This window comes from Oryctolagus cuniculus, chromosome 1, assembly GCF_051225735.1.
Source record: "Oryctolagus cuniculus isolate XC-2025 breed Fujian yellow rabbit chromosome 1, ASM5122573v1, whole genome shotgun sequence".
In the NCBI taxonomy this organism is placed as follows: domain Eukaryota; kingdom Metazoa; phylum Chordata; class Mammalia; order Lagomorpha; family Leporidae; genus Oryctolagus; species Oryctolagus cuniculus.
Window position 1 is genome coordinate 65,943,458 of NC_142867.1, and position 276,645 is coordinate 66,220,102.

The following is a 276,645-nucleotide window of genomic DNA, read 5'->3' on the forward strand; positions in this document are numbered from 1 at the left end:
TAAGAAGGAGTAGGGGTAGGCCTGGGCATAGCGGTCAAGTGGCTATTCGGGACGACCTTATTCCCTGTGGGAGTGCCTGGAACCAGCTCCAGCTCCAGCTCCTCTGCTCCCTGTTCGGCTTCCTGTGAATGTGCATCCTGGGAGGTAGCAGATGTGGCTCAAAGACAGGGTCCACACCATCCACGTGGAAGGAGCAGATTGAGTTCTGGGCTCCTGGCTTCAGCTTCCCAGGAGCTCCTTCTGGGTCTCCCATGCTGGTACAGGGGCCCTCCTCTGCTGCTTTTCCCAGGCCATTAGCAGGGAGCTGGAGGGGAAGTGGAACAGCTGGGACACAAACTGGCACCCATATGAGATGCCAGGATTGCAAGTGGCAGCTTTATCCACTACACCACCATGCTAGCCCCAAGTTAATTAATTAATTAATTAATTTTTGACAGGCAGAGTGGACAGTGAGAGAGAGAGACAGAGAGAAAGGTCTTCCTTTTCCATTGGTTCACCCTCCAATGGCCGCTGCGGCTGGCGTGCTGCAGCCGGTGCACCGCGCTGATCCGAAGCCAGGAGCCAGGTGCTTCTCCTGGTCTTCCATGCGGGTGCAGGGCCCAATGACTTCCATCATCCACTGCCGGTGACGCAGGCGGAGGATTAGCCTATTGAGCCGTGGCGCCGGCCTAATTTTTTTTTTTTTAAGATTTATTTATTTATTTGAAAGTCAGAGATACACACAGAGAGAAGGAGAGGCAAAGAGAGAGAGGTCTTCCATCCACTGGTTCACTCCCCCAATTAGCCATAATGGCCAGAGCTGGGTCGATCTGAAGCCAGGAGTCAGAAGCTTCTTCTGGGTCTCCCACATGGGTGCAGGGGTCCAAGGATTTGGGCCATCTTCTACTGCTTTCCCAGGCCATAGTAGAGAGCTGGATCGGAAGTGGAGCAGCCGGGACTCGAACCAGCGGCAGTACTGCATATGGGATGCAGGCAGTAGCCCTACTCTCTATGCCACAGTGCGAGCCCCGATTTGTTTTTAAAATGAAAAATCCTCATCTTCAACCAAGTTAGTTACTCATTTATATAGCAGTTATTTATACAAGACCTACCATTATTTTAAAACATGTTTGTTTTTTGGATCTCCAGATACTATGCACAGAATGGCATTAGAATGGATGGTGCCTGCTGCATTGTGGGTGCTTGGGAAATACACGTGGGAATGACTGGACGGGCCTTCTGAAAGGGAGGCTCACTTGCATTTGTTTGTGTGGCCTTTTCCGTGGCTTTGTGGCTATTCCTCATTGGTTTTGCTCCTCCGGGGCCTTCTCTTCCGGGACCACCTGTCCACAATGGCTGTGATGGAGAAGTTTCTGGAAAACAGAATGGGGAAGTGCACAGGCCCAATTCCAAAGAGCTGAGTGGGGACAGTGTGGCTACGATGGAAGCAGTTGGATGGGCTCGACCTTCCTCCGGGTCCTAAGCTCTGCCCCCAGCCAGAAGTATCACCCATAAACCACCGGTGGAGGGGCAGAGCTTCTGCTCCCCCACCTCCACTCCCAGGGGGACTTCAGAAAAGCGGTTCATCCTTGGACACTTTTTCCCATGGGCCTGTGAACTGTAGCTTGGGTCACACAGCCAGCCGGTGGCAGATGCCATATCCACTCACCACCAGAGTTGTCTTTGTAAAATGTAAAGTGTATGAGTCACTTCTGAGCCTTTACCATCCAATGTGTGACCCTATGCAGGGCGGCCCCTCTGCCCCGTACATGCACACCGCTCCCCTGTGCTCCCACTCCCCCGCATGCTGGCCTTCGCTGTGTCTCTGGGACTCACCAAGCTCCCGTCCCTCGCAGGGGCTCTGTCCTGGCTACTGTTCTTGCAAGGACTGTGCTTCCCACCGCTGATGCTTCATGCGGCTCAAGAGGCTCCCCTTGCGCAGCCCATCCAACCCTGCTGAATCTGCACTGATTTCCTTTCGTACTGCCTTGTGTGACTTCCTCTGGACCACTCTTCATCACCTGAAGGGCATGTCCTTGCTTGCACCTTATCTCTCTCCCCCATGGGCAGGAACACTCTGTGATGGCCTGGACCTTGATTCCGGATCGCAGCTCCATCCCTGGCACCTGGAGCAGCAGCAGCATATAGCAGAGACTCACTCTGTGTATGTGTGTGTACATAACCCCAAGATGTTATTGCCTTCAAACTAAAACAAAAGATGAAGCAATGAAGCTTAGGATTGAATCACTCTGCCCTTTCTAATTTTTGTTTATTCTTATTTATCTGAAAGGCAGCAAGAGAGGGAGAGAGAGAGAGAGAGAAAGAGAGAGAGAGAGAGAGAGATGTTCCATCCTCTGATTCACTCCCTAAATGACTGCAGCAGCCCGGGTGGGCCAAGTTGATGCCAGGAGCTTGAACTCCGCCCTGGTTTTCCACATGGGTGGCAGGGACTCCAGTGCCTGAGCCATCACCCTCCCAGGGTGCACGCTAGCAGGAAGCTGGAATCGGACGTGGAACTGAGCCAGAACTTGAACCTAGGCAGTCTGATATGGAATGTGGGTGTCCTAAGTCACACCCTCCCTGCCCACATGCCCCTGTCTCATCTCCTGGTTCAAAATGCTTATGTGTCTCAACAGCTTTCTCATCCACCTGCAGAGGGTTCAGAGCACTCAGGTCTCAGCACAATCGTCTATAGTTTTAGCCTTTTTCTAAAAAAGTCCGCTTCCTCTGCCTACCTTAGCCATCTGCTCCCTGTCGTAACACTGCTTTCCTGGGCACAAGGAGAATCCTTGACCTTCTTGGCGCTGTGACACTTTGTGGGGTTCTTGCAGAAATTCCAGTAGGTTTTAGGAAACTTCACCATGTTTGCAGTTGCCCTATCAGCACAGTGGATTGAAAGAAGGGAAGGGAAGGGGAGGGGAGGGGAGGGGAGGGGAGGGGAGGGGAGGGAAGATGGGGCAGGTGTTTAGCTTAGCAGTTAAGATGCTTGCAAGCCATGCCTGAATGCCTGGATTCAGTAGCCCTGGCTCCCAATTCCAGCTCCTTCCTAATGCAGATCCTGGGAAGCAATGGTCATGGCTCAAGTAGTTGGGTTGCTACTCTGCTTGGGAAAGCTGAATTGAGTTCCTGACTCCCAGCTTAGGCCCAGCCCAGCCATGGCCCTTGTGGGCATTTGAGGGGTGAATCGATGGATAGGAGCTCTCTCTCTGTGTCTCTGACTCTAAAGTAAATAAATTTTAAAAAGTTGTAAGATGCAAATAAAAGATAAACCAATATAGAAATGAAATACAAAAATGTACATAAAATTTTAAAGTTAAAAATATGTAGCATAAAAATATATATCAGGGCCGGCGCCGCGGCTCACTAGGCTAATCCTCCACCTTGTGGTGCCGGCACACCGGGTTCTAGTCCCGGTCGGGGTGCTGGATTCTGTCCCGGTTGCCCCTCTTCCAGGCCAGCTCTCTGCTGTGGCCAGGGAGTGCAGTGGAGGATGGCCCAAGTGCTTGGGCCCTGCACCCCATGGGAGACCAGGAGAAGCACCTGACTCCTGGCTTCGGATCAGCGCAGGGTGCCAGCCGCAGCACGCCTGCCGCGGCGGCCATTGGAGGGTGAACCAATGGAAAAGGAAGACCTTTCTCTCTCTCTCTCTCTCTCTCTCTCACTGTCCACTCTGCCTGTCCAAAAATATATATATATCATATAATTTTAACGTGAAAATAAATGAAATATAAATGAGATGTAGTATCTGATGCATGTGAGGAGTGAACCCCAGACTCAGTACTCCAGTCCTGGGGGCTCAGCCATGTCAGTGTGTCCCCCATTATCCTCCTACCTTTTCATTACCACCCACCACCACCATTATCAGTAACAGTGCTGCATGGCCTTGGGATGCTTAATGTTTGTGGACTGACTGAGTGAACAGCAGCCAAAAAGTGGCTTCAAACTTCTTTTTATTTATTTATTTATTTATTTATTTATTTATTTGAAAGAGTGGAGAGAGAGAGAGGTTTTCCATCTGCTGGTTCACTCCCCAGATAGCCACAACGGCTGGAGCTGAACTTATCAGAATCCAGGAGCTTCTTCTGGGTCTCCCACATGGGTGCAGGGGCCCAAGGACTTGGACCATCTTCTGCTGCTTTCCCAGGAGCATTAGCAGGGAGCTGGATTGGAAGTGGAGCAGCAGGGACTCCAACTGGTGCCCATACCGGGTGCTAGAACTGTAAGCCAGGGCTTTAACCTGCTAAGCCACAGCGCAGGCCCCTGACCTCAAACTTCTGTCCCAGGCTTGTTACTCCTCTTCCACCCCCAGGGCGGCCTCTTTCCTAGGCTATGCTGCCGCCCCTGTGAAGCGGTCACTCTCTCCCGGCACTGGCTGTCCTGTGGCTCTGTGTGGGGCTCACTCCGCTGTGTCTTCTGTTTGGAATTCCTGCTTCCCTCAGGACCCAAGTCTGTACCCTGTCCAAGTGGTGTGTCAGTTCCCTTTCTGTGCAAGCTCACCTCCTAAACTGCTGCTGTGGGGTCACCTGTCTTCCCGCCTGGGTAGTGAGCTCCTTGAGGGCGGGGGGGGCGTGCTTTCACGGTGCGTTCTCAGGAGCCACACAGCAGCCTCCTTAGCGGGTCTGTGCACAGAGTTTGCGAAGCCTTCGGCGCGAAAGCCCTGGCGGCTCTGACATTCTGAGCTGGGCGCCATGGAAACTGGTGGAAGGGAACTGCGTAGTCTCCGTGTGCCCCCTGGTGGTCACGTTGCGCCATTACCATCCAGGGAGACCGCTGGAGACTCTTCCCAGCCAGGGGATGGCAGGGCCGGGAGCCCAGCGAACAAAGGACTGGGCGGGGGGCGGCGATGGCCCTAGTAGGACAGAACAGATCCGGCGTCTCAGCAGTCACAGGGATACTGGTGTAGACCCCTGTCTTCCCTTAGGGCGAAGGAACGTGGGGGACGATGCCTCTATTTGCTGCCTCCGGCTGAATCTCCCCTTTCTCTCTGTCCCCATGGCAGTCTTCATTCGGCTCAGAACAACCATCCACCACTGATGCGGGACTGGACATGGGGGTTTGCTCGGTCTCACTCTGTTGCTGGGGTAGGAACATGACCTACTCCTTCTTGGAGACCCAGTCCAGACAAGGTAGAGGTAGAAGAAGAATTTCTTCGGTGAGATCAGGAAAAGAGAGGCTCTGGAGGAGTAAGTGCGATTGAGACCATAAAAGGCAATCAGTACCTGCAGAGAGAGGTTCATATCTTACACGTCTCAACTCAGAAGTGGGGGTGGCTAGGGCCACTTTCTCCTATAGGCTCTGTATCTTGAAACTAAAGGACTTCTTTTTAAAGGCTTTATTTATTTATTTTTATTTGTAAAGGGGAGAGAGAGAGATCTTCCATCTGCTAGTTCACTCCCCAAATGCCCACAATAGCCTGGGCTGGGCCAGGCTGAAGCCGGGAGCCTGGAACACCATTCAGTTCTCCCATATGGGTAGCAGGGATCCAAGTACTTGAGCCATTGCTGCTGCCTCCCAGGGTACCTGTTAGCAGGGAGCTGGATGGGAAGTGGAGTTGGAACTCACTCCACCCAGGTACTCTGAGATGAGACGCAAAGGCCCCAGGCAACATCTTAACCTGTATGCTAAATGCCTGTCCCCAAGGAACGCTAGAGAGCCACCTCTACCCCTTAAAAAAATACACGATAAATATATATGTGATTTTAACCACACAATTAAATACTAAAAAGAGAGCAACTGGGGCTGGAGCTGTGGTGTAGTGGATAAAGCCACTGCCTTCAGTGCCTGCAATCCCATACGGGTGCCGGTTCAAGTCCTGACTGCTCCACTTCCTATCCAGCTCTCTTTATGGCCTGGAAAAGCAGTAGAAGATGCCCAAGTGCTTCGGCCCCTGCACCTGTATGGCAGACCTGGGAAAAGTCCTGGCTCCTGGCTTCAGATTGGCCCAACTCAACCATCATAGCCATTTGGGGAGTGAACCAGTGGGTGGAAAACCTCTCTCTCTGTCTCACCCTCTCTCTATCTGTAACTCTGCCTCTCAAACAAACAAATAAATCTTTTTTTTTTTTTTAAAGAGAACTAAATCAAAGAAGGAATCGGTTGCCTACAATCACAGGTCAGAGCTAGAGGAGGAAGAATAGGGTCTCTGAGAGTAGGGGAGAGGAGGAAAGACTGAAGAGGGGAGAGGAAGAGGGAGAGGGGGAGGGAGAGGGAGAGAGAGGCCAGCTGCCAACTCTAAGTGGATTTTTCAGTATCTGAAGGGGAAGTTTAAAGAAATACAAGAATTATCTTGCACTACCAGTGTGCTTGTTTGTGAAATGGAACTGTTTTCTGACGATGCGTCATACAGTGAAGCTTGCCCAACATGAAAGGCAGAGTAGCTAAGGGCCAGCGCTCGGTCACCACACAGTATCTGGAATATGCCGAATCCTGCCCCTAGGGCTGACCCCACGCAGGCTGGCTGGGCACCCTGCTTTCTGTGGACTTCTCGGCACCTCCATGCATGACTCTGCCACTTAGGTATCTGTGGGGTGAATGACTGTTGTGGGGCGGGTTGAAGTTGGCTTGGATTGTCAATTCCTCAATGATAACTATAGGATTCAGAGTGGTCCTTAGAGAATACGCATCTGCATATGACGCTTGCTTGGTCCGAACATGAAGCTTTTCAGTGTTGTCCAGGATCCTGAGCTTTCCCCTGGGAAATGGAGACAATAACATTCCCACTTCATAGGCTACTCCTGGCTTCAGGGAGCCCGGGGGGCCGTGACTGAGCGGGACTGTGCCATGGTGTGGTGGCTGCTCTGTTCATCCCCACATCTTTTCTTTTCCAATTTTCTAGTCTCATCTCCAGCCCAAAGTTCTGGCCACATCCAATTCCTTATCAGCCCCACACAGACCCTGAGTTTTTATGCTTCTGTGTCTCAGCTCGCTGCCTCTCGGCCTGGGTGATGCCTTTCCTTGTCTCTACCTGGGGAACTCCTCATCCTTCAAAGCAGCCCACATGACCGCACCCCCCTCCCTGGTCCTGCAAAACTTTCCCCAACACCCTCACCTCTGCTCTCTGCTCCCACAGCATCCGGGATGTGTCTGGGATAGCACTAGCAATTCTTTCTTGTTAGGATTATTTATACTTGTGCCTCTGTGTTTAAAAAAATATTTACTTATTTGAATTTTTATTTGAAAGGTGGGACAACAGTGAGAGAGAGAGAGAGAGAGAGAGAGAGAATCTTCCATCCACTGGTTCACTTCCAAATGCCTGTCACAGCCAGGGCTGGGCCAAGTCAAAGCCAGGAGCCAGGAACTCCATCCAGGTCTCCCTCCCATGGGTGCAGGGGCCCAAGTATTTGAGCCATCTTCCACAGCCTCCCCAGGTGCATTAGGGATGGGAATTGGTGCTTGGATACAGGACAGTAATTTATGAAGCAGTGCCTAACTTGGCCTCTACTTTTGACCTCAAGGGGGCAGTGTGCAAGCCTTACTTGTGTTCACAGGGTTTGGAAAGGGTTTGGAGGAGGAGGCTGGGAAGATGACAGCAAAGACAGGCAGATGGATTTGCTTTGCAAAAAGGACGACTTCCCTAGAAACAAAAAGGAAGCAACCGAAGATGAATGGGAGTAAGAACGCAGCAAGGGCCTCGGAAGCAAACAGGAAGAGAGCAAATCTGGAGGGGACATCTGGGTGGGGGAGGAGGAGGACGGGAAGCCAAGCGGAGGAGGGGCCAGTCCGCGGACTGCCTCCTCTTCTGCCCGCACCTGGGGTCCTCTGCAGGGGTCCCCACCTGCAACCAGGCTGGAGTCTGTCCGGAGGAGCCAGGGGAGTATCCAGCGATGCAGAACCGAGGCGCCCCGGGACACCTGCAGAGGATAGGGCCGCTGTGCGGCCCGCGGAGCCGAGTGGCAGCAGCTGGAGAGGAAGCTTTGCTCCGCGTGCCTGTGCTGCCACCGTTCCTTCCAAGGGCATCCTGTGGGAAAGTGGGCCGGGAGTCCCCCTTCCCTTGGTGGTCTGTGCTACTGGTTGGGGCTGAGGAAAAGGCAGCAGGTGCTGTGAGGGTGCTGCAGAACGTCCCCAGAAAATGGAATCCAAAGATGAGTTGTCATGGTGCAAAAAGTTAGAAACCCATGCACAGTTTTTTCATAACATGCATTTCCATAAACCCTTTTTTTAAAGGAAAGATTTATTTATTTATTTGAAAGTTGGAATTACACAGAGAGAGAAGGACAGGCGGCGGCGGGGGGTGGGGGTGGGGTGGGGTGGGGTCTTCCATCCACTGGTTCACTCCCAAATTGGCCATAATGGCCAGAGCTGGGCCAATCTGAAGTCAGGAGCCAGGAGCTTTGTCCAGGACTCCCATGTGGGTGCAGGTGCCCAAGGACTTGGGCCATCTTCTACTACTTTCTCAGGCCATAGCGGAGAGCTGGATTGGAAGAGGAGCAGCTGGGACTTGAGCTGGTGCCTATATGGGATGCTAGCACTGCAGGCGGTGGCTTTACCTGCAATGCCACAGCACCGGCCCCTCCATAAACCTTTTGAAGACCCCTTATATGCATGGATTTCATTTTTTGTCCCCAAATAAATTTAGCCTTTAATTCCATTTTTTCAAAAAATGTTTTATGGGGCTGGCGCCATGGCATAGTGGGTTTGGAAGCTGCTCTGCTTCCAATCCAGCTCCTTGCTGATGCACCTGGGAAAGCAGTGGAAGATGGCCAAGTGCTTTGGTCCCTGCACCCATGTGACGAAATGCAGATGAAGCTCCTGGCTCCAGGCTTCAGCCTGGTCCAGCGCTGGCCATTGCGGCCCTTTGGGGAGTGAACCAACAGATGGAAGATCTCTCTCTCTCTCTTTCTCTCTGTAACTCTGACTTTTGAATGAATAGATAAATCTTTTTAACATTTTTTACTTATTTGAAAGAGAGAGGAGAGATATCCTCCCTTCACTGATTCACTCCTCAAATGGATATAATGGCCAGGGCTGGGTCAGGCCAAGGCCAGGCACAAGGAGCTCCAATGGAGTCTCCCACATGGCTGGCAGGGGTCTAAGCACTCAGGCCATCTCCCACTGCTTTCCCAAGCACATTAACAGGGAGCTGGATCGGATGTGGAGCAGCCAGGACCTGAGCCAGCATCACTCATATGGGATGCCAGAGTCGCAGATGGCAATTAACCCACTGTGCCACAACACCAGCCCCTCACAAACTTCTTTTTCTTTTCATGTATTTATTTGAAAGTTTGAAAGGCAGAGTATCAGAAAAAGGGAGAGAGATCTTCTATCTGTTCATTTATTCCCTAAATGTACACAGTAGCCAGGGCTTGGCCAGGTGGAAGCCAGGAGCCAAAAAGTCCCTCCAGGTCTCCCACATGGGTTGCAGGGGCCTAAGTACTTGGCCGTCTTCTGTTACACTCCCAGGTGCATCAGCAGGGTCTTGTATGGGGTGCAGGCAGCCATTGCAGGCCAGTGCCTACCGTGCTGGGGTCACTGTGCTGGCCTGCATTCTGGGAACTGTTTGAACTCCCCTTGTATGCTCTATTCTAGGCTGGTGGCCTAAGCTTACCAGACCTTTTTTTTTTTTTTTTTTTTTTTTTACAGGCAGAGTGGACAGTGAGAGAGAGAGAGACAGAGAGAAAGGTCTTCCTTTGCCATTGGTTCACCCTCCAATGGTCGCCGCGGGCGATGGCAGGAGCCAGGTACTTATCCTGGTCTCCCATGGGGTGCAGGGCCCAAGCACTTGGGCCATCCTCCACTGCACTCCCTGGCCACAGCAGAGAGCTGGCTTAGAAGAGGGGCAACACCAGATCACTTTGTAATCTACAAAGCACCCCTGACAACCGTTTTCAGTGACAGTTCCAAAACAACAGACCAATGTCTCCAGTGCTGCAATGCAAACAAAGGAATCTGTTGTGGGATTTAAGAAAAAAGGGAATTTCCTGAAAGGATACAAAGGGTTGACCAGAAGATTGGAGGTCGGTGACGGAAAGTGGATGGTAATCCAAAAAAGGCAGGCAGCAGCCACCACAACTGGGCTCCTGCCTTAGGAACACACTGGCATGGCCACCAGCACCATGGGAGGGGCCCTAGGCCACCTCTGAGAGCCACTGCTCTGCGTACCCACTGTCCCTGTTGCTGTGAGTCACTCCAGAATCCTCTCTCTCTCTCTGAGGATTGTGTCACCCCCTGAAGATTCAATGGTCAGAGGGCAGGAGCTGGGGGTGCTGGCCTAGGTCATAGATCATAGGTCATGCCCTGTTAGGGGCGGGGAGGGAAACCTGCTTGGCTTCGGCCTCCCTGGTCTCATTAGTGTTACAGGGGGTGGGGCATTCCCTAGAGAAGGGAGGCTCCATGCTGGGGGCAAAGTAAACCAAGTGACCACCAGGCCCAGCTCCTCCTCTCCCTTCTGACCGCTCTGCCTTCCGACCTGTTCTGTCCTTGTCACTTAGCCACTGTGAGCCCAGTCCCAGGCTCCAAGGCCTGGAACTTTAGAATCACCCTCTTCTCCCTGCTTTTCCCATGGGGAAGGACCCAACAGGTCCTCAGATGGTTCTCACCATCCTGGCATCCCACCTTGATTTTTGGGTTCAGATTGGGGGGCTGGAAAGTATGTGCACGTGTTTATGTGTGTGCATGTGTGAGGTACCTCCCAGGGTGAGAACTGAATTCTAATACCCTTGCTTTAGAGATGAGGCGGTTGAGGCCCAGAGAGAAGTTGGTTGGTTGAAATCCCACAGGGGCCAGAGTTATGGCATAGTGGGTAAAGCTGCCACCTGAGGTGCTGGCATCCCATATGGGCATTGGTCTGAGTTCCAGCAGCTTCTGATTCAGCCCGAAAGCAGTGGAAGATGGCCCAAGTGCTTTGGCCCCTGCACGCATGTGGGAGCTCTGGAAGAAACTCCTGGCTCCAGGCTCCGGTCTCACCAAGCTCTGGTGGATGTGGGCCTCTGGGGAGTGAACCAGCAGATGGACCATTTCTTTCTGTCTCTCCCTCTCTCTCTTTGTAACTTTGCCTTTCAAATAAGTAAATCTTAAAAAAAAATCCCACAGTGACTCAGTGAAGGATCCTCTGGACCAGGGTTGCTGAGACTCCGGCTTTTTCCTTCTGCGAAAGGAAATGTCCTGTCTTTATCTGTATCCACGAAAGCCTGCCCCACTCCCCTGGCTCAGCTGCTGCAACTGTAAACAGGCCCTTCAGCTTCACAGGCCCCAAAAGTCGTGAGGGAACAGCTCCCACTGAGGTTGGCTTGATTCACCCAGGCTTGGCTTGATCTCTGAGCCAGAGGTCTCCCTTGTCAGGATCTGGAAAAGTTGTCCCCAGGAGCCTCAATTGGGGAGGGGAGTGAGGAGGTCCCCAGCCAAGGCGGGCTCTGTGTTAGGCAGGACGCCAGGGGGCTGGGCCTCTCCACACACAAACATTTGCTTCAGTTACTCGGTGACCCTTCTTCTTGACTGTCCCCTTGCCATCTGGTTCTCATCTTGGGAATCCACTTCTTTTTCCTTCTTTCTTTCGCCACCACTCAGCCTCAGATTGGTTTATCACTAGCTGTGAGCACATGGGAACCTAGGCATCTGATGCCTTCTAGTGCATTTTTTTCCCTGTTGATGTTGTGTTTTCTTATAAACACACCCATAAGGAAATACCGTTTATTTAGTGCGGTCTTGTTCCAGATCTACCTTAGAGCGGAAGCTGGGAGAATGGGCTGTGGCAGAACCATGTCTCCACTGCAGGGGAGCACTTCTTTCCTCTGTACTGAATCCAGAAAGGGGGCGGGCATCAAAGCCCCATCCCCTCACTCCAACCCAAGCAGGGACGCCTTGGTCAGAGCTGGCCTCTAAGGGAGCAGCTCTGGAGCGGGGGAAGATGGATGAGAGGCAGAGAGGCTGGGGGAGCGGGTAATCCAAGAAGAGATTGCAATAATCAAGGTGAGAGATGATGACACCTGGGCTGGGCTGTGGGCGTGAGATGAGGAGGGAACGGGTGGGAAAATGCTCGTGATGGCGGGAGAATGGACGGAGTGTGGGAGATGACGGAGTGATGACTAGGCTTAGAGCCTGCACACCTGGGAGGGCGGGAGAGAAGGAGGGTGGAAAACGGCGATTTTTAAAGATCCAAGAGATGTTCCCACTGCAGGCAGCTGCCTCTGGGGACGTGGACCCAGGAGACCTGGGCTGCAGGTATCAGCTGGAACTTTCTTCAGAGGAAGAAGGTGTGAGGTGGGCCAGGGGAGTGCGCCGAGTGAGAAGCAAAGGGGAGTAAGGCCTCAGCTGAGGAGACCACAGACCTCAGAGCACCAAACCCAGGGAGGGCGCAAGGAAGACGTCTGAGAAGGAGCTGAGGGGCTGGGAGAACGCCGATGCTGGACGCTCAGGAAGGCACTGACCGGCACATCAAAGGCAGGTTTATGGGTAAGCCCCTGTGCCCCGCTCCCTTCAGCCATAGTTATCTGGGTATTGAGGGATAAACAAGTGGAATCGCTTTATAATTAGTGTTTACTGTCGCTCAGAATTTCCCGGTCAATCCCCTCAGTTCATAGCCTCACTAGGCTCAATAAGAGGAACCCATGAAGAATCCGGAGGGTCAGGTTGAAGACTGGCTATATAAAGAATACCTAATGAATATTAACGAGGTATCCTTTCCCGCCAACCAGGTCCGAGAAAAACAGGCTCTGCGCTCCTCGGGCCCCGCCCCCTCATGATTATGCAGATAGAGATGGCCGCCGCGCACGGCCCCGCCCGCTACTCTTCTCCCTCGCAACGGATTCTGCCCTCAAACGGGAAACAAGATGGCGGCGGCGGGCCCGAGTACTCGGGCCTCTTCCGCGGCGGCCGCGGCAGCCCTGAGTCGGCGAGGCCGGCGGGGCCGCTGTGACGAGACGTCGGCAGCGAAGACTGGGGCCCCGGGCCCGGCTCCCGGCCCTGCGCTGTTGGTGTTGCCGCCGCCGCCGCTGCTGCAACCGCCACCAGCGGCGCGGCGGGAAGAGTCGGGCTGTGCCGGGTGCCTGGAGACCCCGGTGGAAGCGGCGGCCCTGCCGTGCGGCCACTCGTTGTGCCGAGGCTGCGCCCAACGCGCCGCCGACGCGGCGGGCCCGGGTTGTCCGCGCTGCCGCGCCCGCGGCCCTGGCTGGGCCCGCCGTCGGGCCCGCGACGACGGCCAGGCCGACGCGGAGGTGCCGGGCGAGCGCGCCCGCCGCGGCCAGCCGGAGCGCTGCCGCCCGCGCCGGGACGGGGGCGCGGCCGCCGCGAGGCCCAGGCCGGAGCTGGAGGCGCGCGCCGCGCCCGCGGAACCAGGTGGAGCGTCCCCTCCTCCCCGGTGGGGTGCGGAGCGGGGGCCGAGCCCGCCCCGGCGCGGGCCTGGGAGGGGGCGGGCGTGGGGGGAGCGCTCGGGAGGTGGTGTGCAGCAGTGTTTGGGAATTTCGAACTTCGGAGTGAAGTACGGGCTTGTTGGGTTCAGAGGGCGAGTCGGGGTTCCCCGCTGTTTACGTTGAGTCGGAAGTTTGGTGGGAAGCGGAATTCTTGGAACAAGTTAGGGGCAGGTCGGAATTAGTGCGCGGGGCGGGAGGGGGCGCGGCGGAGCCGAGAGGCGCAGGCTTGGGGTCGTTATTGTGTGGCGAGAGAGGGGCTCCCGGGCCTGGATGGGTCAGGGCCGGGGGTGGACCCTCCCGGGGACAGGTTGGATTGGAGGGTGTGCAGGGAGCTTTTCAGACTTGCGAGGAGAGAGGGATGGGAGAATGAGCTCCCGTGTGAAATCTGGAAAACTCGCCTGCTCAGCACAGAGCCCGGCACAAAGTGCGAAATGACAGCTCTTCCCGTGGCAAAGAATAAGACGCCCCGGTCGTGCGCGAAAGGAGAAGCCGAGGGGCGTCTGAAAGTTTGGGAAGCGGACTTTGCCGGTGGGGCCGCTTCTCTCTCCTGGGCCGGCCGTGTAGATTCCCTGCAAGGCTGTCCCGGGACTCCTGCCTCGGACTTTTGTGCCTTTCTTAGCGCTGCTGCGTGCTGAGCTTTGCGATGGAAAGCGCCCGGTTTAAAACAGGGCGAGACTGTTAGAACAAGCTTCTTTGGGGGCCTTACCCAGTCAGTGCAACGTCTCCAGCTCTGATTTAAAAACAAACAAACAAACAAAAAAAACACCTTACCTGGGACATTTTCAAGAAACAGAAATTAAGGCAGGCGAGGTGTGTTGTTTTTTTTTTTTTGGGGGGGGGGTCCCTTTTGTGTTGGGGCTTCTGAGTTCTGCCGTGTGTTATTTTCAGTGGGGAAAGGGAGGCGTTGCTTATGTCTGAAAGTGCGGTCTGGAACTACAGGTTCCGGAATGCAGTGTTTGCATTCGAGCCGAGACGGCTGCCACTGTCCTAGGGGCTGGGGAGCCCTGCTGCCTACTATGCTCCTGCTGCTCCTTGCGAGCGTCAGTGCTGACTCCTGCTGAATCAGGGGTGAAGGAAGGCCTCCCCCAACGGGATGCTGTGTGACGGTCGCGTATGCTAATTCGCTTACTTCAAAGTCTGAGATGATGGTCAAAATAGAAAAATGTTTCTCTGCTCTGGTACTGTAGTCCAATAGGACAGAAAACGTTGTTTCCGAAGCTTGGAGGCCGTTGTGAAGTAATCAGGTTTGAAAAGTGAGCCATGCGAGGGAGTATGGCTTGATGACTTCTGCAGACTTTTTTTCTCTGGAGATGCTTTTTGTCATAAAATGTGTCTGTGATGTGGGAAAATGATCTCAAATGAGATTCCAGATTAGGAGCTATTGCGTCCCTTGGTAACCCTCAGCTACTTCATGTGTTTACATGAGGGCCGTGGTGGGAAACGTTCTTGTTGGGTTGTTGAGTTTATACAGTTACATGCTTATGCAGCCAAAGCATTTTAGAAGAATAGAAAAATTATTACTGAGCAGGGTTTGTAAATTATCTTTTAGCTTCAGTAGACTGAACTTCTTGAAGTTATATACAATATCTTATGTACACAATTTTAATATGTAATGCATTTACATGATTCAAATAGAGTACTTCAAGAAGTTCATGAAAAATGTATATTGAGAAAAACCTGCTTGGAATTAAACATCTCTGCACTAAAATAAACTTTTTTTCATTAATATTTTTTAGAGGTTTATTTTATTTAAAGAGAGGGAGAGACAGAGAAAGAGGAGAGAGAGAGAGAGAGAGAGCTTCCACTCGCTGTACACCTCCCAGATGGCTGCAGTGGCCAGGGCTGGGCCAGACCAAAGCCAGGAGCCTGGAACTCCATCCAGGTCTCCCACTTGGGTGGCAGGGGTGCAAGTACTTATACCACCTTCTGCTGCTTTTCCCAGGCCATTAGCAGGGAGCTGGATCAAAAGTGAAGCAGCCCGGACATGAACCGCTGCCCATATGGGATTCTGGCATCAGAGGCAGTGGCTTTACCTGATAAACCATGATGCTATCCCCTAAAAATTTTTTTAAATTATTTATTTGATTGACAAGGAAAAACCCATCTGTTGGTTCACCCTGCAAATGCCTACAACAGCTGGGCTGTGCCAGCCCTAAACTGGGAGCTGGGAACTCCATCCAGGTCTGACCTATGGCTGGTGCCTGAGCCACCGCCTGCTGCCTGCCAGGGTGTGCAGTAGCAGGAAGCTGGGCGTAGAAGCAGAGCCAGGATTCAAACCTAGGTACTCCACTTTGGGATGTGGGCATATTAACTGGTGCACCAAATGCCCATTCCTAAGCTTTTAATTCTACTTTCCATGAACTATTTATTTATTTATTTATTTTTTGACAGGCAGAGTGGACAGTGAGAGAGAGAGAGAGAGAGAAAGGTCTTCCTTTTTCCGTTGGTTCACCCCCCAATGGCCACTGTGGCTGGCGCACCGCACTGACCCGAAGCCAGGAGCCACGTGCTTCTCCTGGTCTCCCATGGGGTGCAGGGCCCAAGGACCTGGGCCATCCTCCACTGCACTCCTGGGCCACAGCAGAGAGGTGGCCTGGAAGAGGAGCAACCGGGACAGAATCCAGCGCCCTGACTGGGACTAGAACCCGGTGTGCCAGCGCCACAAGGTGGAGGATTAGCCTATTGAGCCGCAGTGCTGGCTGACTTTCCATGAACTTTTTAAAATGCCTGTTTATTAGAAAGTATATAGTGAAAAAGTGCTTTCTTACCTCTTTTTTCTCATTCCCACCAAAGATTGTTATTTATTCTTTCATAGTTTATGCATCTATATGCAAATTCAGGTGTACTTATTTTTTGTCTTTTTTGTAAAAAAGTCACATACTGTTTTTCAATGACTTTCTTTTTCTCCCTTGTTTGTTAAATATGTATTTATTTATTTGAAAGGCAGAATTATAGAGAGGCAGAGGCAGAGAGAGGTTTTCCATCTGCCGGTTCACTCCCCAAATGGCCGCAATGGCTGGTGCTGTGCCAGTTCAGAGCCAGGAGCTTCTTGCAGGTCTCCCACATGGGTGCAGGGGCTCAAGGACTTGGGACATCTTTACTGCTTTCTCAGGCCATAGCAGAGAGCTGGATCGGAACTGGAGCAGCCGGGACTCAAACCAGCACCATATGAGATGCCAGTGCTGCAAGCAGCGGCTTTACCCAGTGTGCCACAGCGCCAGCCCCATCTTTCCTTTTCAATTTAACAGCACATGATGGAAATCTTTTCTTTTCAGTCCATATCAGTTCTCCATTCTTCTTAACAGTTATATGGACTGTCATTATGTGGATATAATTTACTTAACCATCTATTGGTGAACATTTAGGTCAATTCCTGTCTTTTGCTTTATACATAATTTTGTATAAAATTGTTATGTAAGTGTTTATAAGCATTTTTATGTAGCAATCACCCATAGCTTTTAACAGATTCTCAAAATGTTGTCGCCTCTAAGACAAGGCATGCTGTGAACCATTGTTTTAATCTGTGTCCCTCATCATACGAAGAGAAACTGAGGCCCAGAACAGAGAAGGGATTCTCCGGTAAAGGTTCCCTGCGTGGGTAGCAGATAGCGAAGGGCTGAAAGGGTGATCCATACAGAAGGGCTCATTCACAATGAAATGCCCATGATGGAGTTTAACAGGAAAAGCTAAAAATACCAGTTTCATAAATATTTACATTGTGTTTTTATGAGCAAGACACAGCAACAAAAATGGCAACTTTAGGGCTATTCAGAGGTTTATTGCTTAGTGGGATTCTTTTGGCAAAGTTAGAGCAATTGATAAAGGTAAGGCTAGGGCTGCTTTACAGTACTGGCAGTGAGATCTTGTAGTCAATGTATATTTAAGTGAACTTCTTAATTATTTTTTCAGCTGTGACTCCAGGCAGTCTCTTCTCTAGGTTTTATGGAGCTTTTCTTTCCCCTTCTGTGTTAGCCTCTTAAAGCACACTCTCAGCTCTAAAAGGGAAAAAATTCTTAAATTTTAAATAATTGTGTTGAAGCCCAGTGTATCTTGGAATTGTCAATGAAAAAAGTGCAAGAGTTTGTTGAGAATTTTGTTGTGCTTGTGACTTTTTTTTTTTGCCAGCTTTTTAAAAAATTATTTATTTGAAAGGCAGAGTATCAGAGAAAGGAGGAGAGACGGAAGGATCTTGCATCCATGGGTTCACTCCCTAAATGGCCTCAAAAGGCAGGATTGGGCCAGGCTAAAGCCAGGAGCCAGGAACTCTATCCAGGTCTCCCACATGAGTGGCAGGAGCCCAGGTACTTAAGCCATCATCCCCCACCTTCCCAGACACATGAGCAGGGAGCTGAATCTGAAGCAGAGCAGCCAGGACTTGAACTGGTGCTCTGGAGGATGTGGGATTCTGGCATTGCAAGCGGAGGCTTAACCCACTGCACCATAGCACTGGCCCCTTTGCCAGCTTCTTGGCAGACCTTAAGGTTCAGAAAGTTAGTGGTCTCTGTGTACATGTTTTATTTAATTTTTCGACACGTTGTCAGTTTGCGTTTGAGTATAGTCTCAGGTGTTTTTGTTAATTTGTGAGACTGTATGAAGAGGCTATGTCAGTAATCATGTGCAGATGGTGAACTCTGGTTTCAGCTTCATGTTCTTCCAGGACCTCAGCTCCCTGTGTGGACTGACACATTAAGTGATTGGACCCCTGTAAGTAGTAGCTGTGGATTATGTGATGAGGGCCTACTCTGAACTAGAGACTTTTTTTTTTTTTTTAAGATTTATTTATTTGAAATTAGAGTTTCAGAGAGGCAGAGAGAGAGCCAGAGAGAGCCAGAGAGAGAGAGAGAGAGAGATTGGTCTTCCATCTGCTGATTCACTCCCCAAATGGCGAGAGAGAGAGAGAGAGAGAGAGAGAGAGAGAGAGATTGATTGATTGATTGGTCTTCCATCTGCTGATTCACTCCCCAAATGGCCAGAGCTGGGCCGATCCAAAGCCAGGAGCCAGGAGCTTCTTCCAGGTCTCCACACGGGTGCAGGGGCCCAAGGACTTGGGCCATCTTCTACTGCTTTCCCAGGCCATAGCAGAGAGCTGGATTGGAAATGGAGTAGCCAGGACTTGAACTGGTGCCCATAAGGGATGCTGGCACTGCAGGCAGCGGCTTTACCTGATGTGCCATAGCGCTGGCCCCATAGACACTGTTCTAGGTCCTTGGGAAATATTCTAAATTTAGAGACAGTGCTGGTCCAATGTCTAAAAGAAATTACCACACAGGTGTACATAGGTACATTTAGAGCTATGCATAACAGCTGCACTTAAGCCTCATTGAATGTGATTAATGAATTTTAAGAGTTTGTTTAGTCTTTCAATTTGAGTTCAAGGATGATTATTCTAAGTTGTGTTACCTTTGAACTTGAAACCAAGACCTTTTTATATGACAATTCTTGTTCTTCTATCATGAGTAATGATTGAAGAGAAAAGCTGGATAAAGGCTGATGTACTTTTTAAATTGTCAACTTAAACTTTTTTCTATTTGTGGTTTTAAAGTTGCATCCCAGAAATTGAATTGATCAAAAAATTGAATTGTGTCTCATTCCTTCCTTTAATCCTACATCAACCTCCTTGTTCACTGAGAGTTAAAATACATTTAAGAAATGTCCCCCTCTGTGAAAAGCAAGTAGTTCTGGTTTGTTACTCAGTTAGCAGACAATGTTTGCTATGTATTCAGCCTTAATTGCATTTAGGACTAGTAAATAATGAAACCATGTGATTGTACTGTAAAAGGACAGGAATTTTCCTGGGCTATAAGGATTTATGTGAAATGTATAAAATGACTTGACCTTTTATTCTTAATCGCACCCATTCCAGTTTGTCCTTATGTGTTGTACTGATGCAGGAAACATTTGCCTTGTGCTCGGGAGTTTTTCAGAATTCATAATGAGATTACCTCACCATGTATTCTACTAACTAGATATTAATTACTGCAGAAGAACTCGCTCTAGTCTAGAATTGAGGATGAAGCAGCAGGAATCCAGGAGGTGTTTTTGTTCATTTGTATTTACACTGCCTAACTTTATCCATCTTGGAAGAGTTGCCCACTTTGAATTCACTTACATCTGTATTTGCTTGAGGATATGATACAGGATATTGTTTGTCAAATTTCTTTCCACTAAATCAGTGATCATTTGGGGAGCACACAGAATACAAATGATTTAATAAAAAGCTAAATAAGATGTGGTCCCTGTTCTTTAAAACTCCACAGTTTGGTTGGGGAAACACACACTCAAATAACAGTATGATGTGGTAAGTGCATAATGCCAACAGAGTGTGGGAATGTGCTAACAGACTGGAGGAAATTGGAAGAAGGCATTTGACCTGCATATTGAAGAAACAGTAGTTCACCAGGTAAGGGAGAAGGGAATGGCCAAGCACAAAAGCCTGCATGTGCAAAGGTATGAAGGTGTTTGTCATTTTCAGGGGCTGGCAGGAAGCTACATAGGTGGAATATAGGGTTGGAGTGGGCGAAAGTAGAGACTGCTGAAGTCAGATCACGAAGAGCATTGTCAGCTGTGAGAACTCTGTACTTTATGTTGTAGACACTGTGGAGCCCTTTAAGTTTTTTAAGTGGTAGAATGACATTGTCTTGACGTGCTTTAGATAGGACAGTGTTGGTTGAGGGAAGAAAGATATGAACATACGCTGGGGGAGGGAGTCCAGTTAGGGGACTACTTTAGTAGTTCAGATGCTGGGCTAAAGCAGTGGCTGTGGGGATGCTACCTTTGGTCACTGATTCAGTCAGCATCTGAGGGCTTCTGTGTGCTAAGCACTGGACCTACCAACAGAGAGATAGCATGATTCTGTTTCTTAAAGTGCAGCGGAGAGATTGCTGTGAGAACATGCAACTGAAATGTGGTATAGCAAATGCAGTAACAGCTGCAATGCAAGGTGGAACTGTAGAAGGCCATGTGATATGCGTCAAGGTTGCTAGAGGAAGTTCTGGAGACAGTGAACCTGAATTCCAATTCCCAGTGTATTGTTTATAGCTGTGTGCTATTGGGCAAATTTGCTTCACTTCTCTATGTCTTAGTTTCCCCATTGGGGAAATGGAGATAACAGTAGCAAAGTTGTAAGATTGTTGTGAAGACTGAAAATGAGTTATTACAGAGGTTGGCATGTAAAGAACTCAATACATGATAGCTGTTTTCACAAAGAGAACCCAGCTTGGATGGGATGAAAGAGACATTTGACCATTCTATAAGTGGCTGACGGTAGGATGAGTATTAGAGAAGGGTCTCTCTTTAAATGTATTTTAAAAAATATTTGAGAGAAAAATCTCCCATCTGTCGGTTCAGTTCCCAAATTCCTGCAGTGGCTGGGATTGGGCTTCCAAAGCCAGGAGCCAGGAACTCAGTCCAGGTCTGCCACCCCTGCCACTTCCTAAAGTCTGCACTTGGGCCATCATCCACTGTTTTCCCAGGCATATTAGCAGGAAGATGGGTTGGAAGCAGAGCAGCCAGGACTCAAATCACCACTCCAGAATGGGATGTTGGTATCACAAGTGATGGCTTAAGCTGTGCCACAATATTGACCCCTCTGCCAGCTTCTTGGCAGTCTATGATTCAGAACCTCAATGGCCTGTGTGTAAGTCCAGCAGGATGCTGGAATCAGTAGCCAGAGCTGAGACTAGAATCCAAGCAGTCTGCTCTGGGATGTGGGCATCTTAACCACTAGCCAAACCACAGCCCTGAGAAATGAAACAACAAGGAGGGTTCTAGGAATTGTAAACAGGAGTGGTTAGAGCACAACAGTACATGTGGGAGAGTGCGAGAATGTGGAATTGCAGAAATACTCAGTGTTTGGCTAATAGTGGACTTCAAGTGTCATACTAGGAGGAGAATCTACTTAAGAGGGTCAAAGAACAGCTCGTGTTTGCACTGTAGAGAAATCACTCCTGTGCAGGTAACGCAGTAAGTGAAATAAGAATCCAGATTCTCCTTCTGCAAGATGCCAAGGTAACTGAAAACTCTGCTACAGAAAAGCTAGATAATACAGAGCAATGATCTTTTCAAGGCACCCCTGAACTTGCAGGAAAGACAAGAAAATTTCCAGGTTGCAGAAACAAAACTGGGACTAAAAACCAAAAATGCCAGCCCTTGAACCCATGCTGTGTTGTCCTGTGTAACATCCTGCATGGACAGAGGGGTTATTGCCAGTTTTCTGTTCCTAGCAGATTGAGTTGTAACCATGTGCACAAAGGAACCAGAACTAAGACCGATGCAGCGAGCTGGGATTCTTGAGGTGCTGCATCGATGAAAAGGTGGGCTAGAAAAAATATCTTCCCCTGAGACAGAGATGGCAAATTTTGTGTTGATTTGCCTGGGCTCAGTGCAAAGAGGAAGGGGAAAAAGCTTTCCTGAGAAACTAAAGCGTATGATATTTTAGGGTACTTCAAAAAGTTAGTGGAAACTGCATACTAGCAAAAAAGTATGCATAGATTTCAAAGTTTTTTGCACAAAAATAAACTTACCTTCCAATTTTTCCATGAACTTTTGAATTCTTATGTGCTTTGCACACATTTGAGGTTTGAATTATATATTACATGATTCAGGCATCCTTATTCTTAGAAATTAATACAAAATCTGGCTCCAAGCTAATGATCCTGCTGGGTCCCTTGGAGAAAGGGAAAATAAGACTTAGGGATGCTTGCGTGCCTTAGACCACAAGGGATTATAAGAAAAAACAAGCCCAACTTAAGGTGAACTTATAATTAAAAATGACAACGTGTGAGGAAAAAATTTCTGTGACAAATGAAAGCCAGCAGATATAACAAGCAGGGGCATCATAGCTACAGGAACTGGGATGGTAGAATGGCAGTTTGAAGGATAATTTAAATGGCATATTTTAGTGATTAAAGACATTAAAGAATCCACATACCATGAAATGAATAAAACATTGTGAAATAGGTGCTTTTGAAAGAGAAACATAATGAAAAATAGGTTTAAAAGCTGAGTAAATAAGTAGTATATGAGTATATATGAGAAATTAAGCAGTATGGGAGATAATAGGACATTTCTGAGCATAAAAAACTAAGTTCAGTTGAGGAAAAATGAGAAAAGTGAAGAGAAATGAAAAGGACACATGAAGAGAATTCAGCATCTAATGATAAGTCCAGGAGGAAAATAGATACAATGAGGAAGGTGTGGAATTTGAAGAAATGATGACTTGAGAACATTTGAGAAGTAAAAGGACCTGAATTCTTAGGTTTGAGACTCATCAGGCTCTAGCAAGATTTAAAAAGGAAAAAAACCCTTGGACCTGACAGCATAGAAACTGCAGAATACCAGAGGCAGTTTAAAATAGACAAAGAGCAGCGGTCAGACTGAGAGCAGGTGTATCTTTTCATCAACAAGAGTGGCCAGAAGCAAACTCTATATATTCAAAGTGTTGAGAGCTGAATCTGAGGGTAGTCAAGAGTGAGGGCAAAATAGAAGTATTTGTAAACAAAAATGTAGAGAATGTACCATAAGAAGAAAGAAGTGTAACTCAGGGAAGAAAGACTGTAACAAGTCATGGCAAGCGAAGAAGTAACAAATACTTGTGACTAATTAATGGAGGACTAAAACCAAGGTGGAACTGAAATACCAGGCAGGGGACCAGTGTTGTGGCACAGTGGGTTAAGCTACTGCTTGCAACTCCAGCGTCACATTTGAGCACCAGTTGATTGCCTGCTGGTCCACTTCCTATCCAGTTTCCTGATAATGTGCCTGGCAAAGCAGCAGAAGATGACCCAAGTACTTGGAACCCTGCCACCCATGTGGGAGACCTGGATGGAGTTCCAGGCTCCTGGCTTTGACCTGGCCCAGTCATTTAGAGAGTGAACTAGTAGATGGAAGATCTCTCCCTCTCTTCTTCTCCCTCTGATACTCTGCTTTGCAAATAAGTCAATAAATAACTCTGTAAAAAATAAAATACCAGGCAAGGACAAAATGTAACCTGTGAGGGAAAGTGGTAGTTATTAAAGTGTTTCTAAAGTTCTATATATAGTACAATAGGAGGGTAGAGAAATTGATTAACTTTAGGCTTTGAGTCAGTTGCATATTAAAAATTTATGGGTATCCACTAAAAGACTTGATCTACTGTGCATGTATGGAACCATACTTCTCCCAAATTAGAGAATACAATTTGAGAAACAAACATGGGACATGTGATTTACATAAGGAACATTTAATATAAATTTCTTCTTTTTTTTCTTTTTTTTCTTTTTTTTTTTTTTTTTTGACAGGCAGAGTGGACAGTGAGCAGTGAGAGGGAGAGACAGAGAGAAAGGTCTTCCTTTTGCCGTTGGTTCACCCTCCAATGGCCGGCGCACCGCGCTGATCCGAAGGCAGGAGTCAGGTGCTTCTCCTGGTCTCCCATGGGGTGCAGGGCCCAAGCACTTGGGCCATCCTCCACTGCACTCCCTGGCCACGGCAGAGAGCTGGCCTGGAAGAGGGGCAACTGGGACAGAATCCAGCGCCCTGACCGGGACTAGAACCTGGTGTGCCGGCGCTGCAAGGCGGAGGATTAGCCTATTGAGCCGCGGCGCCGGCCTAATATAAATTTCTAATTTCTAATCAGACCCAAAGTTTCAGCAGGTATGAAAACTTGTTACATAGATTATCCTTCATGGTGGTCTGATGGACAGTTTGGACTTTGCAGTGATACACAAGCCATGCAGATTCAGTAGAAACTGTATTTTGCATTTTGAGCTTTTTCCCAGACTAGGGACTTGTGTTATGATACTGTCTTGTGCTGGTATCTCAAGGGTAGACAACTGATCATTTGCAGTATGCTATGTGGCTAAGCTGTGCTATTTTGTACTTTAGGTGCATTAAACATATTTGCAGCTTACAATCTTTATTAGAATGTAACACCATTATAGACAGAAAAGCAGCTGTATAAAGCATGTCATCTGACCCCAACAAGATAAAGAATTAATAACAGGGTGGACTTTTGGCCTAGGAATTAAGATGTCACTTGGGACACTTGCACCCCATATCAGAATGCCTGGGTTCAAGTCCTGGCTCTGCTTGTGGTTCTAGTTTCCTGCTATGTATACCATGGGAGGGTACTTGTCACCCACATGGGAGGCCTGGATTGAGTTTCTGGCTCTCAGCTGTGGCCTATCCTGAGCCTGACTGCCAGCTGTTGTGAGTGTTTAGGTTAGAACCAGTGGATGGGAGACTTTGTCTCCCACTCTCAAATCAGCACATAAAAATTTTTTAAAATAATGGAAGCATAACCAATTCACCGCTCATCCAGTCCATGTTTATAATTTTTTTTTAAAAAGCAAACTTGTAAATAATATGTAGGCAAAACCAGGTGGCCAACTGTAGAAGTTAGACAAGTAACAGCAGACTAGACCCAAAGAAGTGCTAGGTAGGAAACCAAAGACAATAGAGGAAATAGGATAGAAAAGAAAAAAAAAAAAAAAAAACCTAGCTCATTTTAAGTATTACTATAGAGTCTGTAGTCAAGCCTCTGGCAAGAATGATCAAGGATAAAGAAAAACAGGAAGTTATAAATAATGTTGGGAATGAAAAAGGTGATGCAATTACAGATAAATATTTTTAAAAATCCCTAAGTATATAATATGAAAAACTTTATGCTCATGAATTTGAAAAATTAGATAAAAGTGTCATAGAAAAATACAGCTGACTCAAGAATTAGTACAGGGGTTGGTGCTGCGGCACAGCAGGTTAAGTCACCATCTGCAGCGCCAGCATCCCATATGGGTGCCAGTTCAAATCCTGGATGTTCTTCTTTTGATCCAGCACCCTGCTAATGTGCCTGGGAAAGTGGAGAGATGGCCCAAGTCCTTGAGTCCCTGGATACATGTGTAAGACCTGGAAGAAACTCCTGGCTCCTGGCTTTGGACTGGCTAAATCTCTGTTCTTGTGGCCATTCTCTAATTCTTACAAATAAATTTTAAAAATTCTGTAAAAAAAAAAAAGAATAAATACAAAATATAAATTGAAATGTATTTCACAAAGAAATTGAACAAATTGTAAAAATCTACTCACTAAGTAATAAACATTTGCATACAATGAGCAAAAATCAAAATGTGAAACTTTAGGATATACAACCCATTTTCTTCCACAAATAAGAGAGAGAGAGAGAAGACTATCATCCTCCAGCCCACTCTCCAGATGACCGCAATGGCCGGAGTTGGGCCAATCAGGAGCCAGGAGCATCCTCTGGGTCTCCCATGTAGGTGCAGGGGCCCAAGGATCTGGGCCACCCTCCACTGCCCTCCCAGGCCACAGCAGAGAGCCGGATTGGAAGTGGAGCAGCAGGGACCTGAACCAGTGCCCACAGGCCATGTCACAGTTCCTTTAATAGACATTTGCCCTAGGAAAACGGTGTGTTAGAGCCCATATATATATATATATATATATATTTTTTTTTTTTTTTTTTTTGACAGGCAGAGTTAGAGACAGAGAGAAAGGTCTTCCTTTCGTTGGTTCACCCCCTAAATGGCTGCTAAGGCTGGCGTGCTGCGCTGACCCGAAGCCAGGAGCCAGGTGCTTCTCCTGGTCTCCCATGCAGGTGCAGGGCCCAAGGACCTGGGCCATCCTCCACTGCCCTCCTGAGCCACAGCAGAGAGCTGGACTGGAAGAGGAGCAACCAGGACAGAATCTGGTGCCCCAACCGGGACTAGAACCCGTGGTGCTGGTGCCGCAGGCGGAGGGTTAGCCTAGTGAGCCGCGGTGTCAGCCCCATATATATTTTCATCCTGCCCCTTCCCCCCCAACCAAGTTAGAACACATAATGATGTTTACCATAGCACTAAAGTGATGGAAAAGTAACAGTTGCCTTTGGTTGGAGAGGAGTGTTAAATTGTGTCTATATAGCTGTTACAATGAATGTACTAGGTCTTTATCCACATGGGTTAAGAAATACTAAGTTACAAAAGGATGTTTAATTTGATACTATTTATACACATTTAAAATATATACATACAATAGTCATGTTTCCATAGTTAAAGGAAGGCACATTCAGCCTATGGACTATTCTTGTAAGGAGTTTGCTAATGAAGGAAATAGAGTACAATTGTGCAGAACAGAGTTGACTCAGAATTTGGACTCAAAGTGCTTTCGGAGAGCTTACATCCCTTGGGTTTGGACAAAACTTGAAAATCTAGTGATAGGAGTCATATTTCTTTTTTAATGAATACTGTGGGAACAGTAAGCTGCCAGGTTGGTTATAAATTGCCACTAGTGGGGCTGGTGTTGTGGCATACAGGTCGAGCTGCTCCTTGCAACGCCAGCATCCCCTATGGGAGTGCTGGTTAGAGTCCAGCTTTTCTTCTTCCAACACAGCTCCCTGCTAATTCATCTGGGAAAGCAGCACAAGGTGGCCCAAATACTTGGGTCCTTGCCATCCACGTGGGAGACCTGGGTGAAGTTCTGGGCTTCTGACTTCAGCCTGCACCAGCCTCAGCCATTGTGGACCATCTGGGGAGTAGAATAATGGATGAAAGATCTCTCTGTCCTGTTCTATCACTCTGCCTTTCAAAATAAAGAAATAAAAATAATAAATCACCACTAGTTTTTCCAGGAAAGTGTTTGTTATGTCATCTTAGTGCAAAGCAGATTGTGGATTTAAGAGTTGCAATTCATAGGAGGATGGAGCAGCCCAGTCTACAGTTGTTGAAGCTGTTCATTTTTAACTGTAGATATGGAAGATGCCCAAATTATTAAATTCTGAGGATACATGGTTATTGACATGGAAGCATATCCACCAGTAACTTTTTTTCCCCAGAATAATTGCTTATAGTTCTATGAGTAACGTACAAGTATGTTTCCTGTTTTAGACAGTACCTTGCATACCTTTGGCCTGTTGGGTATTGTATTTCCATTATATAAATGACTAGAAGAATAAATTCTGTAATAGAGTATTTCAAAAAGTTCTTTGAGAAGCATGCATTTGGTGTAGTGGTTAAGTCAACAGTTATGTCTACCTCCCTGATCAGAGTGCCTAGTTCAAGTCAGTCCTGCCTCTTTCACTTCTGATCAACTTGCTGCTAATGCACATCCTGGGAGGCATCCCGGGATGGCTCAGTACTCGGGTCTCTGCAACCAATGTGGGAGACAAGAATGGAGTTTTGGGCTCCCATTTTAGCCTGAACCAGCCCTGGCTGTTTTGGGCATTTGGAGAAGGGTAAGCAAGTGAATGGAAGATCTCTCTCTTTCTCTCCCCCTCACTCTCTTCCCCCCTTTCAAATGAAATGAAAATAAACAAAAACTTTTAAAAACCACAGGCTTGTAATTGCACACATTTTATGAGACACAGACCAGATGGATCTTGTGGTCCTTTTTTTTTTTTAATTTCTTGGAAAAATGGAATTCTAAAAGTAAGTTTATTTTGGTGCAAAGAATTTTGAAATCCATGCAGTTTTTTTCGTAATAGACATTTTCCACTGATAAATCAAGTTAGTGCACTCTAACATTGTAATTACGTTTCTTTTATCCATTGTTCCTGTTTTTGTACCTTACCTTCTACTTTGTTGATACTTAAGAGCATTAACATAAAAGTTACTTGTTAGGGAAATGACTAGTTGTAACGCTTTGTTGCCATCACTCATAGATTTTGGATAGTCTGTAAAGGGTCTTGGGCTTTGCTAAGTCATTGTTTACTTTAGAGTTTTGGCTCTGCCTGGTTACTGTTCAGCACTGCGGAAATCACTACTGTATTGTGGAAACCAGTCTGGGAAATGAAGGAGGTTTAACTTTCTCCTTGGTGACCTGAATTAGATCTATGAGTGATTCCCTTATCTGGTGTAGGAGGAAATGGCATCTTATGTTTTTTTAAATAGAAGTGACATTTGTACAGGTCATGTGTTTTCGGGAAGGGAAGTAGATTTGAAGTCAGAAAATTTGGATTTGAGGCTCACCCCTGCCACCTTTTCGTAATTGACCCTGGCAGAGCTTAACTTCTTGGGCTATGTTTTCTGGTAGGTAAAGAGTAAACACTACAAAGCACACAGGGTTGTTATAAGGTTTAAATAAGGGTTGTGTTTGTGAAAATACTTAGCGCTCAGTGTCAGTGAATGTTGAATGACTTGGTGTGCTGTTTTTATGGCTTTTTAGATGAAGCTGTGTTAGGCCCTAGACTATGTAGTTTTTTTTTTTTTAACCCTGAGAGTTCTGTATTGAGGCTGCTTAGTTTAAATTGTGCTCCCTCACTTACTTTACCAATTTTTTGACCTTAGGTAAGGTATTTAGCTTCCTTGTGTATAAGTGGAGATAATAATGATAACAGCCTCAAAGAATTATTAAAAGTTTAGAGAAAATTATTGTAAAGTGATATTTTAATAGTAAAATGAGATGAGATTTATAGGATGAGATAAGCAATTTTTTTTTTTTTAAGATTTATTTATTTGAAAGGCAGAGTTACAGAGAGGCAGAGGCAGAGAGAGAACATGCTTCCATCTGCTGGTTCACTCTCCAAATGGCTGCAAAGGCCAGGATTGGACCAGACCAAAGCCAGGAGCCAGGAGCTTCATCCAGGTCTTCCACATGGGTGCCCATGTGGGATGCTAGTGCTGTAGGTGGTGGCTTTACTAGCTATGTCACAGCGCTGGTCCCAAGTTATTTTTGTTGGTATTTGTTGTTGTTGTTGTTGTTTTAAGAATATAAGAGAGGTCAACATAGTGAACCACTTGTTTCCATTTTATATGTGTATTTGGGCATGGAAAATGTTGAAAAAAAATTTTTTTTCAGATTTATTTATTTGAAAGAGTTACAGAGAAAGAGAGGAGAGATAGAATAATTTTCCAACCACTTGTTCACTCCCCAAATGGCCACAGTGGCCTGGGGTGGGCCAGGCTGAAGCCAGGAGCCAGGAGCTTCCCATGTAGGTATAGGAGCCCAGGGACTTGGGCCATCCTCTGCTACTTTCCCAGGCACACCAGCAGGGAGCCAGATGGGAAGTGGAACATCAAGGGGATCTAACTCACACCTACAAGGGATGCTGGCACAGCAGATGGTGGCTTAACCTGCTGCATCACAGTGCTGGCCCTGAAAAAAAAAAAAAGTATTCTTACATGGATTTCTCTTCAAAAGCTATTGGCTGGTGCTGGCACTGTGGCACAGCAGGTTAACGCCCTGGCCTGAAGCACCAGCATCCCATATGGGCACCGGTTCTAGTCTAGTCCTGGCTGCTTCTCTTCGGATCCAGCTCTCTGCTATGGCCTGGAAAAGCAGTAGAAGATGGCCCAAGTCCTTGGGCCCTTGCACCCACGTGGGAGACCTAGAAGAAGCTCCTGGCTCCTGACTTTGGATCAGTACAGCTCCGGCCATTGCAGCCATCTGGGGAGTGAATCAGCAGATGGAAGACCTCTCTCTCTGTCTCTACCTCTCTCTGTAATACTTTCAAATAAATAAAATAAATCTTAAAAAAAAAAAAAGCTATTGGTTAGGTAATGTGGTATGTACTAGGTACATGGTAGGCCATCAATGACAGATATAATAGTAATCTTTTTTTTTTTTTTTTTTTTTTTGACAGGCAAAGTGGACAGAGAACAGTGAGAGGGAGAGACAGAGAGAAAGGTCTTCCTTTGCCATTGGTTCACCCTCCAATGGCCGCCGCGGTCGGTGCACTGCGGCCGGCGCACCGCGCTGATCTGATGGCAGGAGCCGGGTACTTCTCCTGGTCTCCCATGGGGTGCAGGGCCCAAGCACTTGGGCCATCCTCCACTGCACTCCCTGGCCACAGCAGAGAGCAGGCCTGGAAGAGGGGCAACCGGGACAGAATCCAGCGCCCCAACTGGGACTAGAACCCGGTGTGCCGGCGCCACAAGGCGGAGGATTAGCTTAGTGAGCCGCGGCGCCGGCCCCAGATATAATAGTAATCTTAAAAACAAATTATTTGAGAAGTGGGGGAGCGAGAGACACACAGAGAGATCAATTTCCCATCCACTGGTTCAGTCCTCAGATGTCTACAACAGTCAGGACTGGGCAAATGCTGAAGCTGGGGTCCAGGAACTCAATCCAGGTCTTCCACTTGCATGCAGGAACCCAGGTATTTGGGCCATCATCTGCTGCCTCCCAGGGTGTGTGTGAGCAGGAAGCTAGAATTGGGAGCAGAGCTGGAACTCAAACCCATGCACTCCAGTATGGCATGTAGGTCTTCTAAGCTGCTAAACCAAGTGCCTGCCCCTACATAATAGTAATTTTTAATCTATTGTGGATATGTACTATCAAATAAACTAGATACATATTGGTTTAGAAATTCAGTAGTCCAGACATTTTAACACATTTGCTAGTGAAAAATGCTTTTTTTTTTTTTTTAAAAGATTTATTATTTGAAAGAGTTACTGAGAGGTAGAGAGAGTGAGTGAGTTAGTTCTTCCATCTACTGATTCACTCCCCCAAATGGTGGCAGTGGCCATAGCTGCGCCAATCTGAAGCCAGGAGATTCTTTCGGGTCTCTCACTTGGGTTCAGTGGCCCAAGGACTTGGGCCATCTTCTACTGCTTTCCCAGGCTATAGCAGAGAATTGGATTGGAAGTGGAGTAGCTGGGGCCCGAACTGGTGCCCATATGGGATGCTGGCACTGTGGGTGGTGGCAGCTTTACCTGCTATGCCATAGTGCCAGCCCCATAATTGAGTTTTTATAATTTGTGAGAACTTAAGTTGAGCTTCTGATGATTGAGAAACTTGGTCTGAAGTACTGAGTCCTGGAATAAGGTTTTGGGAAGATGGCCTAAATTTCCATGATATTGCAGTACCTGGCATATAGCAGGTTCCTAAATATTTGCTGGGTGCTTGGGATAAATGACTTTCCTTTAACAGTTCAGAATTTCTATTAACACCAATCTGACTGATTTGTCAACTGAGATTCTCTGTTCTCTTGCATCTCCTTCTCCAACACTACTTTAAGACCCCTTATATGTGTTGCTCAGCATACATGGCTTGATTGTAGCATCTAGGATAATATAAAAGACGGTACAAGTTGTGTAGTGTTTGCTATGTATGAAAGGAAGGAGAGGGATGGTTACTTCTGCAGCTCTTTTCAAACTTGCCTCAATATACCTACTGAATCCCAGGCACAGCAATATTCTTACGTGTCTACTCCTCTAATGAGATAACAAGGTTTGTATAATGCATGCATTATAAATAAAATTTGTCATTAAGTACGTCAGTGTAATGACATTTTGCATCTTAAATAGCATTCTGGAAGGAACATAGGATCGAGAGCGAATAGATCTGAGTTTGCACACTGGTTCTACTGTTTAGTAGTTCTGTGACTTTGGGCAAATTGCTTAAACTCTGTGCCTAAATCTCCCTATTTCTGCTTTATGGATAATGGTATCTGTGTGCAGAGTTGTGAGAATCAAATGACATGACATGTGTGAAGTGCTTATAGAAAGCAAATACCTAATAAACATTAGCTGTTATGGTGTGCATCCATTCATTTTGTGGACATTTATGGAGTAGACCTCACCTGTTGTGACATATATTGTGTGCCAGGCATTGTGCTACGTGCTGAGGATGCAAAGATGAGTAAGACTGTGAAAAAATTCTAAGAAGCTTGTTAGAACAATAGATACCCAAAATGGATTTATAGGGAACAAGGCCCAAAGTTAGAGAGCAAATTTGGAATTTGCTATAGAGAAACTGAGCAATAAATAGCACAATGAAGAGAGTGAAACACTGTATATTATTGTTTGCCTCAAGCCAGAGATAGCCACTGTTAATGATTGTATATTTTTGCCAGGTTATTTTCCATGCATAAATATTATGCATGGATTTTTAATGATAAGAATTAGAGAAATGGCTTTGCTTTCTTCTGATCCCTAGGGTCAGATTTATGTTTAGTTACTTAAGTGTTTTGAGTTTAGAGATCCTGGGCAGGTTCTGTTGCCTCAGGATACCACTCATGGACATCTTGTAGTAACTGAAATTCAGTGAAACTCTGGGTCCCAAGTACTCATGGCTCTCTTAAGCCACAGGCTGTTCTGATGCGAGAAAGTGATAACCATGTTCAAGGAGGAAATTACAGGGAAGATCGTTCTGGGGAGGGGAGAATTAGCATTTATTGGATTTATTTTGTAGCAGGTCCTATGTGCTAGGATTTAGAGTTTATATAATCAACATCTATAGAGTTCATACTATACGTAAGGCATTGAACTAGGTTCTTAGAAAGGTTGGACTTGGGAGCCAGAATATGTAACAAAGAGGAAGGAAAAAGGATCATCTATACTTAATAACTGCTTCAGGCTCTTAAAAGATTACAAGTGTTAGCCCATTATGGTGGAGCTTTGAAAGCAGGGAGTATTGTTTGCTGCTTATTCATACTGATGAGGCTAATGCAGGGCTGCCACTTGTCTTGCTTGTTTTCCAGAGGAAATAGTATTACGGTGAAGATGGTTTGTGCTAAAGCTGAACCAGCTTATTGCAGACTGGCAACTTCCATATAAGGGAGCCGTTCTGATCCTAAAGATTCTCTTTGTCTATCAGAGTATACCCATCTGGTGAAGGCTTTCATGCCTGTACCTCATGCTTACAATGCGGAGGGTGGGAGACATGGAGGGCTTCCTTGATGACTTTCTAAGAACAATTTTGGTAGAGTGAGGAGACAAGGAAAAAAGCTCTAAGAGAGTGGGTTGAAGTGAGAAAGCAGGAATGGTGAATATGTAGAAAAATCTTTGGAGGAATTGGTCAGAACTGGGCTGATCTGGAGCTGGGACTTGAACCAGCGCCCATATTGGATGCTGGTGCTACAGGCAGACTTAGCCTACTACACCAGAGCAATGGATCTGTCCGTTCGTGTTCTCTCTCTTCTTTCTTTTTTTAAAAAGATTTATTTATTTATCTATTTGAAAGGCAGAGTTACAGAGGTAGACACAGAGAAAGAGAGAGTGAGGTCTTCCATCTGCTGGGTCACTCCCCAAATGGCTGCAACAGTCAGAGCTGGGCCCATGCAAAGCCAGGAGGTCGGAACTTTCTCCTGGTCTCCTATGTGGGTGCAGGGGCCCAAAGACTGGGCCGTCTTCTACTGCTTTCCCAGGCCATAGCAGGGAGCTGGATCAGAAGTGGAGCACCAGGATACTGGCACTGCAGGCAGTGGTTTTACCTGCTATGTCACAGTGCCTCCCCATACCCTACACATTTTCTTTTTTTTTATTTTTTATTTTTAATTTATTTATTTTTGACAGGCAGAGTAGACAGTGAGAGAGAGACAGAGAGAAAGGTCTTCCTTTTCCATTGGTTCACACACACACACACCCCCCCCCCGCAATGGCCGCTCTGGCCAGTGCGCTGTGGCCGGTGCACCGCGCCGATCCAAAGCCAGGAGCCAGGTGCTTCTCCTGGTCTCCCATGTGGGTGCAGAGCCCAAGCACTTGGGCCATCCTCCACTGCACTTCCGGGCCATAGCAGAGAGCTGGACTGCAAGAGGAGCAACCGGGATAGAATCCAGCGCCCCAACTGGGACTAGAACCTGGTGTGCTGGCACCGCAGGTGCGGGATTAGCCTAGTGAGCCATGGTGCTGGCCTCTTTCTTTCTTCTTTCGAGACAGAGGATATCAGATTATATTTGCATTAAGCTTTGGATATTTTCACGGTAGAAGGGAAGGTGGTGGTGGTACTGTAAGGAGTGGAGAAAACGGAATGAGCCAAGTCCGTGCGGAGGTAAGGGAAGATGAGCTCTGGAACATGAGACAAGGCATTGGTCTTCGAGAATAAGGGTTTCTCCCATTGTGGTGACCTTGTATTCATTGTTCTTTATTTTCAGAGGTTTCAGTTTTTGGAAAGTTGCATCTCTCTGGTGCTTTTCTTCCCTTCCCCAAGCTTCTGATCATGCCATAGTACTTAGAGTCCTTAAAGGATAGTATGCTTTTTGCAGCCTTCTTGGCATTTGTCACCTGGTAAGTTTATACTAATCTTTATTTATTTATCCATTTATTTGTTTATTTGAGAGGTAGAGTTACAGAGAGAAGGAAAGACAGAGGGAAAAGTCTTCTATCCTCTATTTCACTCCCCAAATGGCCCCCAGTGGCCAGAGCTGGGCTGATCTGAAACCAGGAGCCAGGAGCTTCTTCCAGGTCTTCCAAGCAAGTGCAGGGGCCCAAGGACTTGGACCATCTTCTACCTCTTTTTCAGGCCATTAGCAGAGAGCTGGATTAGAAGTGAAGCAGCTGGGACTCGAACGGAGTCCATGTGGGATGCCAACACCACAGGCAGATGCTTAGCTCACTGTGCCACATCGCCAGCCACTGTGCTATTATAAATATTCTTTGTCTCCAACAGAGCAGAAATTAAGGCCAAGGATTTTTTTTTAAAAAAGATTTATTTATTTATTTGAAAGGCACAGTTACAGAGAAAAAGAGTGTGATTTTCCCATCTGCTTGTTCATTTCCCAAATGGCTGCAACAACTAGGGTTGAGCCAGGCTTAAGCCAGGAGCCAGGAGCTTCATCTGGGTCTCCCATGTGGATATAGTGGCCCAAGTACTTGGGCCATCTTCTGCTGCTTTCCCAGGCACATTAGCAGGGAGCTGGATCTGAAGTGGAGCAGCCAGGACTGGAACTGTCACCTGTATGGGACGCCATCTTCACAGGTGGCTGCCTCCCCCGCTGTGCCACAAAGCTGATCCTTCCATCATTCTTACACACTGTGATAACTGGATATGTTATCACTAATGTTTTCATTTTTCCCCTTTGTGAGTTCTACAACTCCACTACAGCCATTTCTGTCTTTAATGTGTCTTCATTGTTGAGATTATTAGGCATATTAAGTTCACCAACTGGTGTCTTTCACTTAACCTAAAGGGTTTCCCATATTATTAAAGCAATATCTCAATTAAGAAAACTTGTACCATCACTTGGCAAAGTGATGGTACATTGTATGGGTCATCCATAACTAGCGTAACTATTCCATCAATATTGGATATTTTGGTTATTGCTGGTTTTATAATTATGACCAATGTTACAATGAAAATATTTTTAAGTAAAACTATTTATGGTTTAGATTTTTTTTAGATTCGTAGGTATTATGTCAAAAGTTACAAAACTTTTATGAGTTCGTGGTTATGTGGGCCAGGACATTTTGATTTGATTATTTCTTTGCCACAGGCTAGTTTAAAAGCAGCGAAATCTGATGTAGGATTGGCATTAATTATGGTGCTTAGGTAAGCAGCCTTAAAATTTGATTTTAATTTTATTAGCTTTTAAACTTTTGCTCATGCGCCTCCTCTGTGAACCAGGTAAACATTCTTTGTATTGCCTGCTGCAAATTGATACTTGTCTTGGGCGAGTGCATAAATGAGCAGGTTGTGTTCCTGTGCCCTGGTGCTTAACTGTCATCTGTACTCCCGGAGTCTGGAAGAGCAAGCCAAAAAATGGCAAACACTCGTGAAGTGGAAACTACTCTAGTTTGGTTTTAGAACACATTTGTGGTTCACTCTTCATGTTTCCACCTACATGGTGTGCTTAATTTAACATTAGAATTTCTACTTCCACATGGCCCATCTGCGAGTGGTTACTCAGAAGTTTGGTGGACTGAATAAGCAGGTCCACTTGAGATTTGAGGGCTGGCAGCCCCCCAGTTCCTGTGCAGCGCTGCACTTCAGGTGTGTCAGTGCAGAAGCGTGCACTTGGACTTGCTGCCTCGTGCTGTTGTGCACCTGCGCCGCTTGCTGTGCTATGCAGTGCTCAGGTATTGTATATCTCTTTGATGTTCTATGCTGGTTTTTTTTAAATAATTATTTTATTTATTTGAAAGAGTTACAGAGAGAGAGAGGTAGAGTCAGAGAAGAGAGAGAGAGAGAGAGAGAGAGGTCTTCTATTCTGACCGCAACAGCCAGAGCTGAGCTGATCCGAGGCCAGGAGCCAGGAGCTTCTTCCAGGTCTCCCACGCAGGTGCAGGTGCAGGGGCCCATATGGGATGCCAGTGCTGCAGGCTGGGGCTTTAACCCACTGTGCCACAGCACTGGCCCCAATACTGACTATTTATTTATGTCTTTTTTTTTTTTTTTTTTTTTTTTACAGGCAGAGTTAGACAGTGAGAGAGAGAGAGAGTGAGAGAGAGAGAAAGGTCTTCCTTTGCCATTGGTTCACCCTCCAATGGCCGCCGCGACCAGTGCGCTGCGGCCAGCGCACTGCGCTGATCCGAAGCCAGGAGCCAGGTGCTTCTCCTGGTCTCCCATGTGGGTGCAGGGCCCAAGCACTTGGGCCATCTTCCACTGCACTCCTGGGCCACAGCAGAGAGCTGGCCTGGAAGAGGGGCAACCGGGACAGAATCCAGTGCCCTGACTGGGACTAGAACCCGGTGTGCCAGCACTGCAGGCGGAGGATTAGCCTATTGAGCCGCAGCGCCGGCAACTATTTATGTCTCAAAATGATCTCCTAATAAGAACTCCATCCTAGCCAAATTGTTTTGGTTTCTCTGCTATAGATAACAAACAGTGTTGCTTATAAATTATGTTGTCTCTTTCTTTCCTGTTGCCTTCTTCTCTAGCCTCTTAACTTCCCTTACCTGACTTAGCGGCTCCTTAAGTTCTGTGTGTGTAGCCCTCTTTTTTTTTTTTTTTTTTTTTTTTTTTTTTTTTTTTTTTGCTTTGGTAATTCCTGTGGAGGCCTCCTTCAGGCATATCTGCTCTTATAGTTTTTGGTAATAAGTCTAAGCAAGACCACAACATACACAGGTCTAGCCCTTTCACCTTAGTCCCATGCTATATTCAACTACCCATAATAGATTACCACTTGGAAGTCATTTATCAAGTTCAGTATAGGGGCTGCCATTGTGGCTTAGTGGGTTAAGCCACCACCTGTGACACCAGCATCTCATATGGGTGCCTGTTTGAGTCCTGGCTGCTCCACTTCCAGTTCAGCTCCCTGGTAATGCACCTGGGAAGGCAGCAGAAGATAGTACCCTGCTACTCCCGTGAGACACCTGGATGAAGCTCCTGGCTCCTGGCTTCAGCCTGGCACAGCCCCAGCCATTGTGGCCATCTGGGGAGTGAAGCAGTAGATGGATGATCCCTCTCTTTGTCTCTCCCTCTCTCTTTGTAGCTCAAATACAATAAAATCTTTTTTACAAAAAGAAATTCAGTATAGATAAAACCCAAGTAGGATTAGTGTCTCCTTTTAAATCCTTTTGGAGACAACTTGAGCCTCTCAGTTTCCCCATGGTCTGTTACACCTGCTCCTTCCTTCCTCCTTCTCTTTACTTCTGCTTGTATTATTACGTTAGATCAGTCATCAATTGAATTAGATCAGTCATCGATTGCTCCGCCCTCAGATGTGCTCCTTCTTAGTCATTGCTTCTGGACTAACGTTAGAGAAGAGTTTCCTGCCATTTCTTGCACATAACACTTGAGACATAGGAACATAGAGGTAATTTAGTTTCCTGGACTCTCCTCAAGCGCTGGTCCCAGGCATCCAGGCGCTTCCATCCTGTGCATGCCCCATCATGCCCGCACCTTGTCGTCCTCCATTTGACACAGTGCCCTTGTTTCTGCCTCTGCTCCTGTGCTCCCTTTGCCAGGAGCAGCTTTCTGTCCTCTGCAGGCACTTGTCTTTGATGCCTGACATACTTGCCTCCCTCACTGATCTTTCCTTTGTCCTCAGATTCACTTATGTACATACGTTTACCTCCTGAGGTGCTTTGTCTCATGGTTTACAAGGTGACTGTGTGTGATATTCAGTTTGTGGTTTCATCCTGAAAATCTTGTCTTTTCTATTGCTTATAGAGAATGTGGGATTTGCTTCTGGCTGTGATGGAGCAGATTGTAGCAGAAATACTCTTGCTGAGAATAACTAGAAAAGCCCGATTAAAAAAAAAAAAACAACTATAGGAAGCCGTAGTAAGTTGCCAAGGCAGCCAGGATTTCAGACTTTTGTGAATTCTTGGCAAAGAGAGAGTGCAGGGGCTAGCGCTGTGGCATAGTGGATAAAGCTGCTGCCTGTGGTGCCAGCATACCATATGGGCCATTGGTTTGAGTCCTGGCTGCTCCACTTCTGTCCAGCTCCCTGCTAGTGCACCTGGGCGGCAGAAGATGGGCCAAGTACCTGGGTCCTTGCACCCATGTGGGAGACCCGGATAAAGCTCCTGACTCCTAGCTTCTGCCTGGCCCATTTCTTTTTTTTTTTTTTCTTCCTTTCCTTTCCTTTCCTTTCCTTTCCTTTCCTTTCCTTTCCTTTCCTTTCCTTTCCTTTCCTTTCCTTTCCTTTCCTTTCCTTTCCTTTCCTTTCCTTTCCTTTCCTTTCCTTTCCTTTCCTTTCCTTTCCTTTCCTTTCCTTTCCTTTCCTTTCCTTTCCTTTCCTTTCCTTTCCTTTCCTTTCCTTTCCTTTCCTTTCCTTTCCTTTCCTTTCCTTTCCTTTCCTTTCCTTTCCTTTCCTTTCCTTTCCTTTCCTTTCCTTTCCTTTCCTTTCCTTTCCTTTCCTTTCCTTTCCTTTCCTTTCCTTTCCTTTCCTTTCCTTTCCTTTCCTTTCCTTTCCTTTCCTTTCCTTTCCTTTCCTTTCCTTTCCTTTCCTTTCCTTTCCTTTCCTTTCCTTTCCTTTCCTTTCCTTTCCTTTCCTTTCCTTTCTTTCCTTTCTTTCCTTTCTTTCTTTCTTTCTTTCTTTCTTTCTTTCTTTCTTTCTTTCTTTCTTTCTTTCTTTCTTTCTTTCTTTCTTTCTTTCTTTCTTTCTTTCTTTCTTTCTTTCTTTCTTTCTTTCTTTCTTTCTTTCTTTCTTTCTTTCTTTCTTTCTTTCTTTCTTTCTTTCTTTCTTTCTTTCTTTCTTTCTTTCTTTCTTTCTTTCTTTCTTTCTTTCTTTCTTTCTTTCTTTCTTTCTTTCTTTCTTTCTTTCTTTCTTTCTTTCTTTCTTTCTTTCTTTCTTTCTTTCTTTCTTTCTTTCTTTCTTTCTTTCTTTCTTTCTTTCTTTCTTTCTTTCTTTCTTTCTTTCTTTCTTTCTTTCTTTCTTTCTTTCTTTCTTTCTTTCTTTCTTTCTTTCTTTCTTTCTTTCTTTCTTTCTTTCTTTCTTTCTTTCTTTCTTTCTTTCTTTCTTTCTTTCTTTCTTTCTTTCTTTCTTTCTTTCTTTCTTTCTTTCTTTCTTTCTTTCTTTCTTTCTTTCTTTCTTTCTTTCTTTCTTTCTTTCTTTCGACAGGCAGAGTGGACAGTGAGAGAGAGAGAGAGACAGAGAGAAAGGTCTTCCTTTTGCCATTGTTTCACCCTCCAATGGCCGCCGCGGCTGGCACGCTGTGGCTGGCGCACCGCGCCGATCCAAAGCCAGGAGCCAGGCGCCTCTCCTGGTCTCCCATGGGGTGCAGGGCCCAAACACTTGGGCCATCCTCCACTGTACTTCCGGGCCACAGCAGAGAGCTGGCCTGGAAGAGGGGCAACCGGGACAGAATTCGGTGCCCCAACTGGGACTAGAACCCGGTGTGCCGATGCCACAAGGCAGAGGATTAGCCTATTGAACCGCGGCGCCGGCTTGCCTGGCCCATTTCTGGCCATTGTGGCCACCTGGGGAGTGACCAGTGGATGGAGGAACTCTTTCTGTAATTCTTCCTTTCAAATAGATTAAAAACAAAACAAAACAACAACAACAACAACAACAAAAAAAAACAGTGCAGCTTCTAAAAGGCAGAAAAGTCAGCAGAGCTTTCTTCATGGGGCTGGGGATACACAAAGTTTGGTTCAGGGCTACCAAGGCAAACAGAACATAGGCAGCCACATTCACAGAGGAAGAGCAGATCCATCATGGCTTCTCTCTGCCTTCCCTGTCCAGACCCACCTGAAACGTTTTCTGCGCAGGGTAGAAGGCTAAGAATAAGAAGGCTCACAGAAAGCTGTGGAAAAGTGAGACCCTGCAGTTTTTCAGTGTTGAGGGGGAAAATGTTTAGCACTTCCTAGGAAGACAGACTGGGTAGACACACGAGACTCTCAGCGGGTCCTGCGGAGACTCCCAGCTCAGGAAGAATGAGCTTCACAGCTTGCCGGGAGTGCTGCCAGGCTCGCGTCAGTGCAGGTAGGCACTGTTCTCTGGTAGGCACATCATCTCAGTCTGCGGGGCCTCTACAGTTTTGTTTCTTCTTTTTTAAGATTTTATTATTTGTTTTATTTGAAGTACAGAGTTACAGAGAGGGAGAGACAGAGAGAGGTCTTCTATTCTCTGGTTCACTCCCCAATTGGCTGGAATAGCCTTGGCTGGGCCAGGCTGAAGCCAGGAGCCAAGAGCTTTATCTGGGTCTCCCATGTGAGTGCAGGGGCCCCAGCACTGGGGCCATCCTCTGCTGCTTTCCCAGCTGCATTTTAGTGGGGAACTGGATGAGAGGAGATCAGCTGGGGCTTGAACAGGCATCCGTGTAGGATGGTGGCATTGCTTCTGGCAGCTTAACCTACTGTGTGCCACAGCACTGGCCTCCTCTACAGCTTTTATACACTATGATAGTATTCTAACAACAATGACCAGCTCAACCAAGAAGCCAGCCCAGGAATGAGAACAGACACTGTAGGAACAGACCCAGTCTCCATTTGAAGAACATTTCAATTGCTTTCCGTCTTCAGGATTGTGAGCCATCTATAGTAAACGTTCTTGTATATGTGTCTTTGTACACCTGTATGGCATCTCTTTAGCATAAAGGAAGTCTTTGCTAATGCTTGTCTTTTTTAAAAGATTTATTTATTTATTTATTTGAAAGGCAGAGAGAGAGCAAGAGAGTGAGAGCGAGAGCGAGAGAGAGAGAGAGATCTTCCATCTGCTGGTTCACTCCCCAGATGGCTACAATGGCTGGAGCTGTGCACTGATCTGAAGCCAGGATCCAGGAGCTTCTTCCAGGTCTCCCACATGGGTGCAAGGGTCCAAGGATTTGGGCCCATCTTCTACTGCTTTCCCAGGCCACAGCAGAGAGCTGGATTGGAAGTGGAACAGTCTGGACTTGAACCAACACCCATATGGGATGCCAGCACTGCAGGTGGTGGCTTTACCCACTACACCACAGTATTGGCCCCTAATGCTTGTCATTATCAACTTTTTCTTTTTTTGCCAATCTGATACATAAATGCTCTGTTTTTAAAGTTTTAAATATGAACGACCTGTTCATGTCCTTTGCACAGTGTTATGTAGGGTTGTGACACACATATACCAGAGGAGTCCCATGGCAATAAGAAGTTCATGGAAAATGTTTATTATGAAAAAGCTATGAATGGATTTCAATTTTTTTGGCACCAAAGTAAGCTTTTATTTTTTATTTATTTGACAGATAAAGTTAGACAGTGAGAGAGAGAGAGACAGAAAGGTCGTTCTTCTGTTGGTTCACCCCCTAAATGGCTGCCACTGCTGGAGCTACACCGATCTGAAACCAGGAGCCAGGTGCTTCTTCCTGGTCTCCCACGCAGGTGCAGGGGCCCAAGCACTTGGGCCACCCTCCACTGCCCTCCCTGGCCACAGAGAGCTGGACTGGAAGAGGAGCAACTGGGACTAGAACCTGGTGCTCATATGGGATGCCGGCGCCACAGGCGGAAGATTAACCAAGTGAGCCATAGCGCTGGCCTCTACACCACTTTTATTTCAATATACCAAAGAGACCAGTTATGTGATATGGTCTCTAGTCACCTTTGCAGTTTCAGTACTGCTTCATTCTACTTCACAGTCCACCAACAGCTATGGTTCCTGGGCCAGATCATGCTGTTTCTACCTCCTGCCTCTTCCTGAAATACCCTTACCTTTTACCCTAAGTCTCCATAGCCGTGGTGGCCATTTGGGGGGTGAACCAATGGAAGGAAGACCTTTCTCTCTGTCTCTCTCACTGTCTATAACTCTATCTGTCCAAAAAAAAAAAAAAAAAAAGCGGTGTAGAACCGACTCTTGTGAGTTGGTTATCTGTGTATGCTTAATGAAAAAAATTAGGCTGTAGTTAATCATTTTATGGCAGTTATAATACAACCATACATTATTACAATGCTAAATAATTCACCAAACATTGAACGTTAATAGGCCTGCAAGCTTTTGAATTCATTTTTATCTTGTTGTTGTCCTGAGATATGGTTATGTTATTATCAAGTTACAGAGGCGGTTCAAATGCAGAGCATTTTTTTTTTTTTTAATTTGTCCAAGAATAAATAGCTAGTAAGTGGAAGTTTAGAGTTTGGGACTCAGTAAGTCTAGAGTTGTTTCTTCATTCTGCTGCATGTAAGAAATTGAACCCAGAGGGCGAAAACTCAGGCACAGCTGAGTACCCTTGGGATCTGAGAGTTGTTCATATGGCTTCTTCCCAGTGCTTTGAGTATGGTTCTTTCCTTCATTTTGCATTGAGTGTGAATGCTTTGACAATGACATTTTATTCCGGATGTTTTGGTCCAGCTAGCCAAATACCTGTCTTGTCATTTGTTTCCTTTGTTTGCCTTAATTAATAACCAGTCACCCCACCCCAGAGAAAATCCCTTTATTGGAAAGGCCCATCAGGAAGTAGAGCTATTAGATTTACATCAGACTGAACACGAAGCTCAGCTTAGATCACTGGGCACATGTATGTGGTGCTTAAGGCATCAGATCCTTGGAGTTTCTCTTCCTGTTAAGTGTGACGGAGGTTAGGTGTTAAGAAGGCACTTCAGCCATTGGGTTCATTACGAGTGCTGATAGGTCTGGCAGCCCAGCAATGCGTGAAGTAGTGCTTTCCTGTGAGGTGGGGGAAGGACCGGCGGTTGCTTCAGTACCTCTGAAACACTTGAAAATGCCCATGAGAGCGGAGAGAGGAAATGGCAGATTTGTGACTAATGCCCAGGGACCAGGAAGGGTGGCGGTGTCTTTTCTGGTGCTCCCTCAACACCTTGTGGCTCTGCTTCTGTGGCAGCGTGACTGGCATTTCAGCCACAGCTTCCTCTTCTGCGGTGGAGCAAACTGACATAAGGCCCTAGGAAGGCAGAGGAAGCAAAGAGAAAATTAAGTCAGGTTCCACAGCAGCAGACGTAAACTTTCTAATTATGACTAGTCATTTTCTGCTAAAATCAGGGGACCTGGATGTTTAATAACAGCTGTCTTAGTATAAATAACAACCTTGACCGTGTGCAAGGAGACTGCAGAATTCATGGAAAATGGACTTACAATGCATGTTTTCCATGAACTTCTTTTAAAAGATAATTTTTTGTTTGCAATCAGAGAGAATGTATGTGTACTACTTGGCACATGGTGCTCACATTAAATGTTAGCTTTTATTTATTTATTATAGAGACTCCACTCTGATTACTGCTGCTGCTGCTTTAGACTGTGATCTGCATTCCTGTGAGGTAGCTTGGCTAGTGCTTTCATCCACGTTTGATAGATGAGGAAGCTACAGCAAACAGAAGCTTTGACATCTCTAAATCCTCATTGATTGGCAGGTGAGGTGTCTGAACCTGTCAAGCTCTTTCACTTCTTAACCTTTCTGGAAGGTGCTACTAAGTAAGAACTAGAATTAAATGTTTAAGGCAGTGTCACATTGGGGCTATTCAGTGTTTGTTTTGAAGATTTACTCATTTCAAAGGCAGAATTAGAGAGGGAGAGAGGGAAAGGGGGAGAGAGAGAGAGAGAGAGAGAGAGAGAGAGAGAGAGGTCTTCCATCCACTGGTTCATTCCCCAAATGGCCGCAACAGCCAAGGTTGGGTCAGGCCAAAGCCAGGAGCCTCCTCTGGATCTCCCAGGTAGGTGCAGGGGCTCAAGGACTTGGGCCATCCTCTGTTGATTTCCCAGGCACATTAGCAGGGGACTAGATCAGATTTACTTTGTAGATCAGATTTACTTAAGTAAATCAAACCAAACCACAATTTAAGAGTGTTGTCCCAACACCACAGACAATTTTATAAGTCCTAATGCATGCCATTCTACTGGCTGAGATCATTTACAAAGTATTTTTTACTCCAGGTTTGACACCTGGAGCAACCAGGTCTCAAACCAGTGCCCATATGGGTTGCTGGCATTGCAGATGGCAGCTTTACCTGCTGTGCCACAATGCTGGCCCTGGCTGTTCAGTTTTTTTATGCTTGACTGTTTTAATATGCAAGAATTAATTCAAACTATGTATGTACTTTTTGAACTTTTATACATTATGCTATATAATGTAGCATAGGCCTCATGGGGTGAAAAGCATTTTGTATCCTTTAGCATTAATGTTAACCTGAGATTTAGGTACTTTGTATCAGTACTCAGTTTGATGAGTACAAATTGGTGCCCTGACATTTGTGTTCTCAGGTCAGGGGCATAGCAGGAGCCCACGAGGACACCGGGTTTCTCCTTGGCCTTATAACGTGGACTTTGACGTTCTTTATAAATATCTCAAAGTGAATTTAGTGTTCCATGCAACATCCATCAAAGCAGTTGCATTGTTATCTTTGTTTCTTCTATGTTGTACTTAAGTAAATCAAACCAAGCCACAATTTAAGAGTGTTGTCCCAACACCACAGACAATTTTATGAGTCCTAATGCATGCCATTCTACTGGCTGAGATAGTTTACAAAGTATTTTTTACTCTCATTGCACCCATTTGATCCCCATAATAGTATATCATGATAGGTATTGTTCTAATTTTACAGAAAAGAGAACTGAGATGGACTTGTCCAAGGTTCCAAAGCTTTTGAATTGGGAATGATGCTTTTAATTTTATATTATTTATGCTACATTCAAAAAAATGAGATTGTTAAGCTCTTGAGACATTTTGTACTAAATATTAACAAGAACCATTTTAGGGAAGACATTCTCCAACAGTGAGTGAAAATTATCATTTGTACCAGGCTATTGCTAAAATATTTTTGGTCTCATGTGTTGTATAGTAGTCTTATTTATAAGCCTGAATGAGATTATGCTCCTTATGTTGCTCCCAAATAAAAATAAAGATGCAGAAATTTAAAAAGTAGATCTGAGCAGAATTTGCAGTTGGTACCAGAAGTTGTTATGTTAGGATTTGTTATATTTTAGCCTGAGGAGTCTTTCCAAATATGATAGAAAATGCAAAAGCCAAAAAAGAAAAGTTTGATTAACTACATACAAATATTCACTATAAGCAAAATCAACACAAAGGATAAACTTGAGAAAGTGTTGCTTTTCATGTGACAAAGGGCCAATTTTCCTTATATAGAGAACATTAACAAATCAAGAAGAAAGGAAGTGCATTTATCTTTCACATCAAAGGAAATGGAAACCACTCTTAGCCATATGAAAAGTATTCAATTTCACTTATGAAGTATATTGGATACAAAATGTCACCTATTAGTTTGGCAAAACTAATGAATTGCAGCACTCGTGCTGGAAAAAGTGTGAGGAAATGACACTGTTATTCATTGGTGATGGGACTGGAAACCAATAAGGCTTCCTGAAGAAAGCCTGATCTGTCAAAAGGCACACTTTTTTTTTTTTTTTTTTTTTTTTTTTAGCAGAAATTCTGATTCCAGCACTTTATTCTATGGACCTCTTGCAAGCATGTAAAGTAATAGGTATGCAAGATCATTCACTGCAAGGTTGCTTGAATAGTCTCTGGAGATTTAAAGCCATCTTGACATGTGGTTAAGGATTTATTCTTCATATTGTTTTGCTTTCTCCCTGTTTTTTTTTTTTTAACCAGTTTTACTAGAGACTAGTTTTTTGTTCATTTCAAAGCACCATGTAAGAAAACTGAATTAGCTTATGTTGTTAATTGCAATCAGCAGAAATCTACTCTGGCAAACTTAAGCAAACAGGGAATTTCTTGAGAAATAATTTGGGGCAACTCAGTGCCATCCAGGTAGATAGAAAATTAGGATATGAAAGTGGTAGCCAGAATCAAAGAACAGAGTTTGTATCATGTGAGTTATTTGAAATGTTTTGAAATGTCTTGGTGATTTAGAGTATTGTGAACATAATTAATTGCTCTTGTTTGCTTTAAGAAATAGGGAGTCAGCTTCTGTATCCTCAGGTTCCACATCTGGGGATTCAACCAACTGTTGATCAAAAATTATGTGCCTTACTGAACATGCACAGGGTATTCCCCCCCCCTTCTTTTCTTGTCATAATTTCCTAAACAAGCAGTGTAACAACTGTTCGCCCAGATTTACATTGTTTTGAGGTGCTGTAAGTAATCCAGAGATGATTAGAAATACAGTATATAGGAGGATGTGCACCAGGTATGTGCAAACAGCACGCTATTTTGTATAAGGAGCACGAGCATTGTGGATTTTGGTATCCTTGGGGATCCTGGAACCAATCTCCTGTGTACATGGAGGAATGACTATATATTCTGTTCCTTGGGTGCATGCATTTATTATTATTTTTTTAAAGGTTTATTTATTTATTTGAAAGTCGGAGTTACACACAGAAGAAAAAGCAGAGAGAGAGGGAGGGAGGGAGGGAGGGAGGGTGGTTGGTTGGTTGGTCTTCCATCCACTGGTTCACTCCCCAATTGGTTTCAATGGCTGGAGCTACGCTGATCTGAAGCCAGGAGCCAGGAGATTCTTCTGGGTCTCCATATAGATGCAGGGGCCAAAGGACTTGGGCCATCTTCCACTGCTTTCCTAGGCCATAGCAGAGAGCTGAATCAGAAGTGGAGCAGCTGGGACTTGAACCGGCACTCATATGGGATGCTGGCGCTGCAGGTGGCAGCTTTACCCACTACACCACAGCACCAGTCCTGGGTGCTTGCATTTATATAAATAGATACAGTCACGCTTGTTAATTGTATTGTCCAACTTTCCCGTAATTTGGATTAATTTCTTCTTTATAATCCTACTAGTTTTTACAGTGTTGTAGGTTCCTACAAGCTCTTAATTGTATCTTCTTGATGGGTGCCTTTAAAAAAAAGGAAGACTATTCAAGGGGGGCTACTACAATGAAGTTTGTGATAGGGGAGATTGGGCTCAACCCCTAACTGGTCGCTTTTTTTTTTTTTTTTTAAGAATTTAATTATTTATTTTAAAGGTAGAGTTAGAGAGGACACACACACACAGAATCTTCCATCCACTGGTTTATTCCCCAAATGGCCCCAATGGCCAGGGCTGGGCTAGGCTGAAGCTAGGTTCCAGGAGTCCAGGAGCTTCTTTCAGGTCTCCCAGATGGGTGCAGGGGCCCAAGAACATGGACCATCCTTTGTTGCTTTCCCAAGCCATTTGCAGGGAGCTGGATCAGAAGTGGAGCTTCTGGGACTTGAACCAATACCTATATGGGATGCCATTGCCTCAGCTGGTGGCTTAACCTGCTGCACCACAGTGCCGGCACCAGTTGGTTGCATTTTAAATCTCTGTATGATTTCCCTCTTCTAGTTATTAACACCCTTCTCCTGGCTGTGCCACGTACTGGCTCTGTGGCCTTGGGCAAGTCATTTGACCCCTCAGAGTAAAATGTGTGCAGTACCTGCCTTAGAGTTTCTGTGACAAGTCATTGAGAAAATGTACATGAAGCATGATCTTACATGTAGTGGAGTCTCGGTAAATGCATTTAAAGTACTTTGTTTCACCATAAGATTTTTGCTTTTCCCTGCCTCCTTCTCCTCTTTTAAAGTGTCTAATTTTAAGTACTGCTTGCCTAGAGTTAGAAATGTGCTTAAGGGATATGACTAAAATAGTTATCCAGTTTTTTTATAAAACTGGGTGAAGGTGATGGTAAAGGGGACCAGCAGTTCTCCTGTGCTTGGCTAGGCTTCCTGTTACTGTTTGCTGTAGCTGCATTAGGTCCAGTGTTTCTGTTTAAATGTTTTCAGGGTCCTAAACAAGAGGCCTCTTAAAACAGTTGAGACCCCAGAAAAAAGACAAATGGCAGCTTTTTGAGGAGGTTACTTTTCTAGGACAAATGTTTATATCAACCTCAGTGGGATGTGGTTACTAGTAAGTTTTAAGGTTAATACTATTTTTAGATCACCAAATGTACATAGAAGGTGTAAACATTTAAGGAGGCAGAAGGGTATACTCTCCCCTTCCTTTCTGATGGCATTTAAGACATTTATTCCTGCTTTTTATTTTTACTTTATTTTTTTATTTTTATTTTTATTTTATTTTTTTGACAGGCAGAGTGGACAGTGAGAGAGACAGAGAGAAAGGTCTTCCTTTTGCCATTGGTTCACCCTCCAATGGCCGCCGCGGTCGGCGCGCTGCGGCCAGCGCACTGCGCTGATCCGATGGCAGGAGCCAGGTACTTACCCTGGTCTCCCATGGGGTGCAGGGCCCAAGCACTTGGGCCATCCTCCACTGCACTCCCTGGCCACAGCAGAGAGCTGGCCTGGAAGAGGGGCAACCGGGACAGAATCCGGCGCCCCGACCGGGACTAGAACCCGGTGTGCCGGCGCCGCAAGGCGGAGGATTAGCCTAGTGAGCCGCGGCGCTGGCTATTCCTGCTTTTTAAACTCACTATTTGTTTGAAAGGTAGAGAGCAGAGAGACGGGGACAGACAGAGATCTTCTGTCCTGTGGTTTATTCCTCAAATGCTCACAATGGCTGGGACTGGACCAGACTGAAGCCTGGAGCTAGGAACTCATTCTGGGTCTCCCATATGGGTGGTGGGGAACCAAGCACTTATTCGTCATCTGCTGCCTCCCAAGGTGTGCGTAGGAAGGGAGCCGGACTAAAATGGAGCCAGGACTGGAACTCAGGTACTTCAGTATGGGAGGGCAGCATGCCAAGTGGCATTGTAACCACAGGGCCAAATGCCTGCTCCATTCCTGTTCTGAACTTTGATATTTAGCATCAGTTTATAGGACTAACATGCACTGTGTGCCTCCCATGGGTCTCAGATTTATAAATATATACAAAGAAGAGAAACAGAATTTCAGCTGGGAAAATAGCATACATGTATATATATGTATATATATATGTGGCATGATTAAATGGTCAAGAGTTGAGAGATCTGCACAAGGCTATAGGAGGCAATCTGGAGAAGCTTGAAGGACATGTTGAAAGGTTTTGATGTTATGGCTAATCAAAACCATTGCAGGGAGGTGAGCGTGTGCCATAGTGGGTAAGTTGCTGCTGGGGATGCCTGCATCCCACGCTGGAGAACCCATTTCATGTTCCTGCTACTCTGCTTCTGATCCAGCTTCCCATTAATGAGCACCCAGAGAGGCAGCAGATGATGGATCAGCACATGGGTGTCTCCCACCCACTGTGGGGGACCTGGATGAAGTTCTGACCTCCTTGCTTCAGCAGGGCCCAGCCCTGGGCGTTACAGGCATCCAGGGAGTGGACTAGAGGATGGGAGCTCTCCCTCTCACTCACTTTTTGTCTTTCAAACAAAACAAAACAAAAAATTAAAACCAGTGAATGCTTTGAGAATTAATAGATATCAGGTTGTATACTGAAAATAAGTACAGGATTATATATAGGTTGCATACAGAAAAATACTTTGCAATCAAAAAGAAATAGAAAAATACAGTGTAAAGAAAAAAACTTCATTTCCTTCCAAATGTTACTCAGTAACAGTTTTACATGTAGTTTTTCCTGAGGTCTTTTTAATGTAGTACTTTACCACTGAGCCTCTTCCAGACCACCCTAGAAATAACATTTTTGTCCCCAGCCTACATTTTCCCCTTCAATTGCACTTGTACCACTGGCGTGTGCGCTTGTTTATTGTCTATTTTCTTTTCTTTTTTTATTTTATTTTATTATTTTTTTTGACAGGCAGAGTGGACAGTGAGAGAGAGAGACAGAGAGAAAGGTCTTCCTTTTGCCATTGGTTCACCCTCCAATGGCCGTCGCAGCCTGCACGCTGTGGCCGGCACACTGCACCTATCCCAGGGCAGGAGCCAGGTGCTTCTCCTGGTCTCCCATGGGGTGCAGGGCCCAAGCACTTGGGCCATCCTCCACTGCTTTCCCAGGCCACAGCAGAGAGCTGGCTTGGAAGAGGGACAACCGGGACATAATCCGGTGCCCCGGCCGGGACTAGAACCGGTGTGCCAGCGCCGCAAGGCGGAGGATTAGCCTAGTGAGCCATGGCACCGGCCTGTTGTCTATTTTCTAATACAAGAGTTGCTGAGTGCTTCTCTTAGTACTTATAGCAGTGCCTGATGGGTAACCTTTAATAAATATTTATTTGATGAATGGTGTCTGCTTAAAGTAAGATTATCATAAATTTTTTAATGTGTTTTAGGATTGGGGGAGTAGGCAGCAGCAGGACAGGGTGCTGGTTCCTTCCTAGACGGTCCTGTTAAAAGGCATTTTCTTGTTCCCTTTCTTTTAGAGTTTATATTCAGAGCTCCAATCAAATTAAGCAAGCCTGGGGAACTTCGCGAGGAATATGAAAGCCTGAGAAAGGTATAGTATACAAATTACCTCGACATTTTTTTTTCTTAAGTATTACACACTTGCTGCTCTGTCTAATCATTGCTCATACTGCTTTCCTTTATCTTTCAAAGTTCCTCTGATTACACCTAGCTGGTGTTACCTTTTATTGCTTTCACTCTGTTAAGTGCTCCAAAGAACTGTAATGTAGGCCAGTAAAGGGATGTTGAAATAGTTTCCCACCTTGCGGCGCCGGCACACCGGGTTCTAGTCCTGGTCGGGGTGCCGGATTCTGTCCCGGTTGCCCCTCTTCCAGGCCAGCTCTCTGCTGTGGCCCGGGAGTGCAGTGGAGGATGGCCCAAGTACTTGGGCCCTGCACCCGCATGGGAGACCAGGGGAAGCACCTACCTCCTGGCTTCGGATCACCACAATGCGCCAGCCGCGGCGGCCATTGGAGGGTGAACCAACGGCAAAGGAAGACCTTTCTCTCTGTCTCTCTCACTGTCCACTCTGCCTGTCAAAAAAAAAAAAAAAAAAAAAAAAAAAAAAAGAAATAGTTTCCCAACCAGAAGTGTTTGCCAGTAGGAAAGATTTTAGCTGTGTTTGTATCATCTTGGGTTTTATCTTTAAACTAATTGTGTGGGAATCACCTACAGAATTAAGAATTTAAAAAGGCTCAAGACAAGTATATGCTGGCTTTGTTTCACTGTTCTCCAGTCCTCTCCTCTAATTGATTAAGTAGTCATCCCACATGTGGATATTGAAGATTTTGTAAAAGTAAGTAATCCACTTGATCTGAACTAGGCATCATCACAAAACAGAGACATGATAATAACATTATTGTGATATTTTATATTTAATGACAAATCATTATTTAGCAAAGTCATGTTAAAGACACAAGATAATAGAAAGCTGTGCTTAACTACTGTATATTCTTTGACTTCCCTTTATTGATTTATTTTTAAAAAATTGGTTATTTGAAAGGCAGAGTGGGCTGGTGCCGCGGCTCACTAGGCTAATCCTCCGCCTAGTGGCGCCGGCACACCGGGTTCTAGTCCTGGTTGGGGCGCCGGATTCTGTCCCGGTTGCCCCTCTTCCAGGCCAGCCCTCTGCTGTGGCCAGGGAGTGCAGTGGAGGATGGCCCAGGTGCTTGGGCCCTGCACCCCATGGGAGACCAGGGTAAGTACCTGGCTCCTGCCATCGGATCAGCGCGGTGTGCCGGCCGCAGTGCGCCGGCGGCGGCGGCCATTGGAGGGTGAACCAACGGCAAAAAGGAAGACCTTTCTCTCTGTCTCTCTCTCTCACTGTCCACTCTGCCTGTCAAAAAAAAAAAAAAAAAAAAAAAAAAAAAAAACAAAAAACAGAGTGAGAGCGAGCGAGAGAGAGGTGTTCCATCTGCTGGTTCACTTCCCAAATGGTTGCGATAGCCAGGTCTGGGCCAAGGCGAAGCCAAGAGCCAGAACTCCATCCAGCTGTGGCAGGGGCCCAAGCAGTTGGACCATCTTCCACTGCCTCCTCAGGCACATTAGCAGGGAGCTGGATCAGAAGTGGAGCAGCCAGGACATGAACCCAGACTCTGATTGCATTGCAAGTAGAGCCTTAACCCACTGCACCCTTCCCTTTAAATGAAAGTGTCAAATGTCAGTTTGGATCCTTCTGCCTCTTTCATATTGATGTTGTAATTTTTTTTTAAAGATTTATTTATTTATCTGAAAGGCAGTTAGAAATCTTCCATCCATTGGTTCACTTCGCAAATGACCACAACAGCTGGGAGTGCATCAAGATGAAGCCGGGAGCCAGGAACTCCATCCTGGTCACCCATGTGGGTGGCAGGGGCACAGAACTTGGACCATCACCTGCTGCCTCCCAGACGCATCAGCAGGAAGCTGGGCTGGGACTCGGACCAGCACTCCAGTATGGGATGTTGGCATCGCAGGCAGCAGCTTAAACTGCTGTGTTACAATGCCTGCCTCAAGGTTTTGTTTTTAAATCCCTTTTCAAAACTTTTTTCTCTATGGAAAGGAATTATTTTCAGGGACTTCCTCAACAGGTGGTTCTTTAAGTTCTAGAATATGCAGATACTTGCTTCTGAGATACCCTTTCAAAAACTTTGAGGATGTGGGGATTTTAAAGCTGCCAGTTTGAAGCTAATGTTAAAGAAAGCAAATAAGGCATTGATGTCTGAAAAAGGAGGTAAGTTAGAGTGGAGGTTTTTATAAACAGAGAGAGAGAGGGAGAGAAAACTTGAGGATTTATACTTTTGTTCCTGTTGGAGAGAGTGAAAGGACAGTGATTTTTAAAGGGGCTAATGATGTCATGTTTTTAGTGAAGCTAGGACAGCCTCATATAAACTGGATTGGGTTTTGAGAAACACCTGTGTAATTTGGGCTAAATTAAAGTTCACTCCAGATCCTTCTTCCCCACCCAAGTATCCACATTATTCTACATCCATTAGAGAACCTGGAAGATGGAAATAGAAGCAGAAAACCAAGAGGCACTCAGATGGCATATCCAGATCATGGAATACTATTCAGCAATAAAAAGGAATGCATAACTGATACATGTTCCCACATGAGTGAACCTCAGAAAGATTCTAAGAGAAAGAAATTAGATACCAGGAGCCATGTATTGTATGATTGCATTTATAAAAAAAAAGTCGAGACTTGACAAATGTATAGGGACAGAAAGTGGATTAGATGTTGATTAGAGCAGGAGGAGGAGCTGGGATTGGTAGGAAGGAGTAAAGATTTCTAAAGCTGATTTGTATATTCCCCAGCTTTGTATATTTACCTAAAAGTCATTGAATTATATACTTGAAATGGATGAATTATATGTGTCTAAAATATGCTTCAATAAATTTGTAAAAGAAAAAGTTAAAAGGCACTAAATTTTGATGGCAAACTAGGTGAGAAAAAAATGATAATTCTTAGAATGCATATTTTCTGAAACAAAGGAAAGTAAATTTATTGTTATTTGGATGAATCCCTAGGGGAGAAAGATCTTTAAAAATTTCTACTGAGCATGGGATGATAAGTGGAAGTTAACTCTACATAGCTCATTGTTACTGAATCCATGTAACATACTGCTAAAATACTTTCTCTTTTGTATACATTGTTGCTTTAAGTGACAGTAGAAGCTTTTATGAGGACTGTAAGCAAGAAATGTTGTGGTTTTTTATTTGTTTTTTTCTTTTAAAGATGTAATTTTATTTAGACTCTGCTACCTGTGGGAGATTTTCAGAGCAACGTAGATTGGGATGAGAGGGCTCCTTGCGGCATGGGGGTGACTTCTTCCAGGCACTGGTCCAGTTACTAGGTGCCTACTCAGGGCAGGGAGATGCCCCTTTTTCCTTTTTAATGGTTTATTTATTTATTTGAAAGGCAGAGTTAGCCGGCGCCGTGGCTCAATAGGCTAATCCTCCGCCTTGCGGCGCCGGCACACCGGGTTCTAGTCCCGGTTGGGGCGCCGGATTCTGTCCCGGTTGCCCCTCTTCCAGGCCAGCTCTCTGCTATGGCCAGGGAGTGCAGTGGAGGATGGCCCAGGTGCTTGGGCCCTGCACCCCATGGGAGACCAGGAAAAAGCACCTGGATCCTGGCTCCTGCCAGGATCAGCGCGGTGCGCCGGCTGCAGCGGCGGCCATTGGAGGGTGAACCAACGGCAAAAGGAAGACCTTTCTCTCTCTGTCTCTCTCTCACTGTCCACTCTGCCTGTCAAAAAAAAAAAAAAAAAAAAAAAAAAAAAAAGAAAGGCAGAGTTAGAGAAAGAGATTTTCCATTTGCTGGTTCACTCCCCAAATGACCACAATTTCTGTGACTGGGCCAGGCTGAAGCCAGGAACCTGGAACTCCATCCGGGTTTCCCATGTGGGTGACAGGGCTCCAAGTACTAGGACCATCATCTGCTTTCCCAGGTGCATTAGCAGGGAGCTGAATTGGAAGCAGAGCAGCTGGGGCTTGAACTGGTGTCCATATGGGATGCTGGCGTCACAGGCCACAACTTAATCTGCTATGCCACAGTGCCAGCTCTGACGTGCCCTCTTTCTTTTTGGAGCTGATGCTTACTGAGATGCCTCTGGGTTTCTTTTTTAAATTTTTTTTTTAGATATTTTATTTATTTGAGAGGCAAAGTTAGAGAGAGAGGGATTAGTTCACTCCCCAGATGGCTGCAACAGCTAGAGCTGGGCTGATCTGAAGTCAGGAGCCAGGAGCTTCTTCTGGGTCTCCCATGCAGGTGCAGGGGCCCAAGCACTTGGAGCATCTTCTACTGCTTTCCTAGGCCATAAGCAGAGGGCTGGATCGGAAGTGGAGCAGCTCGGACTCGAACCAGTGCCCATATGGCTTAGCGCACTGCACCACAGCGCCGGCCCTGCCTCTGGGTTTCTGAACTTTATGAGTCCATGAGTAGACTTGTATGTTTAAATATGTTCATCTTTTTCTTTCTGCCATGTGTTGTAGTTAATTTTGTCTTTTTAATGTAAGAAAAATAATGCAGAAATATACAGAGCAAAATGTGGAAATTTCTCTTAGCATGTTTTTCCCCTCTTCCCCCGGGTGACAGATTGTAGCAGCCTAGGGTGCGTTCACACACACGCAGCTTAGTCTTTCAGTATAATGAGATCATGAGCCACATTCATGTGCTGATTGGATATTTTTGTGCCTCTGGGGCCGGCCAGGCACTGGGATACGCTGCTGAAGATGCCCTGGGTCCTTGCCCTCAAGGAGACTGCCCTCTAGTGGGACAGAGAGACACGTCATTAGCAAACTGATGGTTGAGTAGGTGGTTTGAGGTAGAGGGGTCAGGGAAGTGCCCCCTGAGTGCAATGAAGAATCCTGAAGAAGAGCATTCCAGGGGGTGAGAGTAAAGGCCTGGAGGCAGGTGGCGGGGGGGGGTGTGGGGGGTGGGGCAGAGATGGCTTGGGCCAGGCCACAGGTCCAGGAAAGAGACTGAATTTGTTTCAGATGGGATGGGAGGCCGACCTTACACTTTTAAAAGGTCTCTTGGGGCCAGTGCTGTGGTGTAGCCAGTAAAGCTGCCACCTCAGTGCCAGCATCCCATATGGGTGCCAGTTCAAGTCCTGGCTGTTTCATTTCTGATCCAGCTCTCTACTCTGGCCTGGGAAAGCATTGGAAGATGGCCCAACTCCTTGGGTCTCTGAGCCCGTGTGGGAGACCTGGAAGAAGCTCCTGGCTCCTGGCTTTGGGTTGGTGCAGCTCCAGCCATCGCAGCCATTTGGGGGAGTGAACAAGCAAATGAAAGACCTCTCTCTTTTTCTCTCTCTCTGTCTGCCTCCCCCTCTTTCTCTGTGTAACTGTGACTTTCAAGTAAAATAAATAAATCTTTTTTTTTTTTTTAAGTCTCTGGTGGTTTAATTTACTGTGATTAATAGAAACCTGAAATCATGACTCAGACAAATGGGATATTTGAGATTTCTGCTAATTGAATAGATTTTATCTGAGTTAGGTCAGGCAGCCAGGAGCCAAAAATTCCATCTGGGTCTCCTACATGAGTGGCAGGGGCCCAAATACTTGAGCTGTTACCTGCTTCCTTCCTGGGTGTGCTTTGGTCAAAAGCTGGGTAAGAAGTAGAGGTGAGACTTGAACCCAGGCACCCTTTTTTTTTTTTTTTTAAAAAAAAGATTTATTTTATTTATTTGAAAGAGTTACAGAGAGAGAGGTCTTCCATCTGCTAGTTTACTCCCCAGTTCACTTCCAGTCCAGCTCTCTGCTAATGGCCTGGGAAAGCAGTGAAAGATGGCCCAAGTGTTTGGGCCCCTGCACCCATGTGGGAGACCCGGAAGAGGCTCCTGGCTTCAGGTTGGCCCAGTTCCAACCATTGTGGCTATTTAGGTAATGAACCAGTGAATGGAAGGTTTCCGTCTGTCTGTAACTCTGCTTCTCAAATAAATAAATGTTAGGGGAAAAAAAAAAAAAAAAAAAAAGATGGCCGAAATTCTTGGGCCCCTGCACCCATGTAGGAGACCTGGATGGGGCTCCTGGTTCCTGGCTTTAGCCTGGCCCAGCCCCAGCCATGATGGTCATTTGGGGAGTGAACCAACAGATGGAAGATCTCTTTCTCTCTGTCCCCCTCCCTCTCTCTAATTCTGCCTTTCAAATAAATAAAATATTTTTTTTTTAAAGTGAGGAGGATAATCAAGTGAATTCCCACGTACTCATCACCATCAGTAATTACATTGATAATTTATCATGAAGATAAATAATTTTTCATGGTCAGAGTATTACTCAAAATATGTTAATATTATTGTATAATAATTTATTATTCAAGATATATTAATAGGATAGTAGGCATCTCTGTGCATGAAAAGAGTTTAAGAATCTAGTGAAAAATGATGAATTTAGATAATTTTACTGTATACAAATATTAACTCAAAATGAGTCAAAGACCTAAATATAAGTCCTAAAACTATAAATAGAAGAAAACATAAGACAAAAATTTCATGTAGGGCTGGTGCTGTGGTGTAGTGGGCTAAGACTCTGTGGTACCAACATTCTTTTTGTGGGTGCCGGATCAAGTCCCAGCTGCTCTACTTCCGATCCAGTTCTCTGCTATGGCCTGAAGGCAGTAGAAGATGGCCCAAGTGCTTGGGCCCCTGCACCTACCTGGGAGACCTATAAGAAACTCTTGGCTCCTGGCTTCGGATTGGCTCAGCTGGCCATTGCAGCCATTTGAGGAGTGAACCAGCAGATGGAAGACTTTCTCTCTCTCTGTAACTCTGCCTTTCAAATTAATTAATTAATTAATTTAAAAAAACTTCATGATATTGGGTTTCATGATTTCTTGGATATGATATTATATCCAGGATGAGAAAAGTAAAAAAAAAAAAAAAAATTGAGATTCATGAAAAAAGTTGTGTAACAGAAAATATTAAGAATGGAGTAAAAAGGAAATCCACAGAATGGGGGGAAATGTTTATAAGTTATATATCTGATAAGAATATCACATATACAGAGAGAATTAAAACTCAGCAACAAAAAAAGTACCCTGATTGATTCAGAGATGGGCAAAGGACTTGAGTAGATATTTCTCCAAACAAAATATGTGAAAAGGTGTCATTAGGGAAATGTAAATCAAAGCTACAGTGAGATACTACTGTAAAAAAACATAAATATGTATGTGTAATAGAGAGAGTCTGAAAATAACAAGTGTTGGTGAGGATATGGAATAGTTGAAATCCTGTGCACTGTTACTGGGAATGTAAAATGCACAACCCCTATGAAAAAAAGTCTGTAGGGTCCTACCAAAATTAATTACCATATGATTTGGGAATTCTATTTCTGGGAATATACCCCCAGATTTTATTTATTTGAAAGGCAGAGTTAGAGAGAGAGAGGTCTTCCATCTGCTGGTTCATTCCTCAAATGGATACAATGGCTGAAGCTGGGCCAATCAGAAGCCAGGGGCCAGGAATTCTTCCTGGTCTCTGAGGTGGGTACAGGAGCCCAAGCACTTGGGCCATCTTCCACTGCTTTCCCAGGCGTGTTAGCAGGGATCTGGATCAGAAGTAGAGCAGCTAGGGCTTGTGGTGCCCATATGGGATGCCTGTGCTGCCGGCAGAAGCTTAACCTGCTATGCCACAGCACTGGCCCCTCCCCAGAAGAATTTAAGGCAGGGTCTTGAGATATTTGCACACCTCTGTTCATAAGAGCGTTATTCACAGTAGCTAGAACATAGAAGCAAGCAAAGTCCTTTGACGGGTGAGCAGATAAACTAAATGTGATATATATAGGTGGGCTATAAATTGTGACATCAGCTGTAGAACGTGTGAACCTTGTGGACACTATGCTCAGTGAGATGGCCTGTCACAAAAAGACAGAGTTACAGGAGGGAGCTGCAAAAAGTTTTTGGAAAAAAATAAAATTATAAGTTTATTTTAGTCCAAAAAATTGAAATCTATGCATATTTGTTTCATAATATGCATTTTCTATGTGTATTATGAAGTAGCCACAGTCATAGAAACAGAAACTGAAATGGCAGCTGCCATGGGTTTGAGGGGAGGAGGGGAATAAGGAGTTGCTGTTAAATGGGTGTTTAGGCAATGGATGGACAACATAAGCGGAGTATGTCACTGAACTGCATGCTTGCGAAGAGTTAAAATGGTACATTTTATATTTTTATTTTACTGCAATAAAAAAATGGAGGGAGAGAAATAAAAAGAATCTAATAGCCCAATAGCTTTTTCCATGTTTGCCTGTTAATGAAAACTTGATCTGCCCAGTTCCAAGTAGAAGATGAGTTGAATCCTATTGCCATGCTCCTGCTTTGCGGGAACCTATTGTGTCAGACAGGTTTATTACAGAGTTTAAAAGGATACAAAGTTGGCCGGCTCCGTGGCTCACTTGGTTAATCCTCTGCCTGCAGTGCCATCATCCCATATGGGCACCGGGTTCTGTCCCGGTTGCTCCTCTTCCAGTCCAGCTCTCTGCTGTGGCCCAGGAAGGCAGTGGAGGATGGCCCAAGTGCTTGGGCCCCTGCACCCATATGGGAGACCGGGAAGGAAGCACCTGGCTCCTGGCTTCGGATCGGTGTAGCTCTGGCCGTAGCGGCCATTTTGGAGGGTGAACCAACGGAAGGAAGACCTTTCTCTCTGTCTCTCTCTCTCACTATCTAACTCTATCTGTCAAATAATAATGAAAAAAAAAAAAGGATACAAAGCTGGCTGGAATTCTGTAACACAGAACAGGCTGTTAGAACACTGAAGATTTATTGTAACACTTACATAACTAAAATTGTTATTTTCTGGTTTTTGATTACAGTCATCCCAGTGGGTGTGAAGGGGTTTCCCTTTGGGTTTGGTTTGCATTTCCTGATGACTTCTCTTGCGCTTATTCACCTTTTGTATATCTCAGGAGAAATGTCCAGTGAAGTCATTGCCCATTGCTTTTTAACTTTCCTACAATTTTTCAATTTATTGACAGAAATTCATCTTAATAGCAAAGAGAGTTAGAGAACATTTTCTGGATTTTTGCCCATTTTTGAATCAGGCTGTCTGTTGGTGAGGGTAAGAATTCTTTCTTTATCCTAGATAGTAAATCCTTATCTGACTGTGGTTCACAGATATTTTCTTCCATTCTCTAGGTTGTCTTTAAAAATTTTTCTTGACAATGCCTTGTCGTACACAAAAGCTTTCAATTTTGATGAAGTCCATTTTATGCTGTGCTCTTCAGCTTGGCTTCCTCACTCATCATCGTCGTTTTGAGACTCATTCACTTTGTTGCACCAGTTTATCCCTTTCTGGTGATGAGTAGTGTTCATAGTTTGGGTATGTCACCATTTATCCAGTTGCCTCATTTAAGTTGTTTCTGATTTTGGCTAAATAAAAATAAAGCTGCTGTGAGCATTCATGTAAAAGTCTTTGTATAGATGCATATTTCTTTTTCTTTTAGGTAAATACTTAGGAATGAAATGGCTGGATCATATGGTAGGTGTATGTTTCATTTTTAAAGAAACTGTCAAAACTTTTCCAAATTGGTTTTTCCATCTTAATTCCCACCAGAATTGTACCTCATAGAAGATCTCCAGTTTCTCTCAATCTTTAACAACATTTGATATGGTTAGTCTTTTTAATTTAGCCATTCTAATAGGTGTGAAATGGTATCTCATTGTGGTCAACTCTGCATTTCCCTAGTGATTTGTGATATTGAACATCTTTTCATGTGTTTATTTGCCTTTTGTGTATTTTCTTAGGTATTATGTCTGTTGCAGTTTTTTTTGTTTATTTTAAAACTTGGGTTATGTATTTTCTTGATGTATTTTAAGAGATCTTTATAAATTCTGGATAAAAATCCTTTATCAGTTATATGTTTTCTAAGTATTTTTCTCTCAGTCTGTTTTTTTTTCCATTTTTATCATTTGAAAAGCAGAAGTTTTAAATTTTGATAGAATGTCATAAATTGTGCTTTTTCTGTTATAGCTATAAATGTTTTGCCCAACCCAAGGTCACAAAGATTTTCTCCAATGTTTTCTTCTGGAAATTTTATAGTTTTAGGTTTTATATTTAGGCCTGTGATCCATTTTCAGTTATTTTTATATACAGTGTGAGATTTGAATCTAAGTTCTTTTTTTGTGCATGTAGATGTCCCAAGTGTTCCAGCACCATTTGTTGAAAAGACTATCCATTCTTCATTGGACTGTCTGTATATTTATCAAATGAGTTATCCATATATTTGAGTTTATTTCTAGATTGTGTTCTATCTATACTGTATATCTATTTATCTTTACATTACTGTGCTATTTTGATTTCTGTGATTTTAGTAAGTCTTGAAATCTAGTAATAGTAATCTTTCAGTTTTGTTCTTTTCAAAGTTATTTTGGCTGCCGGTGCCGCGGCTCACTTGGCTAATCCTCTGCCTGTGGCGCCGGCACACCCGGGTCTAGTCCTGGTTGGGATGCTGGATTCTGTCCCGGTTGCTCCTCTTCCAGTCCGGCTCTCTGCTGTGGCCCGGGAGTGCAGTGGAGGATGGCCCAGGTCCTTGGGCCCTGCATCTGCATGGGAGACCAGGAGGAAGCACCTGGCTCCTGGCTTCGGATTAGCGCAGCGCGCTGGCCATGGCAGCCATTTGGGGGGTGAACCAATGGAAAAAAGGAAGACCTTTCTCTCTGTCTCTCTCTCTCTCTCTCTCTCACTGTCTAACTCTGCCTGTCCAAAAAAAAAAAAGAACAAAGTTACTTTGGCTGTTCTTGATTCCTTGCATATCCATCTGAATTTTATAATCAACTTGCTATTTTTTTTTTAAGATTTATTTATTTTATTTGAAAGTCAGTTACAGAGAGAGGAAAGACAGAGGAAGATCTTTCTTCCGCTGGTTCACTCCCCAAATGGCCGCACCAACCAGGGCTGGGCCAGCCCGAAGCCAGGAGCTTTCTCAGGGTCTCCTATGTGGGTGCAGGGACCTAAGTACTTGGGCCATCCTCTGCTGCTTTCCTAGGCACATTTAGCGAGGAACTGGATTGGAAGTGGAGCAGCCAAGACTTGAACTGGTGTCCATATGAGATGCCTACACCATGGGCAGTGGCTTTATCCACTACACCACAGCACTGGCCCCAAGAATTGATACGTTAATAATATTGAGGCTTTAGCTCCAACAACATGGTATATCTTTCTGTTTATTCTTTAATTTTTCTAGGTTGTATTTCATGTTTTTTAGTTTCCAAATCCTTTGTCAGATTTAAGTATGTCTAAATTTTGATGTTATCATAGGTGATATTTTTTGGATTTCAATTTCTAATTGCTTGATATAAGTATACAATAATACAGTTAAGTTTTATTTTCTGTCCTACAGACTTGCTAAACTTTAGTAGATTGAGCAGCATTTTTTTAAGTTTTAGTGGGTTTTTCTACATGGGGGATCGTGTTATTATTATTAGAGGACTTTATACTAGATTTCAAGACTTACTATAATGCTGTAGTCATTAAGACATTATGGCATTAGCACAAGAAAAAGTCATATAAACCAGTGTAACAGAATATAATCCTAGAATAGACCCACTCGTATATAATTTTCTTAGCTTGGGCTGCTAGAATGATGCATTGACTGGATGACATAGACAGTGATTCCCTTCTCACGGTTCTGGAGATCAGATGTCTCCTGACAGGACTGTGGTCTCCTGTCATCACGTACTGGCAGGGGTGGAGAGAGGGCGGCTCCCTGGTGTCTTCTTGTAAGGCCACTAGTCCCATCAAGAAGGCTCCACTCTAATGACCGAATCACTTCCCAGCGTCTCTGCCTCCTAAAACCCTCACATTGGGGTTAGGTGTCACCGGCGGCTTTCGGAGGGTTGGGGACAGAAGAGGGCAGTCTGTGACAGTAGCCAGTTGGTGTCCACAGAGGCATCAAGGAGCTCAGTGGTCACAGTACAGTCTAAACGGAGCAACCCACAAATCAGTGACAGTGAGAAGTTCTCCATTCTGTATCACATGTAAAAATCAATACCGGCAGATCATAGATAGATATAAACGCTAAAACTGTGCAAAAGAAAAGAGAAGGAAAATCCTTTGACTTTGGGGATAGGCAAAGACTTTCTAAATAAACACAAAAAGTCCTAATCATAGAGGAAAAAATTGATATATTGGGCCTTATCAAAGTTAAAAACTTCTCCTCAGAAGATTCATTAAGGAAATAAAAAGGCAAAGCAAAGGCTGGAAGAAAATATTCTTAAGGTGTGTATTTAACAGTGGACTTGCATCCAGGATTTATAAGGAATGTTTCTACCTACAAATGGAGTAAAAATAAATAAATAAAGATCAAAGGCTGGAACGGACACTTCACGAAAGGCATGCTCCTGAGCGCGTGAGAAGACTGTCAACCTCATCAACCAGGAGAGCCATGAAATAAAACCACGAGATATCATTTCACGTCCTCTAGAATGGTTAAAAAAAAAAAAAGCTTAACAATTCCGAGCATGAGAATGAATGTGAGTATGTGGCTCAGTTGGAACTTCCATGCACTGGCAGTGGGAGTATAAAATGGAATAACCACCATGGGAGACATTTTGGCAGTTGCTTTATAAATTTAAACATACGTTTTTCTGTATGACCCAGCCAATTCCACTGGTAACTGTTCAGCCAACCAAAACAAAAACATTTGTTTACAAGAAGACATGAGTGGTCATAGCGGTTTTACTCACAATAGCCCCAAACTACAGTAACCCAAATGTCCAATACTTGAATGGATTAAAAAAAATAAGGCATATTTACACAATGGAATATCTTTTATCTATATAAAAGAGTATCTTAATAAAGCTCAGTAGCATGGATGAATCGCAAAGATATTGCACTCAGAGAGTGAAATCTGACACAAAGGAATCCATGCTGTATAATTTTATAATAGGCGGAACTAAGCTATGGTTATATTGATCAGAGTAGTGGTACCTGGGGCTGCGTCCGTCAGAAGACTGATTGCTGACGGGCTTGGAGGAGCTTCCAGGGGTGGTGGGAACGTGTTCTATATCTTGAATAGGGAGATACTTACCTGGGTATGTACCTTCCTGAAAACTCATTGAACTTCACATTCCATGTGTTCATCTTATCATATGCAGATTATATCTTAAAATAGTTGATTAAAAATTTAGCTCTAAGTGGATTATAGGTTAAAAGGTCAAATGATAAGCTTCTTAAAGATAACACGGAGTAGTCTCTTGATGTTGGGGTAAGCCGGATTTCTTAAATGGGATATAAGAAGCACTAACCATAAAGTAAAAGACTGATATTCTGCATTAAAACCTGGAACTTCTTGTCTTTGGAAGACACTGTTAACAGTGGAAAAGGTAAGCTGTGTGAGGGGTGGGAAAAGTATGTGCATGGCCATGTCTCGTTTAACCTCCGGGACACAGGCTGTGAGATGCGCTGTTGGGTGACTTTGTCATTGTGGGAACACCGCAGACTGTGCTGATGCATGTACTTGGTCTGTCACTGACCACAGTGTCGTTGTGCCCGCACACGAGTCTGCACAGAGCTGAGGGACTTCTGAAGGTTTGTGGAAGGTGGGATTAAAAAATAAGACTATTTTGGTACAAAAAATTTTTTTAAGTTGTGGGGTGAGCACTTGGCACAGCAGTTAAAACACCACCCAGGACACCCGTATCCCATTCCCGGGTACCTGGGACTCTGCTTCCTGTCAGGCCTCTTGCTTTACTTTCTGCCAGGACCCCTTGGCTGGGAAGCAAAGGATGATGGCTCAAGGACTTGGGTCCCTGCCATCCACATCGGAGCCTGGATGGAGTTCTGGGCTCCTGGCTTTGGCCTGGCCCAGTCCTGGCTGTTGTGCACATTTGGGGAGAGAACTAGCAGATCAAAGATCTCTTTCTCTTTCTCTTTTTGAGTAAATAAAAATAAATAAGTAAACCTTATGAAAGACTGGAGATGGGGAGGAAAATAGTTTTTAGAAAACTGCAGTGGCGTGCGCATACCTGTGACCCAGCAGTTCCCATCTAGGATATACTCCATGGGACAACGCATATGCAAGACAGTTCACAGCAGCTGACTCCAACATAGCCCCAAATTAGCAACCATTGAAACAAGTGTCAACAATTGGATGGTTAAGTTACTTAGGAATCAAACAACAGAATACTGTAACAAAATGCAGAGAGACAAGGTAACTCTTCATGAGTGCATTTCACAGTAGAATGCTGAGTGAAGGAAGGAAGCTCAATAAACATGTAAGACTCCACTTAGATAAAAACAGAAAATTTGGAAGTGGGTCAAGTGATTTCGGAGTGGTGGAAGCCAGGGTTGCTTCTCGGCACAGGGAGCACCGGTGATGAGTTCTGTTGATCTCTTGAACAGTGGTTACACGATGGCTTCCTCGGATTTTTTTTTTTTTTTTTTTTGACAGAGTGGACAGTGAGAGAGACAGAGAGAAAGGTCTTCCTTTTGCTGTTGGTTCACCCTCCAATGGCCGCCGCGGCTGGCGTGCTGCAGCTGGCGCACCGCGCCTATCCGAAGGCAGGAGCCAGGTGCTTCTCCTGGTCTCCCATGGGGTGCAGGGCCCAAGCACCTGGGCCATCCTCCACTGCACTCCCTGGCCACAGCAGAGAGCTGGACTGGAAGAGGGGCAACCGGGACAGAATCCGGCGCCCCAACCGGGACTAGAACCTGGTGTGCCGGCGCCGCAAGGCGGAGGATTAGCCTATTGAGCCGTGGCGCTGGCCAGCTTCCTTGGATATTTTTTCATGTTTTACATTTATGACATACACTTTTTCTGTATATATATTATTTTACTTTTTAAAATTTTATTTTAAAAAATCATAGCAAAGTAAAGATTTTCAGGGACAAAATGCACATGATTCTTGGTAGTATGGCTGAGTATGAGATGTGGGATGCAGAAACAGAAGCAGGAAAGAGTCTTCTATGTGTACTGGTGGTCACTTGGTGTCCATGTTTAGGCTCCTCCCATCTGCCCCTTGCTCCAGGGTCTTGGTCCCTCTCACGGGGGACTTATTCAGGGTGGGGCAGACTGATGAGTGGGACCTGGGGGTCAGCAGACACAGGGTTTCCTTCTGTCCTTATGTCGTCTTAGGTGCACTTCAGTGTTTCACGTCGTCCCCGCAGCCAGTGTGGGACCTCTGGCCGCACCGTCCATGTTGGCTCTTTCCTCCTCCCTCTGCTCCTCCTGCTCATGCTGCTCAGGTCCCCACAGAAGAGAGCTGTTGAGCCCAGAGTGTCAGTAGTGCTGAGGCTGAGAAACGTGATCTGAAGCCCAAGGTTTGCTTTAAATCCAACTCCTTAGTTCAGACACTGTGACTTTGAGCTGTAACCACTGAGTCAGCATTTTTGTGGCTATAAAGTGGTCATGAGAAATACTACCGAGGCCTGGAGGAGGAAGTGAGGTGAACGTTAGAAACTCAATGCCTGCAATATAGAGGGAAGAGAATTTAGCAAGCAGCAACCGTGGGTATTTTTATTCAAGTTCTGACCCTTGCTGAGGTTTTATTATCACAGAAACTCAGAAACCAAGTTCTCTGATCTTTATAAATAACCACCAGAAGGGGACAGGGAACCCACCTTGACAGAACCCACTTCAGAGAAAACACCAACATGATTTTTTTTAAAGATTTATTTATTTATTTGAAAGGCAGAGTTACATTGAGAGGGAGTGGCAGAAAGACAGAGGTCTTCCATCCACTGGTTCACTCCCCAGTTGGCTGCAACAGCTGGAGCTGCGCCAATCCGAAGCCAGGAGCCAGGAACTTCTGGGTCTCCCACACCAGTGCAGGGGCCCAAGGACTTGGGCCATCCTCTACTGCTTTCCTAGGCTACAGCAGAGAGCTTGATCGGAAGTGGAGCAGCTGGGACTCCAACCGGCACTGATATGGGATGCTGACACTGCAGACGGCAGCTTTACCTGCTATGCCACAGTGCTGGCACCTACCAACTTGATTTTTAAGATTTAAGTGCATGGATGAGTTTTTCATTTTTGCAAATTCTTAGCTTTGTTAAGATGATCAGCAAATCAATGTTGCAAAGAAAAGGTTGCTTTGCTAGCAACAAAATCCACTGCCAAAAACTTTGAGAACAGCAAATAAAAGTTACTAGAGGGCAGGGTACATTCTAAACCACTGGAAAAGCTAGGGAGCATGGGCTGCAAACACTGTTAAGTGCTAAACAGAATGATACTAAAATATGTACAGCAAAGTTGAATGTTTAGTTTTCTAGAAGTTACATTCATTTATGTGTGTGTTGTGGGGGGGGGGGGGTTGCTGTCCCCTGCACTTAGGGTGCTGAGCAGCTGTCTCTGGCCTCTGCTGAGGGCCAGCAGCACAACGGGCCACTGCCACAGCTGTGACAACACGAGTGTCTCCAGACACTGCCAAATGTTCCCCCGTGGGACAGAAACCATCCTTGGTTGTGAGCTACTGAGACAGACACAGATCTGAATCCCGGTGCCCGGGCCTGTGGGTGTGTGAACTTGAACAAGTTACCGAGCTCTTAAACCTTAGTTTTCTGTAGCGCGAAGATGTCTATACAGACAGCTCAGCCCCTGACCCGGAGTTCAGCCAGTGGTGGTTATGATGTTGCTAAACCTGCTTTCTTTTGTGCCGCTCTGCCTGTCTTTTTAAAAATAAAATGCCTCTTTGTGTGGCCCGCCGCCAAGACGTCGGACAAGACCTTCTCATCTAAGATCTTCAGAAGACACTGGTTGTTTTATTTGGTCAGTCACCGTAGAGTTCAGTTTTGTTTTGTCCCTAGCCACAGCCTTTGTTTATTTATTTATTTTTTTGAGGAGTTGAATTTTTATGAGAAAGCTCCATGGTACTTGTTTTGCCCAGCTTTGTGACAAGCTCTTCTTCTTCTTCTTTTTTAAAGATCTATTTTATTTATTTGAAAGGCAGAGTTGCAGAGAGGCAGAGAGAGAGAGAGAGGTCTTCTATCCGCTGGTTCATTCCCCAAATGGCCACAGCAGCTGGAGCCATGCCGATCTGAAGCCAGGAGCTTCTTCTGGGTCTCCCCTGTGGGTGCAGGGGCCCAAGGACTTGGGCCATCCTCTACTGCTTTCCCAGGCCACTGCAGAGGGCTGGATCAGAAGTAGAGCAGCTGCGACTAGAACCGGCATCCATATGGGATGCTGGCACTGCAGGTGGCAGCTTTACCTGCTATGCTACAGTGCCAACCCCTTGTGAGAGTTCTTTAGCCGTGGCCTCTTCCAGATGGGCGGTGAGAGCCAGAACACTGCCTCCCAGTGACGGTGGCTGTGACAGCAGATCTCATCACTTCCAGTGTCCTACTGGGTCCTGACAGCTTCCACCAGCTCAGCCAGAGCCCCTTTGTCTTCCAAGTCATCTGCGTGAAGGTGACAGTGGCTCAGGCCCTCTGGTGGGCCTTCCCTCACAGATGCAGTAAGGGACCCCCCACCTTAGGATGCAGGGCAGCCATCTCAATGGCATCCAGGTCACGTGCAGCCTCTGCCAGCTGAGCCACCTGATTCTTCACCAGGGCAATGACAGCATCGACCCTTGCTTGGAGGACAGGTGGTCTCTGGGTGGGGACGTCCTCCTTGCTGGCAGCCTCTGCTTCTCTCGCTTCGTCTCTGGGCTGTCCTTGCAGGCCAGCTTCAGCAGCTGAGTAGCCGTGTGCCAGTCCAGGGGCTGGGTGACAGGTTAATGGCAGGAGGCACTGTCAGCCTCTCACGGAGGAGGGCCCTCTGCCACCGCGGCCAGATGGAGTAGGGCCATTTGACAAAATGTGGGGGAGCCCTTTTGGGCTGGATGTCCTGTCCACTGCCGAAGTTCTCAGGCCTTTGCTCACACGGGATTTACCATCTTCCTGGCCTCCTGCTGCTTTGCAACAGCATGGGCCAGGGCCACCATCTTTCCCTTTTTATTTTATTTATTCTATTTTATTTGAAAGGCAGAACAACAGAGAGGGAGAGAGAGAGGGAGGGAGGGAGAGAAGGAGGCAGAGAGAAAGAGAAAGAGAAAATCTTCCATCTTCTGGTTCACTCCCCAAATGGTTGCAGTGGCTGGAGCTGGGCCAGGCTGAAGCCAGGAGCTCCTTCTAGGTCTCCCATGTGGGTTCAGGGGCATCTACTTGGACCATCTCCCACTGCTTTCCCAGGCACATTAGCAGGGAGCCAGATTGGAAGTGGAGCAGCCAGGACTTGAACTGGCACCCATGTGGGATGCCAGTGTCATAGGCAGCAGCTTTACCCGCTGCACCCCAAGAGAGGCCCCCAGCCTAATTTTCTTGTAGCATCTTGAGTGGCTGGAGGAACAGAATGGCTTTTTAAAAAAGTGTTTTTCTTTTTTTGATTTGAAAGGCAGAGTGTCAGAGAAAGAGGGAGAGATCTTCCATCTGCTGGTTCACTTCCCAAATGCCTGCGACAGCTGGGGCTGGGCCAGACCTAAGCCAGGAGTCCAGAGCTCCATCTCCTACATGGGTGGCAGGGACCCAAGCACTTGTACCGTCGTCTCCTGCCTTCCCAGGTACATTATTAAGAAGCTGGTTTGGAAATGGAGGAGCTGGGACTCGAACCAGCACTGTGATATGAAATGCAGGCATCCCAAGTAGTAGCTTAACCCCCCATGCTGCAGTGCTGGCCCGCCATATAGATCAACTTTCAATCCTCATGTGTTCTTGTTTGAACTGGACAGAGTTGGGAGTATATTATTTTATTTGAATCTCCTCCTGACATAGCATTGTCTAATGTTCTTTGCATATTCATAACTTCTTGAATTAGATTCAGTGCCTAAAGCTGGTTCAGACTTATAGTCATTGGGCCTGTAGGAGTTGGAAAAGTAATTCTAAGGCTTTATTGTTGTTTATTGCTATTGTCATTTTTTTTAAATGTTTACCCATTTTTATTTACTCACTCATAACAGCCAGGGCTGGGGCAGACCAAAGCTAGAGGCCAGGAACTCCACTTGGTCTCCTATGTGGATGCAGCAATGTTGCATTAGCAGGAAGCTGGATCAGGATTGGAGACAGTACTCAATCCCAGGTACTCCAATATGGAATGCTGGTATCCCAAGTGGTAGTGTAACCCACTGTGCCACAATGCCTGTCCCCCCCACTTTTTTTTTAATTAAAAAGTTTATTTTCTTCTACTTGTAAGAGCAATAGAGAAAGAGAGTGATCGATTTTCCTGTCTACTGGTTCACTCCCCAACATGCCCACAATACTGAGGGCTGGGCCAAGCCACACCAGGATCCTGGGTCTCCCATCTGGGTCTCCCATATGGGTAGCAGGGGCCCAAGTAATTGAGCCATCATCTGCTGTCTCCCAGGTGCATTAGCAGAAAGCTGGATCAGAAGTGTGGAGTAGCTGGAACACAGGCACTCAGATAAGGGATGTGGGCATCTCCAGCAATGGCTTAACTTGCTACACCACAATGCTTGCCCCATTTTTTTTTTTCCACTTTAACTCTAAGGCACCAACAGCCTATTAAAGATATTGATTGGTCCTTAAGCTTCATTTTTTTTTTTTAGATAAGAATGCTTAAAAATATTAGTAGCCTATAGTTGCTTTAATACATCATCTCATTTAGGTCTTTTTAAATCCATGGGCAGTGAAAAGGGACTAAAACTAGACAGGGAGGGCTTAATGAGCTGTAAGTGCACAGCAGGACGCTATGGTAAGTAGTATGTTCCGTGGTTACGTCATCTGTTCTGTACACTGCTACTGGCAGAGTAAGCCACATGATCTCCTGTGCTGGAAGCAAACAAATATATGATGGTTCATTTGTCCAAGAGTAACTCAGGTTTTTAATTCCACAGTCCATTTTTGTAAAGCCACACTGCCTATGCCTCTGCCCTAAGTCTCTTTGCAGGCTGTGTCTTGGCCTGTCCTGTGGCTACAAGATCAGAGTATAGACATTGGGACTGTGATAAATCATTTTTGCTGTTGCTAACAAGGCTCAGCCCAATACTCTGACTCCATGTGGCTGTCTTGGCCCTTCTGGCCCATGCAGTTACACCTGGCTCCTGAGCATAAGGAAAGTCCTTAGGATCAGCATATTTTGGCAATGTGAATATTTATTAATTTAAAAAATGTTCTGTCTAGTTTTGGAAGACAGAAGAGCTCCTATCTGCTGCTTCTGTGCTAAAGTTGGACTGGGGCCAAAGCCAGAAGCCAGGAACTCAATGCAGGTGTTCTGCCTGTACAGCAGAACCCAATTCCTTGAGCAACTGTGCAGTCTCCCAGGGTCTGCATTCATGAGAAGCTGGAGTCAAGAGCCAGAGCCAGGCATCCAACCCAGATACTCTGATGTGGGATATGAATGTCCTTTTTTTATTTTTTAAAGATTTATTTGAGAGAGTTATAGACATAAAGAGGGAGAGACAGAGAGAGAGGTCCTCCATCCGATGGTTCACTCCCCAGATGGCTGAAATGGCCAGGGTTGGGTCATTCTGAAGCCAGGACTCAGTCAATTCTTCTGGGTTTCCCACATGCGTGCAGGGCCCCAGCACTTGGGCCATCTTCCACTGCTTTCCCAGGTACATCAGCAGGGAACTGGGTCAGAAGTGGAGCCAGGTGAGTCTTTTTTTTTTTTTTTTTTTTTTTTTGAAAGGCAGAGTAGATAGTGAGAGAGAGAGACAGAGAGAAAGGTCTTCCTTTTTGCCGTTGGTTCACCCTCCAATGGTCGCCACGGCCGGCTCGCTGCGGCTGGCACACTGCGCTGATCCGATGGCAGGAGCCAGGTACTTATCCTGGTCTCCCATGGGGTGCAGGGCCCAAGCACTTGGGCCATCCTCCACTGCACTCCCTGGCCACAGCAGAGAGCTGGCCTGGAAGAGGGGCAACCGGGACAGAATCCGGCGCCCCAACCGGGACTAGAACCCCGTGTGCCGGCGCTGCAAGGCAGAGGATTAGCCTAGTGAGCTGCGGTGCTGGCCACCAGGCAAGTCTTGAACTGGCACCCATAAGGGATGCTGGCACTGCAGGTGGCAGCTTAACTCACTACACCACAGCGCTGGCCCAGATGTGAGCATCTTAACCAATATCTTAACCACAAGGCTAAACTCCTGAGCCCCTGTTTTTTTTTATTATGTGTGTTATCTTAGCTCTTATGGTTTCCTATTGTTCAAGAACACAGAGCAGTCAAATTTTAAGCCATGGTGTATGTTTGATAAGAGCCAAGATTTTTTTTTTAGCAGATTTACTTAAAAATCAAGAAGGCTCTATGTCTCATAATAAAAACAGTCTTGGAACTGCTGTGTGATCTGTTTGCCCCCATAGTCTACAGAGTGAAAGATACTTTTATGTCAAGAGTTGCCTAAAATTCTGCTCTCTTCTGCGTAATTTGTGTTTTTAGCTGAGAGAAGAAAAGTTACAGGAGGAAAAAACCTCTGAAGATCAAATCCACAAACTGTTAGCAGAGGATACAGAAACAGGGAAGAAGAAAATGGACGAGCAGAGAAAAAGAGATGAGCCATCAGTCCTGAAAGCAAACCCGGAGCGGGTGAGTGGCTCAGCCTCCAGAATCCGCAGGCGGCCGGGCGACGCGGGCCAGAGTCCGGTGTTGGGGAACTCCGACCCGTGACGCTCACTGACCATGAGCGCAGGGACAGTGGAGAGCTTAGCGCCCTGAGAGAGCTGCAGGAAATGGGCTGGGCATGGGACAGTGAGACCCATGGGAGGATTCAGGGAACAGACTGGGGGAGGTGAGAGGAAAGCTCCTGTCTCATCTACTACTTGTGACAAGTTTTACGTGTGTTTTGTCATTGTGACTTACGTGTTGTTATCTGGCATTTCAGTTCTATATGTCTTACAGCCTCAACTGGATTCTCCTTAAAGCTTACATTTTATCTGCCTTTGTTCTTTGTGGTGCCCTCAGCAGCACAGTGTAGGGCTTTGATATTAGATGCTTAGTCTAACCTTGACCAGGTGTGACTTCCAGTAGGGCCAAAGCTGGCCTGAATTTCCCTCATTACTTATTTGCTAAGTAAATTACTGGGAAAGGTTGTGTGTTGTGTATTCAGCTTACACAAGAAGGTGCTTTTGGAGGCTCCACTACTTATACTCGAATGGTTAATTACAGTTGCATTTTATTTCTTCAGTAAGACACATTGGATTGGACACCCTCTATTACTTGCTGAATGCACTTAACTTAAAGTCTTATCTCTTAAAATATTTTGTTTCAGGTTACCTTTCTGATTAACTGGAATTAATAAAGCTTTACCATATAAAGAGGCAACTTATAGAGTAGGAAAAAATGTCTGACATGTACATTTCAGACAAGTCCTAGTTGTGTAGCCAACGACTTTGGCCCCATTACTTGGTTTCTCTGTGCTTCTGTGTTTTTTTTTTTGTTTGTCTTTTAGATTTATTTGAGTGGTAGAGTTACAGAGAGAGAGAGAGAAATAGAGAGAAAGGTCTTCCATTCACTGGTTCACTCCCCTGTTGGCCACAATGGCTGGAGCTGCGCTGATCCGAAGCCAGGAGCCAGAAGCTTCTTCCGGGTCTCCCACATGGGTGCAGAGGCCCAAGGACTTGGGCCATCTTCTACTACTTTCCCAGGCCATAGTAGATAGCCAGATGGGAAGAGGAGCAGCCAGGACATGAACTGGTGCCCATAGTGGAAGCTGGTGCTGCAGAAGGAGGCTTAGAACATTCATCCGGGAGCTGGCCCCCTGTGCTTCTGGTTTAATGTTTTGCACAGACAATTTCCCTTACCTTCAAAAACTGAAGTGTGTAAGCTCTCTTGGGCTGGTAGTAACCTACCTGCCATGTGCATGTGAGTCCAGTTATAAAATAGCAACAGTAACTTATTTATTATTAAAAGTAACCACTTGCATTTTACAAGGTTTCAACCTTCTAAAAGATTTAATAAGGGTGAGTGTTTGCGTACTCCTAATGCTCTAAATGTTCACCGCAAAGGGCAAAAGACTGCTACTGGGGAGGGTGCCAGTCAGCTGGGGTAGCTGGCGGAAGATGGGTGATGAGCATATGTCTCAGTGTCTCAGTGTGCCCCCTGACCAACTGTCCCACCGTAGCCCATAGTTTCTTTTCTTTTTTTTTTTTTTTTAATTTTTTGACAGGCAGAGTAGAGAGAGAGAGAGAGAGACAGAGAGAAAGGTCTTCCTTTGCCGTTGGTTCACCCTCCAATGGCTGCCGCGGCCGGCGCGCTGCTGCCGGCGCACCTCGCTGATCCGATGGCAGGAGCCAGGAGCCAGGTGCTTTTCCTGGTCTCCCATGGGGTGCAGGGCCCAAGGACTTGGGCCATCCTCCACTGCACTCCCTGGCCACAGCAGAGAGCTGGCCTGGAAGAGGGGCAACCGGGACAGAATCCGGCGCCCCAACCGGGACTAGAACCCGGTGTGCCGGTGCCGCAAGGCGGAGGATTAGCCTAGTGAGCCGCGGCGCCGGCCTGTAGCCCATGGTTTCTGAAGACTGCAGCTCCACCTCTTCACCCCAGAAACACAGACAGAACCACCCAGAAACAGCTTTCTGTTTGGGATAAACCAGCGGTGATGGACCGTGCACCCTTTGCCATGGTCACCGCTCTTTCGGGCCTGGCCAGAACCAGGACTCCTCCGTGGCTGGCCTCTGATGTCAGTTCATGTCGAGATTAAGGAAATTGCTCTCCTGTTTTTCTTCTTTGGCCGCTACGTCTTTGTAAATGAAAGCAAGTGTATCAGCCTAATTTTAATCTTAAGGAGAATCAGGAAGTAGAAATTTTTAGACTCATTTGTTGCTTGAAGCCAGTTTCACACAATTTTCTACGTAAAAACACTCTAATAAAATCTGATGTAAAAACACTTCAACTTTTAGATTTTTGAGATTTTGCTTTTTGTTGTTGCTGTTTTTCAGGACTTCTTTAAGTTTTTGTTGTTGTTGTTGTTTTTAAATGATTAGAGAGGCAGAGACAGAGTGCTCCCATCTGCTGGTTCACTCCCCAAATGCCCACAATGGCTGGGACTGGGCTGGACTGAAGCCCAGGTCTCCCGCGTGGATGGCACCTGCTCAGTTGCTTGAGCCTTCCCTGCTGCCTCTCAGCATCTGCATTGGCAGGAACCGAGCTGTGTGTCAGACCCAGGTACTGCTGTGTGGGACCCGAGTGTCTTACTTACTGGGCTAAGTACTTGTCCCTTTTTCAAGGGTTGTAAAAACTCCATGTCTTACAAGTTTTTGATGTTGAGCTAAAAAACTTCATGTAATTACCCAAAGTTACATTAAACTGGGACCCAAGGGAGTCTCCAGTGGCCTCTGTGGGAAGCCAGTTGAGGGTTAGTTGTTCATTTAGAGTATTATGATTCGAGCTGGGTGGTCCTCTCACTCTCCCACCCCCAAAACTGTAGTGACTCTCCACTTCCTGTGGAACTCAGAACCCTTCCTCTGTGTGAGTGTAGTGTGTCTGTCCATCATCGCATAAACCTCAGAACTCGCGGGGGCAGAGTGGTTTGCTCTCCCCCAGTCATCCACTCTGGGCTTTTTCCTCCTGAAGCCATTGCTGTTGCATTTTCAACCCATTGCAATGCCAGCCCGCTCAATTGCTGAAGGGCTGCCCTCTCTCCATGTCCATGGAACCTGCAGGGATTCCTCCACTCTGATCATCCACTCTCCCTTCCTTCCCCCTACTTCGTATCTTTTTTACAGGGATTATTTTATTCTCTCTCTAATTGTAGTTTTGTATGCATGTGTATTTGTGTTTCTCTGTTAGACAGTAAGTTTATGGAGTATAGGAGATGTGTCTTACCCATTTTAAAATCTCCTGTAGTGCCTTGCACCTTATAAAGATTTGATACATGTGAAATGAATCCCAGTGGAGGGAAGAAGGAGTTTATTATAGAAGTCAAGAATGGAAATACCACAGGCACAGGACCATTTGCTGTGGCACAATTAACTCAATAATATTAATGTAAGTTCTTAGAACAAGCCATTATAGCAAGTATAGTTATATTAAAGATTATAAAGCAAAATGAAAAATTACTTGTCACTGCCACATCTTAGAAATAATCCTTGCAAACAGTTTGGTAAATATACTTCCAGCCAGATTTATTCCCTAGTCACATGGACAAGGGCTTCAAAAGCTTCATGAAAAATAGAATTGAAAGATAAATTTATTTTGGTGCAAAAATGTTTGAAATCCATGCATAGTGTTTGCATAATAGGCATTTTCATGATCTGTTAAATACAGTTTTTTACTTATTTGAGAGGCAGAGAGAGAGAAGCAGTGTGTTCCCATCTGCCGGTCTGCTCCCTAAATGTCCATGACAGCCAGGGGGCTGGGCCAGGGCTGAACACAATCCAGGCCTCCATATGGTAGAAGGAACCCAAGGACTTGCGTCATCACTGCTGTTTTCCAGGCCCAGCGTTAGCTCCTGGGGTCAGGAGCCAGAGTTAGGCATCAAGCTCAGGCATTCTGGGTTTGGGTGTGGGTGTCTTAACCACCCACTCCACCACAGACATTCTGAAGTACACTCATACATACACATGATACTAGTATATTGTTTCCTTTTCAAAAAATGCACCCTAGTCATACTGCTTTATGACCTGTTTTTAGTTAACTCTAAATCATGGATAGCTTTCTATTTAAGTAAAGAATCCACATTATTTAGTGGTCTCCTAGCATTCTTGACTTTAGAATATATTTAACTGATTAATAACCTATTGATATTTTGCTAACATAAACACCACTGTGATGAAAATCCACTTGTTTCATTAATTCCTTAGAATAAATTAACCAGAAGTAGAATGCCAATGTCAAAGGTAGTATCCTTTTTATTTTATTTTTTAAAGATTTATTTATTGAGAAGCAGAGTTAGAGAGAGAGAGAGAAAGAGAGAGAGAGAGGTGTCTTCCATCCGCTGGTTCACTCCTCAGATGGTCACCATGGTGGAGCTGTGCTGATCTGAAGCCAGGAGTTTCTTTTGGTCTCCCATGTGGGTGCAGGGGCCCAAGCACTTGGGCCATCTTCCACAGCTTTCCCAGGCCATAGCAGGGAGCTGGATCAGAAGTGGAGCGTGGAGCATCCGAGACCCGGAACCAGTGCCCCTGTGGGATGCTGGCACCTGCAGATGGAAGCTTAACTTACTGCACCACAGTACCGGCCTTTTAACAGTTTGGGTATTTATTACTCGGTTGCTTTCCAGAAATCTTGCATATAATTATACTCTCACTAGTAGTACTAGAGAGCACTAAACTAGTTTCCTCACACCTTATCTGAAATTTTTTTTAAGTACTTCAGGGATTTCATGTATGCATATTTTGTACCATTTTCGGAGTCCTTAGTGCTATAAGCTTATTTTTACCCACGGTGAATGATGAGAGGTAAATGTTGTCCTGTCTTATGGTTCTAGGTTTTGTGGAGTAGAAACCTAGAGGGGTGGGTTAGCTTTTGTCCAAATAATCAGTTGTTGTTATTATGCGACTTCCAATAATTAAAAGGAACTTGGCATGTATCTATTATAAAGCCAACATTTTTCCTAAAACCTTAATAGTATTCAAGTGAATACAAATAAAATCACTGCTTGTTTACTGATGCAGTCCGTGCTTCCAATGGCTACGGGCATGGCTGAAGGAGGCAGAACCATCTTTATTTTAAAGGTGAGGAAGCAGAGGGTCAGAGAGACAAAGCCCCAGCCCCACAGTGAAATGGCAGCCAGGCATCAGAGCTGGGATCTTAGCACTCTTGTACATGGTACTGCGTTGATTATGAAGAGGCCTAAAAGGAGAGAAACTGCCTTCATCTATCTCCTATTGAGTGTTTTGGTCCCAGACTTTTTTGTTTATCCCCAGGGTTGAGAAGAGAATCATAGGAAGTTTGGCGATGGGTTAGTGCTGTTGAAGTTTCTCCAGTGAGTATTTTGTAGGGTTCTCTAAAGAGTGGACAGGCTTCTCTGTGGGCTGCAACCCTTCACCTCCCACTCACAGGCAGCTGTCAGGGGAGTAACGGTGCGGGAGGAACAAAGGGACACTGACCTGACGCCTCGCCTGTCCTCTGTCTCTACAGCTTCCACTTTGATAACCACTTGATCGTTAGATGACTGGTTAATCATTAGATGTTTATTGTTTACCTACTATGTAATGGTAAAGACAGTCTCTTGTGTTTCTGTACACAGAGTTTATTTTGTAAAGCATGATACAGACCTCTAAATAAGAAGCTAAATTCAGTGTGATTAGTTCCTACCTATATGGAAAGAAAAAGATTCTCATATTGAAACACCAGGCAGAACCTCACTAAATGTTGTATGTAAAAGGCATAAATATACTAAAACATACAAAAATGTAAATTGAAAGATTAAAGAAAGGGACTCCAAAGTAAAATGAGGATCAATGAATGGGAAAAGCTGATTCTAGGGGGATTTGGAAGCCTTCCCAGTGGAAGTGATGTTCAAGATGACTCTGAAGAGTGAGTGAGTGTGTCACAGGCAGAGAGTGCACACCGGGGCCGCAGGCAAAGCCGACAGGTACTGGAGGACATTGGGGCCGCAGCTGGGCTGTACGGAGCCCAGAGGGTTCTGTGTGTGGGAACTGATGGGAGGAATGTGACCGAAGGCTGGGGCAAACGTGAAGGCTATTCAGCCGTGTTGAGGTTCCGTCTTTATCCTGAAGCCACTCCCAGCTAAGCCAGGTACTGACAGGATTCTGTTTATGTGCTGGAAAGATAATTCTTGGTAATATGAAGAGTACTGAGCGAAGAAAACCTGAAGAGAATGAAACCACTGAGTGGATTGTTGAAACAGGCGGGAGATGATGAGACTCTAAGGTAGGATGCTGACAGTGAGTCGAAGTGGGAAGATTAAATCTGAGACATCTTAGAGCAGAGTGGAAACAGTCTGGAGATAATTTGGAGAATGATGCTCTGAATTTACAATCAACCTTATGAGTTTATTAACTCTATAATCATAGGCAGATTAAGCACTCTGAGCCTCAATTTTCCATCTGTAAAAGTTAATAATCTCTGCTTTCAGTGGAACTGATATAAAGAACAAATGAAATAAAATATGTAAAAGTACTAAGGTATACAAAACTGCTGTGCAAATGTTATTGTGACTTAGAAATAAGGGAAAGAAAAGAGTCATAGATGGCGTGGAGGTTTCTGGACGGCTCAGTGGTCGTGGGGCTTGGCAGTTGGAAACCTACGTTGGGACACAGAAGAGACTTAGATCTGAAACTGCATGTGGAATAGATTCCCTGGGAATCCCAGATGGACAGTGTTGACTCCCTTGTCTCCTCACCAGTGTCCTGCGCGCCTCTCAGACTCAGAGAATGAAGAACCTTCTCGTGGCCACTTGACCCAGACGCATCGCTCGGCATTTGTTTCCAAGACCAACTCCTACTCCTTAGCTTTCCTGGCAGGGTAAGAGGCTGATCCTGGATTCAGTCAGGGTTCTTTCACTTTGGGGGTGTGAGATCAAAGGGCCTGGGGGAATGAAGGTATTTGTTGTTGCTACTTTTGGGGGAGGTGGAAGAAGGGGAAAGAGATGGGAACTGATTTTCAAATATGGGTGAGGCAGAAGTGGCTGATCTGAATTTTTAAAGTAGCATTTACCCATTTCTGACATCCTCAGGATAGGACTGCGTAATATCTCTGCTGCAAAGTATGAACCTTTTATCTTGAGGGAAAAGACAATCTTTAGTCTGACAATACCCATGGACTCTCGCTGTTGACTTTAAAATCTAGTAGGCAGTAAAGCCAGTGCATAGACCTAAGATTTCCCTGCATGGATTTCAAGAAGGCAAACTGAACAGTTTTGGAGACCCCTGTCAACGAAGCTCTTGGTCCTTTCGACAGTGGAGGCCCCGTGGAGGGAGGAGGGAGGCGCTGAGTGAACACCGAATGCTGGGAGGGTAGCGCAGGGCTAGATGGAAGAGGTGGGGGGAGGAATGGGAGTGGAGGGAGGAGGGAGGGGTCATGGACTCATTGCTTCGTTCTGCACACGTTTCTGGAGCAGCTAGCACAGGCCCTGCTGGCGCAATTCACCTCAGCCTGGGGTTCAGCGCCTCCTCCCCCACCCACCCCACACCACGTGGCACAATCTCTCTCTCTTGCTGCCTTCAAGGACACAGACCTAGACCCTTCCTGTGCTCTACAGGATTTACCTCAAGTCACTCATAAATAAGATGAAAAGCAGCTAGGAATTTTAGAAACTGCTTCCTTTTGTGATCCCTGGCATATGTCTATTTCTGAATCCTTCTGTGTGTGTTCTTGTGGAGCAGTTTGGTTTTTCCTTTGTCATTTCTGAGAGCAAAATTCACGGTATCTCCCTCTCTCTTCAATGCTCACCCTCCAGTGGTGGCAGCCCCTGCTGCAGGCAGGCCCTCCCACATCTGCACGGTGACACCTGTTGAATGGCCCTGTGTTGTAGCAGCTTAGGCGTCATGTAATCAGTCTTTCCATTCATGATCAAGATAGGACTCGCATTGTGTGATGAACTTGAACTATAGAGGCCCTCTAAAGTAAGAACAACAACAAAAAAACAAGATTGCTCGTCAGGATGTGAGCTCCTGATGGTGTATATGGAGATGCCCAGTTACAATGGGTATAGTTAGTGATTCTAGGAGGGATTTTCTGAAGAGAGAAAGATCGAAACCATCCATTCCAATCAAGTCACAGTGAATACTCTCCAAAGCCAATAAATATTGCTTTACAAACATTAATTGATATCTCAATACTAAATAACTTGGGAAAGTAAATTTGTTAAAATCTGAATACAATGCCAAGAGAAATTACTTACTCCAGTTAGTTGCAGTGGATACTGAACGGGTTGAATTACTTATCACCAATTACAATCCCTACTCTTGTAATTCACTCTCTTAAGGCAGAGCAGGGGTGGGTGATGGGTAGCAGATTAATATGTCATTACTTAAAAATGCCTAGCAAGGGCCGGCGCCGCGGCTCACTAGGCTAATCCTCCGCCTTGTGGCGCCAGCACACCGGGTTCTAGTCCCGGTCGGGGCGCCGGATTCTGTCCCGGTTGCCCCTCTTCCAGGCCAGCTCTCTGCTGTGGCCAGGGAGTGCAGTGGAGGATGGCCCAAGTGCTTGGGCCCTGCACCCCATGGGGGACCAGGATAAGTACCTGGCTCCTGCCATTGCCAACCGCAGCGGCCATTGGAGGTGAACCAACAGCAAAGGAAGACCTTTCTCTCTGTCTCTCTCTCTCACTGTCCACTCTGTCAAAAAAAAAAAAAAAAAGCCTAGCAAGGAACTCTGAAAAGTTCTAATGGGTGAAATGGAAAAGCCTGTACTGAGGAGTGTGTTCTGAATCTTGTGTGTCTCTGCTACCTCCTTCTTTGCCTGCTCCTGGTCCATCCCTCCCCTTCCTCTTGTCATTGAACCACAGTGGGACTCATTAATAGAATGTTCACTTTAGATTTTATTATTAACAAGTGGTTGCAATCAGCACTACATATATATTTTATATGTTTGTAACATACATATATAAAATATACGTATTTCTAGGGTTCAGGGTTCATTTTCAAATCTTTAAAATATCCAAAGTTGTCGGCTGAGTTCAGTTATTAGTATAATTATTAAAAGAGTGACTTGGATTTAGTTGGTATAGTAAGATTTTTAGGAGATAGTTTGCTGATGTCATGGAACATTAATTATGGTAATTGTGATATGTATCTCTGATTTAGAATATGCCTTTTCCTTAGATATGAAAATACCAAGTTTCAACTCCAAATTATATTTAGGAAAACAATATAGAATGGTTAGTACTGACAATGAGATGTAGCATGTGGATATATTAAAAAAGAATTAGCTTGGTGATAATTGTACAGCATGTAAGTGTATATGTAATATGATTGAAAGACCAATTTTATGTTAAGTATATATTACCATGATAAAAAATTAACATTGTTTATAGTTTTTGGATATTTCATATTTTTTCTATTAAGCAACAAGAGAATACATTTTCTATGCAAGTTCTTTTCCTGAAAGAGTTCATATTTAAGTCAAATGAGTCTGCCATTTGTTTTTCTTATCTACTTTATAAAAACATGGAGACAAGTGAACAGGTGTGATGATGGGCTGGTTAAGTTGGAAGGAGACAGATGAACAGGTGTGATGATGGTGTGGTTAAGTTGCATGGAGACAGGTGAACAGGTGTGACAATGAGATGGTTAAGTTGTGTGGGGACAGGTGAACAGGTGTGACAATGAGATGGTTAAGTTGTGTAGAGACAGGTGAACAGGTGTGATGATGGGGTGGTTAAGTTGTGTAGAGACAGGTGAACAGGTGTGATGATGGGGTGGTTAAGTTGCATGGAGACAGGTGAACAGGTGTGATGATGGGGTGGTTAAGTTGCATGGAGACAGGTGAACAGGTGTGATGATGGGGTGGTTAAGTTGTGTGGAGACAGGTGAACAGGTGTGATGATGGGGTGGTTAAGTTGCGTGGAGACAGGTGAACAGGTGTGATGATGGGGTGGTTAAGTTATGTGGAGACAGGTGAACAGGTGTGATGATGGGGTGGTTAAGTTATGTGGAGACAGGTGAACAGGTGTGATGATGGGGTGGTTAAGTTGTGTGGAGACAGGTGAACAGGTGTGATGATGGGGTGGTTGTTATGTGGAGACAGGTGAACAGGTGTGATGATGGGGTGGTTGTTATGTGGAGACAGGTGAACAGGTGTGATGATGGGGTGGTTAAGTTGGAAGGAATGTGTCAGTGTAGACTATTGTTGTGAGTCTTGCCTGCATGTGAGCCCATCTTCATTTGGAAAATTCCAGGTAAAAAGGACACTCTGTAGCCGTTTGAAAATGAAATTTCTTTCAGATAGGCAGATAAAATAATTGTTAACCCAAGAATACTCCTAACTTAATGAAAATATAAATATTAACTGACAAAAATTAATTTGCAATATAAATAGGATGCATACATTGTTATAAATTTCTCAAGGCTTAATTCATTAATTAGTTTTAAAAGTTTATTTCCTTTATTTCTCACTCCCAAATCTGCTACCAAAATCAAACTCAAAATATGGTTGTAAATTCTTAAAGTTCGGCCTGGAAAACGTCTCTGGTTGAGCTGCTAACTTCTCGTTTTCCCGAGAGCTCCATGTCCAGCTGTGTTTTTGCCTTTGCTCTGTCAGGAGTGTAGGACCTGGGAGGGGTCTGAGACGGGCTGACAGAGTCACCTTAGCTTTCCCGCATGGCATACAGTTTTTAAAAATGACTCTGCTGTATCCTTCTGGTATTTACTCTCCATTAAGGCCAAGTTGATTTATTTATTTATTTGAAAGAGAGATCCTCCATCTGCTGGTTAACCAGTCTTTATTGAATATTTTACTTCACTTCAAATTCTTGGAGATGGAGTATAAATACGCAAAGGAATATAATCAAATCCAATATCCTCTTTCCAGGTTTTTTTTTTTTTTTTTTTTTTTTTTTTTTAAGAAGTGATGCAGCAGTGCCACTCCACATGGAAACTGTATCTTAAGGCAAGATCTTGGGTATGTGATAAGCTCCGGGGAACACTGCTGCCGCTGTTCTGTTACCTACTTTTGGAACACGGGCTCAGAGCTGCAAAGGCCCTTCCCTGTCAGTAGTTAGCCCAGTCCTGGCCTGCTGCAATGGCCTCTCCTGGCCTTGGCTTTACTGCTCCTTCCGCTATACGCCATTGTCACACATCATCCCTTGTGCCTCCTGGTGCTGCCACGGCTCAGCGCCTCCCCGACGACTTTCAACTCTTTTGAGGCCGGGACAGCTCCTTGTTCATTTATTCTGCCTGCAGTACGGAGTGTAGCGCCTGGCACACAGTAGGGGCTCAGCGAGTATTTGTGGAGCATTTGAATGAGGCCAGCCTCAACCCTGTGGGCAGGTCAGACGGGCTTGGCCAGTGTCCAATGTCAGACTGGTGGCACGGGGCGTCTAGGGGGCAGCTTTGGGGGCTGTGGAAGGACTGATGGGCTGACGGCTACTGTTGGATTGCAGTCCATGGGATTACTACCGTATAGGGAAGGGAAGTGGATACTCCTTATAGATTCGACTGAAGGAAGATCTGTTTCCCACCGAGTAGAAATTAGCCAGGGCCGCCTCATTTTGTTTTCTAATGTCCAGAGACAGCCTGAGTCTGCGGTTCAGGGTGTGGCCCATTAGGAGACCTGGAGTGGCTGTGCTTTCTATAAGGTTTATGTGAGGAGTGTTACAGAGACTCACTGGCAGGCATTTAGCATGAGTGCAGGGGCCCAAGCACTTGGGCCATCCTCCACTGCTTTCCCAGGTACATTAGCAGGAGCTGGATCGGAAATGGAGCAGTCGGGACTCGAACCAGTGCCCATATAGGATGCCTGCATCCCAGGTGGTGGCTTAACCCACTGCACCACAGCACTGGCCCCAGTGCTGTGTTTCCTTATACACACATACCTAAGATGAAGTTTAGTTTATAAATTAAACACTGAAAATAACAGTAATAACTAATAATAAAACAATGATACTACACGGATTAAAAGCTATGTGAATATGATCTCTCTGAAAATACCTTGCTGGAATAACAGTATCCCCCTTCCTTTGGTGATGATGTGAGGCGATGCAGTACCCAGGTGATGAGATGAAGTGAGGTGACTTGGGCCTTGGGAGGTCGTGCGTGCTACTGCCTGAGGACCACTTGAACCCAGGCACTGTGATACCACAGCGGCAGTTCTGATAACCAAGACAGCCTCCATGTGACTTAGGTACTGCACAGCGCATGGATATGCTGGACCAGGTGTCACCGACGTCGTATGTGCATGGTGCAAGGTTTCAACATGCTACTTAGAATGCAATGTAAGGGCTGGTGCCGCGGCTCACTAGGCTAATCCTCTGCCTGTGGCACCGACACCCCAGGTTCTAGTCCCAGTTGGGGCACCAGTTCTGTCCTGGTTGCCCCTCTTCCAGTCCAGCTCTCTGCTGTGGCCCGGGAGTGCAGTGGAGGGTGGCCCAAGTCCTTGGGCCCTGCACCCGCATGGGAGATCAGGAGAAGCACCTGGCTCCTGGCTTCGGATCGGCGCAGCGCGCCGGCTGCAGCAGCCATTTGGGGGTGAACCAACGGAAGGAAGACCTTTCTCTCGCTGTCTAAATCTGCCTGTCAAAAAAAAAAAAAATGCAATTTAAGACGTATGACTTATTTCTGGAATTTCTTGGGTGATATTTTTAGAGCACAGTCGAAAACATGGAAGCTGCAGATAAGGGGGGTCTACTCCACTGTGTATGTCCAGAGCAGGCAGATGGTTGAGGCACAGAGCAGGTTAGTGCTTGCGCAGGCCTGGAGGGAGCGGCATGCAGGGGCAGTCACTAAAGCGTATGGCTTCCTTTCTGAGGAGCTGGAAATGTTCTACAGTTGAGCGCTGTGATGGTTAAATAACTGCGACTGCAGGAGAAACCATCAAACTGCATGCTAACAGAACTACAAATACTAGTATAGGCCTGGCAGCAGATAGCTTGGATCGTAAAAGTACAAGGAGAGCAAGGCTGTAACTCAATCTCAGCCACTTGTGTGTGTGTGTGTGACAGCTGCTCCAGGGCCGAAGGAAGCTTCTGGTTTCTCTCAGTAGTGTCTGTTGGAGGGTCTTCAGGCCAGAGACGGCAGGGAGGGTTCTCTCCAGTCTTTAACTCCCTGGTGAGACCGGGCTCTGCTAGGTCCCAGGGTACGAGCACGAAACCAGCATGGTATAGGAATGTGGGTGACAGCAGCTGCGGCGTGACTATCTAACGTGTGTGTCATGTGTCACCGTTTGAAACCCTGCAAGTGTTGAATCTCTCAGCTTCTCAGCGGCGTGTTTATCGTGGCTGCCCCACTGCTCTTTGATTATACGTTCAGCTCACTGTGGTTGCAGGTGTATTTTTAGCTTGACCAGAAACCATCTGGTCTCTTTGGCAGTGGGAATTTGAAACCGGTCGCCTCGCAGACCGGGCTGCTTTCTCTTGTTTATGTGTTCGGGTAGCGAGAGCTTCCCTAGACGCGTTGAGTCAGTTCTGCGGCAGAGCAGGAGGTGAGAGCAGTGTCTAGTGTGTAGTTACAGCAGCTGGAGCCCGGGCCCTAGCATCACAGAGGTGCCATGGGTTTAAATATTTGCTTCTGCTGCGTAGGAAACGGAGGCTCGCTTTCCTGGTTCCTTTGTAAGGTAAGTGAGACGGTGCCCGTCTCTCAGAGTTTCTGTGTGGATTCCATGACAGAGTATATTGTAAGACACTCCCCCAGTCCCTGACAGATGATAGGTTCCAAATGAGTGCGGACATTTTCTTTCCTCTCTTTAGGGAGAAAAAAGGATTTCTGTACATATTTTTAAGTCATTTATAAGAAGTTTATTGACTATATCCATTAAGTGCCAGACACAACAGTAGGGTTTGGGGATGTGCAAATGGGTTTGCATCAAGGGGACAGGGCAAGTATTGCTTTCGTTCTTTCCAATCTAAGTCACTGTCAAGTTCACTGCTCTTGACTGTTCTGCGCCAGCATTTAGGAATGCTTTACCTGACCAAACGCTGCAATAGCAACAGTATCATCTGTGCGTTATGTCTATAGTAGTTTTACATTCACGGTTTTAGTGATGCTTAGTGTTAGCATCTGGACTCCTTGGCCCTAGCAGAAGTTCTAGGACTTCAGAGCAGGGCCATGGTAATAAAACGAAGTTTTTGCCCTATTATTCAAATATATTCCATTTGTATCTTAAAAAGATTCTCTGGCGGTGCCAGCAGAAATGGCAGAGTACTGAATTCCAAAAGCCCTCCCCTCCACAACAGTGAATAAACTGGCAAAAAAAAAAAAAAAAATCCAAATCAATCGGAACTCTGGAAATTGTCAAAGTTTACAGCAAACAAAGGAATGCTTAATCAAGGAAAAAACCTCCAAACCATGGCAGTTAAGGAACTGCCACCAGGTTACTAACTGATCACTAAGCCAACAGAATGGGGACTTCAGTGGCCATGCATTACAAAGAACAGACTTTACAAAATTTCAAAAACCTAAGAAATGTCACCTACAACACAGAGCAACGGCAGACCCAGAGGACTGTGATCATCACCACTCTAGGATCTAATAATGCGTCACATAAAGTATGTATGTGACCACATACGTGATGGAATGTGCCGTATACAGCTTAGGTGCAGAAGAAGCTGTGTTGTCTGGCCTTGTATAGACAGACTCCATGATCCTCACAGTGATAATATGACCTGATGCTGCATTCCCCGAAATACATCCCTGTCCTTAAGCAACAAATGTTCAGTTTTCAACAAAAAGTTATGAGTCACGAAACAACAAAGTGTGCCCCCTACATAGTGGGAAGAAGTAGCTGATGGGAATTCTGAAGAACGCCAGGCGTTGGACTCTATTGAGAGAGACTTTATATGATCAGGAGCTAAGGGAAAATGGACAAAGACATGAAATCATGAAAGCAATTTCTCAGCAAATGAAGAATACCAACAAAGAGAAATTACCGAAGGGAACCAAGTGGAAATCCCAGAGCTGGAAAGCACAGCTGACTGGAAGAGCAGATTTGAGAAGGTGGAAGAATCAACAAACGTCAATCAGGATGGTCCAGTGTGGGAACAGGGAGGGAAACGAAGGAATGAAAGTGAACAGAAGCTAGGGAATCTTAGTACACCGAGTGTCCCCACCAAATAAAAGTAAGAGGGCAGGGTGGGGGAGAGACAGGAATATTTGATGACAGTCATAACTCCAGCAGGCACATTACACTAAGCTGGGCAGCCAAGCAGAACACAGCAGGAAGAGGCAAATCTTCACCTACCAGCTATCTTCAAGAAGAAAAAGAACCGACTTCTTCTCAAACTATGGAGGCATAAAGGCAGCAGGGGACATGGTCAAAGCGCTTTAAAAAAAAAAAAAACCAAAACTACTTCTTAACTGAGAGTTCTACATTTAGCAAAACTACCTTCAAAATTAAGGAGAGATTAAATATAGAGTTTGTCACTATTTTGTCATCTGTCTACAGGAAATGCTGAACTGGGGCCAGCACTGTAGCGTGGCAGATAACAGCTGTTGTTTACAACACCAACATACCATAATGGGTGCTGGTTTGAGTGGCTGCTCTGATTCTGATCCAGCTCCCTGCTAGTGTGGTTGGAAAAGCAGTGGAAGATGGCCCAAGTGCCTGTCCCCTTGCCACCCACACGGGAGACCCAAATGGGGCTCCTGGCATCAGCCTGGCCCAGCCCTAGCTGTTGTGGCCATTTGGGGAGTGATCCAGTGGATGGGAGATCTCTCTCTCTCCCTCCCCTCATAACTCTGCCTTTCAAACAAAATAAATCTTTTTTAAAAAAAGAAACGCTAAAAGAAATCCTCCACTGAAATGAAATGGCACTTTCTTCAAATATTCACAAAAAAATAAAGAACATTAATAAAAGTAGCTACATACATGAATGTAAAATTCACTAAAAAAAAAATAAAAAAGGCAACTACAGGGGCTAGTGCTGTGGCGTGGCAGATTAAGTCTCCCCCTGGGTCACCAGCATCCTGTATGGGTGCTGGTTTGTGTCCTGGCTGTTGTTCTGATCCAGCTCTCTGCTTCTGGCCTGGGAAAGCAGTGGGAGATGGCCCAAATACTTGGGTCCCTGCACCTATGTAGGAGACCCGGATGATCCTGGCTCTAGATCAGTCCAGCTCTGGTCACTGCAGCCATTTGGAGAGTGAACCAGCGGATGGAGGGCTGTTCTCTGTGTCCCTCTCTCTCTGTAACTCTGCCTTTCAAACAAAGAAATAAAAAAGACAACTATATGAAATAATTACAAATATACATTATATGCCCATCAATATATAACAGTTTAATTTGTGTCAGTAATGACTTAAAGGAGGGACATCTATATGGAAGCAAAATTGTTATATACTATTGAAACTTAAGATGTTAATTGTAGTCCCCAGGTCAATCACTAAGAATATAAGCATTCATAGAAAAATAAATAACAAGGGAATCAAAATGGTATACTAGGAAATATCTAGCACAAAAGAAGGTCCTAATGAAGAAGTTCATGAACTAAGAAGGCATAAGACATATTGAAAACAAATAGCAAAATGAGAGAGCATTATCTGTAATTAAATTACATGTAAATGGATTAAGTTCTCCAGTTAATAGGGATTGATCTTTCAAAAAAATTTGCTCCAAGTATGTGCTGAGCACTTTAGATCCAACGACAAATAGGCTGATGTGAAAGGCTGCAGATATTCCATGGGAACAATAGCCAAGAGAGAGCTGGGGAGCTATATTACCAACCAGCACAGACTGTGAGATCAAAATTGTTGTAAGGGACCAATAAAGGCATTAGATAAAGGTGAGAGAGTCAGTCCAGCAAGAAGGTAGAACAGTGATTTATTGCCTAATATCAGATTCATAAATGTAATGAAGCAAAAACTGACAGAATTAAAAGGAATAATAGACATTTCAACAATAACACTGAGACTTTGGCACTTACTCTCAATGGATAGAACATACTGATGAAAGGTAAACAAGAATACCTAAGACTTGAGAAGTACTGTATAGTAACTAAACCTATCAGACATACACACAGCACTCTACCCAACGCAGAATGTACATGGCCCTGAAGAACATGCTCCAGGGCAAGTCTCAATATGGGATAAAACTAATTTTTTAAAAAGATTTATTTTATCTGAAAGGTAGAATTACAGAGAGAGGGAGAGACAGAGATCTTCCATCTGCTGGTTCACTCCCCAAATGGCCACAATGGCCGAGCTGGGTCAGTCCAAAGCCAGGAGCCAGAAACTTCTTCCAGGTCTTCCATGTGGGTGCAGGGGCCCAAGGCCTTGGGCCATCTTCCACTACTTTCTCCAGCATATTAACAGGGAGCTGGATTGGAAGTGGAGCAGCTGGGACTCAAACTGGCACCCATAAGGGATGCCAGTGTTGCAAGTGGCAGATAAACCCACCATGCCACAGTGCCAGCTCCAAAACTACAAATTAATAACAAGGAAAACTGAAAAGTTCACAAATATTTGAAAATTAAACATCACAGTTAAACCAATGAGTCAAAGAAAAAATCACAAGAGAATTTAGAAAATATTCTGAGAGGAGTGAGAATGAAAACCAGTATATTAGGACATATTGAATGAGACGAAAACAGTGCTTGGGAGAAGTTCATAGTTGTAACAAAGGAGTGGTTAAGAGGCCACTGGAATGCCCGGCTCATGGCCCAGCTCCTCTGCTTCCGATCCGGCTTCCTGCTGATGCACACCCTGGGAGTCAGAGATGACGACAGCTCAAGTATTTGGGTCCCTGCCATCCACGTGAGAGACCCAGATTGAGTTCCAGGCTTCTGGTTTCAGCCCGGCCCAATGCTGTGGATATTTGGAGAGTGAACTAGAGAGTGAAAGATCACTATCTTCTTGTTTCTTTCTTTAAACTAAAGGAAAAAAGATGTTTGGTTATTTATTTGGAATCTTTCTCTTAAAATTTCAAACTTCCTATTTTAAAAAACTAGAGAAAAGAAGAGTAACTAAACCCACAGGAAGCAAAAGGAATAAAATAAAAGATTAAAATAAATATAAATGATATAGAGAATAAAAAAATAGAGCCAATGAAACCAAAAGTTCTTGGAAAAAAATTGACAAACCTTTAACTAGACCAATCATGAGAAAAAGACAAAGACTAAAATTAGAAAAATGAAGACATTACTCCAGACCTTATAGAAATAAATGATTATAAAAAATACTATGTATAATTTTATGCCAACAGATAAGCTAACCCAGATGAAAACACAGATTCCTAGAAACACAAAAAGTACCTAAACTCAAGTACCTAGAATCTGAATAGACCAAATAGATTAGAACAATTAAAAAATCATTCAACAAGAAAAGGACAGGACCAGATGTGATTCTAGCAAACATCTTAAGAAGAATTAACATGAATCCTTCTCAAACTCTTCCAAAATTTAGAAGAAAACATTTCCCAACTCAGTCTATGAGGCCAGAATTATCCTGACAGCAAACCCAGACCCCCCCCCCCAAAAAAAAAAAAAACAAGGAAAGGAAGTTACAGACCAATATTTCTTATATGTATAAATGTGGATTCCTTCAACAAATACTAACAGATTAACTTAAGTAGCTTATTAGAGTCATAAGCCATAACCATGTGGGATTCAACCCCAACGATCAGTCTGTGTGCTGCACAGTTTTAGTAGAATGAAGGCAGGGAAGGCCACGTGAGCACATCAGAAGAAACAGAAAAGGCAACTGTCAAATCAAACACCCGCTCATGAGAAAAATACTCAACAGGAATAGAAGGGAACTTCCTCAGCCTCATAAAGGGCACCTATGAAAAACCCAGAGCTAGCATCATACGCAACGGGTGAAAGCCCACGGCTTCCCCCAGCAGCAGGAACAGGAAGTGGATGTCTGGTGTTGCCATTTCTGTTCAGTATTGTACCTGACATTCTAGCCAGGGCATTTGGGCAAGGTACAGAAATACAGGGCATCCAGATGGCAAAGGCAGAAGTGAAATGGTCTCTGTTTGCAGATAAAATGGTATCGTTCACAGGACTCTGGGGAGTGACCCTGCGGACGGAAGATCTCTGTCTCCCCTTCTCACTGTCTGTAAGTCTGCCTCTCAAATAAATCTTTTTTAAAACTGCATAAAAATAGAACATTTATGAATAAATTTGAACGCAGAGGTGCAACACTTGAACACTGCGAACTACAAAACATTTCTGAAAGAAATCGATGAAGATCTAAATGAAAGGGAAAGCTCATGGGTTAGAAGAGAGCTAATATTGTTGAGATGGCAATAATCCCCCACATTGTTTTTTTAAAAATATTTATTCATTTGAAAGGTACAGTGTCAGAGAGAAAGGGAGAGACAGATGAGAGAGATCTTCCATCTACTGGTTCACTTCCCAAATGGCTGCAACAGCCCAGGCTGGGCCAGGCGGAAGCCAGGAGCCTGAAACTCTATCTGGGCCTCCCATGTAGGTGGCAGGGGCCCAAGCACTTGGGCGTCCTCTGCTGCCTTCCCAGTGCATGGAAGATTTCTATCTGTATTTGTTTCTGCTTCTCTACTGCTCTACCTTTCAAATAAATAAATCTTAAAAAAAAAAAATAGTTACAAAGTCTGTCATGTTAATCTGAAAACCCTTTTCTCCTATTGTCTACTTTTTCTCTGTTAGGATCACACCAAACAAGTCAGGTATGTCAAATGATAATGCTGTCTCCCTCAGCTCCATATCCCGGTCTCCTGATCCAAGTATACGATATTCATCATAGCATTTTAATCTGCCACCCAGTTAACCTGAACGTCACTACTTTTCTGAGTAGAATACCACTATCAAGCTGACTTCTAAACAGCCGCCCTCATAGGGTGATGCTGATTTGCTCCTATTGCCCGCAAATGGCCTCCCTATGGGGTACAACTTTCGCCTCACTCCTGTGGGTGAGGGGTTGAACCTCCTCGGTGAGTGCCACCGTCCCCTGCCAGCACCGTTGGCCATGAGTAGGGTGGGCAGAACCACTGTGCCTGGTAGGACAGGCTCTCACTAGGGAAGCACGCAGTGTTCCTCAACTCGCGTGTACGTTTTCCCTGAGCTACCCTGGCACTGTAGACGTTCTAGAGCAACTCTTGCAGCTAGCGTAGATACGCAGCATTCCATTCCAAAGCTCAGTGGACTCACCGAGGAAGCTGTCTCCGTCTGGGTCACCTGCCCCGCGGCGAGTCTGCCCTGACGTCCCGTAGATGCCGTCTCAGCCTTTGGGACGTGCCGGCTTCATCTCGGGTTCCAGTGGCCCCCGTGCCTTTTCTGCCTCACGCATACAGCGGTGCCCGTCCACTGTACTGAGCTATCTATCTGCCGTACTGGAAATCTGATTCCTTGAAGGCCTAGCCAGGCTCCTCCTCTGCATTCCCAGTGCCTGGGTAGCGCCCCCCAGTGTCTGGCACTTAGCAAGTGTGCGCCAAGCGCATGAAGAGTCAGGGATTAGGCAGGAGTCGGGGAATGGGAAACAAAGGTGGTTGATAAATTGCGCATCTCTGCCGACAGTCTCTGGGGTAATGACAGTCGTCTTCACGGTGAGACTCCCAACTACATGTGAGGAAGAATGAGGTTAGACTACACCTCACACTGCATACAAAATTTAACTCAAAATGATTCAAAGACCTACATATATGAACACAAGCTATAAACCTTAGGAGAAAACACCTGGGGAGTTTGGCTGTATAACTGCTCTCACAGCACTCAACATGCTGCAGTGTGGTGGACTTGGATGTGCGCTGTAGGTACTGTGGAGTTTGGTTTGGGGTTATAAGGTGTGATATAATGTGTGAGACAAAAATCACGTGTTCTTGAAACCTTACATTACTGGATTTAGGCCTGTGGGAGCTCAAATGTAATGGATCAAGAGAGGGGCTGACAGCTTTAATTGTCTTTCTACATAAAAATCGAATGCACTGCTATGCATTTCTGTAAGTACTTCACTATTTGTTTCATGACTGATTTGCTTATTTTTGTTTGTATGTGAAAGGCAGCAAGACAAAGAGCCAGGCAGTGTGGGGGTGGGAAGAGAAATATCTTCCATCTACTGGTTCACTCCTCAATTGTCCACAACAGCCAGAGCTGGGGGAGGCTGACGCCAGGAGCCCAGGGCTCAATCTGGGTCTCCCATGTGGGTGGCAGGAGCCCAAGTACTTAAGCTACCATCTGCCGCCTCCCAGGGTGCAGGTTAGCAGGAAGCTGGGTCGTCAGCCTGTGAACAGGCTCTCTGAAAAGGGACTGCAGGCGTCCAGTGACCCAACCACTGTGCCAAATGCCTGCCCCTCACGGCTGATTTAGATTGCTTGAGGAGAGGTTTAAGTCTAATACAAGGAAGATGTTGTTTGCAAAGGTGATGTAACACTGTATCCACCCGATGGAGGAGGAAAAGTATTCCCACACCCAAGCATGGGCCTTGCCTCCTTTAGGTTTGGAAACAAAAGCCTGAACCAAATGTTCTCTCCGAGCACTTCCTCTTTTGGCAGTTTGTTACTAGAACCTGCTTTGTCCTGTGCCCCGGCTCACTAGGCTAATCCTCTGCTTTGCGGTGCCGGCACACTGGGTTCTAGTCCCAGTCGGGGCGCCAGATTATGTCCCAGTTGCCCCTCTTCCAGGCCAGCTCTCTGCTGTGGCCCGGGAAGGCAGTGGATGATGGCCTAAGTGCTTGGGCCCTGCACCCCATGGGAGACCAGGAGAAGCACCTGGCTTCTGCCTTCGGATCAGCACGGTGTGCCGGCCGCAGTGCACCGGCCGCGGCGGCCATTGGAGGGTGAACCAACAGCAAAGGAAGACCTTTCTCTCTCTCTCTCCTCTCATTGTCCACTCGGCCTGTCAATCAATCAATCAATCAATCAATAAACTTATTTTCTGTTGTAGCTGCCCAAGGGAATTGTCTCTCCTGGTGAGTGGCTCAGCAAGCACAAAAGAGATTGTCTCCTTTTCCCGGAATTAGCGTCTGGACTAACTTTGTCTCTTACGTGCTCTTTTCCAGAAAGCTGAGCTGTAAGGTGGAGAGGAGCCAGAGCTGCAGCGACGCGGCTCAAGACAGAGTGAAAGGCAGGCTCCGAGCAGCCCCGGCCAGCAAGGCCAAGGTACAGCTCAGCCACGGGCAGCCGCGGTGCCACAAAGAAACTGTCCAAATGAGAGGCAGCACGGGCCCGGTGTGCCTGTGGCAGGGAGGGGGGCTCCACAGTGATGGCGTGGAAGAGGGTCCCGGTGGGATGAGGGCCATCAGAGAAGGCTGGATAAGTCTTTTCCCTCGGATCTTTAATTTTCATTGTTCAAGCGTGTGGGAGTTTGTTTCAGTGGCGTGCCTTTTAGGACAGGGATTTTTTTTCCCCATTTGTTAGACTCACATCACATCCCTTTCATCCCTTTTCTTGTCCTTCCTTTCCCTGCCCCTCCACGTCCTAAAGGAGCCAAGCACAAAACCCTCTGTGTGCATGTGTGCATATGTGCGCATGTGCGCATGTGTGCATCATCTTTTTGGTCTCTTTCAGGTCACAACCATAACTCCAGCTTCCAACCCCATCATTGGCGTCCTCCTGTCCACCCAGAACAACCGCTGCCTCTCGGCGCCTGACCTGACCATCGAAAAGCGCCTGCCCTTCAGCGCGCTCTCCTCCGCGGCCCCCCCGCAGAAGCCGGAGCGCTCCGTCAGCCCCGAGAGCAATGACAGCATCTCCGAGGAGCTGAACCACTTCAAGCCCATCGTGTGCTCCCCGTGCACTCCTCCCAAGAGACTGCCTGACGGCCGCGTGCTCAGCCCGCTCATCATCAAATCGACACCTCGCAACCTCAACAGAAGCCTGCAGAAGCAGACCTCTTATGAGGCCAGCCCGCGGATCCTCAAGAAGTGGGAACAGATCTTTCAGGAGCGGCAGATCAAAAAGACCCTTTCCAAAGCCACTCTCACCTCCCTGGCTCCGGAGACAGGGGAAGACTTACTGGGCTCGGAAGGTATCCACTGCAGCAAGGAGAAGCCGCTTCCGGCTGTGCGTGCCAGACCGTCCCCGGGGCAGGTGTCTCCCGAGCGCCCCGGACCCGCCTCCGGGGACCTGGAGGACTTCCCCTGTGTTGGCCAAACAAAAGCAGAACAGGGCAGTGCCTGTCAGAGGAGCACTGAGCCCTTGGTGGGAACCTCCTCCTGTTCCTCGGAACATAGAGGGGCAGCCAGTGGGACTTCTCTGGACAGGGAGCAGTTCGAAGGGACAAGGGCGACCCCCGAAGCCAAAGTAGACCAAACCTGCAGAAGCACAGCCCCTAGAGCCTCGGCAGTGAACTCGGTGCTGCACAGAAGCAGTGCTTTGGGTGGGGTCCTCAAAACAAAGCAGCAGCTGAAGCCCCTGAAGCCTTCCGACCTGGCCAACGGCGTCCTGGCGGACAGCCTGGGCCAGGAGCCTCTTCCTCCCTTGCGTCGGGGCCGGAAAAGACACTGCAAGACCAAGCACCTGGAACAAAACGGCTCCCTTAAGAAACTGCGAGCAGCCGGCGGGGAGGTGGGCCTGGCCCCCGCAGAGCCCGTGCTGCGGGAGCTGGAGCAGAGAGCGCGGCAGGAGGAGGAGGACCGGCGGCTGGCTCTGCGGCTGCAGCGTGTCTTCGACGGCGAGCGCCGGGCCGTGAGCCGGCGGAAGGGCAGCGTCGACCAGTATCTCCTGCGCTCCAGCAACGTGGCTGGGGCCAAGTAGCCCTCCGTGAGCAGCGTTCTCCAGTTCAGAGCTCTCCGCCAGAGCCGAGCGTTCTCACGTAGGGTTTCTCTGGATGGCCAAGCGCTGTGTGAGTGGTTCTGAGCAGCTCCGGGGCCTCTGGAGTCCATCCAAGGCACCTGCATCTCTGTTCCTCCTCACCCGACCCAGAAGCGCTCCTCAGCCCGAGAGGCCACCCCCGAGGGCGCCCGGGCCACCTGCGGCAGCACCCTTGGGATGAGATTTGGAACGGCCTCATTCAGGGGGCATAAGTGCCAGCGTTAGCAGTGGTGGAAGAAAGAGGGGGGACTTTCTGAGACAAATAGTCCTTCTGACTCCTTGAATAGGGTGCTGTTTCAAATCAGGTTTATAGACGAAAATTAACTGCATCTTTTTCAAAGAAGTGGAATGGCACGGTTCTTTGGCAGATCCACGCTGAGAGGCTGTCCTGTCCCTCCTCCTCCTCCTGCCCCTTGCCACGAATACAAGTGCCCCCTGAAGCAGCGGAGCACACGCTTCTGCAGAAGCGACTGAATGTAGGTTTTTCGTGAAAGCACACCGTGTGGCTGACGCCGCGGGCCCGGCCTTCCCGAGACCCACCTCGGGAGCCGTGTTGCCCCGTGGCTGAGGGACGGAGGTGCGGCGCAGCCGTTCGGGTTCTCTCAGCTGCTACGTGACCGAGCCCAGCCTGCCCGCCGGGTCTCCTGACGACAAATCCCATGGATTTTCTACACTGATAGGTCTCCCAAGTGGGCTCCAGCCCAAAGGCATGGCAGGGGCATGTAGGGAGAGCTGGCCGGGCCCTGAACACTGACAACGCAGACTCCACGTGCAGGCAGCTGAGATGGATGAGACAGACAAACACAAACTGCGCCCTTCTCCCCTCCCACCACAGCTCACTGCCCTGCTTCCCACGGGGGTCCAGCCTGGGAGGCAGATGGCAGCGGGCTTCAGTGTTGTTTTCCTTGTGGCCAACGGTTCTCTACAATGTTGATCCCAAATCCTAAAAATTCCACCTGAAGTCAGGCAAAGAACAATGCTGAGCCTCATACTGTGGAAACGAGGCATCTAGCTGGATGCAGCTGGTAAATTGAGTCCCATGGACCTGTGGGGTTTATTTTCCTTAGCAGCCGACACCATGTGTCTTTGGCATCCCTGGTGGTGCTTGGTGCTTCTGCCCATCTGGGCTCATTGAGAATAGGGATTGAGATGATTTCCGGGAGTCTCAGGTGGGCTGGCATTCCTGTGTATATATGAACTGTTACGATAAAGTCACATGACTGGCATTTTCCCAGGCCTCCCAGAGCGTGTTGTCCTCCTTGAGTAGCCTCCTCAGGATACCGCATGGTTTTCCCAGTGATGTTACTGCAGGTGCAAACATTTCTGGAACTGTCTCCAATGTCTAGAACCTCCTGGAGACGCAGACTCCTACAATGTTATACCTGGAAGGGAGCTTAGTGGCCATCCGCCCAGCACCTCTTGCTAAGGCAGCGGCTGAGGTCTGGCACAGGGATGCGCTGGTCACTACAGCACCACCACCTTCTTTCGATTCTTCTCACGTTTGCCCCCTTCTTCTCAGGGTAGATCGTTCATGTTGTGGGGCTATCGGAGGGAGGAGTGTAAGCCCAAAACGCTCCCGAAGCCGTCTGAGGAAAGGCCTGGAGGCGTGGCAGAGGCTGCTGGGAAGCCGTCAGGGCCGTTTCCCACGCAGCTCACAGTTCCCGAAGAAGCTCCAGAGGCGTCACGAGCATCGTGGCCATCACTGAGATCTGTGGGGTCTCCTCGGTGACTACTTTGGTGGGGAACAAACCTCACTCACCTAACCTGTGTATTCTGGGCGTGTGTGCACGTGTGTGTGTGTATGTTAAAAAGCAACACATCAAGGCCGGCGCCGCGGCTCACTAGGCTAATCCTCCGCCTAGCGGCGCCGGCACACCGGGTTCTAGTCCCGGTCGGGGCGCCGGATTCTGTCCCGGTTGCCCCTCTTCCAGGCCAGCCCTCTGCTGTGGCCAGGGAGTGCAGTGGAGGATGGCCCAAGTACTTGGGCCCTGCACCCCATGGGAGACCAGGAAAAGCACCTGGCTCCTGGCTCCTGCCATCGGATCAGCGCGGTGCGCCGGCCGCAGCGCGCCGGCCGCGGCGGCCATTGGAGGGTGAACCAACGGCAAAAGGAAGACCTTTCTCTCTGTCTCTCTCTCTCACTGTCCACTCTGCCTGTCAAAAAAAAAAAAAAAAAAAAAAAAAAAGCAACACATCAATCTCATTACTTTATATTCATACCACTTCAGTTCTAGGTCCTCCAGCACCTCATGGCCCACAAGGGCTGCCGAAGGGCATGGTGTGTGCACAAAGAGCTGGCGCTGGTCTGTGGCGGGTGGGCAGGCAGGTGGGCGGCCTCCCCAGAGGCCCTCAGAGAAAGCCCGCTGGTTACCACCGCTTCTTATGTTGCCTTTTCCACCTTGGTAAATGCTGTTGAAAGGCTGGGAGCAAACACTTACTTTTCCACTTGCCACCTTTCTGTACGTCTCCAGTAATCTGAAAAATACCTTTTCCGTTGGAATGGATTTTTGTTTTTGGTAAAAGGATGAAACATTTTTAATAGATAAAATATATTTTCACTATTTCCCCCAAGTGAATGCTTTCATTGGAAACAAGTGCGCAGCAGGAACAGGAGCAGAGGGAAAGCTCCTCCCTGATGCGAGCGGCGCAGGTGCTGGTCTGCCGGCAGACTTGCCCCGACCCTGGCTGCCCAGGAGGGACGGCCGTCGCTTGCAGCCCCTGCTCGGGCAGTGAGGACGCTTCCAGGTATTCCGGGCGGAGGCGCCCAGGGCAAGGGGTACAGGTCTTCACCCCGCGTGGGTCTGGAGGAGGAAAAGCTGACTCAAGCCTTATCTGACCTTTACGATGCTTTCCGTACAACCAAACCGGAACATTTCTTCTGTCTGAAAAATGCCCTCCTCTTGTCGCTGGGCTGTGAGGTGAGGTAGGTCACGAGCAGAGTTGTGGGCACGGATTCTCTGCAGGGAAGATAATGATAAAAGGAAAACAGAATCAGGAGGGCCTGTGAGCTGGAGTGAGGAATATTCCACAAAGCGCCCGCGTCTTCTCATGGATCACCGCCGCGCAGCTCGCCTTTCAGAGCCCCCACCTGCTCGTTCCACTCCTTGTACACACGCAGCTCTGGGAAGGTCTGAGGGGCGGGCAAGGGGACGTCATTCTGCTGGGAAGTCCAGGGGACGAGGAGCCCTCTGGAGGCAGCTCCTCGCCCGCTTCCCCAGGCTCAGGGCTGGAAAGGCGCTTTGGGAAGACGTAAGAAGTCAGCCAGGCCTGCTGGGCTGGGCTAAGTCAGGGGGTCCTGTGAGCCGCCCCGGCCCCTCTCGTGTAACTGCCTCCCTGTTGACAAGACTGACATGGCTTGGCTGAGCTGGCCAGGGAAACCTTACAAAGTGGCTTCATTTTGTTTTATAATTTTAAAATGTCTGCTTGGTGGGGGCACTGGTGATGAATGCTTTTGGTTCATTTTTCCCAAGGAAAAATGCCCCTAAGCAATTAAAGCTGCTTGACTGGTTGCTGTCTGTTGACATCCGGAGAACTGACCAGGGGGATGTGCCCACGAGCTCGCCCGTGCCGCTGGGGACCAAGTCTCCTGGTCCTTTCTCTCTGATCCGACACACAGGTCCTGAGCTTCGAACCTGTGGCAACTCTGAGTCAGTCCCTGCCGGCCAGGAGCTTCCCGCATAATGGAGTGGACAGGAGCGTACGTGTGGCTGGGGAGCTGGCCATTCTGGAATGCTCACAGCAATGCTCTCCCATGGTCCCCTGTGGGATGTCCAGTGCCCAGCAGGCTGCCTTATAACACTTTAGAGACCCTCGTGGGTATCTGAGAATTTGATTCTGACACTGACCCTGCTTCCCATCCCCTAAATAATTTGACCAGGGGAGAAAGAATTCTTTCTGTAGTGGTCACAGAGCACTAATGTCTCTCCAGGAGCTGCTTTTAGCTCAAGCCCCAAGAAACGAGGCAGGCTGTGGATCCCTGACGTGGTCTGAGGCAGCAGCACCTCGATTATGTCACCTCCTGACCTCTCCCCTGTGCCTCAGCAGAGCTGGCAGGGCCTGGGCCTGCTCTCCCCTTTCCTGCCTGGCTTTTCATTGAAATGGAAGGCAGCAGAGGGGGAGAGAAAGGGCATGGGGCACAGTCACAGAATGGGACAGCTGGGCTGGCATGGAGATCACCCACATGAAACTTTCCCCACCCTTCTGTTTTTAGCCAACGATCCAGTGCCCAACTGCCTGCTTTACACTGTAGATGTCTAGGGTGTGAACAATTCGGTAAGTCACACACATACACAGTTTTTTGAAGGAGGCATACCCAAATGATGTAGGAGGCATTTGAACAGCTTTTTCTTCCACTTTTTAAAAAATGAGAATCAAAATGTCCCTATATCCCCTAACTACACACTCAGGTAGTGGAAACCCCGTGACTGAGTCACACGGATGTGGAGCTGAGGAAGCGGTATATTTTGATTGGAAGAACTGTCCTTTTAATTACCCAGGGTTCAAAGCCAGCCAGCTCCCCTTTGTTCTTTGCACACTGGACCTTCTTGAGCATCTTCAGTCTTTCTCAGCCACCCCTTCCCTCACACATGGTGGCCTTCTGGCCTGGTCTTTGGCGTGAACACAGATGGCTGGGAATTCCTGAAGAGCAGATAGGTGGGGCTGCAGGAGGAGGAGTGTGCCTGTTACCCACGCATACCTGTTACCCACAGTGGCTTTTCTGACAGTTGTGCTGTGGAGGAGACCCGGAGATGGGCAGGGGTGCTGGTCCCGAGTCACCCAAGAGGTAAGGGGGCCATGCTGAGACTGCACGTGCAGACGGCCGCACCTGTCAGCAAGTTGGCCCTCCCTCTCCTCTTCCTGAATGTCCTGGCCATACGAGGCGACCTCCAGCTCTGAGCAGGCTCTCTGCTGCCTTCAATCAAGAGTTAAGACAAGCCAAGATCAAACACCACTTCCTCTTCTCTCATCTGTGGTGAAAACAGTGCACTCGCTTCCCAAGTATCAAGCAGTTAGAGCTCCAGAGTTGTTCCTGATTGATTCGGCAGCCGTCAGACTGTCCCTCACCGGTCCAAGCTGTCTCACCAACAGAACAGGAGCGCTGCCTCGCTGGGTTCAAGTTTGCATCAAACCTGACGTCAGTGCTTAGCCTTCGGCAGAGCCCTCAAAATCCTAATGTGAGAACAGATCCTATGCGAGAGAAAAATGGTCTTAATGCCAGAGAATGGATTTCATTTTTATGCCTCTGCTCTGCTGTTTCCTCTTCATTCTCTGCAAATACAGCTCTCCTAAGGGCCTTTCCTCCTCCTGTCTAGGAGTAGAAAGTGCGCTGTGTACTGGTCTTACCCAACCTGCCGTCTGCAGTAGAATCGGCGAAGAGGCCCAGATACCCGCCGACTGCCACTGCTGGCTGCCTCCTTCCCGACTCCTCATGGAGAGCGTCTGGACAAAGACAGAGGACTTGCAATAGGCAATGCCTTGTCAGGGATGCTTCTGCCCACAGGAAATGATGTGCAATCAAGTGGGATTATGCGTTTATTTAAACAGTACCAAAGTGCGTTCTTCAGCGTATTTGCCTGCTTGAGGCGAGACCCAAGCTGATTTATAGCAATGCAAATTCACAAAGTGGATGTCTTTGTTTCTAGAGAAGAATCTCAGACAAGCGTGGGCAAACCTTAGTCTGTGTGTTATTTGACGCTTGGTGCTATCCTTGCTCTGGGAGACAGCCCGAGTTAGGATGTCTTGCTTTGCATTCAGAATGGTGGGAGAGGGGAGGAGCTGGGATGGGGCTTGCATCGCGTCTTTTTGTCTTGATGCTCACTTGTGGCGTACATTCTTTGACAATTTCCTGTCATTCTCAAATTCAGCCACTCTTAATCCCCACGAGAACACCGAGGAAGTCTGAGAAAGAGTGAGTGCCAGGGTGACCCTGCCCTGCCTGCTAGTGCTGGCCTCAGAACGGCTGAGTTTTCATACATCCTGTTTTGGAACCACTGGTTCAAGACTTCATCAAAATCTCCTTGGCATCATTTGTCATCCCACAGAGGACAGATGAATTCCTTTTCCACCTAAACTTAGAAAACCAATCTGAAAGACTGTTCTGAGAATCCACGATGGCAAACCAGCACTCAAGGACTGTGAAGTCATGTGGCTGTTAAAGGATTTGCCCGAAGTACAGCCAGGTGGAGACAGGAAGGTATTTTCTGACTGCCGCTTGCCCTTGAAGTGACAAAGTGCTCCCATGCCACTCATTCATTCCCTTCCAGCCTGGGCTGGCAATTGGTGTGGCCACTTATCCTTGGGAAGTTCTGGGCCTGACGGTTTTGCACAGCCTGGAAGCCTGGCCTTATGACCCCAAAGCCAGAGACTGCTCAGGCCTTGGCCAGCAGTGTGGTTCCAGCTGTTTTGTGGGCTAGAGAGACCAGACTGTGTTCCCTGGTGCCCACCGTAGGGTGAGAGGCATCCTGACGCAGTGCGGAACGTGGAAAACCTGAATCCACTTCAGCTCTGCTTCTTGGCCACAGCTGACTCTGAGGGCACTCCCTTGCATCTTGGCTAAGTGACTAGAAAAACAGTTCTGCCTGGACAGCGAGTTCAAGGACATACCTGAGATGAAGCTGGAGGGACGAGTCAGAAACAGCAGCTCCCGGAGGTCTTACACGGGGCTTCCTGGAGGAGCAGCCGAGGCACCGGTGACCTCACAGCGAGATCCTTCTTGGGAGTTCTGTGCGGACAGGATTCGGTTACATGGGTAGGTGGGGGAAGAGGAGCCAGCACTGCGTACCTCCAGAGCCTCCCAGATGGGAAACTCATCAGGTCAGGAATCCAGAATCCTCAGCAAAGCCTTGGCAAGTCTAGGAGAGGTGGCCAGTTGGTTCAGCTGGTGTCCTTGGCTGAGAAGGTTCATAGCGGTTGGCCTGGGTAAATCCGGCCTCTTCAGGGTGTCCCCTATGGACAAGGCTTGGCCTGAGTGAGCAGAGTACAGAAGTACTCTTGCCAGAAAGCAGAGCTGGGACCATGAGGGACTTGGACAGACAGCTCAGCACAGCAGGCTTCGCAGAAGGGAAGGGGCAGCCTGGGAGGGAAGGAGCCCAGCACTGGGTGTGCAAGCCGGAGCTGGACGGCCAGGTGGACAGGGATGTCCCCAGAGGCCTTTCAGGCCTCACAGCCGGTGGTCTGATGGCTGAAGGGGGACAGTCCAGATGGGTCTCCAGAACTGGAACCTGGTGAGGTTTACGGTGTGAGCGTGAGGGTGGTTCTCCTTCCTAACAACAGGGGAAAGGTGCCTTGGGGTCTCAGCAAACCCAAGCTGGTGAGTCAGCAACAAGCCTCTGCATGGGGCTGCCGTTGTGGGCAAGCCGACCACCTGCTGCCTGGGCAGGTTCCTGTGGGAAATCTGTGAGTGGGCGAGACGTGCCTTTGCAGCTTCATGTGACCCACATGATGCTAAGTGTATGTGTCAGCGTGACCATGGCTGGGCATCACCATTTAACTGGCTACTTTGAGACCATATAGTTGAGTAGCAGGCAAATCCTGGATTGCAACTTAGGGTGGTCCTTGCCGAGGACCTTGATCTTGGTGCACCTGCTTCCTGGACACCAGAAACTGCAGGCCTGCTACCCACCTCTGAACTACTGGCACCCCCAGGAGAGGGGCTTAGGTCACACTCAGCATTCACCCAAGTGCACAGCCCTCAATCCAGCCCCAGGGGCCTGCCTCAGATGCTCCTTGGCAGCAGGGGCTGCCTGCTGGGCACTTGGAAGGAAGCTGCGGCCCGCGCACGGCCTGGGTGGGAAGGACTTTACTCACCGAGGCCCAGCTGACCTTGCTCTGCCCAGGGTCTGTTTCTGAGCCACAGCCACATGTATGCACATGGGATTTCAGCTCCTGTCTCAGAAAACTCCATGCAGACCCTTCCCTCTGTCCCACCTTTGTGATCCGGCCAATCTGATAGGCGAGTGCACCATCTACTCTCCCCTCCCACACCACACACACAGTGGAAAAATCTGCCAGACGGGGCCCTCTCCCGTGTATGGCTGGGGCAGGCCGGTTACCTCCTCTGAGCCGTGGGTTCTGTGCTGCTCCTCTGCCCCACGTCCCGGGGGGGCTGTCCTAGCACCTGTCTCAGCTCTGGCGCCCCCCCGCCGGTCCCACAGCCTTCCTGCAGAAACGCCGCCATGGCCCAGTCTGGATTCCAGGCAAGAAGGCCAGCACGCACTCTGCTGCTCTCTGCGCCCACTCTTTATTGCTGCTGGGCTAGGCGCCAGGTCCTGCCCGGGCAGGGGAGGGGAGGGCCCGACAGGATCCCCACTCTGCGGCCAGAGCTGAGCTCCGACGCTTGCACCCCGCCAGCCAGCCCCGAGGAGCTGCCGCGGGTGCGTAGCCCACGGGAAGAGCGCGGGGTCCTTCGTGCAGCCCTAGCTTTTCGAGTCACTGGCCGTGGGCTCCTGGCAGAATTCATCCATGAACTTGAGGAAGCGGCCGAACTGGGGTTGCCCTTCGCTCAGAGCCGGGAGGGCAGGGGCCAGCGGCGAGGTCCCGAACACCGTGCGCAGCGAGCCGCGCACCAGCTGCCGGTAGCGCGCCCGGAACTCCTTCAGCAGCCGCTTGGCCTCCAGGTACTGCTTCTGGTTCACCAGGCGCTGCTCCGTGCGCCGGCGCAACACCGCGCCTGCGGGGACACGGGCGGGGCGCACGTGCTCGTCCAGGGGCGTGAGAGAAGGGGCGGGGGGCAGTGGGAGCCCAGCCATCTCCCCCTCCGCACGCTCGCGTGCGTGCTCCCTCAGGCTCTCGACCATTTGACGCCTCCCTGGGGCTCAGCTGCTGCTCGCGGCCCACACAGGGCCCTCCCCACCCCTCACAGGGGCAGAGACGCCCGGGTGCTGGCGGCGGGCACGGCCTTACCTAGTGGAGCCTCTGTGATGTTCCGGGGGTCCCGCATGCGAATGAGGATGTCATCCAGCAGCTGGGCTCGAGTCTTCCGCGGGGGCGGGATCGGGACCCTCTGGGCCTGACAGGAGGTAGGGACAGGGGGCACCTCGGGTTTTTGCGCAGACTCTTGGGGCCCGCCCCCTCTCTGCCACAGCAGCCGGCGCGGGGAGCCCTTGGCGGTGGTCGGAGCGCCACCCTGGGGACAGGCACGCCTGGCCCGCGCAGGGCCGGCCGCTCACCCGTTTCTCCCTGGGAACGTAGAGTTTCTGAAGGGTGTCCAGCCTGGGCTTGGAGGAGCGGTAGACGAGCGGGTGCCTCAGCAGGTGCTGCAAGGCCTGTGCGTTCTTCTGGATCCCTGTGGGGAACAGGCAGAAGGACCGGGTCAAGGCACTGCCTCTCCTCCACCTCCTCCCCAAGTCCTCCATCCCCTGGTCTTAATGTAGTCAGCCTGGGCCAGAGGGCTTGAGAGCCCCCAGGAGGAAAAGCCAGCTCCCAAATCTGCCCCTCATCTGCTCCTGTGCCTGGAACGCCATCACTCAATCAGTGAACACTTGTATCCAACCCCACCCCCTATCTTCGGGAGGCTCCACCGCAGGGGCTGGACAACCCGCACGCCCGCTGAGCGCCAGAGCCCGTGGAAGCACACGGATCTGAAATGGGGGCTCTGAGAGGGACCACCTGCCTTGCTGCAAACCAGATAGGAAGGACTCGGGCCAAGCAGCCTGGGGCTCGGCTAGCCGGGAAGCACGCAGGCCACTGGCCCTCTGGTGCTGTTCACCCACCCCCTGCCGAGGGGCAGCTCCCCTAACCAGAGCAGCCGGGCCCACACCAGTTGGACTGTAAACCAGCGCAGCTCCCCTGGAGCCAGGCAGCCCAAGGAGCCCTTCGGCAGACATTTAGCCGAGGCAGCACCGTGGCTGGGACAGGAAGTCTTCGCACCCATCTTGGCTTGGGGGTGACCTGCTCTGGGCTGTGGGGATGCCCACTGTCCTGGAGCAAGGCCATGCGCTCACCCTTCGGCTCCATGAAGCCTGGGTCCGACTTGGCTGTCAGCAGCTCCTCATAGCCGCGGTACTTGCTGGGGATGGAGGCAGGCAGGGACTTCCTCCGAGTCTTCTTCACCTCCTTGGGTCCCGCTGATGGTCTCCTTTGGTCTTTCTCCTTCACTTCTGAGTCATCTCTATGGATGCCAGGGGAAGGCAGCTCACTCACCTGTGCCCAGGGAGAAAAACACATGCACTCATGCTGGGCACTCTGACTCTGTGACGGCACCCATGCTGGGCCTGTCAGAGGCAAGGCCACGGCCAGAGGAGGAGGAGTCAGATGTGAAAAAGGACAAGGGCCAAACCCATGGAAAATGCTGTTCAAATGCACAGCAATTTCCAGTGATTCCCGAGGAGGCCCCAAGATTCCCCAGGCTAAGTCTTGGAGAGCCAGGGAAGCTGTCAGAGGCAAGGAGCGAGAAAGGATTAATGTCGCAGGCCCAGGCCAGAGGTGAGACACATCAAAGTGCTTCTGCGGGAACTAAGTGTTAGGACGGACAGGGTGTGATGCAAAGAGACAGGCACTCAGAACAATAAGCAGGGCCCAGGTGCAGACTTAAAAAAAAAAAAATTATGGGCTGGCGCTGCAGCTCACTAGGCTAATCCTCCGCCTGCGGTGCCAGCACCCCGGGGTTCTAGTCCCGGTTGGGGCACCAGATTCTGTCCCGGTTGCTCCTCTTCCAGTCCAGCTCTCTGCTGTGGCCCAGGAGGGCAGTGGAGAATGGCCCAAGTGCTTGGGTCCCTGCACCCATATGGGAAACTGGAAGGAAGCACCTGGCTCCTGGCTTCGGATCGGTGCAGTGGCGGCCATTAGGGGAGTGAACCAACGGAAGGAAGACCTTTCTCTCTGTCTATAACTAACTCTGTCAAAAAAAAAAATTATATATGCATGTATTTGAGAGGCAGAGTGGCAGAGAGAGGGGAAAGATACAGAGAGAAAGAGAGAAATATTGTTCACTTCCCAAATGGACCCAACAGCCAAAGCTGGGCCAGTCCAAAGCCAGGAGCCTGGAACTATCCAGGTTACCCCCATGGGTGCAGGGGTCCTAAGCACTTGAGCCATCATCCACTGCTTTCCCACAAGCGTCAGCAGGGAGCTGGATCCTAAGTGGAACAGTTGGGACTTGGACTTGCCCTCCAATAGTGGATGCTGGCATTATAAGCAGCAAGTTAAGTTGCTGTGCCACAACACCGGCCCTGGTTGGGGCTTTTAAATGCCAGGCTGAGGTCGCCGGTTCTGTTGGCATTGTGGTTTCTTTGTGCTTACTCTGATGGCAAACCATGGAGGCTTTCAGCCTGCCCTAAGGTTTTTTTTTTGTTTGTTTGTTTTTTCCTAAAGATTTATTTATTTGAAAGGCAGAGTTTATAGAGAGAAGGAGGGACACACACACACACACACACAGAGAGAGAGAGAGAGAGAGAGAGAGAGAGAGAGAGAAAGAGAGATCTTCCATCGCTGGTTCATTCTCCAAATGGCCACAATGGCTGGAGCTGGGCTGGTCAGAAGCCAGGAGCTTCTTCTAGGTTTCCCATGTAGGCGCAGGGGACCAAGGACTTGGAGTGTCCTCTGCTGTTTTCCCAGGTGCATTAGCAGGGAGCTGGATTGGAAGTGGAGCAGCTGGGATTTGAACCAGTGGTCATATGGGACGCCAGTGTCACAGGCAGTGGCTTTACCCCTATGCCACAACACCGGCCTCCCTAAGGGTTTTATAAGTAGTCAAATACTTGTATTTCATGTGGGCACACAGTTATGCCCTTTATTAAAATGGCCAGTTCAAGAAGAAATAGAAAATCTGAACAGACCTATACTAAGTAAAAAGATTGAACTGGTAATTTTAAAACTTCCTACAAAGAAAAGCTGAAGACAAGATGGTTTGAATTCTATCAGACATTTAAAGAATTAACACCAATCCTTAAGCTCTTCCACAAATTAGAAGAGGGAACACTTACTGACCCATTCTCTGAGGTCAGTATTTCTCCAGAACCCAAACTAGAGAAAGATATAACAAGAAAGGAAAGCTATAGGCCAGCATCACTTATTAATGAAGACACAAAGATATGAGCAAACTGAATTCAGTAACATGGAAAAAAGGATTCAATACCATGGCCAGGTGTGATTCATCCCAGGTAAATGCAAGGTTGGCTAAACATCAACTAATATAACATACCATGTTGACAAGGTAGAGGAGAAAACTCAGATATTCACTCAGGGTCACAGAAAAGGCATTAAGGGGCCAGCACTATGGCATAGTGGGTTAAAGCCAACACCTGTGGTGCCAGCATCCCATATCAGTGCTGGTTTGAGTCCTGGCTGCTCCACTTTTGATCCAGCTCTCTGCTATGGCCTGGGAATGCAGTACAAGATGGCCCAAGTCCTGGGCCCCTGCACCTGTGCAGGAGACCCAGAAGAAGCTCCTGGCTTCTGGCTTCAGACCGACTCAGCTCCGGCCATTGTGGCCATTTGGAGAGTGAGCCAATGGATGGAAGACCGACCTCTCTCTCTCTCTCTCTCTCTCTCTTGGCCTCAGCCTCAGCCTCCCTGTAACTCTGCCTTTCAAATAAATAAATAAACCTTAATAAAAAAAAAAAAAAAAAGGAAAAGGCATTAACAAAAATCCAACATCCTGTCATGATTTAAAACCACCACCATGAATTACTAAGAAAACTTCATCAACCTGAAAAGGGCACCTACGGAAAACCCACGGCTAACCTTATAATTCATGTGCTTTCCCTCTATGACCAGGAAGAAACAAGGTGAGGGTGCCTGCTCACACCACTTCTATTCCATACTGTACTGGAGGTGACAGCCAGGGCAATTAGGCAAGGGAAAAAAGTTAACAAGAGTTGTTTTTTTTTTTTTTTTTTTTTTAACAACATGGTGAGTCATAATTGATTGTACTGCTTTGGATTCCAGGAAGCTCAGAACTGCATTTTGGCAACACACCCAATTCCTTTCCTGTCTGTTGTTTCCTTTCATCTAACGGTCTTGTAAAAATGTATTCATTTGATCAGCAGATTCATATATAATACACACACACAAAACAGGTAGAGCGAGAGCATGTGAGCCTCCCATCTGCTGGTTGGTTCACTCCCCAAATGCCTGTGACAGCTGGAGCTGGGCAGAAGCTGAAACCAGGAGCTGGGAACTCAATCCAGATGTCCTGCTTAGGTGACAGGAATCCCAATTAGTTGACCATCACTGCTGCCTAAACTAGGGTTTGCATTAGCAGAAGGCTGGGGTCTAGAGCCAGGTCCATTATGGGATGTGGGAATCTTAACTGCTAGGCCAAATGCCCCCCTTTTTTTTTTTTGACAGGCAGAGTGGACAGTGAGAGAGAGCGAGAGACAGAGAGAAAGGTCTTCCTTTTGCCGTTGGTTCACCCTCCAATGGCCACTGCGGCCGGCGCACCGCGCTGATCTGATGGCAGGAGCCAGGTGCTTCCTCCTGGTCTCCCATGGGGTGCAGGGCCCAAGCACTTGGGCCATCCTCCACTGCACTCCCTGGCCACAGCAGAGAGCTGGCCTGGAAGAGGGGCAACCTGGACAGAATCCGGTGCCCCGACCGGGACTAGAACCCGGTGTGCCGGCGCCGCAGGCAGAGGATTAGCCTATTGAGCCGCGGCGCCAGCGACTTTTTTTAAGGTTTATTTATTTTTGAAAGGCAGAATGACACACTCTGGAGACAGGAGAGACAGAATCTCCTCTATCTCCTGGTTTACTCCCCAAATGGCTCAACAGCTGAGGCTGTGCTCGGCCAAAGTCAGGAGCCCAGAACTCCATATCTGGGTCTCCCACATGGGTGGCAGGAGCCCAAGCACTTGGGCCATCATCCATTGCCTTCCCAGGTGCATTAATAGGGAGCCGGATTGGAAGTAGAACAGCCAGGACTCAAACTGGCACTGACACGGGATGCCAACATCGCAACTGATGGCTTAACCTGCTATGCCCCAACACCAGCCCCCACTTACTTTTGAAATACTTACTAGTTTACACTGTGTTGCTCTTAAAAGGTTCTGAGGTAGTGCGTAAAGATACTTTAATACTGGATGAATTTCTATCTCTTATGTGGAACAGAGAGACAGAATGTTAGATGCAGATGTATGTCTTGGCAAGACTGGCAGTGGTCAGATTATAGAGGGTGAAGTGGAGGCAGGAGGAAGGCTGACATTAAGTCCCAGGGCACCCTGCCACTCTCCCAGCCTTACACAGGTTGACTATCCCTGGTCTGAAATGCTTGAGGCCAGAAATATTTCAGTTTTTTGGATTCAGGAATATCTGTATATACTTACCATCTTGGGGATGGGACCCAGGTCTAAACATGAAATTCATTTGTGCTTCATACACACCTTGGATACCTAGCTTGAAGGTAATTTTATATAATAGCTTTCATGATTCTGCACATGAAGTTTCATGCTGGAACTGTCCACTCGTGGGGTCATGTTGGTGCTCAGAAAGCTCCGGATTGCTGCATTAGGGATGGGTGGCCTGCATTTCCCTTTGCTGCCACGCCACGCTGACAGTGAACACTCACGGCTCCTACACCCACCACTGAAATGTCCTTCGTCCCTACCCTGTCTCAGCACTGTCCCTCCTACCCACCCTGTTGCTCATTTGAACCTCTTGCAGCCCTCCTGGCCTGGGCCAGAGGCATCCTCTTTCCTCCAGGCTCCCGCCCCAGGTATCCCTCGGTCTCGGTTCTGACCACACACTTTGTTCCTGTCCCTCTTCCCCGTTAGACCAAGAGCACAGCAGGGCAGGACCCGACTCACCCACGTGCAGGCTCCACAGGCAGCACCAGCAGGGCGGTGGCTTGAGGCAGAGATGCAGAGGCAGCGGCAGACCCTCCTGAAACCCTGGCCGGACCCCCACCGGCTGCTGTCTGTGACATAGGACTGTGACATGTCCCTGTGGGTCCCCGCCAGTAGCCTCAGCTGCTGCTTTCTGGTTTCAACACTTATCCTATGTCTGCTCCTGGCTGTCCCCTTTGCACCCACCCCCCCCCCACCCCGTCTGCAGCTAAGGGCTATGGAAGACCCTGTGGGTGCTGAGAAAAGGGGGTGGGGGCAGCTGGGCGCAGTACCTGGGTCAGGAAGATGGACTCTCTGCTCTTGGTGTCCTCGTCTGACAGGTGCTCCGGGCTGAGGCGGCCGGCTGTGTCACTCAGGTGGGACACTGTGTCTTCACTGTGCAGAGTGGAGTCAGAGCAGATGGGAGGCAGCGGCACGAAGGTCCGGTGGGACAGGGAAAGGCCTTCCAGGCCCTCGGTGGGCATCTCGGGCTCCAGTGCAGTGTTTTGGGTGGAGGGCGGCTCTTTGGCCAGCTCTGCCTCTGGCTCCAGCAGGTCCCCCAGGGAGCCCTTGATGGTGGTCAGGCACGGGTGATGGAGCAGCAGAGGCTGCTTGGGCACCTTGGGGACTTGGGTTTTCACCTGTAAGGGAGCAAGGCTGGACTGGACTTCCTCCCCAATCAAGAGTCTCCTCCTGAGCCTTGCTAGCCTGAGGAGCAGGAAGGTACCTGGGGAGGTGGGGAGGAGACTTGCTTCGCGGGTGTATGTGCTGAGCCCCCGGGTGACCTAAGCGGTTTTATTTACACCTCAGAATGACAAAAGGGGTTCAGAGAGGCAAAATGACTGAGGGAAGTTGCGCAGTGATTCACGGCACAGCCCCCAGGCCTCATCCCTGAGCGTGCGCTGCGGCTCCCGGTAGCCTCACGATGCACAGCGCCCTTGACGTTCCCCAGGGACTGCGGAAATGGGTGTGGAGGATGGGCCCATGTTTTCTGGAAGGTGGCAGCAGCAGATCCCTCTCAGGATGCTGGTCTCATTGTTCTATATAAAGATCCCAAAGACAAAGCCCTCTCAGGGCTCAGCTTGGACATGGAAATAACCTCTCTCTCGGGAACTGCACAGTTGCCTTGGTTACTACACAGCTGCCACCATCACGCCCCCCCCTCCCCTCAGCTGTGGGGAGCCGTCTAGTTCTCCGCTCACCCCAGCTGGGCCGCCTTCTGCCTTCTCTCCTTGTTTATGCTGAGCACTTGCTTGGGTCCTTCCTCAAAAGTATTTGGTCCACTTGTACCGGTGCTTTGACAGGCTGGGGGGTGTGGTGAGGACAACATAGCCCTCCACCTGAGTACTCCCTCCCTCCCTCCCTCCCTGAGAAATGGGGGAAGGGCCCTGCCCTGCCCGCACCACCGAGCTCTTCCAGTAACATGGCATGTGCCAGTGTCCGCTCCAGACGAGCAGTGTGACGGATGGCTATTTCATAATGCAAGTTTCTTTTTAGGAAAGTACTTCCTTTTGCAAACACACACAACTCGGTGCTCACTCGGGAAGCCTGACGGCCCCCGAGGCTTTCCTCGGAACCCCTGTCACAGAGGAGCAGCCAGCGCTGCGTGTCAGCCTCGGAACCACTGGATGCCGCCACTCGTCCCTCCCTCTCACAGTCCTGTGACAGAGGCATGCTGGAGGAGTGCTCTTTCCTCTCCCCTCCCATCCGCCCACCGCCTCCCTGGCCCCTTCCCGAGGGGAGATGGATACTCTAATGGCCTGAGCTGAGGGTCACTGGCCCGCTGCACTGGTGGGCTGGGTTCCCTGGCCTCAAGGGCAGGCTGTCCCCTTTCACGTGTGCCCTCCCTCAGCGGAGGGCTCCCACAGCTACTTGGTTACAGGACCCTGGCCCCTGCCGTGCCCATGCCTAGGTATGACAGCAGAGCCTGCAGCCTTTGTCTGGTGCCGAGTGAGTAAAAGGCCTGGAGCCTGCTCTGCACACCCAGCTGCATCCCCAAGCACACTGGGGATAGGCAGGCAGCTCCAGTCTAACCTGGGGGGTGTCTGCCTCGTTTCGCAGAGCACTGGTTGGCTTATTTAGCCAGTGGCATTTGTGTTTATCTAACTCATTTCATCAGAGCCTTGGATGTGGGAGGGGAGGGAGGCCTCCTGGGCCCCAGCACCTCTCTGAACCTGTTCCTCCCCTGCTGAGAGGATCCGGGTAGCAGGTACAGGGCATGGTGCTCTGTCAAGACAGAGAAGATTCGGGACTCGGCCTGCGTCCCCCTCTGCCCCTGCCGCTGCTGAGGGAAGGGATCCAGGAGAGCCTGAGAGCACCACGGACCCGGGGCGAGGAGGGGGCGGACGATGAACGAGCTGCTTGTCCCCAGCCTCCAAGCGCTAAAGACGAGAGCCTGGCTGGGCAGCCACAGGCTGTATTTACGTTGGGTCAGCTGTGCCCAGTCCAGCTTTTGGCTGCACAAAGACTAACGTTCAGGAGGCAGGAGCATTTCACACCTCGCCTTTCTTCAGACGAGAGAGGAATCTGTCTGTATGGCATCGCGGAAAGCCAGTCTGGGAGTGGGGAAATTAGAGGAAGCTGACTGCCCTCAGCGTAAGGAAGTGCTTCTCAAAGACTGTGCTGGTGATGTGTTCTGGTCCGGGCCCAGCCATCCCGATCACAGCTGTGCCTAGAACTTGCATTGTAGGGGTATGGGGAGTTTGTTTATTTTTAAGATATTTATGGGGCCGGTGCTGTGGCGCAGCAGGTTAAAGTGCCAGCCTGAAGTGCTGGCATCCCATATGGGCACCAGTTTGAGTCCCAGTTGCTCCACTTCTGATCCAGCTCCCTGCTAATAGGCCTGGGAAAGCAGCAGAGGCTGGCCAAAGTCCTTAGGCCCTTGTACCCACGTGGGAGACCCGAAGAGCTCCTGGCTCCTGGCTTCAGATTGGCTTAGCTCCAGCTGTTACGGCCATCTGGGGAGTGAACCAGCAGATGGAAGCCCTCTCTCTCTGTGTCTCTACCTCTCTGTGTAACTCAATCTTTCAAATAAATAAAATCTTTATAAAAAGACATTTATTTGAAAGGCAGAGTGACAGAGAAGGGGGGAGGGGAGAGAGAAATCTTCTATCTGTTGGTTCACTTCCCAAATGGCCACAACAGGACCAAGAACCTAGAACTCCATTGCTTTCCCATATTGGGGGCAAGGCCCCAAGAGCTTGAGCCATCTTCCAGTGTCTTCCCAGGCACATCAGCAGGGAACAGGATCAGAAGTGGAACAGCCAGGACTTGAACCAGTGCTCTGATGTGGGATGCGGGCATCGCAAGCAGCAGTGTAACCTGCTGCACCACAACACTGGCCCCTCGGGGAGTTTATGAGAGTACTATCCTATCTCTTGCTTCCTGCAGGCCTCTCAGAGCTCGTGGAGGCTTTAGAGTTGAGAATGAAACTCTCTCTCTGGCAGCCATGGAAAACAATGAAGCAGACTCATACCTGGGTCTTCTGACTTCAAGACTGATTCCTCCCTGCTTCTCCCCAGCCCCTCTCTAGGCCTTAGCAGCTCTATTCTATGAAGGCATCAGAGTGACTCCCAAGGTTCCCCCTGCTCTCACCTTTTAAGTCTTTCTGACTCTGCCCTTCCGGTTCTATCTAATAGAGAAAGACAAGGAGAAAGCATCACTGAGCCCGTGGAGAGAGTCCAGGCACTGCAGGCAGGAGCTGCTATACCACCAGGCCAGTGTGCGAGAATTACAACAGCCCTGGGGAGCCTTACCTTCCACGACTCCTTCCGAGGCATCAACATATGATGCTTAACCTTCACCGTCTTCTTTCTAATTAAGTGGATCCCCAGTCGGTCCTGGAGGAAGCTCTTGAGCAGTGGAGGGACCCCTGGTGTCATGATGGGGAAAGAAGATGACTATCAGCCCACATGTATGGGGACCTGCTGTGTGCCAGCACTGTCCACACTGGCGGACATGCACTGATGTCACTTATTTCATTCTCCTGTCAACCCTAGGAGCTAGGCACCACATTATTCCCATTTGTTGGCAAGGACACAGGTACAGAGAGGGTGAGGAATCTGCCTCAGGTAACAAAGATGGTGTGGAGCAGGGATCTGACCCCCTTTGGTGTCACTGCAGGGCCCGGGACTCTGATGTGCTTCTGTATCTGGGACAGCGAGCCCCACGGCTGACCCAGAACTGTTGTACACAGTGTGCTCGGGACGGGGCGGGTGCTGCACTGGAACCCACACCCCGCCCAAAATGGGATGTGGGAAGCGAGCTCACAACAGATGTGCTCCACATAGCAAGGTGTAGCTTAGAGAGCCCACCCAGGATCTATCTTATTCGGCATTTCAGTCCCAACTGTTTCTTGCTGTGTGACCTGGGGTAGACCGTGCACCTCCATGAGCTTCAGGGTCCACCAAGGTCCATGCAGGATGACGCTGCCTGCCTCCCAGGGCTGCCACAAGGAGGAGCTGGTGCAGAGCAGGTGCTCAGTAGTGTCTGCTTAGCCCTGTTCCCCAATACAGAGCCGAGCCCAGGCCCTGGCCCTGGCCCCCATGACACGGGGCTGAAGGTGCCCACGTTGCTCCTGAAGCACTGGGTTGGAGCGGCAGGTGTGCAGGCCCCCTACCTCGTGTGTGGGCCACCAGAGGGTTGTTATGAAAGACGAGTTCACAGAGAGATGGGAAGAGAGCTACCGGCAGCAGGGCATCCTCCTTTGCAATCTGTAACAAATACGGAAGACATCATCAGGTCAACAGCACCCACACTCTGCCCAGGTGCAGCCAGGCCCCACAGTGCAGGGCTCTCTGCTTGCCAGCACTGGGGGAGGGCTTGGGCAAGAGATGCTGCTGCGGATGGGACTCCCCACTGGGCTTGGCCTTATCCCCGCAATAGCACCTGCTTGTCTCCTGACCAAACTGCCACCATCACTGTTTCATGTTTGAGAGTTGGGACTTTCTCTCCCTTCACACTGGACACACAGCCTATGTCAAGTACTGGGGATGTTGGTGGCAAAGAAGCACTTGTCTCACCAAGAGTCTGGAAAGTCAACGCAGCGTGTTTGACCCTTCACCTTCCTCAGTGCAAACCTACACATACCCATCAGTCTGTCACCTGCACTCCTGATGGCTTCTTCATGAGGCCAGTCCTAGGCACTGACCCAGTGAGGGAAAGGGGACGGGAGGTCAGGGGAGCCACTTATCTAAGGGATAAGCAGAGACACAAGAACCAGAGACCTCATGGCTGCTCCACACCCAGGAAACCAGCCTGTAAATGGTGGCCTGCTGGCCAAGCCAGCCTTTGAAGGACAATAAAAACACACAATCCTTGTTGAGCAGAGTGGCTGGATCGCCTGCGGGCGACTCTGAGGAGAGATCAGTCAGCCAGGGTGCAGCGGCCTATCAGACCCTAAACACACTGAAGTCCTGGGCAGGGCGCAGGGCCCACAGGAGGTGCTAAGGCCCAGGGGCTGGGCTGGGGAGGGCACTTCAGTCTGGCTTCCTTGGGATCATTGGGTAGTACTGCATTTCCACCATGCAATCTAACTTATTCCTTCTCTTCTAATCACAAGCCAAGCACTGTGTTGGGAATAAGTAAAACATAGGATTCCTGCTCTCAGGGAGCACTTTCTGGTAGAAAACGAGCACTGGAGAGAGAGAAACAGAAAGGAGAGTAGATTGACCACTGTGATAAGGAAAGAGAGGTGCTGAGGCCCTAGGGCCATCTGCCCTAGTCAGAGAGAGGAGGGAACGCATCCCTGAGATCTGAAGGAGGGCAAGGAGGTCATCTGTGAATGACCGTGGGGGAAGGGAGCCAGTGGAAGACACTTCCGAGTCAGCCTGAGCCATTTCCTGCACCTTGTGCACATGGCTGGACCACGTCTCTTCACCTCCCAGACTCTAGGTGTGGTCGTTGGGGCGTTCCGGCCCAGGTGATAGGGACCGGAAGTAGTTAAAGGCTCCTTCCAGGTATGGTCCATGCAAAACCTCCTGCACATCCTACACTTCTCTCACCACACTCCTGTGCTCAATCATCTACCTGCCAGGTACCTAGGATCCAGTAAAGTACTCTTAAGACCCCATGGAGGGGGGCCGGTGTTGTGGTATAGCAGGCATCCCATATTGCATCTAATCCAGCTCCCTTCTGGTGGCCTGGGAGAGCAGCAGAGGATGGCTCAAGTACTGGGCCCCTGCTACCTTTGTGGAAGACCTGGATGAAGCTCTTGGCTCCTGGCCTCAGCCTGGCCCAGCCCCAGTCATAGTGACCATCTGTGTAGTGAACGAGCAGATAGAAGATAACATCTCTCCCCCTAGCTCCCCTGTAACTTTGCCTTTCAAATAAAATAAATACAATCTTAAAAAAAAAAAAAGACCCTATGGGATGACAGAGCCAAAGCCAGAGGGGTCCTGGGTCACCTGAATGATTATGTGGAAGGCCGCCTGCCAGACAGGAATATCCACAATGGACTTTGCAAAGGCCAGAAGTAACCAACCTTCGACTGCGGTAAGTGATGTGATGTCTGTGCTCGTGGTGCACGTGGTAACACCCTCAGTGAGGCCAAGAGCAAGTGCTGCATGCAAAGAGCATCAGGTGGGAAAGGCCTCATCACCCATTAGAGGAGCTAAGAGAAGGAAAGTGTGGCTAAAGGCAGAAAAAAAGTGTGTGCTTGAGTTAAAATGCGGCTGGAGCTGCAGGTAGAAGCCAGACCAAAGTCAGTTAAAGATCCTGCTCCTTGGGGGATTCATTACAAAGATTTCAGAGACAGGAGGACCTAAATTTGCCAAGACTTGATGATGCATCAGACATGGGCAGGGTGGGGGAGGGGATGGGAAGGAGAGAGGAATGTCTGGGATGACACCCAGGTTCAGACTGAGTAACAGAGTGGATGATGGAGCTACTCATTAAGTCAGGAACAAAGGAAGAATGTAAAATTTGAAGAGACAGGTCATCCCTTCACTTTGGCCAGATGTACTTGGTAGGTACCTTGGAGACCTCCAAGCAGCATTGGATAAGCAATTGGATACACTGGTCTGGAATACAGAGGACAGGTTCACACTGATGCTAGATACTTGTGGGTCACTGCCCATGGCCCCATGGGTATCTGAGGGCATCCCTAGTGAGAGAGTGCAGAGTGAGGGGAGAACAGGCACTAGAAGTGGGCCTTCAGGGACTCCAACACTTGATCCTCTAGACAAGGGGTCAGAAAACTTTTGCTGTCACAGGCTAGACAGTCAATGTTAAGGGTTTTTCCAGACCTTCCTTCTCGATGAACAAAAGCCTTCGGCTGCTGAAGATTGGCAAAGCCTATTTGCCCAGGGCACTACACCTGAGGAGAGGGGTAAAAACCCTGCCTCTGGGTTAGGGAGAGAAAACCAGTCCGGCCCAGCACAATAGAGGTCGCCTCCTACTGCCAGAAGAGTGGGAGGACCACTGAGAAACGCCTATCCTGGAGACATAGGAACGCAGGGCTGCTTAAGACTGGGGGTTGGCCCCTATTTACCCTGACTGGCAAGCACCAAGCACCGAGCAAAAGCAGTCGACCACTAGGAGAGGAGCAAGAGTGTGGTGGCAAGCCCCTCGGAGATGCAGATGCACAGGGAAGGCTGAAAGCTGAAGAGAAAGCAGAAGCACTGAGAATAACACTCAGACAGCCCTAGCAAAGACTAGCCATATGCCATAGAAAAGAGATGCACCTTATTTATTTTTCATACTTATTTTGAGAGAAACAGAGAGTTCCCATCTGCTGGGTCACTCCAAATGCTTCCAACATCCAGGAATGGGCCAGGCTGGAGCCAGGTCAGAAACTCAATCCGGGTCCCCCATGTGAGTAGCAGAGGCCCAAACACTTCAGCCATCACCTGCTGCCTCCCAAGGTCTGCATTAACAGAAAGCAGGAATTTCAAGTCGAGCTGGGACTTGAACCCAGGCACAGCAACATGCAATAGCACCCTAACCAACCACTTAAGTGCGGAGTCAAATGCCTACCACAGGAGGTGCACTTTAAATACAAAGATAGAAGTAGGTTGAAAGTAAAAGGAAAGAGATACACCATGCCCACAGTAAGCCTAGGAAGGCTGTGTAGCTATATTAAAATCAGATGTATGGAGGGATCAGCACTTAAGTGGTTGGTTAGGATGCCACTGCATGTTGCTGTGCCTGGGTTCAAGTCCCAGCTCGACTTGAAACGGGGCCATCAAAGAAGGAGGTACCTTTCTCTGAAGGGAGGAGAGAACTTCCACTTTGACTATGACCCTGTCGGAATAAGATCGAAGTCGGCGAACTCAAAAGGCTTCCATAGCCTTGGCAACTCATGACTAGAGCCTAGGGAGATTACTGACGCCACAAACAAGAGTGTCAAATTGTTAAGTCAACAACAGGAGTCACTGTGCACTTACTTCTCATGTGAGATCTGTCCTTAGTGTGTTGTCCAATGTGAAGCAATGCTATCACTAGTACTGAAACAGTATTTTACACTTTGTGTTTCTGTGTGGGTGCAAACTGATGAAATCTTTACTTAATATATACTAAATCAATCTTTTGTATATAAAGATAATTGAAAATGAATCTTGATGTGAATGGAATGGGAGAGGGAGCGGGAAATGGGAGGGGTATGAGTGGGAGGGAAATTATGGGGGGGGAGCCATTGTAATCCATTAACTGTACTTTGGAAATTTATATTTACTAAATAAAAAATAAAAAGAAATCAGACGTAGTACCATCAAGACAAGGAGGCAAGTGGAGGCAATTCATAAAAGGGTCCATCTATTAGGTACACATAACATTCTGAACACATATGCAACTGATAGTAGACTTCAAGATACATGGAGTAAAAACTGACAGAATGAAAGGGAGAAATAAACAAATCTACAACCATGACTGGAGACTTTAACAGAGTGCTTTTAGTAACTGATAAACAAACAAACCAAGATTGAGGGCAGGTATTTGGTGCAGTAGGACACCCATGTCCCACACTGGAGTGCCCAGTTCGAGTCCTGGCCCCTCTACTTCTGATGCAGTTAACGCATATCCTGTGAGGCAGCGATGACACATCAAGTACCTGGGTCCCTGCCACCGCACGGGAGACCTGGACAGAGTTCTGGGCTCCTGGCTTCAGCCTGGCCCAGCCCTGGATGTTGCTAGCAACTGGTAAGTAAACCAACATATGGAAGATATCTGTCTGTCTGTCTCAGTCTCTCTGCCTTTCAAATGAAACAAGAAGGAAAAAAAAAAGATTGACGTGACATCACCAACCACCTTAATTAATATTTATGGAACAATAGCCTCCCAAATTTCAGAATTCACATTTACTCTTAAGTCCACAAGGAGCGTTGACCAAGACAGTTCATAAGGTGGACCATAAAACACATTTTCATAGATGTCAGAGATGAAAACTATTTTGACCACAATATACTTTAACTGAAATTAACAAATACACCTAGAAGAGCCCCCATATAATTGGAAACTAAACTACTGATTTTTAAACAACCTTTGGATCAAAGATGAAATCACAAGAAAAATATTTTAAAGATTCTAATTGAATGAAAATAAAAACACAATGTATCACAATTTGTAGGATGTAGCTAAAGCAGTGCTTAAATAAATTTACAGCTTTGTATGCTTGCTGTAGAAAGAAAAGTCTGGATAAAGAAGCTAGAAAAAGAGCAGCAAGGTAAGCTCATCATAAGTAGGACAGAAATAGTTAAGAACAGAAATCAATTAGATGGAAAACAGACAAATCCAGTGAAACCATTAGCTAGTTTAATTAAAAAAATCAGTAAAAGGGTAACTTCTAATTACTTTGGATTAGTAAAATGGAAGACACAAATGACCAATTTCAAGAAGAGGGAACTATTATAATCTGTGGCTCACTGATTTTCAACAAGGGTGTGAAAACCATCCAATGGGAAAGTAGTCTTTCAATAAACGGTATTAAGAAAACGGGATTTCCACATGCAGAAGAATGAAGCTGGATCCCTATCTCACACCATATAAAAGGGTTAACTCAAAACAGAAGAGAGACAGAAATGTAACAGCTGAAACAACAGAGCTCTTACAAGAAAACCACTGGGGAGCTTGCAGTACCAACTTCTTGGTACTGTCAGGGGGAGTAAACAGAGCGTCTGAAAAGTTGCCTACATTTCTGATTTAAGCAGGGCTTCACTAGTGGTGTTTTCCAGAAAGTCAAATGGGACATGGATATTACAAAATACAGGAAAAACATGTTAAATCTGTCCTGTGGATTTTACAGCTGCTGTGCCCTTAAGCTAGAACATTCCTCACCCCATCCTATCCTCCCCTCTTCACCTGACTAAACTCACTGATTCAGATCTTAGCTTAAACAACACTTCCTTGAGAACTTTCCTTGGTTAGATCCCCTTGTCATAACACTGTGAGATTGTTCTTAACACTGCTATTGTGACCATCCAGTGTCCATCTTCCCTATAGGCCACAAGCTCCCACAGGGCAGAGGCCGAGGCTCTCCTTTCACAGCTGTGTAACTTATGCCTAGCACACAGGCTGGCACGTGGGAAGTGTGAAGTCAGAATCCGTGACTGAGTGGATGGACTCCTCCCTCGGCCTGCACTCCCTCCGCTTCCCTCACCCTGAGCACCTGGAATGCAGGGAATTGGAGGGTTGGCCTCACACCGCACCCTCCCATCGGTCACCCTGATACAAGCAGAGAGGCAGAGAGTCACCTTGTTGTAGGCCAGGCTAAGGTACCTCAGCTCTGGGAAAGGTGGGGCCAGCGTCTGGTTCCTGGCCTTCAGAGACTTCACAGGAAGAATCTCGAATATGGGAGGAAGTGAGTAGACCTTGGTTGTCTTAGAAGGGGAAAAAAAAAGTCAAAGTCAGAGTGCCCTGGTGATAAAGAAGTTGAGGCTGCCAAGAGCCAAATGACCCTTCCTAAGGAATGTGGTGGAAAAGGTGACCTTTCTAGAGATGGTTGGCCCCAAGAGACATCTGAGGTCCTAAAGGCAGAAGTCACCAGGAACTCAGAATTCTAGCTCCAAGTTCTCTGAGGTCACGCAGTGAGTGGATTCTCCAGCACGCACAGTTCTGGTTTCTCATTCTCTAAGGCCACAGAGCAGTGACCAGGATGTCAGGGGGCGTTTTGTCCCACCTCCAACCCTCGGGCTACAGCAGCTTGTTCTCAACTCGCCCCTTTCACAGTTGACTCTTCTCCAGTGGTTGTTAAGCGGAGTTTTCCACCAGGCAGAGGGAGAGAAAGAGCTTCTCGGACCTTCAAAACCTTGCCTGAGGCCCTAACCTGAGTCCTACAGTGGAAAGTCTTCCTTCAGTGAGGAAACAACAGCCAGGTTGGCTTTGAAGCCCGCATGTAGCATGTGTATCTGGGCTGTTTGCAGGGTCATGGTCTCTGTACAAACCAGGCTGCCTCAGGCCAACATGTTTGATCAAGCAGAAAAAATATCTCTGTGTTACTCACGCTAACTCAGTTCACTTATTGGCTGCATAATTAGAGGGATATTAGAAGGGCTGATGTTGGGCCAGTGACTAGGTGAGAGGGAACTAGATGTTGTGCCATGCTCCACTAATCACCATACAATCTTGAGCGAGTCATTTAAATTTTGTTTGTTCACTCAACATTTGGAGAGCACCTACCTTGAGCCAAATATTTTGTGTCTTGCCTGGCTAACGAGTAAAAAGCCACACGAACGGGACAGTTCAGTCACAGGCCAGAGTAAAAACGCAGGGACCGTGTGGGAAACCTGTATGACTGCTCTCTGGCTGATCTGAACTCCAGCTCTGAGGGGCCACAGTGCAATGTGGTGGCAGTCCCCTCCATGCTGCAACTCCATGCTTGGGGCAAGACTGTGTGAGCAGAAGGCAGCAAGGCAGACTGCAGGGTGGAAAAGGAAAAGCCAGAGAGGCAGGTTCGGGTGTGTCCTGACATGAGGCATGACTGACCCTACGGGGGGCAGGGAGGGCTCTTAGAGTGCTCATGTATCTGAATTGTGCAGAGACCACTGGGAGTCTCAGTCACCCAACTCACGCTCTAGATCCTCAGATGCCAGACAGGTGGAAACTGAGCACCAAGCGATCCCACTAATTATCTTTGGTCCTTCATATCCTTACCCCTTGAAAACAGAGTGGCTATTGTATAACAGTTTGTCTGGTCTTTGTCCCAGGTTCCTTGCCTGAGCTTCTAAGGCCCTTAGCATTTCCCGAGTGCTAGGACTATCTTTGTTACTCAGGATCCTTGGATGGCACCCGAGATTATGCCAATGAAATGACTCAGGGTGGAGGCCAACCATGTGATTAGAGGGTTGGAGCTTTGAGTCAGACTGACTCTGGGAAGGAGTGGGGCTAGAGCTGAAGTTCAACTACATGGCCTTTGGTTCTCTAGTCCAAGCTTTGGCTCTGAGGCTCAGGTGAACTTTCTGATAGATGGACTCACTGATGTGCTGGGAGGCTGACATGCTCTCTTTCCACAGACAAAGCTCTGTCTATGGAACCCTCCCACACCTCACCTTAGGTGTCTTTTCATTTGGCTGGTACTGACTTGTGCAATGTAAAGTCATTACTGTAAATACAACCCTGTCCTGAGTCCTGTGAGTCATTCTAATTACTGAATTTGAGTGGGTCACGGGAACTCCTGAATTTATAGCCAGTTGGTCACAAATGTGCATAGCCTAGGGGTCCCCAAACTTGTGGCTGCATTAGAAGTGAGAGCAGTCTTGCTGGTAACTGTGCCCCTAAACTTGAGAGATCTGTACTAACTCTTAGCGATTAATGTCAGAATTGTACAGCTTGGGACTGGTGTTGTGGTGTAGTGGGTAAAGCTGCAGCTTGCAATGTTGTCATCCCATATGGGCACTGGTTTGAGTCTCAGCTGCTCCACTTTATATCCAGCTCCCTGATAACGCAGCTGGGAAAAGCTGTGAGGGATGGCTCAAGTGTTTGGGCTCTGGCTACCCGTGTGTGAGACCCAGATGAAGTTCCTGGCTCCTGGCTTTGGCCTGGCTCAGCACTGGCTATTGTGGCCATATGGGGAGTAACAAGCAAATGGGAGATCTCTCTCTCTTTCCTCTCTCTGCAGCTCTTTCAAATAACTAAATAAATCTTTAAAAAAAAATTATTTTGTTTGAAAGAGTTAGAGAGGGAGAGACAGAGATCTTCCATCTGGTGGTTCATTCCCCAAATGGCTGTAATGGCCAGGGCTGGGCCAAGCTGAAGCCAGGAACTTCTTCCAGGTCTCCCACGTGGATGCAGGGGCCCAAACATTTAGGCTATCTTCTGCTCATTTCCTGGGTGGATTAGCAGGGAGCTGGATCTGAAATTGAGCAGCTGGATGTAAACCGGTGCCCTTATAGAATTAGGTGGCAGCTTAACTAATTACACCACAATGCTGGCCCCATAAATAAATCTTTAAAAAAGTCGTACTGCAGTGTTACACTGGCCTTTTGCCTAGCTTTGACCAATGTTGCAGCAAAAATAATACCGCCTGTATTTTAGAATCTTGCAATTTGCCTTTTCCATCTTTAAACGTTGATGCCACTGAGCTACAAAGACAACGAATTGAAAAGACTGCATAGGGATGGATGCCAGAGCATGCCACCTGTCCATCTGAGCCAAGCTCCCCCCCCCCCCCAAAAAAAAAAAAGCTGGTGGCTAAATGCAGCTGCAGGGGAGCTCTGGTGGAATCAGCAGAACCACCTGGCCAACTCAGATAATTGTGAGATACAGTCACTGTTCCTGTGAGAAGGCAGTAATTACTTGGGGTGCTTTGTATGCAGCAACTGCACTGATACAGTTTCCCACATGTTGTTTCTGCGGGGAGACTATGTGCCTAGCTTCCTCTCAAGGATGCTCAGTATAGAGCTGTACTACTCACTGTAGACAAAGAAATCAGCATTTAGTTAACAAGCACGGTCCTGAGAGAAGAAACAATTTTCCTGGTTGACAAGAGTGTCTAAACTGTGACTCAAGGATTAGACCCTGGGCAGTGTGCATGTGGCAAGGACCCTTCCAGCACTGGCGGGCTCTTGTAGGGAACTGCAGGGCTTCACTAGGGTGGCAGCTCTACTTCAACGCCAGTTTCATCCCTTGAGGTCGCCACCACGATTACACTACGCTGAACATCACCTGAGAGCAACAGAAGCTGGTCTGTGGGCCAATGAGCCAGGGCCCATCTGGCTCACTACTGCATCTCCAGGGCCAGCACAGTGCCTGGTACATGGTAGGTATTTGGTAAATGCAGAAGTTCATGGAGAAGAGGGCATTTGACATAGAAGTTATGATGCCACTTGGGGTACCTATATCCCATGCTGGAGTGCCTGGTTCAAGTCCTAGCTTCTCTGTTTCTGATCCAGATTCCTGCCTACACCTCAGGAGGCAGCAGATAATGACTCAAGTACTTGGGTCCCTGGCACTCATGTGGGAGTCCCGGATTGGGTACAGGACTCCTGACATTGGCTGGCCCAGCCCTGAGGGAGTGAAACAATGGATGGAAGATCTTTGTCTCTCTGCCTTTCCAGTAAAATGAAAATAGATTAATTAAATAAATAAAGGTTCATGGAAAATATGTAGTAAGAAAAAACAATGCATTGATTTCAACTAATTCCATTTTTCCATGAACTTTTGAAAGACTCCACTATGTACTCAGTGAATGGGCTTTCTCACTGTGAGCTACAGAGATGCCTCTTCATGCCCCATTAATTTATTTGTTTTGGCTCTGAAAATTAATGTCCTAACTTAAGAACACAAATATAAATAGGCAGCTCCTACCTCTGAGGTGGAAAATCCAGGGTAGGATGAGAACACAACTTCTGAAACAAAAGAGAAACAGGAGGAAGGTTGATAAGGGAATGGACTGACCCCAAGGGAGGCCAGGGCGTGGGGCTGCCACCCACTGTGCACAGCAGGGGACCTCCTAGAGGGGCCGCTCCTTGGTCCTTAGCTCCAGTGCTCACCGGGAAGAGGAGCCAGCTGAGGTATTCATCAGGTGGAGTCCCCGTGCACTTAGGACAAAAACCAAACTCCACAGCCAGCCCTGCATGCTCAGGCCCTTGCCTGCTTCTCCAATCTTGGCTCAGGTCGCCCTGTAGCTGGCTCACCCTATTTCAGCCTCATCCACCTTCTTTCTGACACGGCAGCATGCTAGGGTCTTTCTAGCCTCAGAATTACTGGGGCGTTCACACTGAGCAGAACACTAATGTATGTAAAAGCCATTCTGTGAGAGGAGTTGAAATACCATTTGTTGTATTAGGAGAAACAGAATGTGTTAAGTCAGAGAATTCAGGAGCGGTACCAAGAACAACTAGCAGTGTGGCCATCAGGAGGTGCAGAATGATCTCATGTTGAGACCAGCAGAATGAGATGCGTCTGTAACCAGCTGAGTTCAACCTAATGAAGCAGAGAGCACTGCCAGGACTGGTCCTGGTGTGAGCATCACTTACCTTTACCCTATTAATAGGACCCTTCCCCATGACAGTAGCATCATTGTGAGAAAGGTCACGTGAAAATGAAGAGTAACAGAGGGTGGGACCATACATGCCATAAGTAACCTGTGTGTGAGCAAAGGAGTTCGGGAAAGATCTGCGCGATGAACAAAGTAGGAGTTCATTGCGGGTGGGACATAGCTGCAGCAGAGGGCTAAGCAGTGACATCCTGAAGCCCCACATCTAGATGGATGGGTTCCAGCACTCTGCCAGCACTCATAACCCTGCCCCTCCCACCATCACAGGAAGCAACTCCACAAACCAGAGCCTGCGTTCTAAGCTTCTGACTGGAGACTGCTTCACAAAAAAAGAACAATCGAGAATCTTCTAATATTAAGGAAAAGAAGCAGTATGAAAAAGTCATTAGATAGACAAAATCAGAACCATCACCTAAAAAGAAATCAGTTTATTTAACGGAAAGAACAACTTCTAAATAGAATAATTAGAATCCTCTGAGAAATCAAAAGACTATTTGTAAAACAAAAGCTGTTTTTGTAGACAATAAGCCATTAACAATTTTATAAATTTAAAATATGATAAGCAGATAGACAAGAAATGGGCTGTACAGAAGAACATACTCAGCTGAAGACCTACTTCATAAAACAGAGACAGAGCTGAGAGACTCTGAGAGCAGCACAAAAAGCTAAAGAAATAAAATGTCAAACAAGAAGAGCAACAGAAGTTAGATCCCAAACCTGCACGTCTGATGGAAGTTTAGAGGGAACCTATACAGAAAACAAAAAGGGGGGAATTAAAAACAAAAAAATACCTAAGATGCAGGAAACCATATTATCTTTGACTGAAAGAATCCACAGAATGCCTAAGAGGGTAAACAAAAAATTGGTACATACCTAGATACATCTTAGTAAAATGTCCAAAGGATAAAAAGGAAATCCTAAGAGTTTCTAGGGAACGAAAATAGGATTCCTATAAAGAAATGAGAATCAGACAGGTATCTCTGCAGCAATGGACCTGGTGGGCAATGGAGGAATATCTCCAAAGTTTTAAGGGAAAATCGTTTTAAGGCTTAGAATTCTCTATTCATCCAAACTAGTATTCAAATATGATTATTTTTAAAATAATAAAGATAATTCTGAATATTTAGAGACTCAGAAAACCAACTACACACAAACTGTCTTTGAAAGAATCATCCAGACAGCAAAGCAAAGCAGAATAGGAAACTGGCTTTGGGACCACAAGGAAGGAAAATGTGTCTTAAATAAAAACCCAAAGACACAGACCACAAGGTACAGTTGGATAGACCTGTCGTGTGGGCTGAACTGTGTTCCCCTCACATTTATATTTTGGAGTTCTAGCCCCTAGTTCCCAAGAGTGTGACTACATTTGAGGGTAGGACCTTTTGAAAGGTAATTCAGGGGGCCTGCACTGTGGTGTAGTAAGCTAAGCCTCGGCCTGCAGCGCCGGCATTCCATATGGGCACCAGTTTGTGTCCCGGCAGCTTCTCTTCTGATCCAGCTCTCTGTTAATGGCCTGGGTAAGCAGTGGAAGATGGCTTAAGTGCTGGGGCCCCTGCATTCAACTGGAAGATCCAGAAGAAGCTCCTGGCTCCAGGCTTTGGATCAACCCAGCTCCAGCCTTTGCAGCCATTTATGGAGTAAACCAGCAGATGGAAGACCTTCCTGTGTCTCCTTCTCTCTGTAACTCTGCCTCTCAAATAACTAAATTTTAAAAAATTAAAAAAAGAAATGAAAAGAAAAAGGTAATTCAGTGGGTCCTATCTCAACCTGACTGGCATCCTTCACAGGGGTGGGGAAACCTTTTCCTATTAAGAACCATTTGAATATTTATAACATCATTCGTGGGCCATACAAAATTATCATCTTAAAAATTAGCCTTAGGACCAGCGTTCTGGCATAACAGTTTAAGCACCATATGGGTGCTGGTTCAAGTCCTGGCTGCTCCACTTCCAATTCAGCTCCCTGCTAATGTACCTGGGAAAGCAGTGGAAGATAGCCCGAGTCCTTGGGCCCTGCACCTGTGTGGGAGACCCTAGAAGAAGCTCTTGGCTCCTGAAGCTTTGGGGCCTGGCCCAGTCCTGGCCGTTGTGGCCATTTGGGGAGTGAACCAATGGATGGAAGCATTCTTGCACATGCGCACACGCTCTAACTCTGCCTTTCAAATAAATGAAAATAAAACATTTTAAAAGAAATTATCCTGCTATAGATTTATTGAATTTTGAGTCCTGCCTGTGGTTGTCTTGCAGGCCTTATATAACCCACAGACCAGATGCTCCCCACGCCTGTTCTAAGAAGAGAAAATAAGGACACAGACAACAAGGACACAGGGATGACCATGTGAGGACACAGAATGAAGCTGATCATCTGCAATCCAAGTAGATCTCAGAAGAAATCAACCCTGCTGGAGATACCTTGATCTTGGACCTCTAACCTCCAAAATGATGAGAAAATGAATTTCTTTTTTTTAACCCCCTTAGTCTTTGGTATTTTGTTTGATGGTCCTAGAAGACTAACACATTTGGCTGAATAAAAACTAAGAATTTCTTTAAAAACTGTCATCTATACCATTATAAACAAAGTTGACAGGTAGTAATGGAATAAAAGAAGATATTTAAACCATTAAACCTGTCCAGAAATATGAAATGGCAGTTCATAGAAACTGAAAACCAAAGCACTAAATGATAAGAAAATGCTGAAAATCACTAGGAGTTAAAAAAAATGCACCTTAAAACAAGGGAGTATGGGGGGCTGGCACTGTGGCGGTTAACACCCTGCCTTAAAGCGCTGGCATCCCATATGGGCGCCGGTTCTAGTCCCGGCTGCTCCACTCCTGATCCAGCTCTCTGCTATGGCCTGGGAAAGCAGTGGAAGATGGCCCAAGGCCTTGGGCCCCTGCACCCACGTGGGAGACCTGGAAGAAGCCCCTGGCCCCGGCCCCTGGCTTCGGACCAGCGCGGCTCCAGCTGATGCGATCATCTGGAGAGTGAACCATCGGATGGAAGACCTCTCTCTCTCTCTGCCTCTCCTCTCTCTCTGTAACTCTGACTTCCAAATAAAAATAAATAAATCTTAAAAAAAAAAAAAAAGACAAGGGACTATCAATCTATGCCTATTACAATAGAAAAACTATATTATATAAAGTCAGAAAATACCAAGTGCTGTCAAGGATGTGGGGAAACAGAAACCTTGTGTTCCACTGGTGTGAATCTACATTTAGAGCAACCACTGCAAGAACAATCAGGCAACATTTAATTCATACTGTGTATACATATACTCTAATCATACTACTGGATAAATATTCCAGAAAAACCTAGCACTGAGTGTATGCAAAGGCATACACAGGCTGTTCACTGTTAGTGGTATGAGACTTGAAGGCAACCTAGGTGTCCATTAGCAAGAGAATGGTTGAGTAAAATTTGGCTAAAGCATATAATGCAGAATACTACATTGATTAACATCAAAGAACTAGATGGACACACAGCAGCAAGGAAAGATTTAAGAACAGCACTGAGTGAAAAAAAATTAACAGACTGAGTTTAATAGCATATTATCATTATGAAAATTAAAAACATTATAGGGGTAGGCATTTTGGTGCTGAGAGCCTCCATACCAGCTTTGGAGAGTGAGGTGAGACCAGACCACAGCAGCTCCAGCCACTGGCGAAAAAGCTGCAGGAAGAGCCTAAAGGGAATCTGGTTGGGGTCCTGTGGGGGATAGTGTACCCACCAAAACATAGGAGAAAAAAACAAAGGAAGGGGGCATGTTTTCTCTCTCCCTGATCATCCTGCAAAGGTGTCCTGTAACAAGCTGACAGAGAACAGGAGCCAGCAGATCAGAGAAGCCTGAGTCTGGCGGGGAGAACTACAGGGGGCTGGGTGTTATGACTGTGGGAGGCTTGTGTGATGGGACTGTGGAAACACTGAGCCTATGTGGGAGGGCTCACAGTGTGGCTGGGACTTTGGGCAGTCACTGTGGGAGGCTCCACAAAACAGGGCTCCCTGATTTCCTGATTGCTGTGGAATCTGTGCTTATACCGAGCACTGCACAGATCCTCTATGCGGATCTTTTGGCAGTGCATGCGAATATTATACCCACTGGGGCTAGTGCCCAGGCACTGGTCTCCTTTGAGTAGAGGAGGTGAGCCGAGTCTACAGCAATGGAGCAGAACCAACCTCCCCTCTGATGTTTTTTTTAAACGAGATTTACCACACCCAACTTGGTGTCACCTTGGACACTCCATTCACCAGGGAGCACTGAACACACCCACTATACACCTCTAGGTATTCACTGAAAAAGTAGATACTCCACTAATCCACAAAGGCATAGTCCAAAGACAAGACCCGTCACAGTGAAAAAACAAAGAAACCAGTAAGTATCTCCAAAAATACTAAATAATAAAAAGCACCAATTCAAGAAACAAGAATAAAGAAGATAACATTATGTCCCCAAAAGAACACAACACTTCAATACTAAATTGTGAAGATGAAGAGATTGAAGAAATGCCAGAAATGGAATTCAAAAACTTGATCATAAGATTACTTACAAGTAATCAAAAGCAAATGCGGGAGGGAGTTCCAAGAAGGTGGTGTAGGGAGGGAGCTTACTTGGCCCAGAACAAGATAGCATAAAAAAAGTGGAGATAGTGTAGGCTCAGGGAAGAGTTAGGTGAAAAACGGCAGAGGAAGCTCTACTGAAATTAGAGGGACATGGTGGACCCACGTGGAGGGCATGGGCACCCATGGCTCGCGACTCCAACAACCGAGAGCCTACGCACCAGCGCTGGAAAGTGAGGTGAGACCAGACCGCAGAAGCCCAAGCCATTGGTGAAAAAGCAGCAGGAAGAGATTAGAGGGAACCAGGTTTGGAGACCTGTGGGGGAAACTGTACCAGCCAAACTAGAGGAGAAAAAATAAAGAAAAAGGAGGGACATGTTTCTCTCTCCCCAATCACTTTACAATGGCGTCCTGTAACAAGCTGATAGAGTGGGCACCATTTTGAACAAACGTAACAGCTGAGCCAGTTTGTGTCTATGCCTGGCAACCAGCTGAGTGGAGACTCCTGACTCTGGTGGGGAGAACCAACAGGGGGCTAGGAGCTTGTGACTAGGTGAAGCTTCTGAACCAGGACTGTGAAAAAAAATCCGAAGGTGCATGGGAGAACACATGGTGTGGCTGGGACTTTGAGCAGTCTCAGTGTGAGACGCCACAAGCTTGGGGGTTCCTAGTTACCTGGTGAGAAACATTGCTGGGGAATCTGAACTTACACTGAGGACTGCATAGATCCTTTCTGTGGTCCTTGGGACAGAGCAGACGACTATTATATTCACTGGGGCTAGCGCTCAGGCTCTGGTCTCCATTGAGGAGAGCTCAGCAGAGCAGAATATACCTCTCTTCTGATTGAAAAAAATAAAAGAGAAAGAAAATTTAGCACACCAAACCTGGATGTGTCACCTTAGGCACGCTCTTAATCCTGGAGAACTGAAAAGAGCTCTCTGGCCACACCCACTACAAGCCTCTAGAGATTCACTGGAAGCAGACATTTCATTTATCTATAGTCATAGTACAACGATAAAAGCCGCCATGAAGCAGCAGGAGGGGGAGAGGGAAGGGGAGGGGTAAGGAGAAAGGGGAGGAGGGGGAGAAGGAAGGGGAAGGGGAGGAGAGGGAAGGGGAAGAGGGAGAGGAGGGGGAGGAAGAAGAGGGGGAGGAGGGGGAGAGGAAGAAGAAAGGGAGGGGGAGGGCATGGGGAAGGGGAGAAGGTCTTCCATCTGCAGGTTCACTCCCTAGTTGGCTGCAATGGCTGGAGCTGTGCTGATCCGAGGCCAGGAGCCAGGATCTTTTTCCAGGTCTCCAAACAGGATTCAGGGGCCCAAGTACTTGGGCCATCTTCTACTGCTTTCCCAGACCATAGCAAAGAGCTAGATTGGAAGTGGAGCAGCCAGACTCAAAGCGGCACTTGTATGGGATGCTGGCATTGCAGGCGCAGCTTTACCCGCTATGTCACAGAACTGGTCTCTGAAATTAAGGTCTTAAAGAGGAATCAAAATGAAATGAAGAATTCAATAGAACAAATAAAAGTGCAGTGGAGGGCTTTAAAAACAGAATCAGTGAAGCAGAAGAGAGAATATTGGACTTCGAAGACAAAGCACAGGAAAGTATACAGTCAAATCAAAGACAAGAAGAGGAAATTAGAAAACTAAAAAACACTGTTGGGAATCTACAGGATACTATTAAAAAAAAAAAAAAACAACATATGGGCTCTAGGAGTTCCTTCCTCAAGGCATGGAGAGAGAGAAAGGATTAGAAGGCTTTTTTAGTGAATTAATAGCAGAAAACTTCCCAGGTTTGGAGAAAGAAAGGGACATCCAAGTACAAGAAGCACACAGAACTCCCAATAGACATTACCAGAAAAGATCCTCGTCACAACACAGTGTAATCAGACTCACCACAATAAAACATAAAGAAAAGATTCTAAAATGTGCACAAAAGTAATGCCAGATTACTTTCAGATGATCTCCAATTAGACTCACAGCAGACTTCTCATCAGAAACCCTACAAGCTAGGAGAGAATGGAGGATATAGTCCAAGTTTTATGAGAAAAATACTGTCACCCCACAATATTATAACCTGTAAAGCTCTCATTTGTGAATGGAGGTTAAATAAAGACCTTCCATAACAAACAGAAATTGAAAGAATTTTTCACCACCCGTCCAGCCCTGCAAAAGGTGCTTAAGGATGTTTTGCACACAGAAACATGGTATTCACTATGAAAGAAGGTAAAGGAAAAAAATCTGTCAGTAAAAGTACAAGAGAAATCCAAAGTAAAAAATAGGAATATTTTAAGAAAAATGGCAGAGCAAAGTCATTATTTATCAATAGTCACCTTGAATGTAAATGGCCTCAACTCCCCAGTTAAAAGACACAGACCAGTTGGATGGATTAAAAAACAAAACTCATCCATATGCTGCCTACAAGAAACACATCTCACCAACAAAGATGCACAGAGAATGAAAGTGAAAGGATGGAAAAAAGATATTCCATGCCAACAGAAACTAAAATAGAACTGGTGTAGCCATCTTAATATCAGAAAAAATAGACTTTAACACAAAAAATGTTAAAAAAACAAAGAAGGATACTACATAATAATTGAGGGATCAATTCAATAGGAAGTTGTAACTATTATAAATGGATATGCACCTAATTACAGGGCATCTGGCTATTTAAAAGAAATGTTAATGGATTTAAAAGGAGACTTAGATTCCAACACAATAGTAATGGAGGACTTCGATACTACACTTTTAGCAATGGACAGATCTACCAGACAGAAAATCAACAAAGAAACAGCATATGTAACTGACACTTTAAACCAAGTGGACCTAACAGATATCTACAGAACTTTTCATTCTACAGTTGCAGAATACTCATTCTTCTCAGCAGTGCATGGAACTTTCTCTAGGATTGACCATATGCTAGGCCATAAAGCAAGTCTCAGCAAATTCAAAAAAATCAAAATCATACAATGCATATTTTCTGACCACAATGGAATGAAGCTGGAAATTAGCAACTCAGGAAATTCTAGACAATATGTAAACACATGGAGACTGAACACCATGCTCCTGAATGAACAGTGGGTCATAGAAAGAATCAAAAGAGAAATCAAAAACTTTCTGGAAACAAATAAAGATGACAACACAACATATCAAAACTTGTGGCTTACAGCAAAAGAAGTGTTAAGAGGAAATTTTATAGCAATAGGTGCCCATATCAAGAAATTGGAAAGGCACCAAATAAATGAGCTATCAATGCATCTCAAAGATCTAGAAAAACAACAGCAAACCAAACCCAAAACTAATAGGAGAAAAGAAAATTAAAATTAGAGAAGAAATCAACAAAATTGAATCAAGAAAACATTACAAAAGATCAGCCAAACGAAGAGCTGGTTTTTTGAAAAAATAAACAAAATTGACACACCATTGGCCCAACTAACCAAAAAAAGGAGAGAGAAGACCCAAATCAAGAAAATTAGAGGTGAAAAAGGAAATATAATAACAGACTCCACAGAAATAAAAAGAATCATCAGAAATTACTACAAAGAGTTGTTTGCCAACAACTGCGAAATGAATAGATTCCTGGACACATACAACCTACATAAATTGAGTCATGAAGACATAGAAAACCTAAACAGACCCATAACCAAGATGGAAACTGAATCAGGAATAAAGACCCTCCCAACAAGAAAAGCCCAGGACCAGATGGATTCACTGCTAAATTTTTTTTTATCTGACAGGTAGAGATATAGACAGAGAGAGAGAGAGACAGAGAAGGGTCTTCCTTCTGTTGGTTTACCCTGAAATGGCTGCTACAGCTGGAACTACACCAACCTGAAGCCAGGAACCAGGTGCTTCCTCCTGGTCTCCCATGCAGGTGCAGGAGCACAAGCACTTGGGTCATCCTCCACTGCCTTCCTGGGCCACAGCAGAGAGCTGGACTGGAAGAGGAACAGCTGGGACTAGAACCCGGTGCCCATATGGGATGCCGGCGCTGCAGGCAGAGGATTAACCAAGTGAGCCATGGCACCAGCCCCTTCGCTGCTGAATTCTACCAGATATTTAAAAAAGAACTAACTCTAATTCTTCTTAATCTATTCAAAACAATTGAAAGAGAGGAAATCCTCCCAAATTCTTTCTAGAAAGCCAGCATCACCTTAATTCCTAAACCTGAGAAAGATGCAGCAGAGAAAGAGAACTACAGACCAATTTCCCTGATAAACATAGATGCAAAAATCCTCAATAAAATTCTGGCCAATAGAATCCAACAACACATCAGAAAGATCATCCACCCAGACTAAGTGGGATTTATTCCTGGTATGCAGGGATGGTTCAACATTCACAAATCAATCAATGTGATACACCACATTAACAAACTGCAGAAGAAAACCCCTATGATGCAGAGAAAGCATTTGATAAAATACAACACCCTTCTTGATGAAAACTCCAAGCAAATTGGGTATAGAAGAACATTCCTCAAAACAATCAAGGCAATTCATTACAGACCCATGGCCAGCATCATATTGAATGGTGAAAAGTTGGAAGCATTCCCGCTGAGATCCAGTACAAGATAGGAATGTCCACTCTCACTACTGCTTCTCAATATAGTACTGGAAGTTTTTGGCAGAGCTGTTAGGAAAGAAAAAGAAATCAAAGGGCTACAAATTGGGAAAGAAGAAGTCAAACTATCCCTATTTGCAGATGATATGCTTCTTTATATAGGGGATCAAAAGAACTCCACTAAGAGACTATTGGAACTCATAGAAGTGTTTGGTAAAGTAGCAGGATATAAAATCAATACACAAAAATCAACAGCCTTTGTATTCACAGACAATGCCATGGCAGAGAAAGAATTTCTAAGATCAATCCTATTCACAGTAGCTACAAAAAAAAATCAAATACCTTGGAATAAACTTAACCAAGGATGTCAAAGATCTCTATGATGAGAATTACAAAACATTAAAGAAAGAAATAGAAGAAGATACAAAAATGGAAAAATTTTCCATGTTCATGGATTGGAAGAATCAATATTATCAAAATATCCATTCTTCCAAAAGCAATTTACAGATTCAATGTAATACCAATCAAAATATCAAAGACATTTTTCTCAGGTCTGGATAAAATGATGCTGAAATTCATAAGGAGACACAGGAGACCTCAAATAGCTAAAGCAATCTTATACAACAAAAACAGAGCCAGAGGCATCACAATACCAGATTTCAAGACATACTACAGGGCAGTTGTTATCAAAACAGCATGGTACTGATACAGAAACAGATGGATAGACCAATGGAACAGAATAGAAACACCAAAAATCAATCCAAACATCTACAGAAACAGGAAAGTGAAGAGGCAACCGACAGAATGGGAGACATTATTGCAAACTATGCAAATGATGAAGGATTAACAACCAGAATCTACAAAGAGATAAAGAAACTCCACAACAACAAAACAAACAACCCATTTAAGAGATGGACCAAGGACCTCAATAGACATTTTTCAAGAGTAAATCCAATTGGCCAACAGATACATCAAAAAATGTTCAGGATCACTGGCTGTCAGGAAAATGCAAATCAAAACCACAATGAGGTGCCAGCGCTGCGGCTCACTAGGCTAATCCTCCACCTTGCGGCGCCGGCACACCGGGTTCTAGTCCTGGTCGGGGCGCCGGATTCTGTCCCGGTTGCCCCTCTTCCAGGCCAGCCCTCTGCTGTGGCCCGGGAGTGCAGTGGAGGATGGCCCAAGTGCTTGGGCCCTGCACCCCATGGGAGACCAGGATAAGTACCTGGCTCCTGCCATCGGCTGCGGTGCGCCGGCCGCAGCATGCCGTCCGCGGCGGCCATTGGAGGGTGAACCAATGGCAAAGGAAGACCTTTCTCTCTGTCTCTCTCTCTCTCACTATCCACTCTGCCTGTCAAAAAATAAAAAAATAAAAAAATAAAAAAAACACAATGAAGTTTCGCCTCACCCTGGTTAGAATGGCTTTCATACAGAAATCAACAAACAACAAATGATGGTGAGGATGTGGGGAAAAAGATAGACTAATTCACTGTTGGTGGGAATGCAAACTGGTAAAGCCACTATGGAAGACAGTTTGGAGAAACCTCAGAAATTTGCATATAGCCCTACTGTACGACCCAGCCATCCCACTCCTCAGAATTCACCCAAGGGAAATTAAATTGGCAAATAAAAGAGCTATCTGCACTTCCATGTTTATTGTAGCTCAATTCACAATAGCTAAGACATGGAATCAACCTAAATGCCTGTCAATGGAAGACTGCAGGAAGAACTTATGGGATATGTACTCTATGGAATACTACACAGTGGTAAAAAAAATTGAAATCTGGTAATCTACAACAAAATGGATTAATCTGGAAGACATCATACTGAGTGAAATAAGCCAGTCCCAAAGGGACAAATATCATATGTTCTCCCTGATCTGTGACAACTAAGCACTTAAAAGGAAACCTGTAGAAGTTAAACTGACACTATGAGTAGCAATGACTTGATCAGCCCTTAACCTGACTGTCGAGGAACAGCTTACTATTTTATTCTTTTTAATATTGCCTTTTTCTACTTAATATCATTGGTTGAACTCTTTACTTAACACAGAATTATTCTTAGGTGTTTAAATCCAATTGAAAATTGATCCTTTTAAAAAATAAGAGTGGGAATAAGAGAGGGAGGAGGTGTACAGTTCAGCACATGTTCCCACATACTTACACCTACGGGTAAAGCTAAAAATTTGCCATGGGACTCCAAATCCCATTAAGTTGGTAGGTACTAATACCATTGTACTAGTTAAAGTGATCATTTTAAGTGCATAACTGATCATAAAGATAGGAATAAGTGTCAAAGGGATCACTTTAATAAGACTAAGTGTCTGCCAATAACAATAAATATAATTACAAAGGAGAGAATGATCCAAGATGAGAAGCAGGCCATACAGATGACTCATAGAATCTGACATACGCTTCCCTAAACAGCACTCTGGCCTCAGAATCAGCTCTTAAGGCATTAGGATCTGCTAAAAAGCCCATGAGAGCATTTCAGGCATGGAAAGCCAAGACACTGTGGCAAAAAATATTCTACATGAAGGATCTCTGTGAGTGAGATCCCAGTGGAAAGAAGGGACCATCAAAGAGGGAAGTACCTTTCTCTGAATGGAGAGAACTTCCACTTTGATTATGGTGCTATCTAAATAATGTCAGAGTTTATGGACCCAAAAGGCTTCCATAGCCTTGGCAACTCATGACAAGAGCATCAGGTGATCACCGACGTCATAAATAAGAGTGTCAATTCCATCCTAGGCTCTAGCCCCCGCCACCATTGCTGGAAGTCAGGTGGCCACATGGCCCAACCACCGGTGTCAAGCTCCACCTTCATCCTAATGGGATTCGCTGCTCCTGCTTCCCTGCCTGCTCTCCGGCAAAGTTTTAAAAGGACCTGCTCCTGAACACATGTCTCTCTTCTCCTCTCTCTCTGTTCTCTCCTCACTCTTGGCTCCTCTCTCCTCTCCTCTCCTCTCCCCTTCTCGTCTCTCTTTGCTCTGCTCTCTCTCTCTTCTTGCTAGCTCCTCTCCTCTCTCTCTTTCTCTCTTACACTCTCCTCCTCTCTCTTTGCTTCTTTGCCCCTTCCCTCTGGTCTGCTGGGTTTTCCCCCAATAAACACTTTCCCTTAAAATAAATAAGAGTGTCAATTGTTAAATCAACAACAGGAGTCACTGTGCACTTGCTCCACATGTAGGACCTCTGTCCTTAATGAGTTGTACTAGAGAATTAATGGTAAAACCTGTCTTCAAACAGTAATTTATACTTTCTGTGTCCATGTATGTGTGCAAACTGTTGAAATCTTTACTTATAAAATTGATCTTCTGTATATAAAGATAATTAAAAATGAATTTTGGGGCCAGCGGTCTGGCACAGTGGGTTAACACCCTGGCCTGAAGCACCAGCATCCCATATGGGTGCCAGTTTGAGACCTGGATGCTCCACTTCTGATCCAGGTCTCTGCTAGGGCCTGGGAAACCAGTAGAAGATGGCCCAGGTCCTTGGGCCCCTGCACCTGCGTGAGAGACCCAGAAGAAGCTCTTGGCTCCTGCCTTTGGATCAGCGCAGCTCCAACCGTTGCGGCCATTTGGGGGGTGAACCGACGGAAGGAAGACCTTTCTCTCTCTCTCTCTCCCTCTCACTGTCTGTAACTCCACCTCTCAATAAATAAACAAAATCTTTTTTTAAAAAAAGAAAAGCTTCCTCATGGCAAAAGAAACAGGAAAGTGAAGAGGCAACTGACATAATGAGAGACATTATTTGCAAACTATGCAACTGATAAAGGATTAATAACCAGAATATATAGAGATCAAGAAACTCAACTACAACAAAACAAACAACCCAGTTAAGAAATGGGCAGAGGACTTAAACAGGTATTTTTCAAAAGAGGAAATCCAAATGGCCAACAGATACATCAAAAAATGCTCAGGATCACTAGGCATCAGGGAAATGTAAATCAAAACCACAATGAGGTTTCACCTCATCCCAGTTTGAATGGCTTTCATACAGAAATCAAGAAAGAACAAATGCTGGTGAGGATGTGGGGAAAAAGGTACCCTAATCCACTGTTAGTGGGAATGTAAACTAGTACAGCCACTATTGATGACAGTACGGAGATACCTCAGAAATCTGAATATAGATCTATATTTCATATGATCCAGCCATTCCACTCCTGGTAATTTACTCAAGGGAAATGAAATCAGCATGTCAAAGAGTTATCTGTACCCCCATGTTTATTGCAGCTCAGTTCACAATAACTAAGGTATGGAATTCACCCAAATGCCCCTCAACTGAAGACTGGATAAGAAATTATGAGAGGGGGGCCAGCACTGTGGTATAGCAGGTTAAAGCCCTGGCCTGAAGTGCCGGCATCCCATATGGGCGCTGGTTTTAGTCCTGGCTGCTCCTCTTCCCATCCAGCTCTCTGTTATGACCTGGGAAAGCAATAGAAGATGGCCCAAGTCTTTGGGCCCCTGCACCCATGTGGGAGACCTGGAGAAAGCTCCTGGCTTCAGATCGGCACAGCTCCAGCTGTTGTGGCCATCTGAGGAGTGAACTAGCGGATGGAAGACCTCTTTTCTGTCTCTACTTATCTCTGTAACTCTGTCTTTCAAATAAATCAAATAAATCTTTTTTTTTTTTTTTTTGACAGGCAGAGTGGATAGTGAGAGAGAGAGAGACAGAGAGAAAGGTCTTCCTTTGCCATTGGTTCACCCTCCAATGGCCGCCGCGGCCGGCGCGCTGCGGCCGGCGCACCGCGATGATCCGATGGCAGGAGCCAGGAGCCAGGTGCTTTTCCTGGTCTCCCATGGGGTGCAGGGCCCAAGCACCTGGGCCATCCTCCACTGCACTCCCGGGCCACAGCAGAGAGCTGGCCTGGAAGAGGGGCAACCGGGACAGAATCCGGCGCCCCGACCGGGACTAGAACCCGGTGTGCCGGCGCCGCTAGGCGAAGGATTAGCCTAGTGAGCCGCGGCGCCGGCTAAATCAAATAAATCTTTAAAAAATGGATGAAACTGGAAAACATCATACTTATTGCAGTAAGCCAGTCTCAAAAGGACAAATACCATATGTTCTCCCTGACCTGTGATAACTACTAGAGCACCTAAAAGGTAATCTATAGAATTGAAATTGACACTTTGGGAGCAATGACTTTGAACAGCCTCTATCTTGACTGCTGAGGAACTTTTTTTATACTATTTATTAAACTCTTATCATAGAGTTAGTTTTCGGTGTATAAAGTTAATTGAAAATAGATCTTAGTGAAAAATAAGAATGGGAATAGGAGAAGGAGGAGGAAGAGGGGTGGGAGTGTGGGTGGGAGGGTAGGTATGGTAGGTAAGGTTGTAATTATGAAATGTATGAAGTTTATATTCCTTAAATAAGAGTTTTCTCAGGAAAAAAACTTTCAAATAAATAAATCTTTTTAAAAAGAGAGGAAAAATAATAAAAAAGAAGTAAACATCACGAAAACACATGACACCACCAAATTCACTAACAGAGCAGACATCATCAGTATCCTGTCAACAAAATAACAGGTTTTAATTCTTATGTACCAATATTGTCCTTGAATGTAAATGGAGTAAATTCTCCAGGCACAAGACTTAAGTTGGCTGAACAGATTAAACACCAAGACACCCCCCCCCACATGCTATCTACAAGAAACTCACTTTACAAAGATACACAAAGATGGAATGTGAAAACTGTAAAAGGATATATGAGGAAAAGGGAAACCCAAAACAAACAAAAGTAGCTATCCTGGTATCAGATAAAACAGACTTTGAATAAAAACTGTAAAAAGAAATAAAGATGGACATTATATGTTGGTAAAAGGTTTGATTCAGCAAGAAGTATCATAAATATATATGCACCCAACACAAGACCACCAGGATACATACAGCAAATACTATTTGACCTAAAGAGATACTCAACACAATAATAGTAGGTAATTTCAACACCCCACTCTTATCAATTGACAGATCATCCAAACATAAAAGCAATAAAGTGTAAGAGTTGAAACATACTATGGAGCAAATGTACCTAACAGACATTTGTGGGATATTTCACCCAATAGCTACAGAACACACATTCTTATCATCACATCAAACATTTTCTAGGATAGACTATATATTAGGCCACAAATCAATTCTCAGTAAACTTAAAAAGATTGAAATCATATCATGTATCTTCTTAGACCATAACAGAATAAAACTAGAAATTTATAAAAACAGAACACTCATAAATACTTTGAAATTAACCAATATGTTACTGAATTATCAGTAGGTCACTGGAAAAATTAAAAAGTAAATGAAAAACTTTCTTGACATAAATTAAAATGAAAAGGCAACATATCAAAACCTGTGGAATATAGCAAAAGCAGTATTAAAATGGAGGTTTATGGCAATAAGAACTTACATTTAAAAATGAGAAGTGTCTCAAATTAAAGATCTAATGGCCGGCGCCACGGCTCACTAGGCTAATCCTCCGCCTAGCGGCGCCGGCACACCGGGTTCTAGTCCCGGTCGGGGCGCCGGATTCTGTCCCGGTTGCCCCTCTTCCAGGCCAGCCCTCTGCTGTGGCCAGGGAGTGCAGTGGAGGATGGCCCAAGTGCTTGGGCCCTGCACCCCATGGGAGACCAGGAAAAGCACCTGGCTCCTGGCTCCTGGCTCCTGCCATCGGATCAGCGCGGTGCACCGGCCACAGCGCACCGGCCACAGCGGCCATTGGAGGGTGAATCAACGGCAAAGGAAGACCTTTCTCTCTGTCTCTCTCTCTCACTGTCCACTCTGCCTGTCAAAAAAAAAAAAAAAAAAGATCTAATGATACATCTTGATGACTTAGAAAAACCAAACCCAAAATCAGCAGGAGGAGGGAAAAAATAAGGATCAGAGTATAAATAAATGAAATTGAAACTAAAAAAATATACAAAAGATCAACAAAGTGAAAAAGCTGGTTTTTTGAGAACAAAATAGATAAACCTCTATACAGACTAACACAGAAAAAAAGAAAGAAAATTCAAATAAATAAGAGATGAAAAAGGAGACATTAGGCCGGCGCCGCGGCTCACTAGGCTAATCCTCCGCCTAGCGGCGCCGGCACACCGGGTTCTAGTCCCGGTCGGGGCGCCGGATTCTGTCCCGGTTGCCCCTCTTCCAGGCCAGCCCTCTGCTGTGGCCAGGGAGTGCAGTGGAGGATGGCCCAGGTGCTTGGGCCCTGCACCCCATGGGAGACCAGGAAAAGCACCTGGCTCCTGGCTCCTGCCATCGGATCATCGCGGTGCGCCGGCCGCAGCCCGCCGGCCGCGGCGGCCATTGGAGGGTGAACCAACGGCAAAAGGAAGACCTTTCTCTCTGTCTCTCTCTCTCTCACTGTCCACTCTGCCTGTCAAAAAAAAAAAAAAAAAAAAGGGAGACATTACAACTGACACCACTGAAATACAATCAATGATAAGAAACTACTTCAAAAAACTATACACTAATAAACTGGAAAGCCTCAAAGATATATACAACCTATAAAGATCAAATCAAAAAGATACAGACCATCTAAACAGACTCATAACAAGCAATGAGATTGAAGCAGTAATGAAAAGTCTTTCATCAAAGGAAAGTCTGAGGACTAATGGCTTTACTACTAAACCCTATAAAGCATTCGAAGAAGAACTCCAACACTTTTCAAACTATTCCAAAATATTAAACAGGATGGAACTCTGTCAAACTTTTTTGTGAGGTTACTTTGATACCAAAACGAAAGACACAACTTGAAAAGAAAACTACAGACCCATATCCTTAACGAACATAAATGCAAAGATTCTCAACAAAATATTAGCAAACAAAAACCAAAATCATATCAAAAAGATCATAAATCATGATCAAGTGGGATTTATCCCAGAAATGCAAGGGCAGTTAAACATTTATAAGTCAATTAACGTCATAAATCACATCAACAAAATGAAGAACAAAAACCATATGGTCATCCAATAGATGCAGAGAAAGCATTTGGTAAGATTTGATACTCTTTCATGACAAAAACCCTTCACAAATTAGGTACAGAAGGAACATATCTCATATAAGACAAACCAACAGCCAATATCATACTGAATGGAGAAAAGCTGAAAGCATTTCTCCTCAGATCTGGAACAAGACAAGGATGTCCACTTTCATCACCCTTACTCAATACAGTACTAGATGTTTTAGCAAGGAAAATTAGGGAGGAGAAAGAAATATAAAGGGCATCAAATTTGCATAAGAGGAAGTCAAACTATCCATGTTTGCAGATGATGTGATGTTGTACATGGAAAATCCCAAACACTCCACCAAAAAGCTGTTAGAATTGATAGGCCAATTCAGTGAAATTGCAGGTTATGAAATAAACATAAATAAGATTTTTATATACACTAATGATGAACTGGCTCAAAGAGAAATTAAGAAATAATTCCTATTCATAATAGCCAACAAAAAAAAATCAAATATTTAGGAATGAATCTAGCCAAAGAAGTGAAGGATTTCTATAATGAAAATTAACAATACCAATGAAAGAAATCATCAAAGACACACAAAAAAATGAAGATATTCCTTGCTCATGAATTGGAAGAATCAATATCATTAAAATGTCTATACTACCTAAAGCAATCTACAGATTCAGTGCAACCCCTGTCAAAATACCAATGACATTATTTACAGATTTAGAAAAAATAGTCCTAAAATTCATATGGAATCACAAAGGACCCAAAAAGGTCGCCAAAGTGATCCTGAGCAAGAAAAATCATGTTAAAAGCAACGTAACACCTGACTTCAAAGCATACTACAAAGCTATATTACTGGGGCTGAAACTGTGGCATAGTAGGCTAAGCCTCTGCCTGCAGTGCTGGCATCCCATATGGACATGTCCAGGCTGCACCTCTTCTGATCCAGCTTTCTGCTATGGCCTGGGAAAGTAGTGGAAGATGGCCCAAGTGCTCGGGCCCCTGCACCCCTGTGGGACACCTAGAAGAAGCTCCTGGATCCTGGCTTTGGATTGGCTCAGCTCCAGCTATTGCAGCCATCTGGGGAGTGAACCAGTGGACGAAAGATCTCTCTATCTGTAACTCTACCTCTCAAATAAATAAATTTTTTTTAAAAAAGGCCCCATTCACATGACTTTTAAAAAAAGCTATAGTACTTAAAACAGCATGGTACTGGCAAAAAAACTGACACATAGATCAGTGGAATAGAATAGAGAGCCCAGAAATCAATCCACATCCATACAAATGATTTTTTATAAAAGTGCTCATGCCATACAGTAGAATAAGGATAATCTCTTCAACAAATGGTACTGGTAAAATGATGTATCTATATGTAGAATGAAATTAAATCTATACTTCTCATTGTATACAAAAATCAACTCAAGATGGATCAGTGTGGGGCTGGCGCCATGGCTCACTTGGTTAATCCTCTGCCTGTGGCGCCGGCATCCCATATGGGTGCCGAGTTCTAGTCCTGGCTGCTCCTCTTCCAGTTCAGCTCTCTGCTGTGGTCTTGGAGGGCAGTGGAGAATGGCCCAAGTGCTTGGGCCCCTGAACCTACATGGGAGACCAGAGGGAAGCACCTGGCTCCTGGCTTCAGATCAGTGCAGTTCTGGCCGTGGTGGCCATTTTGGGGGTGAACCAACGGAAAAAGGAAGACCTTTCTCTCTGTCTCTCTCTCACTGTCTATAACTCTACCTGTCAAATAATAATAATAATAAAAAGATGGATCAGTGACCTAAATTTAGTACATAAGATTGTAAAACTGAAGCCATCTTCCACTGCTTTTCCAGGCACATAACAGAAAGCTGGATTGAAAATGGAGCAGCCAGGACTCGAACGGGTGCCCAAATGGGATGCTGGTGTTATAGGTCGAGCTTAACCTGCTGAGCCACTGCACCAGCCCCACAGAGATTTCTTAAAAACTAGAAATAGTATAGAGTTGATCTTCTGTGTATAAAGATAATTAAAAATGAATCTTAATGAAGAATGAGATGCGAGAGGGAGTAAGAGGTGGGAAGGGACTGGGGATGGGAGGGCAGGTATGGGGGGAAGAACCGCTATATTCCAAAAAGCTATACCTATGAAATTTATATTTATTAAATAAAAACTTTCAAAAAAAGAATAAAAAAACTAGAAATAGGGGCTGGCGCTGTGACACAGTGGGTAAAGCTGATGCCTGTAGTGCCAGGCATCATATGGGTGCCGGTTCGAGTCCTGGCTGCCCCACTTCCAATCCAGCTCTCTGCTATGGCCGAGGAAGGCAGTGGAGGATGGCCCAAGGACTTGGGTCCCTGCACTAGCATGGGAGACCTGGAACAAGCTACAGGCTCCTAGCTCTGGATATGCCCAGCTCCAGCTATTGCGGCCATTGGGGAGTGAACCAGCGGATCAAAGACACTCTCTCTCTCTCAGCCTCTGCCTCTGCAACTCTGCCTTTCAAATAAATAAGTACATCTTAAAAAAAAAAAAACTTTTAAAAAACTAGATATAGACTTGCCGTATGATCCAGCAATTCTACTTCTGGGTAAATTCACGAAAGACATGAACATGTTGAATGTTTTATTAAAGATAGACCTGCACCACCATGTTTACACTAGCATTGTTTTTAACAGCCAAAATTTGGAATCAACCACTGTGTCCATTATCAGATGAATGGAGAAAGAAAATGTGGTATATATTGAAGTCAGTGCTGTGCTGTAGCATGTAAAAGCCCCTGCCTGCAGTGCCAGCATCCCATATGGGCGCCGGTTCTAGTCTCAGCTGCTCCACTTCTGATCCAGCTCTCTGCTATGGCCTGGGAAAGCAGTAGAAGATGGCACAAGTCCTTGGGCCCCTCCCACATGAGAGATCTGGAGGAAGTTCCAGGCTCCTGGTTTTGGATCAGCCTAGCTACGGCCATTATGGCCATTTGGTAAGTGAACCAGTGATGGATGACCTCTCTCTCTCTGCCTCTGCTTCTCTGTAACTCTGCCTTTCAAATAAATGGATAAAATATTTTTAAAAAAGAAAATGTGGTATACATACACAATGGAATATTTAGCTATAGAAATATAGAATGAAATTCTATTATTTGCATCAAAATGGATGCAACTGGAGGACATCATGTTGAGTGAGATAGGCTGGACACAAAGTTAAATACTGCATGTTGTCTCCCTTATATGTGGGAGCTAAATTCTTTTAAAAAATCAAAAACAAAGGAAGAAATAAAGAAATGCCTGGATATGCCAATATTGCTTCAAATGCTTTGTCAATCTTTGTTTTATTCCTTTGTCAGACCAATGGTTAAGAGTGTTATATCACTACACTTTTAATGATCTGTGATTACTTTAAAATTTACTGTATATGGGTAAAATGATCATTTTTCCATTCAATTATTGTTTATATCTGTTGCCTAAATTCTCACTAGTCTTTCTGCTTGTTAAGTTTCTTATTTGGTGAAGCATTAAGCTTTTTTTCCTGTAATGTATTTTTAAAATATGCTATCTCAAAATCTAAGAAAAAAAGAAAGAAGGGAGAGGAAGGGAGAGGAGTAGGAAGGAAAGGAATATAAATATATTCTTAGAATTCTATCTATGAACTATATTGAATTTATTAAAACTAAATTTTTTTAAAAAAATTTGCAAATGCTTTAAATGTTTATGGATATTACACACATTTAATTAAGAGAAAATGGAACAAGGTTTAATAAAACTACATGTTAATGCAAAAAAAGGGGAGTACTCATCTCAAAAAAATTCTAGTTCTATACAAGTTTTCTGTACTTTATTGAGTGATTTTCCTCAATTTAAAATAAATGGGAAAGAAAGCATGTGGCACAGTAACAGAAAGCTAGATCAGTGGACCAGAATACATAATCCAGAAATAGACTCGTGTGCTAAAGAGAGCTAGTTTCTAATAAAGGAGACATTTCTTCCATTTTGCCTCTGACTGCTGTCACGTGGGCCTGAGACCCCATGGGAACCACCTACAGGAGAGCAAGCAGGCGAAGGCTGGCAGAGAGAGGAAGCCAGGACCTGAGCCTCAAGGACCTCCATACACCACACCACACAAGCGAACCTCTCCGAAAGACGTGCTTCTGCATTTCTCGATATTTGAGATTAAAGAAAAATTACCCACTTTTAATTGGATTTTAAAATCATCTGAACTGATAGAATCAGACAGGAAACCATTGCAACAGTTCTTTTTATATATATATATATATATATATATATATATATATATATATAGCAGGCAGAGTTAGACAGTGAGAGAGAGAGAGAGACAGAGAGAAAGGTCTTCCTTCCATTGGTTCACCCCACAATGGCTGCTATGGCCGGCACGCTGTGCTGATCCAAAGCCAGGAGCCAGGTGCTTCCTCCTGGTCTCCCATGGGGTGCAGGGCCCAAGGACTTGGGCCATCCTCCACTGCCTTCCCGGGCCACAGCAGAGAGCTGGCCTGGAAGAGGAGCAACTGGGACAGAACTGGCACCCCAACCAGGACTAGAACCTGGGGTGCTGGTGCCGCAGGTGGAGGATTAGCCTGGTGAGCTGTGGTGCCGGCCGCAACAGTTCTTGCTGCTGAAGAGACTGCTACAGTGCAGCGGCTCCCAGGGAGCCAGACTGGCAGAACACAGGCTCACGGGGGCTGGCGTCTGGGACACGGGGCGTGGCTCACCTGTGCGGTCGATGTCCTTCCTCATGGGCAGTACAGTGTAGTCCGGCTGCTCCTCTGAGGTGTCAGACATCCACGGCTTGGGCTGTGGCACAGATGGGAGCTCTTTCCGGGGACTTGCCCTGCCTCCAGCCCAGTCCCCTGACCCTTGGCGGAGCTGAACCTGCTGTAGGTACGGGATCCGGAAAATCCTGTTTTGGTCCAGGCTTAACTTCTTCAGTCTTCAATTAAGGAAAGCGAATACAGAATCACAGCAGTAATGATACTTCAGGGATATTTACCAAGCAACTTTAGGGAAGGAACACAGAATCAGGCTTGTGTGGGCTTGTGCCAGTGACTGGCCCTGTGTGCCCCAATATCCCTGGCTCAAAAATGGAGATAACATTTAGCAATCTTCAAAGGTTTTTGTGAAGATTAAATGAGATCATATGTAAATGGCACGTGGTAGTACACTCAGTAAACAGTGGCTGAATCCAGAGTCAATTTTAGGGATCTCAAGCTTAATCATTTGCCAGCATTTTTTCTTCCCTTTTTCCCTTCAACCGAATTAGAAGTCAGCAGTCAAACTTCCCTTTCAGATTTGTTTTTCCCTGTCCCCGCCCTCAGGCCAGGGGTACCGTCTGGGGTGACAGCTCCCCGTTTGCCAGTTCTCACCAGTCACACGATCAGAAATGTCCTTCCTGATGCCCCACTTCTTTGGTCAGCTGAAGCTCAGAGTGGGGAGATGACTTAGCCCTGGCTACACAGTGGTATCCAAGCGGCAGAGCTGGGAGTTAAACCCCAGGCCCTTTGGCTTCCACTGCGGCACTCAGGGAGGGCCAGCAGAGAGATGTATGTGGCATTACCTCCTGAGCCCAGCCAGGCTGGCGAAGCAACTGGGGGTGGAGAGTTTGTTGTCATCCAGCATCAGGGTCTCCAGCGCTGGGAACCTCAGCAGGTACCTCTTTCTTGTCAGCGATGTCATGGATGCTTCCCTGTAAGTGCAAAAATTTGGGGTAATGAGCAAAGCAAGAGACAAGTTCCACCATCTCTGTGAAGAAATGGAAGGCAGGTAATCAGTCGGGAGAAGTTCCCACCAGCTGGCGAACTTCTCAAGTGCCCATCAGAGGTCCCTGTGGGGTAGACAGTAAGTGCAGTCCTTCCCCCACAGACTCCTGCCCCAAACCCCACTTGCACACACAGTCACGTATAGGGACAAAGGTCATGCACATCCCAGAGGCAGGGCAAGGCAGGGCAAGGCAGGGCACGGCAGAGCAGAGCAGGGCAGGGGGAGGGCACTAGGAATGTTCCTGGCAAACAGTGAGTGGGGCAAGGCTGTGCCTGGGGGGTACTGCATGGTTTGAGCTCAGGGAAGACTCCCAGGTATGCTATGTGACCCTGAGCACTGGAGGCCAGCTGACAATGCAGGCCACAGCTTTGCCACTGAATGCAGTGTGGTGGGCTGGGCTGAGTAACTGTCTGGCTGCGGGGGGGAGGGGGGTCTCCTCTCAAGTGCCTTCATAAAATGCACACGCCAGTGAGAAGCTGAGAAGTTTCTTCTTAAGCTCAAACTGAGCACACCCAGAAATATCTGAGAGCGAGAGTTAACTGGCCTGAATAATATGGATGGGTGGGAAGGGTTTCAGCTGCTACCCTTAATGTGACCTCAATTCTGTCTCCAGGTGGATGAGGCCTAGGTGATTCTATTTAAATGTAAAAAGCAGGTGACTCAAGCTCCCGGCAACTTGCCTGAAGTCTCATCATGGGAAAGTGGCAAGGCTCAAATCAGAAGCTCAGTCTGCTTGACTTTGGAGTCAAGTCTTTTCCACCTCTGCTCGCACCTCTGCGTCTCATCTTCCAGCTCCGTGAGGACTACTGGGTGGGGAGACGGCAGCCTCTGTCTAAGCTAGAGCGAACTTAACAAAGGTAGGCAGTGAGTTCAGGGCTTGACTGGAACTGCAGACCTGAGGTCAGGAGTAATCACAGGTAAACTTAGAGAGGGTACATGATGATCCACTTGGTTCATCGCACTCACAAATGTAACACACTAGGTACTAAGAATACAGGGAGAAAAATGGCACATCCCTCCCCTCAAGGAGCTTACAATCCTTGTGGCACAGGTGCACACACCACACACAGTGGGGCAAGCTTGAGGGAGAAAACACGTGAGTCCAACAGCAAGAGTGGAGAAAGAACTTGCTGTGCTCCCAACTACCACGAAACAGGAGGAGAAAAAAAAAGCATCTCCTTGGGGCTGGATGCGTCACATAATGAGAAGCTCTGGGCAGCCACATCTCCCGCCGTGGGACCTGGAGACACACACAGAGCCCACCTGTGAAGAAAGGCGTGGCGAGCCACAGAGAGGAGCAGATGAGAAAGCTGAGAGACACAGCTTCCAGGCTGCTCCTCAGTGCTCAGGACCTACATTCAGCATGTCCCTGAGGCACGGCTCTGAGATTCCTCATTGTGCTCATAATAAATCTGCCCCTCCCCAGCCCTACTTGCTTACTGTAACATGGACAGACTTCTGTAGATTATAACCAAGATGGTTAAGACTAAACAGACAGAATAGATAAGGCTTAAGAGCAAGTCGTGGCAGCAGTGTGCAAGAAAAGGCTTCAATGTCAAAGCCCAGACACTCAACGGAGAAGGAAGTGGTGAGTTCATGGAATCTCAAGGTTACAGGTGACTTTTTCCCCCTTCCTGGAAACATCAACTTTCACACACTGAATTTCTCTCTCTCTTTTTCACACACACACACACACACACACACACACACACGATGGCAGAATGATCTTGCATCCAATTTCTCTCTCTCTCTTTCACACACACACACACGATGGCAGAATGATCTTGCATCCATTGGTTCACTCCCCAAATGCCTGCAACCATGGGGGATGGGGCAGGCTGAAGCCAGAAACCAAGAACATAATCCAAGTCTCCCAGCATTGTGGCAGCATCCCATGTGGATACTGGTTGAAGTCCCAGCTGATCCACTTCTGATCCAGATCCCTGCCAATGCATCTGGGAAAGCAGCAGAGGATACCCCAAGTACTTGGGTTCCTGCACCTACGTCAGAGACCTAGATTTGGACAGGTGCAGCTCCAGCTATTGCAGCCATTTGGAGAGTGAAGGTCGATTTCTCTGTCTCTGTCTCTCTCTCCTCCCGCCCTCTCTAATTCTGCTTTTAAATAAATAAATAAATAAATCCATCCTTTTTTTATTTTTTTAGAAAAAAGCTCCACCCTAATCACAAGCTGGGCAAGTTTCATTTCGATCTCTAAAACAGATGTCTTAAAGTGGGAGGCAGACATCAGATGGGAGAGAACAGAAGCCAGGCTTCAGAGTTTCAGAGCAAAGCATCGGGCTCTCCTACGGGACCCACCCTGGTGGCAGAATCCAAGGCTTCCAGCTGTTCAAAGCGTTATCTCCTCACTTGGCAAGAGGAATTAAAACCACTTACACTCTGACAGATTTAACTTCATTAATTTAGACGCTTAACGGTACACCACGGGGTTGGATTTAGCAGTGGGAGTTCGTGTGCCATTTTACAAGCAGCACAGGAACAGGGATCAGGAGCTCTGAGCTCTGGCTTCTGTTGCTGCTGCTTTGCTGGCTGTGTGACTTTTGGTTGCTAGGGAGCATCTCTGGGACCAAATCTTCTATCTATTTAGTAAAAGAGGATTTTTTTTTTTTTTTTTACTTCACAGTGTAAGACTTTGGATGAGGCTAGGAATATTGACTTAAGATGGGCATTTTGTCTGGCAAAAGGACATGCTGTGAGATGCCCGCATTCTACATCAGAGTGCCTGTGTCTGGGTCCTGGCTCTGCTCCCAATTCCGTCTTCCTGCAGGTACACACTCTGGGAGGCAGCAGGTGGTGACTCAAGTGGTTGGGTCACTGCCACTCACATGGGAGACCAAGATGGAATTTTAAATTCTTGATGGATCACATTGCTTTTCATCTCCTCTGAGAATGCCACCAATATCCAGGCCTCCGATGTGGCAGGGACCCAAGGACCTGAGCCATCACTTGCTGCATCTCAGAGTGTGCATTAGCAAGAAGCTGGAGTCAGGAGCAGACCCAGGACCTCAAACCTAGGTGCTCTGAAAGGGGATGCAGCACCCCAAGTGGCATCGTAACTGCTGTGCCAAACACCTGCTTCTCCGTACTTTTGAATGGACCGCTTTTCTTTATGTATTTAATTCATCATTCTTGTTTTCAGTGGAAGGCCTTTTTACAGGAATAAAGGCAAGTCTCTAGCACCCTGTAATTCCATTTCCTTATGTATAAAGCAGAGACTAAACGTACTCCTCCTCCCACGTCGGAGAATCCATTGAAATCTTTGTGCTTTGAAAGCTGTAGGGCTCCAGACAAGTATCACCTTCATGGTTTTCTTAGTACCTATCTGCCCACACTTAGTAAGCTCTGTGAGTTCCTCTCCGGCAACCTCTTAAATGCTGATGCTCTCTAGTTGTCTACCCTCAACCCACTGTTTTTCTTACTCTTTAGACTCTTTCTTAGTGGTCTGATCCCTTCCCAAGTATTCTAGTTTTTTCTCTGCCTCAATTCTATCTTCTGAACTTTAAGCCCCAAACATATAATAAAATAGACACATTAAGCTACTGGCAAAATACCCACATTTCTTTACTGACCAACAAAGTGAGAGCTCTTCTAGGAGGAAGTGCCAATTGAAGCCCCAGGAACTTTTCTTCCTAGCTGAGAGTGTACTCCTGAGGTGACCGCAGAGATTACTGCCATCACTCAAGATTAGAAAGGTGGAGGGATAGCCAGAGCCGCTGCTCACTAGGCTTATCTTCCACCTGCAGCGCCAGTACACCGGGTTCTAGTCCTGGTCGGGGCGCCGGATTCTGTCCCAGTTGCCCCTCTTCCAGGCCATCTCTCTGCTGTGGCCCGGGAGTGCAGTGGAGGATGGCCCAGGTGCTTGGGCCCTGCACCCCATGGGAGACCAGGAGAAGCACCTGGCTCCTGGCTTCGGATCAGTGAGGTGTGCCAGCCGCAGCGGGCCAGCCACGGCGGCCATTGGAGGGTAAACCAATGGCAAAAGAAAGACCTTTCTCTCTGTCTCTCACCGACCACTCTGCCTGTCAAAAAATAAAAATAAAAAAAATATAAAAAATAAGAAAGGTGGAAGGATAATGACTTTTTTTTTTTTTTTTTTTTTTTTGGACAGGCAGAGTGTACAGTGAGAGAGAGAGACAGAGAGAAAGGTCTTCCTTGGCCATTGGTTCACCCCGCAATGGCCACCGTGGCCGGCGCACCGCACTGATCCGGAGCCAGGAGCCAGGTGCTTCTCCTGGTCTCCCATGGGGTGCAGGGCCCAAGGACCTGGGCCATCCTCCACTGTACTCCCGGGCCACAGCAGAGAGCTGGCCTGGAAGGGGGGCAACCGGGACAGAACCGGCGCCCCGACCGGGACTAGAACCCGGTGTGCCAGCGCCGCAGGTGGAGGATTAGCCTAGTGAGCTGCGGCGCCGGCCTGATAATGACTTCTGTGACATCCCTGCCTAGCATCGCTTGTTTGTTTGGCTTGTATGGAAGACAGATCTTGAAACATGACTGTAGATTATTTTAGGCTTAATCATTTGGTGACTCCCATTTCACCAGCTGTTCCAGGTGTGGAACCTTTTTACAATACAAAATCAACATAGCCCCTGGCACCAGGGATATAGCTAAGGACTTGGCAAAATTTTTTTTATCAGTTACGCACTTTCACCTGGCAAGGACAACAGTACACCTCAGTCCTCTTCCCTCAGGGTTAGCTCTACTCTTGAGCCCTCACATAAACTGTTAAATAAGATCCTGTTCTCACAGACCATCATGCTCATTGGACCTGGTGAGCAGGAAAAGTTGCTAACACCCCAGATGCTACTGTGAGATACTTGTGTGCAATAAGATGGAGATAAACCCCACACAAATTCAGGGTACTGCCATCTTAGTTAATTTTCTTGCTGTCCTGGTATCTGGAGCACACAAGAACAAACCTCTAACACAAAAGACAAACTCCTGCACCTTGCATTATCTGTAACTCCATCTTTCAAATAAATCTTGTTTAAAAAGACCTCGTTGCTTTGTGGGAATTAAAGTTTGAATGTAAAGATTATTTGCAGGGGCCAGTGTACGGCATAGCAGGGTTGAGTCTCTTCCTGTGACACCAGCATTCCATATGGGCACTGGTTCCACTTCTGATCCAGCTCCCTGCTAACAGGACCAGGAAAGCAGTAGAAGATGGCCCAAGTGCTTGGGCCTCTGCACACACATGGGAGACCTGGAAGAAGCTCGTGGTCCTGGCTTCAGCCTGATGCAGCCCCAGCCATTGCAGCCATTAGGGGAGTGAATCAGCAGATGGAAGATCTTTCTGTCTCTCCTCTCTGTAACTCTGCTTTTCAAGTAAATAAAAAATAAATCTTTAAGAAAGAAAAACATTATTTGACTATCCAACAGGGTGTCACGGTGTTTAAAGTGATCAACGTAAGGTTACAAATACTTTGAGGTGGACAAATGTAAACTAAAAGCCTTACAGAGGTACAATGTTGTATAAAAATAAAAACAGAAACCCTTCCAGAGTGAATGCTTAGCGCATCAGTTAAAGAAACAGGACCAGGGAGATGCTGGCTGAGGGTAAAGGAGCATTAAATTATTGACAGCAGAAGATTTCTAAGCACCCACTGGCCCCCTGACAGTTAAGCAAAAGTAACTAACTGTAGCCACTAGAGTCAGCCCCCCATTGATTTGACAAACCACAGATCAAAAACTACTGGGAAATCAAGTCAGACAGAGGTGTCTCTCATCTGCTGGTCAATCCCCTACATGCCTACAACAGGAGCCAGAACTCCATCCAGGTCTTCTATGTGGGTGGCAGTTACCCAAGTATTTGAGCCATTACTGCTGCCTCCCAGGGTGCACATTAGCAGGAAGCTGGAATCAGAAGTGGAGCCAGGACTTCAACCCAGCTACTCCCAGTGTTGAAGGTGGGTATTCTAAGTGATGTCTTAACCACCGCACCAAATACTCTCCTCCCTTTTTCCTTTTTAGAGGACAGTGAAAATGTCCTCAGTGTATGAGGAAATATTCTTTTGTTTAGGTGAGGCATGTTGTGGTTGCTAATGTCATTTGGAATTTAAACATGGAGAGGAGGAAGAGATTAGATGTTGGGGCTCTCAGGGTTGGATCACTGCCTATTTATTCTCGGCCTTCATACCTTCCTGGTATGCTATGTCCTGGAGGGCCTGGAGTCACTTCCAGAACTACACTTCCCAGAATGCCTTTCCAGCTGGCATCCAACTATCAAGGAAGGGATGAGTAAGAGCTGACAGCCAGAGGAGGGGGAGAAACAACTCTCTTGTCTGGTGTTAGTATTTCTGGTGGCAGCAACAGCAGCAGTGATGTAGCAACAATGGCAGTATTGACAGGAGACAGATCATTGTTGGGACATAGGTACATGGGAGTTTATTTTACTAGTGACTGTATTCTTACAGGTGCTTGAAATTCTCCATAACTAAATATCAACTATTCTCTCTCTCCATTGAGAATAAATAAATAAAGCCCATCTTTTGCAATACATCCAGGGGTTTTTGTATTCCTGATCTGGTTAATACAGCCTAGAAATGCAGTTGATACCAAGGGAAACAAAGGCATGTGGATGTGCATGTTAGGGCAAGTGAGAGAGAGAGAGAGAGAGAGAGAGAGAGAGCAAGTGAGCGCCACAGAGCTGCACTCATGACCAAGAAACAGTGCTAACACACAGAACCCTGATAACATCCTGGGTACTCGCACCCAGTTAAATGAATCTGCCAGATCCACCTTAGGACTCTTTAGACACATAAGCCAATACATTCTCTTTTGTTTAAGCTAGTTGAAACTGGATTTGTTTCATTTGCAAACAAAAGAACCCTAACTAATGAAATCCTGAATAATCACTAGTTTTATCGCAGTCCCCTTTAGCGACTAAGCCAAGCCTCCATTTTCACCAGAGAGCTCCATTACATTTTCCATGATTGCAATGAACATTATCACCATGACTTTCACCATCACCATCTCCAAGTTGGTTAACATTTACTGAATACCTACTGTGTGCGAAGTACTGGGTCATCATCTCAGTGCTCCAGATCAAAGATAAGTAAGACAGAGCCCCTGCCCTCACTGAACTCACAATATACTTGGAGGGGGGGAGGCTGGCGCTGTGGCACAGCAGATTAATGCCCTGGCCTGAAGTGCCAGCATCCCATAAGGGCGCTGGTTCTAGTCCCGGCTGCTCCTCTTCTGATACAGCTCTCTGCTGTGGCCTGGGAAAGCAGTAGAAGATGGCCCAAGTCCTTGGGCCCTTGCACCCATGTGGGAGACCCAGAAGAAGCTCCTGGCTTTGGATCGGCACAGCTCTGGCCGTCGCGACCATCTGGGGAGTGAACCAGCGGATGGAGGACCTCTATCTCTACCTCTCTAACTCTTTCAAATAAATAAAATAAGTCTTTAAAAAAAAACAATACACTTGGGATGGTTATATATACCACCCATCTATCTACCTATTATAAAGGTACACTTATATTTATGAGGCACATGTCACAATGGAACAAGCTAAGTACTAAACTTACTGGGAAAACATTACATTCAACTGAGGCTTAGAGAAAGCAGGAAGGGGCATGGGCTAAGGAAGTCAGAGAAAGCTTCTGGTAGGGAAAGGAGCAGAACTGGAGCTGGGCCTTGGTCTAGGTACAAAATCTAAATAGGAAGAGAATGTAGCGGTCATGACTGTGGTCTCTGAAGTCAGACAGACTTGGTTCTAACTCTGGCTCTGCCATTGACAAACTTTGTAACTCTGGGAAAGTTATTTAACCTGTTTGTGCCTCCATTTCCTCACAATCAAAATGGGCATAGTAAGAGGACACCTACCACTTAGAGCTGTTTTGAGGCTGACATGAGTTAACAGTGGTAGTGTGGAGGGCTGGGTCTGGTATGCAGTAAGCCCTAATTTGGATAGCTGTGATGAGAGATGAAGGAACAGTACCTCCTGGCCAGGAGGAAGGGCCTCAGAAAGGCACTGAGGGGGAAGGCACAAAGCTCACTCACCAACCTGGAAACAGACGTACTGAGCTGGAACCGAAGGCTCCTGGAAGGGAATTGTCTGGCAAGAGCAACATCTACAATTTACAAGTGACCAATCAGCAGCAGCGAAAGTGGATGGCCAAACACCAGGGCCTCTCTCAATGGCACCCAGTAAAGGGGGCACCTGCTCCAGGCCTCTCCCCAGAGCTTCAGTACGTGGCCTTCTCCGAGCGCTCAGCCCATTTTTAAGGCACTTCCAAGCTGCTCTGGGCTATTTTTTTTCTTGCATACTTATAATCAGGAAAGGCTCCCAAGGCAACACCCAGGACAGATTCCACGATGTACAACTTACTGCTCTGCGATGGCCAAATTAGGTGGCAGGGAGGTGAGGCCGTTGCCTGTGAGGAGCAGGACCCGGAGGCGAGGCAGAATCCCCAGATCACTGATGGCCTCTGCAGTCAGGCTGTTGAAGGAAAGGTCCAAGAACTGCCAAGCAAAGACAGAAGGGCGACAGAAGCATCACACGTGACAATGGTGTTCACTCACGACGGGGGAACTAGCTATTTTACCCCTAAACTCCCAGAGCGCCTTAGCCCCCACCCAGCCGGAGGGTGACAGATATGCCAGTTATCCTGATCTGACCAGTAAACACTGCATACATGTACTGAAATGTCACACTGGGTCCCATCAATATGTAGGATTACTATGTGTCAATTAAAAACAAAGGTACACTGGAAAAAAAAAAAAAAAAAAAAAAAAACCTCTGGGATTAACATTCAAGGCCTACGAGAGTCAGTCCCCAACCTATCTTCTAGCCTTCACTGCCACCGCAAACCTTTGTTTATCCCGCGGTGCTGGCCAAACCAATTCCTCTCCAGTCCTTGCACCATCCCACCTACAGATCTTTGCGTCGCTTTCCACTCGAAGAGGAATGCCTTTCTTACATGTACCTGAATCCACAGCCTTATAAAACCTTTCCTAATCCCCCAATCAGATGGAATCCCTTCCTCCCCTGACTCTGAGTGCTTAATCTAAACAGATATCAGGGTACTTATCAAAGTCTGCAGGTATCTGACAGCAGAATACATGTTTGAAGAATAAGGGTACTGCTACTCAGATGTGGTTAGCAAGCTGCTGGCACACAGTAGCCCCTCCACACACACACACACAGTGAAGCCTACTGAACGGGGTCAATCTCAGTAAGTTACTCAGTGTAGGAGCAAGGTCTTCCGTCAGCCTCATCAGCATTATAGAGACAGATATATACACCCTGTAGGTCACTGCCAGTGAAGGAGTGGGCTCGCTCTAACGCTGTTGTGAAAATGAATTGATGGGCTTTGCAAACCTAGGCTAAAATTCTGGATGTGTGATTTTCCTTATCTATAAAGTGGAAATAAGTGACTCTTTTAGCCTGAAGTCTGGTACACAGTAACTGCTTACTTAATGTTGGTTGGCACCACCATCCTCCTCCTCATCATCATCATGATGCCTTCACTAATCAACCCCATGTTGAAGATTTATTTTGTACCCATCCCTGCCCTTGGGAGCTCCCAGCCTTCTTGGGAACCTAGGTACATATATGAGGGGAATTTTAAAGTTTGTGGGAAAATGAATTTAAAGTTCATCCGGTACAAAGAAATTTTAAATTCATGCATAGCTTTTTCATAATATTGATTTTCCATAAACTGTTTAAAGACCCCTTGTAGATATAACTGTTAAGTGGCAATGAGGCTGGGACAGATATTTGAACACAGACCAGTGGGGGCATAAAGGAAGGGATGACAAGGTCAACCAGGGATCAGGACATGCTTCATAGGGCAGGTGACACTGAATCTGTCCTCAGAGATGAATAGATATTTACCAAATTTTAAAGAACAAAAACACAGGGGTCAGCGCTATGGTATAGTAGGTTAAGTCTCCACTTGCGATGTTGGCATCCTATATGGGTGCTGGTTTGAATACTGGCTGCCCCACTTCTGATCCAGTTCCCCGCTAACGTCCTGGGAAAGCAGTGGAAAATGGCCCAAGTGCTTGGGCCTCTGAACCCACGTAGGAGACCTAGAAGAAGTTCCTGGCTTCAGATTGGTGCAGCTCTGGCAACTGTGGTCATTTGAGGAGTAAACCAGTGGATGGAAAACCTCTCTCTCTCCTTCTCCCTCTATCTGTAACTGCCTCTCAAATTAATGAATAAATCTTAAAAAAAAAAAAAAAAGACACTCAGGTTAGCAAGTGGAAGCTAATGAAGCCAGGAGGTAGAAGACAGCCTTGCTTGATGTGAGAACTGCAAATGGTTGGGCTATGACTGAAGCCTATGGCATAGGAGAAGGCTTGGCACCAGCTATCAAAGGAGTGCTGAGTTCATCAGCAGCAAATGCCAAGGTCTGAGGGTTCACACAAGTGGCTGATGTGACGAGAAGAGGAAGGCTTGGAAAGGTAGCTCAGATAAGCGTAGGTAATGCGAGGGAAACGTTTCTCCCTCATACCCATATCTGAATGGTCATTAAGACCTATGGATTCTATCTGCCTCTTTAGCATCTCTCATACTGTTCCCTCCAATCCAGTCTCTCTTCAGCAGCCAGGTGGTTTTCCTAAACTACAGTTCTGACGCTACCACTCCTCAGCTACAACCCTTCAGTGGATCCCTTACTACTCATAAGAGAAGATTTTAACTCTTTAACATGGTTCCAAGGTGCTCCATGGTCTCTCCAACCTGCCTCCTCTCCAGGCCCATACATCCAACACTTCATTGTGTCTCACTCTCCACCCCTTCTGTGCTGTTGCCTCAGTGTTTGAGCTCAGGAGTTGACAATCTGTGGTCTGTGCACCAAATCCAGCCTGCTGCCTATGGTGCATGGCCCTGAGCCAAGAATGATTTTTACCATTGAAATGGTTGAAGAAAATTCAAAGAGTAATTGTGTGTTCTATGTGGGAATTGCATGAAATTCAAATTTCAGCATTATAAATAAAGTTTTATTGGAATGTAAAATTTGTCTTTTCTATGCTGCTTTCTTTATACAATAGCAGAGCTGACTGGTTATGACCATATGGACCACAAAGTTGAAATAGTTATTGTCAGCCTCTTAGAGAAAGCACTGTTCTAGTTGTTTTTGCTATTTTGTTAGACCTAAATTTTCTTTCCATAGGATTAACAGCCTTTGAATCATGGGCCACAGAAGTTCAGAACTCTCTCCAACTTCACAGAAGAGGAAAACCAAATTCCAGAGGGGAAAGTTATTTGACCAAAGGGGCATGGCAAAGCACCGGCAGAACCAAGACTCTCTGGACTGCCAGGGCAGGGCTCCAGCTGGACCTTCGTCAGATCAGTGAGCAGAGAATCAAATCATGGCAATGTTTAGTTTTCCTAAATTGACTCCTGAAGAATTCTTCTCTGGGCTTTTCCCCGAGGCAGCCTTTCTGGCAAACAAGGGCAGAAGATGCCTAACCTGGCTCCTGGACCTGCTGAGTCACATCAAGTTTTATTACACATCAAATATTCATTTCTGTGAGCTGCAAATTCAGGATATTTGACAGGTTTATCTTTTTTCTTAGGGCACCCTTGCAAATCATAGAGCGATAAAAACAAATGATTCCACAGGAGATTTCCTCTTCTCATTTATATTCTGCCTCGTAACTTTGGACTGCTCTCTTATGTAAATAAATTCACTTGGCCTGGGTTTGTTGGATAAAGAATCGTCATCAGATGCAATCCAACTTAAAGTAAGGTCTCCAAAAAGTCAATCAAGATCAACTATGGGATCCTACAACTCTTAGAGTTGGGATCACAGCCTGTGGTCACAACCCCTCCCCATGGCCCGGTGGCAGCTGAACTAGGGATCTGAAATGGTACCAGAGAGGAAGACAAGTTGCCACGTGCAACGTACAACACACGGCAGCTGAGTACTCTTTGGAAAAGTTAAAGAACAAACAGAGGGAAGTGCTTACGAAGCTCGTAAGCCCAGAGGCAAGGAGGGTGCATCTAGCACCTGTTTCTGTCTAGTAAAATATACCACAAAATGGTCTTTTTTTTTAACATAGTAGAAAATTGCATGAGTTGTTGTAAATTGACTTGACTTTCAATTACATTGGCTTTGATTCCTAGACAAGTGTGAGGACCACTACTGTTCCAAACCACAGACCACTGTTACCCACAGCATGACCTGAAACCAAGGAGAGAAGGTGCCACTACACTCAGGACAGTATGTTTTGGGGATGCAAGGACAGACAATCTATCTGAGGAAGGTGGCCATTCCAAGTGGTTAAAACTTCTCAAAACTTTGGCACCTGAAGGCCATCAACTCTTTGAAACATTCACTCTTGTGGGAGGTCTCTTTCTGACAAGATCAGGTTAAGTGAGGTTTTTGTGGAGAATGGCTGACTGTATATTTACAAATTAAATAATTTTAAGTTCCTAACTCTTTGGGGTCACCCCCAAGGTTCATGACATGCAGACATTTTGCTGAAGTTTGAATCAGAAACACTTTTACTACCAGGCCAGTGTGTAGGGAAGAGGCTATCATTTAGTGAATGACCATGAACTTGGCCATCTGCCCAGCCCCATACCTGGTCCCACCACTGTTCTCTACTTTCAAAGTGTGGAGTGACTCCCAGGTAGTGATAACAGCTTTGTCCTTTTGTGAAAAGTGGCCCTCACGTTTTCATGGAAGTTAAAGAGGTCATTAACTTGAAGCATTAGGACATATAGGGAAAATGCATAACTATAAGAAATTCAATTTAGGAGAAAGGAATGCAAATAAAATTTTGTTCTACCCCAGCCCACTAGGCTTAATCCAGCTTCCTCAAACCAAGATAATATTTGGAATCAATTCATAATGTCTCTGCTAGTTCAGCTGGTCTAATCTGCACCTGGCTCTTAACCTCTTATGCTCTGCAGCCCCTAATGCATCCAGCATGCCCCTCAAAATCCCCTTCCTCTAATACCCTGTTTACACTCACTTCTCTGCATGGACTCCCTTGGTCAGGACCTCTGATCTTTATTTTCTGGGCTCATTCCCCAGAGCCATGAGTATCATCTATTTGTTGCCACTGTTACCATTACTGCTCTCACCATTACCACCTCTACCCTTTTCCTCATCCCGACTGAGGCACCATAACCACCGCCCTCTTCAGAGTTCGGTCATGAAGCAAGCACCCAGCTGTTAAGTCCCAGAGAGCCCCCACCCAGCAATTATAATCAGTAGAGAACCTATACTCATTCTTTAGAGGTGAACAGGTGGGCACCAAAAACTCCCTACCTCCAACTTACTTCCAATAACCTGAAGTCTCCATATTTCACATAGACTGTTTTGATGCCATTAAAGGCAAGCTCCAGTTCCTTTAAAGCTGGAAAGGCATTAAATACTTCTATATAGGGAAGAGAAAGAGAGAATCAGCTGAAAGATATCGGTAACAACCATTTACTGCATTTTCACTGGGTCAGACCAGATGCTGTTAAGGTGCTTTACACATGTAGCCTCCAAAATCCTAAAAGAGTCTGAAAAGTAGGGATTACTATCACTTCCATTCTACAGCTGAGGAAGTTGAAGGTCAGCCAGGCCAAGTGATTTGTTAGGAGTGGAACTGCTGGTAAGCAGAAGAGCTAAGAATGGAATCTAAGTCTACCCAACTGCAAAGCCCATTTAAAAACTATCTGTAGGGCTGGCATGGTGGTATAGTGGGGAAAGCTGCCATATGCAGTGCTGGCATCCCATATGGGTGCATGTTTGAGACCTGGCTGCTCCACTTCCAGCCCAGTTCCCTACTAATGCACCTGGGAAAGCAGTAGAAGATGGCCCAAGTCCTTGGGACCCTGTACCCATGTGGGAAACCTGGAAGAGGCTCCTGGATCCTGGCTTCAGACTGGCCCAACCTTGGCCTTTGCAGCCATTTGGGGAGTGAACCAGCAGACGGAAGATCTCTCTTTAAAAAAATTTTAAAAACTTATAAAATTTAATCATACCCAACAAAAATTATCAAGCACCATAGAAAAATAAAAGTTTCCTTTAATCCCCAAATCCAGAGATAATTACTACAAGTTTAATCATAGAATGCTCTGGGCTTTTTCTCACGTGTATACCGAAATACACACCTTTTTTCAAAAACAGAATCATGCTACACATATTGTACTCCACTTGCTCTTCCGTTAATGGAGTGACTTAAAATTATTCTGTTAAAACATACAGATCTCCTAATTGTGTTCTATAATATAGATGTTCCCTAGTTCATTTAACCTGTTCCCTTTTAACGGCCTCAGGCTATGTAGATAAAAGGTAAGAGAGCTTCGCCTTTGGCATGAGAAATGAAACTTGGGTTAACTTTCTAGCTCTGTTCTCTGGTACCCTGAACAAAGAGCAGAGTAAGTGTGTTCCCAGTCAATATTGCTTGTGGTACAAATGACCCCAGATTGGTCAACAAACACCTGACGGGGCTGCTTCTCTGCACACAGTGACTCCTGCAACTGGACATGTCCCTTCCAGGAACTCCAGGAGCTATCCCTATGGAGTGGCACAAAGGATACTGGCTTCTGTGGGGAATGAGGTCTCTAGGCCAGCAGGGGTTCTTGCATCCAATCAACAAACATCTCATTGTCTCCCCACTGAGGTGACACCTGGGGGAACACAGAGAGTGGCTCATGAAGGGCCATGTGGGCTGCTGCCTGGACAGCTGGGAGGACTCCACTGAAGAGGAACTCTTGATGCTGTGCCGCTCCTGGCACACTAGTGCCTTCTGAGTGAACCTGGTGTCAAGCAGGAACACTGATGATCTGGGAGTGTGAATGTTCGGTAGAGTCGAACAGAAAGCCTGCTTGGTGTGTATTTCAGGATGCTTCCAATGAACATCCTTGCACAAGTGTGTTTCTACAGAACAAAATCCTGGAAGAGGAACTACCAGATTAAAGGCTATCCTAAATTTTAGGAAACATTGCCAAATCACCTCCAAGATGTCACACCACTGTATTATACTCCCACCAGTTGAATACAAGAGAATCTATTTCCATACCAATGCTGGCTATCATCAGTCCTTTCAGCCTTGGCAACACAAGACAGGCAGAAAATAGTGTCTTGATGCTGTTTTAATTATTTGTGAGGTTGAATGTCTCTTCATATGCCAGCTGGCTTTCATAGTTCAAGCCTTGGCCCCTGACAGACCACACTGCCCCCTCAAGTACACTTCTTTAAAAACACTTCCTTAAAAACACCCTCAAACTCAATGCAATAAAACTGAACCCATCCTATTCCCCCAGCCCACCCACAACCTGCCTCCCCCCAGTGCGCTCTGTCTCAGTGACAACGTCCTAGATTCCTTCCTCTCCCCTCATCCCCACCAGGCACCAAGTCCTGTGATCTGCACCTCTTCAGGCCCTCCCTCCCTTCTTCCTTCCGCCTTTCCTGTCTGTCTCCCTGTCTCCCTCCCTGTCTCCCTCCCTGTCTCCCTCTCTATCCCCTCACCTCTCCTGTCACAGCCCGGGGTTAAGGTCTCATCTCCCCTCCCCTGGAAAACAGAAACAATCTCCCAGGTTTCCTGGCCCGGATCTTCTTCTTCTTCTTCTCTTATACTCTACCCTCCTCACAGCTGCCAGTGAGCTTTTCTATTTAAAAGCCTTCCAAGGCCCTCTGCAGGTTTAGGTCCAGGTCACTCGAATTCCTTGATGACTTAGACCCCACCAACACCTCTAGTCTCAACTCTCTCCCACGTGCATCCTTTGCAAACACACAAAAACACAATGGCACTGCCACTCTGCACCTACTCCATTGGCCTCAAACTTCTGAGTCACTCCTACTCCTCCTGTGGCCTCCACTTAGGTGTTCCTCTCCTGAGAACTTCCTCCGACCCTCTGGCCTGCGGTGAAGTACTAACTCGCTTGCCTAGCATTTCCTGGTTCCTTCTAGCACCGTTGTTACCGCTTTGTCTGAGCCCAACTCTCCCACCAAACTATGAGTGGACGAGAGCAGGGACTACACACTCATTTCTAAAACCCTGGCAATTCAAACAGTCCTGACACCCAGCAGGGGTCGCTGTGGATCTGCCATGAAAACTGCAGCAGCTTTCTGCTCCTGCAGGAGCACTTCCACGCTTAAAAAGTTTATGCAGATCTTGCTCCCTGCAAGGGAAGGAATTATCCCCATTTACAGACAGAGAAGTAGCAGCTCAGAGAAATGCTCCAAGCAGGTGGGGCAAGCGCTAGGCTGACATGGAGATCTACCCTCTCCGGCATCCAGCCTCTTGCATTCCATAACAGAGATGTGTGGCCAGTCACGGATGGATGAACGGAGAAATCCCAACAAAATGAGTGGCTGTGCCAGCCACAGGCGGAAGACAGTTTTCAAGAAGCAAGTGCTTACCTAGAGGCAGCGTGTTTTCTGAGGCATTGATATAAATCACAGAATGAAAATTCTTGAAGTCCTTTTCCTTAGCCTGTGAGGCGGCATTTGAAAAAAACACAACATTAGTTCCCTGCCTGGCAGCTTTGCTGAAGCTCCAGTGAACAGCACAGAGCCACGCAGGGCCCCAGTAATGTTTGAGGGGCCGTGGGTGGGTGGGTGGGTAAGTGAAGGAAGAAGAGTGCCTAAGGCAGGGCAGTGCTTTGGTCCACCAGATTGTAATCCTCACAAGTAGCACTGACAGAGACCCCTGAAACCTTCGACTTTGTCTCTCCAACATCTCTGGGGACTGGTGGGCTGGCCCAGAACACAGAGCCTCTCAGCCTCAAGATCGAGACTTGTCCTCAAGAAACTCAGTTCGGAGAATGCTGCGTGCTAAATGAAGTGAGGCACAACCCTGTTGGGAAGCTGTCTGCTCCACCACTCATCTGGCAGTTCTGTGGTTCAGAACTCCTACTCCACAGGACTGGTTTAGAAAAGCAATCTCTCTTACTATAAAATATTCTACATATATGTTAGCTAATGGTAGGCTAAAATTCTGGCTCTGAGCTGCCTATAAGTCAAGGCAAAGAAAGAAACATGACTCATGACAAGAGTGTCTCTGAGTTAAGGGCACACCAGCTTCTTGGGAGAATGGGTACCACTCTTGGCACTGAAACCTAACAGAAATGACTCTTGAAGGTTTTTGTGATGGGAACTTGGTGGCACAAAATGAATTATGGTCCAACAAATTCAAAACCAGTTTCATAAGGTGATTTCCTTTTATTCATCTCGAATTAGAAGATGGAAACACCAACTTTATGGCAAAAGTTTTTTTTTAATTTTTAATTTAATTTTAATTTTTTTGACAGGCAGAGTGGACAATGAGAGAGAGAGAGAAAGGTCTTTTTCCGTTGGTTTACCCCTCAATGGCCGCTAAGGCTGGCACGCTGCGCCAATCCAAAGCCAGGAGCCAGGTGCTTCTCCTGGTCTCCCATGGGGTGCAGGGCCCAAGTACTTGGGCCATCCTCCACTGCACTCCCGGGCCACAGCAGAGAGCTAGACTGGAAGAGGAGCAACTGGGACAGAATTCAGTGCCCCAACCGGGACTAGAACCTGGGGTGCCAGCGCCGCAGGAGGAGGATTAGCCTACTGAGCCATGGCACCAGCCAAAAGTTTATGATTGAATTTTGTTTCTACCCAGTGGGTCCTTGTCTGGCCCCCTGCCCCAACCCCCACCCCTATTCCCAGGCCCCAGCCAGGTGACCAGAATTCCAGTTCCCAGGGACTCGGGAGGTGCCCCACAGGTCTGGCTCCCTGACTGCAGTCTGCCGCCGGCTGGTCTCACCTGGTTGAGCTTCAGGCCGCTCACATTAACGCTGAACAGGTCTGATGGCTTCCTCACACAGTGATACTTCAGCTGGAACACAGTGCAGGGGTCAGCTCTCAAGGCCCACCAACGTTTCATCAGTTAAGCTATTTTTGTTCAGTTCCCTTACATGGGCGATCTTGTACCCCTGACATCACGTTTGCTTGTTCACTCATTTATCACTCAGCCATTCACTCACCATATACTCACTGAGCACTACTGCACCATGTACTGTGCTAAACACATTAAAACACTCTCTTCTAATCCTAGCTAAACTCTTTGATGTAAGTAGGATTATCTCCCCTGTTGTAATGAGAAAAAACAAGGTTAAGAAAGGTAAAGTGCCTTGCCTAAGGTCACACAGCTAGTAATGGACAAATCTACAATCTGAATCCAAATATATAATCACTAAGCTGTAGGCTCTTTCGACCTCCATATGTCACCTCATATAACTAAAGAGTTAGAAGCAAATCTCAGCTTTGCAGCTTCTAGCTACATTTAATCAAACCTTGTTCCTTTTTTGTTAATCATTTATTTATAGTACCTATTATATTTAGGTACTGAACTAGACTTTGAAAAGACAACAAAGAAAAAGTACAAACACTACATGCTTTCAGAGAGCTTACAATCTCATGGAAAGTCAAGTAGCAAGCATTTATAAACATGATAAATATTTCAAAGGAGAAATTGAAAATTTGGAGACAATGACAGGAGGTCCAAACATCAGTCTGGAAATGAGGACATAATACTTCAGTGGAAACTTAAGCACTGAATAGAGTTGAACTCTGGAGAGTGGACAGAGGGCCTGAGAAGACTACCAAGGCAGGAAAAAGGCAAGGTGCTCTTGAGAGGATAGAAAGCAAGGCAAGAAGAGACAGGCAGGCGTTAGATCTCATAGGTCCATGCTGGCTCTGCAAAGGAATAAGGATTTTATACTACAATCAACAGAAAGCTGTCAGAGGCTTTCTTGGTAGGGGCTGATAATATTTTTATGAAAATCTCTATGTCTGACATAGATAGAATGGAGATGTTGTTAATTACCTTCCCAATAACCACTTCTCTACTTTCTTCTATTAAAGAACACCAATGTTATTGACATTTCTCTGAGTAGATATGTTAAGCCCCGGGTCCAAGGGATAGGTCTTGATTTGTCTAAGCCAACTGTAGAGGTTGTGTTCCCTTACCCAGTGACTGGGCATCTGATATAGTTTGAGACACTGGCTGCTGGGGAATGTGAGTGCCCAGTTTGTGGAAGCTTTTCTCACTTTTAAAAATAGACATAAGCCAGTGACAATCCCTTCTCTACGGGTGTTGTCCTCTATCTGTGATGACCAGAATCGCTACGAGAATCTCAGGATCATGAAGGCAATCAGCCCAAGACGACAAGTCAACATGCTGTAGATGACTGAGCAGAAAGACAAAAGGAGCACGGGCCTTGGAAGATGCCATTAAATCAGCCAATTAACCTACCCTAAACAAGGACTCTGGATTCTATTCATTTGATTAAAAGCATACTGATTTGTTCAAACTGGTTTGAAGTCACTGAATTAGTCCAATTAGAGATTAAGTGGCCCAGAAGAACATGGTGGCATAGAGCTGAGAAGAAGACGGATTTGACAACTATTTAATAACAGTGCCAGGACTTGCAAAGGGATGGTTGGTGCAGACAGTGTGGAAGAGACAAATATCAAGATAACATCAAGTCCCTGGCTTGGGGGGGAGGGGGGGGAGCTGGGTAGAGAGTAGTGACACCACAGAGATGGTATACAGTAAATGATAGAAAAGAAGTATGTTTGCGGACTTGGAGTGGCAGATTTGTGGAGCAGTTAAATATGAGATGCGAGGGAAACATTCGAGTGAACTATTGACCAGGCAGAGTGGATATGCCCTTATTTCTGCCACCCAAAGTGGCAACCTGAATAACAAACCGTATCTGTCAAATGTGGGAATGCATACATGTTTGAAAGCAGTGGGAAAGAGATCACAAGGAGACTGTTTCTGCTTCTCTGTAGGATTGTGGTTTCTATCCTCATCCCCAGTGAGTAGGCATGACACTGAAACACACTCCACCAGACTAGAAAAATCTGATAATGTCCACTTGCAGTGAGAGCAAACCAACAACATCTGACCAATGCACACATTATCAGGGGAACCACAACAGAACCCGGGAAGCAGTGAAAAACAGACTAAATGTTAACACTGATTTACAAGGGCCGGCGTCACGGCTCACTAGGCTAATCCTCCGCCTGCAGCGCTGGCACACCGGGTTCTAGTCCCGGTCGGGGCGCCGGATTCTGTCCAGTTGCCCCTCTTCCAGTCCAGCTCTCTGCTGTGGCCCAGGAGTGCAGTGGAGGATGGCCCAAATCCTTGGGCCCTGCACCCGCATGGGAGACCAGGAGAAGCACCTGGCTCCTGGCTTCGAATCAGCACGGTGCGCCGGCCGCAGTGGCCATTGGAGGGTGAACCAATGGTAAAGGAAGACCTGTCTCTCTCATTGTCCACTCTGCCTGTCAAAAAATAAAAATAAATTGATTTACAAAATAGGTCTTTCAGAATACAGGAGATACAAAATGACCTGGCTATGGGGCCAGCATTGTGGTGCAGTGAGCTAAACTGCTGCCTGCAATGCCAGCATCCCATACCAGAGCATGGAGTCAAGACCCAGCTGCTCCACTTCTGACCCAGCTCCCTGGTAATGTGCCTAGGGAAGGCAGTGGAGAATGGTCCTAGTAATTGGCCCCTGCCAGCCAGATAGAACTCCAACCTCCTGGCTTCAAGCTGGAAACGCCCTGGCCATTGCACTCATTTAGAGATTAAACAAGCAAATGGAAGATCTCTCTTGTATCTCTCTCTTTCTGTTATTCTGCCTTTTAAATAAACAAATAAATCTTTAACAAAATAAATTACCTGGCTTATTTCCAACACAGCTATCCCCGTCTTTTTCGTAAAGCCTGCTGCAGGCACTGGGTACTATCTGGTCTGCTTATCTGGCTTTCGGCTGGACAAAGGACAAACACCATGGAGAGCAGGACCTCCCCAGTTGCACCTGATACTAGAGAACTGGCTCCTGAGTAGAGCAGAGCAGGAATTTCTCCATCCTATTAGGCCCTGGAATGGGATCTTCAGTGGACTATTCCTCCGGACCTCTCCCTTTGCCTCTCCAACTCAATTAAGAGCTTTTACCCAGTGTAATATAAAGGTACAGGATTTGGAATCAGTAGACTGGAGAATCAGTAGACTCATCTGACCCAGTAATTTACTAGCCGTGGGACCTTAGCCAAGGCAAATGACTTCTTGGGGCCTCAGTTTTCCCACCTGACCATGGTAAGGCTATAATAGGGAGGACAACACTATACTTATCTCACAAGGTGGATATAAAGAAAGCTTTACATGCAAGCAGAGTTTGGAGTCCCCTTAGCACCCTGGCTGTGCTTACATTGCCAATATCACTCTAATAGTTTGCAGTGACTTGGGTGTAGTTGTGCCACAGCAGAGCAAATCCTTTTCCCACACAGGACAAGAGCAAAACAGGGCATGCCCTTGTCCCTCCCTACCCCCCAGCCAATGCTGCCAGCTACTCCAGTATGCATTTATTCTCACCAGAAAAGCTCGGTCCAGGATGTGTCCAGAAATGTCCAACTGGCTTTCCTGCTGAGACTCTTTATTCCCCCTGACCTCAAGAGAAATCTTCTTCTGGCTTTCCTGACCGCCAGCAGGTGCTTCAACCACACCCTTAGACTTCTTGAGGTTACCTTTCCGAGCCACTAACCAGTGTCCTCGGCCTGTTGGGAAAATCAAAATAGTGAGAAGGGGCAAAGTCCTGAAAAGCTACAGCAGAATACTGATCTAAAATACTCAAACCTAAAATAGCTCCTCGTTACCTAACATGCACCAGACACTCCATTCCTACTGGAAGAGGAAGAGAGCTACACAAACTGGCCCCCCAGCCAGTAAAGGGCATCTTGCTCTCCCTGCTTTGCAGATGAAAAGTCTCAGGTCAAAAGAGGTGGAAGGACTTGCCCATTTCCTTCTTCCTTCACAGTTTAATTTCCAAACTGCTGTTCCCTCAGAACCCCAGATCAAGTATTTCCTGTTCTGTGAACAGGAGCAACAGAGCTGATCACTTTTGTTTTTAAAGATTAAGTATTCACTTTTTTTTTTAAGATTTACTTTATTTATTTGAAAGAGACAGAGAAAGAGAGACAGAGAGAGAGGGAGGGAGGTTTTCTATCCCACTGGTTCACTCCCCAAATGGCTGCAATGCTGGAGCTGAGCCAATGTGAAGCCAGGAGCCAGGAGCTTCTTCTGGGTCTCCCACATGGTTGCAGGGGCCCAGCAACCTGGGCCATCTTCCATTGTTTTCCCAGGCACATTAGCAGGGAGCTAGATCAGAAATGGAGCAGCTGGGACTCGAACATCCATTTGGGATGCCAGTGCTGCAGGCCGGGGCTGTAAGCCACTGCTCCATAGTGCTGGCCCCAGCTAATCACTCTTTCCTGTATCAGCTGGTTGCTCCCCTACTGGTCAACTCTTGGGTAAAGCCCAATGCATGACCTCAACTCAACGGGCTCCACCTTCACAACCTCTGCCATTAAAGGGGAAAGGTTATTTTAGGAACTCAGAATAACAAAAAAAACAGGACACTCAGAATTTAAAAACCAATCATGCATGTTCACTATAAGAATAATCAGAAAATGCAAAAAGACTATGATGTTTACCAGTAAGCCCATCTAATAAAAATGACAACATTCTAGAATCTGTTTCTTCTTGTATCTACAGTTTATATACTATATCATTTATTGAAATCTGTATTTGTTTTATTAATTCACTTATGTATTGTTTATCTTCTTCTCTAGAGTGGAAATTCCATAAGAGCAGGGACTATGATTAATTCATCTCAGTATTACCAAGCTCTGCGTACAGCTTACCACATTGCAACTATTGCTGAATGAATAGACAGCCCCAGCCCCGGCCCCCACAATCAGACCTTTTAAGCATCTACTTTGTGCTGGAAGTGGGGTTACAGAAACATATAAGACAGAAGCTGTGATCTAAAGGATCTCAGTGATGTAAAGAGTGCCATGGAAACCTAGAGACGGGAGCAACCAGCCTAGGACATGAATGGATCTACTATGCTGAAAGGAATTCATTAGGTAAGATTTAAAAATTAAGTACCACAGGCAGAGGGAAGAGCGAAAGAAATACCCAGAGGTATAAAAGATCAGGACCACACAGAAGAACAGCACGGCTCTGGGAACCAACTTGGTGTCTCTATCCACTGGTGTCTTCTGCCATAGCCCACTACCCCTATCTCAGGAGCTGGCCACAGCTTGTCCAACTGCTGCCACCAATTCTGCCTCTGCAATTCCTGCCGTGCATCTCACAGGAGCTATTTCTTGTTTCTGCTCTGGGCCTGACACTCCAAGTACCCTATTTTCTAAGCCTGTTCCAAGGACTTAGGATCTCCTTTATCTTACCTCATATCCCTGATTCCTGAAGGCCCCAGCATCAGTTGGTACCAAACCCCCAACAAAGCCAGGAAGGAAGTTCCAGAGATTAACATGAGGAAGAAGAGATGGTGCTGGAGAGGTCAGCAGAGTCATAACATAAAAGGTCCTGAGGACCAGAGTAAGGGTTCTGGGTTTGATGGGGCAGGCTTTTAGCAGAAAGGGGACCACAGGAAGGTGATTTTTTTCATTTGGAGATAATTTCAGGCTTTCAGAAAAGTTGCAAAAATAGAACAGAGTTCTCATATGGTCTTTGCCCAGTTTTCCTAACCATAATACAATTACTGAAACCAGGAAATTAACACTGGTCTATCAGTTGCTAATCTACAGCCCTTCTTTGAATTTTGCCAGCTTTCTCATTAATGGCCTCCTGCTATTCCAGGACTCAACCCAGGATCTCACACTGCATTTACGGTTGGTATGTCTCCTGCGTCTCTCTGAGTCTCTGATGGTTTCTCACTCTTTTTCTTGCATGACCTTGACAACTGTGAAGAGCAAAGGTCAATTAGTTTGTAAAATGTCCCCTAAATTAAAACTGATGCTGTGCCTTTCTTGGTGCTTTATCCAAGGGGTCAGGGATATCAATAGGCCTTAATACTGGTGAAATCCATTATGGTCACTGGGTTAAGGTGGCGTCCGCCTAGTTTCCCTGCTGGGATAGTATTCTGTAACAATCAATATATAAAATAATTGATGTTAAGGAAAAGAGACTACCCTTGAGGATGTGGGTGGTCCTCACTCAGCTGAAAGACCTTAGGAGAACAACAGAGATGAACAATACAGTGTTTTTGAGGATTAGAAGCCCTGAGTGACCTAGATCGAACCTGGTATCCCCAGCCAACTCTTTGATAGTTCTGTTTATATTTCCTTGAAGCCTGGGCACCGAAGCAATGGTTGCAGAGATCTAGAACCACCTGGTAACAAGACAAGGACCTAGGTGGTGAGGACACATCTGGGAAACCCCACCCCTACATCCTTCCTGCATGACTGTGGTTATGTAACTAACTGTGTATTTCCCTGGCCCTCTTCCCTTGGATGTAGAGGGGGGATGTTAAGGTGCTGGTCTGACACCTTCCAGCTTGTTAGTACCCTAAATAAACCTTCTTCCTTTCTTTCCCCTAAATCCTTGTCCTGAGTCACTGGCTTCTCTTGCAATGAGTACCCAATTTCAGGTTCGGTAACGGGAACAAAAACTGAGGTTTTCTGGAGACAGATGAAACCTTGCCTTGAGATTCTCAGTTCTTGCCTCAAATTCTTGGTTCCCTCTCAAGAATTTTCAGCCTGCTGGTCTGATCTAAAAATTTCAGACTTGCCAATCCCCACAAATACATTAGTCAATTCCCTGAAAATGCAGTCTATCATTCTATTTACCTATTTGCTACTAGTTCTGCTTCTCTGAAGAATGCTGATTTATACAACAGCCACAGATGATTCTTACCTGCAAAATAATTGTTGTGTTGTTTGAATTGTTAGTCTTCATTTCCCTCATTCCTTCTACATTGAATATCTGGAATTTTACCATAAGATAAGCTCTTCCTTTTCCACCACTTATGGATTTAAATATTTTTATGTCAATATGGACTATCGATTTATTCTGTGGTTTATAGCCCAATTCCACTATCATGTAGCTCATTGCTCAGATTGTCCCAGCTTTGGCCACTGGGAGTTCCTTCAGGTTGGCTCCTATGTCCTTTTAACTTGCCTCTATCATTTGTCTCAGCACTGCTTTACTTTCTGGCACCATGAGATGTTCTAAGCCCAGTGTTTATCTTTCCTACCCCAGCCCTCAGACAGGTGTTTTTTTCTCCTTTCAATGAAGAATGGTGTTTAGAAACCAGGCATGCTCAGCAGACTGGGAAATACATGTATGCAAGAGTATACTAACACATGCAGACATGCACAACCATGTTTTTGTACCTATCTGTGTGTGTGTTTGACAGGGGGAAGGAGGGAGAGAGGGAAAGAGGGAGAGAGGAAGAGAGAGAGAATGTGAGTTCATGCTGAAAGCCCCACTGGAAGGTTTTTTGTTTTTTGTTTTTGTTTTTTGTTTTTGTTTTTGTTTTTGTTTTTGTTTTGGACAGGCAGAGTTAGACAGTGAGAGAGAGACAGAGAGAAAGGTCTTCCTTCCGTTGGTTCACCCCCCAAAAGGCCGCTATGGCCGGTATGCTGAGGCCAGCGCGCTGCGCTGATCCGAAGCCAGGAGCCAGGTGCTTCTTCCTGGTCTCCCATGTGGGTGCAGGGCCCAAGGACTTGGGCTGTTGGGCATTGCCTAAAATCTCCATTACAATATGGTGCCTGGCGCATGTTTGTGTCTGCGGCTGCTGTGGTTAAGCTACGTAAGATCAGACCACCAGCAGGGATAGGTCTGCTTTAGTTCCAGACATGTGGACAGTGCGTGATCCCTATACTTTGCTTAAGGTGCCCCTGTGCGTGGTCCACCTGTGCCTGCGTGACCTTTTCTCTGATTGGCTCCCCTACTGCGCATGTCCTTCGTAAGCTTTATAAGCCTGTACACGTCCTCAATGAAGCGGTTCCTGCTTCGACAGGACTCACAGGTGCTTGTGGTGTGTTCATCACCTGTCGACCTTACCTTTTCCATTTGCCTTGTTGGGGAGTACCTGCGCTGCCCCTGCTGGTCAGGGGCTAGCATTGGGCTTGAGACCCCAACACTTGGGCCATTCTCCATTGCCTTCCCGGGCCACAGCAGAGCTGGACTGGAAGAGGAGCAACCGTGACAGAATCCGGCACCCCAACCGGGACTAGAACCTGGGGTGCCAGCACCACAGGTGGAGGATTAGCCAAGTGAGCCGCGGCACCAGCCTTATTGGAAGGTTTTAAACAAGAGGTGGCAAGGGAAGGTTGCTATGTGAAAAATGAATCATTTTAGGGGGGTGGGGAAGACAGACTAAAAAAGGTTCTTTCAATATTCTATGTACAGGCCAGCACCGCAGCTCACTAGGCTAATCCTCCACCTGCGGCGCCAGTACCCCGGGTTCTAGTCCCGGTTGGGGCGCTGGATTCTGTCCCGGTTGCTTCTCTTCCAGTCCAGCTCTCTGCTGTGGCCCAGGAGTACAATGGAGGATGGCCCAAGTGCTTGGGCCCTGCACCCCATGGGAGACCAGGAGGAAGCACCTGGCTTCTGGCTTCGGATCGGTGCAGCACGCCAGCCGTAGTGGCCATTGGGGGGTGAACCAACAGAAGGAAGACCTTTCTCTCTCTCTCTCATTCTCACTGTCTAACTCTGCCTGTCAAAAAAAAAAAAAATATTCTATGTACAAAGTGACCAACAAGTCCCAACATCTGGAGTAGACAAGCATACTTCTCCCTGCCCTATCCTTTCAAAGCAATAAATCCAATCCAGAGGACCCATACTTCCAGACAAGGCTGCATCAATAGAGCTCTGCTCAGAAGGATGGGGAATCTCGACTCTGGGGGAGATTTTAACTAGATACACTCTTAAATAGGAGAGTCCGGTTAATGACATTTTATTTAGGACCTGGGCAGAATGCGATTGCTTATCAAATAAGAAATATACAGGAGGACAGTTTTTAAGTGAGGACAGGCACTGAGGACTTGTTAGAAGCAGGAGAAGAGTGGGCATTGTGTGATGGGAAGAGTTTGGCTATCTTGAGAGAGGGCTTGGATAGTCAGGGCAACTAAAAAAGCTGCAGGAAAAGACAGCACTGTGGGGCAGAGCATAAATAAAGGGATGTGGTTATAGCAGAAGGTCGGAGCAGGTTAGACACTGAATGAATAAATGTCAGGAAAAGGAGTTAGCACTGAGCAGTCACTGAATAGCAGGGGGCACTATGGTTAACCGGGCACTTTAGAGACGACAGAATGAAGGGGACAGGATTGCCAGGGGCAAGGAATGGTAGTGAAAGGATAGGAGAAATGGTCTAATGCAGGGGCCTGGTGTGAGGGAAAAGTCCCAATCTGAAAATTTTGTCACCTGACCTTTCTCCGGTGTCCGAAGCAGATTTTTGGCTGGAAAGCAGTTGTTCAGGTAAGGTTTCCCATCATCCAGCTTGTAGCTTCCCAAGTAGGCCATCTTCCTGGGAGCCAGGCAAGGAAAGCAGGGAGAAGCGTGAGAAGGTACAGCAAACTTGGGAGCCCACCAGAACCACCACACCCTGCACATACCCACCTCTGAGGCCTGAGGGACCCCTGCTCTGCTTCATAAATGGGCTGGTCACTTACACGAGGAGGCAGGTAGGGCCCTGGGCTTTCCAGTTCAAGTCAACTATAACTGAGTGGAGCACTAGAAAGACTCAGACCTGGTTTGAGTTCTGGCTCTTTCTTTTTTTTTTTTTTTTTTTTTGTGACAGGCAGAGTGGACAGTGAGAGAGAGAGACAGAGAGAAAGGTCTTCCTTTGCCGTTGGTTCACCCTCCAATGGCCGCCGCGGCCGGCGCGCTGCGGCCAGCGCACCGCGCTGATCCGATGGCAGGAGCCAGGAGCCAGGTGCTTTTCCTGGTCTCCCATGGGGTGCAGGGCCCAAGCACCTGGGCCATCCTCCACTGCACTCCCTGGCCACAGCAGAGAGCTGGCCTGGAAGAGGGGCAACCAGGACAGTATCCGGCGCCCCAACCGGGACTAGAACCCGGTGTGCCGGCGCCACTAGGCGGAGGATTAGCCTAGTGAGCCGCGGCGCCGGCCCTGGCTCTTTCTTTTCTCTAGGACAGAGCCAGCTCCCCTGCTTGCTTGTGCCCCAGTTTTCTCACCTGTAAAATGGGGATAATAACACTCATTTTAATGGATGAGAGGATCAACTGAGAAAGACAGTGCCTAGCACATTGGAGAGTACTTGAAACATTTCACAAAACATGGATTCCAAAGATAAGTTCAGGGAATGGGCATTTGACACAGTAGTTAAGGCACTTCTTGGGACGCCCATATCCCATATTGGAGTGCATGTGTTCAAATCCCAGGGCCACTCTCCATTCCAGCTTTCTGTTAATGTCCATCCTCAGAGACAGCGGTTATAGCTCAAGAAGTGTCTCTGCCACCCACATGAGACCTGGATTGAGTCCTGGACTCCTGGCTTCAGCCTGGCCTAACCCCAGCTGCTGTAGGCATCTGGGAAGTAAACCAGCAGATGCAACATCTCTTTCATCTGTCTCAGTTTCTCTGTCTTTAAAATAAATAAAACTTTAAAAAAAAAAAAAAGTTTATTCTGGGGCCAGCGCTGTGGTGTATAGGGTTAACACCCTGGCCTGAAGCGCCGGCATCCCATATGGGCACCGGTTCAAGACTGGGCTGCTCCACTTCCTATCCAGCTCTGTTATGGCCTGGGAAAGCAGCAGAAGATGGCCCAAGTCCTTGGACCCCTGCACCTGCATGGGAGACCCAGAAGAAGCTCCTGGCTTATTGGCGCAGCTCCGGCCATTGCGACCATCTGGAGAGTGAACCAGCAGATGGAAGACTTTCTCTCTCTCTCTCTCTCTCTCTCTGCCTCTCTGTCTGTCTCTCTCTGTGTAACTCTCTCAAATAAATAAATCTTTAAAAAAAAGTTTATTCTCTTTTCTCTATATAACTCTTTCAAATAAATAAATACTAATATTTTAAAAAGGAGGGGGAGCTCTGTGGTGCAGGTTAAACCACTGTCTGCAGCGCTGACATCCCTTGTGAGCACTGGTTCAAGTCCCTGGCTGCTCTACTTCTAATGTGCCAGAGAAAGCAGCAGAAGGTGGACCAAGCCCCTGGGCCCCTGCCACCCACGTAGGAGACCCGGAAAAAGTCCCTGGATCCTGCCTTCGGCCTGGCCCAGGCTTGGTCATTGTGGTCATTTGAGGAGTGAACCAGCAGATGGAAGATCTCTGTCTCTCTGTCTGTCTGTCTCTCTCTCTAACAGCCTTTCAAATAAGTAAATATATATTTTTAAAAGATTTTATTTATTTGAGAGGTAGAGTTACAAACAGAGAGAGGGAGAGACAGAGAAAAAGGTCTTCATGCACTGGTTTCCTCCCCAAATGGCCCCAATGCCTATAGCTGGGCCAATCCGAAGTCGGGAGCTTCTTCCATGTCTTCCATGCAGGTACAGGGGTCCAAGCACTTGGGCCATCTTCTACTGCTTTCCCGAGGGCCATCTTCTACTGCTTTCCCCAGGGAGCTGGATCAGAAGTGGAGCAGCCGGGTCATGAACTGGAGCCCACATGGAATGCCAGAGCCACAGGTAGAGGCTTAGCCTACTATGCCACAATGCCAGCCCCAATAAATAAATCTTTAAAAATAAATAAGTAAATAAAGTTTAGGGAGATTGAAGATAGCTGAATAGGGGAAAGGCATGTTGATTTTGACCACAGGAAAATACCAGAACAGGGAAGGAACAGCATTCCCAGTAGACAGTCGCAAAGCAGCTTGCAGTGGAAAGTCTACAGAAAGAAAGGAGACACCATGGAGCAGCAGGGATGGTACAATCATGCAGCAATGAGTGGGACCGCCAGCAACTCCCACAGCCGGTGGCCGGAGGGGATGCCATCTTCTTGGAGTGAGGCGAGAGGAATCTGTGGCAGCAGGTGCCACTGATGACATTGCCTGAGGGAGAACTTCCCGGTCCCCACTGCCTCTGAGTCCAGCCTGAAGCATCAGCAGGGGCAGGGTGCCCACCTTACCCAGTGAAGGGAGAGCACAATGCTTCATTCCCACCCCCTACTAAAGCACCCGGCAATCAGCAGGGAGGAAGTGCCATCTTAATAAGGTGAGTACTTTCTCTCTGTCTCTCCCGCTCACTGTCTGTAACTCTACCTCTCAAATAAAATATATAATAAAAAATAAGGTGAGTAGAGGAAGCTGCAACCCTCCCACAACTAGGGGGTTCCATCAGAGGGATAAATCTGCAGTCCCCACTGACTCTGAGTCTGGCCTGGAAGGCTGGCAGGGGGCAGAGTGCCCACTTAGGTCCATGACGTCAGGGCACATTGCTTCCCTTCACCACCAGACTTAACTTGCCAAAGGGGAGCCTAGCAGGCATCTGGCTCAGCAAACGCTGTGGCTCTCTCTGTGGCTGGGAGGCTTTGGGGCTGAGAGCAGGATCCCCTGTGCCCTGTGACTGTGTGATAGGGTGTAGGGTACGGCTAAGTCTTTGAGTAATTGCTGGGTCTGCTTTTAGAAGCTCAGAGTTCCCCGAGAGCTGGGGTGGGCTCTGTGCTGACACTGAGGAGCATACAGATCCTTTACGAAGTTCCCGAGACTGAGTGGGTGGGGTGCACAGGTACTGTGGGTTGAGGACAGCTGGTTCACACACCAGCCAATAGAATCGTACCCTTTTCCCCTGCTGATGATAGAGAAGATTTACCACTCCCAACCTCGCCCCACCCTAACGCACTGGCTGGATGGAGCTCCCTGTTCCCACTCAGCGCCCATCTCTGGATATCCACTGAAGGAGCAGACACACCACTAAGCCAAAGAGGCGTATGTCAATGATAAAAGCCCTCAGAGGAGAAAACCAACAAGTGTTTCCACAGACGTCTAAACATAAGTTTAGAAATACAACAAACAGGGGCCGGTGCTATGGCGCAGAGGGTTAATGCCCTGGCCTGAAGCGCCACCATCTCATATGGGCACCAGTTTGAGATCTGGCTGCTCCACTTCCCATCCAGCTCTCTGCTGTGGCCTGGGAAAGCAGTAGAAGATGGCCCAAGTGCTTGGGCCCCTGCACTCACATGGGAGACCCGGAAGAAGCTCCTGGCTCCTGGCTTCAGATTGGTGCAGCTCCAGCCATTGTGGCCATTTGGGGAGTGAACCAGTGGATGGAAGACCTCTCTCTCTCTCTCTCTGTCTCTCCTTCTCTCTCTGTGTAACTCTTTGAAGTAAAATAAATAAAAACCTTTAAAAAAAAAAAAGAAATACAACAAACAAAAACAAGGAAGACAGTATGACTTCCCAAAAGAAAGTCAGCAACACTTCAATATAGAATGTGAAGACAAAGAGATTGCTGAAATGCCTGGAAAGGAATTCAAAAGAATGATCATAAGATTATTCAAAAAGAATGATTCCAAGATGGCTGAATAGGGAAACGGTGTACTGATTCGGACTAGGGGAACAGAGCAGAAGAAAAGCGGAGGAAGCACGTGTCCTGGGGAGAGTTGGAGAGAAGTTTGCAGTGGAAATTCCACAGGAAGAAGAGGATGCTGTGAGCAGCATGGAAACAGCAGACATGCAGCAGTGAGTGAGGACATCACACATGACGCCTGCAGCGGGGGCTGGAGGAGACGCCCGCTTCAGAGAGTGAGGTGAGGGCAGGCTGCAGCGGTCCGTGCCACAGGTGATGCTGCCTGAGGAAGAACCTCCTGGACCACCCTGACTTTGAGTTCAGCCTGGAGCCTTAATGAGGGGCAGGGTACCCATCTCATCCAGTCAAGGAAAACTACATTTTCTCTCCCCATCCCTCCACAAGGGCGCCCAGCAACCAGCGGGGAGGAGGCACCATCTTGACTCCAACAGAGGCTGAGTCAGCTCTCACATGCAAGACAAGCGGATTTTGCCAGAGGGGAAAATCTGCCATTTCCCACTGACTTTGAGTCTGGCTGGGAAAGCTGACAGGGGCCTGGGTGCCCCCACCCTCTCAACCTATCAGGCTCCAGGGCTCAAACCGTCAAGGTGGAACACCCATAGGCAGCTGTCTCTGCTGTCTCCATGGACAGGGCAGGCTAGCGGGGCTAAAAGGGGGGGTCCTCTGCATCCTGTGACTATGGTACCTTGGGCGCTGTGACTATGGGTATTTTGTGACTACACGATATGGCTTAACGTGTAGCTGGGTCTCTGAGCAATCACTGTGTCTGGCCTCAGAGGCTCAGAGCTCCCTGACTGCCTGAGGAGGGTCACTGCAGAGGTTCCATGCTCACACTCAGGTCTGCACAAATCCTTTGTGTGGTTTGTGTGAGGATGAGGGTTGTACTCACTGTGGACTAATCTTGGGCATTTATCATCACCTTGGAAGAGAGGAGGTGAGGGCGACAACTTGGGTGTCACCCTATATTCTCACATTATCCCTGAACACTGACCAGTGCTCCCCTGCTCCACCCAGCACATGCCTCTAGGTAGTCACTGAAGGATCAGACACTCCACTGTCATCCTCCCAAACTCCTATGAAGCCAGAATCACCTTAATATCTAAACCTGAAAAAGATACAGCAGAGAAAGAAAACTACAGACCAATCTCCCTGATGAACAAAGCTGGAAAAATTCTGAACAAATTACTAGCAATTGAATCCAACAACATATCAAAGATTATTCACCCAGACCAAGTGGGCTTTCTCCCTGGTGTGCAGGGATGGTTCAACATTCACAAAACAATGTGATACATCACATTAACAAAGTGAAGAACAAAAACCATATGATTATCTCAATAGATACAGACAAAACATTTGATAAAATACAACACCCTTTCATGATGAAAACTCTAAGCAAATTGGGTATAGAAGGAACATTCCTCAACACAATCAAGGCAATTTATGACCAAAGTCCTATTGAATGGGGAAAAGCTGGAAGCATTCCCACTGAGTTCTGGAACCAGACAAGGATGCCCACTCTCAACATGGCTATGTAATATAGTCCTGGAAGTTTTTGCCAGAGCCCTTAAGCAAGAAAAAGAAATCAAAGGGGTACAAATTGGGAAAAAGGAAGTCAAACTATCCCTATTGGCAGATGACATGATTCTATATATAGGGGATCCAAAAGACTCCACTAAGAGACTATTGGAACTCACAGAACAGTTTGTTGAAGTACCAGGATATAAAATAAATACACAAAAATCAATAGCCTTTGTATACACAGCCAATGCCATGGCTGAGAAAGAACTTCTAAGATCAGTCCCACTCACAATAGGTACAAAAAAAATCAAATACCTTGGAATACATTTAATCAAGGATGTCAAAGATTTCTACACTGAGAAATATAAAACATTAAAGAAATAGAAGAAACTCAAAAAAATGGAACAATCTTCCATGTCCATGGATTCGAAGAATATCAAAATGTCCATTCTTCCAAAAGCAATTTACAGATTCAACACGATACCAATCAAAACAACAAAGACATTCTTCTCAGATATAGAAAAAATAATGCTGAAATTCATATGGACGCATAGGAGACACCAAATAGCTAAAGCAACAACAAAAACAAAGCCGGAGTATCACAATACCAGATTTCAAGACATACTACAAGGCAGTTGTAATCAACACAGACTTGTACTATTGCAAAAACACATGGGTAGCCCAATGGAACAGAACAGAAACACCAGAAATCAAATCCAAATATCTAGAGCCAACTTATATTTGACCAAGGAGCTAAAACCAATCCCTGGAGCAAGGACAGTCTCTTCAACAAATGGTGCAGGGAAAACTGGATTTCCACATGCAGAAGTATGAGGAAAGACCCCTACCTTACACCTTATACAAAAATCCACTCAACATGGATTAACGATCTAAATTGACAAACCAATACCATCAAATTATTAGAGAACAATGGGGAAACCCTACAAGGCATTGGCACAGGCAAAGAGTTCTTGGAAAAGTCCCCAGAGGCACAGGCAGTCAAAGCCAAAATTAACAAGTGGGATTACATCAAATTGAGACATTTCTGTATGGCAAAAGAAACACTCAGAAAAGTGAAAAGGCAACCAACAGAATGGGAGAAATATTTGCAAAGCAAGCAACTGATAAAGGATTAATAATCAGAATATGCAAAGAGATCAATAAGCTCCACAACAAAACAAACAAAACAACCCAAAAATCCGTCAACCGAAGACTAAAGAAATTATGGGATATGTACATCATGGAATACTACACAGCAGTGAAAAAAAATGAATCCCGTCCTTTGCAACAAAATGGATGAAATTGGACAACATCATTCTTAGTGAAATAAGCCCATCCTGAAAGGATAAATACTGTATGTTCTTCCTGATCTGTGGTAACTAATAGATCACCTAAAAGGTAATCTATGGAAGGAAATTGACAGTTTGATTAGAAATGACTTTGAACAGTCCTTGTCTTGACTGTTGTGGAAGTTTTGTTTTCATACTGTTTGTTGAACTTTTTACTTAGCATAGAAGTAGTCATATGTGTATAAAATTAATTGAAAATAGATTTTAGTAAAACATAAGAATGGAAATAGGAGAGGGAGGAAGGTAGGTATTGTGAGAAGAATCACTAAAGTTCCTTATGAAATGCATAAAGCTTGTGTTTCTTAAATAAAAGGTTTCTGGGGGAAAAAGGACAATGAAGTTTCACCTCACCCTAGTTAGAATATTTCTCATACAGTAATCAAAAACAATAAATGCAGGGCTGGCGCTGTGTGTAGCAGTTAAAGCCACTGCTTACAGTGCCAGCACACCACATGGGTACCAGTTCAAGTCCTGGCTGTTCCACTTCCAATCCAGCTCTCTGCTATGGCCTGGTAAAGCAGCAGAAGATGGCTTAAATCCTTGGGGCCCTGCACCTGTGTGGGAGACCCGGAGGAAGCTCCAGGCTCCTGGCTTTCAATCGCCCCAGCTCTGGCCATTGTGACCATTTGAGGAGTGAACCAGTGGATGGAAGACCTCTCCCCTACCCTGCCTCTCCCTCCCTATAACTCTGCCTTTCAAATAAATAAATAAATCTTAAAGAAAAAAAATTGAATGCTGGTGAGGATGTGAGAAGAAAGCTTCCCTAATCAACTATTGAGGGGAATGTGAATTAGTACAGCCATTGTTTATGACACTGTGGAGATTCCTCAGAAATTTGAAAATAGATCGAGGTATCACCCAATCATCCCACTCCTGAGATTTTACTGAATTGAAATGAAAGAAGCATATAAAGGAGTTATCTGTACCCCCATGTTTATTGCAGTTCAATTCACAATAGCTAAGATATGGAATCAACCCAAATGCCCATTAACCAATGACAGGATAAAGATCAGCACAATGGTGTAGCGGGTAAAGCCATCACCTGTAGTGCCAGCATCCCATATGGGTGCTGGTTCAAGTCCTGGCTGCTCCACTTCTGATCCATCTCTCTGCTATGACCCGGGAAAGCAGTAGAAGATGGTCCAAGTCCTTGGCCTCTGCACCCACGTGGGAGACCTGGAAGAAATTCCTGGTTCCTGGCTTTGGATGGGTGCAGCTCCAGCCATTGTGGCCATTTGGGGAGTGAAGACAAACAGACCTCCTTCCCTCCCTCCCTCTCTTTCTCTCTTTCTGCCTCTCCTTCTCTCTGTGCAACTCTGACTTTCAAGTAAATAAATAAACCTTAAAAAAAAAAAAAAGAAAATGTGGTAATATATACACTATGGAATATTACTCAGCCACAAAAAATGAAATCCTGTTTCACACAACAAAATGGATGCAACTTGAAATCATTATATTTAGTGAAATAAGCCAGTCCCAAAAAGACAAATACCACGTTTTCCTTGATATGTTAACTGATAGGGTAAAAAAAAAGTAGTGTATATGGCAAAATTGACACTTTGAGAATTATTACTTACAGCCCTTGTCTCTACTATTGTGGAACAGTGTTGTTTGTTTGTTTGTTTTTACTGAGATTTTTACTTAGTGGAGGGTTATTCTTATGATTATAAAATAAACTGAAAATATGTCATTGTAAAAAATAAAAGGATAAGGAGGAGGGAGGGAGGGAGCATTGGCAAAAGGGACAGTATGGTGAGAATTATCACTATGCTACTAAATCTATATATATGAAAAACACGAAATTTGTTCACCTAATATGAATTTGAAGAAATTAATTTAAAAAGATTACTCAAAAATATAGCAGAGAAAATATGTGAGTTAAAGAAACCCATACATGAGATGGATGAGAAATTCTGCTGGGAGATAGAGATATTGAAAAGAAATCAAACTAAAATATTAGAAATGAAGAATTTATTATGTCAAATGATTATTGGATCAATTCAACAGGAAGATGTGACTATAGTAAATGTATATGCACATAATGCTAGGACACTTTACTATTTAAAACAAATGTGAATGGATCTAAAGGGTAACATAGCCTCCAATACAATGAGGGACTTTAACACTTTCATCAATGGACAAAAATCAACAAAGAAATAACAGAGCTAATTTACACTATTGATGAAATGTATCTAATTCATAACATTTAATCCCACAGCTGCACAATACACATTGTTTTCATCAGTGCATGGAACTTACTCTAGGAATACCAAATGTAAGGCCATAAAACAAGTCTCAATGAATTCAAAAGAATTTAAATCATGGGGCTGGAAACATGATATAATGGGTAAAAGCCACTGCCTGCAACACTGACATCCCATATGGGTGCTGGTTCAAGTCTGGCTGCTCTACTTCTGATCCAGCTGCCTGCTAATGGCCTGGGGAAAGCAGTAGATTATACAAATGTTTGGGCCCCTACTACCCATGTGGAAGATCAAGATGAAGCTCCTAGCTCCCAGCTTCCCACATGGCCCAGCCCTGGCTTTTGCAGCCATCTGGGCAGTGAACCAGCAGATGGAAGATCTCTTGTTTTCTCTCTCTCTCTCTCTCTCTCTCTCTCTTTCTAACTCTGATTTCAAATAAATCAATCTTAAAAAAAAAAAGAATTGCAATTGTATCATGTATCTTTTCTGACCACAATGGAATGAAGCTGGAAATTAACCATTTAAGAAATTTTGGAAAATATGAGAACAGATGTAGACTGAACAACAGCTCCTGAATGAGCACTGGATCATAGAATAAATTCACAAATGCCTAGAAACGAATGACAATGACAACACAAGATAGCAAACTTATGGGCCATAGCAAAAGGATGTTAACAATAAAGTTGATAGCAAAGTGCCTACATCAAGATATTGGAAAGTTATCAAACAAATGACCTAACAATGCATCTCAAGGATTCATAATAAAGAACAAATCAAACCCAAAATTAGCAGGAAGAAAGAAATTGGAGAATAAATAAACTTGAAACAAAAAAATACAAAAGATCACTGAAAGGAAGAGCTGGGGTGGGGGGCAATTAAGGAAAATTGATATACTTTTGGCCCAACAAACCAAAAAAGGGGGAGGAGAAAATCCAAATTAATAAAATCAGAGATGACAAAGAAAATGTTACAACAGATACCACAAACATAAAAAAGAATCATCAAAAATTTCTACAGCTGTATGCCAACAGATTGAAAAATCTAGAAGAAAAGGATAGATTCCTGGACAAATACATGTCTATGAAGACACAGAAAGCCTAAATAGACCAATAACCAAGATGGAGATTGAATCAGTAATAAAGATCCTCACAACAAAGAAAAACCCAGGACCAGATGGCTTCACTGCTGAATTCTACAAAACTTTCAAAGACGAACTAATCCCAATTTTTCTTAAAACTATCCAAAACAATTGAAAGGGAGGGAATCTTCCCAAACTCCTTTTATGAGGACAGCATCACTTTAATTCCAAAACCAGAAAAAGATACAAAAAAATAGAACTATAGACCAATATCCCTGATGAACATAGCTGCAAAAATCATCAGCAAATCCAACAACATATCAGAAAGATCATTTACCTGGACCAAGTGGGATTTATCCCTGGTATGCAAGGATGGTTTAACAGACCAAATCAATAAATGTGATACATCACACTAACAAATTGAAGAATAAAAAGCTATACAATTTTCTCAACAGATGCAGGGAAAGAACTTACTAAAATACAACACCCTTTCATGATAAAAAAAAAAAAAAGCCTTAAGCAGTTTGAGTAGAGGGAACATACCTAAATACAATCAAGGCAATATATGGCAAACCCACAGCCAGCATCATACTGAATCGGGAAAAGTTGGGGGCATTTCCACAAAAATCCAGAATCAGACAAGAATCTTACTCTCACCATTAGTATTCAATATAGTTCTGGATGTTTTTGTCAGAGCCATTAGACAGCAAAAAGAAATCAAAGAGATAAAAATAGCAAAGGAGGAAATCAAATTATCCCTGTTTGCAGATGATATGATCTCATACATAGGGGAATCAAAAGATTTCACTAAAAGATTATTGGAACTCATAAGAGAGTTTGTCAAAGTTGCAGGATATAAAATCAACATACAAAAATCAATAGCATTTGTATACACAAACAATACCTTGGCTGAGAAAGAACTTCTCAGACCAGCCCCATTCACAATAGCTACAAAAACACTAAATACTTTGGGATAAATTTATCCATATATGTGTAAGATCTCTACAATGAAAATTATAAAACATTAATGAAAGAAATAGAAGACACAAAAAAGGAAAAATCTTCCATGTTAATGAATTAAAAGAAATATCATCATCAAAATATCCATACTATCCAAAGAAATTTACATATTCAACGTGATCCTAATCAAAATATCAAAGACAAGTTCTTCTAAGATCTGGAAAAAATTATCCTAAAATTCATTTGGAGTCACAAGAAACCCTAAATAGCTTAAGAAATCCTAAATAATAAAAATAAAGGTGGAAGCATTCCAAAACATATTGCAGGGCAGTTGTATCAAAATGGCCTGATACTGGCACAAGAATAGACATGTAGACAAATGGAACAGATTAGAGATCCTAGAAATTAACCCATACATCTACAACCAACTCATCTTTTACAAATGAGCTAAAATCACTTACCAAAGAAAGGAAAGTCTCTTCAACAAATGGTGTTGGGTAAATTCCATCTCTGCATGCAGAAGTATGAAACAAGACCCCTACCTTACACCCAATTAAATAATCAACTCAAAATGGATAAGGGATCTATACTTAATGCCTGAAACCATCAAATTACTAGAGGAAAACAGGAAATACTGCAAGACATTGGCATAGGCAAAGACTTCTTGGATAAGACCCCAGAAGCACAGGCAATAAATGCAAAAATAGACAAATGGGATTGCATCAAGCTAAGAAGCTCTGCACAGTAAAACACACCCAACAAAAAGGCAACTGACAGAATGGAAGAAAATATTTGCAAAGTATACATCTGACAAAGGATTAAAATCCAGGATACATAAGAAGCTCAAGAAACTCAACAACAAAAAAACAAGCAATCCAGTTGAGAAACGGGCTAAGGATATGAACAGGCATTTTTCAAAGGATGAAATTCAAATAGCCTACAGACAGGAAAAAATGCTCAGGTTCACTAGCCAAGGAAATGCAAATAAAAAACACAATTCATCTCATCTCAGTTAGAATGGCTCTCATACAGAAATCAAAAAACAATGAATGCTGGGCATGGATGTGGGTAAAAAAAAAGGTTCCCTAATCCACTGTTGATAGGAATGTAAACTAGTACACCCATTGTGGAAGACAGTATGGAGATGCCTCAGAAATCTGAAAAAGAGATCTACCATAAGACCCAGCAATTCCACTCCTGGCAATTTACACAAAAGAAATGAAATCAGCCGGTGCCGCGGCTCACTAAGCTAATCCTCCGCCTAGCGGCGCCGGCACACCGGGTTCTAGTCCCAGTTGGGGCGCCGGATTCTGTCCCGGTTGCCCCTCTTCCAGGCCAGCTCTCTGCTGTGGCCAGGGAGTGCAGTGGAGGATGGCCCAGGTGCTTGGGCCCTGCACCCCATGGGAGACCAGGAAAAGCACCTGGCTCCTGGCTCCTGCCATCGGATCAGCGCGGTGCGCTGGCCACAGCGCGCCGGCCGCGGCGGCCATTGGAGGGTGAACCAACGGCAAAGGAAGACCTTTCTCTCTGTCTCTCTCTCTCACTGTCCACTCTGCCTGTCAAAAAAAAAAAAATAAATAAATAAAATAAAAATAAAAAATAAAAAAATAAAAAAAAGAAATGAAATCAACATATGAATGAGTTATCTGTACCCCCAAGTTTATAGCAGTTCAATTCATAATAGCTAAGATACAGAATCAACCAGATGTCCATCAACTGGATAAAGAAATTATGGTGGGGCTGGCGCTGTGGCGCAATGGGTTAACATGCTGGCCTGAAATGCTGGCATCCCATTTTGGTGCCGATTCAAGACCCAGCTGCTTCCACTTCCGCTCCAGCTCTCTGCTATGGCCTGGGAAAGCAGAAGATGGCCCAAGTCCTTGGGCCCCTGCACCTACGTGGGAGACCTGGAAGAAGCTCCTGACTCCTGACTTCAGCTCGGCGCAGCTCTAGCCGTTGTAGCCAATGGGGGAGTGAACCATCAGATGGAAGACCTCTCCCTCTCTGCCTCTCTTTCTCTCTCTGTGTAACTCTTTCAAATAAATAAATAAATCTTTAAAAAAAATTGTGGTATATTATACACACTAGAATACAATGAAATTCTGTCTTGCACAATAAAATGGATGTAACTAGAGATCATTATGCTTACTGAAATAAGCCAGTCCAAAAAAGACAAATATTTTATGTTTTTCCTGACTTGTGGTAACTAAATATACAGAAAACACAATAAGTAATGTATGAGTGAAATTCTCACTTACTACTTGTTGAATCACTTAGTGGAAGGTTAAACTTGTGATTATAAAGTAAATCGAAAGTATGTCATTGTTAGTATTAAAATAAAAATAAGGAAGAAGGAGGATGGAGAGTGAGAATGAGGGAGGAAAGCTCTATGAGAGCAGAGGAGATCAGCAGAGAAGTCAGGTAATGTGAGGACTGAAACCAGGTCATGAGGAAGTGGAAAGTCAGCTTCCAGGTCAGACTGCAACTGTGTATGGAGAAGTGAATGTAAGAAAATGCAAAAAGTGAATTCGGGCAAGTTTTTCAAGAAGCTTGACTATGAAAGAGAGAAGCAAGACAGTCCTGAGAACAAAGGCAAAGTCAAAAGATGCACTGGAGGAATGTGAGAGAGACACCACAGGAAAGTCTAAGGGGCACTCGCCCTCTCTCAGCGTTGTGCAAACGCAGGCCAGCCCTTGCCCCCAGTCCTGGTTCCAGTCCTGGCAGGCAGAGTCACTACTGAGCATGAACATGGGCTCTTTTTTCCTAAGATTTATTTAATTTTATTTTATTTGAAAGTCATAGCTAGTGAGAGAGATCGAGAGAGAGAGATCAAGAGAGAGAGAGATCGAGAGAGAGAGATCGAGAGAGAGAGATCGAGAGAGAGAGAGATCGAGAGAGAGAGAGATCGAGAGGTCTTTCACCTGCTGGCTCACTCCTCAAATGGCCACAACGGCCACGGCTAGACCAGGCTGAAGCCAGGAGCTTCTTCTGGATCTCCCTCATGGGTAGCAGGGGCCCAAGTATTTGGGCCATCCTCTGATGCTTTCCCCAGAGATCATCAGCAGGGAGCTGAATCAGAAGTAGGGCAGCCAGGACATGAACCAGCACCTACACAGGATGTCAGTGTCACACATGCCAGCCCCTGAGCATGGACTCTGAACACTGCATGGGTTCAAATTCTAGGTTCAAGATCTGTGTGGTCTTGGCTTTTCTATATTTTTGTTTCTTTCTCTGTAAAATGTGGACAGGTACACTTATTTTATAGGGCCGTTTTAATGATTAAGTGAGAAAATACTTGTGAAAGGGCTCACAACAGTACCTGGCGGCTGGCTAACACACATTGGCCATTTTCTGTTACAATGGTCATTAACAGGAAGCTATGACATGTCCCTCCAGGGTTCACGGGTAGGAATCTGGAGCGATGCTAAGGAATAGTGGGAAGCTTTTAGGTCACTGGGGATGCATCCTCAGAAGCGGGGGGGAGGTAGTCTCTCTCTCTGGCTTCCTGTCTCACCTTGTGATCTTTTTCTCCTGCAAATGCTCTCACCATGATGTCATTCACCATGAGGTTCTTACCAGAACTGAAACTGTTAGTACCAAGCCCCTGAACTGTAGCTAAATAAACCTCTTTTCTTTACAAAGTGCCCAGCCTCAGGTATTTTGTTACAGTAAGAGGAAACTGCCTGATGGTAGCTTTGGGATCTGCAAGGAGGGAAGGCCTACACTTCCGGGAATGGAGAGGCCTACTTCTAGGGAAGAAAGTCCTTGTCAAGGTCCCTGCGGGTGCCTAAAGGTCAACTAATGAGGATCAGACCCGCCTCAACCTTTAACCCCCACGCCCTGAATCTATAAAAGGAGCCCTCCCAATCTCTGATGCGCGATTTCCCTGGCCCCAGCTCTGTTGCACTGTTGGGACCGGGGAACCTCGCCCGGGAACGGAACCCCAATAAAAGCCTGTGAATTAATTGATTCGTCTGCCTGGGAAGATCTGTTATGCGCCGGACACCTTACACCTGGTACACAGGATGAGAAAGACTTGGCTACATCTACAGACTGAAGAGGGGTCAGCAGAGAAAGAAAGGAGGATTAAAGACGGGCAGACCTACAGGGCCACCCCTGAGGAGGCAGGAAGACTAGCCCTCAGCACCCAGGGCAGAGGCTGCTTCACTGAGTGTGAGAGAGGGTGAGTAGAGAGCTGTGATGGGGAAGATTTCAAATATTCCAAGTGCACCACCTCTCTGACATTTAAAGAACTAGAAGAGCAGGAAAGAAACAAGTTCCCACCTTCTATCTTCTGAAGAGGAGTCCAGAGCCTCACCATTCCGAATTTAGATGAGTCAGAGAATTCTTTGGGCAGGTGCATGTGTGTGTATGCACATGTACATACATGTACATGCACAAAAGGAGAATAGTGTTCTAACTTTAGGGTCTGACTCAGGCTTTTTTTTTTTTTTTTTTTTGACAGGCAGAGATATACAGTGAGAGAATGAGAGTGTGAGAGAGAGAGAGAGAGAGAAAGGTCTTCCTTTTCCGTTGATTCACCCCCCCAAATGGCCACTACAGCTGGCGCGCTGCACCAATCCGAAGCCAGGAGCCAGGTGCTTCCTCCTGGTCTCCCATGCAGGTGCAGGGCCCAGGGACTTGGGCCATCCTCCACTGCCTTCCTGGGCCACAGCAGGGAGCAGGACTGGAAGAGGAGCAACCGGGACAGAATCCGGCACCCCAACCGGGGCAAGAACCCAGGGTGCTGGCACCACAGGCGGAGGATTAGCCAAGTGAGCCGCGGCACCGGCCAACTCAGGCCTTTCTTTACCAAATTACTATCCTGTTCACAGAGCCTGACACCAAAAATCCCTCAAGGGAACCAATACCCCTAATGCAATTGCACTCACTGTTTATCATTCAAGGATTCTGAAGGTAAAGAATTTGCTAAGAAAAATATGTAGAACTCTTTGCCATAGTCTGATGTCAAAGCTCGCAAAAATCTGCAGCCCAGCGAGGAGCCGCAAATACAGATGGCTGCAGGTGTTAGGTGGGCCATGTCAGTGAAGAAAACCGGACATGAAAAAAGAAGGTGGGAAGGGCCGGCTCCGTGGTGCAGTAGGTTAATCCTCTGCCTGCAGCGCTGTCATCCTATATGAGCACTGGTTCTAGTCCCAGCTGCCCCTCTTCCAATCCAGCTCTCTGTTATAGCCTGGGAAAGCAGAAGATGGCCCAAGTACTTGGGCCCCTGTACCCACATGGGAGACTGGGAAGAAGCACCTGGCTCCTGATTGGTGTGGCTCCGGCCGTAGCAGCCAATTAGGGAGTGAACCAACGGAAGGAAGACCTTTCTCTCTGTCTCTCCCTCTGTAACTCTCCCTCTCAAATAATAAATAAATCTTAAAAAAAAGAAAAAAGAAGAGAATGGGAGTGAGCGTGCCAGTCAGTGAATGTATGTGTGTATGTGTGCACGTGTGCGCATGGACCCACACAGCAACACAGCAGCCACGTTCTTGCTCTTACCTACTGCCACCCGGCAGAAACCCAAGTCAGTGTTGCTGGATCTTCATGGGTTTTTGGGAAGTCTGCCTTTTATGTTCAATCTCTTCATTATGTGAGTGTCAGTAACTAATCTGCTATTTAGAAACAACGTGCAGGCCAAACAAAGCACATCGGAACCAGATTCAACTCATGGGCTACAAGTATGCTTTTTCTGATTGACTTTTTTAATGTTTTTCAACCTGTGGGAATTTCAGCAAAATGAATTCCCATTACTTGGCTTTTTCCTATTCAGTAACCAACATTTCCTTTTTGTCTTGACAATGTACAGTTGGGCACTGCCCAATGCAGTATGAACATCATCCTAACCCCAGTGCCTTTCTTATCTCATGCATCTCATTGGTCCCCTAGTAGTGATAATTCCACCTCAGAAACACTGCCTCGAAGATCTACTTTTCTCCATCTCTACTGCTTTCATTAAATCTTCCATCATCTCTCACCTAGAATACTGTAACAATCTCTGTTCCTACTTAGCCTGGAGACCAGGTGCCTGAGCTTGGCCTTGAATGGCCTTTAAGTCCGAGTCCATCCAGGCTCACAGAGTCATTCTCTAGTCCCAGAGCAAAACATTCAGATTCACTCTCTCCTGCCTTTGTCCTTGGCATTCTTTTAGCCTAAAATACCCTCTTACACCTGGGTCACCTGGTTGATCACATCTTTTATGATTCAGCTCCCACACCACCTCAAAAACTTTAGTTTCCTAAAGCTTGAGCTCCAGAAATTTCTGTTTAAAGGGATCCAGCCATTCCCAAATCTACTCTGAGCCCCCTTCAGAAAATTTCAGGCAGCAGAAATGTGGAATCTGCAAGCCCTGGCTGGGAGAAGGGAGGCCATCTGGAGAATGCTGGGGCCACGGCATGGAGGATTGGGGAGGAGTTCAGTAGAAGGAAGAAGCTGTGCCGACAGCTGGAATCAATGTGACCTGAAAAAGAGGTTTCCTGGAAGTGACAAATAGGAAGAGCAGAGTGGTTTGATAGGAAGGGAGTCCATTTTAGAAACAGGAAGCTTGAGTCTAATTTCTACGACTAAGCTGAATGACCACGGGCATCATTCTATCCAGTGAGACCTGAACTTCCCACATATAAAATGAGGATAAAGACTCCATGTCTCAGAGAAGGTTAGCCTTCGCCAAACCTTCCAGGGAGAAATAGCTGTTGCCTCTGGCAAGCTCTGGGGTTATTCTTCAATTTCTCCCTCACAGCCTGAGCCCTTTCTACCACCTTCCAAATGAACCTCCAAGTCTGGAAATTTGTCCAAGTCACCGTCTCTCTTCAACCTTAGGACCCAACTCATGGGATGTACCCAGTGGACATGTGGGAACCAAATGAAGGCTCAGATGGCATTACCAAGACTGATGCAGTCCTGATGCCCCTAATTAGATGCTAAACTCTCCAAGGGGAAAAACAGTTTCTATGGTATTCATCAATTTATCCTTAACACAGCACCTGACACATAACATATTTCACAAATATATGTGGAACGGTGAATGAATTTTGGTATCTCCTTTGGTTTGACACAAGGCACTATGATTTCCTGATCCCTGACCTCCCCTACAAAGGATCTGAAGCTCTCCTTAAGTGTTCCGACAGCACCCCATGCTTCTCCTAGTATAGTACTTCTCACTTCTTAGAATCGTTTTCTCTGCTCATCAACTTCCCACCTGCTATGGGGCCCATGACTACCTGATTCACCTGTGTAAAATCAGCACTCAGCGCAGAGCCAAGAACTCACTGGGGCGATTACTGGAAGATCTACACCCAGTTAATCTGCCTTTCAGGTGTGTCTTCTGACCAACCACAAGCATCTGCTAGATAGGTGAACGAAGGAATGAATGAGTAAATCACTGGCTGGGAAAACTAAGAGAAGGTTCTAGCAACTTATGGAATAACGGGACCTGGCTGCAGGTGTGCGTGGTACTTACTTGATCTTTGACTTTGGGAATGCTCCCTTGACTTCCTTTTTTTTTTGTTTCTTCACCTGTTTCTTCACCTGCAAAATTACAATCCTTCTTAACCTGCCATTCCGAGCTCTTGAATTTTCTCATTAATTATATGCTACTGTGAGAAATCTTCTCCAAAATTCGTCTCACCTGGACCTACAAAACCTATAGGACCCAACAATCATGAAGTACACGTGTGCATATAGAGAAAGAGACACAGATTGGGAGGTAGAAAAGGAGAATAGCTTTATGCCAATAGGGTGTGGCTGGGTTGCTTAAAGAGAATACGAGAAGCACAATCAGAAACAAAGGGACTGGTTACCTGACTGATCACACAAAACACATTTCTGTAGGAACGGTAAGACATAACCTAAAAAAGATGTTTGCTATGCATATAACACAAAGGATGAATCAAACTCAGGTTCATGAAGGGCATACAGACCTGGATATAAGTAATAGAAAGTCCAGTTCCCTAGGAGGAGTATTCAACGAGAAGGTAGATCTACAACTAGTGGACCAAGAAGGGGACATGACTCCAGGGTTACGTTTTCTAGAAATTAACCCTAAGAAAATATTTATATGGTAGAAAAAAGAAAGTCTAAGTTCCAAACCTGCAGGGCCATGACCTAGGTTAGCTTCAGCTACCTCGTTTCTATCTCAATTTTGACTCAGTTAATGTCAATCTGACTGGACCTCTAGCTCCAAAACACATTCATCCTCCCTCCCCCTCCCTCCCTCCCTCCCTCTCTCTCTCTCACACACACACACACACACACGCATATATGTTCTTCATCTGCATGTACATGTTTGTTCCATTTTGCCTGGCTCAGATAGCTACCACCTCAGGCCCACTTCTTAAAGGAGGCACTCGCCACACTGCATTATAATGGCCTGCTCTCCTGTCCAGTCCCCACCCCAAACAAGTCCAGGCCAGGAGACCCTACAGAGCTGGGCTTGGGTCCTGCTTATTTAAACCCAGCACCTCATACCAGGCCTACTGGAGGAAAAGTCCCGCATGTTAATGAACTAAAGGGAACCACGAACAACATGCTGTCGGAGCACTTCACCTGTCTGTGAAGAGGGCAGCAAGGATCAGGGAAGGTTCCTACAGCAGGTGACATGAGAGCTGGGTCTCAAAACTCGAGAAGTTATCAGGTATCCACAGAAGGCTTCAGAAGCATCTGACTGGAGTGGCCCAAGACCGCTTCACAGAGTGAAGAATCTCGCTTGCTATTTAGTGATAATTATTTTCACATGAACGTTAACTTCGCCAAGATTGGTTTTCACCTGTTTTATTCAGGGACCCAGGCCCTATAACTAGACTAAGGCCTGCAACTCAACAAGTATTCGTTCAATAACTTGGCCATTCGTGGGGGATAGACAGGAGTTAAAAACGAAGACATGCAATGTAACAGGAGACGGTGTAATACCACAGTGCTGCAGGATGAAGCTGGGACACTCAAGCAGGAGTTCCACCAGAGGAGCGACCAGATGTATCCTGATGCCCCCACAGGCCTCGGGACAGTGCCATGCAACATTTGTTGCTTAAAAAAATAAAAAAGTTAGGACTTGTGAGACTATTGGGACTCAAGGGGTTAACTCTCCAATTGGTAAAACCGGATCCAAGCAAAACCACCCTGAGGATAACACCGTGGTATTCATTGCCTAAGATTCCACCCACATAATTCCTTTACAGTTCCTTGCTAGGGACATCCTGGGCCAAGACCACACAGTGTACAGCGCTGGTCCTGAAGAACGCCTGCCAAGGGGGCTTTTTGCCCATTCACACCCACCTTATGGCAATGGCCCCCTCCCAACCAGCAACATAAACGGGCTGAACACTCTGGGCCGGCTACAATCCCACCTCCAACTCCACTATGCTGTGCTTTCTATCATACAAGTCTTTTCTACTTTAACTGGCTGTCTCCTTGACTTCCTCGAACCCTAAAATCCTAAAACCTAACAAAACGATAATGACTTCGTTAAAATCTAGACTACTACTAAATCCTAAAGCTGTAAAAGTGGAATGCACGAGGGGAAATACCATGGCTGTGGAAGTTAAAAAGCAAAACAACCCGACTTCCAAACCGGGTTCTGATACCTGCTATCTGGCCTGGGGGCGCTTCCTGGGGGTTTCCTCAGCTAAAGGGGTTATGGGACTAAACGAAAGACAGCATGGCTGTAAATACACACAGCAGGCCCTCAGGAAACCGGAGTTCTCTGTAACACGACGACGTTACTAACAGCTACCAATGTCGCCTGAGAGGATCATTGGCAAGAGCTCTAACAGAGCTAGAAAACGATGAACGACTCCTCCCTGCCCCGTTAGAAACTACATCTGGGGTGCAGGACGCTCAAACGCCAAGCAAACTAAGTTTCTAGGCGCACCTGCCTCCGGCGTCGCTTCCGCCTCCGAGCAGTCCGCGGAGGCGACGTCCCGGGCGGGCGGGATGCGCGCCTGCGAGCCTCCCGGGGATCTCGGAGCCGCTCCACGGTGGCGCTGGCCGCTGGCTCCCCTACTCCTTAGTAACCGCGAAGCGGCGACTGGCAGTGTGGGCGGCAACCGGTGACCGGAGCGTCTAACTACAATTCCCGGCAAGCCCCGCGGCCACTTCCGCTGACAACCTCGCGTCAGCGAGCCTTGAACTACGAATCCCGGTGAACCCCGCGCGGCGCGTCACGCCGTCAGTTTCAGCCAATCAGCTTCGGACAAGTCGGAGGGGAGGGAGACGCGGAGGCAGACAAGATGGCGGCGGCGGCTGCACAGGGCGGGAGAAGCGGTGGCGGCGGAGGTGGTGGTGGAGCTTGCGGTGGCCCCAGCGGCGGGACAAGCAGTAGCCGCAGCGGCTTATTGGATAAGGTGAGGAGCCAGCTCTGGGGGACAGTCGAGCCTGGGGGAAACCCCGAGGTGCGATCGCATCTTCCCATCCCCGCCCCCCTCCTTTTCTGCGGCCTCTCGAGAAGCCCTTATCTGACCACCATGGGCACCCTCCGCGCGCTGGTAGCCGGCCCTCTCCTCTCCGGGGCTTCCTTCCTTCTCGGGAGCTTTCTTGGCCCGTGATGCTGGCCGCCGCAGTTTCTTCACCTGATTCCGTTATTCCTGTATCACATTGTGGCCATCCTTTTCCCTTATGGTGCCCATTTCATTGACAGGGAAAACTGAAGCTGGAAGCAATTAAAGAATCTCTCTTTCCGTCTCCGTCGGTATCCCCCAAACTCCCCACCACCGTCACCCTCGCGTGTTACCACAGATTCCAAAGTGTTCCCTGCCTTTTGCCGACTGAAGTTTCTAGGCATTTCTGTCGCCATACGCCAAATACTGATAGTGTTAGAGTATTTGGGGGCTGACGAGAAGCCTTTAAGAGTTTCCCCTTTTTTCCCCTGTCGTTTTCCTCCCCTTTCCCTGCTACTTGCCGCCAGCTGCTCTGCTCCCTGCGCCTGCTCGCCCCTTTCCTTTGTGCCCATCCATTAAAAACAAACAAAAAAACCCCAAAGAAACCTTGTAGTCCTAGCAGCAAGGCCGTAACCGAAGAGAAAGGCAGGAAGACTGCTTCAGGATTGGCCTTTGCCCTTTGCACAGCATCTTCGAACTAAACAGTTGTGTGGAGAGCTGGGTCCTAGTATTGGTTATACTTCTAATTAGCGCTGTGACCTTGAAGTATGCTTGCTGTCCCCACATTTGGTCATCTGCAAAACGAGGGGTTTAGCCTTCATTATTCCAGTTTTCTCGTTGTGGGGCTCCCAGCTGGTTTGACGGAAGTGTTAAGCCTGGAGTCTTTCATAAAGGGTCGAGGATTTCTCCTTAGTTGAAAACAGCTTTCAGGCCTGCCTATATGCCTAAAGCATGGGAGGTGCTTAAACAGATGAACACGGGATCTTGTGGAGGAGTTCAGAACCAGATCTTTGTTTGTCTTGTTGAGAGTCACTGGCTTCTCTTTACCTCTTCTCTCGCTCTTAACCCTTCTCCGGAGACAGGAGCACATTCGGGAGGTTGGGATGTAAATCACTTCAAGGCGAACGTGAGAGTGTTGGGACTTGCGGGTCGTTTCTGTATAGAAACCCTGCCTGTCTGCCTGGTGCTCATCCTTTACTCTGCCCTCCAGCAATCAGTGAGCATGGGGCACTCTGCTAAGGGCTTACTGAACACATCTGCCCCAGGGGACGTGCTTTCAGGACCTCCTGTAGATGCCAAAAGTGGCAGTGCTCAAGTCCTGTACATAGAATGGCGTGGTGTGTGCATAGAAGCCATGCACTTTCTCCAGTGTGCTTTAAATCCTCTCTAGATAACTTTTAACACACTTAATAGAATGTAAATACTCTTTGGCTAATTGTTATACTTTATTGTGTAGGGAATAAGGTTAATACTAAAGGAGTGCATGTTCAGCACACAGGATTTCTCCCCCGCCAAATATTTCCTTTCCAAGATTGGTTGATCCATGGGTGGGGAACCCATGATTATGGAACTCATGGATTTGCAGGGCTGACTGTAATTTATGGCATCATTGTGTTATTGAAGGAACCTGGATTTGGGAATCATAAGATTTCGGCTTTGAGATTGCTGGTTACTTGCAAAAAGTATGAAGATTTTTCATCTGAAATGTTAGGGTCTTAGGTAGTTACAGCACAGAATTTTGGGAGGAATCAAACTAGATACACATTAGCAAGCTCTGTAACTTGTAGTGTCTGATGCAAATATGCAATGGCAGAATAAGTTAATCATACTGTCAGAATATTGAAAATAAAAAAAACCCTGAACATAGGAATGGGATACTCAAACTATTAAATGTGCTTAATTAAGGAAGGATATGGTATATTCAAATGTGTACTTTAAAAATTTATTTATTTGAAAGGCAGAGTTAGAGAAGGAGAGCCAGAGAGTGAGAGAGAGATCTTCCATGCACTGGTTCACTCCCCAGACAGCCACAGTGACCAGGGCTTGGCCGGGCTGAAGCTAGGAGCTTCATCCGGGTCTGCCATGTAGATGCGGGAGCCCACGCACATGGGCCACCTTCCGCTACTTTCCTAAGGACCATTAGTAGGGAGCTGGATCAAAAGTGGAGCAGCTGGGACTCAAATTGGCACCCATTTGGGATGCCAGCTTCACATTAGCAGCTTAACCCACTATTGCCACATCGGCCCCCAAATGTGCTTTTTCAGAAGTTCCAATGAAGGAGGATGATCCTTGAGATTTGATTTATGAAGGTGGGGCCCCCACAGGATGACCTATGTGAGTGAGTGGTGGAGCCTAATTTGGCAGGAGAGAGAGGAAAAGCATACTGGGTGAGAAGACTCCTTAAGCAAAGTACACAGAATGTGATGGTGCCTGAAGTTTTTTTCTTCTTTGTTTTTAAGATGTATTTATTTATTTGAAAGTCAGAGTTACACAGAGAGAGGAGAGGCAGAGAGAGAGGTCTTCCATCTGATGGTTCGCTCCCGGATGGCCGCAACGGCTGGAGCTGTGCTGATCGGAACAAAGCCAGGAGTTTCTTCCTGGTCTCCCACGTGGGTGCAGGGGCCTAAGGACTTGGGCTATCTTCTGCTGCTTTCCAAGGCCAAAGCAGAGAGCTGGACAGGAAGTGGAACAGCCGGGTCTTGAACCAGTGCCCAATGGGATGGGATGCCGGCGCTTCAGGCCAGGGCGTTAACCTACTGTGTCACAGTGCCAGCCCCAGTGCCTGAAGTTTCTTAGGTGGAGAGTTGACTGCAGTATAGTGACAAGTAGGTAAAATCGGATTAGGGAGGGTGTGGGTTGCCCAAAGTTCAAGCAGGAGGTTGTTTAAGGATTTTGAGACTATGGAAAGTGGTTTTCAGGACAATTATTTAGGTAGTTTGGAGAAGTAAAAATTAGAAGCCTTCTGTGGGCAGGCATTTGATAGTGATTAAGCTTTCTTTTGGGACTCCCACATCCTGTATTGGGCTGCCTGGATTTGAGTTCCATCTTTGCTCTCCATTCCAGCTACCTGCTAATGTGCACCCTGAGAAGTAGCAGATGATGGATGGGTCAAGTAATTGGGTCCTTGCCACCCACATTGGGCACCCAAATCGAATTTCCAACTTTTGCCTTCAATCTGGCTGGCCTAGCCCAGTTATTGGAGCAATTGGGAGAGTGATCCAGCAGATGGGAAAACACTCTCTCTGCCTTTCAAATAAGAATTTAAAAAACTAAAAGCCTTCTAGTGAGATCATGTGCCATCCTAGTGTGTGATTTAGTGAAAAGAAAAGCAAATTTGAATTCTGGTACAGCATGTTAAAAGATGTATGGCTGTGAATAAGTTGTAAAATGACTGAACTGGCTGGCGCCGCGGCTCACTAGGCTAATCCTCCGCCTTGCGGCGCCGGCACACCGGGTTCTAGTCCCGGTCGGGGCACCGGATTCTGTCCCGGTTGCCCCTCTTCCAGGCCAGCTCTCTGCTGTGGCCAGGGAGTGCAGTGGAGGATGGCCCAAGTCCTTGGGCCCCGCACCCCATGGGAGACCAGGAGAAGCACCTGGCTCCTGGCTTCGGATCAGCGCGGTGCACTGGCCACAGCACGCTGGCCGCGGCGGCCATTGGAGGGTGAACCAACGGCAAAGGAAGACCTTTTTCTCTGTCTCTCTCTCACTGTTCACTCTGGCTGTCAAAAAAAAAAAAAAAAAAAAAAAAAAGACTGAACTTAAATTTCCTTCTGTAAACATTGTGGACACTCATACATTTGATAGGCTTACTATAAGGATTAAATTGTATAATACTGGTAATTGTTCTTTGTAAAGGGCTATGTAAAAATAGAATAAGGTGATGAGAGCTTCAACTTGAGAAACAGAAATAAAGACCTCTCAAAGGAGCACCTGGAAGACTAAGAAGTGAGAAATGGGAGAGAATAGTAGTTGGAAGCTATTTAAGTTCTTGTTTCTGTGAAAACTTCATTTCAGCTTTACATTGAGCTGTTCCCCTTCTGAATTCCTCGAACACTTACCATACATGGGAATTGAATTGTCACTTAATATGCCATCCTTTCTTGTGTTGTTTCACCAATTTGTCCGGTTTCCCATGAGGGATTCTTTATGGTGATCAACCCAGGATAAATGCTCATAGCATTGAATTTAGCAGAAGAAAGTCAGTCTGTCACCTCGATTTTCAGAAACAGCTTTAGAGAATGTACCTCTAATTGTCTGAAAACTGAAGGTTACTGTAGGAGAGAGAGAACATGGGGAAAATGTTCTCTGTGGGGCAGAATCTGAATGAGTAGAAAAATCTGTGCTCTGTGGGAATGAGAGGCTGTTACCTGCAGTATAATCTCTTTGATTTGATTTGTCTTGGTTTGGGGGGGAGGATTTTAATTTTATTTCTGCAGCTATAGTTTCATTGCTATAAAGAAATGTAATAAAGAGATGCAAATGTGCTACTAGCTTTCCCTAACACATGTGAATTTCTGCTCCCAAGAAACTGCCTTTAAGAACAGCAGTTCTTAACATCTTTCTGATGTTAACATTACAAAAATAGTTTCTGGCCTCCATCTCAGAATGATTTAATTTCAATCATTGCATTAAGTCATTTTGCCCCAATAACATCAAGGTTTTTTTTTTTATATGTACAGCTGTAAAGAAAAGCTGCTTGCTTAATTTGTTTTGGCTATTAAAGTTGGTAGGTAATGTTAAATTATGCTTTCCAGAAGCTATATCCAGATCTTTTAACCTCATACCTGGATTCTGTCTCCTGGCACAGCTTTTATATCTTAGTTGAGGACACAAGCTCTGGAACCAGGCTGGCTATCTGGGTTTGAATTCTGTGTCTGCCACTTGTTAGATGTGTTTTCTTGGGCAAGTTAATAAACCTCTTTGTATCTCAGTTTACTTATCTGTAAAGTGGGTATAGTAATAATCTTTACCTTAAAATATGGCACATAGTAAAAACTGAGATATATGTATCATTTAACAATATAAGTATATTGTTACTCAAAGGTAGTCATTCTGGACTTTAGCTTTCTTAGACAAATATTTTTCAGTGCATGATGTGAAGTCTGTCTACATCAGACTCTCTTGAGTATTAGTTAAAAATAACAGGCGTCTGGGTTCTCTTCCAGACCTGAATCAAATTTTCTCAAAGTGGGGCCTGAACATATGCATTTTCTCACACATTTCTGTTACTCTTGCATTTTTTTTAAGACTGACTTATTTGAAAGGCAGTTACAGAGAGAGAAGGAGAGAGAGAACGTTCATCTGCTGGTTCACTCCCCAAATGGCCACAATGGCCAGAGCTGGGCCGATCCGAAGTTAAGCACTTCTTTCAGATCTCCCATGTGGGTACAGGGGCCCAAGCACTTGGGCCATATTCCACTGCTTTCCCAGGCACATTAACAAGGAGCTAGATAGGAAGTGGAGCAGCCAGGACTAGAACTGCTGCCCACATGGGATGCCAGCACTACAGGTGATGGGTTTGCCCACTGTGCCACAGCGCCAAGCCCTACTCTTAGATTTTAAGGTCCTTTCTGGTTCTGACATTTTAAGAGGTTTTTTTTCCCTCCTTTATTCTGTTTAATGCAGATTTCTCTAAAATTTTATAATGAAGAGGCTCATCTCTTCCAGCTTCCTTAATTTTATTGACCATGGACACAAAGAGATTAGGATGAAGCAACTTGTCCAAGTTGGTAACATTTCCAGCTTCTCCCATACTTTATCTGGTCTTCTTACTTCACTCAGCACTTTGCCTCTCACACTGGAACAGGCCTTGTGCTAGCTAATGTGGTAGTAGGAAGAGCCTCTGTTTTGAGATGGAACACCTAGACTGTCTTTACCTTTGTCTCCCACCAACCATGTGTCCTTAGGTTAGGCCTACTCTTTAACTCCCCTGGATGATATCTTAGCTTGCCAGACTTCAGGGTGTATGCTTGTGCCTTGTTACTTAGCTATGGCAAAGATGAACAGTTTTATGACAATCCTGTAATTGTGTATGGTTGTATTTAAACAAACATGCTGCTGAGTTTTAACACTAATAAAAATTTTAATAGCATCTCAAACTTTTTTATTTCATGAAAATAAAAACCTGTGTCAAAGGACACTGTCAAGAAAGGGAAAAGACAACCTACAGAACAGGAGACGATTATGAATCTGATAAAGGTACAGGATGTAGCTGGCGCCTGTGGATTAGTAGGTTAAGCCTCTGCCTGCAGTGCCAGCATTCCATATGGGTGCTGGTTCATGTCCCGATACTCCTCTTCTGATCCTGCTCTCTGCCAATGGCCTGGGAAAGCAGTGGAGGATGGCCCAGGTGCTTGGGCTCCTGCACCCATGTGGGAGACTCAGAAGATGCTCCTGGCTTTGGATTGGCCGAGCTCTAGCCATTGCAGCCATTTGGGAGTGAACCAGCGGATGGAGGACCTTTCTCTCTGTCTCTCCCTCTCTCTGCTGTAACTGCCTCTCCAGTAAACACATTTTTTTTTTTAATATTAAAGCTCAATAATGCAGAAAATAATGTAATATTTAAAAGGCCAAAGGGTATAAATAGACATTCCTCTGTAGAAGATACACATATATCCAATAAGCATATGAAGAGGTGTTCAGGACAGTAGGCATTAGAGATACCATTTCACATTCACTAAATTGCTATATATAAAAACTATTTTTTAAGTGAAAAATAATCAAGTGTTAATGAGGGTGTAGAGAAACTGGAATGTCATACATTGCCTTTGGGAACATAAAATGGGACAGCCACCTGTGGAGAAGAGTTTGATAGTTCCTCTGAAAGTTTAATATAGAATTACCATTTGACTCAGCAGTTCCACTCTGGGGTATATACCCAAGAGAATTGAAATTGTATGTCCACACAGAAACTTGCACACAAATGTTCAAGCCCAATTATCACAATATCCAAAGGTAGAAACAGAATGTCCACTGATGAATGGTAAACAAAATGTCATATCCATATAATAGTACTGTGGTCATAGAAAGGAATGAAGTGGCCGGCGCCGCGGCTCACTAGGCTAATCCTCTGCCTTGCGGCGCCGGCACACCGGGTTCTAGTCCTGGTCGGGGCGCCGGATTCTGTCCCGGTTGCCCCTCTTCCAGGCCAGCTCTCTGCTGTGGCCAGGGAGTGCAGTGGAGGATGGCCCAGGTGCTTGGGCCCTGCACCCCATGGGAGACCAGGATGAGTACCTGGCTCCTGCCATCGGATCAGCGTCGTGTGCCGGCTGCGGCAGCCATTGGAGGGTGAACCAATGGCAAAGGAAGACCTTTCTCTCTGTCTCTCTCTCACTGTCCACTCTGCCTGTCCAAAAAAAAAAAAAAAAAAAAAATGAAGCATTAATACATGCTACAGCATAGATGCACCTTGAAAAATACTATGCTAAGTGAAAGAAGCTGTCATTAAAAAAAAAAAAACATGTTTTTTCTGACTCCATTTATATGAAATGGCCCAAATAGGCAGATTGCCACAGGGACGGAAAGTGGATTTGTGGCTGCCAGGCTGGCAGAGGGAATGAGGTGTGCCTGTTTGTAGGTGTGGAGTTTTCTTTTTGCAGGATTGTGGCAATGGTTGTGTAAACTTGTAAGTATGCTAAAAACCACTGGACTGTACATCTTAAAATGATGAATTATTCATTTTAAAACTTATTTTTGTCTTTATGGATTAACCCTTAAAGCTTCAAATTTTTATTTTAGTACCATATTCATCATTATGTAACAGTGGTATCACAGATTAATTACTTTTACTTTTTTAAAAATGATTTGTTGGGGCTGGCACTCTGGTGTAGTGGGTAAAAGCCACTGCCTGCAGTGTCAGCATCTCATATGGGTGCTGGTTCAAGTCCTGGCTACTCCACTTCTAATCTAACTCCCTGCTAATGTGCCTGGGAAAGAGCAGAAGATGGCCCAAATGCTTGGGCCCCTGTACTCATGTGAAAGACCCCAAGGAAGTTCCAGGATCCTGGCTTTGAATTGGTGCAGCCTTAAGCTGTTGCAGCCATCTGGGGAGTGAACCAGTGGATGGAAGACCTCTCTCTGCTTGTCTGTAACTCTGCCTTTCAAATAAATAAATGTTTAAACAATATTTATTCATGTGTTCATTTATTTGAAAGGCGAAACAACAGACAGGGTGAGCAGAGAATCTGGTTCACAAAAGCAGGTCTGGGCTCCATCCTGGTCAACCACATGAGCGGCAGAGGCACAACTCCTTGGGCCATCATCTGCCATCTCAGACTCGTCAGGAGTAAGTAAGCTGGATCAGAAGCAGAGCATCCAGGACTCAAACTAGCTCTCCAGTATGGGCTGCTGGAATTGTAAGTGGCAACTTAACCCACTGTGCTGTGACCCTGGCCTTGAACCAAAGTCCTAGCAGGTTTTTGTTTTTTTGTTTTTTTGTTTTTTGTTTTTTGTTTTTTTGTTTTTTGTTTTTTTGAAAGTCAGAATTACACAGAGGGAGAGGTAGAGAAATCTTCCCATCCACTGGTTCACTCCCCAAATGGCTGCAATGGCTAGGGCTGGTCAAAATCAAAGGCAGGAGCTTCATCTGAGTCTCGCATGTGGGTGCAGGGGTCCAGGGACTTGGGCCATCTTCTGCTGCTTTCTCCGGCTTATGAGCAGGGAACTGGATCAAAAGTGAAGCAGGTAGAACTCCAACCATCACTCACATGGGATGCCAGCATGGCAGAGGAGGTGGCTTTACCCACTATGACACAGCCCTGGACCCTCTTTTTTTTTTTTTTTTTTTTTTTAAATGTAAAAAAAAATTTTTTTTTTGACAGGCAGAGTGGATAGTGAGAGAGAGAGACAGAGAAAGGTCTTCCTTTTTGCCCTTGGTTCACTCTCCAATGGCCGCCGCGGCCGGCGCGCTGCGACCGGCACATCGCGCTGATCTGAAGCCAGGAGCCAGGTGCTTCCCCTGGTATCCCATGCGGGTGCAGCGCCCAAAGATTTGGGCCATCCTCCATTGCACTCCTGGGCCATAGCAGAGAGCTGGCCTGGAAGAGGGGCAACTGGGGCCACAACCAGTTGCTTTCAATCCAGTTAGATTGACCACTCTTGCCTCTGTTCTCCTTTCTCTGTCCCAGTGTGAATTGAGGAATCCTTTGAGTCTGATTGCCAATTTTTGAAGCTGAGGACAATCCACTGAATTCTTTTAAAAATAATGATTATTTATTTGAAAGACAGTTACAGAAAGGCAGAGAGAGAAAGGGAGGTGGGTCTTCCATCTGCTGGTTCACTCCCTAGCTGGCTGCAACAGCTGGAGCTGCACTGATCCGAAACCAGGAGTCAGGAGCTTCCAGGTCTCCCATGCGGGCGCAGGGCCCCAAGGGCTTGGACCATCTTCTACTGCTTTCCCAGGCCATAGCAGAGAGCTGGCTTGGAAGTGGAGCAGCTGGGACTAGAACTGGCACCCATATGGGATGCTGGCACTGCACGTGGTGACTTTATACACTATGCCACAGAGCTGGCCCCTCCACTGAATTCTTTGATAATGCTGAATAACTTCTTTTTTCACTGTTACTAAAATAAGAAAATGGAAGATGTTCATGCTGTCCAAGACAGTTTTGTTCTATTGATATATCTTTGTGACCAAGGATTTTGTTTATTTTTTTGTCCCCACTGTCCACCCTGCTAAGGCCAGAGGATGCTTGAGGAACCAGAGGAAACTGTAATCACCAAATCAGTGAATTCAGAAACTGCTTTCCTGATCGTCACACATCTTTCCTGCATTGAAGAATTCCAAAAATGGTGTTCTTCAGCTGCAGTGAAATGTCTTTGTAGAACTCTATTCAAATGTGCACTGGAAAATTGTAACTAGAGTCTATCAAAGCTATCACATGCCTATTTTTTGTAAACTGGTTAGCCACCCAGCTCTGGTATCAGGTATGTTAGTTTGATTAAAAGTCTCTTCACTTGGTGGTGTTGGGAAGTGATTTCCTTAAAATAGTATTTTTGAGCTATATTTTCAGCCAAATTCTGATTGTTTTAAGTTGAGGGAAATGGGAACTACAAGGTTTTTTAGATGTCACAGGCTCTGCACATATAATCACCATTGGAATCTTTTGTCTTAGGGCAGATGTTCAGCCTAGCAGTTAAGATGCCCATGTAGGGTGCAGGGCTGTGGTGAGGTAGGCTAAGCCTCTACCTGTGGCACCGGCATCCCATATGGGCACCGGTTCCAGTCCCAGCTGCTCTACTTCCAGTCCAGTTCTCTACTTATGGCTTGGGTAAGAAGTGGGAGGGAAAGCAGTGGGAGATGACCCAAGTGCTTGGGCCCCTGCACCCAAGTGGGAGACTTGGAAATAGCTCCTGGCTCCTGGCTTCAGATCAGCCCAGCTCCAGCCATTGTGGCTATCTGGCGGGGGTGAACCAGCAGATGAAAAATTTGTATCCCCATCCCTCCCTCTTTTCCCTAAAATTTTTTTAAAGATTAATTTATTTACTTGAAAGAGTTACAGAGAAAAGGAGAGGTCTTCTATGTGCTGGTTCACTCCCCAGTTGGCCACAACAGCTGGAGCTGCATTGATCTGAAGCCAGGAGCCAGGAGCTTCTTCCAGGTCTCCCATGCAAGTGCAGGGGCCCAAGGACTTGGGCCATCTTCTACTCTTTTCCCAGGCCATAGCAGAGAGCTGGATCAGAAGTGGAACAGTGGGGACTTGAACCGGTGCCCATATGGGATGCTGGCATTGCAGGCGGTGGCTTTACCCACTTTACCACAGCGCTGGTAATAAAAATAAAAATAAAAATAAAAATAAAAAGCCCATATAGGCAGCCCTGGCTGCTGATGCCAATTTCCTGCTAATGCAGACCCAGGGAGGCAGAGGTAATAGGTAAAGTGATTGGGTTCCTGCCACCCACATGGGAGACCTGGATTAGGTTCCTTTTTGGCCTCAGTACCAGCTGTTGAGTACGTTTAGGGAGGCCTGTTTGCCTCAAAAAGCAAAACAAAACTTTTTTTTTTATTAAAAAATATTAACTAAAGCTTGTTATATAGGAATCAAGATACGTATCCTGGCTCATGGCTGTCTCTTTGGGGATCCCTTTGTTTCCTGTTCCTTTTCTTTTTTTTTTTTTGAGAGAGAGTGAGCTGCTAGTTTAAAAAAGGAACCAAATGCCTTTGACAGCCAGTGCTGCACCAGGCTGAAGCCATGAACCTGGAACTTAATCTGCGTCTCCCATGTGCAGCAGGGACCCAGGCCCTTGAGGAATCACTGCTGCCTCTCATGGTGTGTGTTAGCAGGAAGCTGGGACTCCAGTATGGGACATGGGCTTCCTAAGCAGCAACGTAGCCACTGTGCCAAATGCCTGCCCTTGTTCTCATGTTTTTGATGGCTAATAATTCTTTTCCTTTCTTCACAGGAAGCATTGTGAGACATTAAGAGAATGTGGGTTTTGAAATCATAAAAGGTTGATTCCTGGATTTAGTACTTTCTAGCTTTCACCTTTGGCAAGTTTAATAACACTGTTAGTGGTGTCTATAAAGGAGGATGGTAACTGTGCTTACCTCATAGGGTTATTGTAGGGATTAAGTAGGACAGTATAAAATGTTCAGTAAAATATATAGCATATACTACGCATTTAAGAAGTGGTGGCTATCGCCTGACTTCTGCCTGGCCCAGACCTAGGCATTGCAGCCATCTGGGGAATGAGCCAGCAGATGGAAGATCTCTGTCTCTCCTCTCTCTCTCTGTAACTCTGACTTTCAAATGAATAAATAAATCTTTAAAAAAAAAAAGAGTGGTGGCTATAATTATGCCTTTGCCTACCTTCTATCCTTAAATTCTGTGAACAACCAGTGAGATGATGTTAGCTATGTTTATATTTGCTAAACTTAAACTAGAAGTTAACATTTTAGAAATCTTTCTCACCTTTTAAAATCAAGGTTCAGATTTTTTTTTTTTCAGATTTAAAAAGAAAAGAAAAAGAATAGATATTAACATATCATGTCCGTGGCTCTAAGCATACAAAAATGTGTAGTCCTTTTTACCTTGTGAGGGAGACAGAACAGACCATGAAGTAACCATGACACAGTGTATATAATTTACATAATTGATAGCAACAGCAGTAGCTAATTTTAGTAAATGTTTGTGTATCAGACACTGTGCTGTGTCTTGTAATATTTAATTTCTTACCCATCTGGGAAATGGACACTTTTACCATTCTTTTAACAATTTAGCGAACTAAGGCTTTGGAGAAGTAAAGCTATTTGCTCTATCTTCCAGCAGTAAAGTAGAAAAGTGACAATTAAAATCAAGTAGTCTGGCTCCAAACCCCCTTGGATAGGAAAGACTCACTTTATTGAATGGAGGAAAAAAATCTGTTTGCCTACATTTGTATTCAGTCCAAACCCAGTCACTTTCTCAAGATGAATACATCTTTGAGAAAACCACAAATATAATCTGCTGTGGGGTTGAGTTCAGAGATTAAAGCAAGTATTTGTCCTGAAGACAGAACAATTTTTATTTTTTTTAAATTTTAGTTGAAAGGCAGAGTTGCAGAGAGGGAGAGATCAATCACCTATCCGCTGGTTCACTCTCCAAATGGCTGCAACGGCCAGAGCTGATTCCATCTGAAGCCAGGAGCCTCCTCCGGGTCTCCCACCTGGGTGTAGGGGTCCAAGTACCTAGGCTGTCTTCCTCTGCTTTCCCAGGTGCATTAGCAGGGAGCTGGATTGGAAGTGGAGCAGCCAGAACTCAAACTGGCATCCATATGGGATGCTTTAGCTTCTACTCCACAGCACTGGCCCCAAGACAGGACAACTTTATAATGAACCCATATATTTGCCAGTCAGCTCTAAAGAATTTTGTTGATTTGTCACTCTGGTAGCGTGGCACTTAACGTGTTTAAACTCTAGTTTTCCAATCTGAAGGACATTGGTTTCTGGATTGAGAGTCTGCTTGGTGCACTGAGAATCTGGTAGTAGCAACTAGTAGTTTCACATTGGATGAAATTTGACCTGTGCAAAAGATATCATACTGAAATTTTAAGTTCTGGCAACATAATGAACTTCCTGTGTCGTATGTAAGTTTTTCCAGAGACAGCATGAATATGAAGGATCAGGAATTCAAAAGTAGCCAAACATGTTGTTAAAACAGTTGAATTATTTATTTTTTTTGTCAGGCAGAGTGGACAGTGAGAGAGAGAGAAAGGTCTTTTCCTTTGCCTTTGGTTCACCCTCCAATGGCCACCGCAGCCAGCGCGCTGCGGCCGGCACACCGCGCTGATCCAAAGGCAGGAGCCAGGTGCTTATCCTGGTCTCCCATGGGGAGACTCCACTGCACTTCCCTAGCCACAGCAGAGAGCTGGCCTGGAAGAGGGGCAACCGGGACAGAATCCAGCGCCCCGACCAGGACTAGAACCCGGTGTGCCGGCGCCGCAAGGCGGAGGATTAGCTTAGTGAGCCGCGGCACCGGCCAAAACAGTTGAATTAAAACAGTTGAATTAAGAAATCATTATTCTGGTGTGAGTAGATTAAAATGACTTTCAGATACATAAAATCTCAGAATTTATTTCCCATGTGCCCTTTCCAAGGAAACCAATAGAGGAAGTATTTCACCAAATCAAGGGAATAGTAAGCCAGGGAGAGAGTAAAATTCTGTCTATGCAGAGTCCTGTCCTTGAGAGAGAGGTGGGGAGGGGAACCTCCAAGGTTACAGTAGAGTCAGATACGGTTACACAGCAGGCTTGGAAACAGTCCCTTTAGATTGAAGCAAGTCTAAAGGCTCCAGGAAGATGAAATTCACAGAATGCTGAATATGGTTGCACATTCTGAAAGGAGAATTAAACAGTAGGGGAGAATTTGAAAACAAATTGGTGATAAATACTTTTGCAGTAAGAACAACAGTAGCTCCAAAAAATGAAAAGGTATGCAGGAAAGAGAAACTAATTTTATTATATGACTCACTTGTGAATAGTATCTATGGTTATAATGTAAACTCCAAATGATTGCCCAAAATTAAGTTATTATGTAAGACCAAATTGATACTGATTCATAGCTTTATTAAACAGATGATGGGGAGGAGCAGAAAAATGTGTGTGTGACAGCCAAATTCCATCTTTCATACCAAGAAATCAACAGATCCAGTGTCAAAAATTAAGACATAACAATGTAACTTTAAAAAAGTTTATTTAGCCGGCGCCAGCACACCAGGTTCTAGTCCCGGTCGGGGCGCCGGATTCTGTCCCGGTTGCCCCTCTTCCAGGCCAGCTCTCTGCTGTGGCCAGGGAGTGCAGTGGAGGATGGCCCAGGTGCTTGGGCCCTGCACCCCATGGGAGACCAGGAAAAGCACCTGGCTCCTGGCTCCTGCCATCGGATCAGCGCGGTGCGCCGGCCGCAGCGCACTGGCCGCGGCGGCCTTTGGAGGGTGAACCAATGGCAAAGGAAGACCTTTCTCTCTGTCTCTCTCTCTCACTGTCCACTCTGCCTGTCAAAAAAAAAAAAAAAGAAAGTTTATTTAAAAGAGTTAGGGAGAGACAGACAGAAATTTTCCATCCACTGACTCATTCCTGGAATGGCTACAACAGCCAGGGCTGGGCCAGCCTGAAGCCAGGAGCTTGGTTGAGACTTCCCACATGGGTGCAGGGGCCCAAACTCTTGGACCATCTTCTGTTGCTTTTCCCAGGCGCGTTAGCAGGGAGCTTGATTGGAAGTGAAGCGTAGTACAACTCATTAAGGACAGAGGTCCAGCATGGGGAGCAAGTGCACAGTGACTTCTGGTGTTGAGTTAACAATTGACACTCTTATTTATGACATCAGTAATCACCCGAGGCTCTTGATAGAGCCTCCAAAGCTATGGAAGCCTTTTGAGTTCACAAACTCCGTCAGTTTTTAAACAGGGCCATATGCAAAGTGGAAGTTCTTGCCTCCCTTTAGAGGAAAGTACATCTTTCTTTGATGGCCCCTTCTTTCCACTGGAGTCTCACAGAGATCCTTCATGCAGAACTATTTTTGCCACTATATCTTAGCTTTCCATGCCTGAAATGTTCTCGTGGTGTTTTCAGTCAGGCTTTAGGGGCTGACTGAGGTCAGAGTGCTGTTTAGGGTATTTGTCGTGCTATGAGTCTGCTGTGTGGACTGCTTCCCATGTTGGAACTTTCCTTCCTTTGTAATTCTATCGTTATTACCAAGCACTTTTCTTATTTATGTGATCCCTTTGACTGATGGTCCTATGTATATGATCAATTCCATACTTAATATGATCACTTTATCACATAAGATGGGATTAGTGCCATCCAGCTAAATGGGATTTGGAGTCCCATGGCAAATTTTTAGCTTCACCCTTAGGAGTAGGTCTGTGGGAATGTGTGCTGATCTGTACAGCTCCTTCCTCTCTCATTCCCACTCTTATTTTTAACTAGTATCTATTTTCAATTGACTTAATACATCTATGATTAATTCTATGTTAAGTAAGGAGTTCAGCCAATGGTATTAAGTAAAGAAAAAATTAAAAAAAGTGAGATAATAAAATGTTCCTTGACAGTCAAGACAATGCTGTTCAAGTAATTACTTCTCATAGTGTCAGTTTCACTTCTACAGGTTTCCTTTTAGGTGCTCTGTTAGTTGTCATGCATCAGGGAGAACATATATTTATCCCTTTGGGACTGGCTTATTTCACTAGTATGATATTTTCCACATTCATACATTTAGCTGTAAATGACCAGATTTCATTTTTTTAACTGCTGTGTAGTATTCCGTAGAGTATATATCCCATAATTTCTTTATCCAGTCTTCCATTGATGGATATTTAGCTTGATTCCGTGTCTTGGCTATTGTGAATTGAGCTGCAATAAACATATAGGCGCAGATGTCTCTCATTTTCTGATTTCATTTCCCTTGGGTAAATTCCAAGGAGTGGTGTGTGGGCCAGCTGCACCAGATGAATGGAACCTAAGGGAGGGAGAGGGACTGAAAAGAGGGACAAGAGATTGTACAGAGTGGGATGGATGGGTCGTATGGTAGGGCTATATTCAGATTTCTGAGGTATCTCCAAACTGTCTTCCATAGTGGCCTTACCAGTCTGCATTCCCACCAACAGTAGATTAGGGTACCTTTTTCCCCACATCCTCATCAGCATTTGTTGTTTGTTGATTTCTGTATGAAAGCCATTCTAACTGGAGTGAGGTGAAACCTCGTTGTGGTTTTGATTTGTATCTCCCTGATGGCTGGTGATCCTGAACATTTTTTCATGTGGATTTCCTTTTTTGAGAAATGTCTATTTAAGTCCTTTGCTCACTTCTTGACTGGGTTTTTTGCTTTGCTATTGTTGAGTTTTTTGATCACTTTATATATTCTGGTTATTAATCCTTTATCAGTTGCATGGTTTGCAAGTAATTTCTCCCATTCTGTTGGTTGCCTCTTTCCTGACTGTTTTCTTTTGCTGTACAGAGCTTCTCAATTTGATATAATCCTACTTGTTAATCTTTTATTATTTTTATTGCCTGTGCCTCCAGGGTGTCTTCCAGGAACTCTGTGCCTAGGTTGACGTCTTGCAGAGTTTCCCCAGTGCTCTCTAGTAATTTGATGGTATTGGGTCATAGATTTAGGTCTTTAACTCATTTTGAATGGATTTTTGTGTAAGGTGTAAGGTAGGACCCCTTTACTCTTAACTGCTTACATGTACAGCCTTGGCACAAAAAGAAAGAAGCTAAATAAGTAAAAATAGGTGGGGTAGAAATAGTAACTAAGTGAATGTGTATCTGTAATAAGCAGGAGGAAATGAGAAGAGGAATTGTGTATGAACTACAGCATGTGACAGATCTTTTAACTGGAAATACAGTACTGCCTATATCAGGGGTTCCCAAGACTGCCCTGACTGATGATTTGTTAGAAGGACCCATTGACTTAGCATGTAGTTGTACTCATAGGTAAGATTTATCACAGCAAAAGGATACAAAGCAAAATGAGCAAAGGGGAGAGGTTCATGTACAAAGTCCAGAGGAAGCCAAATGCAAGGTTGTGAGTCTTCTGCCCCTGGAATCCCATAGGACATGCTTAGTTCCCTAGCAAAGACAGTTGTGACAGTGCATATATGGAGCATTGTCTGCAGGGGAAGCTCCTTAGAGAATTTCTGCTTGGTTTTTAGCAGTGCCTGGGTAAGTAGGCACCTTCTGCCTCGAATGTGGCAGACTCCCAGAAGGAAGCGTGTTCACCATAAATCACATTGCTTATACAGTTAAGGCACAATGAGCCACTCTTGTCACTTAAGGGAACATACTGTATCAGTCTAGGGAACTGTTTACTAGCCAACTGGACAAGGACCAACCTGGCAGGCAGGCCTTTCTAAGCATGATTGTTCAGACCTGTGTTAACTCTTCTGTGTACTGCCTCTTGTGATTTATCCTTCGATGTCCCACATGACAGAAAATAACCTTTGCTTTGTCTTTTAACTTTTATTAGTACAGAAGGAAAAAGTTTGTACTTAGTGTTGAGGAAGACAAGAATAAGGGAGGAAAATGATAGCTTCTAAAATAGCTGAGTAGCAGTAGAGAGAACATGAGTAGCAGCATACATTTTAGTTGATGAGCAATAGGGAATATCAGAAAAATAAGTGCTGTTATCAGCTTGCCCCTTTTCTAGAAGTTCTCTGTTCTGTAGCAGAGTCACTGTTTGGAAATGTCCTCTGGCTTTTCATGCACACAGAATGATATTTCCATCTCTTCAGAAATCAGATTATCACCTTTTTTATGATTCATATAACTCTTGAAATGTTCTATTCACATCCTGAAGATTACTGTTAGGTACCAAGCAGTATTTCTGCACACATTGTAATGCTGTGTTTATAGTTCATTCCTGAACATTTTTAAGAAATGGCCTCTGAATTGTAGAGCCATGTTTTTTTTCTGTGGCGATGCCTGAAGTGATGTGTGGCTTGTTTCCTATGAGAATATGATTTTTCTTTTTTGGAATGACTCAAATTTTTTTACATTACTTTATTCTGACTTTATTTTTACAAATAATTCAAAAACCTTTTTAACTTAATGGTCTTTCTTGGAAAGAAAAAACTAGCATATTCAACTTGGAATGGACGTAAGTTGTAGTGTCTTGGACAGCAGTGTTGATGGTTGTGCTGAGGTCTACAGCTGCAGCCTACTGTGCTGGCTCCAAGTCATGGTTTAGAAGGTTTTAAAAACAGAACCCAAAGATGCTCCCTTGGTAAAGGTTTCTTATTAAACATTTGTGTGAATGGTGGCAACCAGACACCTGTTTTACTCTAATACAATTCAGACAATGCCAAACCTATATACATACACAGGCCTGTTGCCAGTGTGTGTCAGGGTCACCACAGGTTGGAGCACACCTGTGTACAAGAGAACCATCTTGCTAGTGGGGCTGCATTCAACAGCTTCTCCTTCACGCATCTTTCTGCCCATGATACAGAGGTAAACCAGTTTTAAATTGTGTTTGTTTTCAGAAAACTGTCTGAGAATGTATCCTAACAAATTGAACTAGTACCCATCTGAATAGGTTTTGAATTTTTTTTAGTTTTAATACAGATGACTCTGCTCAATCATCAGACTGCATGCATGAAAAACTGGCCAGCCCACACAATGTATTATTAATCATTAGCAAATGAAACTGTAAGAAGACCGCTTAGTGCTTCCTTGTCATTAAGGTAGTACAGGTATGTGTAATGTAGCTTGATCTTTAGGAGACTGGGTCTGCAACCAATGGATGGAAATTTGTGTGTATGGGCAGAAGATACTTTCAGTGTTCAGTTTTGCTATATAGAAGCAGAATGAATAAATGAACATTTTTTTAGCAAGAGGTAGGTAAATGATTCATTTGATTCTTTTGGGTGGGGAGGAGAAAAGGAATTGCAGGTGGGCCTTTGTTTTGCAGTCACTTGTGTGAATTCTTCATAGTTGACTTACCTGTCTCCATCAGTATCTTTTGGTCATTTCCACTGCTTACTCATCCATACCAGTGTAACCGATGCTGTCCTTGTCAAAGGCCCAGAATGCTTCATGGATCTTCTGTTACCTCATTTTTCTAGCCGCCACAGTCAAAAAATTTTGGGAAGTCCACAGTGCCATTACTGTCAGTATCTATTTCATTGATCATATCCTGCAATTTAGCTTCTCCTGGGTTCTGATCCAGTGACTCGTGACATTTCCAAGTTTCTTTGTTGTGATGGTGCCACCACCTTTGTTATCAAATAGGGAGAAAGCTTCCTTGAATTCAGCAGTCTGTTCTCTGGACAGCTGGTCAGCCATGGTACAAGGGCAGAGGAAGGTGTAGGGGGATGGTGGCGGCACCAGTGTGGGGCCTCTGACGGGAGTATACAGCTGCCGATGCTGCAAAGGCACCTGTGCTGCCACTTGCACCCTGCCCAACTGCGAGTAACCACAGCACCGCATCCACATACTGGCTCAAATAATTCAGATTCTGTTGCAGGTTTGTCTCCACCAGTTGTCATCAAAATGGGATGTACTTGACTGCATGTAAGTGAGCTGGCTATTTAGCTAGGAAACAGTTCAGTTTTTTTGTGGTTCAATTTGCATTTTTAAATATTAGGTGTCATGTTTGATTTGTAGGCTGGCAGGCTGTGAAACTCCATTGCGGCATGTTACCATGAGCAGTTTGCTCAAAGAAAATTTGTTTTTATAAGGTGCCAAAGGATAAAACTTGATTGGCTTTTAATCACTTTCAAGTGTGACTGTTTTAGTTCCTATTTTCCCTTCTAACAAATTTCAAGAACAGGATTTCTTTTTCATTTGTAACTATTTCACAGCTCAAGATTGGTGAGATATGTTTTTAAAATAATCCATTCTAAAGTCAGATGCATTTTGATTCATCTGCCAGTTTGTCATTTTGTGAATTACAGGATTTGAGAGTTGTCTATTGTGATCTCTAAAAGACAGCTTTATCACATTATTTGTAGAACCCTGTTCCACTTCAGCTGTGGTCACTTAATCACTAGAATTTGAGAAAAATTTTTATGTCATAGATTCACATGGTTAAAAACTTTCACACATTGAGAAGTCTTCCACCATATCCTTTTACCCCTACAGGATATCTGGATGTACTATTGTTTATTTAACCAGTCCCCTCTAGATTAATACTTTTTTAACTACTAGAAAAATTGCAATAAGTAGTCTTGTACTAGATGTCTTCAAACATCTAGTTCATGGAAAATGAGTATTATGAAAAAACATGGATTTCAAAATTTTTTGCACAAAATAACCTTTTTCATTTCATTTTTCCATAAACTTTTTTTTTTGACCGAGTTAGAGAGAGAGAGAGGTCCTCCTTCCGTTGGTTCACCCCCCAAATGGCTGCTATGGCCAGTGCTGTGCCAATCCAAAGCCAGGAGCCAAGTGTCCCTTCCTGGTCTCCCATGCGGGTGTGGTTCTGGGCCTGCAGACAGCTGACTTCCCTGCAGGAAGGTGGCAGCATCCTGGGAGAGCCGCCTGATTCTAGTGATCCAACCTTAACCTTGTTCAATCTCTTTAAATTGTTTTAGTTTTCCAGCATTAGAGGACAAACACTAAATGTTATGCACACTTACAGATGCTCTGAAGAAAATAGTTCATTTTAATTTCAGTGAGATGCTGAGTTTCTTGATGTACAACTTTTCTTTGTTTTCCAGTGGAAGATTGATGATAAGCCTGTAAAAATTGATAAGTGGGATGGATCAGCTGTGAAAAACTCTCTGGATGATTCTGCCAAAAAGGTAATTTTCTTGAGCAGGCATCCATTAGCATGGATATAACTGGCAGCCCACCTCCTGGAGGATCTTTCTCTTCTGTGATATTAATTTTCAATGTTAGGAACTGAGCCAGAAAGCAGTGTCTAAAATTCTCACAGAACAAGTAGGGGAAAATGTTAAAATATAAATGTTTACCCTCTCAGGAAAGGTAGTAATTTATTGTTTAGCCTAGAGCACCAAAGGTTGAAGGAGACAGGACATTCTTTCAGAATTAGTTGACTGTCTCTCCATTTGAAAAGGGCAAAGAAAATTTTAGCCGTGTCCTTTGGGGAAAGCTGAGGTAGGGTTTATTGTTGTTGATTTATATAAGGTGTTGGTGAGCTTTTTCTCTGGGATCGTTCACAAACAGCTGAGTCTTTGCTTGGAGTAGTAAAATCCCAATTGGAGAGAACTACTTGGTAATTTCTATAATTCTTAACATTTATCATGGAAAGCAAGAATAAAAGAAGGTAGTAGAAAGGAAGCATTCCTGTTAGCTTGATTCCTTTTTCTTCTCACCAGGTACTTCTGGAAAAATACAAGTATGTGGAGAATTTTGGTTTAATTGACGGCCGCCTCACCATCTGTACCATCTCCTGTTTCTTTGCCATAGTGGCTTTGATCTGGGATTACATGCACCCTTTTCCGGAGTCCAAGCCTGTTTTGGCTTTGTGCGTCATATCATATCCTTTATTGATGCTCAGGTTTGTTTTCAAGTGGCAGTTTCTAACAATCTTTACTGATAACTCCTTCCCGTTACTCACAAAAAGCAAACTCTCATCGTAGGGCCTAATGATGTTAGAACTTAATATTATGAGCTGTGGACATCTGTAAATGTGTGGTGTCTTAGGTTTAATATGTCTATTTTATCTGTAATTCACTTTATGAATGTAGAGGTTATCATAATCCTAATATGAACACTCAATAGCACAATAATAGTGAGACCTGGCTCTTTTCATTTCTAACTTAGAACTTTTGGCATCAGAACAGGCTACCTCAAGCCATTCCTTCCAAAATGTTAGGAAAGGATCTGAGTTTGGAGGTTCAGATCCGGGTCAGGTTCCCTTTAAGCTACAGAGCTGTCCTGGGAGGTCCTAAGCTGAGGTGCTTGTGTTACAGTGGCATTAAGGACCTCTTTGGAGCTAGAGAACATGGGTTTGAAATCCATGGTATTTATAATTTTGTGCTAATGAACAAGTTTTTTGAGACTAGAATGCTTGTTACTTGTAAATATGAGTAGTAAGCACTCAGAATTGTAAAGATTAAATGAGGGGCCGGTGCCACGGCTCACTAGGCTAATCCTTTGCATGCGGCGCCGGCACCCCAGGTTCTAGTCCCGGTTGGGGCGCTGGATTCTGTCCCGGTTGCTCCTCTTCTAGTCCAGCTCTCTGCTGTGGCCCAGGAAGGCAGTGGAGGATGGCCCAGGTCCTTGGGCCCTACACCTGCATGGGAGACCAGGAGGAGGCTCCTGGCTCCTGGCTTCGGATGGGGGCAGCGCACCGGCCGTAGTGGCCATTTTGGGGATGAACCAACGGAAGGAAGACCTTTCTCTCTCTGTCTCTGTCTCTGTCTAACTCTGCCTGCCCAAAAAAAAAAAAAAAATGAGATGGGGTGGTAAAGTGGGTAAAGCCGCTGCCTGCAGTACCAGCATCCCATATGGGTGCCAGTTTGAGACCTGGCTGCTCCACTTCTGATCCAGCTCTCTGCTATGGCCTGGGAAAGCAGTAGAAGATGGCCCAGGTCCTTGGGACCCTGCACCCACGTGGGAGACCCAGAAGAAGCTCCTGACTCCTGGCTTCAGATCGGTGTAGCCCAGGCTGTTGCAGCCAATTGGGGAGTGAACCAGTGGATGGAGACCTCTCTCTCTCTCTCCTCTCTCTCTGCCTCTCTGCCTGCCTCTCTCTGCCTCTTTCTCTCTGCCTCTTTCTCTCTCTGTGTAACTCTGACTTTCAAGTAATAAATCTTAAAAAAAAAAAAATTAAATGAGAGATCTTATAATACATTTCCATATGTGATACAGACAATTCCCAATTAACGATGGTTTGTTAATGATTTGTCAGTGGTGCCAAAGCATACCCATGCAACGGACTTCAGAAAGTTTGCGAGGAAATGAAATAAATTTAAGGGGGCCAGCGCTGTGGCGCAGCAGGTTAAAGCCCTGGCCTGAAGTGCCGGCATCCCATGTGGGTGCTGGTTCTAGTCCCGGCTGCTCCTCTTCTGATCCGGCACTCTGTTTTGGCCTGGGATAGCAGTGAAGGATGGCTCAAATCCTTGGGCCCCTGCACCCATGTGGGTGACCCGGAAGAGGCACTTGGCTTTGGATTGGTGCACCTCTGACCGTTGCAGCCATCTGGGGTGTGAACCAGTGGATGGAAGACCTCTCTGTCTGTTTAAATAAATAAATTTTTCTTTTTAATCTTATACATTCATTTGAAATGTGGAGTTACAGAGAGAAAGGGAGAGACACAGAGAGAAATCTGCTGATCTATCCCCAAATGGTCACAATAGTTGGTATTGGGCCAGATCAAAGCCAGGAGCCCAGAACTCTATCCGAGTCCTCCACGTACTTAGCAGTTGCCCACGCACTCACTGTCTTCTGCTGCTTTCCCGGGCGTGTAGCAGGGAGCTGTGTCAGAAGTGAAGCTGCCAGGAGTTGAACCAGTACACATGTATGGGATGCCAGCATTGCAGATGGCAGCTTAACCCACTACACCATAATGCTGGCCCTGGGAACATGGAATTAAAAGACTACACGTTGGACATGAACTTCGAAAATACTACTGGTAATGTTTTTCACTTTCAGTACAAGTACAGTCTTCAGTGAATTACTGGGGATATTCAGTACTTTACGTTTATTGACTTTACCCAACTGCAGGCTAATTATTTTGAACATGTTTAAAGTATGATAGCCTAAGGTATGATGTTCTGTAGATTAAGTTATTAAATCCTTGGGGGGTGTGTGTGTTTAACTTAGGAAGGAAAGGTTTCTTTAGCTGACAGTTTGGAAGCTGGAAGTCCGAAATGGCTTGATGCTGACTCTGGTGAAAGCCCTATCGTGGATGGTGGAGCTTCTGTGGAGGAAGGATCATATGGCAAGCCAGGAAGCAGAGTGGATCAACCCCAACTCAGGCTTTTATTACTCTCATGAAAACTCATACAGGGGCCAGTGCCGCAGCTCAATAGGCTAATCCTCCAGCTGCGGCGCCAGCACACCGGGTTCTAGTCCCTGTCGGGGTGCCGGATTCTGTCCCAGTTGCCCCTCTTCCAGTACAGCTCTCTGCTGTGGCCAGGGAGTGCAGTGGAGGATGGCCCAAGTGCTTGGGCCCTGCACCCCATGGGAGACCAGGAGAAGCACCTGGCTCCTGGCTTCGGATCAGCATGAAGCACCGGCCACAGTGGCCATTGGAGGGTGAACCAACAGAAAAAGGAAGATGTTTCTGTCTCTCTCTCTCATGTCCACTCTGCCTGTCAAAAACTCATACAGGAGCTGCCTTCCAGCAGCATGCCCTCAATGCCCTAGGGACTACCTACTAGGTCCCACCTCCTAAAAGTTCCACCATCTTATGGTAGTGCCACCCTGGGGACCTGAGCCTCCAAACCACATCACTCCTGGCCTGCAAAAGTTCATGACTGTCTCACAATGCAAAATGCCTTTATTCTATCCCTAGGGGTCCCAAAGTCTTAGTTCTAGTTATTATTAAAAATTCCAAGTCCAAAGTCTCAGCTGAAGTCAGGGCAAATTCTTTTAACTATGAGACCCTGTAAAATGGAGAACAAGTTACATACTCTGAAGATATACTTGTATGATATCAGAGGATAAATAGTCTTATCTCAAAAGGAAATGATAGGGAAAAAGAAAAGAGGATGAATCAGCTCAAAGCAAGAAACCTAGGAGGGAAAACGTTAAATCATTTTTTTTTTAATATTTATTTATTTGAAAAGCAGAGGTACAGACAGAGTTCTTCTGTCGGTTCACTTCCCAAATGGCTGCTGTGGCCGGTGCTGTTCCAGGCTGAAGACAGAAGCCTGAAATTCCATCCAGGTCTCCCACATGGGTGGCCGAGGCCCAAGTATTTGGGCCATTTTCTGCTACTTTCTCAGGTTCATTAGCAGGGAGCTGGATCAGAAGTGGAGCAGCTGGGACTTGAACTAGTACCCTATGGGGTGCTGATATGAAAGGCATCCGCTTAACCTCCTGTGCCACATGGCCAGCCCTAAACATCAAGTCTTAAAGCTCTGTGTCCAGGTTCTGGGGCACACTGTGGTGCTGGAATGACTCTTATGGATTTGGGAAGCCCTTAAAGGGATTTTCAGCTTTCAGTACTTTGGATTTACAGTGGGCTTGTTGGGATATAACACCATCATTAAATTGAGGAGTGTCTTCAGTTACTTTCCTTTCTATGATTATACAAAATTAATGATTGTTATCAGTCCAACTTGATTATTTCTCAAGAAGTTGAATACAAAGAATTATTAGAAAAGTTGTGCATATTCAGGGGCAGGTGTTTGGTTAAGGCACTGCTTGGGACAGCCGCATCCCCTATTGGAGTGTCCACTCCTGATCCATCTTCCTGCTGATGTCCCACACCCCAGCAGACAGCAGAAAATGGCTTAATTCGGTCCTGCCACCCACACAGGCAACCTGGATTGGTTTTTGGAGTCTGGCTTTGGCCTGGTCCAGCCCCTACTATTACGTGCATTTGGGGAGTGAACTTATGGATGGGAACTTTCTCTATGTGTGTATATGTATGTATTGTCTGTCCTTCTCCTTATTTCTCTACCTACCTCTCTGCCTCTCAAATTTAAAAAAAAGTTACGCATGTTCATAGTAACTTTTTTTATGTCTCCCCTTCTAACTCCAATCTGTATGTACTGCTCAATATTTTATTGCTAATTAGAAGATACAGTGGACATCTTTTCCTGTTAGTATATACAACTTTACCTCTTTTTTTTTTTTTTTTTTTTTTTTAACATTTATTTATTTGAAAGGCAGAGTTAGAGGCAGAGAGAGGTCTCTCATCGGCTGGTTCATTCCCCAAATGGCTATGATGGCTGGAGCTGGGCCAGTCAAAGCCAAGAGCCTGGAGCTTCTTCCAGGTCTCCCGTGTGGGTGCTGGAGCTCAAGAAGCATCTTCTACTGCTTTCCCAGGCCATAGCAGAGAGCTGGATTGGAAGTGGAGCAGCTGGGACTCGAACCTGTGCTCATACGGGATGCCAGCACTACAGGCAGCAGCTTTACCTGCTATGCCATAGTGCCACCCCCTCTACCTCATTTTTAAGAGTCACATAGTGCTATTGAGTTATTTGTGTGTAGATTTTTAAACCAAGTTATTTTGGTAGATAGTTTACTTTTGTTTGTTTTTAACAGTGTTATGGGGCCCTGCCTCCTGTGGGGCTTAAGTTTGAGCCTGGTTCTGCACTACCCTGCCACCCAGGGTAGGTCACTGGGCTGCTCCTGGCCTTAGCTTCCTCTTTTGTAAAACGGATGCGAGAGCACTTTGTACTCATGAAAGTGGGGTTGTTATTGCACGTTCCCAAGAGACGTATTCTGGAGCCGGTGCTGTGGTGTGGTAGGCTAAGCCTCCACCTGTGGTGCCGGCATCCCATATGGGCACCAGTTAGCGTCCCAGCTCCTTTTCTGATGCAGCTCTCTGCTATGCCCTGGAAAAGCAGCAGAAAATGGCCCCATGGGAGACCCAGAGGAAGCTCCTGGCTTTGGATCAGCGCAGCTCTGGCTGTCATAGCCATTTAGGGGGAAAAACAACAGACGAAGACCTCTCTGCAACTCTACCTCTCAAATATTTTAAAAATGTTATTACTTGAAATATTTTTAAATTCTACTTTAGAAATTTACCTTCAGGCATTTTGCAAACTATCTAATAAAGCAGACCCTGATCAAAAATGTTATCTAAATTGATCCCAAATTACGATTCCCGGAATTGGCACCAAGTGATCTTTGATTCTATTCAGTATTCAAATTAGTCATCTCAGTGTAGGTTTTTTATTCTTGAGACAGTTCAGAAGAATGGCCACTGGTTCTAGAGATAGTTCCCAGGGAATTCTAACAAGCTTTGAACAGTGACAACATTATTACAGATACATAGCCTCCCAAGAGAACTACTTTGATGGCACTTCATTTGTTTGGTTATATTTGTTTAAAACAAAACAAGATCTCATTTTAATAATCACATCAGGTTTTTTTTTTTTTAGTTTTTTGAGAGAGAAAACGCTCCTGTATGTTGGTTCACTCCCTAAATGCTCACCACACGCGAGGACTGGGCCAGGCTGAAGCTGTTAGCCGTTAGTGAGGTATTCCATCCAGTTGCTCATGTGGGTGACTGGAACCACTTGAGCCATCACTGCTGCCTCCCTGAGTCTACATTAGCAGGAACTGGAATCAAGAGCTGGAGTCAGTTAATGAACCCAGGCTGCCCGATATGGGATACAGGTGTCTAACTGGTATTTTAATTCTATGTACATGAGAGAGAGACACACATATACCCCACTATGGCATTTCTAAAATGGCAGGTATATTTTCCTTTTTTAAAAGATGAGAATACTTGGAAGAAAATAATTTGTCAGTGTTAGGCATGTTAAAGGCCACAATTCCACACTAGGACTGTCTCACCTGAGAGTCCATACACTTCGCTCTATACTTTCCTCCCTTTCCTGTTGATAATGTTTGCAGGACACAATGTAGAAGAAGCTTTTATGGTAGTTTCTGATACTTGGTAAGTGCTGAAATATGATAGTTAATACTGTCAAAAACTGTGGGGAGCAGCCCGGACTGGACTGAGTTACTGGAATTAAGACTTATTCTATGCATCTGCTCTCCCACAATATGGCGCTGGGAGAGAAGTAAACAGCTTCTGCACAGCTGCCTCCAGTTCAACCGATAAACTGTAGGACTCGCTCCTGATTGGAGGAGAGCAGCGTACTCGGCGTGTGGGCAGCCGAGTTGGGATTGGCAGAGGAGGACTATAAAGGAGGAGAGAGACGGCATGCACTAGGAACATCTAAGGGGAACACCTGTGCAGCCCCCGAGAAAGCCGGCCGGCGGTGTGCCGCTCCCCTGCGGAAGTGGGGAATGTGGCCAGGGGGAACTGCCCTTCCACGGAGGTGGAAGGGATAGTAGCCAACCCGGGAAGAACCAGCAGCAAACCCGGGGAGGGCCGAGCAGACAGAAAGAACAGCGCAGGGTCCTGTGTCGTTCCTCCACGAAGAGGGGGAGCGACATAATGGTGCCGTGACTCGGATATGAAGCCTAGGCAGGGTTTAGTGTCGTTCCTCCACGAAGAGGGGGAGCGACAAAAAACAAAATAAGTCTTTGTATACATAGGAAGTAATTATTTTACAGTAAATAATTTGAAGTCACTTTGCTAGTTTCTAATTGGTTGAGTATGGTCAAGTCCACTATCATTACTAGTTGAGTTTTTTATAGAGAAATAAGCAAATGTTATCCTTGAACATAGAAAATGAGAGAGCTGGTTTATACCCTTTTTTTCTTCCTTTTCGAAGTGTTTGTAGAATTAACCAGAGAGCCTTATTTACTTCAGTATATAAACATAAGGATAAAAGTGAAATAGCTGAGGTTAACAGGTTAAGCCACTGCCTGTGACACCAGCATTCCTTATAGGCATGTTTGTGTCCCGGCTGCTCCACTTCTGATCCAGCTCCTTGCTAATGTGCCTGGGAGAGCAGTGAAAGGTGGCCTGAGTGCTTGGGACCCTGCCACATAAATGGGAAACAGGGAAGAAGTTCGTGGGTTTGGCCTGGCCCAGCCCTGGCTATTGCAGCCATTTGGGGAGTGAACCAGTGGATGGAAGATCTCCCTCTGTCTGTGTCTGTAATTCTGCCTTTTAAATAAATAACATAAATCTTTCTAAATATAGTAGCTCAATTTTCAGTGTTTTTGCAGTAAGAAGTATCTTGAGGATTCTCATTATGAAAGCTTCTGTAGCTCTTTTTTTCAGTTGTATCTTTTTTGTTTACATGTTCTGTATTTTCCCCTTAACTTTATTTGAACCTATTTTGTGATGATGGGGATTCTCACCATTTATACCTCATATAAGGAGAAGAGCATCTTTCTTGTGGCCCACAGGAAAGATCCTACAGGAATGGACCCTGATGATATTTGGCAGCTGTCCTCCAGTCTTAAAAGGTATGATTGTCTTCACAGATTTTTAACTTGTGGTATTGAATTTATTCAGGGAGTGTTGTCAATATCATTAATAGACTATTGTATTACTACTATATGCAGACTATAGTGCTAGTCATTTAAAGTGAAGAAAGGGATAGAATGATCTAGAAGGCTTTTTCTAGCACTGCAGTTGTGAGATGGTATTATCCTGGAATTGCTCTTAGTATAAACTGTGGGAGAGAGCACTTTGGTGGAAGAATGAGAAATGATTCTTTTTCTTGTGATCGGCTAACTGATAGTAAGTGCAGAGCTACAAACGCTAAAGGTATGAGGTAAGTTATCTTTGAAGAACCTCTTTAGGTTCTGTGTTGTCTGTGATTCTGACTGTACTCCAAAGGATCTCTAGAGCAGTGCACTGTGCAAGTCAAAAAAGCATGATCTAGAATCTATTTTTGATTGGTGAAGAGTATAACTGTGTATAGCTGTCTTTGTGGGTACCCAGAACTGAGTTTCATGTTCCAGCTCAAGTGTGTAACTTTTGGTAAATCATTAGTGGAGTCAAAAATGACTTTAGAATTGTTGGAGGACAAGATACTAGTTATAATACCAGAAACCTATAAAGCATTTACTATATATTGAATATTGTACTAAATGCATTATCTCATTTAAACCTTGGAACACTTGTCTTTATAAATACAAACACAGGCCCAAAAGGTTAAATTAATTTTCCCGGGTCATACTGCCCAAAAGTGGTACAGCAAGAATTTCAGCCCTAGTTTGAGCCCAGAATTCATGCTGTTAGTACCATTCTACATATATGTGATATATTTCCTATCACGTAGTAGACCTTACTTTTTTTTTTTTTTTTGACAGGCAGAGTGGACAGTGAGAGAGAGAGACAGAGAGAAAGGTCTTCCTTTGCTGTTGGTTCACCCTCCAATGGCCGCCGCGGCTGGCGCGCTGCGGCCGGCGCACCGTGCTGATCCGATGGCAGGAGCCAGGAGCTAGGTGCTTTTCCTGGTCTCCCATGGGGTGCAGGGCCCAAGGACTTGGGCCATCCTCCACTGCACTCCCTGGCCACAGCAGAGAGCTGGCCTGGAAGAGGGGCAACCAGGACAGAATCCGGCGCCCCGACCGGGACTAGAACCTGGTGTGCCAGCGCCGCTAGGCGGAGGATTAGCCTAGTGAGCCGCGACGCCGGCCCAAGACCTTACATTTTAAGTACATTGATTCACATATATGAAGATCAGTATAGCATCTGAAGTTGGCAGCTGGGAACACAATCTAGGTTTCCCACGTGGGTGGCAGGAACCCAGTTACTTAGCCATCACCACTATCTCCCGTGGTTTGTGTTAACAGGAAGCTGGAGTCAGGAACAAAGGCGGGTATTAAACCCAGGCACTCCAGTATGATATATGGGTATTTTACTATGAAGCCAAAGGCTCACTTCTGAGTTATTATGTACTTTTAAAAACATCTTTATTGAGAAACAGTTCGCCTACCAGACAACTCAGCCATATTCAAAAGACTTATTTGAAAGGCACTCTTTCCTCTTCCCCTCACCACACACATACATACACACACACACACAATGTAAGCAAGCTATCTCTTCCATCCTCTGGTTCACTTCTCAAATGTTCACAACGGCCAGGGCTGTGCCAGGCTGAAGCCAGGAGCCTGGAACTCCATCTGGGTCTCCCACATGGGTGGCAGGGCCCAAGTACTTGGGCTATCATCTGCTGCTTTCCAGCCTCATTAGCAGGGATCTGGGTCAAGCAGAGCAACTGGGGCTTGAACCGGTGCTCCTGTACAGGATGTCAGCATGCAGGCAGTGGATTAACCCTCTGCACCAGGTCAGCCCCCACTTTATCCATTTAAAATGATCAGTGATTTCTAGTGGGTTTTCAGATTTCTGCAACCATTACCACAGTCAATTTGAGAACAACCCTTTAGCTATAACCTCTGTATCCCTCTAATTACCCTAACCCTAAGCAACCATCAGTCTACTTTTTATTTATTATAAATTTCCCTTTTTTGGCTTTATGTGAATGGAATCATATAATATGTGGCCTTTTCTGATTGGCTTATTTGACTTAATATGACGTTTTTGTATTTCATCCATGTTATAGCAGGTATTGGTAGTTCATCCCTTTTTATAGTTGGGTGGTAATCCATTATGTGAACAATAACATTTTGTCTATCCATCCATTGGTTGATGAAAAGTTGGATTGTTTCTATCTTTTGACTATTATGAATAATACTGCTATAAACATTTGTGTACAAATTTTCATGTGGACATAGGTTTTCATTTTTCTTGGATAGTATACCTTGGAGAAGTTACTAGATCATTTGGTAATTCTCTTTATTTGTTCAAGGACTTGCTAGATGATTTTCCAAAGTGGCTACACCATTCTGCAATCCCAATAACAGTGTATGCTATGAGGATTCTGATATTTCCACATGCCCTACTGGTTTAGCAATTGCCATGTTACTGGTGGAAGGAAGTATGAGTGTTCTCGCTCAGACCTCCTGAGCCTTCCACCCCGATATCTCAGAGTGACTTGGTAGTGCTTGGCTGTGATGTCTTGTTTCATGGCCACCCGATTACGTGATGTGAAATGACAGTGAAAAATTTCACAGACTGCCAGTGCCACGTGCAAACTTACCACACTCAAGTGACTCCCTTCTAAAAAAGTCTTCAATTGGTTCTCAGTATATTCAGTATATAGTCTGAACATCTTCAGTACAGGAAGTCTTTAAACATTAGTCTCCTAGTGACATCCCCAGGTTTGTTTCATGTCCCTCCCAAAACACATTCTTTATGTAGCAATATTATGGGATTTGCTAAGTTCTAGGCTTCCCAGTGATCTTAAGACTTTGGAAAGATTCTTCTCTGGCTTGACTATCTGTCACCTGGCTATCTCCTACTTAGCACCTTTTCTAAGTAGCCTTCCCCCTTAGTCTGGATTAGATACTCTAGGTATGCTGAAGAGTGTTTAATGCTTTCCTCTGTTACCTGAGTCATACAATTTAGTCTACTTCTGGGTCCCCAGACCTAACCCAAGGTCTAACACAGCTTAGATGTATAAAAGTCTTGTTATGTGAATGAATGAAATTTACCCGGACTCAGTTGCTGCCTTGGCCTCCACTGAAGCTTTGACCTCTTAATTTGTAGCCAAGTCATTGTCAGCCACCCACAGAATCCCATATAATCTTCCCTTGTCTCCAGACATTCCCTCTCATTCTTCGCCTAAGTGAAATTTGACCATGATCCTAAAGATAAATTTCCTCTGTAGACTACAAATGGTGGCTCCTGTTCTTGTCAGACCCTTCATCACCCTGGTACTAGAGATGGGGGTTGGTCTCTCTCTGTTCCCCTTTGCTGTTTCTAATTCACCCTCAGCCCTCCTCCCTAAAACACCCACTTTGAATTACATGTCAGTCCATTTTGCCACTCATGGCAGTTAAATAGAGAACCACTGTTTTCTTGAAGATAGCTCCTGGGTCATTGGCACCCTGTGACATAATAGCATACTTCAAAACGTCCAAGGAAAATAGAACTAAGATTACATTTACTTTGATTTAAAAGTTTTTTAAAAATCATGCATATGATGACTGGAAAATGTATATTATAAAAACAGTGCATGGATTTAAAAAATGTTTTTACCAAAATTAGTATACCGTTTCCAGTTTTTGTTTTTTTTTTTTTTTTTAAGAATTATTTATTTATTTGAAAGGCAGAGTTAGAGAAAGAAGACATTTCTCCCTCTCCATCTGTTGGTTCATTCCCCAAATGGCCACAACAGCTGGGGCTGGGCCAGGTCGAAGTCAGAAGCCAGGAGCCTCTTCCTGATCTCCCACATGAGTAGAGGGGCCCAAGAACTTGGGTCATCTTCTGTTGCTTTCTCAGGTACATTAGCAGAGAGCTGGAGCAGAAGTAGAGCATCCAGGACTTGAACCAGTGTCCACATAGGATACCAACACTGCAGATGGCAGTTTAACCCACTATGCCCCAGCATCAGCACCCTTCCTCCCCCCCTTTTCAGTTTTTACGTGGACTTTTTGAAGTATACTATGTCATTTCAGAAATTTTGATGTTTCTATATCCAAATATGTGATTATTCCCGTACTTTGGCCTCTTAGTTTTTACTTCTCTTCCAGTTACCTTGTTTTTTTTGTCATTCCTTACACACTTATTTCCATGAATATGCCATAGACTTTGCTATTACTAATAATAAATCATCTTCAGTAATTTGAGTATCTTTCTAAAGCCCTCCCTCCGTTGGTCACCTAAATTTCTGATTCTTTTTTATACTTGATGTTTCCCTGTCTACTGGATCATTACTTAGATGTACAGACATACTGTAATTTCTACCAAGTAAAAGAAAATTCATTCCCCTTATGCTTTTCATATGGTCTTTTCATCTCTCTACTCCTTCTATTTTTCTCCCATTATCACTTGGATCTGCTTTTCTGTTTCCTCATCTTATTGACCTGTCCCCAGCATCTGAAAGTTGTTTTTTTTTTTTTTTTAAACAACCAACCAAAACTAGGCATCTAGATTATTTTCTTCTTAATGTATTTTCCTTCTCCTTTGTGGTTCTTCACCTCCTCTTTCTCTAAATTTGGAATGCAACCAGGGCTTGTTCCTAGAACCACTTCTCTATAGTAACTTGCTAGAATAAGTCTTAGAGGAAACTTTCATAAATACTGCCTATATAATGCAGATCTCTACATCTGTATTTTTCATCCCAGACCTCTTCTCCAAGCCCTAAATATGTCACAGCTTTCTGTTTGACATTAGATCCAAAGAGGAAGCTCAGAGTCAACAAGTCTAAAACCTAACTGCTGTCCTTCATCCAAACCTGCTCTTCCCTGTTTCCCCCTCTCAGTAAGTGGGAATTTCATCCCTATAGAACTCTCAAGTCATTTTGACTTCTGTCTCTTGGTCCTTCCTCTAGTCTGTCAGCGAATCTATATATATTCAGCCTGATCATTTACCGTCTCTCCTGCTACTTCCATCTCTTGTTTAGGTTATTGCAATAAAGCTCTAATGGACCTCTGTAGCTACTCTCCCTGCCCATAGTCTTTTCCCAGCACAGCCAACAGAGTAATCCTTTTAAAACATAAGTCATATCAGCCCAGGGCTCTGCTCAAAATTTATTCAGAGAAAAATGTAAAATCCTACCGATGTTTAAGGAGTCCATATGTGTCTCTTCTCTTCACTCCACACATGTGCATACATATCCCTCGTCTCCTGTGGCACATTCTTTCCTCCATTCTATTCACATTGGCCACTTTACTGTTCAGCCATTCTAGGCCTGCTGTTGTCTTTGCACTGGCTGCTCCTCCTTGTTCTCTAACCTTCTTTAGGGTTCTGCTCAAACATCTGCTTAGTGCAGCCTTTCCTGCCCACTGTATTTAAAACAACATCTCATGGTTGTTCTTTCTTATTGTCTATCCCCTCACACACTAAAATGGAAATTCCTAAAAGCAGACATTTGTGTTGTTCAGTGTTATTTATCCTTAGCATCTAAAATTGGCACATACAGTAAGTATTTGAATTAATGAATATTTCTGAAATGTGTTAGGTCACAACTTATTTCTTGTCTTAGCTACACATTAAAGTACCAATTAACTGCCAGTAAAATTGCCTGGAAGTCCAAAAATTATTGTGACGTCAGCAGCAGTTGGTTAGAGTTTTACAAAATCTTTTGAGATGTGGAAAAGATTTCAAAGCCCATTATTACTCCTTAGACCAACAATTGAGCAGGAAGCTGTGATTTTCTAAGCACTAGTTAACAGGAGGCAGTGTTCTAACCATGACAGTAATCCTGGACTCCAGAAGTAGAGCTTCAAAAACCCACTTCATCTGAAGATAATGCTAGCTGGACTATCCACTGAATATGCCCCAATAAATGGAGACAGAAATGGGTAGTGGTTTTGCATGGAGAATGTGGGTGCCACTAAACCCTATTGAGTGGGTGGAAACAGTAAAGTGCCTTAAGGTATACCTCAGGAATCTGTAATGCATGCAGCGAAGCAGTTGGCACCCTAGGCCTGGGGTCAGAGTAGGACCCGGAGCTAAATTGGATCACAGGATGCTAAGATCTAAGAGTCTGGAATTGGGGAGCATCCTTGAAAGCAAGGTTCCTAATGAATTCATAAAAATTTGATCACCTACCAGTTTGCAAAAACAGTTTTGAAAATCACATGTAGTTTTTTCTTTTGTAATACTTTACATATGTTGTGGAGAAACTTTTTTTTTTTTTTTTTTGAATAGATAAGCTCCTGTACTATCAATGAACTATCTATCAGTAGACCCTGGTATATAACAGGCGCTCAGTATGTGAGTTGAATATTGATTGATGGTGCTGTGGCGGACAAAGGGGGCATTTAAAAGCCAGATTGGGAGCATTTGGGAAGGGTTTCCCAGAAAAGTTTATATCTAAGGGTAGTGTTAACAAATGGGAACTAGTAAAATGAAATAGGAGATAAGTATGTACTACTAGGAAGACCCTTTAGTATGGCAAGTGTAAAACCCAGAGGTCAAAGAAGATGCCTGCAGTGACAGTCTCACATATGGGCACCAGTTCAAGTCCCAACTGCTCCACTTCCGACCCAGCTCTCTGCTATGGCCTCAGAAAGCAGTAGAGGTTGGCCCAAGTGCTCAGACCCCTGCACCCACGTGGGAGAGCTGGAGGAAATTCCTGGCTCCTGGCTTCAGATGGGCCCAGCTCTGACCATTGCAGCCATTTGGGGAATGAAGACCTCTCTCCCTCTCCCTCTGCCTCTGCCTCTCTAACTCTGCCTCTCAAAGAAAGAAAGATGGTCTGTGTGACTGACACAGTACAGGAAGTGCACAGTGATGAAATCAGGAAAGGCATGTCAGCACATGGAAATCAGGACTAGTATTTGGGAGCCAATTAGGAGCTTCAGTCTGTTTTTGTTTTTGTTTGAGAGATCTATGTATGTGTTCTCTGTTAAAATGCCCAACTTATCCCTGTGCTTCAAAAATATTTGGTACTATATTGTTATTGGTTAAACCTCTATGTCTAGTTTTTGATTTATTTATTTGTTTTTTTGCCCCCTACTTAGGTTTGATGACAAATATACCCTGAAGCTGACTTTCATCAGTGGAAGAACAAAGCAGCAGCGAGAAGCTGAGTTCACCAAGTCCATTGCTAAATTTTTTGACCACAGTGGAACGCTGGTCATGGATGCGTATGAACCTGAAATATCCAGGCTCCATGACAGTCTTGCCACAGAAAGAAAAATAAAATAACCAGTTCTAAAAGCAGCCCAATTTCTGTTGGCTCATGCTGAATTACCAAGTGGGTGGGGGGAAGAAACAGAACTTAAAATGGGTAAAGTAAGAATGTTAGAAATGTCCCTGTTTTGTCCTGAAATTTTAGTCCATTCTGGATAAATAGCATTTTCTAGCACAGATATGAGAAGTTGTAGCTCTGATGTCTAGCTGTAGCCTCTTTGGTCTGCTGGTTGTATTTTATTTGCTTTTTTGGAAAAGCATTTTTGCTAAAAGCCGTGCAGACTTTTCCCTTTGTACCTAGCAGTACTTACATAGTATAGCTTTGTGCCATGCAGCGTTTGAAGACTCAGTTTTTAAAAATTGCTAACCTCTTGCTGACTTTATGTTAATTCCTATTTCAACAGCTGTTTGCCTGAGAATTCAGGATACAACTTCTTGTGTATGACAGCTTTCCTTCACACACCATTTTTGTGGGTGTGTGTGTATCTCTGACTTGGGGAGAATTTAAAAAGAAAAAACACAGCTTTTTAATTTGTTTAAAACAGACCTTCGCCTGTTACATTTTGTGCTCTTAACCAATTAAAGAAGCCAATGGCATTTTTAGTTTTATATTGTCTGTGTTTTCCACTAGTGTATCCCTGTTGATTTGTTTGTGCCCTTTATTAACTGCCATTTTTCTAAAATTTTTTTCAATAAAAGGAAAGAAGATGTGAAAAAAGAGTTGTAGTCTTGATGGATGGAGCAGAGCAGCAGGGGCCAAAGTGTTGCTGTTACTATTGATTCTTCTCACCCCTAGGCTGTGTTATTGGTCAGAGGCCCCTTGAGATGCAGTCACTGAAGACCTCAGCCTTCTGGTGGCGACAACACCTATAGCAGCACTCAGTGTTCACTTTGTGCCAGGGGCTGCTTTGAGTACTTAACATATAACATATTCCTGGTAATACTCATGTTTCTAAGCATTTGGTACTATGATTTAAATTTTTAATTCATTTTATATTATTTGAGAGAAAGAGACAAAAAGCTCTCGGCTACTGGGATCCCACTCACCCCCAAATGCCCACAGTGGCCCCTGGGTGGGGCTGAAGCTAGAAGCCAGGAATTCAGTCTAGGTCTTCCTGAGTGGCCATCAGTGCTGACTCCCAGCATCTGCATCAGGAGGAAGCTGGAGTCAAGAGCTGAGCAAGGTATTGAGCCAGGCCCCCCAGTATGGGATTGCAGGAGTCTTAACCATAGGCCAGATTACCCCTGCTTGATGGATAAGGAAACCAAGGCACACAAGTTCAGTGGTTTGCCACATAGCTGTTGATGAAACTAGAATTCAGACCCAAGTAAGCTGTCTCTAGAGTTTTCTTCTGCAAAGATGAAACAGCAGCATCTTTTCCAGTATTTTCCCAGCATGATCCGAAAAGAACTGGGCATAGGCCCCTATCTCTGACCTTTAGAAATATGGTCCTTTGTCTTAGAAAAGTGCAATTCCAGCTGAGCCTAGTTCCCCAAACTGTATTCAGGTTAACACATGTGCTAGTTCACCTGGGAATGGTGCCCTAAACAGCACCACACGGTAGGGGATTATGGAACAGCACTGAAGGGGAAGTTGAAGCTTTGGATTCTGTGTTCTTTATTCTGGTAAGCCGTGGGTAAGCCACAGAATTCTCTGAGCTTCCAGTTTCCTCTTTCTGTTTCTCACCCCCACTCCCCCCGTGATAATTCTAATCCTGTGAGCTACTTCAAGCTTTTGGAATGTATAATCAGTCTATTTTTACAACAGAGAAATTCTTGTTAAGACACAGGTTCCACGGCTTGTTGGATGTAGGCAGTGACTAGCTGTCTCCATGATGACCCCTTGACGTTCCTTCACACCAAGTGCACCTTTGTCTTTGTTGTGGGGCATACAGATTAAAACACAGCAAGACTTTTGAAGTCAAATTAGGAGTCTTTATTAGCCAGCTGACAACTGCCCTCTCACAGAGCAAGTCCAGAGAACACAGCCCTGAGTTGCGGGGGCGGGGGCGGGGGCGGGGAGGGTGGTTTAAAGGCAGAAACTACATTTTGGTGGCTTTGACCATTATCAAGCAAGCAAACAGAAGTACAGAAGCCAGAAATATGCCCATTAGAGCTGGAGGAGCAGACTGGTATCTATAACTTTTTTCTCTCAGAGGAACAGTTCCTGCTCTGAAACAACCAACCAAGATAACCTATAACCACTCGGGCAGGCTGTGTCCCATGGGAAAACCTTAAACTTAGACACCCTGTCACATTCCCCACTGGTTTTACTCTGGATTCAAACCATTGACTCGCCTTGCTGACCCAACACCTAGCGGGGCCCTTCTCCTTCCTTTTGACTTTGTTGGCAATGAGTTCAGAGCATTAATAATTTGACTGTATTTAACCTGCTGGTAAAGAGAAAATTGAGGACGCATGGCCCTATAAAAAGTCCTATAAGTACAAGGGTGAGGGGTCCAACAACTGCTGAGATAAGTGTTGTTAGCCAAGGTGACCATGGGAACAGGTTTTGATAACATTTATATCCCCTTTTTTTGTTATTTTTATTTTTGAACCAGCTCTAAATTGTCTTTAATCAGCCCTGAGTGGTTAGCGTAGAAACAGCAAGTTTCTCCCAAGGCCATGCATAACCCTCCTTGTTCTAGGAATGAAAGATCTAAGCCCCTCTGATTTTGTAAGGCCACCTTAGCCAAGGAGTTGAGTGAAGATTTAAGCTGAGTTATAGATTTCTCTAACTCCACTAGACTACCATCTACCTGTCTGCTTAGGGTCTTGAAATTTTGTTGACCAGTGAGCAGGGCCAGTGTTCCAACTGCAGTGGAGCCTGTAATCCCTAATCCCATCAGCAGAGGGACCAGTACTGAGGCTCTCTTCTCTCTGTGGAGGGATCCCAGATGTTCCCTTCCACCTTTCCCAGAATAATAGTACACCTGAGGTATTACGTGTACTAGTACACACAGTTCTGTCTGATTGGACTTACTGAGTCCCACCTTTGAGAGGCAAGGAATAACTTCCAGGGTACATGCAAACCAGGTTCCCTCTGGAGCTAAAGGTAGTTTTGATCTCCCAGGCTAGAGGGGTTCAAAGATATAGATTGACTGCATGAATCTTGATAGGGAGAGTGTTGGACATGAAACCCTCTAATCAGTAGACTGGTGCCTTTATCTTGGAGATCTCCAAGAGTGAGCTTTGGTATTTTTCCCCATTGGCAAAGGTTTTGTTGCTGGGCTTGACTGGCAGTGAAGTTCCAAATGTCAGAAGAATGAATGCCCACAGAAGCATTTGTTCCCACACCTACATAATAAGGGGGCTTTGGGTCCACACATAGCCAGCAATCCTGGGTGGCATTAGGATTAATTTCATTTAGGAAAGTAAAAACAGAAGTCAGTATGTCCAGTAGGGGACGACAGGGGGCATTTAACTCTGTCTGCTTTGTTGGCCTCTCTGTAACAGATGTCAAGGGTGACGTGGGCTTGAGAACCGGAGAGTTACTGGATGCAGGTTGAGGAGCAGGAGGGGGCGTCGCAGGTGGTAAATGTAACCTTGTCTCCTTTCCTGGTCTGATGGGATTAAGGCCTCATTTTGGTGGATAACGTTGAATAGTGAATTTTATTCCTGGGTTATAGTCAAGTACATACAGTCTAAGTCCCCAAGTGTGTCCAGTTGCCCACCCCTTGCCTTGTTTATCTGTTATGATAATGGGATTACACTGGCTCTTTTGGTATCTTTTTTGTTTGGGTCCTCGGGAGAGGCTTATAAGGTGGTCTTAGTTCAGTCTGTTATGGTCTCATAACCCCAGCTAGCACAGTGATGTTGATCTGTTCCCTCACACTTAGGAGAACCTTGGGGACAGACATACAACTGGCCTGTTGAAAGATCTTGTGCTACCCAAGCTTCCCCACAATGTAGGGCAGGTGGGTAGGGCCCCGTTGAGTAATACAGGTGTGGTCTCCCTTTTCCCTGGTAGCAAATTTTTTTAGTACTGGATCCAAACAATGAACAAAGATCAAATTGAAACCAAGGAGATTTTTTACAATGACAGTGCCATCCTCAGTCCTATGCAACTCCCAGGTATAGTTAACCAATTGGTGTGGGTGAGGTGAGTCCACACTGTCCCCTGTTAGCATGTTAAACACTAACATACTTAGCACAGAAAGTCTTCTCTTTAACGGGTCTTCTGTAGGGCTGGCGGTCCATCGCTCTGGGCTACAGATGATGAGGCTCTTTTTACTTGAGTGTGGTGGCTTTTTCCTGCTACTTTGACTGCAGTTAGTGTGCTCAAGATTACAGGCAAGGGTCCAGTCCACCGTGCCTTAAGGGTTGAAGGGTAGTGGTTTTTTATTCACACCATTTTCCGGGTTACAAGTGTTGGCACTAGGGGTTGATTGGAGAAGATCCGGTCGCATAGCTCTCACCAGGGTGTGGGCTTGTTGCAGGACCGTCTAAAGAGCCTATAACAACTTAAGGGAGTCATCCAATTCTGCCAGCTGATCCACCCCTAGTTTGGTAAGTAGGGGTGGCAGTCTCCCAAACATTATCTCATAAGGGGTTAAGCCCTTTACATAAGGGGTATACCGTGCCTGTAATAGAGTGAAGGGAAGGAGGCTTACCTAGTTCTTGCAGGTTTTTAACTTTAATTTTGTCAAAGTTTCTTTTAGGGTCCTATTTATTCTTTTTACCTGTCATGAACTCTGGGGTCTATAGGCATAATGTAGCTTTCAACTTATCTTTAACACCTTAGTAATTGAGTCACTTGAGCGATGAATGCAGGACCATTGTTGGACCCCATTGTTAGTGGGAGGCCAAATCTGGGGACAGTTTTAGAGACTTTTTTTTTTTTTTTTTTTGACAGAGTGGACAGTGAGGGATAGAGACAGAAAGGTCTTCCTTTGCTGTTGGTTCACCCTCCAATGGCCGCTGCAGCCGGCGCACCGCGCTGATCCGATGGCAGGAGCCAGGTACTTCTCCTGGTCTCCCATGGGGTGCAGGGCCCAAGCACCTGGGCCATCCTCCACTGTACTCCCTGGCCACAGCAGAGAGCTGGCCTGGAAGAGGGGCAACTGGGACTAGAACCTGGTGTGCCGGTGCCGCAAGGCGGAGGATTAGCCTAGTGAACCGTGGCGCCGGCCTGAGACTAATTTTTTTACTACTACTTGGGCTGTTTCTGCCTTTGTGGGGTAGGTTTCTATACCCAGAAAATGTATCAACAAAAACCAGAAGATAACAGTAACCATATTTTCCAGATAATATCTCAGTAAAATTCACTTCCCAATGTTCTCCAGGGGCCTCTCCTTGCAGGCGAATCCCTTTGGCCAACTCACCTCTTTGTCCTGGGTTTACCTGGGCAAAGATCAGACATCAGGATGAGACTTGGTGCGTCCACTGAGCCAGTCCAGGAATGTAATAGTAGCATTGTAGTAACTCAGTCAATGTCGTATTTCTTAGATGGGTGCTGTGGTAGACTTGTTCTATCAGTCTCTGGCCAACTGCTGTCGGGAGGAACAGCCTCCCATCGGGAAGGCACAGCCATCCCTCGAGGTCTTTCGTAGCCCTCAGTGACTGTCCTTTGATTTTTTTCTCTACTGTACAGACGGGGGCTTTTGGCAGAGCTTGGATGGGCACAACGAGGAGAATATGGGGGAGCCCCACTGGTTTTAAGGCAACTTCCCAAACTGTTTTGTCCACAAATGCATTTTCTTTTGCCTCTGGGGACTCCGAGTTTTGGTGTCTCCTGCAGTGAATGATGGCTATCTTTTTTGGTAGCCACACTGCTTCCAAGAGGGCCAAGATTTCGGATACATCATTTGTTTTCCTCCAGATGTTATAAAAGTTCTCTTTATACAGAGCCCCATGAACATGGGCAGTGGCAAAAGTGTACCTGCTGTCCATGTAGATGTTGACAGATTTTTTCCTACTCTTATCTTAAGGCCTGACTTAGTGCTATTAGCTCAGCCCTCTGAGCAGAAGTTCCATTTCCCAATGTTTGAGCCCAAATAACTTCTGAGGTAGTGACTACGGCTGCACCCATGTACCTTCCGCCTTCAGAGATAAAGCTGTTTCTGTCAGTGAACAAAACAGCATGTGGGTCCTTGAGTGGGGTGTCAGTCAGGTCCACCCTCAGGTTGGTAAAGGGCTCCAGCACCTCCTTGCAGTCGTGGATGGGCTCCAGTGGATCATCATCAAGAAGCAAGGTGGTGGGATTTAAAGCAGAAGTTTTAGGAATTTGACTCTTGATGGATCCAAGAGCAGTACCTGGTATTGGGTGATTCTTGGATTGGAAAGCTACCTCTCTAGGGGGCTCTGCAATAAAGCTTCCACTGAGTGTGGCGGTACTATTTAAAAGTGCTGACCCAAAGTCAGCTTTGAGGCTTCCTTGGTGAGGATAGCCATAGCTACCACAGCCCTCAAACATCCTGGCCATCCGGCAACTATATAGTCCAGTTTTTTTAGATAGATAGGCCACGGGTCTCTTCCATGGTCTCAAGGCTTGGGCTAGGACCCCCTTTGCAATACCCCAAACTAATGCCACATAAAACTGAAAGGGCTTTCATAAGTTTGGGAGGACCAGGGCTGGGGCACTTGTGAGGGCCTTCTTTAGGGCTTGGAAGGCCTCACTCTGTTTTAGTCCACTGGAGAATATCCTCTTGTCCAGTGTTGGCATATAAGGGTTGGGCCATTTCTGTGAAGCCCGGAATCCAAAGACAACAGTAGCCTACGGCCCCTAAGAACTCCTTAACCTGACATTTTGTTTTTGGTTATATTTTGAGAATGGCCTCTATGTGACTGGAAGACAACAACCTCCTCCCTTCTCTTAGCTCTTACCCTAAGTAGGTGGCTGTGGGCGTACAGAGCTGGGCCTTCAGAGCAGATACACGGTATCCTAGGCCCACCAATTCTTGGAGCGGGCCCTCGGTGCCTCAAAACACTTGGCCTCAGTTTTTGCTGCCAAGAGGAGGTTATCTACATACTGTAGCAGTACAACCTCTGGGTATTGCTATCTGAAGTGGGTCAGGTCTTGATTCAAAGCCTCATCAAAAAGGGTAGGGAAATTTTTAAATCCCTGTGGCAATCTAGTCCATGTTAATTGTCCTGAAAAACCCTTTTCAGGGTCTGTCCACTCAAAGGCAAAAATGGGTTGACTTACTGCAGCCAGAGGAAGACTGAAGAAGGCATCCTTTAAATCCAGGATGGAGTACATTCGATGGCTAGGAGGCAAGAGACTTAGAAGTGTGTATGGGTTAGGCACTGTGAGGTGAATGGTCTCAACCCGTTTGTTGACTTCTCATAGATCTTGTACTGGCCTGTAATCGGAGGTCCCAGGCTTTTGAGTGGGTAACAGAGGTGTAGCCCATGCTGACTGGCAGGGAATTAGGATGCCTGACTCCCGCAGTCTGTCAGCGTGAACAGTTATCCCTCTCTTTGCCTTTAGGCTTATTGGAAATTGCCGAACTCAGATTGGCTCAGCAGAGCTGGTTAGCTGAACAACAATGGGGGGCCAGTGGGCAGCAAGCCTAGGGGGATTGTCCTCTGCCCAAACCTCAGGGATTTTGTTTTTAATCTCTTGAGATAATCAGTGTTTAGTGAAATAGATTTAGTTTCAGTTATTAAAAGATACTCCTCAGACGGGGCATGTAAGCAAGATGGAGAGTGGACGAGTTAAAAGACAGGTCAGCTGAGTCTCCATGGAAAGGTATGGTAGCCTGCAGTTTTTTGAGCAAGTCCTTCCCCAGTAAGGGGTAGGGGCAATCCGACATCACCAAGAAAGAATGAGTAATAGTCCCCCTTCCCAGATTGGTGATCCGAGTTCTTGTCCATGGATATTTTTTGGTTTTTCCTGTAGTCCTCTGGATAAGAGCCTTTTCCTCCATAACTGGTCCTTCTGCTTTTTGTAACACTGAATGAGTTGTACCAGTGTCTACTAAAAATCTGATAGGCTTGCCCCCTACTTTTAATGTGACCATGGGCTCCTGGGAGCTTAAATGTGTGGAGCCCCGGCTCCGTCAGTCACCCTCTTTCACCAAAATTGGGGCAGACTCTGATCCTTGTTCTGTTTTCTTTTAGGGCATTCATTTTTCCAATGTCTGTTTACCTTGTAAAAGGCACATTGATCTTTTCTTAAGGGCACTCTTGCCTTATTGGGCCTTTGGCCCAACCACTAAGGTCTTTTTTCTGTTCTTTAAAGGTTACTGCCATAATTCTGGCCATCTTTTTTTGTCTGGACAGTAGTAGGATTATCTCTCTTATTTTACACCTGTTGAGCCACCTCTACCAATTCAGAAAGAAGCTTTCCCTCAAACTCTTCCAATCTTTGTCACTTACATCTAATATCGGGGGCTGACTGAGACACAAATGCCACATTAATTGCGCGACTATTTTCTGGGGCTTCTGGGTCTATGGGAGTATACACGCGGTATGCTTCAAAGAGGCGTTCAAGAAAAGCCGCCGGGGACTCACCCAGCTTTTGGATGGTCTCACTTATCTTAGATAACTTAGTTGGCTTCTTTACTGCTGCATGTACCCCCCTTATAAAAATCTGGTGATGGCCAGCGCTGCAGATCACTAGGCTAATCCTCCACCTGTGGCGCTGGCACCCCGGGTTCTAGTCCTGGTCAGGGCGCCGGATTCTGTCCTGGTTGCTCCTCTTCCAGTCCAGCTCTCTGCTGTGGCCCAGGAGGGCAGTGGAGGATGGCCCAAGTGCTTGGGCCCTGCACCCGCATTGGAGACCAGGAGGAAGCACCTGGCTCCTGGCTTTGGATCGGTGCAGCGCACCACCGTAGTGACAATTTAGGGGTGAACCAACGGAAAGAAGACCTTTCTCTCTGTCTCTCTCTCTCACTAACCCTGCCTGTCAAAAAAAAAAAAAAAAATCTGGTGATACCGTTCGAGAGTCTCCCTACCTCCATCATCATTTGGGTCCCAATCAGGGCAGCTAAGGAGAAATACTCTCTCCTGTCTGATGGGTTCAGAGGAAGGCTGTCCATCGGGACCCAAGACCAGTTTTTGGGCCACTCACCGGATGCAGTCTCTCTCCTCCGAGGTGAAAAGCGTCTGAAGAAGCTGCTGGCAGTCGTCCCAAGTGGGTTGGTGAGTGAAGATAATAGACTCAAGAAGAGAGATTAGACTCTGTGGTTTTTCCGAGAAAGAAGGGTTTTGCTGTTTCCAATTATACAGATCACTAGTGGAAAAGGGAATATAGACCATGCAGGGGGGCCTGCCTTCCCCAAATGGGGAGGCGACCTGGCGTAAAGGGAGGACTGGAGCAAGGGGCTGAGTGGAAGCTGGAACCTCCGGCAGCTGTGGGTAAAGCTGATACCTCATCCCACTGTGTGTGCAGAGGACTAATGAGGCCAGTCTCCTCCTGACCCTGATCAGCCCACTGAGGACGCTCCGAGGTCCTCGGAGTTACAGGGGTCAGCAGGCCTGCAGGGGACGTTGGAGTGGAAATCAGGGGCACTTGGGGTCATTGGCACGATCCCATATCAGGGAGGGTCTAGGACATCTGAATCCTCTGGCGGACTTGGAATAACTGAAGTGGAGGCTTATCCTCCCTTCGGCCGCCAATACACTATTTCTGTTTGATGACCTTACCTGTTTCTTTAGGCTGGCTTTCAGCCATGTTGGGGGGGTTGACGAAAAAATCCATCCAGACCTCAATATATGGGGCCTGGTCAGGATGACCTAGTTTCCCAAAAATCACATTTGAAAACCTGTAAAGCTGAAAACAGAGTAGTGGTTTCTGCCGGTGGCCACCCAACATTAAATGCTGGCCACTCCCACTCACAAAAAAAGTGGAAATCAAGAGCATTTATATCATATCCAAAATATCCAATTACACAATTTTTTTTTTAACTTTTATTTAATGAATATAAATTTCCAAAGTACAGCTTATGGATTACAATGGCTTCCCCCCCCATACCTTCCCTCCCACCCGCAACCCTCCCCTTTTCCTCTCTCTCTCCTCTTCCATTCACATCAAGATTCATTTTCAATTCTCTTTATATACAGAAGATCAGTTCAGCATATATTAAGTAAAGATTTCAACAGTTTACACCCACATAGAAACACAAAGTGAAAAATACTGTTTGAGTACTAGTTATAGCATTGAATCACAATGTACAGCACATTAAGGACAGAGATCCTACATGAGGAGTAAGTGCACAGTGACTCCTGTTGCTGACTTTACAAATTGCCACTCTTGTTGATGGCGTCAGTAATCACCCTAGGCTCTTGTCATGAGTTGCCAAGGCTATGGAAGCCTTTTGAGTTCACCGACTCTGATCATATTTAGACAAGGTTGTAGTCAAAGTGGAAGTTCTCTCCTCCCTTCAGAGAAAGGTACCTCCTTCTTTGAAGACCTGTTCTTTCCACTGGGATCTCACTCATGGAGATCTTTCATTTAGTTTGTTTGTTTGTTTATTTATTTATTTATTTTTTGCCAGAGTGTCTTGGCTTTCCATGCCTGAAATACTCTCATGGGCTTTTCAGCCAGATCCGCGTGCCTTACTGCCTTGCACCTGAACAAATGCCATCTGGCTGGTGACATGCAATTATGGATTAGGTTAGACTAACTGCCCTCAGGCAGTTTTCCAAAAACAGGACTGGTCTCAATTCTAAGTGAACAGGGAACTCTTAAGGCCTACCAGGAGGCATATTGGAGACATCATGAACCTGTGTCTCCAAATGACCACCGATCACTTTCTTGCCAGGAACTTACATGCCTCCAAGAGTGTACTTGTGTGGAAGCCAGGTATTAACCCTTGTGGGAACATAGTGCCTTAGCCCATGGGGTGGGTCATAGCATCCTTCTTCAAGTGTTTAAGGAAATACCATCTGTAGATCCTACAGCCTTCAGACCACTTTGAGGATCACTGCACAGTGGGGCAACCCTTGGTTACTGGCAGTGACTTCCTGGAAGAGTAACAAATTGGTTTATGCACATTCTGCAGCTGGTTATACCTGTCTTGACTCTCAGTCTATAAAAAATGTTGATAAGGAACTTTGTTCCTGACTTGAGTTGAAGTCATCAATGACTCAACCTCCTCCCTGGAAGACATAGAAGTCAGCTTCAACTCACTGGCCAGATGGTTATGGGTGATAGCTGCTCCTAACTCTCCTTCTGAACCAAGGTGTAGTCTTGTAATCACTAATACATCCTGCTATGCCTTGGGCCAAGTACAGGGTCAGTACAGAAATTTGAGAATGCCACTGGCTTTCTAAGGCAGATCCTGATGGTTTGTTTATTCTTCTAACTGGCCAGATCCATCCTTAGACATGCATGAGGTCAGTACTAACTGTTCATCCTGTTACCTGAAGTTCTGATGGTGTCTTTAATTAAATGTTGTGTGAGACTGAATGGATTTGGTCTCAGTTTATGTCAGAATAATCAGTGACAGATGGAGTGGCATACTCACCAAAAATTCATCAAGAGCTAAGATGGTGTCAAAATGAAAGATGTAAATTATTGGGGGGCAACTCCCCTTGGGTCTCCAGCATCTCTGCATATGTGATTGCCTTTGTTCCAGACTAACAATGTACAGCAAACAATCTTGGAAGATGTCATATCTCTAAATTAGAACAAAGGGCATCCCTGGTTTGATCCTGGGTTTCGGCACCAAAAAAAAAAAAACAAAAAGAACAAAGGGCAGACTTACTGCTCGTTATAAATGCTTCAGGTTCCTCCACTGTATGTGTATGTATCTGGCTTTCTTTGTATCACCCTGTGGGGATTGGAGTTCAGGACCTGGCACAAGTGCTGGTACTCTGGCTACTGTTATTACTGTCAGTAATAGGGTATCTTCTGCCAGCAACTATCAACTTCTGGCAGGCTACCTTGTTTACTTAAAGGTTAGATAAATCTCAGACTCAACACAGATCTTGGCAGTAGCCATATCTTGAGAGTGCCATAGCTTCAGTCACAGCAAGTGCCCAAGGGTACTTCAAACAGTTCATTGAAGATCAAATGAAAAGATAGCTATTTTGGTGCAAACATTTTTTTGAAATCTATGCATATGAAAGACCTTCAAAGGTTCATGCAAGATGCACATAATGAAAAAGCTGCATGGATTCCAAAACCTTTTACATTACAATGAACTCACCTTTTAGTTCCAGGTTTCTGCAAACTTTGCGACGTGCCCTTGTACCTCTCCTGTCTAATCACATTGCTTTCTCAGTACCTTTCTGCATCCCTCTTCCTTCATCAAACTTTTACAAAATCCTACTCTGCTAAAACCTGTATCAGACAATTCTGATCCCTTAAGTTTCTTCCAATCTCGTGATGGCGTCAGACACTCAGGTACAATTTGAACTCCATAGAAGCAGGTACAAAGTGCTGAGGAGTTTGGAAAAGGAGTATTTATTCTAATATGGAGTCCTGGTAGATATGCACATTGGAAGTAAAATCTATTAACCTGAGTCATGAATGAAGAGGAAGGCCAAATGTACCCATTTTACAGATGAGGAGTCTGAGGCAAAGAGGTTAAATAATTTGCCAAGGTCATTCAGCTTGTAAGTAGGAAGTCAGGATTAGAGCCAATTTCTTTCCACTTCTAAATATAGAGATCGTTGGGGCCAGCACTGTGGCACAGCGGGTTAAAGCCCCAGTCTGCAGCACCAGCTATCGTTATGAGCAGGCCTTCCTAAGGATGGTAGTCTTGGACCTGCTATGTTAACTCTTTGGTGCCAGTATAATTCTCTCAATATTGTGCAATTTGCTTTTTTTTTGACAGGCCAAGTGGACAGTGAGAGAGAGAGACAGAGAGAAAGGTCTTCCTTTTCTGTTGGTTCACCCTCCAATGGCCACTGCAGCCAGTGCACTGAGGCTGGTGCACCGCGCTGATCCGATGGCAGGAGCCAGGTGCTTCTCCTGGTCTCCCATGCGGGTGCAGGGCCCAAGGACCTTGGCCATCCTCCACTGCACTCATGGGCCACAGCAGAGAGCTGGCCTGGAAGAGGAGCAACCGGGACAGAATCTGGTGCCCCGACCGGGACTAGAACCCGGTGTGCTGGCGCCGCAAGTGGAGGATTAGCCTAGTGAGCTGCGGTGCCAGCACAATTTGCTTTTATGCTCAATATTGTGTTTGTGAAGATCCTTTATATTGATACTTCAAGCTATAATTTATTCTTTTTTACTGCTATCTATTATTAACAATTTTTTTCTATCAATGGACATTTAGGCCTTTTACAATTCTTTACTATTACAAATTTGCTACTATGAGCATTCTTGCATGGGTAATACCTAGTAATGGGATTCCTGGGTAGGAGAGGATACACATCTCCAGCTGGTCTAGCTGTTGCCACATTTCTCTCCAAGGTGACTATAACAATTTGCATTCACACTATTAGTGAAGGGAAAATAAGATTGGAATTATTTGGTCCTTGGATGTTTGGTGGAACTCAAAAAGTTGGTTGGACTGATTGTGTAATTTTTTGTGGATAGAGTTTTAAATGATTAAAAAAAGTTGTAGGACTTCCTGTTTGCCATATCTTATTGAGTCAGTTTGTGACTTCTATTTCTCTCTCTCTCTCTCTTTTTTTTAAAGATCTATTTGTTTATTTGAAAGTCAGAGTTACAGAGAGAGGTAGAGATGGGGGAGGGTCCTTCTATCCAATGGTTCACTCCCCAGTTGGCCACAACGGCTGGAGCTGGGCCAATTCGAAGCCAGAAACCAGGAGCTTCTTCCAGGTCTCCCATGCGGGTTCAGGGGCCCAAGGACTCAGGCTATCTTCTACTGCTTTCCCAGGCCATAGCAAGGAGCTGGATCAGAAGTGGAGCAGCCAGGACTTGAACTGGTGCCCATAGGCAGTGGCTTTACCCACTACACCACAGCACCGGCCCCATAACTTCTATTTTTCTAAAGCTATGTTCACTTTATCTAGATTTTCCAACTTACTGAATGGAGTTTGTAAGCATTCCTTGATTATCTCTGATCTCTGCTGTTTCCATGTTTACATTTTTTTTTTTCTTAATGGGTCTTTCCAGTTTTCTCAAATAATATTTGCCTGTTTTGATACCTCCCTGTTGTTACCTTTGCTTTCTTTTTTATTTATTTTTGCTCTTATTTTCATCATTTCCATTTCTACTTTTGGGGGTTATTCTGTTCTTTTTTAAGTTATTAAGTCAGATCCTTAGCTCATTAATATTCAGCTGTTTTTTCTAGTATAAGGGCCTTAGTTTGGGTTCTCCCAGTGGCAGACTCTGAGACCAAGGTCTGAATGCCAATACTGTATTTGGGAGATGCAGGGACCGCCATAAGAAAGTGAGGAAATGACACAAGAAGGTGGCCAGTAAGAAGTACATGATCAAGCAAGTCTGCCGCCTGATAATGGGTCTAATCCTATTGGGGAGAGATAAAAAACATACCAGCATTATCAGACTTGATGGGTAAGAACCTTGGGTAATAATATACCTGCTTCCTAAGAGACATGCTTGAGGACTGAGAGTCTATGTGATTTCTTCAGCATTGCTTTCAGAGCTGCCAAATTCATGGTGATCCTGTGTTTAGATACAAGCATCTGACTGCTTCATTATACTGCCTAGTGTAGTCATAGTAGAGAATTTATATATAGGAATATATATTATTCGTCAACAATTGTGTTTCATTTATTTCCCTTTTAAAAGTGTTATTTAATCAATTTTAAAATATATAACTAAATAATTTTTCATTTCAGGATAATAAAATTGGTGTTAAAACGTGTGTAGAGAGGTGACCCGACGTGGTCTCTTCTGAGGACCCCTAATACACTGACCAGGGACCCTAGACCAGTGCTCTGAATGTGGAAAATATACTAAAGGATTTGGAGCCAGCCTACAGATAACCCAGTCACTGCCATTCAGGTGTTTCAGATTGGGCTGCCCAGGAAGCAGCTAAAATGGAGCTTGGCAAGGTGCCTACGAAGTAGTACTCTTGAAACCAATGCTTGTGGAAGGGAAGGTATGCATGCTAACAGGGCAGAGGGAGTTGAGATATGATATAGGCCCAAGGACAATCTTTTCTTTTAAATTTTTCATTTATTTATTTATTTGAGAGAGTTCTCAACTACTGATTCACTCCCCAAATGCCTGCAACAGCCAGGGCTAGGCCAGGCTGGGACTGAGAACCTAGAGTTCAATCCAGATCTCCCACATGGGTAGCAGAGACCGAAGTACATGGGCCATCACTTGCTGATGATGTATGTATTAGCAGGAAGTTGGAATCCAGAGTATGGCTAAGACTCGAACCCAGGCACTTTGATAAGGAATCCAGCATCCTGAGCAGTGTCTTAACTGCTAGGTCAAACGTCTGCTCTGCACTGACAATCTTAACTGACTGTGTGGGTTGCTCTGAAGCTGAGTTGGACCAGAATGGCCAGACCTTTATGTCCTCATATTAGATATTGGGTTTTAAACTTGGGCCAACCTGGGAAAGAGCATGATTTGGGATGAAGCAGCTTCCTGTAGCTGCAGCAATCTCTGAAGAATGTGACAGCTAAAGACTCCTGACAGTACTCCCAACAGCTGAGGCAACATGACTTCACTGAAGGGGAATCTGGGACTTGTTCCCAGTGTCCATCACAACAGGAAAGCAGAATCCACTGACCCCATGGCAAAGCCTTAGCCTTGGAATGAAACACTGAAAGACAGCCATGAATCATGCCAGTCCACAGATGCTATTTTCCATGTCGTCTTGTTAGGATAACTAAAGTCCTTTAGCCAGGCCTTTAAAGGGAAGCTAATAGTGGTCCTCTATTTCCTTTTTCTATGTTTATTAATTGGCATTGTACTATAAGGAAGAGATATCCCTTCCAAATTACTCAACTGTATTAATATAGACTCATTTTTCACTTTATTCTATAGATTATAATCTAGTATTATCAATATTTATTTTCTAATCCAAAGTTTAAGCTTTGGCCATTAGGAGCTCCTTCTGTTTGGCTCCTGTGTTGAAAAAATTCTGCCCTTTTGTGAGCTCTTTCTTCCTTTCTGGTGCCATAAGATATTCCACACTTTTCTTGTATTTTTCCCTGCTTCATTCCTGGAATCAACATGTTCTCAAGAAGTCTTGATTCCTTTTATTAGATAAAGAAGTTAGAGACTAAGATATGGGACTCAATGTATTCATGGTTGCATTTTCTTAAAACATAACTACTATACCATTATTGCTACTTAAGAAAATCCAATTTCAATGTCTTTTTAGAGTTGGCTTATCCAAACTAGAATCCAAACAAGGTTCAGAGTTTTTATTTTAGTCTATACTATGTTTCTACAATCTTTATATTTTCTAGCCATTTGTTCAGAAATCATGTTATTTTTCCTGTGGAATTTTCCATGTTGAGGATTTGGCTGTTTGCATCTTAATGGTGTCATTTAACATGTTTTCTTCTCGAGATTCAGGTCTTATTTTTTAGCAAGAATAAAGGGGGCTATGTAGTTCTTACTACATCTCATCAGTAGGCCACACATCTTGTTGCCTCTCTTGTGTTATGATTCACATAATTTGGACCCTGTCCTTCTATTATAAAATTTTGTACCAACTTTTCACCAAATGGTTTCAGCAGCCATTGATTATTGTCTAGATTCATATTTAATCATAGGTTGCAAAGTGATGAAATTCTAATTCTCTAATTATTTTGGGAGTTATTAGCTAACTGTTTTATAAAGGAGAACTTTCCCCTATCAACTATTTGGCTACCCTGAAATATGGTTTGTATAGTAAAGGCAGAATAAAAGCTTGATTCATTCTTTAGCAACCCCTGTGGTAACCAGACTTTTTTCTCCATATGTCAATGAAGTTTAACATTTACTTTGATCTTTTGCAGTCAGTATTCCTTTTGTTGCTCAGATTTTCCCATATTTGGCCAGTGGGATCACCTTCTGGTTGGTTCTTGTCTTCTTCTGACATAATCCCCATAGCCTTTTATAACTCCCTTACTTGATGATGGGACAATTTTTTTTTTTCTTCCGTGTATCTGAAGTCAGACATTTTTCCAGGGAACCCTGGATACTTTTAGGAGGAAGTAGTAGTATTTGTGCTCACTGCTACCGGGTTAGTTTTGTTTGTTTGTTTGTTTGTTTTTAAGACAAACACATCAGGTTGTATTCTGGTTGATTTCTGTGTTCTTTGGCGAAAACCCTGCCCTTTTGTGAGCTCGTTCTTTAGGGCACCAAAGAAATTCCATCATGCATGCCAAGTTACCAAAGTTTTCATTTCGAAGTCCTCTAAGTTAGAAGAAGTCTTCCCCGCTTAATCAGTGTTCCCGATTCCTTTACGCTGTAGGTGGCTCCAACAAAGTGACCTTAGTCTTTTCCGCTTTGGGAGGCAGAAGGGACTTAATTTCCGTGACAGAATGGTCTCAGTGCCTTATGACAAAAACGTATAAAGGTGTGTTAACACACATATAAGATAAATTACATATACAGTACAAATCTGTTTTTTCTGCAGTGCTCCCTACCTTCTGGTCCCTTTTGTAGAACTCCTTCTGAAGCTCGGAACCTTTGCTAGCCTCTCAGGCTGTCCAGGGAGGTTTTAGGCGGTGATACCTATCCGCCGGCAACCAATAGATGGAAGCGCCGTCGCGGGCGACGCGAGCGAGGGGGGACGTCCGAGGCGGGGCTACGGCCGGGCCGGCCCCAGGGGCGGGGCGGGCTCCCGCCGGGAGCCAACTGCTGGTCCCAACGGCCACCGCGCGGCCCCCAGTCCTCGCTGGTCTCCTTTTCGGGCTCCGGGTCCCTGTCGCCCTGCCCTCAGTCGCTGCCTGCTCGCCGCTTCTCCGGGCTGTTCTCAGTGTCCTCAGTGTTTCTCCCTGTCCTCCTCTGTCCCCGTCGCTCACTGCGCTGCCCTCATCTCCCAGCCTCCGTGCGGGTGGTTCTCCGGAGCTTCGGTGTCCGAGACTTGAAGACTTGTCCCTGCGCCCATGGAAGAGCCCGTTGCGCCCAGCTCTGTCTCCAGAAAGCCCGAGGAGCCAGGGGCCCGGGCAGGTGAGCCGAGCAGGGAGTCAGGAGGGCTCCCTCGGAAGTGGGGCCCTGTGGCTCTGGGGACAGTTTGAGCAGCGCTGCCTGCGTTTGGGAAATCCAATCGCCAGGGAATTTCGAGTCAGAGCCGCCCTGCCAGCTAGGATCTGACAGCTGGAGACTATTTTTGGCTGCTTCATTTCTTGTGTTCTAACCCCTGAAGCCAGATTTATACCTTAGAATTAGCATCGCAGAGATGGAGGGGAGCTGACTGGGGAAACGCTTCTAACTAGAGAGGGGGTCTGTAGGCGGTGGAGAGAGCCCTAAGCTGCTGGAATTTGGGAGACCTGGGACTGGGTCCAGCCTTTGCTATCAAGAAGCCTTATTCAAAAATGTCCACCTCCATGGGCCTGAGTTTCCCAAATGTACCAAGAGGGGTTTAGACTCCTGGATCTTCAAAGATCTGCCACGTGGCAGGTGTTCTCTAAATGTTAATTGTTAGGAGTGAACGAAAAAAGCCTCCTTCTGGGCTTCACTGGAGGCTCACTGGGAAAACTGTGAAGTGTGGAATTACATCGTGATTTTAGCCTGAAATAGGTGGTTTTAATCCCATTTTCCAGGTGAGGAAACTGGGGCTCAATGGTAAAGTGACTTGCTAATAAGCATCAAAGCCAAGTCAGACTTCAGAGCCCATGCCACATAATATTCTCTCCCAGCAAGAGGACAGGCAGGACTTCATTGGAAGGTGATTGTATAGAGCAGCAATTACGAATTTGAATTATTCATCAATATGAACAAGTCCAAAGTAGACCTATAGCCGATTCTTCTCTGTCCCTAGTTCCCAGCGCATGATTGCATGAAATAGTTTGGGTGGCAATACCAAAGCCACCAGTTATACTGTCCTGCACATGATCAGCATAATCATAATTCATAAACATAATAACTAATTGTTAGAGCAGTAGCAGAGCCCTAAGTGCAATTGTGAAGACATCAAAAATTGTAATTATTACAGACTATTATTATACAGTGCTTTAAAGTTTATGAAGCTCTTTGAAGTAGTTCTTCATGTTGATCCTCTTAAGCATGTATTATCTATGTTTTACAAGCAAGGGAGAGATTGAGTAACCAGCACGAGGTCGGATGGTATGAACTAGGGCTGGGCTGTGAATCCAGTCCTTAGGACAAGTTATGCTTCTCCATTAGTGATCTCCCTACTCCTTCCATCCCACTCCCTGCCTGTTCTGTGCCCCATTCTTCTTAGTCCCAGCAGAACTGGGACTGTTAATGTATATTAGTGAACTATATGTTAACAAATAGTCATGTGCTTGCTGATGACTAATTGTGTGGTATAACTCATTAAAAAAAGTGTGAACACTTATAAGAGCTTAAAATATGATCTCTCCCAGAGGTAAAGAGGGATTTAAATGCTTTTAAGAAGTGAAGCATATAATGATAGGGCTACCTTCTAAAAAATGCATTGTTAGATAATTTTGTCATTGGGTATACTTACACAGATGTAGATGATAGAGCATACCACACAGCTAGGCTATGTGGAGTATACAAATTGTATAGACTATTGCTTCTGGGGCCATGAGAAACAAAACACAAAATCAAAACAAGCACAAGAGAAAATAATGCAATCAGAGTCAGTAAATGTGAGATATAAAAGGCTACTGTGGGTATATCACTGCACACTGTTTTACAGCCAGCTCTTCTTAATAAGTAGAGGGAGCACACCTAAATAACAGTGAAAGTCCAGTCCAGTAAATACATAAACCAGTAACATAGTCTTTTTTTTTTATCATTTCAGGTATTATGTCCTATATGTGATTTTATGTGCTATACTCATAATTTTATATGATGAGCAATGCAGTAGGTTTGTTTACTCCAGCATCAGCACACACATGAATGCATTGTATGATGCTGCTAAGATGGCAAGACATCATTAAGTGATGGGAATTTTTCAGCTCCACTCTTTTTTTTTTTTTTTTTTGACAGGCAGCGTGGACAGTGAGAGAGAGAGACAGAGAGAAAGGTCTTCCTTTGCCATTGGTTCACCCTCCAATGGCCGCCGTGGCTGGTGCACTGCGGCCGGCGCACCGCGCTGATCCGATGGCAGGAGCCAGGAGCCAGGTACTTATCCTGGTCTCCCATGGGGTGCAGGGCCCAAGCACTTGGGCCATCCTCCACTGCACTCCCTGGCCACAGCAGAGAGCTGGCCTGGAAGAGGGGCAACTGGGACAGAATCCAGCGCCCCGACTGGGACTAGAACCCGGTGTGCCGGCGCCGCAAGGCAGAGGATTAGCCTAGTGAGCCGCGGCACCGGCCCTCCACTCTAGTATTATGGGACTATCATTGTGTGTGTGTGGCCCACGGTTATGTGACAGATAACTGTACTTTTTTTTTTTTTTAAAGATTTATTTATTTGAGAGGCAGACTTACAGACAGAGGGAGAGACAGATAGGTCTTCCATCTGCTGGTTCACTCCCCAAATGACCACAACAGCTGGAGCAGGGCTGATCTGAAGCCAGGAGCCAGGAGCTGCTTCTGGGTCTAACACGTGGGTGCAGGAGCCCAAGGACTTGGGCCATCTTCCATTGCCTTCCCATGCTACCAGCAGGGAGCTGGATTGGAAGTAGAACAATTGGGACTTGAACCCGTGCCCATTTGGGATGCCGCATTGCAGACGGAGGCCCAAACTACTATGCCACAGCGCCAGCCTCCATGACTGTATTTTTGTTATCACTCACAAGAGTCAAGAAATAAAACTAGAATATGTAGTGCTTGATAGTCTAAATAATTGTCATATTGTTCTCATGCTATGTCATAGGACTTATAACAGCTTCTTAAAGCTGTTAATTCTGTCAGCCACTCTACTGGATTTTATAGGCGAGGATCCTGAAGCAGAAAGAAGTTAAAGAACATGCATGGGGCTGGTGCTGTGGTGTAGTGGGTTAAGCCACTGCCTGCATTGCCAGCATCTCATATGGGTGCCACTTTGAGTCCTGACAACTCCACTTCTGATCCAGCTCTCTGCTATGTCCTGGGAAAGCAGTAGAAGATGGCCCAAGTCCTTGGTGCCCTGCACCCACGTGGGAGACCTGGGAGAAACTCCTGGCTCCTGGCTTCAGATCAGTGCAGCTCCGGGCATTGTGCTCCAGCCATTTGTGGCCAATTGGGGAGTGAACCAGCGGATGAAGACCTCTCTCTCTCTCTCTCCCTCTCTCTCTCTCTCTGCCTGCCTCTCCTCTCTGTAACTCTTTCAAATAAAATAAATAAATCTTTTAAAAAAAGAAAAGAACATGCATAAGGGCATGTCGTCCTGCCTGGTCCCAATCCGGTGTTAACCATTACAGCAGCCTGGCTCAGGGCCAGATGTTTACGTGAAAGACAGCCTGACCTTTCTGGGCAGGAAAGCCCAGCTGGAGGGAATGAGGCATGTTGTAGTATCGTGTGGAGAAGGCCATCTACCTCACCTATCTTGTGATCTTGTGCTAACAGTCCAGCATTGCAGTAAGGGGAGGCCTCTCTTCTGAATGCAATGAAACCACTTCCCCCAGTCCCTGTAGCCTCCAATTCTCTCTTAAGGTAGAAACAAGTACTAAATGAATCATTCTTTGATTCTTAATTCTTGATTCTTGATGCTTGACTTGACCATCACTAGTAGCAGTGTACCTTTTTTTTTTTTTAATTTTTTTTTTTTTTTTTTTTTGACAGGCAGAGTGGATAGTAAGAGAGAGAGACAGAGAGAAAGGTCTTCCTTTGCTGTTGGTTCACCCTCCAATGGCCGCCGTGGCCGGCGTGCTGCGGCCGGCGCACCGCGCTGATCCGATGGCAGGAGCCAGGTACTTCTCCTGGTCTCCCATGGGGTGCAGGGCCCAAGTACTTGGGCCATCCTCCACTGCACTCCCGGGCCACAGCAGAGAGCTGGCCTGGAAGAGGGGCAACCGGGACAGAATCCGGTGCCCCGACCGGGACTAGAACCCAGTGTGCCAGCGCCGCAAGGCGGAGGATTAGCCCAGTGAGCCGCGGCGCCAGCCAGCAGTGTACCTTTGTACTAAAAGCAGTGTACCTTTGTCCCATGGTTCACTGCCCAGAAAGATGCCTGAGAGATCAGTCCAAAATGATCAGACTGTTCCTTTGTCCACACTCTTGAGTGACTCCCTGTATGTGGGATAACACTGAACAAGGTGGCAAAGCTTTCCAAGGCCTGTACTCTGCTGAACTCCTACAGTCACATCTCTGCTCACAGCTTTTTTTTTTTAATAATTTATTTGAAAGGCAGGGTGGCAAAAAGAAAGGAAGAGACAGAGTTTTTGTTGTTGTTGTTTTAAGATTTGTTTTATTTATTTGAAAGCCAGAGTTACAGAGAGAGGGAAAGATATACATAGAAACAACTTCCATCTGCTGGTTCATTCCCCAGATGGCTGCAATGGCCAGGGGTGGGCCAGGGCAAAGCCATGAGCCAGGAGCTTCATCTGGGTCATATGGATGCAGGGCCCAAGGACTTGAGCCATGTTCTGCCCCTTTCCCAGGTTCATTTGCAAGGAGCTGGATTGGAAGTGGAGCAGCCGAATCTTAAATCAGCGCTCCTAAGACCTGGCACCCATATGGGATGTGGGCATCGCAGGTGGTAGTTTAACCTGCTAGGCACATGCTGGCTGGATGTGGGTTTCTTGAGAGCAGGAACCTCTGATTCTTTCCATCTCCTCAACACCCACATTATGGCCTTCAGGCACCTAGAAATATTTATTGAATGAATGAAGAAGGCCTTAAAGCTAGTTTTTACATCCTGATCACATTTAAATAATTTGTAAGATAGTGCTTGGGGGTGAGCGCTGTGGCATAGCAGGTAAAACTGCCACCTGTAGTGCTGGCATCCCATATGGGTGCCGGTTTGAGTCCCGGCTGCTCCACTTCTGATCCAGCTCTCTGCTATGGCCTGGGAAAGCAGTAGAAGATGGCCCAAGTCCTTGGGCCCCTGCATCCACATGGGAGACCTAGAAGAAGCTCCTGGCTGCTGGCTTTGGATCAGCACAGCTCCAGCCATTGCGGCCAAATGGAAGACACCCCCACCCCCAACCCCAACCCCGCCGCCGCTGCCCTCTGCCTCTCTGTAACTCTGCCTTTCAAATAAATAAATAAATAAATAAATATTTTAAAAAAAAGGTAGGGCTTGGATGACAGTCTGAGGGAACAAACAATTCTAAGCTTGGTTTTGTCTGCTTGACTTCCTTTTTGGGCCTCAGAGAAGCAGAACACCTGTTTTCTTTGAGAAGAGTACTGGGAGACCTTCATTGTCAGCTTTGTGACAAGCTGACTTTGCTGTCAAATGACGGATAAATTATAATGAACCCCTTGTAGCTGAATTTGCCAGAAAGTAAGAAATCCTAAGGGACTTGAAGCCAAGAACAAACTGAGCACCAGAGCAGACATCTCCTTCACCTGCCCTCCACAGCCCTGCATGCTTGCTGCCCTCACCCAGAAGTGTGGGTGTTAAGAGGCCTGTTGTCACAGCAAATAAAGCTGCCGGTCCGCATGGGTTAGACTCTAGTTAGAATTGAGAGCCCTACGTGAAACTAGGTCCCATGATAATCTATATACTCTGATAGGGTAGACAAGGCAGGGAACTCTTCCTACTGACATAAAAGGTTGCATTTGATCTTAGGCTCCAGTACAGGGAAAAGGTTTCCCTGGAGAACTGTTAAACACAGGCATTACTCATAGGGATCTAGCTGGATTTTTATTTATATTGCCTGAATGGCCTGGAAACCTTACACCAATAAATTGATATCAAAAACCATCCCTGGCTGGTATACCCCTGGATGTTTGACAGAGGCAAATGCAGAGCCCCTCTGGATACAGACATGCTTGATGCAGGCTCTGTAGGATACCCCTAGAGTCTGAAGAACAGATTTGTTAACCTGAGAATACATATTGTTTGCTTTGTGCTGTTGAGACCATGATGTTGCCTTTGTATAAAATAAATACTTGGGTGCACCCGTGCCTCCCCTGTGCTCTCTAGAAGTGGAATGATAGAGCAGACCTGGTATGCAGGCCAGCATCTGGGTATGCATACACATTGAGCTGCCTCCTGTCCTTACAGAGGTCATGGAAGAAATGACAGCGTGCTCCTTCAACAGTCCTCTGTTCCAGCAGGAAGACAAGAGAGGGATTACCTACCGGATCCCAGCCCTGCTCTACGTCCCCCCTGCCCACACCTTCCTGGCCTTTGCAGAGAAGCGTTCCACGAGCAGGGATGAGGATGCTCTCCACCTGGTGCTGAGGCGAGGGTTGAGGACTGGGCATTCGGTGCAGGTGACTCCTTATCCCAGATCTGGGCCTGGGCTTCAGTTTCCACAGAGCTCAGAGTACATCAGGGTCTGTGCTTTTTCCCTTCAGTGCGAGAAAAGCCCTGTGTGAGGTTTTTGGAGGAAAAAGCAGTACAAACAATGGCTCTTGTTGAGTGCTTGTTGTGTGCACATTGGATCCTCACAGCATTTCTGTGTCATGCATCTATTGTAAGTCCTGTGTTACAAATGAGGAAATTGAGGCTCTGAGGGGTTATCATTCAGTCAAGGTCATGCAGTTATAATGCAAAAGTAGGAGCACACTTCAAACTCAGTCTCAATTTCCAGAGGCTTCCATGGTTCACTCAGATTCAGCTAACATGAGAATGCTTTCCATTTATATTACCGCTAACCTTTGTAAATCACCCAGGGAAGTAAGCATTGCTAGTTCAGTTTTGCTGGTGAGGGATCCTTGTGCTCCAAGAGGTAAGTAATGTGTTCATTTAGTCAATGACAAAAGAATGACAGTGACGACCACACTGTGGCTTCCACTGCTGAATGCTTTAGGAGAGGTCCATGTTAGTATCCCCATTTCACAGGAGGAAACTGGGCCTGAAAATTAAGTAACTTGCTTTGGGCATAACATCTGATGAGTGGCAGACCTGGAGTTGGAGCTCTTGCCCTTAAGTAGTATATTTGTACTGTATTTGTAGTGGAGAAAGAATGGTGACTGCTGTTGGTCTGGGAGCTTCAGGGTTATTTCAAATCTCATGTTGTTTCCTATTATTGCTTTCCTCTCTCCCAGAGCTGGCTGAAGTGAAGATCAAATGAGATAGTGGTTTTGTAAAATATATATAGCTGTATCTCTATCTCTTTCTATATATACCTTTGTAATAGGCACTTTAATCCCCCCTAACTTGCCCTGCTTTTCTACCTACAGATGTCTGAAATCACACCATTAAAGCTTTGCAATGAATGCATTCTGCTGCCATGGTACAAATGCTATTCTGTTGAATGCAGGCCTTGCCAGCAGCCCCTATCCTCTCTCTTGATGACATTGGTTCACATTTCCCAATGGGGACATTTTTCATTCAGGGAATTTCCAACTCCTGCTTTTCCCTGCGGTTTCCCAGGCCCTGACTTCTGTTTGAGTAACTGCCTTCCACAGAGGCTCAGCCCTGCAACCCCTGGAGCTTGGAGTTCTGGCTCTTTCATGTCCTCTAAGCAGGTGTTCCCTCTGGTCATGTTACTTCACTTTCTTTCTAACAAACCACATCTATACATAACCTCACTACCAAGTAGCCATACATTCACAAGAACGTCCACTTTAATTCATTCTTGCTTGTTTATTTTATTTATGCTCATTCTTTGATTTACTTGATTGTAGAATTTTTTTTTTTTTTTTTGACAGGCAGTTAGACAGAGAGAGAGAAAGGTCTTTCTTCCTTTTTCTATTGGTTCACCCCCCCAGATGGCCACTACGGCTGGCACGCTGTGCCGATCCGATGGCAGGAGCCAGGTGCTTCCTCCTAGTCTCCTATGCGGGTGCAGAGCCCAAGGACTTGGGCCATCCTCCACTGTACTCCCGGGCCACAGCAGAGAGCTGGACTGGAAGAGGAGCAACCGGGACAGAATCCAGCCCCCCGACCAGGACTAGAACCCGGGGTGCCGGCGCCGCAGGCGGAGGATTAGCCTAGTGCGCCGTGGCGCCAGCCTGTAGAATCTTGAGAAGACTCATTAGCCAAACTTCTTTCTGATTCTCAACACAGAAATCCTCTGTATTTCACTGGTAGTTACTAATAGCTTAGCAGTGGTTAAGAGCATGATTTTGGAGTCAGTCTAAGACCTACCAGTTACTGGTTGTGTGACCTTGGATACTTCCTGTTATATCACATGTAAAATGTAATTAATAACAAATTACAGAATAACAATTCAACATCAGTCACTTTTCATAAAAGATCTGACTGTAGAAACGTTTAAACAAGGAACAGAATCCAGTGGCATATAGGTCTTTCTTTTTTTTTAAGGCAGAACAAGAGAACATGCTTCCATCTGCTGATTCACTCCCCTAATACCTGTAAGAACCAGTGCTAAACCAGACCAAAGCCAGGAACCAAGAATTTCACCTGAGTCTCCCATGTGCTTGGGCCAATATATGCTGCCTGCACATTAGCAGGAAGCTGGATTGTAAGCAGAGATGGAACTCAATCCCAGTCACTCTTAATATAGGATGCAGGCATCCCAAACTGCAGCTTAACCTATACCTGCCTTTTTTTTTTTTAATTAAATGAGATAATCTCTGCTTCTCTATAATTACACGTTGGTCTTGTTCTACCTTCTGGGGCTATCAAGTTAGTCTGTACATAGTGCAGATAAAGTCCCATGGAACAGCTTTCTGAGATATCTGGAAGCAGAGTTCGTACCCAATAAGTCTTCTGTATTCTGGGCTAAACAGTTACAGTTCTTCTAGTGACTTAGGCCACAGTCCTGAGTTGTGATTAATGTTCTTGGGATCTAGTCACGGATGTCAGTGTCCATATTCAAAGTGTGATAACTCAGAATTGGACTTTAGACCTCAAGGACAGATAGACCATCTCAGCAGTGATGTGGATTATTCCATCTTGTATCTTTGTATTAAGCCTGATACAAAATGGCATTTACTTTCTGGGGAGCTTCATTACACAGTTGATTAATACTGTATAGAAGGTCAGTTAAAAAAACCTCCAAGTTTTTTTTTTTTATATTTTGTGTTAAAATTTTTAAGTTGTGGAAAGATATATCTAACATAAAATTTACTATCTTAAATCTATCTTAAATACTGTGTAGCAAGTCAGTTAAAAACCTTCACTTTTTAATTGTGGAAAAATGTATCTAACATAAAATTTACCATCTTAATCATTTTTAAAAAGATTTTATTTATTTATTTGAGAGGTAGAGTTACAGACAGAGAGAGGGAGAGAAAGAGAAAGGTTTTCCATTGGTTGGTTCACTCCCCAAATGGAGTTGGGCTGATCTGAAGCCAGGAGCTTCTTCCAGGTCTCTCACACAGGTGCAGGGTTCCAATACTTGGGCCATCTTCTACTGCTTTCCCAGGCTATAAGCAGAGAGCTGGATTGGAAGAGGAGCAGCCAGGACATGAACCAGCACTCATATGGGATGCTGGCACTGCACGAGGAAGCATGCTACAGTGCCGGCCCCATATGTTAACCATTTTTAAGATTTTGGTATCCATGGGATGGGGGCGGAGGTGTCCTAGAACCAATCCCCTGCAGATACAGAAATGACTGCATATCCTATTCCCATTTCCCTGCCTCCTATAGACTGTGTCTATTGTTTCTTGGGTGTCTTTCATACAGAAGCAAAGAAAAATATATCTTCTGAATAGTCCTTTCTGGAACTTTTAAAATGTGAATTAATAACATTTGCATAAAACATAAATGTCAGACACACAAAACGTGCATGTGAGCTCAGTGAATTATGACAAAGCCATCGTAGTGAACACACTGCTAAGTTCACTAGCAGTATCCCACGAAACAGAATGCTGCTGGCGCCTGAGAAGCTTATCTATGGCCCCTGTTTCCTTCCCAGAGGTAATCACTATGCTAATGTATAGCTGTAGAGTTTAGTTTTGCTTATTTTTAATCTATATGTTTTTTCTGACTGACTTTTGTTTGGTATCTTGCAGTTTGTCAAAATTGTTGTATATATCTAATTTGTTAATTTTCATTGTTGAATGAATTTCATCGTATGAGTATATCACGACTGATCTATTCTACTGTTGTTGGCTATTTGGGTTAATTATTACGAGTAGAGATAATTCTGCTCTGCATATTCTTGTATGCATTTTTGGTACTATGGGTGTGTATTTTGGTTAGATATAGATTTAGGAATGGAGCTCCTGAGGCATCGCAGGTGCATATATTCACAGCAGTAGATAATGCCAGCAAGTTTGCTAGAGTGCTTGTTGAGGGGGCTGGTCTGCTTTGGTCCCATCCTTATTCCTAGGATTTAGCCCTTTAAGGCTTCATCTCAAATCATGTAGCATTTACCAGAGCCTTGTTTTTTGTCCTCCTACCCTCAAAAGGTTATCAAATGGATCACTCGGCTTCTCAACATTTCAGTGACATCTTTGAGAATCAGTAGGGATTATTATGGGAAAAGGGAGTTGAAACAGCAGGCTAATATGAATGAGCTCTTAGTTCTTGGACTACAATTCATCATTGCCTTATTTTCTCTCTGGTGTTTTCAAACATACATTTTTTTGTTTTAATATTTCATATATTCTTTCTAGTTCTCAGTGGAAGGGTTGGTCCAATTACTTAGTTTGTTGTAACTAGAAGTTCCTTTCTTCTACATTTCTTATGTAAAAACAAGCATACTACATACTGTTTCCTATTTTGCTTTGTTTATTCAGTAGTATATTATGGAAGTATTTTCATATCATCAAATATGTATATGAAAGGAAATCTCTTCCTCTGTCTTTGTTTCTGTTTCTTTCTCCTCCCTCCCTCTCTCCTTCCCTCCCTCCCTCCCTCCCTCTCTTTCTCCCTTCCTTTCTTTCTCTCCCTTCCTTCCATCTTTTCTTCCTTCTTTCTTTCCTTTTCTTTTTGTATTTTATAAAAAGTATTTAGCTACTATCATGTGCCAGGTACTGAAAATAAAACATTTGTGTACCATAATTTTTGAAAAATTTAAAATTTTATTTGATAGGTAGAGGGAGGGAAGAGAGACAGATGTGGAGAGCTCCCATCCACTGGTTCAATTTCCCAAATACCTACAGTGACTGGGTCTGGGCTTGGCCAAAACCAGGAGCTGGGCCTCCATCCAGGTTTCTTTCCACATGGGTGGCAGGAAGTCAAGTTCTTGAGCTATCACCACTGCCTCCCATGGTACACATTATCAGGAAGCTTAAATCAGGACCCAAAGCCAGGACTTGAACCCAGTGACTACAATATGGGATGTGGGTATCCCAACTAGTGTCATAACATTTATGCCAAACATCTGCCAGGGCCCTAATGCTTTTAATGAACTATTAATGAACTTCCTATTAGTATCTCACACCTCCTCTTTTTTTTTTTCTTTCTTTCCCCTTGTCTAGTGGGGTCCCCTGAAGCCACTGATGGAAGCCACATTACCTGGGCATCGAACCATGAACCCCTGTCCTGTGTGGGAGCAGAAGAGTGGTCACGTGTACCTATTCTTTATCTGTGTGCAGGGTCATGTCACCGAGCGTGAACAGATTGTGTCAGGCAGGAATGCTGCCCGCCTTTGCTTCATCTGCAGTCAGGATGCTGGATGTTCGTGGAGTGAGGTGAGGGACTTGACTGAGGAGGTCATTGGCTCAGAGGTGAAGCACTGGGCCACATTTGCTGTGGGCCCAGGTCATGGTATCCAGCTACAATCAGGGAGGCTGGTCATCCCTGCATACGCCTACTATATCCCTCATTGGTTCCATTGCTTCCGGCTACCATGCAAAACCAGACCTCATTCCCTGATGATTTACAGTGATGACCTAGGGAGCACATGGCACCATGGCAGTTTCATTAGGCCCATGGTGACAGTGGAGTGTCAAGTGGCAGAGGTAACTAGGAAGGATGGACAAACTGTGCTCTATTGCAGTGCCCGAACACCCAACAGATGCCGGGCAGAGGCTCTGAGCACTGACCATGGTGAATGCTTTCAGAGACAGGTCTTGAGCCCACAACTCTGTGAACCCCCACATGGCTGCCAAGGCAGTGTGGTGAGTTTCAGGTCTCCAGAGATCTCACATAGGAGCCAGATCCCTAGTGGCAAAGGTACTCCCACCATTCAAAAGAGCCCTCTGCTTGACAGTTCACTGAGGCTGAAGGAGGAAGCTGGACAGCTGGCAGAGTCATGGCTGTTGTATTCACACCCTACCAGTAAGAAACGGAGGATCAACCTAGGCATCTACCTCAACCAGAACCCCTTGGACACTGCCTGCTGGTCCCAACCCTGGATCTTGCACTGTGGACCCTGTGGCTACTCTGATCTGGCTGTTCTGGAGGAGGAGGGCTTGCTTGCATGTTTGTTTGAGTGTGGGATCAAGCGGGAGTGTGAGCAGATTGCTTTCCGCCTGTTTACAGACCGAGAGATCCTGAGCCACATGCAGGGGGATTACACCAGCCCTGATAGGGAACCTGAGTTAATTCAAGACTAATTGGCTTATGCTCCAACTTTCTATGGAAGGGGATGACAGCCACAATGAGAACAACAGAGGTTACTGAAGCCTATAAAGCAAAGAAGTTAATATTCTGCTAACTTTTTTTCATTTCTCCTCTTACAAAGGGCAAAATGAAAATTTTGCCATAGCTAGCTACTGCAGTGGAAAGAGCACTGAACTGAGAGTTGGCAGACTTTGATGTAGTCCTGGCTCTGTCACTGGCTTGCTTTAGGACCTTGGAAATGTCAGTCGAACTCTGTGGACCTCAGGTTTCCATCTGTATTGGTTTTGTGATTTTTTTGTCTTCCCATCCATCCCTAAAAACATGCTTCAAGTTCTGGATCCATAAAGAATTCAGATCCCAAAGTAGAACACAGAGGACTTACCTTTTCAATTGATTCGCCCCTCACTGAATGTGAGGTTATAAGCAGACGACATGGAAAAAAGGATGATCTGGATGTCTTCCTCCATTTCTCATAAGAAAAGCATCACACCCTCCTAATCATGCTCAAAACTCTATCCTAGAGTAATTAGGTGAAACAGTAGAATCATGAGGTCACCTACCTTCTCTAGCCGTGCAACTCTGCTCAACCTTCTCTTTCTCATCCAGAAAGCAGCATTTCCCAGGAAGAAAAACAAGAAGTTCATTATCAGTAGTCCTTAATAATGATGTTTATTGCTTCTGATGTCATTATGATGATCAAAGATGAGCCTGGAGTTTATTTATTAGGATGGTTCCTGAAAGGAAAAGGATATGGGTTAAGACTTTTAAACAGTGGACAAAACTTAGCAGTCTCTACCCTCAAGGAGCCCACAGTTTAAGGGATTAGAAGAAGAAGAAAATTCAAGAAGACAAATGCAGCTTGTGGGATGGTTTGTAGATGTTGGGCTATAAGTTGGGGTGATGGTAGCTCCTGATAGCATTGGCTTAGTTGCATCTTCAGTAAGCCTGGATTCATCAGCCAAGGGGCTTGTGTAGGCTGCTGGGTTTCCCCTGGGTTTCTCTTTCTCAGAATGCTGTTCTGGGCTAGCCACGCCTTTTCCAGCTGAGGAGGTCTTCTCCATTTAAGTAGGTCTCTGGATTCCCAAGCTTCTGTATCAATCCTATTTGTTTGAGCCTACTTGTGAAATGGAGAAGCTTCTCTAAGAGTTTTGGGGCTGAACTTAGCTGGTGTTGGGTCTCTCAGATGATACCAGAATTCTCCTATCTTAGATTGTATCCCCCCATAGACTTACTGTGGCATAAATTCTATCACGATTTATTGTTTGTCACATTTTAGGAGGTTAATGCCTTAAATTGGTATCAGTATTTTTGGTGCTGGGTAATGACCATGGTGAGCAAATCTTAGTCATAGAATGCAGCTAAAGGGGCTAGGGTTTGGACTTGCACCAGTCAGGTGAAAGACAGTCCTACAGGGTGAAAAGTAGAGGTTAACTTTCCCTACTTTGGCATATTGTTTAAGTCCATATTTTAGAGTGGCTTTTTAAAAATATTTATTTATTTATTTATTTATTTATTTATTTGAAAGAGTTACAGAGAGAAAGAGGCAGAGAGAGAGAGGTCTTCCATCTGCTGGTTCACTCCCCAAGTGGCTGCAATGGCCAGAGCTGGACCAATGCAAAGCCAGGAGCCTGAAGCTTCTTCCATGTCTCCCACATGTGTGCAGGGGCCCAAGGACTTGGGACATCTTCCACTGCTTTCCCTGGCACATTAGCAAGGAGCTGGATTGGAAGTGGAGCAGCTGGGACTTGAACTGGTGCCCACATGGGATGCTGGCATGACAGGCAGCAGTTTTACCTGCTATGCCACAGCGCTAGCCCTTAGAGTGGCTTTTATAAATTCCCTTAGTTTCTCATACATTTGCTAAAATAATCTCCCCAATTCACAAGATCATCCATTCACTTATGTGTACGTTAATCCAAATATTTCTTAAGTAGCTGTGCATAATGCAAAGTAGTTTCTATTGTCATTCCTTGGTCCACAGTCATTTGTGCTTCCCCATTGCTTGCTAAAGGATGTTTACATTTAGCCTAACACACAGAACCTTCCAATTGGTGGATGAATTAATGGATAAATACTTCCCTCTACTTCCTATGTGAAGCCCACTGTCAGGGAAGACCTCCATATCATGTTGGCAAATGGAGGGCAGCAGGGGCCTAGTGGTGGGCAGAGCTGGTGATGCAGGGAGGAACTGGGGAAAGGAGGGATTAAAAGGGCAGCTTTCTTCTGAAGGGTAGCGACTCTTTACTCAGTAAAGTTTTCCTGAGCACTGTACCCCAAGTAGATTGAAATAGGGATGATGGCTATGCTCTTTAACCAGGGCAAAAGAAAGGTTAAGAGAATGAGAATATAAAGACTTCCTTAGGACTCTCCAAGAAGGGAGTCAGGGAAGGACCTCAGTCACTCTTTTTTTTTTTTTTTTTTTTTTTTTTGACAGGCAGAGTGGACAGTGAGAGACAGAGAGAAAGGTCTTCCTTTTGCTGTTGGTTCACCCTCCAATGGCTGCTGTGGCCGGCGCGCTGTGGCTGGCACATCGCGCTGATCCGAAGGCAGGAGCCAGGTGTTTTCTCCTGGTCTCCTATGGGGTGCAGGGCCCAAGCACTTGGGCCATTCTCCACTGCACTCCCTGGCCACAGCAGAGAGCTGGCCTGGAAGAGGGGCAACCGGGACAGAATCCGGTGCTCCGACCAGGACTAGAACCCGGTGTGCCGGCGCCGCAAGTGGAGGATTAGCCTATTGAGCCACAGCGCCAGCCCAGGACCTCAGTCACATGCCAGTGTGAACCAGATTTCAAATCCAGAACTCAGGAGACACCCATGTCTCTAAATTGCCTTCTCCTAACTCCTTTCCATTTGACTCATGTTTGTTTCTCCTTAGCATTTAGCAGTAAAACTATTAATGGGAAAGAGTCTATTAATTTATTTTAAGGATAGTAAGAAAAGAGGGTTGGGGACATAGCTGAAATCAAGAATTAGGACTAGAGTGAGAACAGGATGGGTGATGGCAGCTGTGAGGCAAGAATGGTGGATAGGAATCCTGGCACCTGTCAGCAAAGGGAGAGTAACACAGACATGAGTGTTAGGCTAAAGATATGACATAGGTGGCAGCTGCTGTGGAGAACAAGTGACAACAGGCTGGAGCTGTTCCCTGATATCTGTGAAAAGGGAGAGACGTGGACAGGCCAGCAGCTTAGTCTGCAGAAGGAGTCCTACCCAACCCTGTAACTTGTAGCTAGCTCAACTTGCCCATGTTCCAGGTGGCCAACAAAGACAGCTTTAGGCACTCCAACTCTTTTTGTATCAATCACCAAGACCTCCAGGGCCCTGGGACCTATACATGATACTGGTCCCCTGAGCCCATTTCAGCCACTTTCAGACTGGTAGAGTAGGAAAGACAAGGCAGGTGATGGCAGCTGTGAAGAAAAGAAGAAAGCTCATGGGAAGCCAATAGTCTATACAAGCATGAAGAAAGGATTATTATGGACTATGGTTCTTTGCCTTCTGAAGCTTCCCACTCTTCCCTTTGTGTGTTTAGAATGAATCCATACAGCACAGATGGCCCACCGTTGACAGTGCAGGAAAGTATGGTTAGGGGCCTCTTGCTGCTGGTATCTACCCAGACCAACTTCCTATCCATTGAACCTTCTGGCTCTGCTCATGCTCCTCACCTCCTCAGCTCCCAATAATTACCTCAGGCCCTTGTTGTTTGGGTACTTTTATCTGGACCTGTTTCTCATGATCATCAGTTTCCCCTCAGCCACAGAATATCATGCAGCTACAGTTAGAGGTAAGAAACTTACCCTGCCTGTTGGGAAGCACAGACGACCTATAGAAGTCCACCTGAGCCCACAGTCTTCTACCAAGGGCAGTCATATTAGTCAGCTTTTTGTTACTACAACAAGATACCTGAGAAAATCTACTTAAAAAGCAAAGGAAGGTTTATTTAGTTCACAGTTTGAGAGGCTGAAAGTCCAAAGAGCATGATGCAGACTTTGGTTCTAGTCAGGGTTTGGGTGCAATGGTGGGGTGCATGGGAAGGAAGGATCATATCCAGGAAGCAGAGAAGACAGGTTGGACCCAAGCTCAGGCTTTATAACAGCCCTCTGGTGAGAACTACCTTCTGAGGACACACCCCCAGACACCTGAGGACTTACTAGGCCCCACCTGCTGAAGTTTCTGCCACCCCCCAGTAGCACTGACCTGAGGACAAGCCTTTAATACAGGGGTCTGTGGGACACCCCCAGACTGATATCCAAACCACAGCCCCTGTAGGATTTGATATCTCCACTTTGGCAGATTAGGCTGTTCCCTCTTCTCCAGTACTCCCCAAGTTTTCCCACTACATTATTCAGATAGATGTTGTGTCATTCTTTTTGCTGCCAAGGTTCATGGTCTGAGTTCCCCCTTGAGCCTTACCACAGACTACCTGTGTTATTGTCTGTGTTGTGCCCTCTGGGCCTCTGCTGGGCTGTAGATGTCTCTCTATGTCCTTTTTATCTTTTTACCAATGGCTTACCTATAAATATATGCTTTTTCTATCCTATCCTGAATTCCCTGAAGGTAAGGACTGTGTCTGATTCCTCTCTGTGTCCTCTGTAACCAGCATAGGGCCTGATGCAGAGTAGGTAGCAATAAAGCTCTGCTGAATGAATGAATGCATCAACCGTGCTTGGCCTTGTGGAGCATATTGAGGAGGCCAGGGAAGCTCTGCCCCAGGGTGGAAGATGTTGCCTCCTGGATTGCAAATCATTTGAGACCTCTTTGCACTCACTCTGAATGAGTGTTGTCTGCTGCCAGCTCCCTGGTCATAGCACTGCCTGGAAATGGGCTTTAATTCTGGTTTAGGCTTGACTCTGTCTAGATGTCCTGTGGAAGATGCCCCAAGCCCAAAGGCATTCCTTCATGGCATTTCACTGCCATGTCCCCTCTGCCCTCGAGTGGGTTTTCTACAATTGCCTCTCATGTAGGACTTCAGTAGAGATACTGTGGCTCAGTGTGTTGTGTGTCTGCTCTGTGATGCCCAGTGTTACAAATACTCTCTGTGCCATGCAACTCCTGCCACTCTTTGAAACATGAAAGATAAATAAAGAGCTTGATTCTGGTGACTAGTGTCTGTTGTTAAACTGAGAGCTGATTATGGTCCTAATATCTAGTTTGTTTCCAGCTTCTTTCAAAAAATGCATTTGAAGCAATTTCTTCTTTTCATAAGAACTTTTGTTTTCAGAAAGCTTTATTAATAATAATTCTTTGTACTTTTGCACATTATTGTTTGAACATAGTTATCTGATAAGACAGGCAGGTCAGGGATTACCGTGACTGATGTGGCAGCATGATGTTGTGAGCTTTTTTTTTTTTAAGATTTATTTATTTATTTGAAAGAGTTACACAGAGAAGAGGCGGGGGTGGGGGGGTGTCTTCCATTGCTGGCCTACTTGCCAAGTGGCCGCAATGGCCGGAGGCATGCTGATCTGAAGCCAAGAGCCAGGAACTTCTTCCAGGTCTCCCATGCGGGTGCAAGGGCCCAAGGACTTGGGCCATCTTCCACTGCTTTCCTAGGCTATAGCAGAAAGTTGGATTGGAAGTGGAGCAGCCAGGACTCAAACCAGAATCCACATAGGATGCTGGCATTGCAGGTGGTGGCTTTACCTACTATGCCACAGCACCGGCCCCAGCTAGTTTGTCTCTTAAAAATAGTTTTGTAGGGCATGAAATTGGTGTCAGAGTTAAGTCACCTCTTGGGATATTTGCATCTCATATTGGAGTGTTTGGTTCAAGTCTTGGCTACTCTGCTTCTGATCCAGCTTCCTGCTAATGCATACCCTGAGAGGCAGCAGGTGATGGCTCAAATACATGGGTCCCTACCACCCACACAGCAGCCCTGGATGGAGTTTCAGTCTCCTGACTTTGGCCTGGTTCACCCCTGGCTGTTGCAGGTATTTGAAGAATGAACCATCAGATGGAAAATCTCTGTCTGCCAATTTCTCTCTGCCTTTCAAATAGAATGAAAATAAATAAAAAATTTTTAATTTTTTAATAATTATACAATTAAAAAAGAAATCTCATGATCTATTTTATTTTTGCACATTTTACTAGATTGTTTAATGTGGGGAGCAGGGCCTGTCTCCCACAACATGGCGAAATAAGTACTGAGACTACCGAGACTAGACTAGACCACTGAGATTATTAAGACTAACTCTATGCACCTGATCTCCCATCATTTGGCGCTGAGAGAGTAAACAAATCTTACACAGCTGCCCTGTCAATTAGCTGATTTCTGATCAGCGTGCTCAGCATGTGGGCAGCAGAGCACGGATTGGTGGGAGAGGACTATAAAAGAGAGAGAGAGACACCATGCGGGGGGGGGGGCCCTGAGAGAGTCGGTGGGAGAGCTCGTTAGTGCCGCTCCTCCGCGAAAGCAGGGGAGCGGCAGCAAATCCGGGAAGGACCGGGGAAAGAAAACAGTGTCCGGTGTCGTTCCGCCGCGAGTGGGGGAGCAACAGTTTAATGTCTGAGGGGCCTTTGAATCTGAGAGGAATATACATTATTGCATAAACTTTAGGACCCAATTTATTAAACTATCCAATAAACACTGAAAACCTATTGAATATTTATTTATTTATTTTTAAAGATTTATTTATTTATTTGAAAGACAGAGTTACACAGAGAGAGGAGAGGCAGAGAGAGAGAGAGGTCTTCTATCCGCTGGTTCACTGCCCAATTGGCCGCAACGGCCAGAGCTGCGCCAATCCGAAGTCAGGAGGCAGGTGCTTCTTCCCGGTCTCCCATGCAGGTACAGGGGCCCAAGGACTTGGGCCATCTTCTATTGTTTTCCCAGGCCACAGCAGAGAGCTGGATTGGAAGTGGAGCAACCAGGACTTGAACCAGCAGCCCCATGGGATGCTGGCATTGCAGGCTGGGGCTTTAGCCCACTGTGCCATAGTGGCAGCCCCGAACCTAAATTATTCCTGCTACACCACAGTGGCGGCTCCATCTCTTGAATATTTAAAGAAATTTAAACTGCCTTAAACATAGGTATCAATTTCAAATTAAGTATAGCTGATCCTTTAAACATTTCAAACACTCTATGTGATAGATAAAACATAGAGTCCAATGATTATAAAATATATCCTTATATCGGCCAGCGCCACAGCTCACTAGGCTAATCCTCCACCTGCAGTGCCGGCACTCCAGATTCTAGTCCTGGTTGGGTGCTGGTTCTGTCCCAGTTGCTAATGCCATGGATTTAAAAAAAAATTTTTTTGGAAATAGAAATCTCCCACCTATTGGTTCACTCCCTAAATGCCCACAAAAGCCAGAGCTGATCTAGGCTAAATCAGGTGTCAGGAACTCACTTAGGGTCTCCCAGATGGGTAGCAGGGACCCAAGTACTTGAACCATCACCTGTTGATCCCCAGAGTGCACATTAGCAGGAAGCTGGAATCAGGAACCAGAGCTGAGACATGAATCCAGGTACTCTGTTACGGAATGTGGGTATCCGAACTGCCAGGCTAAATGCCCACCCTGCTGGTATGGATTCAGCTTTGTTACTTATTATGCCTTTTTGGCATTTCTAACATTTAGCCCCCTTGGCTTTTAATAACTTTACTCCCCACCTTCTTATGTATCCACTCACTGTTCTTCAACATCTGCAACACTGGGCAGTTGAGTGCAGGGGAGGAGAGTGCTGGAGAAGAAGAAAGTAGACAGCCATCTTGCCTTACCTAAGACATGTCCTAACAAATGGATTGTTTTAACCCATCTCACTTTGCCCCAGACCTTTTGCTCCTTCACTTTGAGGAAAAATCCAGCCCCTAGAAGTTGAGAAGGGACTTGGTCTGAGTCATCTCTGTTTTCTGTACCCACCACAAGGCCAGACATATTACAGTAAAGAAAAAAAGGGTGTAAGGGGGAAAACACTTCTAAAATGCCTGTGTATACTGAGCTATATATACATTTCTCATTTAACCCAACAACCCTGGCTTATAGGTAGTGTATGTCAGCTTTTCATACTGCAACAAAATACCTGAGGCAACTAACTTGATAAATGTTTGTTTTGGAGCTGGCGCTGGGGTGTAGTGGGTAAAGCTGCCACCTGCAGTGCCGGCATCCCATATGGGTACCAGTTCGAGTCCTGGCTGCTCCTCTTCTGATCCAGCTCTCTTCTGTGGCCTGGGAAAGCAGAAGATGGCCCAAGTCCTTGAGCCCCTATACCCATGTGGGAGACCTGGAAGAAGCTCCTGGCTCCTGGCTTTGGATTGGCCAAGCTCCAGCCGTTGTGGCTACTTGGCAAATGGGCCACTTGGTGAGTGAACCAGCGGATGGAAGCTCTTTCTGCCTCAGCCTCTCTGTAACTCCGCCCTTCAAGTAAATAAATCTTTTAAAAAAGAATAAAGAAATGTTTGTTTCAACTCATGGCTTTGGAGATTCACAGTCTATGCTCAGTCAGGCCCTACTGGTTCAGCCTTTAGTGATGGTGTTCTTGCTGGCAGAGTCCTCAGTTGGCACAGAGCACCCACGGCCAGAGGGAATGCATGTGGCCATGTTTGTAGGATCTCTTAGACAGCACCAGGATTTCATCACTGGGGTTCCACCCAAACAACCCAATCCAACGCCTTCAAACACCATAATTAGATTAAATTTCCACTCTCTTAGTGCCATAAACAGCATTTTGGGACCAAACCTTTAACATATGGGTCTTTGGTGGACATTCAGCATCCAAGCCACAGCAGGTAGGAAAGCTGAAGTTCAGCAAGGTTATACAATATGTTCCAGCATCATACAACCATAAGTGATGAGGCCAGACATAATCCCAAACCAATGTTTTTGTCATTCAGCAAAGAAGAGGCAGAACTGGTGGTAATGTTTACCTTGCAGATTGATAGGGACAGAAACAGTGTTTCTGAAGTCCTTGGAAGATGGTAGGCATCAGCAAGTAAAAAGAAGCTGGTCGTGAAGACCCCTATAATAGGTCTCACAGTTGCACTCGAGTCTCCCCACAAACCAAAGTTCTTCCCTTCTAGTTCATCCAAGAGATATGCATTAATTTCTTCCCTTGGAAGCCCTGATCTCACTGGAGGTTACTTTCCAGTGCCCACAACCCTGAGAATAGTTAACTTTTAGAATCATCCTAAATACAGATTTTGTTATCAACTAGAAATAAAATCAGAAACAAGAACAGGGATTCCCTTAAGGAGTAAACAGAACTTGATAGGTGAAGCCAACTTAGTGCCAAGTAAGAAGGTCACAGGGCTGCAGGCATGAGGCAGTTCTCTGAGTTGGGCATAGATTTTGTGGTTATAGGCAACAGCCCTGCCTCTGCCTTTCTTCACTGTGGGCCAGTTTCTGGAGCTGCACCCAGTGGCTACGTCTGAGCCCACCATGCAATATGGATGATGTTCTACCTTGTCTCTAATCCTCACAACAGCCAAAGAAGCTAGATGTTATTGTCCCTAACCAGATGAGGGAACGGAGCCTTGGGAAGGTAAGTAACTTGGCTAAGTATAATTGCTTCATCTGTAAGAACAAAAATACTAAAAGTATCTCATAGAATTGTTGCAAGAATGAAGTGAGATAATTTTTAAACTTAGATAAAAGTTTAAAAGTGTCTGACATATATGAGATGTTCAAAAAATGGGAGTTAGGGCCAGCACTGTGGGGCAGCAGATGCCTGCATCATACATTGGAGTGCCAGTTCAAGTCCCAGTTGCTCCGCTTCTGATCCAGCTTCCTGTTAATGCACCTGGGAAAGCAGAAGATGGCCCAAGTACTTGGGTCCCTGCCATTCATATGGGAGACGTGGATGGAGTTCTGGGCTCCTGGCTTTGGCTTAAATTCCAGGCCATGCAGCCATTTGGGGAGTGAACCAGTGGATGAAGATCTTTGTTTCCCCAAATCACTCTGCCTTTCAAAGATAAATAAAAGTTTGTTTATTTTATTTAAAAAACAAGTTTGTTTGTTTTTAATGAGAACTGCCACGATTATTGCTTTCTTTGGTAGTAACCATATTAGCCCACCAAATGCATACAATGTGTGCTACAGTTTGAGTGTATGTATTCCACCCAAATTCACTTGTTGAAACTTAACCCCCATCATGATAGTATCAAGAAGAGAGGCCTTTGGGAAGTGATTAGTTCATGTGCTGCTTTAAAAGGCCTGAGGGAATTTGTTAACCTCTTTGCCCTCTGGCCACGTGAGGGTGCAGCAGCAACCTGTAAGACAGAAAACAAGCCCACCCTGGCACTGAATCTGTTGGTACCTTGATCCTGGACTTTCCCAGCCTCCACAACTGTGAGTGTTTTCTGCTGTTTATAAATTTCTCAGTCTAAGACATTTTAAAGCAGCCTGAACCATACTGTGTCAGCAGTGCTTCTCAAACTTTTATGTGCCTACGAATCACCTGTAGAAGTTTTTCAAAGGACCAGTTTCCAGCCTCTTGTCTCCCTCAAGCCTCTCTCCCTAAGAATCCAGCTCAGTAGGTCTGGGGTGGGGCCTGATGCTGATGCTGCAGGTCCACAGACCACTCTCGGGGTAATGCTGTGTTACCATCTATTGCCTCACCTCCCTTCTGCTCACATTCCTGCCAGCCCCACCAGGAACAAGGAACAGAGACATACGACTAATGTCTGTGTGGAATCAAACTTCATTTTCCAAATACAAGGGTGCTTTTAAGAAGTTCGTGGACAATGGATTAAAAGACAAGTTCGTTTTGATGCAAAAAATTTTCAGATCCATGTAGCCTTCTCATGATATACATTTCCAAGAACTTTTTGAAAGTGCTTTTATATCTCTAACTTAGGTCCCTAAACTGCCAGTTAGCTGTATCTTTCCTGGGTCCAAAATTCAGTTTTCCATGTACAGTGTCTGCCTAGGATTCTTACTATTATTCCTGCCAAATCCCATGGAGATTAAAGGAGACAAAGGGTACTTTCATATCTGTAGGGCAGGTCTGGTAGACCTCAGCCAAGGACTAGGTAGGCTGTGAGCAGAGACCTTGGGCTACTTGGGCTGCCAAGGATTCAGCTCTATGAAAAAAGGAGTGGTGCTGGCTGCTGTGGCGCAGTGTGTTAACGCCCTGCCCTGTAGTGCCGGCATCCCATATGAGTGCCGGTTCAAGACCTGGCTGCTCCACTTCCAATCCAGCTCCCTGCTGATGGCCTGGAAAAGCATCAGAAGATGGCCCAAGTCCTTGGTCCCCTGCACCCATGTGGGAGACCTGGAGGAAGCTCCTGGCTTTGGATTGGCACAGCTCTGGCCATTGCGGCCAATTGGGGAGTGAACCAGCAGATGGAAGACCTCTCTCTCTCTGCCTCTCCTCTCTCTGTGTAACTCTGTCTTTCAAATAAATAAATAAAACTTAAGAAAAAAAAAAGGAAGAATGAGGGTCAGAGCACAGAGCATGAACTAAGTCTGGACAGTTGCCAAGCTAGAGACTGCTGAACTCCATGGGTTGATGGATCAAATGTGCTTCAGGGGTAAAAGTGGTGGGGCTGCATGGTATCTGTGAGTCACAATACCCTGACCCTATGTCTGGTCTGGTCTGTCATATTCTGCCCTTGGTGGTTGCACAGTGTGTGACCATAAGGCAGAGCTCCTCCTGGCTGTCTCTTCCCTTATTTAAAGACAAAAATTACTTATATTTGAAAGGCAGAGAGAGAGAGAGAGAGAGAGAGGGAGATCGATCGATCTTATCAGCTGGTTCACTCCCCAAATGACTGCAACATCTGGGGCTGGACCAGGCTGAAACTGGGCACTGCAAACTCAATCAAGGTCTCCCAAATGGGTAGCAGGGACCCAGCTACTTGGCCATCACCTGCTGCCTCCCAGAGTACCCATTAGCAGGGAGCTGAAATTGGAAGTAGAGCCAAGACTAGAATCCAGGCACTTTGATAAAGCATGTTGGCATCCTAACTGCTGTGCCAAATGCTGTTCCATCCCATCCCCTCTGCTGTCTTTTGGTACTTCTCTCTTAAGCTCTCTCCCATCAGTGGCCCCAGATTCAGGTTTCTTTGGGGTCAAAAAATTGGAAAAATTTCAAGAATCTGTAGTGCCCTTCCTGCCAGTATATATGCTTGGCTTGAAAGCTCAGGTTTCTGTATTGAAATTGGTGGTTTTAGTACTTGGAGTTTGGGTTAAGGCCAAGTCCTACAGGCAGGTATGAACATGGAGAGTCCCAAGTCTTATTTGTTCACTGTATTATTCCACTCCCCCATACAGAAGGGGCTTAACAGACATTGAACGAATGAATCATTGGAGAAGTCAAAGGTGGGTCTCAGGCAGCATGGGACTCTCCTGCTTTCTTAAACTCACTGTTTGGCTTGAGACTTCATGACATCAAAGTGACCCAGAGGATAATCTCTGCTAGCCCAAGTTAAAGCTTAGATTCCAGGAGGTGCCATTCAGAGGACCCCAGGCTGAAGCTGAAGAACCGCTTTGCCATTCCACTAAGTCAGGCTCATAGCATGTTCTTTGTTACTACTTGAAAACCTCCCCTGAAGCCTGGTCTGAACATTGCAGCCTGACATCCACTGTGCTGTCAGCTCTAATGAAAGGCGGGATGAGCGCATTTGGCCTGGAGCTCTGAAAGTGAACAGTGAGGCTTCCTAAAATCTAGCAGGGTGGTGGCAGGAGGACTGAACAAGGAAAGACCTAAAGGGGCAGATGAATCTGGGGGTTCAGAGTCTGGAAGATCAGCTGCTCTCCCTGCCTCCTGTGAAGATGCTCTTTTGGGAGACTTACAAGGTCCTTACAACCCTCCCAAGGGGCTGGGCTGGTGCAGTTGTCCCAGGCCAGTGGCTAGTTCAGTGCTT

At 45.8% G+C, this 276,645-nt stretch overlaps 4 protein-coding genes, 2 long non-coding RNA genes and 2 pseudogenes across 28 annotated transcripts; 4 read left to right on the plus strand and 4 right to left on the minus strand.

Annotated features, from left to right (window-relative positions):
- The first annotated feature begins 12,173 nt into the window (after positions 1-12,173).
- On the plus strand, positions 12,174-98,166 carry RNF169 (ring finger protein 169). Of its 7 annotated transcripts, none has more exons than XM_089330938.1 (6): positions 12,174-12,366; positions 50,452-50,525; positions 71,755-71,901; positions 78,626-78,744; positions 93,843-93,942; positions 94,351-98,166. In XM_089330938.1, exons 1-6 carry the CDS (start codon positions 12,315-12,317, stop codon positions 95,536-95,538), a joined length of 1,680 nt encoding a protein of 559 aa, XP_089187064.1. In that variant the 5' UTR covers positions 12,174-12,314; the 3' UTR covers positions 95,539-98,166. The 7 variants fall into 7 exon arrangements, with proteins under 7 accessions (XP_089187064.1, XP_017200197.3, XP_002708738.3 ...); XM_002708692.6 differs by lacking the exon at positions 12,174-12,366 and adding an exon at positions 12,694-13,248; XM_089330945.1 differs by lacking the exon at positions 12,174-12,366 and adding an exon at positions 43,537-43,664.
- On the minus strand, positions 17,230-17,329 carry LOC127485263 (small nucleolar RNA SNORA26; annotated as a pseudogene).
- LOC149128441 (large ribosomal subunit protein eL8 pseudogene) lies at positions 60,545-70,140 on the minus strand (annotated as a pseudogene). The gene is made up of 2 exons (XR_016227336.1): positions 70,099-70,140; positions 60,545-68,317 (listed from the first exon to the last, which is right to left on the minus strand). The product of XR_016227336.1 is annotated as a large ribosomal subunit protein eL8 pseudogene (transcript).
- Positions 98,167-103,745: 5,579 nt separating the features above from the next.
- On the plus strand, positions 103,746-128,399 carry LOC149128442 (uncharacterized). The gene is made up of 2 exons (XR_016232570.1): positions 103,746-104,210; positions 128,027-128,399. It is a non-coding gene; the product is annotated as an uncharacterized LOC149128442 (long non-coding RNA).
- XRRA1 (X-ray radiation resistance associated 1) lies at positions 103,816-197,002 on the minus strand. Of its 14 annotated transcripts, none has more exons than XM_008263957.5 (19): positions 196,796-196,926; positions 194,390-194,457; positions 175,763-175,860; positions 169,899-170,080; positions 166,278-166,349; positions 164,912-164,984; positions 161,836-161,933; positions 156,925-157,058; positions 148,375-148,503; positions 147,533-147,750; positions 125,090-125,130; positions 121,039-121,164; positions 114,972-115,065; positions 114,109-114,224; positions 110,647-110,994; positions 105,537-105,735; positions 104,763-104,878; positions 104,497-104,602; positions 103,816-104,263 (listed from the first exon to the last, which is right to left on the minus strand). In XM_008263957.5, the coding sequence occupies exons 3-19, from the start codon at positions 175,854-175,856 to the stop codon at positions 104,010-104,012; spliced, it is 2,400 nt and encodes a 799-aa protein (XP_008262179.4). In that variant the 5' UTR covers positions 175,857-175,860; positions 194,390-194,457; positions 196,796-196,926; the 3' UTR covers positions 103,816-104,009. The 14 variants fall into 14 exon arrangements, with proteins under 14 accessions (XP_008262179.4, XP_089187017.1, XP_089187013.1 ...); XM_089330891.1 differs by lacking the exon at positions 196,796-196,926 and adding an exon at positions 195,475-196,781 and having other exon boundaries at positions 125,090-125,127; XM_089330887.1 differs by lacking the exon at positions 196,796-196,926 and adding an exon at positions 195,475-196,780.
- A 144-nt stretch (positions 197,003-197,146) lies between these two features.
- SPCS2 (signal peptidase complex subunit 2) lies at positions 197,147-234,157 on the plus strand. Its single transcript, XM_089330957.1, has 5 exons — positions 197,147-197,267; positions 217,931-218,014; positions 218,552-218,711; positions 226,055-226,190; positions 233,268-234,157. Exons 1-5 carry the CDS (start codon positions 197,154-197,156, stop codon positions 233,452-233,454), a joined length of 681 nt encoding a protein of 226 aa, XP_089187083.1. The 5' UTR covers positions 197,147-197,153; the 3' UTR covers positions 233,455-234,157.
- A 16,311-nt stretch (positions 234,158-250,468) lies between these two features.
- Positions 250,469-251,001, minus strand: LOC138849967 (uncharacterized). Its single transcript, XR_011389301.2, has 2 exons — positions 250,870-251,001; positions 250,469-250,777 (listed from the first exon to the last, which is right to left on the minus strand). It is a non-coding gene; the product is annotated as an uncharacterized LOC138849967 (long non-coding RNA).
- Positions 250,979-268,944, plus strand: NEU3 (neuraminidase 3). 3 transcript variants are annotated; one of them, XM_002708504.6, is made up of 3 exons: positions 251,044-251,395; positions 257,475-257,686; positions 262,757-268,944. In XM_002708504.6, exons 1-3 carry the CDS (start codon positions 251,332-251,334, stop codon positions 263,834-263,836), a joined length of 1,356 nt encoding a protein of 451 aa, XP_002708550.4. In that variant the 5' UTR covers positions 251,044-251,331; the 3' UTR covers positions 263,837-268,944. The 3 variants fall into 3 exon arrangements, with proteins under 3 accessions (XP_089187088.1, XP_002708550.4, XP_089187097.1); XM_089330962.1 differs by lacking the exon at positions 257,475-257,686 and having other exon boundaries at positions 250,979-251,395; XM_089330971.1 differs by lacking the exons at positions 251,044-251,395; positions 257,475-257,686 and adding an exon at positions 257,705-257,889.
- The last annotated feature ends 7,701 nt before the right edge of the window (positions 268,945-276,645 follow it).

What these genes read in the sequence shown, in the direction of transcription:
- RNF169 (XM_002708692.6), top strand. Translation starts at nt 12,744, where the DNA reads ATGGCGGCGGCGGGCCCGAGTACTCGGGCCTCTTCCGCGGCGGCCGCG. An exon ending in AATATGAAAGCCTGAGAAAG is followed by an intron (nt 50,526 to 71,754) that starts GTATAGTATACA and finishes TTGTGTTTTTAG; the next exon opens with CTGAGAGAAGAAAAGTTACA. An exon ending in TGAAAGCAAACCCGGAGCGG is followed by an intron (nt 71,902 to 78,625) that starts GTGAGTGGCTCA and finishes TCTCCTCACCAG; the next exon opens with TGTCCTGCGCGCCTCTCAGA.
- SPCS2 (XM_089330957.1), top strand. Translation starts at nt 197,154, where the DNA reads ATGGCGGCGGCGGCTGCACAGGGCGGGAGAAGCGGTGGCGGCGGAGGT. An exon ending in TTTGGCTTTGTGCGTCATAT is followed by an intron (nt 218,712 to 226,054) that starts CATATCCTTTAT and finishes ACTTTATTTGAA; the next exon opens with CCTATTTTGTGATGATGGGG. An exon ending in CTGTCCTCCAGTCTTAAAAG is followed by an intron (nt 226,191 to 233,267) that starts GTATGATTGTCT and finishes CCCCCTACTTAG; the next exon opens with GTTTGATGACAAATATACCC.
- NEU3 (XM_089330962.1), top strand. Translation starts at nt 250,979, where the DNA reads ATGGAAGCGCCGTCGCGGGCGACGCGAGCGAGGGGGGACGTCCGAGGC. An exon ending in GGAGCCAGGGGCCCGGGCAG is followed by an intron (nt 251,396 to 262,756) that starts GTGAGCCGAGCA and finishes CCCCTTGTCTAG; the next exon opens with TGGGGTCCCCTGAAGCCACT.
- XRRA1 (XM_089330887.1), bottom strand. Translation starts at nt 195,528, where the DNA reads ATGTCACCTGCTGTAGGAACCTTCCCTGATCCTTGCTGCCCTCTTCAC. An exon ending in TCCTGGACCGAGCTTTTCTG is followed by an intron (nt 166,350 to 169,898) that starts GTGAGAATAAAT and finishes ACTGTGTTCCAG; the next exon opens with CTGAAGTATCACTGTGTGAG. An exon ending in AGCCTGGCTGGGCTCAGGAG is followed by an intron (nt 147,751 to 148,374) that starts GTAATGCCACAT and finishes CCTTAATTGAAG; the next exon opens with ACTGAAGAAGTTAAGCCTGG.